At 42.8% G+C, this 233,966-nt stretch overlaps 1 protein-coding gene across 1 annotated transcript; it reads right to left on the bottom strand.

The window, feature by feature from the left end:
* Positions 1-9,393: 9,393 nt before the first annotated feature.
* Positions 9,394-161,607, bottom strand: GRIA3 (glutamate ionotropic receptor AMPA type subunit 3; the record flags this gene model as incomplete). The annotated part of the gene is made up of 16 exons (XM_084269010.1): positions 9,394-9,412; positions 10,030-10,277; positions 29,281-29,395; positions 29,957-30,204; positions 45,655-45,853; positions 53,199-53,575; positions 63,123-63,329; positions 64,501-64,608; positions 65,923-66,027; positions 69,331-69,498; positions 73,584-73,745; positions 75,470-75,523; positions 93,743-93,930; positions 127,431-127,670; positions 160,459-160,617; positions 161,517-161,607. 15 exons carry the CDS (start codon positions 161,605-161,607, stop codon positions 10,032-10,034), a joined length of 2,667 nt encoding a protein of 888 aa, XP_084125136.1. The 3' UTR covers positions 9,394-9,412; positions 10,030-10,031.
* Positions 161,608-233,966: the final 72,359 nt, after the last annotated feature.

Raw genomic sequence — 233,966 nt, 5'->3', positions numbered from 1 at the left:
AATTGATGCAAAGTAACTGAAGTTTGCAGGAGGAGATTGGTCCTTATTGAACAGGATTGCGACGTGGGGTTTACTCAAGGGGGAGTGTATCAATATCTCCATCAGATCAAACTGATGCTCAATGATTGCTCTGACATGCTTAACAGCTTTACATGGTCAATATTCTGTTCATGTGAGCTTTGAAAATCAAAGTGCACAAGGAAATAAGGGTGATGTTAAAAGCTTGCCACAGAAAAGAGGATTTCAGGGCCGTGGGGTGTGTTCAAACAGTGCTGGCTTGCTCTGCACAGTATTGCTTTGTCCCATCCTGTTCTGTGTCCAAAAATACATGCAAGGAGGCTGAGCTGCTGTAGGGCCTTTCATTTCACTGGAACAGGCTGTCCAGGGAGGGGTTGAGTCACCGACCCTGGATGTATTTGAAAGATGGGTGTATGAGGTGCTTAGGGATGTGGCTTAGTGAAGGACAGGTATGGTTGGACTCTATGATCTCAAAGGTGTTTTCCAACCTTGTAATTCTGTGATTCCTCTGCCAAGGAGCTGCAGTGACAGCGTGAGGCCCATCTGGATGTGAGGACAGACCAGGCTGAGCAGACCCTGTGGTTTGGCCCACAGTCAGGGGTTCAGTGCAGCTCCATCGGTCTTTGCAGTTTGCCTGTAATGACTGTTTTAAAATAGCAAAATGTGCTGAACTGTTAGTGCATTTGAGAGCACTGAGCCTAAGAAAACTTCATCATGAAGGACTTGTTTCAACTGGAGGTAAAACCAATGGATGGCTCACAAAGTAGGTGAGAAACAGAGGGGGAAATACAAAGACCTTTTGAATAATTGAAATACAACATTTCTTTTTCTCCTAGAATTTTGTTTCTCTCTTTAAAAAACACTTAATGTGCCATGGCCTGAAGCTCTGAGCCTGGGTGTTGTCAGAGGTGACGGGGGTCTGAGCTGTGGCCGTGCCCCAGCACATGTGGCTGTTGACGCTAACGGAGGTGACGGGGCTGCAAGGAGACGGAGCATGTGCCTGCTGAATATCACTGCCCTGTGAGGAGGGGTAACCTGATGAGTTTTTCATTGCAGAAGACAATCGTGGCATACAGGTACTGTCCACAAAGAAAATTCATTTGTTTTATTCCCAGGAGTGTTTAGAAATAGATTTAACATTAGCAGAAGCTGACTATGATTAAAAAACCGACCCTGTTTGTCACAGGTATCAGTCCTATTAAAAGCAGAGGCTTCCTTTTGAATATTGGGGGGGGGTTGGCTTGGTTTGGTTTGGGTTTTTTTTAAATATAATCCAGAGAAAAGTTGAGCATCCCTGGTGTGCTGTGAAGGTCGGGGTGTGTCTTCAGTAGTCTGGGGCATGGGAGAGAGGGGTGTCCTCGTGATGGCTGCATTTGTACTGAGTATAGGGAAATCGCAGTGCTCATAGCCACAATCAGTGAAAGTCTTCTGATTGGCTTTGCCCTTATTAATTAGAGGATAGTTCTGAATGCACCAGAGACTACAAACCCTTGTCCTGCAGCACAAGAGCGACGCAGACAAATGGGGAATGGAATTGGGTGAGAAAGTTACCGAGCTAATGAGAGGTGAGGAAGAATTGCTAAAAAGGAGAGTAACCCAGCTAAATACTCAGGCGCTTTTAATTAGCTCATTAGGGCAGTCTAAAATGAAATACTTCCATCAAAGTCACCCTAGTCCTTGGGATTTACTGGAGTGTGAAGGAGATGGCCTCTGGGGAGCTGCCAGGGCACTGGGCTTGCACGGGGATGGGGTGATAAGAAAAGAAGTCACCCAGGGCTCTGAATGCAGCATGACTGCCAGTGACCCGGGGGCTCCCTCAGCCTGGACACTTAAAGGTGAGGAGAAACATTCAGCTTTGAGGAACCACATACCTGCCCTGGCTGGCGGCTCTGTCCCTGGCTCTGTCCCTGGCTGGTGATGCCCACTGATGGGCAGAGGCAGCGTGGTGCTTGCACAGCCCTGCACACAGCACTGGCACAGGCAGAGGGGTTCTGGGGGTGCTGGTGCTGCACCTGTCGCTGGCGTGGCAGGTGCAGAGATGTGCTCGTGGTGCCCTGCTGCAGTCACAAGGACATTAGGGAACTCTGAATGTGTGTGCTGTAGCTGGGAGGACTTGGGTGTTGGCTGAGGTGTTGTCATTGCCCAGGGACCACAGGAGCAGCCTCTTGCCCCGTCCCTGCCTCACAGAAGGTTTCCTCCCCCAAGAAAGCTTGCCAAAAGAAAGCTGGTCCCCCTTCTCTGTGTGGGGGCTGCAGGCATTCAGCCACGTGTGTGGAAACATCTGAGAGGGTTTAGGGGTGTTTGATGTTGGGGCTTTATTTAGAATACAGCTCGTGGCTAAGGGGGGGACGTGGGTACAGGGGGATGTGGAGACCAGGAGTGGAAATCAGGAGTTGTCAAGTCCCAGAGGGCTGGGGGAAAGCAGGGCAAGGAGGGGCCTTTGCTCCCAGAGCTGGCCAGGGCCAGCAGCTCTGAGCAGCACCCCCATGTTCATCGACTCCATTGCCTGAATTGGAGAGGACTGGGGGGGAGAAGAGACAGGGCTGGGTGGGATGGTGGGGCACAGAGAACTTGCTGTGGTCTAGGCCCACAGTCCTGGGCAAAACCTGTGCAAAGGACCTGTTAACTAAGCCCTGTTTCTGGTGTGGCCCATCTGAAGTGATATTGTAATCGCTCTGTGTGAGCTGCAGCATCTGTGAGAGGTCACAGCTTCAGCTATTTGGTAATAAGCTGGTTTCCCTGAATATGGCAGGCTTCCCTTGTTTAAAGGGCAGGGGAATATTAAATAAATACCATTTATATTTATTTGCCTCAGATCAAGCTTTGGCTCTTACATTAATTTTGTAGGTTTTTTTGGTAATTAGCCTGCTCAGCCCATATTCGGAATTCAAATCCAATATTTGTTGAAAAGCTTCAAACGATATTAAAATCTGTTCCCTGAGCACACAGCAAACACCTCTCCCTCCCAGAAAATGCCACTGAGAGCTGGCAGGGCAGCACGGGGAGGGGACGGGACGGGGCGGGGGTGGGATGGGGGAAGAGTTGATGAACTGGAGATGGGCAAAACCGGGATGCTGTGGAGCTGGAAGGATGGGACTGGCTGGGACCCGCTTCTTTTGCTGTGGGGTGCTGTGAGCCTCGGGGCTCTTCCAGCGGGGTACATATGCTGAGTGAGGCTGAGGGGGCACCCGGATGGCAGCCGGCGGGGGGCCGGGTTAGGCTGGGTGCACCCCACCGAAGGGATGCTGGAGGGAAGCAGCGCTCCCCCCACCCCGGCCCATGGCCGGCCGCTGCATGTCAGTGTTGCTCCGAACAACGGCAGCGAGCAGAGGAGCACGTCCTGCAGCAAAGCCTCTGAGCTTCGAAGGGGATTTTCTGGCGCCTGGAAGCAGACAGGCTCCGTGCAAACCCATCAGCACCACGGTCTCGCTGCTAAACGCAAACTGGCTGCTGGGCTCCTGCACCGGGACATGGGCACGGCTGGAGCGGGTCGGTCCCAGACCCCCCCCCCTGCACATCGTGCCCCTTCCCTTGCAGTCTGCTGTGCCCTGCGCTGTCTCTGCGGCAGGGACCAGACCCCCGTGACCCCCCCTTCCCCCCTTCACCCTGCCAAGACTTGAGGCCTTCACCCAATCCCCGCTGTGCAGCAGCTGCTCCGGGGCTGGGGCACAGGCTCTCCCCCACAGGCTGCAGCTCTGCATTGCTACTCCTTTAATCAATAGTTCTGGTGTTATAACATATATTTCCCTCCTCATTACTGCGTATCAAGCATCTGCCATGTGCTCATTAATTGGTCAATTACTTTATTTATATGCTGAATGTTACTGAAAGCACCAGTCATTACCAGCATCACTGCAGTGGTTTGCGTTGTGTGATTTGTCCTATAGGCTCTGTGTGGCTCACCTCCCCCTTGCCATCAAGCCTGGGGTGCTTGCAAGGGCCCTGTTAATGCTCAGCCCCATGCCCTGGGGTACTGTGCAGATCCCCACTCTTAGGGGGCAGCTCGGGAACAACCTGCCATGTCTCCCTTGGCTTGGACTTTGTTGCTGCTGCCTCCAGCTCCTCACTGCTCCTTTTGCACCGCCTAAAACTAGAGTAAAGCAGGAAAGACCTGAAACTGGAACCAAATGGGTGATGGGAGACTCCTCTGTTACTGTCTGCTGGGGCAGGCCAGGTGCTCAGCCTGGTATGGATCCTCAATGGCTGCTACACACCAGCCTTGAGGTGCCCGTTCTGCCTGCCCGCTTCCAGGTGTCAACAGCCTCTTCACCAGCTGGAAAGGATGCACTACTGGAAAGCCTCTGGCTGCTCTTCCTCAGCTCTACTCTCCCTCACCACGTGCTTCAGCACCTCTCACCTTCCCTGCTCCTCCTGCTCTTCTGGTTCCAAGTTGCTGCAGAGTGAGAGCTTGTCCTCCTGCCTGTCTGTAAGATGTCCTGTCATCCCCCCAATGCCATAGCCATCATAAATAATTCAGGCTAACACTTTAATGCTCAAAACCACAATAAATAAATACTTGGGCTGTGCATGAAGGTTTTGTTATCCTGCCCTTCACATCAGTCCGTGGAGGCACTGCCCAGCACATCAGTGTCTCAGTGCCATGCCATCTAGCAAATCCTGGGATGCTTGTGCTTCCAGCATGCTCTACCAGCTACACGAGGCAGCAGGCAGGAGTGGAAAGCCAGCAGTTTCCACTGGGAAGGGGCAGAGGCTTTGCTGTTACTGTCTGCAAGGTGTGTATGGCTGGTCCTTTGCTGGGACCTCACTGGCTGCTGCTGCGCTGCCTGGCTGGTCCTCACCTTCAGGGTGCTGCTGCCACAGCCCGTGCTCAGGGACGTGGGAAGTGTTTCTGCTGTGGCAGTGCTGCTGTCGCGTTACAAACCCATCTTGGTAGTTGGGACTGACAAGAAAACCCAAGCACAGAGCCAGAGCAGGGCTGGGGTGTTGGGAGGTGGAGGATTTAAGCCAGACCTGCCTCCCCACAGGGCACCATGGGAAGGGGGGGAAAGTCCTATGGGGGGGTGCAGGGCCTCCTGAGCTGGGAGATGCAGCAGCAGCTGCCCTGATTCCATCACTATCAGCCCGTAAGGCCAGCACAGGCCTTTTGTGCAGCCCCCATGCCGCAGGGGCAGTGAGTGCAGCCCAGCAGCGTGCCAGGGCACGGGCACCACCACCCTGTGGGCACTGTCCTGCTGTATTATGATCTGAGTTAGTATTACCTCAAAAATTATTGTATCTGTGAAAAATATTATCTCTGTACTTAAATCCTTTAGTTTAAATGAAGAGAGCTACCACTATCCAGAGCTTGTTTATGTATTGCTGCCTGCAAAGTCAAGTCAATTTTCCAGCCTGAGATGGTAAAAGCAGCAAAGACATTTTGTAATTTAATTTTAATAACCATGACTTATTGTTATTTGAACAACCATAAATAATAATATGTTTTTTAAAAAAGTTACATTGCACAAATCTGTGGCAGGAAAACTCTATCAGAATAATACAGCAGGGTTGTCTTGCAGCTTACTGGGTTTTGTGTTGTTGTCAGATGTACTCTTTGCAGTGAGCAGGACCTGCTTTGGGGCTTGGATGTTTAGGTTTTAACTTGAACACTGTTGAGATCCTTTTGCACTCACTCATGGCTCAGGAAACTGGATGAATCATTCTGAATTATTTCTTATATTATTCCCCTTGGGAAGTCTGGAGGCAAAGTCCCTTCGGGGCATGTTGGAGCACTGCCTGGCAGGGCTGCCGCACTCATGCTGCAGCATCCATCACCATGTCCAAGTTTGGCCCAAGGCACCATCCCTGACGCCCAGGAGGCATGGCAGGACCCACTCCTGCACCTCATCCTCTGGGCCATGGCCCCACGTGGGGCTGGGCCAGTCCCCTTCCAACCAACCAGGCTGTCCCAGCTCTGCTGATTCACAGAATCGTAGGGGTTGGAAGGACCCCTGTCTGTGCAATATGAGCTGGGGAGCTGCCTTGGCTGGGGGGTGGACCCAATGATCTCTCAAGGTCCCTTCCAACCCCTGTGATCCTTCACTGTTGCATTTTTCCTCTTTCAGATGATCTTTGCACCCCCAGCCACCCGACGGGTGTCTTGCGCGGCTGCAGCACAGACTCCAGCGGGTGCTGGGTGGTCACTGGGGACCGTCACCCATGGTAGCCCCTGGAAGAAGCCCAGTGGCAGCTGGGTTGTGATGTGGATCACAGGCTAGTTGGGCCAGGGTACACTGGGGGAGGACGATTCCCCCCTGAGGTGTGACCTGGGTGCACGTGGGCTGTTTAATGCTGGGATCACAGCTGGTGCTTTGTGGTGAGTTGGGAAATCCAAACTGTGGATGAGTTTAACTCAGTAAATCAGGGTTGGGGTTAGCTGCACTGCTGGGTGAAGCAGGTTGGGATTTTTAAAAGCCATGCTGAAAATGCAGAAGCTGTGGGAAGAATACATCTGTGCAGTGAACACCTGAGGAATTTTTACTCATGCTGCTGCCTGCTCCACCAGGCTGCATCGCCCACCCTGGCCACAGCCTTGGCAGCTCTCCCAACCCAGATCCCTGTGAGCATCCCATGTAGAAAGAAGCAGGCTTGCCCAGCCTAGGGACAGCAGTAGGACTCACTCCCCCCCCTCCATGAAAAGATCAGCTGGCTCTTTTTTCTTTACAGTTTTATTTACAAAATGTATTAAAACTCTTTGTACAACACCTCATTAAAATGAGGCTCAGTAATTGATGCCCACACATGCAGTTTATGCTTTTACAGCCATTAGTTTGCTTGGCAATTTTTCTGCTCACTGAAGTGCAGTTTCAACGACCAAAAATAGGAACTTAAATTACAAGGAAAATAAAAAAAAAAAAGGAGAGTTAAAAAAAAACAACAAACCAAGAAAAAGAAAAAGGAAAGAACCCCCAAAGCCCCAAAGCAAAACAAATGAAAAAACCTGTACTGAAACAAATCATCGTGAGACTACTGCCAAACTTCCGACAGCTTGAAGTTGGTAGCTGGAATTGGTAAGCACTCAACACGTTTTGTTTTAGCTTTACATGCAAGTTTAAAAAATATTGAACCATTTACCAAACTCCCTTCACCGGTGTGAAGCCTCCACTCTTAAAAATTGATTTGATAAACATACATCTTTTATACAGCTTTTAAGAAAAATGTCTGTTTTAAATACAACTCATAACTGCACAGCTTTAGCTCGCCCTTGCTGGGGACATGAAAAAAAACAAAAGAGAAAATAATCACAGTTTCATGAAAAGAAAATGAAAACAAACCAACAGATTTTTTTTTTTGTCAATATCTTGTTAAAAACTTGAACAATAAATTATTCTCCTATGAGCTTTTAAAATTATTTTATATTACATTTTGTTGGAAATACTTAATTTTAACAAGACTTTCCCCGTATAATCATTGACTTTTTTTGTTTGTTTTTTTTTTTTTTCCTCTTTAAATCCTATTAAAAGTTCAAATCTATCATCAGCAAACTAAACGCCTAAGGGTCAGACTGGTTTAATGAGCTTCTTCCTCATTGTATGTTACTGATGAAATAAAACTCTATAGTAAACTACAGAAAATACATATTGTCGATTAGAGGTAATTAGTATGCAGATATTCCATTGAACATTTCCCATGTGATTGACAATATGTTTAAAGGTTTGTTGTATTTTTTTTTGTCTTTTCCTTTATTTTTTTTGCCTTTTTCTTTTTTTTCTTTTTTTTTTTTTTTCCTTTTTCTTTTTTTTTGCCTTGAGGATGAAGTTAAGTAGTTTGCAGGCAGAGGTTCAAGGCTGAAACGCTGCTGCTGTCTAAGACGTTGGATGTGAGTAATAGTGAGCCCCGACCTGTAGCAGTGTCGGCCGGAGCGTGGCGTCCTCGTTACAGAGAGGACAAGGACAGGAGCATCCTCTCACCGGTAGCCATGAAACAAGAGTTGGCAGGAGCTGATATAATATAACAGTACTAGCAGGAGTCGTGTTAGAGATCGCTTAATATTACTCTGGAACTGCAGCTCTAATTCTGAGTTACTATCCTCTGTCCTTACCTCTGTTTTAAAATGACCGTTAGGGAGAAGCGTTAGCTGAGCGCAGCGCCACTGGTGACAGCGCTGGGGCGAAGCCGAAGCAGGCCTGGGAAACACTACCCTGCGCTTCTCTTGCTTCATTGCTTGATATTAAACAGTGAATTAAAATGCAAATGCACAGCAAGAAAAGAGATATATGGGCTGAACCTAAACAGCAAGTAGCTTTTCTTTTTTCTTTCTTCTTTTTGTCTCTAAAAGCCACCCAGTGTCGGTTTAATAAAGCACCTGGAGGTATGCCTGACGGTAGGAACAGAAACAACAGAAAAGGAATACTGTATTTTTTGCCCACATTTTAGCTACCTTGTCAATAAATTAATTTACTGATCTGGAAGCAAGACATGCAGTTCCACAACTCACTCTCTTTTGGATTTACAGATTCACAGTCATTGACTTTAACTGGGTTTAGCGCACAGATTCTGTTCCACCTCTTACCGCGTTACAGACCTGCTCAAATCAGCTGGAGAGTTGAACGTGGCTCAGAAAGAAAAACACATAAACCACACCACTGGTAAGTAAATACTGAAACATCTTGACATCAGCTCATACAAGCAGTGACAGGCCAGTCCGTGTTCGCACGCAGCAGATTTCTGAGGCTTTGTGTCAGGAGGAGTTTCATAATTTGATACGATTGGGGTGGCTGATGAAACTGGCTGCGGTTTGCTTTCAGGACACAAGTTCATTTACTGTGCAGTGGTATCAAAGAATGGCTTTTGTTGCACTGATTTTTTTTTTACAAGATTTTTTTTCACATACTAGTATCTTGTTACCAGTCCTTTCCTTTTTTTCTTTTCTTCTCTTTTCCTTTTACTTTTCTCTTTTTTTTCCTTTTCTCTTTTCTTTCCTTTTCTCTTTCTTTTCTTTTTCTCTTTTCCCTTTTTTCTTTTCTTTCTTTTCCTTTTTCTTCTTTTCCTTTTTCTTTTCTTTTTTCTTTTTTTCCTTTTTTCTTTGCTTTTCTCTTCTCCTTTTTCTTTGCATTTTTATTTTTCTTTTTTATTTTTTCCTCTTCTTCTCCCTTCCTCTTTTCCCCTTTATTTCTTTTCTTTCATTTCCCCCCTTTCTTCTTTTTTAATTTTTTCTTCTTTCAAGCAAAGCAAGAATATTTCGGTGATGGTTTGCATTGTTGTGAGTCTCAGAGTCTTCCATAAGGCACTGAAGGAAAAAAATATCAGTTTTTCCTATTAAAAGTACATTGCACCATCATCAATGTGTGTCATGCCTGACACCTCGGAGAGAGTACGACTGGCTCAGGTGGTCCGAATCTGTGAAGTAGCCACATTCTTTCCTGCTTCTCCTCTTGCGTGCTGTCAGGGTGAGGATCTATAATAAAACCAGAAAGATTTCATCACTGCCCGGCAGCGAGGGGCAGGGAGGCTCAGCCTGGGGAGAGGCAGAGTCTGTGGGTGATGGGCTCACCGGGCTTTTCCACGGCTGCTTTTCAGCATTTCAACTCTTACTTTTCACACTTTAGAAATTGTGATTTCTAGTGCAGACTTGTTTTTTTTTTCTCTATTGTAGATTTTTTTTTGAGGCTTCCTAAAAGCACTTACCTGACCTGAATATAGCTTACAGACAGAAAGGGGAAGAGGTCGCTAGCAAGAGAGATGCAAATGCTGATTACAGTAATTTTTAAAGCAATTAACGAAACACTTCTGGATGTACTGAGCAAGCACAATGCTGGAGAGAGGAGTTACTCACTTCAGCATGAAGCCAGCTACCACGGTTTGTAACTTAGGATGGTGCCCAGCTCACTTCTGCTCAGGGAAGAAATTTAAATCACTTATACTCCGAGAGAGATTTCAAAAGCTCTTTTGCAGCAATGCACTGATGCACACACCAAAATACCACCACACACAGCTCAAAATAAACCCCAAACACCCAACAAACCAGAAAGAAGGAAGCCCCAGAGGGCTCTGGCTCCCGGCCCGCAGCCGTACCCCTAGATTTTCACACTTTCTGTGCCGTACACGTTGTAGCCTTCTCTGTACGTAGCGTAATTCTGGGTGTTGGTGGCAGGAGCAGGTTTGAAGTTCTGCGTGTTCTTGGTGAGTTTCATTCGCTTGGACTCAGCCCGAGACTTGTAGCAGAACTCGATCAGAGCCACCATCATGGCCAGCCCGAGGCCTCCGACAAGGATATAGAAAACCCCAGCCACATTGCTCAGGCTCAGCGCGCTCGTCTTGTCCTAAGAGAAACGAGCCACGCCGTTAGTTCTGCTGCGCGCAGCGGACGGACAGAAAGACAAACAGGCTACTTTGCACTTAGTCCTAGCTGGAATAACTACACTCATGGTGCTTAGTGTCCCACTGATGGATCGATGCTGACCTCCCCCCGTCCCTGGCAGCCTGGGGCTGTGCAGCAGTGACTGCTCCAGCTCCCACCCTTTGGTGGGCAAAACCCTGGCTGACTCCAAGGTGAAGAGACTTTACTTTTTTTGGCTGCTGAGTTCCCCAGGCACTTGGTGTCCCAGAGCATCTCTGGTGGCAAAGGCACCTTGGGAAAGCCCTGGCAGGGGGAGCAACGGCTGTGTAAAACAGCAGGTTTTACAGAAGGTCACTATAAATCTAGAAAAATAAAAAAACCCAAACCATTACACACCTGGTTCTGGTGAATGCCAATGAAAGTGCTGAGATGCTACTAAGCTCATCTGCAGTTAGGAAAAAAACCCACTGCCACCCTAGGAAGATGGTGGTCAGTTACTTTAAGGTCAAGCAGCAGAGCTCTGGACTAAACTAGCATCTTTGGTGACTGAGGGGAGTGATTTCTGAGTAAAACCAGTCATTGCAACACAAAAAAACCCCACTAGCCAGGGTTTACCTGCCTTCAGTACATGTCAGCTGGGGGAAAGGGCTTGCAATTTCGAAATTCTGCCATGGGAGCAAAGAGAGCTGCAACCCTTTTGCTGTTGTACAGGGCAGGTGGCTGCATGCAGGGCCTGATGCTGGCAGGCACGGCCCCAGGTGGGCTGCCATGGCATGGCACACCAGCCCCCCAGTGCCCCCGCACCCTGCGGCAAGGGGCTGTGCAGGGGGGGAGACACCGGCTGATGGAGCCGGGTTCACGAGTACCTCCCGGATCGTCCAAGTTGTGTATGGTCAGAATAAAACACCATCTACCTTCTCAGTGTGTGTTTCACAAGCAGTCTGGGTAAGATGCAGTTGTAGTAAACAGCCTGCCATTTAAACTGAAGATACTATTCATTTACTCCTCTTCTCAGTTACATTTTCCCTCTGCAGCTTCTGTGCCGTCAGATGTCCCGTGATCCTAAATTTATCTACCACAGCAGCTAGAGCCCTGTGCCTTAAGTGACTCCCAGTCCAGCCAAAACCAGTGACTTTCCATTATCGGCATCAATGGAACTTGAAATGCCCCTCTGACACTGAGAGGGCACCTCCAAATGACAGTTTTCTATTTGAATTATTATAGAGAGCACTTCCAAAGGCACCAGGGTAGCTAGGTGCTCAACTGCAACTGGTTTCAGCTGCAGATAGATTTCTCCTCCTCTCAGTGCATTTGCAAATGTCTTTTACACCAAGCAGCCTGGCACCTTTGCAGTGTTTTCCTCCCACATCTCTCTATAAGCATTTAAAAAAAAAAAAATCCTCTGTTTTTTATTTTAACTGAATGGTTTAACTAAGTATTTCCTGCCAGTTAAGTGTGCAGCTACCAGGTGGATCCCCTGTCACCACAGGGTGGACACCTCTACCAGGGTCTACAGTGGTCCTGCATGAGGAGCTGCTGTTGGCTGGCTGGCCCTGCAGCATGGCTGGTGTGGGACAGGGCAGTACAGCAGCAAAAGGGTTCAAAGCAGAAGTATAGACAAATATATAGTATTTATGTAATAAGTTCCCAATAGTATTTCCAGATTATTATTATTTTTTTAATCAAATGAATTTCAAACTGAATTGAGAAGTAGGGCAGGAAAGGCATTTTTCCCTTATCACCTGATAAGGGCTGCCCTGCAATCATCCACCCTTAGCAAGTGTGTGACTGTCTCCCAAACTGACATGTAAAGAATCAGTCACAATTTTGAAACAAAAGTGTGCTTTTTTCAATAAAACTCAAAACAGGGAAAGATGCTGGCCTGAGTAATACACATCAGCTGTGTTGAAACTTGCACAATGAAATGAAGACACCAACGTGGGAGGCTTTGGGGGCTTCTCTTCCCATGTTTTTTTTTTTTCTAGCAAAATGCTCAAACAGTAAAGCATACTTACAACTACAGCCTGTTACTGCATAAGAGAAAAAACGCTGTCAAGTTCAGAGACTTAATTATTGTTTTCTATTCTTTTCTTTCAACCTTCAAAATGTAAATATCAACTTTTGAAAGTCATTCTTTGTATAAACAAACAGTGGGTCAAAATGTGATTGCTAATCAGTACAAAAAGACCTTCAGCGACTGACCTTACTTCCGGAGTCCTTGGCTCCACATTCACCCTTATCGTACCACCATTTGTTTTTCAGCTTGTCTAAGATGCCTTGTTCACTGAGTTTCAATACTGCAAGGTTTACAGGAGTTCTTCACGTGGGAAATAACATAAATAACATTATATTATGTTATTTTATGTTATTCAATCTTTAAACTACTTTAAAACTATACAAAGCGATAAAGCAGGGTTCCTGGCCACAAAGTATTTACACTGCAGGCAACTGGATCATCCCCTTAAGTTAACGCTAGAGCAACGCTACATTACCAGGTCCTGCCCATATCGCTTTGAGTAATCGGCACTCACTGTTAAATGAAGGCAGCAGAAACAAAGCAAGTCCAATTCCCCAGTTGGTGAGACCCCAGGCATTTGCAGTAGCTTTGTGGACTACGGTGGGTTTGGTCTCGCAGGACCCCTGGTATTGCACTAACAGGCAGCAAGTCCCACCAACCGGCAACCGCGGCCTCTCGCGGGCAAACAGCACCTGTGGCTCCTCCAGGCCCCCTGCTCACGGTGGGGGGGAAACGTGAACAACCTCAGGGGGTGGCATGGAGGGAGTTTTTGCCCACCACGGCAGCTGGTCCTGGGCTAGAGGTGGTTTCTCTGCTTGCCCTGGAGCTGCACCAGACCATAAGCACACGCAGAGCTTTATGAAACAATGAGTGAACAGACGATGCCAGCTCCAAGTGCCCAGGGTGGGAAATGCTGGCAGGATGAAGGGTGCTGTGGACTGTGGTGCTAAGAGCCTGCAACCTGAGCTCATCCGTCCCTTCCCTGGGGAAAAGAGGCACCTGAGGAGCCTTCTGTTGGGTTTTGGCATTTCCATTTCCTCCTCGAGTGATGTCCTGGGGTTCATTCTCTTTCCATGAGACAGGCACTCTGCATTAGGGACATCTTCAGTCCCTGCTCCTGCCTGAACCGCTTTGATCCCTGCACTGCAGCCCATAGGCAGGAAAGGGATGGCTCCTCCATCCTTACCCTCAGTGATACTGTGCCACTTTATGTGGGGGCACCACCAGGCAGATGAATGCACAGCTGCCCTGCAGCATTCCCCACACCGGCCACCAGCAGAGAGGGAGACACAGCAGCTCAGCTCAGCCAGCCTCACTTCTTGCTCCTGCGGCTCCCTGCTTCCCTCCCTCTCCTACCCAAAGCACATGAAGAGACTCAGGACCAGCACAACCTAGACTAAGCACCTCAGTCACAAGCATGGCATCATTGCGGGAGATGCCCACAGGCTGGGAGGGCTCACAGCCCTGCCGCACCTGGGGGAGGTAGGCACTGGAAGCAGCGGCTGGTGAAGACAAGCCCCATTCCCGCATCTCCCGAGAAGCTGCATCTGAAATGGCTGTGAGAGACCTGCTGGCCCCTTGGAGGTGCTCAGTGCCTTTCGTGAGGAGCAAAGGTCTCAGTGCCACGCTGGAGGGCAGCCATGGAGCAGGACACAGGCAGCTTATGGGCGCCTGTGAGGGGAACAGGCATGTTCAAGAGCTCCCGAGCTGAATGCCCCACGGGCTGCACCAACAAGACCCAGCATGGTGTCACCAAGCCCACAGGGCAGGAATAAGCAGGGAAAAGTCACAGAGGTGGGGAGAAGTGCTGGTGCGTGGTCCCAGCGGCAGCGATGCCGGCACTGCCTGCACCGACAGCTTCCCAGCTGGCCAGCCAGAGGCAGCACCACTCCTCCTGGTCTGCACCGGCTCGGTTTGACACCAGCCAAGATTTTATTTTTGTAAACCGGCTATTTTTAAGCAGCAGCTGTAATCTAATTAAGTATCAATCAGGGAAGGCTGTACACACTCAGCCGGGCGCAGCCGCACGAGACGGGCCGCGTTTCCCGGCTGGACTCTGTCAGCCGCCACAGAGCCCCTGCACCAGGAGCTGGCAGCACTGTGAAAAGCCAGCTGTAGTGCAGCTACACTCGCATCCATCCATAGGCAGGGCTGCAAAACATCATCGGCACCGAAACACGCACCACAGACACCGCAAACACCTCACGGGTTTATCCCATGGGGACTGGCCAGATCCTGGCCAAGCCACAACCATGGACCCTGCCAGGCTGCTGTGACAAGAGCCCCGGTGACACCCAGGCAGACACACTACAAGAAGCCACACACGACTGCAATACCAGCCTGTGGAAGCAGAGTGCCTTCACCTAGGCATTACAAGCCCCAGCAGAAAGAGCGGTGTGGATTATTGCTCAGGGAACAGCGCTCTCATTTCAAATTTCATTTAAAAACTATCCAATTTGGAGAGATTTTTATGCAATACATCTCTCTGCTTCGAAAAGCATTGTGCAGCTGAGAATACACAAACAATAGGGAGAAGGTTATAAACACCTTTTCTCCTCTCCGCATATTTTATTGTGCAAATTTCCCCCTCCCCCCAGTCCTATTCCAAACACTATTTTTAATTTGCATGCCTTTATAAAACCCATATGGAGTACAGAGAATTTGCATAACATCCAATACATTATAGATTAGCTTTCGCAACATTATACAGTATTGGGAAATGAGGAGGCTTAACATGCTAATTAGGGTGCTTTATTTTTTTTAAAGCCAGGGTTGCAGTTAATTGTGCACACACAACTGCCAGGAAAAAGAGGGAAAAGTAGTAAACTAAAATTATCTTAACTAAACAGATGGGAATTTGCCTAAACTAGGGCTTTCACTATAGTTTGTCACAGCCCCATTTGTCAGGTGAGGTGCTGCAGCGCCTCAGCCCAGGTAGGAAAATGGCTATTTGTTCTGTCCATCTGTCCTGGCATGAGGAACAGAGCTGGATGGACAGACTGAAGAGCTGCCACATGCTTCAGGCCCATTGACCCTTTGCTGGTGGAGCCATCACCGTGCCGGGGTGGTCCTGTGCTGGGGGGCTGTGAGCCACCCTGCCTGCGGTGGCTGGCAGAAGACAGGCAGCTCCTGTAAGGAGGGACTGGGGGGAAGGTCTGACATGAAGCATTAGCTAGTGTGTGTCCATAGCTCGGCCTGTCACCCCCACATGCTGGGGATCTGGGGGTTTGCCTCAGTGAGCTCCCTTGGCTGCACTGTTTGCTGGCCAGGATGCTGGGATGAGCAGTGCATCCCTAGCGAAGCAGCCCTCTCAGCGTGCTAGGACCAGCACCAACCTGTGCTTCACAGATGGAACACAAATCACAGCTTGTTCGATCAAAGTGCTAAGGAACAGTTTCATCTGCTTCCAAGAAATGAATCCCAAGACCTCTTAATGTGTGCACTTCTCCCCCATGTAGCAGGATTTGAGGACCTGATGGTGGGAGACACCTCTGCAGCCCCTGGTCTGGCGCTTCACCTGTGAGGATGCAATGTGAGCTGGTGTGGGATGAACCCCTCAGGCCCAAATTCCCAAGTAAATCTATTGAAAAGTGAGCCTGGCTGCTGGCACCTTTTCTAGTTGTTCATCTCTGAGTAGCTGCCTGGCCTTTTCCAATGTAATGGTCAGAGCCAGGCATGGCTTTGGCTGGGATCCAGGTGGAGGTGCAGCAGGGCATGTCTGCATCACGGTACAATTCTCACTGTGTGCTCAGCAGGGCATGTTGAACATGGACCCTTCATATGGCACCTCAGCTTGGCACAGCCCATCCTGAAAAGGGCCCTCAGGCAGCACCAGCACCTTTCCCACACCCACAGCTCAAGGCTGCCCAGCTGCCAAGTGCTTTGCTTGCTGTCGCAGGGGGAAGCGCAGGGCTCTGCTGCTGGCTGTGGGCTTTTCATAGCTCACCCTGCCTCTGTTTGCCTAAGAGGGGATTTTTTTCCAATCGCTTAGAGGCAGAGGACTGGAGACACTCAACGCCTTGCCCCTGTCCCACGGGCAGGCTGAGTCCCAGCTGCCAGGCACACTGCCCCAAAAACGGTTCAGAGCATCATTTCCTGAGTTTCTGGTGTTCTCTCTCAAAAGACTTCCAGTTCCTCATGTTTTCCTGGGATAATTTTGTGCTTTCCAGCTGCTATTTTAATTAGGCTGCTGCTGTTGGCTGTACAGGATATCCTATGAGGTCCTCGGCCCTTTCCCGGGTGGCTTCAGCTGTTTTTCCTCTGCCTTTAATTTATGACGGGATTCTTTTTCATCTCCCCCGTGTGGTTTCCAGCCCAGCTCTCTAGTAGTTTCGTTGCTTTTATCAAAGTAAAATGTTCAGAGGTTTGAGAGCTTGTGCTCTCTTGTTGTGCTCTGTATGCCCAAGAAAACAAGCTGAGCCAATTAGGATCGGGATGTCAGGGTTTCGGATGTCAGAAGATGCTGTTCTTCGGCAGAGACTAGCAGTGTTTTTCTTCCTCAACAGAATGGAAGGATTTCTTATTTGCTTGCTTGTGATTTTCATCCCATTGTATTAGGTTTGGCTGATCCAGGCTAAACCACATGAGGTTGGATGTGTCAGGCAGCTGTAGCAAACCCTGCCATGTCTCTTTCTGCTTACACCTACAGACGGCAGGAAGACTCAAATCTAGAGAATCACACGATCATAGACTGGTTTGGGTTGGAAGGGACCTCAAAGCTCATCTAGTTCCACCCCCCTGCCATGAGAAGGGACACCCCCCACTAGCCCAGGGTGCCCAAAGTCCCATCCAGCCTGGCCTTGAACCCTGCCAGGGATCCAGGGGCAGCCACAGCTTCTCTGGGCAGCCTGTGCCAGGGCCTCACAACCCTCACAGGGAAGGATTTCTTCCTCGTATCTAATCTAAATCTCCCCTCCTTCAGCTTAAGGCCATTTCCCCCTTATGCTGTCACTCTCTGCCCTTGTAACCAGCCCCTATCCAGGTTTCCTGTAGCCTCTTTAGGTTCTGCAACGCTGCTGGAAGGTCTCCCTGGAGCCTTCTCTTTTCCAGGCTGAACAAGCCAAACTCTCTCAGCCTGTCTTCATAGCAGAGGCTTCAGACCTCTGAGCATCTTCATGGCCATCTCTGGACCCACTTCAACAGGTCCATATGCTTCTTACATTGGGGGCCCAGATCTGGATGCAGCACTGCAGGTGGGGTCTCATCAGAGAAGTGCAGAGGGGCAACATTACTTTCCCCTCTTCTCCCTCTTCAGCCATCAGCTACTGCTAGAAAATGAGTGGTACTTGTCTTTCTCCAAGGGGCACCATTTCAAAGGGAACCACCCCTTTGGCCCTGGGGGGTCTCCTCTTTGTTGCATTTCAGCTCCTCTTGGCTTGGGATACCAACCCCAAAAGTCCCACTGCCTCCTTTGGTGCTGGTGGCCCCAGGTGACAGGACCATGCTGATGGAATGAACTGATTCTTGAAGAACAATGTGCACTCGCTCATTAAAATCTCACCCCTGAACCAGGTCCCCAAGGCTTCGAGTTTGGTTTAAAAATCTGGGCCACCTCTCCCTCCAAACTCAGGAATTGCTACAGTCCTCCTTTGTCCTGAAGGTGATCTTGCATAAAACAAAGCAGCCCTTCCAGACCGAGTGTGCTTCCCACACTGACGCCTGAGATCATCCCTCAGAAGAAGGAGCTGCTATATGCTCTTTGTAGGGCATCTATTACGCCTCTATTTCATTTCTATTTCCCATCCACACCATTAATATGGAAAAGAGGGAACATGATGACGCAGATCCCATCTGCTCTCTTTCTGACTTCTCCTCAAGACACCCTCATCCTGTCTGAGGGGCTTCTTGCCCTGCCTGCTCTCATGACAGCACCAGTTTCAGGTTAATTGTGGTACTTTTTATCTCCATTGAAAAACTGGTAGCGTTATGACATTCCTCTCTGGCCAGAACAGGCTTGAAATAAAAGAAAAGTAAATTAATCATCAAGGACATATAGTTCTTCATCAGTCCCATGTGTGAGAAGGTGACTTCTGCCCCTCTCAAATTATAAGTCCTGTTTTCTAATTTAACACCTCTTTAGGTTTATTTTCCTGATTTCACCTGCACCTATTTAAAGAAAAGAACCTGGAAGCAGATGTGTTCATCTAGTGCAATCACTCTAGCTACTGTCAGCTTAAGAGACCCAGCAGGCTGAAGTCCCATGTACAACAAAAACAACAGCTGGCCAGCTTGCTCTTCTGGTGATCTGACTCCAGTTACCAGCCACTGAGTTTACATGCTGGTTCTGCCAACAGGACCCTTCCCTGGACCAACCTGAATTGCACAGAGGAGCCTGAGCAGCTTCATGGAGAAGTGCAGTTAAGTTATGAAAAGAACACCCAGATCTCGCCAGGAAAGGGCCGTTTTCAAGGGATGAGTGATGGGCTGTACCTATGCCAGTGGCTCTGTAGCCAGTGTTTGGTTTGGTCCACAGAAGTTGCACCAGATGATACGGAGAGGAGCTGGTGACCACTACAGCTGAACTTCAGGGGCAAAGTCACTTGGGGACTCAAAAAATCTCACCCAATAATCCACAGACTTTTGTTGGCTGTGTGCAACCAGCATTTGAGTGGCATAAAGTCTCAGCAACACCGTAGTTATGTTTATTACTTGCAATCAATAAAGATTTAAGTGGTGATTGGAACAGCTTTGGATAATTCACATCCCATTCTATGCTCTAATGGATGTAATATAAATGTTATACCCAAAAATGATCATTGCCAAGGAGAGCAAATGAACGTGGCAGACAGCACACTGTTCCCTCAAACCAGACAAACCATTGCTCAGAAGTCATTTAAAAGTTTTAGATGCAAGAGGGAACTGCAAAGGTGCAACAAGTCACGTCTCTCTGGAGCACTAATTAAAGGATTTTGGATGGAGTGGGCAGCACATGGGTTGCACTGAGCCTCCCAGGCGATGGGGTTTCCTGAGGGCTGCCCTGGCACATTTTGCCACCTGGATTTTACAGGGTATAAACTGCAGGTGTTCCTCCAACCACCATCAGCCATTGTTTGATGTTCTGTAGAGAATCTGGTGTACAGCATGGCATTTTCTCAGCACTGTTGCTTGCAGCATTTGGAGAGTTCAAATGTAGCTTTTTTTGTGTGTGTGTGTGGAGTAGAGGGTGAAGAAACCACCCATATGCCTGAAGGAAGACCAAAATAGCATCAGCAATGACAGCTCCTCTCTGCTCTTGAGAACATCCCACTTTCTCCACTCGTGCCTGGGCTGAGGGTCAGGATGGCAGGGAGTAAGCTGCAGAAGAGCTGTTCAGCACATCAGCTGGGAGAGGGATGCCTGGCTGGCTCCGAGGGGGATCCCAGACACTGGGCAGGAGTTCCAACCACCACAGCTTCACCACTCTCATGAGCAGTCCCCATGCAGGAGGGTTCACTGGCTTCTGCAGTGCCACACAGGCAGGCACCAGGAAGGGATGTGTGCCATCTCACTCAGGGACAGAGAGTTCGCTCAGGGATGAAGCTAAGGAATTTAAGGCAACCAGGATCTTCCTCCAAAGGCAGATGGATGCTGGCTCCAAACATCTGTAAACATGGCCAAGAGGAGCCCCGTCCATCGCACACAGGTCTGCCCAGGATGCCAGAAGCAGGAGTTCCCAATGTGCTTAATACTGCATCTCCACGCTGTGACATCCTGTGTGGTCACTAACATGCTTCTTTTCATCATTTTTTTCCCATCAGTAAAACATCAGATGCCAAATAACTCTGGCTGGAGAAGCGCTGAGGCAACGTGGGCACACATCACCAGGGCTGCAGTACTTGCAGCAGGGCTGTTTGTCTCCTGGCGTCCCCTGGCGCTGGGCACGTATCGCGGTGCCAGAAGCATTCCTGGGCTCCGGCTCTGTCACACCACAGGGGCGCAGAACAGCTGTAAATCTGGCCTAACCTCTGGCCAGGCCAAGATTAGTGCTGATTTGTGGCATCAGAGCAACAAAAAGCCAGCAGAGGTTTCTGGCCAATCTGGCCCTCTGATGACGGCAAGATGGATGCAGCACAACGTCCTCCCTCGAGTCAGCCCTGCCAAGTGCAGTCAGACCAAGAGCTCCATTGCCACAAAGGCTCTTCACCCTGGGGTCCACATCCCAGGGGTGTGGATGAGGCGAAAGTCCGTGGTGGTACCAGGGCTTGGTTAGTACATTATAAACTGGGTTTTGACTTGTTTTATTTTTATTCCCTGTTATTTTTACCTAATCCCTTTAATTTGGGAACCTGACATATTTAGAGCACTCTCACTTCTGCAGCAGGAGTTTTTCTCCTTTTTTCTCTTGCTGGCTATGACCGAAGCTGTCCTTGGTGCCTGGAACATCCGTGGGTTTGCTGACGTCAGCACAACCCAACCAGCCATGCTGTAACCTCAAAGAGTTTAGACATCACATGCCTGGACTTCTAAAATCCGCCCTACAGTGTCAGAGGAAAGGCAACCGGCCCAAGATGCAAAGAAACAAGCGTGTTCTTAACTCCAAATGTTTCCTACAATCTTCCAGGGAGATTCTTCTGAAAACCCTGAACTAAGGGCTCCTCTTGGGCTCGCTGGCACATCTCATCTCCACTAACTGCAGGGGCAGCTGAGTGTGAACCTCGTTGCAGATGGGTGCAATGCATCACCTTTACCAGGCTCTGAGGGGTGAACAGCTGAAAGGGACAGGGGGTACGACCCCGAACGACGACACTGTTGCTTTGCCCGGGCACTTCAGTCCTGTGCACGCAGCTCCTCGAAGCCACACATCCTGGAGCCAGCCCATGTGGGCTCACAGCAGCACAGGGCACTGAGAAATGCAGAAATCAAGCCTGGGCACTCTGCTTCATTTGACAGGATACCATACAAATCTCACTAACAACCATCTCGGTATCATTAAAATATAAAGATAGAAACAATCCAGGAAGAGATACCAAATCCAGCATTATTCTCTAGAGGGCATTGCTCGAGGTTAAAGACCCATCTAAATCAAATAAGGCACTTTATTCCCCCAAGCTCTATAAATCCCAGCCTGATCTGTAACTACAGAATGGACTTTTTGTCAGATCTTGTTACTGAAATAACTCCTGACTAGATACAAAACCTGCGGGTGAATGAATTGTCCAAGCGCTCTGTGCTTCCTGAGATCAGATCTATCTGCCTGTCATAATTTACCAGTTTAGCAATGTCTCTGTGCTACAACTTCCTGCTTTGCTTTGAGTCCACACTGGAGGGCTGGGGAAGATTTCGGATGGAAATGAGCTCAACCCACTACGTTTGTTTCAAGTCCAGAGTTACCTGTCACCTCAAGCAGGAGTGAACAGAGCCCTGAAAATACAGGCATAAAACCATAAGGTCACTCACTATTCCTGTTTGCTACCTTCTGCCTCTAGAAGTGACCTTCTGTGTCTCATACCAAACATTCAATACGCAGAGGAAAAGCACCAGGCACTCCTTCTTTAAGGAATGAACACTTGGTTGATCTTCGCTACCGTTTCGGACCTGCATCATCTTTTCCCTGCCCTGTGTTACCAGCTGTTGTACATCTACAAGATTAAACATCTGTGGGATTGAAATGTTTTGTGGGTGGGCAGAGGAAAGGATAAAAGTGAAAGCCATCGAGTTTGAAAAGACAAAGAGCTTTCAAAATTAGAAGATTAAAACTTGCCGCCTCAAGCCCCATATATCCATCCCCCAGCCACCTAAGCAATAAGCTGCATGTTGATGGCTGGGGTAGTACTCAGAGACAAGGGGCACAGCAATAAATCCCCTGGCAGAAGGACAATGTTTTACCTCAACAGCAGAGCCAGAAGCTGTTCCCACCACTCAAAGTCCTGAGGCCCTGGGTCCCGGTGAGCAGCGTCCCAGGAATGCAGCCCCCCCGGCTGCCAGCACTGGCCGTGGGCTGGACCAGACCCTCCTTCAGTGGGGTCACTGCTTTTCACTTCTTTTGTGCCTTTTGGGTACTGAATGGCATCACACGATGACAGAAATCCAATCTATGAAACAGCTCACCAGGTAATTCTTAAAATGTTTATGCTGTGATACTGCAAGCAACTGTGGGAGGTGGCAAGGGGCTGTGAGGATTGCTTCTCTTCAGAAGGGACCAGTGACCCCTGCACAGGCACACGGGCTCACAGTCCTCCTCTGGTGCCAAACGCCTGCAAACCAGAGGCTCTGCAAGGTGCTGAGCACAGGTTTTGCAACAGCCATCTGACTGCCAGGCAGATGAACTACTGGGATGGGGTTCTTAGTCACTGCTGAGTGTTTAGTAGCTGCAGCAGTTCTCCATAACAGAACTTTGTTGCAGTCATCGTTCCTGTGTTTTCCCAGCAGCAGTGCTCTTTTGGGCAGCTCAAGGCTTCTTGCCTGTTTTTTAGAGCAACCGCTGTGTCCTTGGGGAATCTCAGGGTTTTCCCCTTGCAGTGCCTAGGTAGCATTTTAAATTCGTGTGTTCTAAGTGATGCTGTATTTGCTGTCAAGGGACAGGATATGCAGACACACGATGCCACTGTAACACACACACACACCTGGATACACCTGCACGGAGCCAGAATGTTCACCCCTCCCTCAGGGTTCAAGGACAGGTTGGATGGGGCTTTGGGCACCCTGGGATAGTGGAGGATGTCCCTGCCCGTGGGGGATGTACCTGCCCATGGCAGGGGGTGGGATTCAATGGGCTTTGAGGTCCCTTCCAACCCAAACCAGCCTGTGAGATACCAGCTGAGACGGCAAGTTCCTCCACTCTGTGATGTCGAGAGTTTGCAGCCTGTGTTTGGCACCAGCAACTGTCTCTAGCAAAGTGTATTTATATGTTTCATAAGTGTAGCTCAAACAAATTAAACTCTGTACTAACAGGATCATAATTTAATAGAGGTGCCAAGTGCTAATGCAATAACACATGCCTATTGGATTAGGCAATGCAAGGCGTAACAAGCCATTGCAGTTCATTTACAGCAGTGCCCGCGAAGTGAGACACAGGTGTGGCGAGGGGGTGGGAGGAAGAGCTACCTGAACACAGAGGCAGGAGAAGGGAGGGAAGACACTCAAACCTACAGCATCTGAAACGGCAACTCTGTCACTGCCCAGATCCTTTCTAACCTGGATGGGTATGAGCAAGAGACTCAACTTACCTTGCGTGCGGGCTATCCCCTCACCTTCTCTTTCTCTTGCCTCTAGACACATTCTTTTTTCCCCCTGTCTTCTACGATTTATTTTCCTCTTGGGATGGCTTCTTGTGCGACTCCTGCTCTCAGGCTCCTCAGCAGGCTGCAGGTAGGTGCTGCTTAGTCCCAAGGCTACGTAAGACATTGAAAGAACAGCTACGTCGCTTGTACAAAGCTAGAGATGTCCAACCCACGATTACAGTGCCGGCAAGCGCAGAGCAATCCACCAGAGCAGTGCAAGTGCCTGTGTCCACGGGAGCTCAATGCTGAAACATCAGAATTACTTTGAGGAGGAAGAAGAAGAAAGGCATTTACTTTTCCCTTTGTATGTTAAATAACAGCAATCACCATCAAAGAGGAAACAGCCAAGCCCAGACCCCCAGGGAGATGTGCAAAGGAAAGCCTCTGCTCCTGCTCCTCACTTCCAGCTGATGGTTGTCCCTTTTCCTTTTCCAGTCCCAAGGTGCTCTGCCTTGGCTATTCCCATACGGATGCTTACAGTGCAGGCTAAATGGTGCATGGAATCAACTTAGGGACACTAACTGTTAAGTACCACAGGTATTATCAGAAGGAGAGCATGAGTCTTTCTCTAAGATGTCCTGCGGCCACAAAGGCAGGATGTAGTGTCACTGCACGATGGCCGGCTCTGCCATGGGTAACACTGCATGAGCATCTTTCCTTGCACGCTCAGGTCCCGCTTAGTCAAGTGGCCACGATGGCAAAGGTGACAGAGGCAAAAAACCAAAACAGTTCCCAATTCTTAGACGCCAGCCCTGACTCCACCTGCTCCTTCCCAGCCTGGGCAACCTGCTCATCCCAAATTGTCGTTCTGCATTTCTTAGGGAAATACCCCCAAACGGTCTGCACAAGAACACAGATTTTTCTGCAAGCCAGAGTAGGTTCTCTGCCCCTCCTGGCAATGCTCTGAGTGAGATGCTCTGATGAACTCTGTGAGCATTAAGACTCCATTACTGATACAAAATATACACGGTAATTTTTCCTAATTTTCTATAAAGTAATAGCTGTCAATTAAACAAACATTCTAGTGTCTTCCTTTAGAAGTATTATTTTGCTTTGTCACTAATTTGCACAATGCAATGAGTTGATATTACCTTCCTAGCTCTGAGCATGAATTAGCTCTGTGCTACTACCACTGGCTCTGATCAGCCGTTTTATCTTTTTCCAGCTCATAACCCAGGCCTATGGAATGGGTGGCAAGTAAATTCATGCTGATGAACATAATTCCAAACAAATTGCTCAAATAAATTGTGCTGCATCTTTTTAAGATAGCCATTTCCCCAAATTTTCTCTTCAAAGCAAAACACGTTTGGCTCTTCAGATGTCAGGTATTGTCTACAACAATGCAGAACAGATCTCCTCCAAAAATATGCCACTTAAAAAAAATAATGTTGCAAGTGAGAATGGCTGTGCTGAAAATGTATCGCAGCAAAACACCACAGAGAAACGGGGGAACAAATCCCATCTGCTGATGGCCACACTCACAGCTCAGAAGGGCTTGGGAACACGATGCTGTATGTAGCATGGGTCTGAGGGCAGAACTCAACTAGCACGCTGGAAAAGTGATCCTACGATTAAAAAGAAACAACTGCAAAGTGAAGTAGTATTACACTGCATGTCATTTCACAGATGTACTCCAAAAGAGATATCAGCCTAAAAAGGAATTATATTAAAGAAATTAAGTCAAGTAATTAGCAAGGAATCTTGGCATGTTGGTGAGATGCTGCATTCAACAGCCTCCTTCTGTGTTGGTTGTCATTAAATGTTACCGTGAAGGCATAAGAAAACAAGAAATGTATCAACAGCAGAACTATAGGAATTTATCTCAGCAGAAAATTGTTCCTATGCAACTGAATAATTAGTTTCGCTTAAGTCACTCAGCCTGCTACCACTGTCTGCATCCCCTTTTGTCTCTTTCTTGTTAAATTCCTATTCAGCCATCACTCAGCTCTGAGATGATAGGATTGTGTAATAAACAAAATAATTAGTTTCCAAACTCATAATACACTGTAACATATTTCCTGGAATATGGCTTTTTGCAACTGCTATTTTGCATTCTCTCACGAAGGAGAATGCAGCTCATATGTGTAAGAGGATTTGAAGACTCTGTGGTTCTGCCATGAATCCAAGGGCTGAAGCTAAACTCGCGCCCATTTAGGAGAGCTAAGTGAGCAAATTTTGATGCATGTCCCAGAACGTCTGCACCAGCCAAGTCACCTCACACAGACTGTTGCACAGCACAGGCAAATTATGCATGTATGTGGCACGTTTCCCCTTCAGACTTCTTAAATAAGGACCACTATCGAAACAGGGTATCACCCTTCACCAGGGCAGAACTGGCAGCCAAGGTACTGCCGGGCAGACTGGCACCCGCTGCTCCACGCCAGCGCTGCATATACTGGTAGCACTGAAAATGAGACATACATCAGCTGAGGCCATGAAACAATCTCAATAAAACAGCACTGTCTCTTTAGGCTTAAATTACAAGCGTATCCCAGGAGCACAGGATGTTCACAGGACTAAACTGAGAGTTGGTGTAGCCAATCAGATTGAAAAACTTGCAGAAAGTCGGTTGAATACCTTTGCTTTTCCCCCACTGTCAAGACTCAAAATCCTTGTGGAATTTGAAGTCACTGTTTCATTTCCCAAAGGCGATGAAGATACAATAACAAAAGGTGAACTCACAACTTGGAATCATTCATCTCCAAGCACAGGTGAACCGCATGCTAAACCGCAGGGAGGATGAGCACAGGAGGGCACTTTCTGAGTCACCGGGTCCAGTGTGGTACAACAATGGGCGCTGGCACAAGCAAACAGGCTGCGTACTTACCTCTGGCTTTCAGCACAAGCTAGAGTATCAGGCTGCACAGAGGAATTCAGCTTAAGAAACCGGCACCGTCAGTCCGCAACCCCGCACAGCTACACGCGGCTCACTGGAGTAGGCAGGAAGCGGCTGATTACAGACTCGGGGCAGCGGTTTCCCAAGCCTGGGTCTCTACTGGGGAAACTGAGAGGTGATCTGTCAGCTTATCCGGTAGAGAGAGCTGCACCGAGTGAGTAATGGTCCCCGTGCCGCCCTGCGACATGGGGTGCAAGGTCTGAGTCTCCACCTGAGGCACCTTCACCACCCCATCCTGATTCCCCCCAGATACAACCTTCTTGAAGGGAAAAGGGAAAAAAAAACAGAACAGCTTTGAAGCGACTCCTATGAAATACTCAACAAATCACAGAATCATAGATGTTCATATAAATAGTTAACTGGAGAGATGGGATGGGATGAGATGGTGGGGGCAGCTCCAGCTTCTGGTGGGAGGAAGGAGAGGAGGAGAGAGGCCAGTAAGACTTTCAGGGACATAGTGACTGGAAGGCAGCACCCCGAGAAGGCAGCGGGGCTAGGGCACAGCCTGAACCTGGTGTTAGGGGCCAAGGATGGGGGTGTGCACTGCTGGGATGGCATCTGCCCATCTGCCGCAGCATGGTGGCATGACAGGCTGCAGCGCTCAGTGCCTACAAAGCACTACCTCAGAAGAAAGAGTACTTCGGAGCAAAGCCCTCTGATTTACAACTTGCCTAGGAACAAAAAGAAACCCCTTCCCTGCTTAGTCTTCTGCAGGAGGTCTTCTCTGACCCACCTCTCCTCCCTGTCGACTTCAGCCGGCTGAGCCGTGCCCCCAAGAGCTGATGTCAGTAGTTAAAACAAACAAATAATCCTTCACCATCCTGTTAAGACAAACTGCAGCAAGAGAGTGCTTTGTGATTTACGGATTAGAACAGCAAAGCACACGTCATCTCCTTGGTCCCGTTCCCTCATCACTGACACCTGCCCGTGGTATGTCAGCCCCCGTGACCCCACTCCCTTAACAGTCACTGACCAGTGCCAAGGGCTTGCTAACAGGGTCCCTCGTTGTGAAAGGTCTCTCAGCACAAACAAGAACAGAAGGATGGTCCTGCCATAATTAGGGCCATTTAAAACGTCCTTTTCAGTTTCCTTAGGGCCGTAAGCATTAGCGGGCTGGGCTTAATTCAATGAACTCGAAGCAACGAAGTTCATAGAAGCTGTTTTGTACAATGAGTTTTCTTTCATCGAGGCAGCGTTAGACAACGTGGGGCTGGATCCCAGGAGAATATTAAACATTTAATACACTGGCAAGTGTAACGTTATAGTAATGTAGCAGCAGAGCTAAAAAGCATAAAAAGCTCATGCCTGTCTGCAGGCTGCTGCGGGGCAGTGTGGGCATCCAGCTATCCAGCAAACCTGTGTCTGAGCGTGTTTCCATCCTTTACAACTACACAGCAGCTTTTCCTAATGCCAGAGACAAGGAGCTGAGCCATCTCCTACGTAGCTAGTTAAAGCAACCCTTATTAACAGAACGCAGCAGTAATTTGCAGTAATTGTCCGAAACTGCAGTTTACTGAAAATACTGTAGTTATTGATTTTGGGCCAAAGCTGGAGCATTTTTATAAGAGAGATTAGGAGCTACAGTTCCCTAAGGAACTGGTTTTACTAGCTGGAGGAGAATGTCACTCTGAAAATTAATCCCAGTACTTTTCAGCATAATAGTAATGCATTTTAAATTAATATTCTTGGTAACTCCTGTACCTAAGGTAACCAGTAGCACCCAGGCTTCTCCAGCTAATGACTGCAGAAACCACCAGTTTTACAGGGTGAGGGGGTGACAGGAAAGCACACTAGTTAACTTTTGGTGCACATTAAAGCGCCTTTGTGAGTCTTGCTACCGTACAGACTGCCAAGAAGTCTGGGGGAAGCCTCAGCTCAGCAGAAGACAGTGACAGCTTGTCACTGCTGTCACCAGAGCTAGGGTTTGAATCCACATCTGTACCAAAAAGCACAGCAAGCAGGGATCGGTGCCCCTGCACAGGCCTCTGCAAGAGCCTGGTCAGTGTCCTACAGAAGGACACCGACATTGGCCTATGCCAGACAAAACTACCAAAACCTCTTTCCTTGAGATTCATTTCCAGTTTAGTGTATCAATACACCTCCCTGCCACACATCTCATTTCAGCTTTGCCTACTGCAAGCTCTAGCTCCTTAAATGCTGCTGTTACTGCTATTGTTTTACCATTAGTGGATAACTACCATCTGTGCATAGCATTGCATCTCTCCTATGATTGTCACTCTCATCTCTTGATCCCACGCTTCATGAGATGAGCAACCACCCTATCCTCTCCCCTGAGCTACAGATGCACCTAAGCAGCTGGTCTCTGTAGACCAGGCTTCCTCCCAGGGGCTCTGGTGGCACCAGTGCAGGCCAGAAAAGCCAGTCCTGGTTTGTATTCCTTACAAACGAGGAAAGAAGAGAGCTCTCTTGCCTCCACCGATTCTGGCAAAAATAGCCTCTGAAACCCCACATCTAAGAACTGTGAAACCATCACAGCTAAACCATGGAGAAGGACTGAGGCCTTGTCCTTGGTGGCCAGATGTGATCACCAGTTTCTTGGACACTTAGGAGTCCTGATTTGCTCCGTGCAGATCCCACCAATGCTGGACTTTCTATCTGTTAGTTAAATAAGGTTTCCAAGCTTGACCAAGCCTTTTGACAATATTTGAAGACTGTTTCTTTGAACGAGCTACTGGACAAGCAAATGGCTTATGTTTTTTTTTTCCCACCACAATTATTCAAATGGTTTCAATCTGTGTTGGGTTTTTGGGGTGGTTTTTCTTTTTGGTTTTTGCTTTTTCCTTGAGAAGTGAAATAACAGCCTTGCCGATTACTCTTTGCTAAGGTACCCGATTGTGGTGACATTGAGGCTGACCTTGGAGTCACCTCCCCCGCTGCCGCACTCTCCTTTGTCGTACCACCATTTGTTTTTCAATTTGTCCAAGAGGCCTTGCTCATTCAGTTTTAATACTGCCAGGTTAACAGCATTTCTTGAAACGATAAAACATAACTTGTAAGAAAAAAATGCACAACTGCTTAGGAAATCGTAACGTATAAAAAAAGGAGCACAAGAGGACAAATTGGCTAAAATTTCACAGAACGTGGAGCTATCAAAATGTCTGTACAGCAAATACAGGGTTAAATATTGTAAGGTGGCATGGAGGATAACATTTGCTCAAAACTGAAGTGTGCGGGATGGGGAAATCGTCTTTGAGAAAAAAGGTAACAAGAACACCACATCATGCAGTTAACATTCGTCACATATGGCAGGTTAACTCGGCTTTTACCATTTAAATTGAAAAAGCCATTGAACTGTAAAATTAAAACAGCAACAAACAATCAGAAAGGACAACACAAAGAGAACACTAAAAAAATGGATGCATTAAATAAACGAAACCATAATTTACCGTCTTATTTAACTCCATGGAATATTGAAGATTTTAAACTTTAAAGTTACCTCAAAATCCACAAGAAAGAAAATGACAACACAATAACATCAGGGTAGGTGGAATACTATAACAACATGGATATTGTTATATTATTCCACCCACCTTAATGCTGAGCCTTTGGGGGTTGCTACACCATAGCCCTTGGAATCCAGGTTGCCGCCAACTTTCATGGTGTCGCAGGGCTTGCGCTGCTCGATGTACTCGTTCATCGTCGACTCCAGCAGGAAGGCAAACTTGCCCTTCGACTTCCGCACCCTCGCCACCCCGTCTGCTGTCGTCTTGGTGAACACTGAGGGCTCGGCCGACTTCATGTACGACCACATTTTCTCGTAGACGGCTATTTTCGACCTCTGGGAGAGACAAAAAAAAGAGGGAAATGAAGAACCATGTTGGCAAAGGCCACGAGATGGAGCTTCTTGGGCTTAGTCTGCTCAGAGGTGTAATTATCATAGAGTCATAGAATCATAGATTGGCATGGGTTGGAAGGGGCCCCAAGGATCATAGAGCTCCAACCCCCCTGTAACTGATTAAGGCTAACAAATAAAAAAAGTCAGGTAACTCGGAGAGAGATACAATGCCCCCTGAGCAATGGCCAGGCAACATAATGGTTGGGGAGGGGGAAACACATCTCAGACATTTATTCTACTAATTGCCGTGTAATTGGCAGCCTGGCAGTCAGAATGAGGAACAGCATGTGCCCGTCCCAACGCCTCAGCTCCTGCTCTACTGTGGGTTTATCAGCCTGCATGCTGCTCTGCTGCTGAACCAGAGGGAGGATGGTGAGTCCTAGCTCATCCATCACGGCCAACAGATGCAGAAGCAGCCTCTCTTCTTCGCACAAACCCTCAGCATTGGTTTCTCTGCTAACTTGCAGCTCTCACAGCTGTGAAACACTGACATTTGCTTATTCCAAGTTCCCAGCAAGGCAGGAGTCTGCTTTTCATGGTGACGATGGCAGGTCAGCTCTAGCGGCTTCTAATAGCGATGCTCGTATCAGGGATATAAATAGTAATTACAAAATCCTTTATGAATCAGAAGTCAAGATTTCAAAATCCAGTTTCGCATCTTCCTAAGAGCCGGCACACACAGACATCAGCAGTCCTGAAAGAACTGCTGGACAGCTGCCTATGTGCCACGCACACAAGTTATTTCCTCCCGCTCTTCTTGTTTTGAGACTGAGCCAACCCTAACAGCCTCTAGCTCAGCATACAGGTTTTGTAAACCTGGAAATGTTGTGAAATGTGTTACTTCCCCTTCTCCCTCTTCCCCACCGGTAACATTTAAACCATCCTCAGAGCTTAAAGCCACCTCCAGACTCTTAAGCATTCGTATCCAGGACTACAGGTTAAACTTTCCTGCTTGGTCGGTAGAAGGCAGTAATGCCAACTGTATTTGAAGCCTAGAAATCCAAAGGATTTATGTAAGGCTTTTGGTCCAAGCTGTGGGTATTTCGAATTTATGCCTCCTACTCCTTGCCAGTTTCCTGTCCACAGCTTTCCTTGCAGAACGGGAATCAGGCAGTAGCTGAATCTAGTTCAGATTTAACAAACTTTGTGGCAGAAGAATGTTAATGTCCATCAGCTTGATGATCGAGACATGTTTCCTCCTCACTCCGGACAATTTAATGTGTTTTGAATAATGTAATGCTTAACAACCAGCCTCAAGCATTTCACCAGGAATGAGCCCTGCCTCCACCATTCCTCAGATTAACGTGCTCAGCTCGTGTTGCTGTGACTGATGGGGAGCAGCACAGGAGGGTGGGGGGAGGGCAAGATCTTATTTTAATTATCCTTCCTGATGAGCTGAAAAACAACTGAAAATGCAAACCAATTAAAATCAGCCTGATCGACAATAGGAAATCAGAGAGACAACAATACAGAGCAGCTTCATTAGGAGCTGGCTGAGTGGTGGGTGAGAAAAACAAGCAAGAGGGATTTCAACTGAGAGGATTTCTTGGCTGAAGATGGGCTGTAAGGCTTTGTAGCCCAGTGTCAGGAGTGAAGAAGTGATGGGAAGAAGGAGGACACAAGTGGGGCCTGAACTGGTCCTCATATAGGTAGAAGGAGGAATCGGGGACTTGCCTGGCTTCGCCCTGCAACAGCAAACAGGGATGAACCCAAAGATGAGGACAGCGGCTTTCCACCATGAGGGAAGCACAGGAGCCTGGCCTGATGGCTGGGTTTGGAGAGGGAATCTGCAAGCCCCCCCAGAGAGGTGGGTCCTGCTCAAGGACAGATGTCCCACCGTGCTCCTGGTCAGGCAACCATGGAAGCAGGTCCCACACCCAGAAGTGCCCACTCCCAGCACACCGACCTGAGTCTCCCGCTTCTCCAACAACTCCCTTGACACACACGGGCACATTCACACCTCCCTCCCTGCCGGGAGCTGCAGAGGGCACAGCTCCGCTCCCAGGCACCTGCCCCAGGGGCCCTGGGGCACCGGGGAGGTGACAGCCATCACTGGCCTTGGGGCTGCAGGCAGCAGAGCTGGCAGCATGGGCAGAGCATGCCACCACCCAAGCACTGCGTGGGGCTGACCTGCCTGCTCTGCTCTGCTCTTCTGTGCAGCTCCCTCACGCAGGAAGGTCACAGCAACAGCCCGTCTGGCCAATAGAGACCGCATGAGCTACGGCAATTCTGGTGTGTCCTAGTTTCAAGGTGTGCACCCCTACAACCTTCACCTGCTTCTAACATACACAACACAAATGCACCTGCCCGTTTACATTTGCAAATGGGCATCTAAGGGACAAAGGGAAGGTAAAAATACAGCTTTGCTCTTTCTGCCTCTCCGCAAGGCAGCTTTTGCTTGTTCTCCTCTGCAGAGTCTGCCCTCAATTACACAGGCAAACCAGCACTTCTTTTCATCTTCTAACCCACACCAGAGTATCTGTCTTTAATAAGTTCTTTCGTACTCCTTCCAGCTGGCCCGACTACCTAAAAGCAATTGCCAATACATCTGTGCATTGTTAATAATAACAGTTATCTGATGAGTGCCAACAGCACGCTCAGGGCTGCCAACGGGTCCACGTTCCCTGCTCCAAGGGCAATGGGTGAATATCATCATTCATGCTTCAATAAAAACAAATTCAACAATTCAAAACTGGGCCTCTTTTGTAACAAATAACCCAAGCTTTATAGTTTGCTCCCTTCATGAAACGATTTTGGATGACATGGTTAATAAAAATCAGTACGTTTCTCTATGATCACTGTCCACCTCTTCTTCTGCCAAGTGGGATTTTCATAATATCTTATTAACATATTGCCTAGATGGCTATAGCAGCCTGATCTAGTAGATCAAAACACAACCTGGATATGAACACAGCAGGTATCGACTGCATTGGGCATGTGTCGGTTTTGGAGCAGCCAGAGTCTGGCTGGGGAGTCTGGGTGAGGACCCATGGATCTCCTGGCAGTGGGGACCAGGGAGGTGATGGGCATCCTGCTCGGTTAGCATTGGTCTTTGCAGCCATTCCCCTAAATTCACAGTGAGGACAAAATGATGATTTATGATGAGGTGTCTTAGAGCAACAGACAGTGCCAACAGAAGAGCTGTGAAAACTGCAAACCCTTTCAGAAGTGCTCAAGGGTGCTTCCTGCCCCAGGGGCCGTATCTCATACCTACTCCATGAGATGAAATAACCAGTTGGCTAAAGCTGGTCAAAGACACGATGAGATGAAATGAAAATCAATATCTTAGGCCTGTCAGTCTCACCTCCAGCAAGATCACGAAGCAGATCCTCCAGAAAACTCTGATCAGGCAAATGGAAAGTAAGGAGGTGATGGGTGACAGCCAACATGGCTTCAGTAAGGGCACACTGTGCCTGACAAATCTGGTGGCCTTCTACAACCAGTTTACAGCACTGACGGCTAAAGGAAGAGTGACAAACTTCATCTACCCAGACTTGTGCAAAGTATCTGACACTGTCTCAGACGACATCCTTGTCTCTAAATCGGAGAGAAATGGACTTGACACATGGACCACTTGGTGGATTCAAAGAGCTGCCATCAACGGCTCAGTGTCCAAATTGGGACCAGTTCCTCAGGGGGTAGTATTAGGACCAGTGTCATTTAACATATTTCTCAGCAAAACGGACAGTGGGATAGACCCGCAACCTCAGCAAGTCTGCTGATGACACCAAGCTGATGTGGCCGACACACTGGAGGGAAGGGATTCCATCCAGAGGGACCCTGAGAGGCTTGGAAGACGTGGCAGTGTGAACTACAGGAAGTCAAACAAGGCCAAGGGCAAGGCCCTGCATGTGGGTCAGTGCAATCCCAAGCACAGCTACAGGCTGGGCAGAGAATGGACCAAGAGCAGCCCTGAGGAGAAGGGCAGTCTATGATTTCATGACTCTCAGAAAATATTTTCCTTTTTCCAGTTTTCCAATTGCCCAGAAAAATGCCCAGAAGACTGTAAAAGACTTTGAGAAAGGGAAAATTTATTTCCCTTCTAACTATAATGCCGCCAACCCTGTTCTGGAAGAACATTTTCACCCATCTGTCCCCCTCTGCCGACGTTCACGCCACCCCTCCCAGCCCCCGCCGGCGACTGCGTGCCTCCCCAGGAGTCTGACACCTGCGAGAGGGGCCAGACGGCAGGAGCAACCATAGAGAAAGGATTTACACTCCAAAATAAGGTAAGATCTGACAGATAGGCGCTGCTGCTTGAGTTCAGCGCCAGTAAAACATTTTCCTTCTCATTAAAGTGTTACTTTTAAAGAGATATTTAGAAAAAAAAACTTAAAAGCAAAGATTTAAACCAATTCAAAGCCCATAACTGCAGTAACTCCCTGTGCTCTACAACTCCTATTTCAGTTCTTTGATACTGCTCTCAAGAAGTCCGTCACACACATTTTCTCAGGATTTCAAGGGGATATTATTATCATTTTTTTCTTAAAAGCAACATTTTCAGTGTTTCATCTAGGCCTTGGGACACATTAAAGCGTCTTTTCATTATCGCAGCCTGACTGTAGATATAAATAGAGCTGCCCTTTGATTTGTCAATAGTTCTGGGGTTTTTTTTCTTCATTCGGAGATGTTAATGCAGCAATATGAGCCACACACACCTCAGCACAAGGGTGCCAGCAGCTGCCCTCCTCGTCAGCAGAACCATCAACTCTCATGACGAGGACTCACTTCATTTCGCCCCTTATTAACCCGCACCCAAATATACGTTGCTTCTGGGAAGCACTGGGTTCAGTTTAAAAGAAGGTGCCAAAATTAAATCAGTCCACAATTTTAACACTGTCTTTCACTCTGGCTCTTGTAGTTTTGATGTGGGGTTGATTCCAGTACTGACATGAGAACTCGAACGGACCCACAGTGTGCCGCAGCGTCACAAAGTGATCTGGATGGCGCCGGGCGCGCGCTGCAGGAAGGAGGCAGGTTTAACTCTCAACCACCCTTACTTCTTCAATCCATTCAACAACAAAATCCCAGCACCTGCAAACCGAGCAGGATGAGAAGCCTTGGTTTCACTCCCGCACGGCCCAAACCGCCTAGAGATACACTGCAGAACCCAGCACATCTCGGACAGTTCCCCGACGCTGGTTAAATTTAGCTCTCCCATCTCTTTGTGACTGAAGCCTTCCCCCATTGACCGAATTACCTTTCCCCCTCTGCAGACATCCGTCTCACACTTCTGCTAAAAGTGACACCGCGTCACCTCCTCCACTGCCGAGTAGCGGTGAAGCGATGAGAGAGAAAAGAAACAGCACTTATAGCTGGAGTGTGTTGCAGGGATGCCCTTTGCCTGTTTTAGAATGCTCTGCCCTTTCTACCACCTTCTCCACAACCTGCAGATCTTCTTCAAAATGCTGCCTCCTGCACCCCCTTGGGATGTTTCATTAAAATGACCAAAATGGGCCTTTGTTTCTTACAACAGGCACCAGGAAGTTATTTCCTAGCAGTCAAGTTCAAAATGTTCTTTTATAGGTAATTATTGTCAATCATACAGTCATGAGCCAAATTCACCCAAATCAATTTTACTTTTTGAATTAGTTTACATATTCCCCCTTTTCCACTCTGTATGATTAGAGCATTAGATTATACTGATGTTAACTTTTCTTTACCTCTGTCTTCAGAACTAAGTGAGCGATTTATCAAGCTTAAAAAATAAAAAAAAAGAGGAGAGAAAGATAATAGCTCCCCCATGAATCCACGAGCTGGGCTATAAGAACAAACAGAGAGTCTTTCATTCTGGGCACCATCAGTGTAAAAAACAGCATGGTCATACTGGAGAGGAAGAAGAGCCAGAGGAAGGCAGCTACAGCTGGGTTCAGCCTACGCAACCTTCAAAAAACATTGGAGGAAAGGGAGGTGAGACAGAAATGCGAAGTGGACAGGGCACCCTGACCATGGCATGACACAAAGATAGGCAGCAACATTGCTGAAGCACCTAAAGCAGCATCGTCAACACGCTCCTCTGCTACACCAGCCCTGTGCCCACTTTATAGCTCTTTAACAAGGGAAATTTATAGCCCTCAGGCAGACAGATGTTGCTGATACAAAACACAAAGGTCTGTACTAAAACCAGTGCAGGTATTTAATCTGAATAATACATGCTGCCTTTATCTAGATGCACGCCTCACCGATACGAACTTGGGTAGTTAAGTGTGAACCTCAGCTTCATTATCATCACTCATTACTTTTCTTCCACGTGTGCAATTAGCTCTTCTACAGTAGCTAATGAATTCAGCAGCTTATGAACCATTACAAAGCAAGTTACTAAGCAGGAGTGAAAAAATGCCAGAGGACTGTCTCAGTGCCACTGCTGCTGTGGGGCTTGGGGACCACTTCCAGAGCTGGCAGCTGTAGGCAGTCGCTTTCTTGGACTTTCTGCATGGCAAACTGCAGCAGAGTGGCTACTGCTGCCTTGGTCCTTTGGATAAGGGCTTGATTTGATTCCCTTCTACTCCCTGCAAGCCTGAGATCTACTCATCCCTGACTCAGGGGAGGACCAAGGGACCCAGCCCAATGCCAGCTCTGGAGCACATGGAGGCTGGCCTCCTATTTCCTACATGGAAAACAGGAACATGATAAATATTATTAGTTAAGTCCCTCTGCCTGGGATTCCCAAGCTCTTTATCGAGAAGGAAGAAATAGGTCTTGCAAAGGCCAGAGGGCACCATTAGTCCCCTTTCCATGTGCAGACATGCAAGCAGAGATGCCATTTACTGAAGGTCATAGGGCAAAGTCTAATAGATCAATGTCACAGCTTTTAGCCACATATAACTTGTGATGCCAGCAGTTCACTTACCTACATGGACAGCAAAATCAATCCCATCATTACACGAACCTCTTGTTTTTATTACATTCTCAGCAGAAGAAAGTAGGTCAGATGCCACAAGCACGTACGGGGCATTTCTCTTTTAGCAAGGCCAAGCCTCAGATCTACCAAACTCTGACCATGGTTTATGCATTTGTGGGATGACAGTGATAAGTGAGGTTCAAGCATGCGTATGTAAACTAGTCTGCATCTTTGTAGGAACACACAGATCCCTGATAATGTGAAAGAAAGGGTGAACTGGTGAATAAATAACATTTCACAGTCAAATCTGTGATGGGAGACACTGTCATGTCGGTTTGTCGCTCAGGTTAATGATGTTCTAACTTCTGCTTTAGAAATGGCATTTTCCTTTCCCAACTCGATGCCCAGAGAGCCAAAGGATCAGGCCCACAAACCCCACTTTCCTCTAGTATCCCCCAAGCCAAGACTCAGACAATCCCTGCACAAGGCCTGTGCAGACAGTGACTGTCTTTCAGAGACACTGACAGTGTCTGTGCCCCAACCAGAGCAGGGACAGGAATTTGGCATGAGCTAGTGGCTGGCAGCACTGCACAACAGGAAAGCAGCCTGCAGATCCTCCTCCAGGCTTTAGGAATGCTGGAGGTTTCCCACACCTGACGTACATAGTGGCCTGCTCACAAAAGAAATTCTCTTATAAAAATTGTGCTTTAAGAGGTTTCCTGTGGATCCCGATCGTTTTGAACACACAAGCAGCGGCTGCAGGCAGGTAACGTGCTGTGGCTGCCTTCACAGGCTGGTTTTTGGAGCGAGCTCTGCCACACCAAGCAAAGACTCAAGCAAAGAGTCACCCTGGCTGGAACTAGACGTCGCTGCCATGTCAGTAACAGTCTGAGTAACAGAATGTAAATCAAGATTTTAAGAGGTCCTTTCCTGGCACAGCGCTGAACCTCAGACAACGCCTACATTCATCTCCTCACTCCGCCGCCGCCATCCACTCCTCCCCGCTGCAGCGCTGATGGGGAAATTAAAATGGAAGTCTTTACCCAGGGGCGAGGTGCCTGTAAATCCTCTGGTGATTCACAGCCAGAGCCAGCGCTCGGCCAGGGCTCACCCTGAGGAAGTGCACTGCGAGGCCCTGCCAGGAGACGATGGGCTGGGTGGCACCGCTGGGATCACTACGGCTGTGCTCCCCAAGCGTGTCTGTCTGACTGTCTGTCTGTCCAGGGAGCAGGAAGCAGCACACACCCGAGCCAGACAGAGAGGGGGCTTACGTCAGCGTTCAGCCTAAGGGGCATCTTTCCATATTTAAGGGAGTAGCCTTGCCTGGACAACTGAGCAGCACACCAGCCCTGCTCTGGATTTGGCCCGTAATAATTTAACAGAGAGCGGCGTTTCCAGCACACGATCTGAACGCTGTCAGGTCTAATGAGTTTTCAGCTCCAGACAGAACCGGCCACTATACAGGCAGTGATGGAGAAATCCCAGCAGACTGCAAGGGAGATGCTTCATATCCACATCATTAGGGTTTCTAAACCTTCACGTATTTTCTAATTACGCAAAAGTAACAGTAGCAGTGCTGTGGGTAATTTATCAGCACCCATGTATTTTAAATGAATCCCTAACAAGCATGTATTAATGTGACACAGCAGCATTACATAAAGCAGTAGAGACTTAAAAAACCAGAGTCCGGGCTGTCTTGAGCAATGTCATTATCATTATCATAGAGCTGCTCTCCAAAAAGTAGAGCATTCAAACAGTGAGTGATTTTTCCCCGAGGCACGCTCTGCTTGCCTCTGTGGTGCAGACACAGTTATGGTGTTAACCCACTGCTTGCTGCTGTGCTGGCTTCACCGTGGGCTGCCCTGTGAGCACTGCCTGACCCAAGGAAAGCGGGCAGCTCTGTAGCATGTCTGGCAGCCCTGTTCCTACACAGATCGACTCCTGAGCAGCGCTGGGACAGGTGAGCCGGAAAGCCTAAACCACAAACACATGTCGAGCCGAGTGATAGACAAATGCCATCTGGTATTGAAGATAAAGGAGAGGATTATTCAAATGTTTAAGTTTTGACTGAAAGCTTCATTGAATCCTGCCTCGTCTGCTGAAATTAGTACAACGGTTCAGCAACCTTAACCCCAGCCCCATCCAAATGTGTCCTTCCCAAGGATTGGATGATGGATGAGCTGTTAATTTTAGTTCCCGTAAGGATACATTTTCTTCGCCAATCTATAGGCTTAAAGACATTAGATCACTTCATGGGAAACCATTTCTTTGGTAATTATGTCACATCTGATTACCTTCTGTCTTTAAAACCGCCCGATAGCCACGTGGCAGAAAGGAGGCTCAACAGATCACGAGCTGACCATCCCCCAGGCACGCGGTGGGGAGGCAGTAGTCTCTCTGCACACATACGTTCACCTTTTAGTATCTGTGCACACCCCCTCCCCACACCAAAACCAGGAAGGGGGCGAGGATACATAGGTGAGCAAGTTTTTCACACTTTCTGTGTTGAAAAAGTTAAAACCACTGTAATTTTTCTGACTAATCGCTACCACATTGTCTACGAAAGATCTACAGAGCTCGTATTCGAAGCTATCACTTTTCTGTGATGTTCTGTTCTTTGAAGTCCACAAATACAATCACACCTCAGTATTTTTGTCAGGCATTTTTTTATGATGACTCTCTTATTTTGCTCAATGACAAGAACACAGAAAATTTAAACTTCTAATCAGAGCTTTATCCAACGGCAAAAGCAAAGCATTTGTCTGAATGCTGCATTAGAAACAAGCCCTTCATCTTCACTAGCAAAATAAATTCTGAAATTAAAAATCAAAGAGTTTAACTACAGATGAAACCCTTAGTGCTGCATGCACAGAGTTCATCATGGTGTTTTTAATAGGCTCTAATGACAATCTCAATAGCGTTTGATTGTGCAGAATGTATAAAAATCACACAGCAGATACTGGTTCATAATTCAGGGCTTTTCCTTACCTAAGCCTCTTGCTTGTAGAATTGATTTCCCTTACCTCTTGTCTTCACACAACGTTATCATCAGAGAAACCCAACAAGCTCCTTATCTTATGACTGGGTGCAATATGCCAGTGCTTCAGAGCACATTAGGGTTGTTATTTCTCCCTCTCCCTAATGGGTCTGGGATGATGCTGTGCTCCTGCCTGGCTGCCTGCCCACGGGACCAGCCCCATCTGCCACAGCCTGCCCTGACCCAGGGCCCCGGGAGGGACCTAAGAGAGAGACCTCTCCACATCCAGCGACTGGTTTTTCAGATAAATGTGTATATTCTGCCTTGGTGCAGAAAATAAACTGGCTGCTGGGGTTTTCTTTCTATTTTTTTTTTAAACAAATCATTTTCTGTATCAGCTTTAGTTTTACCAGCTAAGCAAGTTGCACTTGAAGTTTTTTTTCCAAAAACATCTCACCAACCCCCTTACCAAACTTACATGCTTTTTCTGGTATATTTTCCATGTCAAAGCACCTTTCCCCAGCATGAGCAACCACAGCCACAGACAGAAACGCAAAGCCTCTGGCTGTGGCATCTTGTGCATTTCTATCTGCTCTTGCTGAACTATTCAGACTTGATGAAACCAAGAACAGAGGAAAAGGAGGAACATCTTAGGCTTCATCCTTAAAATGACTTCCTTTGTCCTAAAAAGTGTACGTTTATATCGTATGTTAAGTATATATCAAGTCCAGAAAGGCCTCACATCTGAGCCTGTTTTGGAAAGACTGACTTTTAAAGAAAACTGCTGAAGTGGCATCTCAAGTCCTCCTCACAAATCATTCATTAAGAAGAAAACACTACCAAAGTGCCTGGGCAGGCTATCCAAATGCAAGAAGTGGAGCCTTCACACAGGAGGCACCAGGAGGCAAGCGCCGAATCGCCAGTGTCCTCCAGTCAACCATCGCTCCCACGTGTCCTGAGGTAAGGGAGATTTTAGCCCTAGCTGTGGATTTCATACCGTGTTGCAAAAAATTCCTAAAAATACTATCTGTGGTATCTAAGCAGTGCTTGAAGGCTGACAGCCTGTCTGCCTTCTCCAGGCACCGACCCTGAAGTCTTTCTCAACAGCCGAAGCAAAGTCAGCGTCAAACTCTCTATTCAGTACTCATGGACATCAATGCCAAGTAGGAGAAACAACTCTTAGGAGCAAGAACCGTCATGTCCAAAGGATCTTTGAGCTTCCTACTGAAACACCAAACAGGTCTGGCCATTTCCAGGAGAAAAAAATGAGGAACGAGTTTCAGAACGAGTTTCAGAGCAATAAGTCATTTCATCTGAGGCACAGGGCAGCCGTTGGACAGCAGAGTTGTTTTGTCAGGGACATCCTTGAAACCACTGTTGAGAAAACTACAAAGCTCAGCAGTAGAGTATCAGTCCTTTTGGACCTCCTTTTTCCTTCATTAACAGTGATTGACTACATTGGTAATGATATGATATGAGTTGCCTTCAATTTTCCACAAAAGGGAGAAGGATCTTTAGCAAGATCTTACCAAAGGCTTCCTGCCTCAGTATTTCAATCCATAAAGTCTTGTCACATCAGATCAATGTTGAGGACACCTTCTGAAACTTCAGAGTTTCAGTGAGCTGCACTAGCTGTGCTCCTCAATGACCTAACACAAATGTTACGAGTTATTTTACAGAAGCTTCTTAGCAGAGATATCTGCTATCCATTAAAAGAAACCACGATAAATTCAAGACAAATTTATATTTCTAAATGTCTAGAAACATATTCTGTTTCTACTGAAGTTTTAATACAACCAAGTTTACATAAGAGTTACTAATTGGTTGTAAAGGTCATGCCTTTTCAATAGACACACATTGGAGGTGTGAATCCTATCAGGCTGTGGGATTATACTTGGGCTCAGTGCTGAATCGGGATTAAACAGTGTTATATTGATTTGATGAGCTGCACAGATATGCTGAAGGTTTAATTCAATGTATTAGAAGATGTTAATTCTAAAAGACACACCCTTCAAAGCAGTAGCTCAGCGATTTGAAATTCACTTCTAGTAGAGGCCTTTCTGAGTTTTGAAGAGAGAGAGAGGGGTATTTCGGAGTCCTTATTCCGAAACAGGATGTTAATCAATATCTAAGGAGAGGTTCTTTCTTTTCCTTTCCAATATCAACGAATGCCCTTTGAAAGCCAAGAGAGAACTGATGAGATCTATCGATTGCCATTTAAATGCTTTGTAAGCTAATTAGTGCAAAATGTAAAATGTTTCTGAGCAGAAACAAGCAACAACCGTGCAATACAGGAAGGTTTATTTGCTTCTTCGACATACTGGAGGCGACAAATGCCCTGACACAGAGTCACCAGCAAGTGGGGAGCGTGGATAGTGCCTGCTGTGAAAGTGTGAGATGAAATGATCTCTTGCTGTAACTGAGAGAGCCAGGTCATGCCGACAGCACGCATCCCGTGCACCTGAAACGGCAGCGGTGTATCTCGCTTTAATCTGCATAGCTGGGATGGTGCCTATCGGGGACACACTGCGATGTGTAGGGAAACAGGCAGCGCTATAAAATAGGTCACTAGCTGGAGTGGGCCCAGGTCTGAAGTGGCTGAAAGTCATTACCATCTGTTCCTCTGAAACGAGGTGCTGGTACCGATCCAGTGCCCAGCAGATAGGTATCACTGTAAAAGAAACCTTCAGGAGTGAGTCTAGATGGAAGTGGGGTAGGCAGAAAGCAGCCAGGAAGGCTCTCCAGGAGCATCTTCTGGCACATGCAGACAAGATGGTGGGTATCTGATGCCTATCTATGGCTGGTCCATGAATGGCCTATTAGGGGGCAATTTTTCCTTGCGTTATCAGTCTGGCACCTTCCACTGGCCAACAGCAGCCACTGAGGTCAATGTTCAGACTAACATAATTGTTTGAGAAACATTTTAGCTTTACAGCTCTAGTAAGAGATATACCCCAGATAGGTTTCTCTATGGGACCACGGAGACACTCTTGTCTTGTGCCTCCTGTGCAAAGCCATGGCCCAGCTACAAAGCCAAGTTACTGTTCTCGGTGCATCTACCCATGGTCTGACCTCTTGCTCACAGTCAGGTACCTTCTGCCATCTCCTGGGAAGAGTTAGTTCCCTCTGACACACCACTGACATAATGTGTGTACACACACACGGGCAGTCAGCTAAGTGAGGGTCGCACTGCCCTCCTCATTCAGTCAACCCTTCTCTTAGGTGTTTCCTTTCTCACTGGATGATTATCCTGACCTGCTCAGCCAACTGTTGCTTGAACTGGTTACACACTGTTGGTGAACAGGTGGAGGAGGACATTGCCCACACAGTGGGAACAAACATCATGCCACACTCAGAAGAACTCATGGCTTTTTATGACTCAGAGCCCTGTCACTCCCACTGATGCTCTAGTGGTAGTAAGGAAAGAGCTGATGGAGAGAAGTGTCCTGAACCACAGAGCCGGCACAGTCTGTGCAGCAGGTGCTCAGAAACCAAGTGTCCTCCAAGAGTTATTTCAAGTTTCAGCCTTCTTATTAAGTAGATAATAAAGACTGTACAACAAGGTATTTACGTGAACATATGCATTTAATCTAAGGCAAAGCTTCTGCCTTCTCAAATCAACTGAAGACTCCAATTACAACACTTTCACGGCTGCATCACTCTACTCAAATTAATTACTCTGCAAAAGTTAATGCAACCGAAATGATGTTGTGTGCCTTGAGAATGCTGAGGAGAGAGAAGCACCACTTAGGGCCCATTCTCCTTCCCACTTGTCCCATCTAGATCAGCCAGAGCAGGCAATACATCCCGCTCCACCCCTCCCAGGGCTCTGCTCCCCTCCTTCCCCACCAGACTCCTCTCCTGCCCGATGGAGCTGCCAGCTCCTGACAGATCATCCTCATTTACAGCCCTGCTTTCTCCAGCACAGGAGAGAGTCACAGCTCCTCTGGAGCTATTAACAGCAACAAAGAATTCATACATTTACCAGGCTTTGTATCCTTTCACATGCAACACTCATTCCTTTGATCTCCATGCAAGAAGGGATTTCCTTGTTATGTCAAACTATTAAGGAAATGAAGAAACAGCCCCATACAATCGCTCTTTCTGTATTAACGATAACAAGATGCTCAAAAGAAGATTTTCTCCCCCTAAGAACAGTATAGTGACTGTAAACTGCACTGATATTTCTAATCAAGTTGTGCTCCCTCTTCTGACAGGTCCACTCAACTCATTTTTGCTGTGCAGATAATACTGCCTCAGGCTGATAATTAAATGGAATACAAATTTTTACATGCTCACATCACCCTTACAAGGTCAGTGTTTATCTTACAGGATTTAAATACAAACAGAAGCTGTTGGATCGTACCAGCCACCACAGTTAATTAAGAACTACTGAGCATCTATTTTTATATAAATCCATTACACATGAGGCAGTGCACAAAAGCTCCATAAAGTACCTTTGCCTTCGCTTCCCGCTTTACATCAGATTTATACATACATGTATGTGGCCCTGTATTGAAATTTTAAGCAAATTCAAGGAGCAGCAGTATTTATTCAAGGAACCCTCAGTATTTAATCAGCCTACAGCAGCAAGGGGTTTTTTACCTCCCTCATCCCTGCCGCTCGCTCCTGGCCAGCACGCGTGACAGGCAACAATTAGTCCTGCAGCACTGACCACTTTTCTATACAAAATCTGTTGGTTTGAATGGCATCTGATTGGCGCCGCTGAGAGAGAACCAAGAGCTCCCTGAAAGGGCTGAGCACTTCTGCTCGCCCTTGGAAAGGCCAGAAATAAGAGCTTTTCAGGTCCCAACGTATTTAGATACATAGAAGTGGGCTGAGGCAGGATTTTCAGTTTTAATGACCCCAACCAAACTCTCTGTGGTTCAGCCTGTGGCTTGCCAAGCAGAGAAAGAAAGAATAATCTTAAATATGAGTGTGTACACCCCCCTTCTCCCCCCCGCCCCCCAAATATTGCAAACCCAGCATTTCCCTGCTGAACATCAACGCACTGGTGTTCTGGGGTACGGAACTTTCACCCCCTGGCTGCTTGCTGCAGCCACCACAGCCAGACGCTGGCGAATGATGAAGACACAGCACTAAAAATTGCAGCAATCACAGCACCATATAGAAACAAATGGCAACACATGCCTCCCATCCCCCTTCTCAGTCTGGCAAGTGAACGCCGATGTCGGATGGCATTAACTGCTGCCAGCTGGGCAAATAGAGCAAGTAGGTCAAGAGCATCACTCCTCCAAGAGTTTTCTTTGCTAAATATTGTGCTAACGACTGCGTTATTGCTCACCAGACCGAGGCTCTGAAGCTGGTGTTAAAAAACCCTCTCTGAGATAGCAGAGGTCAGGTTTTCCATCTTGAGGTATTTCAGGTTGAGCAAAACCACCCATTTTTGATAAAATGTCTTTTGATATTAAAATCTGCACTCAGGCCTGTCCTGATTGCAGAAAGCAACTTTCCCCAGAACAGCTATGACAGTTGGGTAAAAACAAAGGACTGAAAGCCGTATATTAGGCACTTACAGTTTCAAAAAGCTCTAATGGAAATTTAACAGACTTACTCTAAAGAATTCTTTGGTGGAGCCTGAATCCAAAGTGCCATAGGCTATTTCGGTTTGTTTAGCCAGGTCCTCTGCGCTCTCTATGGGAGAAACCATCCTTTCCACCGTAAGGAAGGCAGCAAGATTAGCAGTGTAGGAAGAGATAATGATGAGAGTGAAGAACCACCAGACTCCTCCGACAATTCGCCCTGAGAGAGATCTATGGAAAAACACACATCATCAAATTGCTTTGAAGACATTCCTTGATTTTTTTGTTGTTGTTACTCATTGACAAGAAATTGACATGCACAACCCTTTGGTCCAGATCCTCCGGGTATGTGTGAACAGGAGGACTGACTGTAAGTCAGCTCACAGCCTTCCTCAGGCGAGCAAACTCAGTGTGCACCTGGTCTTGCCTAGTTCAACTCTCCAGTCTTTCAGTGAAAACAAGGGTGGTCAATTAAGAAATAATTCACCTGAGCCAACCCTGCTGGAGGCCGGGAAAGGAACAAGCTCTCCTGACTTCCACAGAGCCTTTGCTGGAGAAGTCTTTTGCTGGAAGACTTTTGTCATCTCTGCTTGCCCAGTCTTTCCCTGGGGCAGGATCTGCCTACTACAGTCTCTCAGTATCATGTCTCTTTGGGGGCTGCACAGCTTGAGGGATGTGAAGTCCCTTCCAGTGCATCAACTCTCAAAACCATCAGATGAAGTAAACTGCAAGATGGAATCAGAGCAAACGTGCAAAGGAACAAACCAAAAATGACCCAGTGCCCTTGTCTCATTGCAGACCAACAGGAAGGATGGGCTGAATCTGTGGTTGGAAGCAAGGAGAGGGGCTGGTTTGTTTTATGCTTCACGTTAATTAAAATCTGCATGTTGTACTGTCCTAACTGATGTGTACTCCTGCCTTACAACCACCAGACTGACACAGAAAGCAGCAGAAAAAAATACTGTGTTCTGGTTTTGCTGTGCCTTTTGTTTTTGAAAAGGACAGCATATGGATGAAAAATCTATTGTTTGTAAACATCTAATTACAGAGTGCCTGGTGGTCAGGAGGCCCCATCCTGTCAGTAAGAGCTCTTGATGCTTTAAAGCATCTGAACACCAGGCTTGAAATATCTGTTTGGGGCTGGAGGGTGCCGGTGCCACGCTCAGCTGGGTGGGGGGTTTCACTGCCATGTGCAGTGCTGCTTCACACGCATGTTGGCCAGGAACCATTTCAGGAGCTGAGACAAAGGTCTTTCCCCTTAAATCTACTGATACCAGTGGAAGAAGAATCAATCCCAGACACATTAAACACATGGAACCCAGGTGCTGTAGTCCTCAGTTTGTGTTAGGGGAAGAAACAGAAAGCAAGAAAACTCTTACCTGTTTTATTTGTTTCCTTCAAGCCCCTCAGTGCCATCCCCAGACAGTGGGTACAAGTTGTCCTACCAACAGATGGAGACAGGAAAAAAGCAAAAGTCTCGTGATGTGCCCCCACCCTCCTAGACTGGGGTGTTAGCTGGTAATCTGCCTAGTCTTGGCCAGAGCCTGAGACTGCCTGAGCCATTAAAAAAATCCCATTAAATTATTATGGAAAAAAAGAGAGGAAAAAAAAAAATAATCCCATCCAACATAAAGAACACACCAAAGAAAAAAATCACTGATGCAATAAAACCAAAGAGCAATCTGGAACTGGTGAGGGGACTGCAGAGAAACAAAGGGAGAGGTGAAGCACTGCTATTCTCCACTTTCCCCTGCCCAAGAAACTGAAGCAGCAGCTCCCACCGAGAGGGCAGCTGCAGACTGGTTTCTGTGGATTACAGCAGGCATCACCTGCCAGCACCGTCAGCGCTGCTGCATCGAGTCTGTACCAATGTGCAAGGTGGTTCTGGTGGTTACAAAGCCCAGAGAAGCTTGAGGAGCGAAGCATCACCTCTTTGTCCATCAGGAAGTGATGACCCCTGAGGTGTGAACTCAGAGACACGTGCCTGTTGCTCTGGGCTGCGTGCGCTCCTGCACGGCAGCACACATCCGCGCCCATGAGCAGCCAGCAGAGGCGGCTGCCCTGCCCTTCTGGAGGGCTTTCCAAGAGGATAAATGGCTCCTGTTTCAGCCTGGGCTGTGATGCAGCTGTGCTCACTAGCAGAAGGCCACTGAGTAGCTGCAAAGGCAAGATGTAGAAATACAAATCCTGAGTAATGTTGGAAGTCACAGGATCTCTCCACCTCAACTCTACATTCCTTGTAGGTATCAAGTAAGCATCTGGGGATTTTACAGATAGCTAAAGTCCTTTCTGGCCAGCTCCCTTACCAGTGATGGTCTTGCTTTAGTACTCTGTAAAACTTGATACCCTACACACCAAATCAGCCTCTTATGTGGGCTGACGTAATTTTAGCCACCTACAAAGCAGTGCCTGTGGAACTTGTCACATTATGGCTCCCTTTGGAGCCAGCAGAGAAAAAGAGAGGAGACAGACACCCTCAGAAAGAAATTTATCTCCTTTCCTGAAGTGTGGGCAAAGTCTGAAGGCACCATCTGCCTCATGACTTTGGAGGAAACAGAGATACCTAACTAAAGCACAGCCGATCATTTTTGTATGGTTATGTCAGGTGAATTCATCTCCCTTTTATTCAGTCCTTGACAGCATACTTTGCATCTTCAGAGACCTCGTGTTGAACATCCACTTGCATGCAGCAGGACTAGCTTTATCCAAGGTTTCCAGGCTCCTGTGGCCCTCTTGCTTTTCAGGAGGTCTTGAAAAAGGAAGATGAAGAAATGACTTGCTAGGGCATTTAGATAAATTCTAAAGAACTACTGGGAAGAAACCAGTATGTGTTCTTTTTCCCTACAGCTTCCCATGGGAAATGTCTTCATTGCACTGGTAACTGCCCTTCCATCAGCACGACAGATGGGTTGCTGGGATGGAAATGTTCAGAAGATGAGCGTTTTCCAAGCCAGTGACACCTCAAGCTGATGCTGCTGTAACAATAAAAGGTCTGTGTTGAGCTGCATACTCATACAGCATCCTGCACACAGAGAAGGGCAAAGGTACCTTGCCCCAGAGATCTCGTAACCTGCATGAACCAAATCAGACAGGTATGGGACAAAAAAATGGAGAGCAGCTGAGAGGCCAGGGAAGGTGGGCACAGCTGGACCCCTTCACAGAGAAGGGACTTTCCCGGGCATCCTAAAAGCAATTGCTCAATGAGGACCAGAGCTGTTCTTGGAAGAGCTGGTCCCTCAAAAGAAAACTGGATGTCAGTACAGAGTTGTTTCCCCCAGAGTCCTGCAATGGGCATAAAAGGGAAGATTAAAGTGCTGCTACCGCAGAGCAACCTGGCCTGGCAGCTCTAACCAGTGGTAGCACAGGATGGGCAAAAGAGAAACAAAACAAACCACAAATTTGACACTGAAGGAAAGACAGACAGAGGAAGTTGAAGAACAAGAACATGGATGTGGCCTGGCAGCCTCCTTGTCCAAAGGACCCCAGTTCCCCCCAGTCCATCTGCTGATACAAAGACTCCTTATACCCACTGCAGGGGCTGGTGTAGAGGTGTGTGGGAAAAAAAGGGTTAGTACATGAACACTAGGCTGGTAGTAAGAGAACACTTATATGGTTCGTACTGGGAACCACAGAAATGTTTGTCCATCACTCAGATAATTATTATAGAAAAATCAATCACAGCTTTTAATACCAGCACCACTTTTTCTGATGAAGACGTACCTGTCCAAGTGTGCAGAGTTGCAATTTAAAAACACACAACTAATGCTTTATCCCGACATGTCATTTTCCAAATTACCTCAATAAACAGGCATTTTGCACGTTATTTTAAAGCAAATTGTGGTGTTAACAAATGAGCAGGGTAACAAAGACCTGGAATAACAGAATTATAACTCAAGTAACAAAACAAGAGCAGACGGTGTTTTCAAAAGCAAGTAAACAGGAAGAGTGCATACCTTGAGAGGAAATTTAAAAGGAAGCATGGAGTCAAATGAAAGTAAATTAGTAACAAGAGAAAGAAACAAACAAATATTCAAATTCACATTCAGTTTCCAGGACAGTAATACACTTACACAAACCCTCATTTATGTATCAAAATAGCTTGAATTTTGTTTCTACTCATGGCCTTAAAACACCTACGGTCTCCTACAGTACAGAGGAATAGGAAGCTTCTAGCACTACTCCATTTTTACTTGGGCTCTTCCTGATTGATACAAGATGGCCATTATATCCACCAAGAACCCTGAACAGCTTTGGTGCAAACTCTCCTTGTCTAGAACCCTTCGTATCTGAGCACTGGTTACCTGGAACCCCCTAAGCCACAAGCTCAGGCCCTTGCTCATGCGCCCGGCCAGCCCTCTACCTCCTCATGCAGCCAGTCGGCCCTGGCTTCAGCTCCTGGGACAGAACACAATAAATAACAGCATCTAAAGCACTGACTTGAGATGCTTCTATCATAGGAACTGGCAGTGGGAGTTTCAAAAATACCTAAACTACCCAGCTCTCATCGCTGCTTTGAAAGTCCCACAAAGTCATTCCCATGGCCTTTAATAGGAGTCTCTTGAGTCTTCTGCTGCGAAAATAGGGATCTAGAAATACACTCTCTTAAATGACCAACCTCCTGAGATCATTTTTAATAAACCCCCATCTTTTCCCATCAGCAATTAATTAATCTATCCTCTTTGTTCCACATGAATAAAGAGCAGAATGAAAATACACGCTCTCATACAGATTTCGGATACTTTCGCTCAGAACTGTTACAAATTTGACTGTGTTTCCTCCCGATTCCATTTGCTGTACACATCTGACATTAAAGCAAGTTTAATAATCTACTTTTGATCCATCAAAAGTGAATTTTCAATGCTTTATCTCACTACACAGAAAACACAGCAGCCTTTGATAGCAGAACAAAACTGCTGGAGCAAACGTGGATTCCATCAAGGGATGCACTAACCCCCATCCTTTGGCTGCTATCTGATTCTGTTTAGACGACTCCTATTAAATACAGAGAGGAGAGTATAGGGATATATCCTCTGGAATATCCACACAGCATACTCACCGAGGATAGATCTAACTAGTCATTAGATGTCACAGCTGTTCCACACAAAGGCAGCTGAAAGAGCCTTTATCAGCAAGTACAAAAGTGATCTCTCCAGACTGCTTGTCGGCATCTCTCTACAAGTGCTGTACGCTCTCATATAAGAAATTTATTCAGACAAAACTCACAATGGAAGAATGAAGCCCCTTTTAATGGCAATAAAATAATATGAAACATTTATATAGTCAATGTACTGTGAATGGCGTAACCTTACAGAGATACGGATTAAGAATGGAATACTTGGGAACAGTCCTTTCTACGGAAAAGAAATTTGACATTTGATCAACTTAAATCAACAGACTGGTCAAAGAAACAGTGCTCCTGGAATTTAAACCAAGGTATTAAATGTCTTTTTTGTTTTTCTTTTTTTTTTTCTTCCTCCCAGTAATAATGCATGTAACTGCTTGGAATCTGGTATCATGAAAGGTAACTGGACAATGTCTTCAAACGAGGGCCACATATTAATAATGAGCTAACAGCTGCTGATGGATAGATAAAATAAATAGGCCTACTGCTGTCTCTTTTCTGAGTGGAGGCATTTCCAAAGCACTTATCACAGTAGCATTGTAAAAAAAAAAAATGTTCCACTCATTATATAAGGTAAATGGCTGTGTGTGTCACAGTGTCACATGAGAGCTTAACGAAAATCCTATGCACGTCTATTTAACTGTCAATAAACAGACCTAGCGGAAACAGTGCAATGCCTGCAGCTTTCCATGTGATGTCCCAGTGCTTATTTCCCGGTCCTTTATATTGGGCACACACATGGTCAACAGCAATTTAAACGTTATCGCTACTCAGCACCTCTAACAGCAAGCAGAGAGGCAAAGTTTCAACACAGAATTTAGGCAGAAAGCAGAGACAGGGTGTATGAACAGGAGGAGAAGCTGACAGCTCTCACCACGCAGCCAGGCAGCACCCCCCAGCACTGGGAACTGCGCAGGGTGACGCACGGTCGTACGCAGGCAAAAACCCCGCGCGGGTTTTACGCAGGCTACGTGCGCATCTGACGATCCGTGTGAAATCTAATTGCTGCTTTTAGGACTTTTAAAACAGACGCGTGACTTGCACCAAACACTAAGAGGCATAACGGCAGTGCCTCTGGAAGGCCTGGATTTCACTGCAGTCGTTAGGAGAGTTAAATGTGCAATGACTGTGAGCTTTAAGGATGGTTATTGCACAGTAACTTGTAAAATCGTGATTCCTCCCATGAAATTTCATAGACATTTTAATACCTGCTTCAGTGAGGCTACTCTAGATCCCTACCACTGTATGAACCAGGAAAACCTGGTAACTTTTCAACGACTCAGGTATTGAAAAAGGTAGACAAATAGGGACATTGGTAAGGCGTATTCCAAATATAAGTGCTTAGTCAGAAAAGATCTGTCTCTCTTCATTAAATAGCAGCCTTGCTAAAGGAAAAAACTTCAACCTGTTTGTACTAAGCAGGTATTTCTAACAATTAAAATAGCTGTAAACTGGTTCTTAAAATATTGTCATATAAAATAGGACTAGTCCTAAGAAACTAGATAATTTTACTGCTCATCACAGACACATCACCAAAATAGTTTAGCAGTGTAAACATAGAAACATTATATATATTATTGAAAAAACCACTTGTGGTCTGCATTGTTCAGCTAGAGAGAACTTCACTATCCTCTGGTGGCTTTCAAGGCGCTTCTTTCAAAAAAAGAAGTATCATTCTACAATAGCCAATACCAGCGCTCTCTGTTAAACTGGAACTACTAATATCAAGTATATTTTCCTAGAGCCTTATTCAGAAAGACTGTCTGCATGAAAAAGAAAAAGCTTTATGGGAACAGGCGATGCTTATTAAACCGTATCGACTGTGAACACAGGGAGGCCAGGTCAGGCTGGACTGAGGTGACAAGACAGGTACGGGGCAGTATGCAGTAACTGTTAGAGGAGCACGTACAGAGACCTGAACATACGGGAGACAGCGGCAAGCAAGTTAGTCATAGATGAAAGGATGGCTTGAGAACACAACTAGTGAAATTAGACACACAAAAAAAAGGCAGGAAGACTAGCAGGGGCCATGAGGGGAGCAGAGGTGTTTTAAAGTGCTGTTGCATGTGATTTTGAAAAGAAACAGTTCTTATTTTGCAAAACAGAATGTATTATATGCAACAAGGAGATGACCGTAAAATGAGATATGCAGCAAAAACACGGTAGCCCTCCAAGCATTGCTGAAAACTGAAAACCCTATGCATTTTACAGCCTCAACATGGTGTATATAAGTCTGGCAGAAATGCATAAACGACATTATGAGGCAATGCCACTCACTCTGGAGGTGAATGCTAGCAAGCATGGCGGCCTGATGAGGATGCTTAGCATTGAATGGAATGTCAAAATAAAAAGAAATTGGAATTAAAAAGAAATTTGAAAAGTAACATATATGCACCATGGCATCAGAAAATGACCATAAAATGCAAAAAGGTGATGGAGTGATATGGAACAAACCTTGGAGAAATATCGCATCCTTGCTGCATAAAGGCACCCAGGGAAAACCAAAGGCTGTTAAATATTCCAAATTCATTTGGAGGGTCAGGAGGATTCTGAGGGTCACGTGGCTCTTCATTGCTGTCTTCCAAGTGCCATTCGTAAGGGCTGAATCTGCTGACTAGGAAAAGAACTACGCTGACGCCAATGTAAGCAAAGACTATACACATCCAAATTTCATAAGCCAAAGGATCCAGGAAAGAGAACACGCCCGGTTTAGATTTCTGAGGCTTCTTGATCATGATGGAGATGCCCAGGCTCATAAAAGGTTTGGAAAAGTCTATGACTTCTTCTCGCACCAGAGTTATGGTGAGGGGGGCAACAGCTATATCTGCTCTCTGAAAAGGGAAAACAAACCCAAGTTAGTTACAACACAGTTGCAACACGATCATAATCTAGTCTCAGGCTAATGAATCAGATGATAAATTACAAGAGGGAGTGTGAAACATTTTCTTTCAACCTATTTTGCAGTCACTGTTGTTAAGAACTACATGATACCAATAGAAAATTATTAACAGGAGCAATTACAATCAAATCTGTGCAAGGGCCTCATGACAGAGGCGAGTATGTACCACCATGTATTTATGTTTCTATTAAGTTAAAGTGGATGAATAAACACTATGCAAACTGGATAGTAAGATGGCAACTGAAATGATGTCATTTTGCTAGTAATGGTCTGTATCCAGCTAGCTGTCTTGAAGACTTTGGGCAAATTGTTTCTTATATTCTAATTTTCCCCTCAACACATTCTTGTCTTACTGATTAGTCCAGTATCTTTAAAAGGAACATAAGAGAAGACATAGGTCCCTGAAGTTCAGTTACTTTTGGGTACTACCACTTGTCTACCCCTTTGAAACCCCACTTCAATAAGGGATGGAAGATGCTATATAGCAGTGCAGTGACAGGAACCAGAGAGCCCACCCTTTCTGTGGTCACTGAAGAAGGATGATACAGTTTTGTGAGACCCTGAGAAGTAAATAGCCTGGGTTATCTGAGAAGAATGCAAAGTATTATTTTTCAGTATAATATATGCCACCCTACTCCACAGAACTACAGATCTATAACATGCTTTGGGGCCATGTCATCTGGAAGCACAATTTCATCTAATTGCATCCATCACTCCCCAGCATGTTGGTATACCCTGAACCAACACCCTTCCCTTCAATCCATACATCTTTGATGGATTGTGAAGTGGGAAAAAAAAAAGTTACCCAATTAAAAATAACGTTCCAGCATAGGTTTTCTACATATTTAATTGCATTTCTATGCCAGAAAGATTCATGTCATGCTGTTTAGATAACCTAACCTAGATAATTCAGTGAAGCATTTGCAATGGAGGGGACTAGAATGTTAAAAAAAAAAAGCCCCTTTCATTTAAAAATGATGATCACAATCTCCATACCTACATCCACTTTTTTGTAATCTGTTCTAAACACTGCAACAAGCCATGTTATTGACACTTCTCAAGATGGCCTTTCACTGGTAATTAAGAATCTCAGAAAGAAAAAAAAAAATTAGGGCAAAGTTAACTTACCAGTACCTAACCCACTGTGCACCTTTTAAATCAAATTTATTTCCCACTAGTAAGTATGTATCTCTGTCTGGTGGAAAAGCAAAACCTGATTAAGTAGAAGCCTAAATAAAAGTTACTAAGAAATGTGAATAAGAATTGATTGAAACTTGTGCCATAAAATAACAGAGTATGTCTTTATGTTAACCTGACTTTCATTAATATCTAATTTATTCCTCCTCTTAGATAGCTGGTTTGGGTCTGGGGTTTTTTGAAGTTCAGTAAGCAGAAATAGCTTCTCACAGGGCTACTCTTGGTATCAGACACTCTGTACCAGCTGGTCCCTCAGTGGCACTGTGCTGCCGTGTCCGAGGAGGCAGCTTCTTGCTGTTTTAAGACTTGGGGGAGGGAGGACTGGCCCTCTATGTCCCTCCCCACAGCAAGTCTCCCCCTGAAGTACCCATCTGCACAGGCAACCTCTAGATTTGCTCCAGCCACTCAGTAGCTGTTTGTACCGGGATGGCAACGACAAAGTACGTGTACATGTTCACTGCTTGGAATAATCTACTGGAGGACAAAACCCGCCCCTTATTTGTGGTCACTTACTGCAAAAATCTAGTCATGCGTGGCTTGAGTATAAAACCTTTAGGTGCCAACTGCCTTTGCATGCCTGGGTGTTCATTGGCTTTGCAGATGAACATGCACATCACCTAAGTGAGGGACTTGGGGGACATGGGAAGAGTGTGCCAAAGGGACCTGCTCATGCTGGAACTTGTTCACTGATGAACTCCCCCAAACACATATTGTCTGGTAGCTGCTGCTTATTGAATACTGTTAAATATTAGATGACTGTAGTTAGTTAAGTATGAGATGCACACAGAGTATTGGGTTTAAATGAAGCCAGAGTCCACGGCTGGCTGGAAGATTAAAGCACTTTGACCAAGGCTACTGTACTTCGTGTTGAACCAATGATGTACTTACAAATTAATCCTTATTAGACTGAGCCTAATGGATCAGGACCCCTGCAGAGACTCAGCAATGTTTCCACGTGAAGCGAAGCTTAGGTGGGAGCCAGCTGCCTTACTGCCTGGCACTTGTTTCTGCACATGGACAGCCAGCCTTGGAACAGCTCATCGTGGTAGGAAAAGGCTGGTTCAGCTATAAGAGCATTTAGTTTCTGTAGCATTTTCCTGGACTTGGAGAAATTTAATTCTCCCAAAGTAATATTTTAATTGCCAAAGTAGACACGGTGGAGCTCTTCCTAAGTGCTGATACAGCGGGCAATAAAGTCTGTATCTCCTTCACGAGCAGCTGAGTTCATGCAGGATGTTCCTGTGGGGTCTTTGGGGGGATGAAGCTGATGCTGTGCTAAAGCACAGACAAATCAAGTTTCTAAAGGCCTGATTGTTACCATGTCCTCAATCACACCATACAGTGCTAAGTCCTTCCTAAATGATCTAAAATTGCGTTTCCATATTACAAGGGATACAGATATTATTTTTTGGATACTTTTTCTGCCTTCCTGCTTCCCTACCATTGTTGACAAGCAATCAATATATTTGGAACACCAACAACCAACCTCATGCCTTAAATGACCGTGGCAGTGATTGTTTTCTGCAGAAGGAACAAGTATGGGTTCAGGCACAGGGTCTGAGGAAACCATCGACAACCAGGGCACTGAGAGGGACTGACTACAATCCAACACATGAGCCTGGTTCCCTACCACTTCCCTGAGTATTAGTTGCACTGGGGAGGTTAAAAAACAGACTGCTCTTCGCTTATTTATTTAGAGCATTTGAAATGGAGAGCTTATGGAGAGCTCTGAGCACCCTAAAGGATCACTGATAATTGCAGCACAGTTGTGAATTTCCCTCCTTGTTATGGCTGCAGATAAGCAGAACCCGTAAAAATTGAGCTCGATTAGAAAGAACGCAAGCACAACCACAACCATGCCCTTCCCTCTGCAGAACTGGAGGGGGGCTTAAGAACCTCAACAACTAAGCTTTGCTAATCACTCATGACTAATGGCGTTTCAAACATCATCTTCACTGCATTTGAGCCGGGCAAGAAATGTCATGGATTCCTCTGAGGCTTGTTCTGTCTTTGCCTACTCGTGTGGGAGGGACGGATTTAGCGAGGACATGCAGCACAGCGGCGCTACCCACTCTGTTCAAAGCTGACCCCAGGGGCTGCAAACCTCAAGACTCTTAAGGGAAGAAAAAAATAGCAAACGGAAATATCCTTCTACATGGAGAAAGAAAAGCGATAAGATGTTCCACCTCTGTAATCCAAAAGGAGGGATTGAATTCTTCTGCTTACAGACCTGAAGATGAGTCTTCCTAACTTCAAAGCTATGCACTGCAGACAGTGAGAGATACCAGCTCTGCTCCTGCCTCTACGTGCTTCTGGTCAGTCGTGCTTGCAGAACTGAGCAATTGCTTTGCTAGTGAGTTGCTTTTCAAGAAGTGGGCTTGGGCTACAGTGACTTGGCAAGCCCTTCGTGTGATGGGACGCCAGCCAGCACTCAGACTACGTGGAGACCGAAGCAGAGGGACATTGCCTGACCTCCACTGGGAGCCAAACCTTCAGACACCCCAGAAGAGCTGAATGCAGGTTCACAGCAGCATTAGAAAGGACTGCACTGGAATACTGAGTCCAAGTACATTTTTGGACTTCATGTGCAGTCTGAGGTTTCCAGGTATCAGAAAAGGGCATCAGACAGAGCAACACATCATCTGTGGTACCTGCTGGTAAAAACTACCCCGTAAAGAGAGTCCATTACACTGCAGGGTGTGTTGAGAGGCCATGTCACAGGGTAATGTGTTTTTAACACAGTAACTCACACTTATTTAAAAACAACAGCTGATACCCCACTAGCAACATGCTGCATGGAAGTCTTAATGTGTATTAGCGGAGCCGTGAAAAAGGTATTAAGGTGTTAAAACTGCAGTTGCCCTTGTCTGCCTTAGTTTGTCAATGTTAAGCCCACACATGCTTTCAGTGGATGCCTGCTATTCCTTGTGAGACACTACTCCTGTATGCAGATGGAGAAATTAAGGGTACATCTGCTTAAACCACAACAGAGCTGCCTCCTCTGTCCATGCTTGGGCACAGGTCAGCCCAAGTCTGGGACCATGTCAGCGTGACTCTGCTGGGGCTGCCATCTGGCCTCCCTGTGCGGCACGGTGGCACGACGGCTCCGTGGCTGCCTGGGCAGGGGCTTCATGTCCGTCCCCGTGTGTATAGGATGAGGGTGTGTCTGAGCTGCAGGGCAGCAGCATCGCATGCCACTGGCATCACACGGCAATGGCATCGCATGGCAGCAGTATCACATGGCTGCCCTTGGCCACCCGGACCTGGGCTTCTCTCCTGTAGGAGCCAGGGGTGAGGGGCGAAGGGTGAGCTTCTCCTGCCCACAGCACAGGCTCTGCCACAGACTAAGAGCACAAGGGACATTTTGAGGAGAATTAGGAATCGAATTAGTCTCCCTCTCTGCTATGATTCAAAGGCTGTATATGCCATCTGCAGTCTTTCTGCTGCTGGTGGGAGAGCCAGAGAGGCGAGCGCCGTGCGAGGCTGGTTAGCCTGTTAAAGGCAGGGAGATGTGTAGGTGGTCCTGCTCTGACAGACTGCGGAGGCTGCCTGCGTTTGGGGGACCGGCTGTCCTTTACATCCCTGCTTCCTTCCTCTGCGCTGCTTTACATACTGAACGGTTTTTATACAGATCTTTTTTAACCTGAGGAGAGTTTTAAAGGCCGTAAGGTCTGGGTGCTCTTTCCACTCCCAAAGCATTTGTAGTTACAATTAAGATCTGTGTTCAACCTCCTGTCAATTAGCCTCAGTGATGTGAAAAGCATCACGCCCAGGGAGAGAAGGCTTTCCCTGGCTGAACAGTGAAGGAAGAACAGCAGCCTGCTTTGAAAAGAAGAAATAAAAGCCTACAAAGAGAAAAGACGACTGTCTAGTGCTCAGCAGCGGGGTGTGCACGGTGGGAGGTGTTGCTGCTCATCAGCCTGAGCAGAGGGCACGTCCTCAGCGGGTGGATCACTGGAGGACAGCATTTGTCTTGCTGGTTTGCTTTCCTGGTTAGATTTAAATAGTGAATCAATCTGCCAGTCCAAGAGCGATTTATCCACTTCCTTCTTCTAAAATGTCCAGGAAAAAAGCTTTACCTATTTGCTATTTTTGTTCTGTCAACAGTTTCCACTATGTTTTAGAAATTTGTCTTAGTTTAAAAAAATAACAGTGGCTGAACTGGTAGGTGTTTTTCTGGTAGGAAGTCTTATTTTGACACCTCCAGAGTCAAAGAGCAAACCCGAGGTTTTTCTTTAACCTGAATGGATGAAAAATCAAATAACATTTGACAGAATAGTGACTATTATTAATTACTATTACTATTATTATCAACACCACCACCATTTAAAAATTGCTAACAAACCAGAAGGTGCTGTTAGCTCCTCTCTAACGCAATTTCTGGGTTCTCCTGTCTGAAGCAATAGAGTTTGGGAAGGTCTGCTCAGACACTGGCACTACACTGCGGGAGAGCAGCCCCTTCTTTTAGCCAGGCTCACTTCTACAGCTGCAGGGAAACACCCAGGAGGGCCAACTGAGATGGTCCTTGACCTCAGGGGACCCTACAGCACAGCAGAATTTTACCCCTCCAACCAGACCTGATGGTAAGAGGGGAGGGACCATTTCTAATGGGCAGTGTTTCACTGCGCCTGTCCCCAGGTGACATGTAACTCTGGTGCCTGCCAATGTAGAACTCAAGCTACCCTTACCCCGGAGCTGGGGCTGTGCCAGCCAGGCTCAGGACCCACAGCCAGGCTCAGGACCTGCAGCACTGTGACACAGCACCCCTGTTGCTCTCGGGAGAGCTCGGTGCACACGGAGCCCCCTCCCATCCCTCGCCACTCTGAGCCCCTCGACACAGTGCTCTGGAGGCTGCAAGGATGCAGCTGCACTTGCTCTCCTGACTACACTGCATCCCACAGGAGGCAAGAGGGGCAGTAACAACAAACTGGCACAAAATAAACATTAATTACAGCTAAGTAGGGTTGTGGCATGACAATGAGACACCATTCACTTCCTCCAACGACCCCACAGGCGATTTCAGAAGTGTGGTATGCACGGGGCTACGCAAAAACGCAGCATTCAAAAACCCTGGTAGGACTTCCCAGCAGTGTCAGGTGTGGGAGCAGCCTGTTGGGTCAGGAGTGTGCTGTATCTGACAAATGGCTAGTCAGTGTTTATCACTTGAGAGAAATGCAGTCTAAAAGCCTGCATTTCCTGCCACAGCTCAGTTCAGCTGCTGGATAACTGGTACCAAAACCAATCAGGCCCCTTTTATCCCCCGTGCCTCTCTTCCACACATGCTAATAAAGGCATTTAAAATCTAATCTCCCTCTTGTCTTCCCAAAATGGAATCCAGAGGAGCCAAATATGACAGTCATTTTGCAGACAAGGCTCACAGGGGCATTAGGGGTAACGTACAGTTTTAGTTCCCTAATAGAGTTTTAAGCCCCCGAGAGATAAAGGAAAGTCAGCACGTAAATGAGGCGCTTGCTCCAAATAATTAGCACTTTTAGAGCACTTTTCATCTTCAAAGGGCTTTGTGTGCATCCTTGTGAGTCTGATACATGGCCCCTTCTAAACAGATGGAGAAAGAGGCCAAGGGTATTTCACGGTGTTTGCAAACAGGGCTGGGAAAGGGTCTGGAGGGCTGCTGAGGTTTATGCTCTGAGTTCAGGGGCTGTTTTCCCTGCTTACAGAAAGCCAGGTGGATTTCTGTGCCGCTTGCCAGCTCAGAAGTTCAGCTCGGCAGGACGGGGAGCTGGCTCAGCAGCGCTGGGCTGTAGGCATTAACCTGGGTCTACAGTCAAACCTCACGGGACGCATCTGACCTTTGAATAATTGAGCACTGCAGTGAGGAGGCTTCAGTAACTGAGCTCACAGCGTGAGAAGAGGAGCTGTTGGGGTCAGGGAGGGAAACATTCCTCAATTTTTCATTAGTGAGAAAACACAGATGAAAACTGTGCTTCGGAATACAAAGGAACAGAGCTTTTTGCAGGGGAAAATGACAATGGTGGGATGGGTTTGGGGTTGTTTTAAGGTATGGTCTGTGGTGCCTGCCTGTGAGGCTGGATTTGGTGGTGTGGGAAGGTGATGAGTATGGTTGGGTCAAGGGGAAGCAGCAAGGGCTCAGTCGATGCTAAGGCAGCAGAGATCTCCCAGGGCTCAGCTCATCCCAGGGGGTTGTGGGAAAGGCAGCTGCAGCCAACCTGTTCATCAGAATCACAGAACGGTTTGGGTTGGAAGGGAGCTTTACAGGTCACCTAGTCCCACCCCCTGCAATGATCAGGGACATCTTCAACTAGACCAGTTACTCAGAGCTCTGTCCAACCTGATCTTGATTGTTTCCAAGAATGGGACATCTACCACCTCTCCTGGCAACCTGTGCCAGTGTATCACCATCCCAACAGGGAATGATTTCTTCCTAATACCTTACCTAAATGTCCCCTCCTTCAGCTTAAGGCCATCACCCCTTGTCCTGTCACCCCCAGCCCTGTAACCAGTCCCTCTACAGCTTTCCTGGAGCCCCTTTAGGAACTGGAAGACTGCTGTAAGGTCTCCCTGGAGCTTTCTCCAGGCTGAACACCCCAACCCTCTCAGCCCTTCCTCACAGGAGAGGTGCTCCAGCCCTCTGACCACTTGCGGCTCCTATCCAGGTGGATCTTGCATTGTACAGCAGCTGCTAAAGTTTCTTGGCTCAGGTCCCAAAGGCAGTGGCCTTTATCACACCTTTCCTCTTCTGGTTCAAATGGTTCCCCGTGCCCTGAGTGTTAGCAGTAATTTCAGGTTCTCTTTTGTCATGCCTTTTGCATATGGCATGATGATTTTTTTAAATGAATAAACGGTTTCATCGCTTGTCACTTGCAAATATATCAAAAGGACCCAATTACAGCTAATACTCTTGGTATTTCTTGAACCACACACAGTGAAACTGAGGGTTTAGGTTTCCACTGCAATGTAATTATACTTGGAACTATGCTAAACCTTTGCTTCAGAGGTTCTCAATGTACTCAAGAGAGGTTAACACCAGTTTCCCAAATCATGTAACTGAGGAGTTCACAAGACCTGTAAAATGTCAAACCTCAATGCAACAGGGAAGTGAAGATACAACCCAGGGGTCCAGACCCCTGTTTACTTTCTCTGATCAGTAGATTTGCTTCCCCTTAATACAACACTACAAAGACATTGCTGCTTATATAAAATGTTTTGAAGACAAATAGGCTACCAAGTATGTAACAAGGCGTCAGGACTGACTGCCCCAGAATAAGGAAACTTTTGCAGATCTAGCAATTACTTTAAAAAGACTGATTCATTTGAAAAGAATCATCCCACCCAACACTCTGCAAGGATGATGATATGTTATCCCTAAAAAATTCTGAGGTGACTTTTAAAAATCACACTCAGCCATGGAACAAAAGGAGGCAATGGAAATATTCGCTTCTGCTCAGATATTTTTAATAAAGGAAAGCTTGTTAAAAATAAACTGTAAAGAAGATTTGGGCGGAATCACAAATCATCTCATTAGCATTTGGGGAAAAAAAAAAGCAAAGATGAAATATCAGCTTGTAAAGTCTTTTCTGCAAAGCCAATTTTACCCCCTTCCATCTGGTTTATCTGTATTCCAAAATTTTCATTTTCAAAGAAGTTTCTAAAATGGCAATTCCGGATTGGTTTTGTTCTTACTAAACAAAGCAACCTACATCCAATATAGAAACAGAAAACAGGAATGCAAAGAATTAGGCTTTTGTGTGTGTCTGTGTCTGACAGTCCATTTTGAAAGCCAAACCCAGGGTTTAAAGAGAAAAAAGATGCAGGTGATTCCACACCTGCATTGCTTCTTACCCAGCAAAGCAAGCATGGGGCTGAGTCTTTAGTCTCACATCAGTGGATGTGAGTGGATCACATTAGTGATCCAACAAAAGCCAGCATCACAGGATCAGACCTTTAACAGGAGGGGCATCCTACCAGCACTTACAACACTGATAGGGAAAAAGGAGATGTGGCAAATGCAAAAGCAGCACGTGAAGGGCAAACTGGAAATTCTGCTGTAGACAAGAATTTGCAATTTCCCCAATGCCATTTCTTAACAATTTGTAGCCTCTGATTTGGAGAACAGCAGTAAAAATGTGAGACTCTTCCTGCAATGAAAGGGTTAGAAAAGTAGACTATAAAATGTCACTACAAAGAAATATCTAGAAATTTAAAGGTGGTATTCAAACAGGCGATCTTTATTTTGCAGTTTATTAACTTTCAGCATAACTTTTTTATAAAGAACATTAAAATGAAGGTTAAGAGAAACTTACCCCATAGACCAGTTCACCCACCATGCCATTCCATATCTTAGTCTCAGGGTCCCTAGCTCCATATTTCCCATCTCCAACAATTGACAGTTTGTATTTTATTCCAACATGTTTTGCTATTTCAGAAGCTAAGTCTACACAATATCCTTCATATCTCTCATTCCCTTCTAGTTGTTCATGGTTTTTCTTATACATTACATATGGTGATTCCTTTGAAACAAAAGTAAAGATCAAAAGTCTATGAATGTAAAACACAGCTTTAAAACATACAAAATGAGAGCTGTTACTATCCTTTAAATTACTGGCAAGTATTTACAATATTTCCTGCTTTGGTACAGAAAGACAGACTTTTGCAGTTCAAAAAGCCTTGGCTGATCCTACAGCCACACACACTATAGATTTTATTCCTAGTACGGACCGAGTGAAGACAATGAGACTATTCCACTTTTAACAAAGTCACACTTTTTTTTTTTTTTTTTCAAGATTAGGCCTGATTAGACAGTCAAATAGTATCACTGTAGCAGTAATTCAGGTTTTGGTGTTTGAAGAATTGACATATCCAACACCTGTACCATCAAAATAATTTCCTATGGTCCCAGTGGCCCAGAACGGGGCTCTGATGGAGGTATTTTCAAAGCAGCCTAAGGGAAGCTAGGCTAAAATCCTCAGCAGCAGTTTTTGTCAGTAAATTCCCTTAGCCTTCTTGGAAAATTCTAGCTGAAATGCTGATTATATCTCACTAAATCCATAGGAGTATATAATACAATGCTTCAGGAAATAGCATAAAATTGGCTCATGCTTAGTAGAATTGTAACAGGCACAAGATTCACAAACAATACTGTACAGAGCACATCTGCCAGAGGCAGTGGGACTGACACATTATGAGACACAGGAAGAGCTTTACTCCTTTGGAATTGCACGGGTATAGGTCGCTTTTCACCCAGTGCTAGAGCAGTTCCAGTTCTCTACAGGCTTCATTGTGTCACCCTTACTCAGTCCTCAGGGGTTGAATTTACAGGAGCTGCACCTGAGTGGGGGGGGTGCAAGATTTGACCCTACAGTAGGAAGGCCAGATCCTGCAGTCATTTACATACATGCACAATAACTTCACTTAAGTCAGGCATCTGATTGAGTCCAAGTGTCTGAGAAGCAGCAAAATGCAACACTGAGCTCAGCGAGCTCCTCCTGTCAGTAAACTTAGTGCCACACATGGAAGTCTGTAGGGTCAAGCCCTCAGCATATCTCTGGAAGACACTGAGCTTTTCAGTCACTTGAAGTCACAGAGCATTCAACATCTGCCTCCCTGCAAGGCATCTAGCACGCCTCAGGAGCCACGCGTCTTGTTCACTAAACACAAACACACTAAGAACACAAAACTTACCAAGATAGTAGTGACTACTATAGTTCTGTTCTCCACGGATGAAGTGTCATTAGAGGGCAGCTGATCTAATGCTGGCACAAATCTTTCATATTCGTTCCAATAACCAGCCTATAAAAATGGAGATTGTTACCTCATTGCATAAGTTTACCAGGATTCTGGTGCATCAAAGTGTAACAGGAACTGTCAAAAAAACAGGGGGTTTGTAACACTTATTCATGCAACATTTTTTGCCACGAAAGGACTACATTAGCTGCAAGTTAATTTCCTTAAAGAAACAATGTTCTCAAGCCTGCCAGCAAACACACAGAATAGGGATTTTCTCTTGGGTGTGGGTTAAGTTCTCCCTGTCTGAATTCATGGTGCCGGTGGAATAAATTCTCTTGTATATGAATTTACTACAGACAAAAAAAAAAACTGCCCAGCACTCTCAGCATAATTCCTTGATCCTGCAGATTTAATCCACACTCCACTGCAGCTCGGACAGGGAAGGCAGTCCCTGCAGACCTGCCTGCACAGCCTTAGAGTAGATGCCCAGACATCGTTAGCGATGCAGGCACAGCAGCGTTCCCTTCAGCAGGGGATACACAACCCTCCGTGAGCACGAGGTGACTATTTGCCAGCTGGCTTGTGCTGACCTTCATGCTGCTGTGGCCACACTGCTATGCTGTAACACGAGTTTTTGTATTTCTTCACAATACAGAAGTAACACTTCTGTCTGGTCTGTAAACCAAGCTGCATGGCTGGGCCATGTCTAGAGGTATTTTGTTATCAAATACGTGCAGAAGAAGCTTAAGGAGTCTCACTGGTGACTAAGCAGGTTAGGAACCAATCACCAGGTGAAATCAGAGGGATCTATGAGTTGTGGCCACACAGAGTCTTCTCTTGATACTCCTGAGACCCCATCTACCTAATTATTTTTTAAAATCTGCCCTACATTTCTTTTATAACAGGGACCTAGGAAACTATCCCACTTAGGATCTATACTTTAATTTAGGAGACAAGAATGGATAGTAACAAAATAAAACTTATTTTCTGTTAATTTCAGGTTTTAAACTATACTATAGCTCTGAGGGCTTTTACAGAGAAGAAGGAAAAGGTGGAGAAGAATTCAGGAGACATGGCTGAGCACAGGACCAGGACACCAGGCATTATGCTTGGCAGTAGAAAATCTCTGCAATTGTTTTAAGGGAAAAAGTGGGGTCTGAAGTTGACATGGAAACCAATGAAGATATTAAGCAGGCCGTGTGGCTTGGTCCAGGAACAGAACAGAGCAAGGCTCCCAGGACAGGGAAAACAGCAAGATGGTGGGGTTTCCTCAGGGGCTCGTTATTACAGCCCCTATGTGGTATTTTTGAGTTTCATTAGTTTGCGGGAATAAACATTTGTGAAGCTGTAAAATGGGGATGTGTATCTTCAACTCACCTTCCGTGACCCAGAGGCTTTCATTTCATATACATCAATTGTGTAATTTGTTCTCCGCCCATAGGTGTCGAACTGGATGTTCCCTGTCATTCCCTGAACTTGCACCTTAAGGGAATAAAGAGAAAAAACATTTTAATAAAAGATTCACTTTATTTTTCCCTCTGTTACATTTTGCAGGAGCCCAATAGCTCTCACAATTTTTGTCTGAGAGACTTGTAGCACTTTTGACACAGCCAGTTACATTCTTCAGAAGGAAAAACAATCCCAACCCTCTCCATTTCAGCTGTACATATTGTTTGTTAGTACTCAACTGGTGATTCACTGCCACAGAGTGAGCTGCATTTAAGTGTCAGTGCAATCAGCCCTGCACGTATGTTCAGTGTAAGAAAGGCTGCTTCTGCCATGCTTAGTCAGGCTGGGCTCATTGATACAGCATGGAGCATCAGCGAGGCACAGTGCCATTATACCCCTCACAAGATGGTACAGAGTGAGCTGTGATACAGACCAGAATCCCACATCATTGCTCATTCTGGGAAGTGTTTTATTTTAAGATCAGTCCCACTGTAGGAGAAAGGAATGAATGCCTTCTCTGAATGAGCACAGACAATTGTTTCTACTGCTTATGGAGTTTTGGTCTCAATGTGGATGGATGGGTGTATAGACAGTAAGTCATTATCATTACCTACTCACATGAGTCATCTTAGGGGGAAGTATAAAGTATCTTGCTTCAAAGAAAGAAATCTTATTTCCCTGTATGAAAGGGTGAGATATTTCCATTTATCACTTATCAACACTGACAAGCTGTCATCTCAGGCAACATCAGGGGTAACAGTATGAAACTTCAGCTGGGGTAAATTAGCTTTAGTATTTAGGCAAATGCTGTAGAAGTTACAGGAACAAGGCTGGAAGACGAGTCAAAGATGAACTGTTCAGGGTTGGTGGCTGATCTGCTATTTATGGTTTAAAGACGGTGAAACTCGCTCCGTGGACAAGGCTACATAAAAAGGCAAAACTCCTTGGACCCCAAATTATCCAATGAGCCAAATTCAGACTGGCATATAAGTAGGGTGATTTTTTTTTATCAGTAATTGGATCTGAACCTTTCCTAAAATAGTTTATATCACTTCAAGGGTCGGGAAGAACACAAAGTTATTCCTGTCTCCAGAAAGCTAGAGAGGTAAACGGGACTTTGAAAGCCAAATTTGCCCCCAAGAGGTCTTATCAACTGTGGACTGAGCAAATGCATTCGTAGGGTAGTTGACATATAACTTGCAGCCAGATAGGAGTTGCTGCCCCTGCTTTTGGCACTTGCTGGAAGCTGTCTGGCTACCTTAGCACAGCAGTGACTGTACGTCTCAGCAGAGCTTGTTAGGCTGGCTTCACCCTGATGTGCACTGAGACAGGAGCATCGGGCACTTGACACCTTTTGACTTCAAATTTAATTTGTTTCTATCTTTGGTGGGAAAACTCAGCACTTTTCAAAATCTGGCTGCACCCAGGCAGGAAGACTCACCAGGACTCAGAGCACTTCTGGTAGCAGCATGCAGAGGCAATCACAAATGGAGTGACTATTTATAATTGCCCAGATGGGTTCAGGTAAACTGTCTGCCACTGATCTGATGTCTTAGAATCAGCTTTATAAATACACACATGCAGAGTTTTCAAGGCTTTAGGAAAACAGACTCAGGTCATGCCTATTTCCCTTTGACTGTAGTGTGGCATTGAACCTTCTGCTCGCACAGGGTGTTTTCAAGGATGTCCTGCAAAAAATATTCTTAGCTGAGTTGTTGCTCCAGAGTGGAGAGAAACTTGTTAAATCAAATTTCTTCTCCTTAAGCAATGATTCAAGATCATTGTCTGAACAAAGGGAGAGAGTGTGATGGACAGGATGAGGTCTGGAAGGCAGTGTGGGATGATCTTGGGTAGCACTCAGTGGAGGTGTATATAAACCCCACTTACATGACTTTCAATAGCTAAAACAATACAAGGCAGCCAGCTGAAAGTCAGATTTCTGCATTTTTCACCAATCACGAGTTTGGCTTTGTGTATCTTATGAATTATCTTTTAAAATACATTATACCAAATACATATATACCATAGCAGTGATGGTTTCCCCTGTTGACATGAATACCTTGTATTGCATTCGGAGGCAGCTTTTGTTTTACTTCTACTTAAGTGCAAAAGGACAGCACAAATTCTTTAACTATCATGAAGGCTGAATTTATTTAACTTTTCTTTGAAATTGTGTAATGCTACATCAGTGAACATGCAATTAGGTTATTTTTTTAGGAAGGGATATAATAAGCATAAGAAAAGCTCTAGCAATGTGAGACCAAAATATCTCTTGCCCTCTTAAGAGTGATAGAATCTGATTCTAACATTCTACAAGTCATTATAGCCTTCTGAAAGAATACTTCCAACTTGGTGATTGAGAAAAAGCACTAATTAAGGTGTGTATGTGAGGACTGACCTAGGATTTGGTTATACGTAACATGGGCTTAATTCTGATTACAGTTTTATGACTGCATTAATAGAATTGAGTCTAAAGGTTTGTTTTAGAGTTGAGCCAGATGAAAACCAGACCATATTCTTATCTATTTTATGTGATAGTCAGTTTTCCCCATTGTCACCTGCTTTAACACACAGCAGTCTAAAAAAGGGTTAAAAATCACCAAAATTAGACCTAAGTGAGGTAGGATCACAGGCAGTAACTATTGATAGGGATAAAAAACCAGGCCATGCAGAAGGTAATCAAGGTGAGTGCAAAGTTATGCTAGGAATCAGACTGGTTTGAGGCTGAACTGTGTCAAGGTTCAGTCTGGTGCTGAAATCCAGCACTATTGCTACAACTGGTAGATTTTTTTCCCCTGCTTCAAACCAACCTGAGTTGACTTTTTACTGTCAAATTATGAAAACTGCATACAAGTGCTTAAGTTCATAAATATTTGTATCCCTCCAAGATTTACAACACACATGCTGAGGACCCAGTCTCATTTTCAGTCAGTTTTGCAGCCTCAGCCTGACCTTAGAACCCCCCGAAACACGCCTGTTTGCACAATGGCTCATGCTCACTGTGACAGGAAGCTTCAGTGTTATGGGAGAGACAGACTGTAGATGCTCTGCTGTAGGCAGTCAGGCAGCTGCTGTACCAGTGTCAGGGAGATGCGACTTTGGCCAAAGTTTTGACAGCTAATTTGCTATGCCTTGCCCTCTACTGAATATATTTTAACCATCCTTTGGAGTTTGTCATTAGTCTTTAATTTAATTTTTTTTTTTTCCTGAGGAGCTGCAGCTGTTTGTGTGGATACAGAAACCCTGTGTACATGGATTAAGACACAAGTTTGGTCCCAGCAGAATCGCTGCTGGTGTGGAATAAATACATTCAGTAGCTGGTATGTTTGCCCTTACCATTTTGAGTGCTCTTTCTATATCGATTCCTTGGCTCCATGGTACTGCAGGGTTAGCCAGGCAGTCTCCAGCACTACCTCTCCTGGAGACATCCACACGCTGTCTTCGGAGGTAACGGAAAGCCTCTGCTATGACTAGGACTGCATCATGGGTCAGTGCAGATGTATACTAGAATTAATGAAAGGAAAATACGGTGACAAGGTGAAGTCTCAGAATTGCCCCTGGTTTACCAGGTCTAGTCCTTCTCTTTGTTAAATTACTCTTAGAAGAATCATGCTTGCAATCCCTTTCGCTTGCTCTCTGTCTTGACAGAGGTGCTTTATCTAATTTAACAATTCCATCTATTTCAATTAACACATTTAAAATATTTTCATGTTGTAGAGCACATAGCAGCAAAGTAATAAAACCAGTTTATAGTTGCATAAAGTCTAAATTTAATTGGAAGCTTGCTGATCTAAATGAGGTCACTACAAAAGTCTGCACTTCCATGCTGGCCCATACTGCTGCCAACAGCAAGGAAGAGCTCATATTTGTTTTTTGCCTGGAGTATTCTTTTTCTTTTCAACAAGATTGCCAAGACAGTTTTGAACTGAAGTTAACATAAATCATTTCTGTTTGGACCACAATCTTGATGAGGTAGCATCTGCAGCAAGGAATAGATCAGATTACTTTTCTTAGAAGACATCTATACAAGCAAGTAATCACAAAATATGCTTAAGGCATTACATCTCCTTGGTAATTCCCCATCTGCCTTCTCTTACTCCACGGTAAATCTGAGGAGGGTGGTAAGCTTTTTGTAGCAGCAACTCTTCAACAAAACCCCCAGACTCTGTAACTACTTGTTCCTGTTGTTGTCAACTTCATCCATGGAATGTGCCTGGTGTCACCTCCATGATATAAATTTAGTACCACCTATGAAATGTCACAGAGGTGGTTTTTTCACATTTTTTTCCACATTTATGCATTTGTCTAAAACTTCTTCCCTCCTAGAGCAGCCTAGGCTTAGCATTTGACATTGATAGTTTCACCAGCATTACAGCACACCTATAATTTAAGGATCTGTGTATAGGAGAACATTTCAACATGTACATACCGTGAGAAATTGAGTATGCTCAGTGTTTAAGACCAGATTACAAACCCCTCATAACTGACCCTTCGAATTCCTACAGTGTTTGTAAGAGAATGAAGGGAAGAAGGCAAGGGGTGTCTGCACGTACTGGTGTGCCTGCCCTTCTTCTGGCTCCCTGTGTGATGCTGCAGAGCTCTGGCTCCTGATGGACCTTATGCTGCAGTTCGTGCCAGAAGACATGCTGCCCCTGAGTGACTGAGAAAGGTGGGAATGCAAGTTTCAACTGCATGTTCAGCTGTCCCCTTTGTGGACAAGACTTACTGAATTGAGAAGTAATGAACTCGATCCTGTAGGGCAGGATAGCGCAAGCGGTGGTCTGTGTCTCTTAGCAATGAGTACTGCCTTACTGCAAGCTCTTCACTTGGACAGAAAGCCTTGGGAAATCTGCACAGAACACGGTGTGTCTGCATGTGCACATCAGAATGTAAGAGTGCAAAGGTAGGTTTCTGAATGTCATTCTTACTGAGTTTTAAATGACATCGGTTTATAAACTCTTAGTGGAGGCTTGGGGGTGGTTCGTGCTCTGACTGTATTCAGGTAAAGGTGTTGTTTTGATCTTCCCCACCTTTGCCTCTCCCTGTGATGCTTTGCAATAATCACCTTCTTCTCTTTTAGTACGTTAAGAAAGGTTATACATCACATTCCACACAACAATATGGAACCAGATAGTAATTTTAAGGTATTTGTTCTTAAATTAAAAAGATATTGTAATAGCTGTCCAATCTAGCACTACATAAAACTTACACGCTGATAATTTTTTCAGTAGACTGCATCAATTGTCAGTAACCTTAATGCAGTCCCTTCCAAGTCATGCCAAGAGAGCTATCTAATTTTCTACTTTATTTGAATTCTACTTATAAATGCATGAGCATGCAAAGAGAAAAAAAGGGAGAGAGAAGGGAAAGGCTGATAAAATACAGAATAAATTAAACATCAGGGCTTTAATCTCTAGGCAATTTTATTTCCTAATCAAAAATATTGTACATCAATTTTTAAGTATGCTTTTTGTCTGATTGACAAATACTGTGCACATTTCTATAATGAGCGGTACATTTGTGGAAAGGTAATGTAATCTTTGTGTTTGTATCATATACTCATGGTTCTTTTTTAAGGATGGAGAATAATTTTTCCCTCAAGGTAAATTGCTTTCAAGTGGAATAAAATCTTCCCAGGTTAACTTCATATATTTCAGAGCTTTTAAGATTAGTATGATACTTATCTTCGCTTCTGCATGCGTACGAGGAAGCTTTAGAGAGCAGGCCCAGGTCCTAATCAACAGGGAACAATACGTTAATCCGAGTTTTGTGGACCTCTGTTTGCCTTTCTCTGCTTCCTCAGAAATGCCAGCAAGGCTCTGGGATGGCATGGGGTTAAGATAATTTTCCTTCCCCACAGAAAGAACTTGATTCCAGGGATGAAAGTTATGCCTCCGAATGGCATTGGCCTTCCAGCAGCAGAATGTTCTGACTGTAGTCCAACACAGAGCTAATGCCTACCCTGGTATCCCCCCATGCACTGGGCTGGACTGGATCCTTCCTTCCTAGAGAGTATTTTATGATTCCCTAAATTTTGTCTTACTAATATCAAGTCATTACTCCAATTTATCAGAGTAACTTTGAATTCCAAAGCTGTTCATTGATTTGCACATGTCTCGCCCAAATCAGGCAGGAAAGGTGTGAATCGTCTCATCATGGCTGTGGTTCTTCAACAGTTTGGCTTCCCTGAGACAGTCATTATATATGATGAGGAGGACTGAACTCCTGGAAGTGATAGAATTTAAGGTCCTCTCATCCACCATCAGTGCCACTTTTTATTCACCTATGCATATTGATGAAAAAGAACAGGTCCCACCAAAAGAGGAAGAGGAAGAAGGAATGCAATAGGAACATTAATAATATGTCCTGTGTCCAGTTTGGCCCCCTCACTACAACAAGGATGCTGAGATGCTGGAACGTGTCCAGAGAAGGGCAACAAAGCTGGTGAAGGGTTTGGAGTAGCTGAGGGAACTAGGGCTTTTTAGTGTTAAGAAAAGGAGGCTGAGGGGAGACCTTATCGCTCTCTATAACTACCAGCATAGAGGGTGTAGACAGGTGGGGGTCGGTCTCTTCTCACAGGTAACAAGTGACAGGAGGAGAGGAAATGGTTTCAAATTGCACAAGGAGAGATGTAGGTTAGGTATCAGGAAGAATTTCTTTACTGAAAGGGTAGTGAAGTATTGGAACAGGCTGCCCAGGGAAGTGGTGGAGTCATCATCCCTGGAGGTATTTAAAAGGCGCGTAGATATTGTGCATGGGGACATGGTCTGGAGGTGGACTAGGCAGGGTTAGGTTGTGGCTAGACTCTGTGATCTTAAAGGTCTCTTCCAACCTAAGTGATTCTATGCAGTGGTCCAAGAAGATTTTATGACTTCCATCACTGGACAGGGTATCCTTGATGCACTCCTTGGCTGGACAGTGAGTAGCATCCTCCTCTACTATAGAGATGCTGAGGCAGAAAAAAATCTGGGGGAGATATTAAGAGGTTGCAGGTCTCCTAATCACAATACACATTAGCTCACCCAACCTATGACAGTCTTGGTGAACCTGGGATTTTCATTCCAAAAAATCTGCAAATTTTATTGGTTGCAGATGTAATATCCTGACTTTTAAGTAAAGGACAGTGGGGCAAAATACAGGGTTAGATTATGAGGGGAACTGACAGCAGCGACGAGAAGGTGGCAGTGGCTCCTCAGTGATCTAGAGCTACTTTATTTTGCACACAAAATTCTCTATTAGTGTTAAAACGTTCCAGTAACCCAGTTTGCATCTAAAATCCAGCCTATGTAGCCCCCACACCCACCCCAAGACTAACTCAAGAAGTTCAAGTTAAAAGTTTTTATATCCACTGCACAATGACAGACTTTGCAAGACCAAGCCTTTGCCTTTGAGGAACTGCTCCATGGAGGGGACTTGTGGCCAGCTAACAGCCTCTGTCTCTTTCTCTCTTCTGGAAGGGCAGTGAAGGTTGCAACATAGTCTAATCAGACCTGTACCATACACATGCACACACCCAGGGTTAAAAAACCCCAAGTAATTACTAAAAGCATTTCATATAGTCTCCATCATTGTCAGGGTAAAAGAAATACCTTCAACGGTGAGTTTTTGGCTTCAGGGAATTCCCTTTCATCGAGTCTCACCCAGCGCTGTAGAAACTGTTGAACCATTGGGTTTTCATTGTTAACAATCTGGAATCCAGTAATATTGGCACCTCCATGCATCACTCTCTCCAGAACAATGTCTGTGAAACCCTGTGAGGACACATGTAGAAAAGAAGAATCATTGCCATGCAGAGTCCCTTTCCTTTGGCTCAGCTTTACCTGACATAAGTGCAGCACAAAAGAAAATGATCAATTTCCCTCTTGTTAGTTGAAAATATTCTACCAAGGAGTCAATCCCTACTGGGACTGCGAGTGAGAAGTGTGTCTTCTTTCCAGACCTGTGCGACAGAAAACTGCCCTGCTGTGTTGGGGCAATGTGGTACGTAATAGTCACTGGTCAGAATGAAAACAGTGGGGAAGCCTGAGGTACTGTATTCTCTTTCCTCCTCATCATGGTGAAAACTGGTCAAAGACCTTGCTCCCATTTGCACAGCAAAGTGCACACGAATGTGCAGCGCTGGGAGGAGAAAACCCCTGAACACTCATCTTGTTCTGTGGGGTTTGCAAAGCACACACCCCCTTGCCAGGCAGCTCTACTTAACATTTCACTTGCAAACAGAACGGTAAGATTCCCTCCCACTCGGTTGTTATTTGTACCTGAGCCAGTAAATTGGTGTCTCTTTGATTACTATGACTTGATTGCAGTCATGTTTACCTGAATGTCAATGGTTACACATGCTAAAAGGTAATGCAGACTGAGAACCCCAGTATTTCCATGCACACGCTAATCACTGAGATCATGACTGGTTCTTACAACACAAGACAACACATCATGAAGTCATGCAATGCTTATACTAAATAAAGGTATTTTAAAATTCATCTTTTCTGCTTTAATCACACCAAAACATCAATACAATCTTCTACTGCATGGGATTGCTAACTTTAAAGTGTGAGTTTCAGAAAAGACATTTTTCCACTGACAGGAGACACAGAACCCAAAACCCAGTCTTGCTGCAGGATCAATGACATAGAGAATCATAGGATCTCAGACTAGTTTGGGCTGAAAGGGACCTCAAAGATCACCTGGTTCCCTCCACACCCCCCACTAGTCCAGGGTGCCCAAAGCCCCATCCAACCTGGCCTTGAACACTGCCAGGGATCCAGGGGCAGCCACAGCTTCTCTGGGCACCCTGTGCCAGGGCCTCACCACCCTCACAGGGAAAGATTTCTTCCTGGTATCTAATCTGAATCTTCTCTCCTTCATCTTAAACATTTTCATATAACACTTCTCCTAAGGAACTCTGGCAGATGGTGTTTCAAAGGCATCATAAACATCCCTGAACACCAATTCTAGAATCCCGAAGAAGCTCTGCTACATATAATAATGTACTGTCTTCTGGTAGGTGAACACACAGGCAGCATCCTGCACTCCGAAATACAAAAGAACAGCTAAACAGCTGCTTACTTGATGGAATTGTTCTAATTTGCAGCTTTATTCCACTTATTTTATACACAAATATGCTATAATTATTTTTCCTAGAGTGCTTAAATTTCAAATATTTTACATAGAAGATTACGGTTATCGAGTGCCTTATTTATGAGGCTACAAATTAGTGGAAAACATATAATTAAATTATTATTTTAAAATTAGCAGAGGATACAAGCTTTTTAGACAAAACACGTAGAGAAATTTAGACAAAATTTGAGTGCAAATGACTACGACATATCAGTTCTATTATTTGCTGGATTAATTTCTCAAAATCCAAGACCTCGTGCATGCATTTCCTCTTTTGCTGATTAAAGTCAACACAACCTGGATAGAGTGAATTACCCTCTAAAATTTAGCTACACTTGTAAGGAAGAAAAGTTCTTACCAGGTTAGCTAACATGTAGTGATAGCCTCTAGAATGTTTGCCAAGGATTACAACCTGTGAGAAGAAAAAAATAACATATTACTCAGTTGTAAGAGGATGAGGCTCAACTGGTGAAAGACAGCCAGAAAACGAATGTTTTGGTATCCCCTATGGCCAATCCATAGGCAGCACAAATATTACAGACCTCTGATTTTACAGACACGATGCAGTCCCTTGTGTTTTTAAAGCAGAGAACAAAGACTAACTCACAAGCTGAGAAGGCTCAGTTTGCAGAGATGACCTTACCTTGGAAACTCACCCTTGTGATCACAGTGCCTCCCCTGCTGACCTGGGAGGGGGAGATGCCACCCAGCCACCCACTGCCTTTATTAATCCGTATCTGCACGGCTGGGCTCAGTAGGCTCCAGGTCACACAAGGCGTTTCCTGCCATTAGAACTCTGGCCAAGCCTGGTCATATGTGAATGCTTAAAGTCCTGAAGTTATGAGCAGTGACCTTCATTGCCTTTTGACAGCTTTTAAAAGGCCTGGAAACTGGTCGCCTCCAGCACATCTAAATGGACACATCTGACCTTACATGTTTAGCTGAAATTCATACTAAATGTGATGTAGCACATTCCACTAAACCCACATTTCCTGCCCTCCCTGACCCTACTTGGGCATCTCTCTGTACAAATGGAGTCATTAAATCGAATCGCTAAAAGACAAAAAGCAGCAGGAAGAACTGAGCTGTTGGATTCTGTCAGGGTAACAGAGGAGACAGCCCTGAATTCCCCCGAATCCTGCCAGCCTGTGTGCTCATCACCACTCCAGTAATACTGTACTTTTGCAGAAAGGAGGAAACAAATACAGTTCTCACATCTATGCAGCTGGCTGTGGGCTCACTAGCAATAGCCCTCGTGCAAGATTATGCCAGTGCATTTAGCACTATTCTCCTGCCTTCAGATTATCATCTCAGGGACGTCCATGCAGCCCTGCAGACAGCAGCAGGAACAGTGTCCATCAGGGAGAATTTGGCTAGTAATTGTGGTGACTACATACATGTCAGGGCAGAATCAAACCTACTCAGACTTGCTGGGTGACACCAATAAAAGTTAAAAATAGCAAACAAAATGCTGGTGATAAACCACAGGTGTATCACTGACTATACCCTATGAGCAAATCAAGTGAACAGATGATGCTCTTTGATGGAGAATCACCTGAAAATCTATACATACCCCACTGATCTACTCCTCCATGGTCACAGATAAAGGCTCTGAATGCCATACTCTAAAAGACATCTCTTCAACATGACCACTTACGTCTTTGCTAAAAACAGATGACATTTGAGTCATTGACTTTAGATATACTGCTGAGCCTGTTAAAGTTCTTGATTAAATTATTAAGTTCCCAATTGCCTCTTTGGGTTGTCTTGTCCTTAATAGATGCCATTTCTTTTAAATTCACATTTAATTCTGTAGGAATTTGCATACTTCCAGCAGTCTGAAAATAAATCGCTGTTCAGGTCCTCTTGAGAACTGTATGTACACTCCGTTGGTAGAAAGCATCTGCTTTCCTACGCTCCCATTTGTTTCCTATGGAAATGTGCAGGCTGCCTTTAGATACTCTGGTGTGCATACTGAATTCTCTGCATGTTTTAATTTCACCTTAAAAGCAGCGATTTGCTTTTAAAAGGATGGAGACAAAGAACTTCATTAACAACAACAATACTGTTATTTTAACCTTAATAACAAATAAGAAAGCTTTTACATTTCCATCCAGAAATGTGTTTATTTAAGAGAAAAATACCACAGCAGATGAAGTCAGAGGCTGTAAGAAAAAGATACATGGAGCTGCTACAGACATCAGGAGCAATGCTGCAAATAGGAAATGTAGGACTCATTAGCATAGATCAGACTCAACTTCATCTCACCTGTTGTCACATCTCCAAAATGACCAGAAGTAATTCTTTTTAGTCCCTTAGAGAGGCCCAGCATACTACAGTCAAGCTTTAATTCATAAAGAATCTTTCAGAAGTGGCTTGCCAGTATTTCTGCTCACACAATCAGCCCTGCTAGTTCATCATTATTTAACTGGATCTTAACAACGCTTTTAAAATTCACTACACATGTCCTATACCTTAACAAGCAGAACTCTCCTCCTCCCTCGCTTTCCACCCTCTACCAACTGTCTTGAAGGGAGCTGCTGGATTAGTGAGCCCAACAGAAACAATCACAGACATCAGTGTTACTTCTAGGGGAGCGAAGGGATGGATAAAGCTTTTTTATGAAGAAGGAAAACAGAAGCATAACAAATAAATCTTATCAACTGGTTATATACTGTGAAGCTTATATAGAAAGTGGGATATTGAACAGTGGTAGTGAATAGAAAGCCAGGATTACAGGACAAGGATTTCACAGAGCTACATGTCTTTGCTAAATTTCACTTCCAAGACTTAATATTGCTTTCACCTTGACTGCAAGAAAAGCTTGTAAGATTTTATACTGAACAAAGGAGGAGGGAGAAAAATGGATGGAAACTACCATGAATAATTCAGACTTCTGACCTCACATGATTCTTGCCTTGTAGATAAAAAGATCATAATGTCAGGTTTGATATAGAATCAAATAAAGTTTGTATTTTCATTAACTCTTCAGATATTTCCAATAAATGAAGAGAAAATCTAGAGAGAACATAATTAAAATGTATCTCTTTCTAAAATAAAAGTAAAATCCACCAGCCAGCACCAGCCTTACTGGAAGTACAGACCGATACGCCAGAAATAGGTCAGCATTGCCAGCTTTAGTTTTTCATTTGCCTGGTGAAGTTATTATTTGAATGAAAGCATAAAGGCAACTTGGTTTCCACTGCACCAGTCATTGTGATAATAAATAGGCAACTACAATTTTTTATCTTAGCTTTTACATTTTTCCCACAATTTTTTGAAGACAGCACTGTAGAGATTAACTGGCTCATATTAAATTGGTACAGAGCATCACCCTATTTCTACAGCAATAATGATGATTCTCTTATGATGTAGTTCAAGGGCTACACAACACCTAAGAGGAAGGAGAACCGAGAGGAAGAAAAATAACTTTAACACTAACCTGACAATTACTCTGTTAGCTTTTGACTTATTCCCTACTCAAATTACAACCACAGCTAGTTCCTGGTCTAGAACATGGATCTGGGCTTTTTTTGGCCACAAAAATTAAATATTAGGGTTAAGGTGAAAGGAACATTACAAGGAAACCAGTGACCTCTTAGATGAAAGTCAAAGCACAGAAGCCATTTTAAACAGTAATCATGGAGACAGATCGAGGGGTTTTTTGGGAGTTACCTCTCTAAGGACTTGACAAAGAAGTAGAATGGTAAGAACAGAGTGTGCAGATGAACAGCAGTAACAGACCAGAGGCAAGGAAGGAATGGGTTAGCAAAACACAAGACTGTGGACTCAAAAGAAAACAAGTGATGGAAGCAAAGTGCAAGCTTGGTAGGTGGGACTGAGCAGTCAGATTTTGTCTTTTAAAAACATTAAAGGTTTGTCTCTGATGTGTAGAAGGGAAAGAGATAATTTTCCTTTTCTGGATGGAGAAAATCACAGAGTAGGTGAGGTTGTCAGGGGCCTCCAGAGATTGTCCATTCCAGCCACCTAGCTCAGAGCAGGGGCAGCAAGAGGAGGCTGCTCAGGACCATGCCCAGGCAAGTTTTGACTATTCCCAAAGACAGAGATTCCACAAGCTCTCTGGGAAGGTTGCTTCACTGTCTGACAACTCTCACAGTAAAAATGATTTTTCCTTCTGTTTAAAGAGAATTTCCTACATTTCAGTTTGTGCCTTTGCCTCTCGTCACTGAGCGCTGCTGAGACTCCCGAGACTCACTGAGGAGAGTCTGGCTCCACCTTCTTCATTCCTTCCCATCAGATATCTGTAGATGTTACTAGTTTTCCCCCCATGAGCGTTCTCCTTTCCAGGCTACACAACTGAAGTTCTCTCAGCCTTCCCTTGCATGTCAGATCCCCCATTACCTTTATCCTTATAGGGATCCTTCACTGGACTTGCCCCAGGCTGTGCACGTCCTTTGAGCCCAGAACTGTACACAGCACTTCAGGTGCAGCCTCACCAGTGCTGAGGAGAGGGGAAGGATCACCTCTATTGACCTGCTCACCATGATAATAATCCTATGCAGCCTAAGATGCTGTTGGCCACCTTTGCTGTGAGACTGCAGTGCTGGCTTGTACTCGTCTGCCAGGACCCCGAGATCCTTCTCTGCAGAACTGCTTTCCAGCCAGGAAGCCCCTCCCAGTCTGTACTGGTGCAGGGAGTTATTCTTCCCCAGGTGCAGGGCTCTGCACTTCCCTTTGATGGACTTCATGAGGTTCCTCTTGGTCCACTCCACCACCCTGACAAAGTATTGCAGCAGAACCACCTGGGGTATCAAACACTCCTAATTTGGTATCATCTGCAAACTTGCTGAGCGTGCACTCCATCCCTTAACCTTCACATCATTAATAGAGAGGTTGAATGGTATTAGCCCCAGTACTCCAAATAGTAACTAGCCTCCAGCTGGCCTTTGTGTTGCTGATCACAACTCTCTTAAGCCCAGCAGTTCAGTCACTTTTAAATCCACCTGAGTACCTCTGTGGGCTCTGATTTAAAGAGTCACTGAAAAATACAACCTAAGAGGATAAGCTAGAGAAGTAGCTGTCACAATACTGGCAGCAATGAAAAGTACTGTGTCCAATTAATAACTGTTTGAAGCACACCTTCCCTTCATTTGAATCCATAGTCATCTAGTCAGTTTAGTCTGTTTAAACAAAATTATTTACAAATTAAAATGGAAAGAAAAAAATTAAATCATAAACGTACAGACTACCTCACCTATAGCTCAAAACCCTGATATTTTATATAGATTTTTAGATCTTTCCATAACATAAAATACTGATGCTGACAGGCAGTATTGCCACAAAGAAGGTTTAAAGATTTTTACTGTGCTTTTCATACCTGACAAGTGGCAGAAATATGCCACTTAAATGGAATGACAGGCAGAGATCTGACCTGCTGTAATGCGTCTTGCCATTTCGACCATATCTGGGAACAATGAGGCAGTTTAACTCTAGAACTCTTCTTCCCTAGGTTTTAAAAAGACAGCAAGAAAAAAGAGATTTCCCATAAGCTCAGAGTGAAAAAGGATTTTGTTGTCTTTGTTGAGGTTATTCCTGCATTAATTTGGGTTCCACTTCTGCAAAAAGCCCACTTTTAACTTCAAACATTTCTACAGATTTTTAAGTATACACCTAAGTTTCTGAGCTCAGACAGGAGAGCTTAGCTACTTCCAGTTAAGCAGTAAGGGACCTTTAAACCTTGCTACAGAAATACAATTATGACACCTTTGCCCTCAAAGCAGCGTGTAAATGCCAGGAGCGATGGCAGGATTCTTCCCTTTCAGCAGCCAAGAAGGAAAACAGATAAATGGACTCAGGTCTAAAAAAAATTTCAGCAGCATCATCAGGATCAGCTATCAGTGTTGATTGCACTTTGTGGGAACAGCAGGGGTATCAAGCACAGCAGCAACTGTCTGGCAAGCCTAAATTGTTGTGGAGCACACTGTCTTCTCCCCTGGGTAACAGGTCAGGTGTTTTCTAGTTTCTATCCCTGCTGATAGCGTTTCTGTCCTGAGGATGGAGGTACTTACAGTTTATCTCCAATCTGAGCAGCTCCTGCCTGATACTGGATTGAATGATTGAAAAGTTGTGCCCTGTGACACAGCACCCTATTGGACCAGTGGCACTGGTTAATTTGGTCTTCAGGACCCACTTAAGAAAGGAGAGGAACAGAGCATCAGAGTGACAATCCAATTAGTTCAGCAAAAGCTGAAGTCAAGGGCCAAAAAGTTCTGTCAGTATGTTAGCAAGGATGCTTAGCTTATCTTGAGTGGCATCTGCAATGTACTGCATCTCAGCTCTCTTCCTACCACTCAAGAAAAGGAGACAGTGAAGAAGCCCTTCAGCTGGAAAACAGTCCTTCCTCCTTTTCTGCATGGGGGAGCTGGTCACGGGGCCTGCAGCCAGTGCACTGTGGTCCTCAGGGGTCAGTGCACTGCTAACAGCAGCGTGCTCACCTTCTACAGCAGCACCACGGGAGCAAAGGTGTGACAGCATCTGACAGACGTACGTAATCATTCCTCGCTATGTTTGCTTTGCACAGGTCACCCCTTGTCATGTAAATTTTCCGGATAGGAGAAGGATAAATAGGAGGAAAACAGAAAATAAAAGCTCTCCTGAAATGTGACCAGGATTCTCCTCATCTGACCAGATGACACAGTAAAAATAAGATCCCTTGTAACCCCAGTAGATCCATCGTGCTGTCAGTCTGCAGTGCCCGCTTCCCTCTTCTCCAATTTACACACATGCTGCTGCAGAAAGAGCAAGTGCCTTCTGAGGATTATAAACACCAGGCAAGACTCTATCTTCCCTCAATAAATTTATAAAAAAATAGCTTTTCTGATATCATGATTTTGTCTATTTCTACCACACCCCCACCACCATATGAGGCTCTGAAGGAGCTATTCCTTGGAAATAAAGCCATTCCCACATTCGGTGGAAGTGGCTTTCCTCATACGAAGGGTCAACACCTTACAATTGTTTTTTGTAGTGCAAACCCAGGGAAGGCAATTTATTTCTTCACTTAGTATTAATGGGATGGGAATCTAGCCACCAGGGATTGTGGTGCTGTAAAATATGCAGTAAACAATGACTTCATTTATATGAAGAACGAGTACTATATTAAATTTGAGTTAAATATTAAATGAAGAATGTATTAAATATTAAGATGAAGATTCCACACACATATTATTTGTTGCAGATAAAAATAACTGCACGTATAGTTGAGATTAATTCATCCACCATTTGAGAGGCTCCATGGCCTCTCAGGAACGTCACAAACAGTCCCAACTGCTGGATTTTGTAATTCTGTGCAGCATACAGACCTAAGAACTTTATTTCCACACAACTGCCACCTTATACAACCATTGAGTGGCTAGACCTTATAAACAAAATCCTACTTTCCTCTATAGCACGTTATCAAGATCATTTGCTTGGACATATAAAACATTCTTCAGAGAGCTCTGGGCTCTTCCCCATTGTCTATTTACCTCATGGGAGATAATCTCTGTGAGAACACGAACCTCCTAGAAGAAGGGGATAAAACATGGTGCAAGCAGGGATCAGAGATGCCCCTGAAGCATTTTATTAAAGATTTTCCCTCTCTGGCCTCCTTCTTGTCCTGTTCTCTCCCTCACCTCTCTCCTTGACGACAGTCACATTAAGAGTGAAACTTTATTTTTAGACCATCTCAAGATGGTTGATGGGAGCGCATGTTACTCCTTGGAGAGTAATTAAACGCAACATCTGAAAGCTGTATTGTACTTCATTCTCCCTCCAGATGGCTAAACTTTCTTCTCCCATAACTAATCTGACATTTGGTGATGGAAGATTGCGTAGTGGAACATGCATTTAATTTGTGCATAAAAGGTTACATTAGAAATGACTTAGGAAAAGAATTACAAACCACAACATCAGTTCTGAGGGCACGATACTTTCTCCTAATTTCTTTCACTGTGATGACAAAGTTTTTGGTCAATTTTCTGAAACAATTTTCTTAAATTCACTTTCCTTAGCATGACTTAGCAATATTGTCAGATTAGCTAATTGGTTGGCACACTCATTGTTAAAGGACATAATCTACTGCAAAACATCAGACTTTGGAGGACTTCAAGACGAAGAGTTTTATGGTCCCTCGTCACAATCACAATTATTTACTTTTAAGCTGAATAAAATTAATTAAATAAACTTAACTTTATAGCAAAATCTCATATTTGTTTAGACAGATGAGAACAGTGTTATATCTCTCAGGACTGCATCTCTTTTCACAAGTCATGTCCTTCAATACAAAGACCTTCACGTCAAAACCAATCAAGACTTAAGCTACCCTTCAGCACTTGAAGCTATTTCACTAAAACCAAGATCAGATATGGGGGGTTGTTACAATCGTAACAGAAATGATTTGTAGCATATGGAATGGATACTCAAAATTGCCAAGATATTCTGAAAAGATGGTACTTGCTCCCAGAGCTTCCTCCAAGAGATATGTAGTAGAACTTATTAATTAGTGAATTCTTTAGCTTCTTGAATGAGATTAATCAAAGAAAAATCCTGTTGTGTTCTGGAGGAATTTTTTGCTGTTGTATTTATGGGAAGTAAACGACTTAAATATTTGTTACTCTGTCACAGTGATTTCTGCAAATAGGCCATTTTAGGAAGGAGATCATATTTTAACTGTCTATGCAGTTCTAGCATATTCTTTGAGAAATATCCACTCTTGAAAAATATTCATAATGGAATGATTTTACATCCAAGACAATTTCACAGAGGTTTCAGGACTTTCTCAAGCCTCTGTGAAATTTTAAGTTCAAAACTTAACTGAAATTTGACATAGGGGCTTCAGAAGTCACAAAAAACCAAAATACAAATGTGTACAGGAAATTTCAAAGTACAATAAGCCTTCTGTGCTGTCAGAATTCCTCATTGTTTTGATCTTCTAGATCTTCTGGTTCAGAGTTCTGTCTTTCCCCTCTTTGTGGGCTATAACCCTTCTCAGGTTAGACACCACCAGATCAACAACTGTTACATCATGGAATTTGGGTTATGTTCTCTCATCTGACACAAATCTATGACATGATGGTCAAAAATTCCTTAGGTCTGAAGCTTTTTGATGCACTGTCATCATCAAAGCTTGAATAACTTTTTGGAAGACAATTGATTTGGTAGCGTATTTGGGACTCAGTAACTTCTGTTTCTCTACATGGATCTTCCAAAGAGTCCAACGAAAACAAAATTCATATTAGCTGACCAAGAGAAAGATCCTGGCTATATTCTGTCCTCCTACTGTTTCTGATATATTCTGAAATACTACTCTATCTTGCATCTCCCCCTGCCAAAGGACCACTCTCATTCATCAGTCAAGACGCCGTGGAAATACATCTTCTGCTGTTTAAGACTCAGTTCATTATCCCTGAGAAGAGACATGAGGTTTTGCCAACCTGAGAACGAATAAGTACTGCTGATTTCTCTTCTCTGATACTCTAGAGAACCCAAGAGAACAGGAATTTATGTTCACTGCTCAGATGGGTAAGCTTCTCTGTAGCCATCACATGCTTTTCACTGACACAGCCACCTTTTGAAAAGACACCAGTATCCCTTAGTCAATTCTTCTTACCTCAGAAATGTTTAACAAACGAGTGTACATGGCTGTACTACTAGAGTTGATTTCCCAAGCAACATCCATGGTTGAATTTCCTTCAATATAAAATGCAACCAGCTCCTATCCCATCTAACATGGTTCCACCACAGTAACATCCTCATTCCCAACTTCACATCTGTTACCTTTACTTATGCCAGCTCCTTACTTCTTGGCAGTTGTTGATGCTCTTACTGTAGGCCTAGACAGGTATATCAAAATCAGCATGATCAAAACTGACCTCCAGGCAACTGTCCTGCACTGTGTCACAGCACCTAAAGTCATTTTCACAAAGGCAATTAATACTAGTAAGCTTGCATTTATTCTTACTTGTCCAGACCTGCAGTAATCACAAATGCTTCAGCACTGTCATGCACTTTGAAGGTATCTCCACATCATTAACCAGCGTGTCTTGTGATCTTTGCATCGGGTGACACAGGACACTGTATCTACCTCTGCTTTTATTGGTTTTCAATACTGTGAAACCATATGTTTAATGTTCTTAAAAGTAAGTTTCTTGCAGTCACAGATAACCAAAGCTCATTTCTTCTTCTTGGATTCTATTGGGAAAATGAAACTCTTTCAGTCTTAGCAGTTCCAATATAAAAGGATGTATATCCTTTGCAGGAAGAGAGGAAGAAATGAGGTAAACTGAGGCACATAGTTTACCTTTTAAAAATATATAAATTGCCCATTTTCTCCACACCTCCCATCAACATGTCAGAGTAAAATCCCACTATTAGTCCCTGGAATTGAACAAGAGTCCTTGGAAACAGAATTCTGCTTATATAAACCATTACTGCATGTCAGGATCATTTCAAACTATTATTTGGATATAACCCAGAAGTGTCGCAGTAATTCAGTCCCAAAGCTCACATGAGACCTTTTTTTTGGAAGGGGTTTTGTACTGCAGAGCACTGCCTTCAAGCAGACTGAAAAATACTGAATGGTAGCCATTCTTTTTTTTTTTCCCCTTTTGAGTGTTTCTTTTCCTTTTTAAATGCCCTATGAAATTAAGAAAACAACCTCCTCTAGGAAAAACAAGGTTACTTTTTCTTACACTTTTTGTTATAAACGTAATTTTACTGTGCCCAGAACTGCATTCAACTTGCTCTTTTCAGTGCTTTGAAGGAGTCTGAAAGGTTTATTCTGCTTCACTATAAACAGCACTATGCAATATTTCCTATATAGCTTGGTGCATGAGCCATGAACCAAAAGAGATTATGAAGAGTTAATTTAGTTTTACTAGACTTAGTCTATACAGCAGGGGAGGTCGTTTTACTCATATGAGGTAATAAAGTTAAAGCACTATTTCTCCTCTCTGATTCTTTACATGCATTCTCCCAGGCCGTCAGACCTACACATGCATGCCCATGGTGTGACACAAATTCAGTTTGGTAACATGGACTTTTTCAAAGCCTGGGAACACTGACTTCCTCTAAAATTGTTATGCTCTATCCCATCTTATTGCTTGAATACTGCAGGGTGAGTTTGTATTTGAGGTTTAGTTGATGACTTCTAGGGCCTAATGCTTTATAAATTCAGCCCAGGCTACCCCTGGTAGTTTTAACCTGCTCCACAGAGGCCAGGGGAATCACACTGGTGTGAAGGTGGGGTAAGTGACAGGAATTGTGTATGGCTGTATAACCACAAGCACCAGGATAGTATTTTGCCATATTCTGGCCAGATCCAAACCCATCTGTAGCCCAGAGCAAATGCACCATAGCTCTGGATCACACTTAGGGCCCTGCCCCTGCATGGTTTTAGCTATCAGGTGTGAGTGTCTTATTTATTGCACCGGCAGCACTTGAGCTATAAAAGCCAGTGGTCAGTCCCCTCTCTGAAAATCCTGCTATTTCCACTCCAGTGTAATAATCCTCTACGAAACGCACTTGGGAACATCGTGGTGCATGGGGGCCCTGAAAAGCACCCGTGGGTCTCTACCTCCCCCAGACACATGATTCACATCGCACCAAAGCCACTAATCCTTGCTTAGTCAGCTGTGAAAAAGAGACAGACGCTCTTATGCAGCTTTTCTTTCACCAAGTAAGGACTTCTTCCCTGGTAAGTGAACTTATGAGACACCAGAACGATCACGCTGTCTCTGGTGATGTACAACGCCTGTTTGCACAGTGGTATTGTGCTATTACTATTCATTTTGATAGTGTGTTTCCTTCCTCTCCCTGCAGTTGGTTCATCTGAATTGTTGCCAAGATGGTTGCCTTGGAAACTAATTAAGGAAAGCCTTTGGTTAGAAGCAGAGTTTCAAGCATTAAACTATTTGAGAGACAGATGCAGAAATTAAGGTAATGTCTGCAAAGATGAAAGGGTTTATCTTTTATATGGAGAAGAAAGAACCACATTAAATGCTAGGACTGTAACAAAGCAACTTCTATACAACAGTGATTTTTAAAACCTGGAAGAGACGCCTGAGTGAGGGATTTAAAAATCAGTCAAGGGCTTAGAAGAGGTAAAAAAGAAAGAGCTATTAGGGATGGGGAGATGGACAAATAGAGTGGGACAAAACTCAGGAGATCACACACTGAGCAAATTATAGCCAGCTCTCCCTTTCCCTCAAATACAGACTTCTTGTGCGTGTTGGTTTTCAAAGACACTGGTACAGCTAATGAAAGACCAAATCCTCTCCCTACAGTCCAGGTACGGCATGAGAGGCATCAGTGTGTACATCTGCTTCCAAAGTACATCAGCTGCAGGAGTGAGAGGCTAGCTCAAACAGCCCTCAGGCTCTACTCTTCTGAGACTGTCAACAAGGGTAACAACTAGTGCCAGCTGCAGAAGCAGCTCATACAATGTGGACACAGGCTAAGTAATGAGTGTGACCCTCCGAGGGCTTTCTAAGGGGACACACACGCACACATATGAATTCTGCGTGCTGAAGAGCTGCAAAGAAAGGGGAACTATGCGGCAAATTGGGCTTTTACAGCTACCTATTAACTGAAGCTCAAAGCAAATACAATCTATATGAGCACGATGGTATCAATTTAAATACTATCTCCAGGATATTGTTCAGGATAATGGTTGATTCTATACTTGCAGCAGGGTTACTGAGAAAAGATTTTGGTTCTCAGTATGTTTAGTGGCAATGCAGAGGTTGCCATATAACATCCTGCAAGTGCATGAAAGCATACTACAGCTGTCGTGGTAAAAATATGCAAAAATATCACAAGCATGTGTGTGCACTGGTGTGTGCATTTAAGAATTCTCATAAAACATAAAATGAGGAATTGCTACTACCACAGAAACCCAGAAACTCTAATGGTGGCTTCAGGTTCACGTGCCTCTGGCATAAGGAACCTGAGTTGTTTGGCAGCAGTCTTCTCCGTAGAGCAGCTTGCACATTTATGGTGAGGTATTTTGTATTAATTATTACTGACCAGATACATTTAAAACTGTGCCTTAGTGTCTTCTGAACACTTCTAAGCCTTGTGTGCTGTTTCATCAGCCATTCCGCAGGATGACTAATACCCTGTTAAATTCCTGTCACTTGGAACCTGCCTTGCTTTATGCAGTCTGGATGACGCCTTTGGAGAGACATCACTATTTACAAGCTAGAAACGCTCTCCTCAGGTATGTGTGAGATGTGTGGCATGTGGGGCAGATTAACCTGAGATGTGACTTCTCTCCACTTCAGCATCTCCAGCCTGTGATTAGTTTTACAGCTGACAGGCACAGGCCCTCTAAGGCAGATACCGCCATCGCTTTTGACATATGCCTGTTTTTCACTTACCCTCCTTCCACTGGGTATGGTCCTGAGGGTGACTGACCTAAGTAATTCTCCTTTCCTCCCCACATGCCCATACAGACCTGCGAGCTGCTGAAACTCTCTGGATGCGAAGGGAAAGAAGCGACCTTTCTTTCTGCTTTAGATCCTGGTTTCAACAATACTCACGGGCACCTGAAGAAGAAGTGTCCTGAATTTTAAGTATCTAGTTCACTGGAAACGTAAAAATGAACTGTACTAGTTTCTGAGTGATGTTACACAACACTGTAGGTATCAGATACTCTTCAGCAGAAGCTGAAGCTACCCATAGCTCTCTGTTCCTCCTTCAAGCATCCCACTGTGTTTATAGGCAGTTGTTATATTTTAATTGCTACAGAGAACACAGGCAAACCCACACCAGACGGCTTCTATTGTAACACATAAACCAGGAGGCTTACATGAAAGTGGTGTTGATTTTTCCCGTGCCTTTTTCCTTATTACTGTTGGTTTAAATGCCTTCTGGTCAACAGAACACGGCAGGTTTGTGTTTCTTCTTATGACACCCCAAATGTGAAAGCTGTTGTGCAGCGAGCACACTGCTCTGAGATCTGAACAGCTCTGCAGAGGGATGCAGCTGAGGCTGTACTGAAAACCTGCGGACCACCTTCCCAATCTCCAAGTTTCAGACTCAAAGATCAAGTCACTGTCAGTGCTTACACTGGACAGAGTTCAGTCAATCAGATTACCCTTCTTAATCCTACGGACGCTTTATTTCAAGTCTTCTTTGACACTCTGACTGCCACTGTAAAATTTTGGGGACTGTATTCTCTACTGTAATATTGCTTCTGCTCTGTGAGATGCCTCCACTCACCGCAGAAATTGCCTTGGAGCCTAACCTTTACGACTATGTTTGGAGATAGTGTCCTTTTGATAAAAGCATGCAGTCTCTGGAATAAACAGGTCTTTTGTGAAGTTTCACCATTTTGATCCTGAATGGAATTTCTTCCTCCTTATTTTCCCTCAGGAGATTTTCTTCTAAATGGACATAAAGCCACTCTAGTCTGAAATACAGCTTGTTATCCTGGGAATAAGAAAAACATATTTCTTAACTCAAAAACGTGTGTCTCAATACATGGTTGAACAGGCTAAAGCTTCGTTCTCAGCAGAAAAACGTTCTTCTGTTTATGAGACCAAATTTTATATCTATCTGTGAAGTCATTCCGGAATATTTTCGTATCAGGGGACAAGAAGTGTGGGGAGCTTATGAATTTTGCATGACATAAGTGTTGCTGTCGGTATACTTGAGAGGCCACCAGATTAAATTGGATATAGCTTTGTTGCACAAGGAGGGATATGGATCCACATGCTCAATGGTTAAAGAACTATAGGGCAAGTGAACAAACAGATGGTACCATTAATCTCTCTGCTTCCCCTTACTCTGCAGCTGAAGACAGGGCCAGAGGTGATTTGGGCAGGGTACTGGCACCCACCTCTAGGACACAATATGGGGCCCATCACAAGATTATCTAGAAGGGGACTAAAACCAGATGCGCTGCAGAGCGAAACCTGGCACAAAGCATGTTACCTAGGCAGAGCAGGAGCTGAGGTGCCCTCTTTCCCACAGTTCACATTTACATACCAGGTGGAGACAGCTGGGAGGGAACCTTTCCTGGGTACCAGTCAGCTCTGAGAAGAGAAATACTTCATATGACAGGCTTCAGATCTTGGAAACATAGGGACATACACATGTGCCAGATGCTAAAGGCATATGGATTACTCAAGGTCACTAACTCGCATGCCTGCGTGTCGCTGGAAGAAGGTACAGAATATTCCAGCAGGACCTGGAATCTCTGAAGAAAACCCTCAGAAACATAACTGTCTTTAGACATGCCGACACTTTTGGAAGAGAAGTATACCCTGGTTTGAACCAGCTGCAAAAAGCATTGAAGGAAGAGACCTGCATACACTGACCAGCCCTACACAGGAGAAGAGGTCACTCTTATTTAATTCAGGCACTAACACAAAGCCGTGATGTGTGGTTTCTGGAGCAGAGAAGTGACAAGCTTGCTGAATGGCCTGGCTGTGAGCCCAAAAGTCTGATAGCAATCTCAGCACGTGTGTAGACTGTTTAGTGTTTCACAGTCTGTTTATTTCTGCTATGCCTTTTGCTCTTGAATAGGTTTTATTTAAGCTTCCAAAATTCAGGGTCACTGGCAAATGCTCCTGTTGTCCCTGAGAAAATGAAATGGCAGTTGCTGCACATCCCTGCAGTAAGCCCCCTCTCTGGAGAGAGGCATCACTCCCAGAAGGTGATGGGAGAGCTGACCTCTGAAGATATGCCCTTGCAGGAGCCAGAAAGGGAGAGGGATGGAAAAGCCACTGGGCTGGGGCAGCTTAAACCAACCCGCTGTGGGACAGTTTGTCCATCAGCACTCTGCCCTAAGAGGTAGTCTTGGCTTCCCTTTGCTCTCACAGAGAAACTGCTCTTCAAAGCCCCCTGCAGCTGTGCAGTCAGCATGCTGTTAACGTGCTCAGATGTTTCTGCCTCTCAGCTGAACAGACTTTCTAGACTCCACACAAAACACTGATTTGACTTTCTAAACTGTAATAAAACGTCAGGTTTGAAATATGCAAATCCAGAGTTATCTTTCCCCTCAATGGTATGCTATCAGCACACACAGTTGGCTATAAAGAAGACAACTCACCACTCCCTTAAGCAAACTGGCTGGGTGAATTTAAGCACCACACGTATTTTTTAAAGTACTTTAACAAGGTAAGCAGAGGAGACCGAAGGAAAAGCCTAAAATCAGTAATTGTTCAGCTATCAATCTGGGGTTCACCATTACTGACTTTCCCTGCAGAACTTTCAGTCACTGCTATTGTGTATCAAATAAAATAATTCTGGAAATTGTTGTCAGAAAATATTTTTAGCATCAGAGGCACCAGCCTGGGATCTGCTTAGGCAATTCTTTGCCAAGTGAATGGTCCCTGTAAAACGAATGGGACAATACTCATAAGAAACTGCTGCATAAGCAAACTCCTCTTGTTAGACTGCTAAGATGATGTCATTTGTGTGAGTATTTATCTCAGAAGGTATGAGTAGTTTGCTTGATTCACTAAACAAAAAGTTCTAAGTCCATTTTTGATACAAATTCAAACAATTTTGCTCACGAGCATCTTAAATCAAGTAGAAATAGTCATGTTACATCAATGGGGTGACATATGACACTGTATTTATGTCTGAAAATATCTGTAGGCTTTGGTTGCAAAAAATGGACTGATAGTGTTCAACACATTGGCTAAAACTGGTGGATACCATCCTAAAATCCAACTGCAAAAACTTTTTAAGGTATTTTAGGAATATTTGAGATAGTTCAGGATGAAGTTTTCATGAAAATGTCACAATTTTGTGTAAATAAAGCTCAAAAGATGGACAATGGGCATAATCAAGTGGAAGCCATTTAACAGTACAGAGATGGGCTATACACAATACAATAATGACAACAGAAAGGCTCTAATTATGCAAAAGTGTAAGTACTGTAGAGTGCACTGTAGGGTCTGGGGGTACCCAGAGGCCCCAGTACGAGATCTGCAGTTACACTGATGCTAACCACATCGACAGACAGCTGGGTCAGACATCTAAGAAAATTACAACTTCACTAGGCTTGAGTTTAGAATGCTTACAGAAGAAAAGAGTTCACCATTTTTTTTGCTGTATGGTTGGCCTAGTATATAGCTTTCATTTTAGATACTGTAAAGGTTTGAGAATTTTTTCTCCTCTTACTTGCACAATGTGGGAAAAAGAGAGAACAAAATGTAAATGGAGTTATGAAGATCAAACAAAAGGCCTGTTCCCCAGCTGAGAGTGAGCCCAAAGGGTTATTTAAGCTTGACTCAGGAGTGCTCTCCTGCATCATATTCCAAAGAGTGGGCTGTGGGTAGGGTGTTCTGCATCTTTTGCAAGACCATGAAGAAATGAAAGGGAAAAAGCAAAAAGGAAAAAAGAAGTTTCTTACGCTTTGCTCTGTGAATTTCCCTGCAGACAGCACTCACCATGCTGACTAAAAATACGGTGTAAAATGCAGTGCTGTGCATTAGTACCACAACCGTACTACAGCTGTCAGTTATGGATCAGCACTGGCTTCTGAGCACCTCATTCCCTCCTGTGCTCTCTGTAGCCAGCAGCTATGGGATCTGGCCGTGGCTGCAGCGATTCAGTCCCCACAGGCTGGTCCTCAGTGATTGCACCCCAATGCCCGACAGGAACCGAGTGTTTTGAGGAAGAACTCAGTGAATACAGCTTTTGCATCTCCTAAGGTTTATGGCAGTGAGGTCACTTTGCTACTCGTTTACAATATAACATTTCTAAGAGATATGCTAATGCTTCATGAAGTTTAAATGTCGCTTTTGATCTATTCCATACTATAAACCCACAGTTAAATTTATGAAGTGGCAATAATCCGAGGGGGGGTGTCAGTCTTAATGTATGTGAATTCCCATATGCCTTTGAATATTCAAACAAGTAGCATGGATTTGGTTCCAGTGAGCCCAGGCAGCAGGGATCTGTCCTGCTTCTGGTCCCTGTGATGTGTATCTGTTATTACACCTCTTTAACCACGCTGCACAGTACAGCCAGCGGCACAAGCGATTTGGGTGGCCCAAGGGTGCTGATGGCTCTGAGACAAAGCAAACACTTGGAAAGCAATAGCAAAACAGTCACCCAAAAATGCATCTTCCCCAGGAAAAGCGTTTACACTGTCACCCACAATTTAAGCCTGTCAACAGCACTGGCTGTGCAGTGGGAAGGGTTTTACATCCCAAAAAGTGCTAATGAGCCATTTGGACTACCAGCAGAATTCTTCATTAGCAATATTTCTATTTGGGAATTCTGTAATATGACTCAAAACTACCTCACTGGCTTTTTATTTCTTGTTGCATGTTCCACTTAACAAACCGCACCCGTCTTGCAATCCCTACAAGTAGTCTTGGTGCCAGTAATGTTAATCTGGCAGCTGAGGTTTGAGGTTCTTAACCTACTTAAAAATAATTCATTATTAACATTTGGGAAAAAAAATCACAGAGGTATTTCCTGGTAGGTTACATGTAAGTGCTGCCACCAACGATGAGCATCACGGAGGCATTTCAATTTTAGTAGGTAACCAGCTAGTGATTGGGACTCATATCTCAATGGATATTTAATTAATTTCTAGAAACAGACCGTCCTGGAAGCATTAACGATGCCTGTCACAGAGAGACCACAATTTCTCAAAAGCATATACCTGTTCCAAAATGGTGTTGATTCTGTCTACTTCACAGTCAATTAAGTATCTTTTTTCTTGCCGCCTGTCCATCTCCTCTATAATTCTTCTGAACTCTTGAACATCCTTTATGCTTCCTACAGATCTGGCTGTCACTTGCCAGTTGTTCTGTACTGCGGCTTCCATAATTGCCTGAAGAATGGAAAATCCTGTAGGGAGAAGAGACAATGCAACCAGTTAAAACCAGAACAGCCAACAAAAACTATTCTGAGTGTTTGACAAAAGGTTCACAAAAAAATCTGCATCACCTGAAGGGACACAGACCAGTTAACAGCCTGCAAGAGCTGCACTTCTTGAGAACGCAACGGTGTCGGGACCAGTCTCTCCTGCCAGCTAAGCCACTGCCAAAGTCACTGACTTCAGCAGAACTGCTCAGTGGTGTTTTACTGTGAGGCGTATCAGAATCTGTCCAATATATCATATTATGATCCTCTCAGGGATGTTTATGGTCGTGCTGGGGTCCGTGCCAGCTGAGAAGAAGCTGCAGCCATTACTTGGGCAGAAGTCCATCAGCTTGAAGAGCCAGACAGAAGGGGTAATTTGCCTGTGCAGACTGCAGCAATGGGTCATTAACTGGCAAAGATCCAAGCACTGCACAAGAATGCCAACTAAGTCATTGTACTGGCTACTGGAGCCACGAACCACAGGAGAATATTTTACTGATATTCACTTTGATTTCAAAAAATGTTTTTAAATATGGAGTCTAGCAGCATTAACCACACTTTCAACGCTTTCATTAAGGTAATGCCAACTCATTTAGCCGCCTCAACAGAGGAGAGAAGCAGCACAGAATGACCAAAGACTGCTCAGTAGGAAATGATACAACCAAAGAGCATTTAATTTCTTGTGAACAGCCGTGTCTGAGCCGCAGACACTACTCAAGTTCCCAAGCAAAAGGTGGTGGAACTGGCAACAGAAATCTCCTCCATGCCATCCTATGCAGGAGTCCTCAGAAATTGATTTGTATCCCTTTATTATAGTACGTAGCTGGGGATTTGGTGAACTCGCTATTTTGATTCAGGAAATTAAAAATTTTGCATAGTTCTAATTGTTTCAAATCTGGGCAGAGGCCACTCAAGGAGAGAGCTCATCTACTTCAAGCACACACAGTGATTTCCAGTGGAGTTTCTTTGTACAGAAGCATCCATGTGAGCTGTGTTTCTGTCCAGATAATTTATTGGCAAAACTTTCAGTCCAATCATTTTCTTATCCACTGATGGACTTCAGAAGCTCAGAATGTCATCACAACCATAAACATATAGGATCAACAATTAATTAATTATGCTGTGTGATAACCAGTCCCTTCACTCCTGAAACTAAAAGGACTCTGAGCTACAGAGGAACAACATGTTCCCTAAGTCCAATTATACAGGGCTAGACTGGTAACAAAGAACTTGTGCTGCAGTCTGATCTTTGGTTGCCTGCTGTAAATCTGTAGTGGCTGTCTGAAGGCAGAGGAGCTGCATCATCACCTCATTACAGACACAAACAAGGAAAGAGTGCGATTTTCTAGATTGCAGTTAGATTATTACCTTCACCATGTGACTTCCCTACGTCTCACTCAAATGCCCTGACTTTCCCAGCGCAGCCTCCTCAATTCTTAATGCTTTTCTCTGTACGAATGCACCTCACTATCCCATGAAAGGTGGTGACAATTAATATGAACACTGGTGGGGAATTCTTTCCGGCATCTTCTCTCCCCTGAGACTACTGAAAGGGAGGCCTTTACATATGTATAGCACAATGAACTCAGTCTTCCTTAACATTGTGTTTTAAAAAACGCCTGTGATGCCTGTGACAGCATTGTGATTCCATTACATGTAGGAGGAAGATCTAAGCCTAAGATATTTGGCTGGCTGCAAACAAGGAATTTTGATGTGGGAACATAAATACCACTAATGGGATTTACAAATGCTTTGTGTACAAAGATGTGCTTTTAAAAAAAATATGATTCCACTATGCAATGAATATTTACAACTTTGTTTCATCATTCATGTGTAAGTATGAACCTTGAGCTTGCTGTAAACAACAGAAAACAGTCCATAAGTCTGTTTTTCACACCAAATCAAACAAAATGGTTCACAACACTAAAAAAGTCACTAAAAAAACTATTGCTCTATTTATTGCTAATAGCATATACAAAACTAATGAATTGTCTCAGAGATCTTTGAGAAGGGACATGCTGGAGAGCAGATGCCACTGGTTGACTGCCACTGGTTGACTGCACCTGGTTTCAGCTAACACTGAGTCAGAGCTTGCTTTGTCAAACCTTGAATATCTCAGGCAATTTTCCTGATTTTGTGCAACTGATGTTTGTGTGGGTGGTTTTGCATGCATATTAGTCAGTGGTTACCATTTCAAGAAAGAGAAGAACAAGGTTACTCAGCAGCCTTTCCTCTATGCATGAAAATACAATTACAGCAATCTTAGCATGAACATGTTCCAGAGCTTCATCATTTCTGTCTTCTCTACCCACTGCCTCTCTTTGTCACACCAAGTCTTTACAGTCACCATCCCCTGTACCCTTCCCAGTTCCTGGGAGATCCTCCCCATGGGCCCGCCTGTGCCGTGCCAGCTAATCACTCTGGGGCCCTGTCCCTCTCCTGTCCTTGCTTGCAGACTTACCCTCTGGTTTGCCCTTCCTGCGAAGGCTCCTTAGGCCAGTCCTCCAAGGCTCTTTACAAAACCCATTCCCCTTGCTTTACAAAAGGGTGGTTCAAGCCTCCTGCCTTCAGGAAGGCAGCACTATCACATCTTTGCAAACACCCGGTCACTGCTCCCAGCCTCCAGCCTCTCTCTGCCTGCTGCCTTCAGTGCCATTACTACATCCTGCACTGCTCCCCATTCCGTGGTTTGTCTGTAAACAACAACATGTTCCAGGCTCCAGCTGTACGTTACCATTAGGAGAGCTGTTACATAAGCAGTGTGATTGTTTAACTAAAAGGACCATTTTATCTTCCAATGTGAACTTTCCTTTCTCCTCAGCACAGCCATGGGAGCAGCAGCAGTTCTGGGCACAGCCTGGGGAATGCCTGGGGAAATCATGGTACCTATTCTGTGCGTGGCAGTGACCAACCTGCACACGGAGCTCCTCCACTCCCCACCCTACAGTACACAAACCATGCGAATGCTTCACAAGAGATGCTCATCCCTGAGCACCACGGAGGTGCTGAACTCTCATCGATGCATCTCATCTCACTCACCCCAATGAAAATGAGCCAGACACAGCAACTATCTCTGTTTTTGTACTTTTCCTAGTCTGCACTGGGTCCATCCTGAAAGACCAGAGGATTGATAACTTACCACAAGCCTGAAGAAGCCATGCCAAGAGGCTTTCATTAATACTGTTGCTGGTTTATACTACTTCATTTGGGTGCTGGGTTGACCCTGGCTGGAGGCTGCTCTGTCACTGTGCTCCTCAGCTGGGCAGGGAAGAGATGTAAAGGAAGGACAGGGAGATCACCCAGCAATTACTGTCAAGGGCAACACAGGCTCAACTTGGGGAAAATTAATTTATTACCAACCAAATCAGAGTCTGGGGGCTATGGTCAGTTCATCACACCTTGTCTCTGACAATCCTTCCTCCTCATACTCTTCCCCTGCTCCAGCGTGGGGTCCCTCACATGGCAGACAGTCCTCCACAAAATTCTCCAACATGAGTCCTTCCCATGGGCTTCAGTTCTTCATGAACTGCTCCAGCATGGGTCCCCCATGGGGTCAGAATTTCCCCCCAGCAAACCTGCTCCAGCCTGGGCTCCTCTGTGCACAGGCTGCAAGTCCTGCCAGGAGCTCCTCCAGCATAGGTTTCCCATGGGGTCACAGCCTCCTGTGGGCACCCACCTGCTCCAGTGTGGGGTCCTCCATGGGCTGCAGAGAAATCTCTGCTCCATCATCAACCTCCACAGGCTGCAAGGGCACAGCCTGTCTCACTGTGGTCTTCTCCATGGGTTGTAGGGGAATCTCTGCTCCAGTGCCTGGAGCACCTCTGGCCCACCTTCCACACTGACCTTGGTGTCTGCAGTTTCTCACATCTTCTCACTCCTTTCTTTGGCTGCAAAAGCTGATCCCCATTTGTTTGGTTGTTTTTGTTTTGGCTTCCCCCTGCCAACCCCTGCTTCTTAAGTACATTATCCCAGAGGCACCATCGCTGATGGGCTCGGCCTGCAGTGGGTTCATCTTGGAGCCACCTGGCATTGGTTCTATTGGACATGGTGAAAACTTCTGGCACCTTCTCATAGGAGCCACCCCTGTAAGACCCCTGCTACCAAAACCTTGTCAGACAACCCCCCAAAAAATTGATAAAGCCATAAAATATTACAAGAAGAGTCAACATCCTCCTAGATGATTACAGCAATGAGACCATCTCAAAACAGGTTCATAATACCATCACTGAAATTTAGTATCATTAATACAAATACTGACAACACGAAAAATTCATGCAGACCCCAATCTGATCTTTCAAGCTCTCTTTTCCTGGTCACACCTTGGATGCACCAGGGCAACAGGCACATGTATTCTTCTGTAAGTTCTGCTTCTCAGGCTAGTTTGTCTGTTGGTGCCACATCCCTTCTCTACACCACATTACTAACATGTTGGCACTACTGACTTACAAATAGTCTGGTTGCACAATGGTGATCCCTGCACAGACCTGTATTACATTTTAGTCCCGTTTTGCCATGTACCAAGGATGGGTCATTTCTGTGATCCTCAAATGGAACTCAATCTGATCTGCACCTTTGAAAAGCTTAGACAACTCCGGCCTTAATATTCGAATGTGTCTGACTTACTCTTAAAATATTGATGATTTAGAAGAGCTGAACCTCATCTAAACACTCTGTAAAATGATCAGGCTGGAAGCAACTATAGTAATAAAACAAAAACTAAACAAGTGCCCAGCTTACTAGGCAGCATATCTTGAGTTTTGCTGACTGAAGGTTGCAAAAAGGCAAAATACTCAATATAGAGTTCCCTCAAAGCAGGGAAAATACTGTTGGTTGCAATGCTATCTCTGTACTTTAAACAACCAGGCAGAAATACATTCTAGGCAGTCCTCCCTGCAGCCAGACTAAGACACAAGTTCACCCAGTATCTTCACACTTCTGCCAGGGAAGCAAAGCCTGCATCTCAGTCTTTGGGATCATCCCTTTGATACAAGCATCTCTCAACTGACCCTACTAACATAGGTGGAGAGGACACTACACTCTTACATCTATAAATCTTATGAAACTTCTCCCACATCTATGCAAACAAAATTTGACTGATTAGTTTGCTCAGCCAGATAAAATTCTACATCCTAAATAACAGAACTTACTTGCTTAAATGACAGCAGTCATTGATGTGTCATGAGCAAATGACCATAGTGGAACATCTGTAGCCTCACCTGAGCCCTTGCCATTGGCAACAAAGTACTCACTGGAAAAAAAAATTACCTACTTATTTAAATCACTCTTTTCCTGAATGTTCCTGGTAAGATCTTGGACCTCAGCATCCTGTTAGGAATGAAAGAGCATTTCCTCACAGTCCCTCTTTCTTTTGCCTTGCTGAATGCCGAAGATCTTTGAGGGGTGTATTTTCCTGGCACGCAGCATGCTGAATGATCAGCTCGGATCTGAATACTTGTGTTTTGAACTATGTATCTGGGTCATGATACAAAGAACTAAATTTCTGGCCTGTGAGTGAACTTCAGGGATTTAAGTGTGGAGTTGTGCTTGACAAGGGCACGACGAACTCACCAGAAATGAGGCCATCAAGGCAAGTGCTTCCCCAAGACAAATACAAACGCTATGACGCCAGCTTACATTTCAAGCGTACCAGAGGTCTGTAAGTTGAGATATACTTAGATATTCTGTGTGTTTGGCACTGAGCCCAGCAGCAATTTAAAAGTAAACAGCCCAACATGTTAGGTGTGAGTAAAAAAACAACTAGCCAAGCCAATCCAAACATGTCAGTTAAGTACACTTTGCATAACCTATGTCTGCTTAACAATTTCATAGTAGGGCAGGAGTGAGGAACAAGCTACTAAATTAGTCACCAGTAAGAGATGCAGCAAATGACAGTGCCCTAGATTGCACTTCCAGTCTAACACATCCAAGTTCAAATTATTAAGTAAAAGTAGAATAACTGCATTCCATCTGTTCGTGACCTGATCACTTCTATCTGGTAACCAGCACGGAAAGTGTTACACTCTGCTATTCTGGTAGCGAACAACCTTCTAGACCAAGTAGCAAACACACTCTGCTATTTTTTTCCTTCTGCTTTTTCTACTCAGCAAACCTCTCCTTTCCCCAGTACATATATTACATTACTGCAGCCTCTCCTCCACAAACAGAGAAATCTACACAAATAGATATGTCAGCTTGGTTGTGTGAATGTGAACTTGCCTGGATCTAAAGGAGAATTTACAGGAACCATCTGGTCCGCATTTGCTTGGGATGGGATAGAGCTAAACTTGCAGGAATTCAGATCTGCTGAATGCAAGTAAAAGACACCTTTTTTTTTTTCCTTTTTTAAAAAATGTCTCTTTCTGAATGCATTTCACCTTGTTCTATTCTTTGGTGACACTCACCCTTCCTTTTACTCAAGTTTTAGGTCAGTGCAATTCCAGTGTTTTTGAATGAAGCTGTGCCAGTGTAAAATGAGAGCTGTGTAGTAAGGGACCAGAGAGTACAACAACCAAGGGCAGACATAAGATGCCGTAAGCAATGCTGTCACCTCCGAAAGGGGACTTTTACATATGACTTTCACAATGATGTGGGCAAGTCTCATGGTATAGGAGAGACAGATATACCTCAAGACAACAGGATCCAAAGTGTATCAAGAGACTTGTGTTCTAGTTTTAGCTTTGCTATGCAAATGTCTATTTAAATATTTCCAAAGGAATAATAATTGAGTGGTTATAGTTTTTGGATGTAGATGGGTAAAAGAAAACAGATTGAGACAGGAACACTTTAAAATCAGAGGATGTTCTGCCCAGGGACACTATAATAGGTAAATGACTGTGCAGAGAAGGCAGAAGAATTAGCACAGAAAATCAGAGACAGGAATAATGCATTTTAAGAAGTGACAGAAGGTGAAGAGCATTGTGTTGTCCAGTGGGCATGGGATGTAGTACATCCGCTGTGTACTTATTACCAAGAGGTCTCGATATTGATGCTATCAGAAAGCTGACAGAGGTAGCAGGGAGGGCATTCTGTTGCCCGAGGATGCTGAGATCTGGGTGACGTGGGTCTAGGAGTAGTAGAGAGACCTCCAAACAGAAAACTTTTTAGTATACAAAATACATTAGCATTAAAAATAATTAACTTCCAAGCTTCAGGTCTGAATAAAAAATTGAACTGTTTAAGTATAGAGAGATTTCATAGACCAAGCTCTACCCTGAGTCCTAAACCTATGTAGTAACACAGTACTGTGACACATACAGCAGGATACCAATCTCAGGAGTTCCACTCCAATTATGTTCCTGCCCAACACCACTTTCCCTGAACACCCTGAATCCTCCTGCAAGGACACGCTCCAAGCGGCGTTAGCAAATTCAAACCAAATCATTACCTGAGTACAGTCCTGCACCCTACAGATATGAGGAATCTAAGCCTATAACCTTAGCACAACATAGCCTTGTCTAGATGAATCCTTCTGCAGTGGCTTCTTTCCCTTCTGTCCACCTTTGAGCGCTCCTATCCCACCACCACATCATGTGCAGCCTCACTCTTGTATGGCATAAGCTACCATGAGTCCTCACCAGGCCCTTCTGCTTGCAACACACCAGCCTTCAGCTGAAAAGCCTTTGATAGAATCAGAATAAAACAGAAGAAACCAAGATACACATGAATACACCAACCACTTCTTTCAGACCATCAAAGTTTGTTGGGTTTTTTTTTCATTACTCCTGTGCATAGGTTACTAAGGAAACCAGATCTAGCCACCATGGACAAAAAATTTCCCAGCCATAATCCTCTTGATGTCAGATGCCATCAAGTTGACCATAGCAAGGCCTAAGTAAGGTGCTTTGGCCTTAGCTTGTCCTTAACTTCAGACTCGTTTGGATGACAGTCTATTAGGTTCCCTTTATAGTTGGGACAGAGAGAGATGTCATGTGAGTTTTTGGACATCAATGTAAGAAAACAGAGACATGAAGCTGTGTAAGGGATGGATCATCATGTAGGTATTACAACTTTTACCTGCAATTGAGAAACCAAAAGAGAACAAAAATCCTGATCTGTTGACTAGCATTCAACTGATGAATCTAATTACTGCACGTTAAAAATACATATCTAATTGTGTTTACGTATTTATCTCAGCAAAAAGAGTCTAATTAGGAATCACAGAGTTAGCAATTACAAGGCTGAAAAAGAAAACCTAACTTGTCTGCACAACAACTGTCACACATCCCATGTCAAGCCAGTTCTCAAAGGCAAGGATTGCAAAAACCAAAGTCAGAGCTTGTGCAGATGTTGCGAGATGTGGTGAATTCAACTCATCTTCAGTTGACAATACTGACTTTGAGGAAATGTATTTGGCCTATCGTATGACTTGGAGAAAAATAGAAAATGAAAAGCCACCTGATCAATAATGCAACAGCGTGCTGGTGCTCGGTGATGAGCCAAGCTGCTCCAGTACCTTTCACCAGGCTTTGCTGTGGCTGGTCTGAGCGAGGTGGTGCCACGAATGCCGCCTTCATTTCAGAAACAAAGGTCTGCTCCTGTATCTAACACCAACACTGGCCTTCCTCCTGGCATCGATCTCCCGTATGGATTTCCTTCCTTTCTTCAATGAGCCTGCACTACTCCTGATGCTTCTCTGCCTTACTGACACATTTTAGCCTGGCTTCACTGTCTCAGAAGGACATCCCACCTGGGCTTGTATCTCCCACAGGGGGGTCTGCACTTAACACAAAGCAGAGCATTTCCCATGAGTTGTTTTTGTGTCATCCAGTTTTCAGAAAACTTCTATCACAAACCAAACTTTATGTAACTAAAGTACAAACCCACTAACAGTGTTAACAACAACGCTAAATAATGTTCAAAGCACTGCAAATTGACAGATTTATTAACAACATCCCATATGAAATAATAAATCTGACATAGAATAAAAATTATTTGGCCTGTCCCATACAGAGAATTAGTAACAGAGCAAATCTTCCAATTCAAGTTCTCCTGATTCATATCTAGATTTATTTTTATTTCAAGCTGTAACAAAGTTGAAGATATACTTTTAATGATTCCTATACTGCCTACAAACACACTAGCCAGTGAAATCATATAGTACAAACATCAGTATGGTATCTCAGAATACATTTTCCACTTATCTTATGTGAATAGCTACCTAGCCTCCAGTGAACTGGGATACTGATGGAAAGCGTTATTTATTATTTCAGGTAAAGTTGCACAGTTGTGATAAAATTACAAATAAGAGTTAAAAAAGAAAGTATTGTGTGAAATTATCACCTAAGAAATAAAACCAAATTCTTTTCTAAGCTTAAATCACTTTTTCAGCCATTAGTGCATCTATGCTGTTATAGGCAATAAATTTCTGGAAAAAGGAAACTCATCTACTTCTCAACAGCAAAGGATTTTTCAAATAGTTAAAACTTGGCCCCACATATCACTGCATTCATCTAAGGAGGTAAAGATGTAATTTCAATGTATGCTGCAAACAAAATTATTGATAACACAAGTTAATTCTTGTGTACCATGGCACATGTGGGGTTTTCAGCATGAGCATGAGAGAGTATTGCTGACTACCTTCCCTTAAAAACATGTCTGGAACTGATGAGTCTAAAAAATGATAAATATTACTCCTTTGAAGAAACAATCACAGGAGATTATGGTAATCAGAATATGAATTGAAATACATATTCATTGCAAAAAAAACCCCACCTGGATTCACCTCAGATAAATGTCTTGGAAAAAATTATGCTAGTTGAATTGTCCTCAAACATAGTAAAATGATTCTTTCTATCTGACCTTCAGTCAATCATGTTAGAAAAATATTTATTCCTCTCCCTAACCTTTATCTACACTTGCTGTTTCTCAAACTACCTGAGCAAACAAATCTTTTGCCTCTGAGAATTTTCATTAACAGATGTTATCAGCCTTTCAAAGTCTCTCTTCATCAACATCTCACCCTTTGGTATCCAGCATTTTAATTGCCCTTGCAGCTGGAATATGTCTGATGTTTCAACCCATAAGTTAATTTCCTTTTATTTATTCTGAACACTGAAAAAAAAAAAAAGCAATCAAAGGGTGAGGACTGATTTAAAAAATATTCTGAAATTTAAATGAGTTTGATGATAATATAAATGATAATTTATGGATCCGTACTCACAGTCTGCATGTGTGCTTTTCAGCCACTTGGTTGTTTCTGCAAATGGCTAGCAACAAGCAGCCTTGGTGTAGTTCTATAACTTACAGTTCTTCAGTGCAAGCATGTCTCTTCATAACAATGATGTATTCATTAATTACAGGGACTCACATTAATTCAAACCAGGCCTGTATACTTCCTAGACCACTTGCAAAGCAGATTTGGTCTCAGTCGGGCTCAAACATACAACTGTGATTCTACCACACTGATCAGACCACAGAATTCACCATCTACCAGCTTTATACCCTTTCTTCCTGTAGTGAGGCCACAGGATGACAATTTACAAAGTTAGCAGAGAATTAGCATGACACCAAGAGACAACACCTGACCCAGCATAAAGCCTGGGAGTAACGAGCTACCTTTCAGTACCTTTCACACACGTGAGGGGGCAGAATGAGGGTGCAGAAGTTCAGTGCCCTGTATCACTGACCCAAAACCATTACTTCTCACACCATGATGTTGTGTGTATCAAGACAACCTGCTTTTTTCTGGAGGGTGGTGACACACAGCAGGCTCATATAACCTACAGAGAGGAGATAGACTCACTGTCATTGACGAGATTCCTGGGTCTTTACCTGCTATTGAAGAAAGAGGCTAAAGGGGAAGGAATGCCTTGCTTTTATCACTCAACCCATTTGAGTATTGGAAGTCTCTTTCACTGTATCAAAAATCACAGAGAATTTTACTATTAGCTGTCCCTTCTCTGCTAACACACAGAATATTTTTTGGCTGCTGCTTTGTATTTTGCACCTTCCAAATACAGGGGTTGTAGCCAGATGAGCTTATGTGAGCAGAAAAAATGCCCAGATTTAAGCATCTGTGGTCAGTTACTGAATATGCTATTCCTGATTTAGCTCAGGAAGGCAGCTCAGATAAAATATTAGGCTGGACTATACAGAACTGTGCAAGCATTTCAGCATAAATATGTTCCAAATAGAGATAGACATGAGATTCAGACGTTTAGGTCTGGCTCCATTTCTCCAAGTGTCAATGTACTGAGGTGGGGAAGGAAGGAGAGGGACAGCCTGCTTGGAGTTGGCACCACACAACAGCAAGGGTTGGGCTTCAGATCCAAATTTTTCTATGTCATCCAAGATAGTCTGTGACTACAGCACTCTCCATTCCTGGACATTTTTTGGAAGGATTGGGTTATTTCCTCACCCTGCTATGGTGTCACCCCATTCATTTTTACAGTCCACAAATGGAATTCTCACAGAAAAACAATACACACAACACAATTTTGATCTGTAAATACATAAGGTCACATTACCTAAGCATAGGCATAGTAGATCTAATTTACTGCTCTTATAATTAATTGTTGAGAAATACCAGTATGATGGACTTCACAAAGAAAGTGGACTCAGGAAATAACCTACATGACTTGAAAGGCAATTTCAGCAGAGGCTCTACCTTACCATACTTGATCACCTCAGACAGAACTGGTCCTGCATATTAATGACCTGCTGATAGAAAGGCATACACCCTAAAAATATATCCCAAAATTAGTACAATGGGAGTGTACACTGCTGGATCACCATGAACATGGAATGGTATCAATAAAAGGCTACGCATCCTTCAAGTACTAATGACCATTAGATCTTGGTTAAATGCTGCTGGACTATACACCAATATATATCCATGACGATTACAGCAAAATCACTGAACATGTAAACTATGTGTCTTAGTTTTGTATTACCATTAAACACTAAAAAATGATCTTGCTGGTAAAGATTCTGTTAAATGACCTAGAAATGGTAAGAACCAGAGTATTTGAAACAACTATGATCCCCAGAAAAGGGGTTACTTCACAGAGCAGAACAGGTAAGATTTTCAGAGATACAAGTCTTTCATTTTCAAAAGTGACTTGGGTAGGATGTTAGGAGGAAGTTTTCAGAGGCAATGAAGATGCAGATGCTGAAGAATCTCAGGAGGTGGGGTACCTGCGCTCCACTGACTTAAGTGGCAGCCAGGCATATATCTCATTGAGGTGCTGTTAACAATGTGACTGTGCATGTTAAAACCCTACTTCTCCAAGACTTGTCCTGTGCGCCTTTGGAAATCACTTACGAAATAGGGTATCTGCTTCTCAGAATACATGCTTTGTGGCCTGCTTAAAAAGTGGCACAGAATTCTCTACAGAATACAGTGTTAATTAGTTATTTCATTGTAACATGATCAACAAGTGCACAGATAAGGACTGCCTGCCTAAATGGGATGTACACATATCTAAGACAGACTATCAATTATTAGCTTGAAGAAGAACAGAGTTAGAAATTTCCCATCCAAGTGGTTTATTCCAAAAGGAAGGGGTTGCATGGAATCTGAAAACTCCCTGTTTTCACAGTTTTAAACTAAATTGGATCTTAATGTTTTATGAGTGGATTTGTAAAATTAGGAAGCTGTAACAAACCCATCCTTGGGAACAGCCAGTACTCCAATGATGATGGGCTTTGGACCCAATTACACTGCCAAGAGTTTAGTATTAATTAAAATGTTTATATGCTATCTGAATATTCTATCCAATATCCAGTGAAACAAAAGAACTCTCTATTCCATTTGTTTTGATATTATACTGATGCATGATTGCTCTTCCATGACTCCAAAGACTCACACATCTGACCGCACGGCTAGCAAACTACAACGATAAAATATGCAAAAAAAGGTGTAGTATTATCTAATCTGAAGGAGAAAATACACAGTGACTGGTACACAAAACTACAAGCACAAGCACTGATAGATCTGATCACTTAGTTTACCATTACAGTAGTGTTTCAGGCACAGAAAGATTTCACAGAGAGGCCCCGATACGTACAGTGGACAGGTTGAAGTGTTCTGTGCAGACCCATACTTAAAACCAGAAAGCTTTAAGGAAAATTCCCCCCAAGTAAATTAAACAAGAATTCTTTATTTTAACGCTTTCTGCCACTGTAATTGTCTCTGTGCGGGTAAGAAAAGCGAGAGAAAACCGGGTCAGTCACACCTGTGAGCAAATGGAGTTGACTTCAATAAAATTTTCCATCTAACCTTGCTAATTATTAATGTACAGATGTTCTAGGCTCAAAATATAATGCCTGTGCTTACTCCTGGGAGCTGGTCCCCTCTGATTGTACTCAATACTTACTAACCCTCCCAACCCTGTGCCCCTGCAGTGAAATATCAAATTGACATCTTTCTTTAAAAAAAAAGTTCTATTATTGTTATTTATGGAAAAAATACTTTTAAAGAGCATGTTCTTTGAACACTGGATTATTATGACCATGCTATATAGCAGAGTGTATCCAGAAAGTCAACAATCACATTCTAACTGTACTGCTACACTCAAGAACTCTCACTGAGGTCTCAGCTCTCAATGCCAGATTTTCTTGCTGACTGTTTGAAGCACGTCCCATCACTTCACTGATTCATTTTCTTTTTATGCAGCAAAAGTTTTGTCCCTGTTTTAAAAGGTCTACACAGCGCATCTCTGTCTTAGTTCTTTGGATAGCCTACTTGCTCTGCCTGCAATGAAAGTCTTGGTGTCCTCAGTCCTGTCTCTCAGATTCTATCACTTTGGATGACGTGAAACTGAAGGAAGATTAAAAATCAAAGCTGAAAGACATACAGCTGAGACCATGGTCCTGCCCCCACACAGTTGAGCATATGGCTGATCCACTGATTACACGTTGCACTTGTGGTTCATGTGCTCAACGATAAGCCACTGCAGACCTTCAGCCTAGTTTAAACCCATTCCCAAACATCCGCTGTACTCAGGAAGCTGAAGCGGAGTGGATTTATGCCATTACCCATCCACATAGAGCAATATTTTATTCTCCCTCTTTCATCCTGGAACTGTAACACCTTGGGAGTGAAGCTGGAAAAGAGCTAAATTAACCGCGTATGTTCCAGATCCCATGCAGAGAATTTAAAACCCTTGTAAGTCAACATGAGCCCAAATGGGCTTCAGCTAAAGCCATGGGGAATTTTTCTGGGAATGCTGAGATCCCTTGTGACTATTCCAGTCATATTCCTGAAGAGATTGTGATGTGTTATTCCCAACAGACCTCACAGAAAGATTAAGTTTAGACCTAAGCACATAAACCTGAATGATAGAAAGGACCCCACACCATTCAGAAATTAAAAGCCAGGAATTTGAAAAATTTTTCATATAACTCTGTCTCAGACATCAGGCCACAGCCACAGAACCTGACAACAGCTTTAAGAATTCTTATTTACAGACTAGACTTCTAAATACGTCTTTTGAAGCAAAGTAATCACAAAGCAATTCACCTAATCCAAATCACTGAATGCTGCTCCAACACCAGTTCCAGGGAGTTTTGCCATTCGCCATGGAGGGCAGAGCAGCAGGTGCTCTATCAAACCAGTTACGTGTGTAAGTGCACATCAGCGAGGGGATTCTCTGATTGTGCACTGCATGCACCATGCTTTTTCTACTGTGCTGCTGGCCTGTTATTTCTGGTTGAACACAATAATTCGCTTTGTCTCTTGAAGTTAAAAATTAACTTGTTACTGGCCAACTGCAGTAAACCACTAAAGAAAAAGCAAAACAATATTTTGGGTTTTTTATACATTAAAAAAATGGAAACCATGTCTCTTTAGCTCTATTTGTCAGCTCTACATACTTCAATTTACCTTTCTTAGCTTCCTTCTGATGGATGTCTTTAACCACGAGGACTCTAATTCTTATCAGTTCCACTTACCAAAACAGAAACTCACATCTGTTGACAAGTATGTAGCTCTCAGAGTATGTCAGGAGTAACTTAGATTTTTCAAAAGTTTATTTTATAACAAAGAAGAGATAAAAGGTCAATTTGAATCCGAATTATTCTTTTAGGAAGTCACAAGGACCAATTCACGTCCACTAGATGTGAGATTCAAGCAGCATGGAAAAGTCTAATGCACCAGACACACCTCTCATTGACTTCCCTAGGAAGTCTGCATAGAGCTGAACATCTGGTGTGGCACAGGAAAGGTCTTCCTTGCTATCAGGCATTCATCTTTTCTTGCTTGATTTTTCTCTTAAACAAACATTCATTATTGACAATGTGAGAAAGGTTTCACTCTCTACTGAAGCTTCAGTTCCTGTACCCTTCAGATTATTTCTTCAGAGCAACAGTGCTGAGCACTATGTTCAAACACACACTGGATTCACCTTTAACACTCTGGTGCCATGGGATTGCCTTGCAGTACTCAGTGATCTTCTCTACCAGCAGTTCCCTTTCAAAGAATGACTTAAATTTTCTTCTTGGCATCTGAAGACCAGAATTATGGCTTCTCTCCCAAGCATTCCAGAATACCATCACTAGCACAAGGGAAGATGGGATGTGGGAGCACTCGGACTGTTTTAAAGCCATTCCACAGTTGGGTGGAAAGTGGTGGAAGGCAGCTTTTCCTCATTTTGCTGGATATACAGACTGCATCTCTCTACACTGCACAGTGACTAAAGCTGCATCACCTGTATCTGACACAGACGTACTGACCTCAGTGCTATAGTCCCAAAAGACTATCTCTCCCAAAAGTCACATGGATAATACCCTTAATTTCTTTGGAAAGAATCCAAAGAAAAAGAGGGAGAGCTCTTGAAAGACAAAGTATTACTATGGTGCCCTTACTTTTTTTTTTTTTTTTGGCCAGAAGCTGTGTAATTCTTTTCTGGCTGACTTGTCCTGTCACAAACACAGCGACCTTTATTGAACAGTCAGCAAATAGGATGGTTTTAACAGAGCTACCACCGCAGTGAAACTGATGCACCATGATTGTACCCTTGCCCACAGAAGGTAGAGGCTCCACTGGGTATTGTCAAAGCAACTCAGAGCTGCTGTGTGCAGCAATCCAATTAGTGAAACAAGCCCAGTTCATGCATAAAGTCACTTCCAGGCACTGTTAGAAAAAAAAAGACCCCACTGTATAAAAACCTGTCTTTTAAACTGCACGTTTCTATTCACTGCAGAAGAGAAGTTGGCCCTACCTTGCAATCTGATTTCATCTAAGAAGACCAGAGGTCTGGAAGTGGCCACTTCTCCTGAAAACACTGTGGCCAAGCTAGGTGTCTGATAGGATGCAGTGGTCCTTTACGATCGGGGACACAGCTGATAGAAGCGACAGCAGCTTCTTTGTCCTCCTCAAGAGTATAAAAATGCTTGCTTTCCTGGCAGGGTTTGTAACTTAGTTTAGTGGATTTTGGAGCCTTCATCCTGATAGGATTTTTGCTTTGAAAACCAAATAGGACAAAGGAAAAGCTCTCATTGGCTTTGATGGGATTTTATTAACACTTTTTTTTTTTTAAAGATTAGTATGAGAATGAAGTATATATGCCACTGGGACTGAGAGAGAAGACAGTCTCAACATCAGGTTTTTTCTAGGTTCACCTATTCCACCCATGAAAATACTCTCACCACCAGAAGATACAACTACATACCACAGCTTCACTTGCCTCCTGTGATGCCACAGCAATATATGTCTTCTGTATGAGATGGGACAAAACAGACATTAGGCTGACTGTTGGGACAGTACCACGCAAGAAGCATGTCAGCAAGCAAAACTGACTGCTTCTTGTCTGATGGTTCCTGTGCTTGCACAGAACCTACTCTCAACAGCCCCCCATAGCTCCTTATGGCAGTTCAGACATCTGTTCCTGATGATCTTTCCTGATGTACATACAAACTAATGCCTGGGGCAAACAGAAAGCATCTCTCATTGATGTCAATAAAATAATGTGTTATTTGCTTTGCTTACTTGTTGCTTAAGTGAACAATGTTTAAGAAGTCTTCAGAGATAATGGCTGATCTACGCTACACAACAGTATGCAAAAGTCACAGGGATGAGACTACAATAAGCAGAAAAGAAAAAAAACATGAAAAACTTTGCTCTGCACCTGAACAATTCTAATCAAAACCTGCTGTATTTGTCTTGGCAAACTCTGTGAATTCATCCTATTTACATAGGACACGTTTATAAATATAAACGATCAATGAATGCCAAATAATTTTATAAAAAGCAGAAGGACAATAATTCTGTCATTTAATGATTTAAAAAACATCACTAAATATGTTTTGGTTTCGATCAAATTTAACACAGGAATATATTTATAACATGTTTACAGTGCCTTAACTTTCATTTATTATTTTTAATAGTTATCAATTAAAAAAATATCTGAATGATAACTATTGAAGGGAGGTATGCAAATAATTCTAGTTTCAGTAAAACAGCTGAGATGTGGAGCTGGTTAAAATAATGTCCTGATACATTTCTTTTTGGCAAAAAGCAGCATGTTTATTATCAGCTGGTTTTCTTCTGCAACATGTGGTCTCTGGCCACCCTCAAACAAATTGAAAATGTTTTTTGATGTCCTGCATGTGTCACATATGGGCACATAACTTAACTTCCCATTTAGCAAAGTGTCCTGTTAGCAATTGCCGCTCCATTAAGTCAGTAATCGAGCCAGTGAGCTTTTTTTCAATTAACCTTACATTTACTAGAAGAATAGAGGTTTAGGAGAGGAGGGAACCACAGCTACAAGTTAATTTAGGCCAGGCTCAATCTGTTACTCTGGTTAAAAAAAAAAAAAATCAAAATGAAAGTTCAAGACTTTTACTTTCAAAATCTGAACAATGATCAAATTAAAAGTTAGTCTTGAAGTAACATCAACTGGACTTTTTGCAGTTAAACTAACGTATTTTATCTTGGTCCAAAACAAATGTGGTAATTTCTGTTTCACTCAACATTTCCCACTCCTCCTCAGGTTCCATTTACCTTAAACAAAATTTTCTCTCTAAGCTTTAATTCTGTCAAAAAGGAAAATACACATTTCTTACTTATGCTGAAGAATATGTGTGCTATATTACCACAGAATACAGTAGAAAGCCCTAGAAGGAAATGAGAAAAGTCTAACTCGAGAAGGTGGCACCACACCAAGGAATATTCTGTTATGGACAGTCATTCTAAAAGACTAAACCCAGGGAAATAGAACAGCTTTCCACTTTTCTTTAACAAATATGTCCCTAAAAATCCTTGAAGGATCACGCAGAAATCATTAGAACATCATTTTTATTAGTTTACAGAAAACTAGTTTCCCTTGTGACAGTGATTTCAGTTTTTATTGCTTCTAGACTCCAGTGTCTGTGTGACAATTGAGGCTGCTATTCTTCATACTGTAACTCATATAAATATACCTCCAGTAATAAAACTGAAGCTAGTTCTCAATTTTCTAGCAAAATGTCCTCTGAAGCTTCTCAATTTCTCTTCATTTTAGTGCAATACTCAGCAACTATTTGTTTAAAGCACTTCTCAAGAACCCACACTGTGGTAGAAGCAGAAAGCAAAAATGTATTTATTCCCTCCCCACCTTCAGTAATGACTGCAGGTTAAATACAACAATTAGGTGGATTTCCATCAACTGACTTCAAGAGGTATAAAACATGACAATCAAATATATTACAAAGTGGCCCACAATAAAACTTCTCATTATTGATACAGCTAACTCATTGTTCTTAAGCAAACATCTCAAATAGCATCCATTATTCATGGGAAGTCCTAAAAACTACCTATCTGCGATTTGGAAAAAAAGAATGCATTTGAATATCAAAATAGAGTGAATTTTTTCATCTTTTATAATAATGATTTTGTACAAGTTTATTACTGTGATACAATTTTGTTGTTTCATTTGAAACCTGTCAAGAAATTATTTTTAAACACATAAGGTCAAATCTTCACCTGTGCAAATCTGCCCTGCTTCACTTCAAAGGAACGCAATGAATGGCCTTTGCTTTGCTTTGCAGCGTATTCTGATTCCTACTCAACTGAGCTGACTTGCTTACATTCAGCAGCAGTCTGAAATCCCTGCAGTAAAAGTTTTAGTGTTAAAAACATTTTGACAAAATCCAGCTTTACCATCAGAGGGAGGTCACTGAAGTCACAAAACCACTATTGGCAAAAAAATGCAAATGAGCAACCCATAAAGCAAGAGTGTATCGATATAAAATGAATCGCACTTAAAACTTAACAACAAATAACATCATTGCTCCCATTATCTTTTTATCCTTAATTTTCATAGCAGACCCAATAAAGTGTTACGAGGATGCAGCTGGCATCTAAAATTCACTATATGACAGACGATGATGTGTTTATGGTGCCTACTGTGGCCAGTTTCTGAAGAAGGTCAATTCAGAGATTACTTAAATTAGATCTAAATTGTAATGGCCTGCAGCTGCTTGCACTTAATATGTTTGGCTTCATATATATTATTAATGAAAACTCAGTGTAATTCTATACACTTCAAACTTTTGAAGCCACTGTTCTTATTTACGCTTCCAGATGTGTCGTTTCACAATAACTGTTAAACTAATGGAAATTACTGCTATATAAATGGGAATTCGTAATCAAACAGCCAAGCTAAATACTTCCCTTTAAGGAAATGATGGTTTAATGCATAAATATTATTATATGGCTCATTCCAAAAGGGAAGCATTGTCTGGCCTTGCACGCTATGGATGCTGCGTGCAGCTTGACTTTTCTCTGATTTGTAGCGTAAGGAAAACATGCAAAGCAAAAGGGTCATTATTCAAATGTATGCCATTCACATCCATTTTGTTGCTTAGGGAAGTATAGCAAAATGGTTCCAGAGAGGACAACTACAATAATAACTGCATTAATACAATAAACATGCATCACCTAATGCCACATTCATCAACATATCTACAACCAGATAAATAAGCGATGAAACAACCCTGAAAATTCCTCCAGGGCACCCAAATTAATGTTAATAGGTGGGAAATAAAAATCCTTTTTATATTACTAGGTTTTTTTCCCTACTACAGCAGGACAATGGCCACACTGTGATGAGTGCATTTCAAATGTTCGTGTTCCAACTGTCTCCATCATGCAGACTACCTCTAAGACCAACATATACTCTAATGTAACGGAGGCAGTTACTTTGTAAGGCTTTTTTTAAAATAGCATAGCATGAAACTCAAACTGTCAGTGCATAAATTACTGCTGCCTTGAGGCTGCAATAACTTATGCATCCTTGTATTCACCCCCTCATGTACCTCTCCTTCCAGAGAGAAGCTCGGCTCTCCCCTCCCGCCCCCACCTCTTTCTGGTGGCTGTTCCAATGTCATTAAAAACACCTAGGCTTGCCCATCACCCATGTAGGTGTGGGAGGCAGAGAACTGCACAGCAAAGGGCAGAAAAAAAACAAAACAGGAGGGGTTTGGGCTTTTATTGTCAAGAAATCTCTGCAAAAATGTTACTGCAATAATTATGTGTTCATGTAACTCATTATTATTTGTCTACAGCCAGGCATAATTTGATTTTACTTCTTTAATAACAAGTTGATCTAATTTGAGGTTATCATTGCCAGTTCATGGACAAAACCAACTGATCGATAATGCTAGTACTACTAAGCAGTAGGCAGCTCTATCCACAGAGCAATTACTGACATCGGTGTAGTCAGCTGAAAGGTTTGATCTTGCTGAGCCAAACAATGTCAGAAGACTGGCTTCTTTATTTTTCATTTCCCAGGTTTTTTGCCCTTTCTTCTTTTTCCTCCTTAAAGAATAAAAAGCTTATCATCTTGTTAATAAAAGATGTGCTAAACTAAATAAACTGAAGACTAATATTTGTTCCTAAATTAATAAATTTTCCTTTCTTAAGCAAGGGAAAAAAAACCCAGTAAGAAATAAGATTGCAGCAAACAGCACTCCCTGATCTAGAAACACATTTACAGTATCTTCAGTCTTAGGAGCACATCATGACACAATCCAGTCTAGACTACGATGGTGTTATGTGTATATAATGCTGGCAAAATAATTAAACTGCACTGAAAGGATTTTATACTGCAGTTCTGACTTAAACTCATCAAATTAAATTCTTCATGAATTAATGCACATAGATTAAGGTCAATGTAGTATATGACTTTGACATTTCATGAAGATGAATGAGAATTATGGATTCTTTCATATATTTTAGATGGCTCAGCAGGACATAATTGCAACTGAAAATTATGTCCAATAGAGGAAAATATATTGTTTATATCATAACTTTATCCAACGTTTTAGGTTATTTGATGTACTCACCCATTAGAACCACCCATACTTTGGTATTACCTACACCATTCATACTGAACTGAAAGCACCCAAGAGTTTTAATAAATGCTTTCCCATGTTAATTCTGAAACTACATCATTATTTTTATATCACCAAGGGGATCACAGTATAAATTTAGGCGGCCATACATAGACCTTGCTACAAAAATGACAGTATTATGCCCTTAGAGAGATCAGCATGAATACCTTGCTAAAAAAAGTCACCTGAAAGCACAGATGCTATCTGCCTTATTTACTTGATGGCTTCAGAGTGTATAAAATATTCTGAAGGATCCTGTGAAAATCTTTAATGACCACTGTCATACATCATCTTCTCTGGAAAGGTCGTCTTAACTAGGACTCTGAGATCTAGGCAGCTTAAGAACAGCAGAGAGCTGCTGCTTTTGAGCCTGCTTTGTACACCATGCCACAAGGAGAACAGGAAAGGAGCAAAAAAGGGCTCTTCAGTCATCAGCTGCCATTTCATTAGGCTAAACTAGAATAGCCAGAAGAGGCTTTTACTTTGCAAAGGGGATGGGAGCCTCAGTTAAATGCTCACAACACTTAAGTGCTGATTAAAAAATGGCCCCAACTGAAGAAGGCAATTTGGCTGTGTCTTTGGCCTTGGGCAGTATGGTTCACTGCAGCGCATGGAGTGGCTGCGCTCCTCCACAAACCCATTCTCAAGTACAGTTGGGCAGATTATCAAAATCTGAGTTACCAAAAATGAATTATTGCTCTCTTGAACAATAATAGAGTAGAGAAATAACTCAAAACTTCATAAGCAGTAGAAAAAACACTATAAAAATATTAGCACTTTATGCAAATGACAGCACTCCTTTTCTATTTGGTACATGCACAGTCTGGGCAATTCACTGTGTATTCTCAGCAGCAGCGTTGACAAAAATATCCCCAAGCAAATGCCACCTCAGGAGCTCCTAAGAAATTTTAACAACCACTCAACCACTGCCTGGTATCTGCTAACCTTTCCAGACCACGGCTGTTTTATCGCGCCGCATGGAATCGCAAAGTTCAGAGCTTACCAAGCTGGGGCAGAGATCACGGCGCTGGGGCAGGGAACAGAAATGGAGTTGTGTTTCCTACAGTCACAGTTATGGCTTATGGAATTCTTCAGTTTCAGTATGATGCATTAGCCCACACTGCTTGCTAAACTACTACTGCCTTTGTGAAGCCCCTCCCCTTACTCAGGCTCCATCCCATTGACCTGGAGGGAGCACAGATGTACAAATCCAGACTCTGTGGTGCACCTCCTCTGCAGAGTAGTGCCTGAGAAAACCAGCCCTAAAAACTGAAGGAAAACTACTTCAGCAATAAAGGGGGTATTTTGCTGTTGCAAGAGATGACAGCTCTGTGCTTAATCACTTTAACAAACTGGAGAGGGGCCCTGACTAAATGCTGCTACGCTGTGCAAATCACTGACTGGTGATTTGTTTCTTTGGGCTGTTGACAACCAAGGTAAGTCAGAAGTACTTCTTAGTGCAAAGCAACAAGCTGTGAACACGATGAGCTCAGGATTAGGAGGAATAAAACCTTAGGTCACCTTTCTCTCCCAATGATTCTTTGTATCATGAATCAAAGCCAAAAGCGGTGCCCAGAAAAAGCTACGCATCCAGAGCTGAAGAAACGAGTAATTACTTGTTGCCAACTATAAAATTCATGTCAGGAACTTTTAGCTTTTCTTCCCTTTAGAGATTAATACTTAATCACTTTATGGAGGTATTTTTCATTCCACTGTACTACAGTAGAACGCTGTCTTACACAGCTTCTGAAATGCATGCTCACAGTGCTGTCTTACTGTGAATTGCAAGAAGGAGAGTTTAAAAAAAAAAGGAGAAAGAAAAAGGTGTGATTTTAAATGTCTCATGAGAAACCAGAGAAAAATCTATCTCTGTAAGAGAAAAATCCTTTAAAAACTCCTTAACCTAAATACAATATGAGGTCATTTTACCTGCCAGCTGAGTGCATTTGTCATAAATGCATTCACATTTATTTTTCTTCTACAAAGCTTTCAAGTCATCTTTATGCTTACTGAGACTACCAATATTTTCTGGGGAGAAAAAGGCATGCAGTCAAACCAGTTTGGTAAATTCTCTGAAGCTTGAAAGAAGAAACTGCATCTAACAGAGCCAAGTGTCATAGATGAAGGATGGTACTGAAGCTATAACCAACCGATTCCTACATATAAACTCCATGGCAAACACCATTTAATTAATTACCTTAATGCAAAGCTTCTTAGCAATCCATTATGAGTTTCTTCAAAGGCTCAAGTTTTTTTTTCTAGGTGAGAAGGGATATTCATGGTAAAATTTAAGGAGAATTCTTGTGTAGAAATATGAAAAACTGCTTTTCATTAGTAACCATGGCCTTTGGCTTCCAGTATGACATTCTGCAACTCTTAAGTCAAAGGTCACTATGCTTTCAGCACAACAAAGGTATTTCTCTAATGTGTAAGTAGAAGATCACGTTGTTAACCTGCTGATCAGTACATTAAATCTTCCATCTGAAAAACAGGGCTGAAAACCCTTGCATGCCCCATACAGATACCGTTGATCTTCATTCAGTGTTTGAAACTATCAAATGAAAATCACTTCAAAATCACAAAGCCTTTAAAAGCTAAATTCCTACACACCATTCACTCAGCATGCTACACAGTCCTGCATGAAAAGGAAGTCAAACCATGTATGAAGCCTCTCCTCTGGTAGTACAAAAAGAACATGCCATTGCTTAGCTGAGAATCTGCTTTGGAATACCCAAGGCCACTCCATGAAAGAGGCGGCTTTGCTTTACTGACTTGTTAAGATAATCCATTTTACTTGTGTATTTCTCAAGCATTGGAGAAATCTCCTTTGTGTTTGGTGCTTTTTGCCACCTGCAACTATTACAGGCATTCCATGAAGCCCCACCACCATGTGCTCATCTCACACAAGTTCTTCACCTGGTCAACAGCTGCCTGGACTGAAGATACACTTCTCACTAGCATATCGTGCTCACAGAAGTGTGAGGTCTCTTGTAGCATGGGTAGGAAATCTGTTTCCTCATTGTGAAAAGGAAGCAGCCATTGTTCCACAGAATACCATGGGCCATAGTAATAATGTCACTCAGGTGAAGAAAGATTCACAGGAAGGGCAAACACACAGTCAAGATCCAGTGAAGGGTGACAAAACCTGCAAACTGGTAAGAGTACTAACATGCTAAACACAGCCCTCTTATCTGCATGAAGGCCACCACAACTGCATGATGTCAACACATTCAAGCCAGAACTCACCACTGCACTGAAATACTAATGCAATGTTACACACCCCTCTCTTTGATACACACCTGAAACTGCTTCATCTTGATTCCATTACTAAATAGTTCTGCTGTCTTCTGTCCCACTCAAAGTACCAAACCCCTTATGCAGACTTGAAGTCAGCAGGACACAGTGCACTTCCATGAACAGTGTCAGAACAGCTTCCCAGGTCAAGCTAGCCTGTCTGGCTCTGAGCATCTGGATGCCTAAGATACCAAAGGTTTCCACTCTTTAAAGCTACACTGCAATAATAAACTCAAAGTAACTTCAAGTAAATTCCTCATTCTGTTGAGTGGGATGGATTAAATAAATAGGTTAGATAAAAATTTACCTGCAGTCCTTTTCATATAGGTATTATTTTTACAGCTTTCCTTTCTAGTCCAAAAATTCCCATCTCCTCCCAGAGATCAACAAATTCTACCTTGTCTCCTCTGGATCCTAGCAAAGCCTTTCCATTGCCTCTAAGGCTTGGCTTTGTGTCAAGTCCTACACTTGCCACATAGCAAAAAGGCCAACAACCCCTCTTGCACCTTTTCAGCCTTCTTCCACCCACCCACCTGCACATGAACCTACACTGTCCTGAACTTCAGCTTTGTTTCAAGAGATCTGGAAATGTGAGATTCTGACCATTTAAGCCTTGCTAAAGCACACATCAAATCAACTGTGAACAAAAGCTTCTGCTACTTAAAATTACTTGTGCATACAATAAAAAAATAAATATTATGGCTATACCAAAAGTTGATAGAACATGCATATTTATGAAAGCTAAATATTTAAATGCATGCATTTACACAAGTCAGTTTATAAATACCATCGTTGGCAGACTTCATCTCTACAGCATGGGTGAGTGGCAATGATGCTAGTTCTTACTAAATTATCACAGCATCACAGACTGGTTTGGGGGTTTCCAAACACCTCCTGCCATGATCAGGGACAACCCCAGGTTGCCCAAAGCCCCATTCCACCTGGCCTTGAACTCTAATCCCCTGGCAAAGGATCCACAGGCAGCCACGACTTCTCTGGGCACCCTGTGCCAGGGCCTCACCACCCTCACAGGGAAGGATTTCTTCCTGGTATCTAATTCAAATCTCTCCTCCTTCAGCTGAAGGCCATTTCCCCCTTGTACTGTCACTCTCTGCCCTTGTAACCAGTCCCTCTCCAGCTTACCTGTAGCCCCTTTAGATACTGTAAGGCTGCTGTAAGGTCTCCCTGGAGCCTTCTCCAGGCTGAAGGAGCCCAACTCTCTCATCCTGTCTTCATAGCAGAGGCATTCCAGACCTCTGAGCATCTTCATGCACCTGCTCCAATAGGTCCATGTCCTTCTTATTTTGGGGTGCCAGATCTGAACACAGTATTCCAGGTGCAGTCTCACAAGAGCAGGCTAGAGGAGAATCCCCTCCCTTAACCTGCTGGACACGCTTCTTGTGATGTCTTGTTGAACTTCATGATGTTTGCATGGACCCACTTCTCAAGCATTTCAAGGTCCCTCTGAAAAGCATCCCTTCCCTCCAGCATGCTGACCACATCACACAGCTTGGTGTCATTAGCATACTTCCTAAGGGTGCACTCAATCTCACTGTCCACATCTCCAACAAAGACATTAAACAACAACAGTCATAATACTGACCCCTGAGGAACTCCACTCATTGCTGGTCTCCACTTGGACACTGAGCTGTTTCCCGCAACTCTTGGAGTGACCATCTAACCAATTCCTTATCTACTGAGTAGGTGATCCATCAAGTCCATGTCTCCCCAATTTAGAGACACTGGTGTCATGCAGGACAGTGACAAAGGCTTTATAGGCTGTAACCCAGTTGTAGAAGGCCACCAAGTTTTTCAGGCACAATTTACCCTTACTGCATCCCTCCTGGGTGTCACCAGTCACCTCCTTGCCTGAGCAGAGTTTCCAGGAGGATCTCCTCCATTATCCTGCAGGGAACAGAGGTCAGATAGACAGGCCTATAGTTCCCTGGGTCATCCTTTTATCTGTTCTTGAAAATTTGGGTTATGTTTCCACTTTTCAAGTCAGAGAGAACTTTACCAGAGTTCCCCAATTTCTCAATTATGATGGCTAGTTGCTTTCTAACTTTATCCACCACTTCTCTCAGGACCCACAGATGCATGTCATCAGGTCCCACAGACTTGTGCCCCTTCAGATTCCTTAGATAGTCTGGAGTCTGATCTTCTCCTACAATAGGTGAGTTCTTAATTTTTCCAGTTCCTACCTTTGCCTTGTGAGTCTTGGGTGGTGTGGCTAGAATACAGTGAAGACTGAGGAAAAAAAGTGGAGTGCCTCAGCCTTCTCTGTATCCCAAACAACCTGATCTTTTGTTTCCCTCTAGCAAGGGCCTGCATTTTCCCTACTTCTTCCAGTTAATACTCTGCATCCCTAAAGATCCTGACTCATTTGTACAAGTTGATTTCCCACAAAGCGAGGTCAGATTCTGATGTGCTCTCAGCCACAACTGCATTCAGATACACTGAACTGAACCCATTGTGCATACACACAACTTGTAAAAGAGGCACAAAGCTGCAGTACAGAACATGGCCATGAACTCTACGCTGTTGGTCTTCAGCTGCATCTTAGTCTTGCCAGTATGATACATCTCATGCTGGATGACTTTCAAAGTGGATTCGCTCCTCTTGTTCATGAGCTAGAAAAACGGTTTAAGTGATTACCAGGGGTTAGCTAAACAAATAGCAGCTAATGGGAAAGATCAGGAGAAAAATGCTTAAGGCTCTCAGTCCACCCCAAAACCAGCCAACATCCATTCTCCCACACAGGGTCTCAATGCTTATTTCAGGAAGGATCAGTAAAAGGGCTTTCTTCTGTATCTGTGTACCACAGAGCCCAAGATAAAAGGAGTCTGTATGAGACTCCAGAGGTTTCAGAGGAAATAAATAGAGGGTGATTATCAAAAGCTAGATTTAGCTGTTCAGGCTCAGATTATTCCCAAACACTTTCAGGCAGTAAAGTCAAACAGTAAAGCAATCCTGGAATATTTCAGTGAAGGTTCTGGCGTGTTTCCTGAATGGTTCCTACTTTATACTGCTGAAAGCAATGAAGCAACGTGCCCTAAATAAGAATGTCAAAATTTGCCTCTTTGTCAAGGTAAATTACTTATATTTCATACAAACATTGCTAAGCAGTATCCATGATTTTCCATTCTATAGAAATACTAGGCATTAGAAGATGCTAAAATCACTCATTACCGAAAGGCTGATAGTGAAACAAAGAGATCTTTTCCTTATTGCACATTAAGTATATGGAGTATGATTGTTCTTTAAATCTAAATAATGCATTTTCTACCATAGAGGATTTACACTCTGTGTGTTCTCTGTTGTACCAGGGCTCAAAAACACGAACCCACATCACATCCTTTCAAGCAAAACTACACCAAAGATGGAAGATTTGGTGGCCATGCTGCAAGTTGCCTTTTGCCAAGTTCATGACTTTGAAGAAAATTTCTGGCTGGCAGTGCTGGGGCACATGTTCTTGAAACGTACAGACCTGTGATATGGAGGCTGAGCCTCAACTCAGCAGGTCTTGCCAAGATTTTATGTGCACTTCCTAGTATATAAAGAAGTGGGAAAGAAGAATGAGACAGCTCATCTACATAGCTACCTAAATGCTAGAAATTGATGTTGTCTACATGTCACCCCCATGATCCTGGGCTGCAGTCCAAAACACTCCAGAGTTTTTTTGGCTCTTTCACAGACAAATCAAGGTTTGGAGTAACTCTTCCCGTTTTGTCACCCCTGGTGTTTTATAGCTTCCAAACATGCTTTGTGCCTTCCATTAGTCCTCACCACAGACTGGTATTTACAGAAGATAACGTTAAGGTTTTAAATCCTTTCATGCTTTTGAATGTGTAAGCAAAATACATCGCATCAACCTTACAGGTGCAACTGAGAGGAATTAAACAGGTCTAAACATACTCACGAACAGGAAGGATAATTTTAAGATGGAAGAAGCCCATATTAAATCCTGAAAAAACTGTGAGACAGCCAGAAATCCTTTTTCCTGCACGCAATGGATTCAGAGCAGTTCTTTAGCTAGTGGAATAAACATGTTGATGAACAGCTCAGCTATTGATTCTTTTGACATTTGACTGTTCAGCAGGTGCTGAATTCAGGGTTTACTAATACTGGTGTAGCTGCTACCATCAGTTTCATATTTCCCCTTTACTGAAGAATGATGTTTATAAATGAAGATAAAAGCTCCTGACATGCAGAAAGACAACACAGAGATTAACAAATGAGCTGTGTGGAAGGAGGAGTTCTTCTGCACCTGTCTGCAAGGTGCTTATAAATAAGGAATCAGTCATTCTGTACTGGATTACATTTTCCACTGCTGTTTTCAGCAGCATCCACCATTCCAAATCCCTAGGAACCCACCAGTTAGTAAAGCAGTCTTTTTTAGATTCCACAAAAAGTTAATCTTCCCCCAGATGTTTGGCAAAAAAAAATGTTGTTCTACATATCAGGAATTTTCAGTGCAACTCTTATTTCATAAAAAAAATAAATCCATCAATTTAATTCTGTGGAAGATATAATGACCCTGCTTCTACATACCACTGCTTTTATCAGTTCCAATCTCTCATTCTCTAGGGAAAGCAGTACAGAAGTGTCTTGTCCTTTGATAGCAATAGATAACTAACCTCATTTTGTAAAAGCAGAACTAAACAGAAGAGTTATTCTTTGTCTTCAGCAGAAGCAGTGAATCAGACCTCATTGCCTTGTACTGAACCCAATTTAAGGCAATTTGATGCCTTACACATAACTAAGAAGCTTACAGTTTTACTTTTTTTTTGGAGGAGGAGGTTGTATATTTAAGAGGAATAGGACAGGTCATATTTTCTGAAGCTCTATTTTCAGGCTTTCTGCATCCTTACCCATCTGTTATGTTCATGTCAAATTTTTGTCTTTCTGTAGCAGCAAGGATTAAAGATGTAATTGCTTTTAAAGCAGGTATTTTCAACTCTTCTTAGCCACACAACCTGGGGCTTTGGACAAACACTTCTGTGCCTCAGCCTTCATCTAGACAGTGTTAACCAATTAAAAAAAATAGCCAATAAAAACTCTATTTACAAAAGCTTTTTTTTTTTTTTCTTTTCATGATTTTATGTATCACTAGATACCTACTTACAGGCTAAATCAAAACCAAATGACTGAAAAATTTCAGATTTGCAGAGATATTTGGTTACAAAACTGATCTCTCTGTACCTCTGGCTAGCCTGAGCTCCCACCGTGTAGGCAGGAATTACACAAAACAGCCACTTTCCTGTCCTGTGATGACTCCTATGATCTGAAGAAAAAGGAAGAAGACTTAATGCACATCACAGAAATCACTTGGTGTGATTTTGTTTAAATGATCTGTGTGACAGAAATCAATGCCTTTGTGCACAGTAGGTATGACAAATCAAAGTAACTTAGGACAAGATGCCTGTGTTGTACTGACAGATGGAAAGTGAACAAGTCTGTACAAAACTGTATTTCTCTAGGCAAAAATAAACTGAAACATTACTTAAAAACATTATGGAAATTTAAATAAACAAAAGCTTCAGTATTACAATCTACCATGCAATTTTTATAATTAAATGAGAAGTGCTTCACACTTTCACACAACACTAGGATGACTACGAAAACCACAGGCTTACCTCTCCACACATTCATCCTAGTGTTACTCTGGTCCACTGACTTCAGTGGAATAAGATCTGATTTACAATAAAGCAAAACAAGAGGAGAGACAGACCTGAAGACTGGAAATAAAGCTGGGGGTTTCGATGAAACATAATCCTCAGCATGAGCTGCAAAAGGTGACTTTCGAGACAAGTGCTACCCAAATTCTTAACAGGTTTCTGTATGTAACCCCATCTCATTTCATCCTGACATAATCTTAATTAGTCTTAGTTCTACTGCAGAGAAGCCTACTGAGCCAGTTAGCACCATATAATTAATCAGGTATTTTGCACACATCACAGCAACCAACAGTGTCAACTTACTGATGTGAGTTAATACAAATAGCAAACAACCCTGCCTTTCCCTTTCACATGAACTGAAAGCATGTGGCATGGGATGAACATGTAACTTTCTTCTATGAACTGCTCAATGTCCTTTCTTCCCTGAGCAGCCATTTCCTAATGCATCATTAGTCTCTGCAAAGTACAATTTATTTTTTCTGCTGGTACTAGGAAAAGAACATGCAATTTGATATTTCTCTTAAATTTCCATTTCTTCACAGAAGAATATGTCCAGCAAATGACATAAGCAATGATAAGACATAATTCTTGCTACTGGTAATCCTAAATCTCACATTTTATTTTTCTTTCTGTGTGCTTTAGCAGTTTTTAAGAAACTGAATTTTGCACCTGTACACAAACATATATTTGATAGCACAATCTGCAACATTCAGTCATCTCATAGCAACAGAAAAAACGTACTTACAAATATAAGCATACACAACACACACACACAAACTCACTGGATTAAAAGCTTCACCACCTATCTACATAATTGCAGATCTCAACTTTATTCTATTTTTTGACATTTCTCTTTTGTCTTCGTTGCAGGAGCCAAACATCACAGTATTTTGACTAATGTCACCAAGTGGGAAACCATATGATTATATGATTTGAAGGCAAAGAGAAAAGCCAGTGCTTAAAGAAAACAATTTTGTAAAGCTAATTCTCCATTCTCCTAAGTTTAAACTCACATAGTTCAATAAACAGCATAAAACCACAAGAAGGTTTATTCAGTTTTGTATGGCACCTGTTATATGCTGTGGATTTATTAACAGTAAATGCAATGACAGTGCTTTGCTTCAGCAGGACACTGTAAAGCTGCTTGCAAGAACACTCAGTCTCTAACATTCAACAGAAGAAATATTAGTCCAGTGTTCTGTGATTTCTCAGATTCTCAGGAAAAACCAGTGAGGTGATAATCTTCACAGAAAGGCAGCATTTAAATGATAGTTTATTTTAGGAACTGGCAGTATACTGCCTAACACCTTCTCTCCACAGGTTTTGTGCCCCAAAGCAGTGCCCAAGATAGGAATTATTAAAAACTGTGTGGTGGGTTGGAGGCCAGGTACCCACCAAAGCTGATCTACCATTCCCCACCTCAGCTGGGTTGGGGGGAGGAAATAGGATGGAAAAAACCCCCAAACCCACGGGTCAAGATAAAGGCACTTTAATAAAGCAGAAGGCCCCACACAGAAGCAAAGGAAAACAATATTTATTCGCTGTTTCCCATCAGCAGGTGATGTCTGGCCACTTCATGGGAAGCAGGGCATCAATACACACAGCAGGTCTGTCACCAGAAATTACGCAGCCTACTGGCACTGCCAAATGTTTCAGGAGCTCTTATCCATGACTACTGCTCAGCAACTGAAGTAATCTAATATGCACTGCTCAATACCTAACTGACCTGCCTCTCCCTCCTCATCTTACTTTAGTTCAATTCTGGAAGAATTCAGCAATTGCAACTCTGGTAAGACTGCCACCAAGTCTGGCAAAATTCAGCAAATTTGGCAAAATCTATTAGCCTTAATCATGGTAACTTTCATCAGTCCTGGAACATATGACGTCCTAATTTACCACATGCAGGAAGCTTATCACATTTGGTCACATCAAACCTTCCTTACTCCGACAAATGGCATATTCACGGCACCTTTGAAAGTGAACTAAACCAGAAACGTGGATGTTTGGGTAGTGGTTTTAAGAGATTTACAAACTAATGGCATTCTTAACTTCTCCATACACTCCTCCTTGATCTCTTAGCTAGCGTTTTTCAATGCTTGAAAAATGTAACACCTCAAAATCACTCAGAAAATCCTGTATTGTTGGCATTCACCTAAAATCAGACTAAAAATTACTTTATTTCAACATACGTTGGGTGATACTATTAATCTCCAGTGTGAAAAGCACAGCCAAGACTTGATCTTTACTAGTATGCATTAGCCAAGGGTATCAGAACTTTGTCATGGCAGCTGGGAATGGAATCTAAGCTTCTTTAGCTTTAATCCAGACCCCTTTGAACTGAAGAACATCTTGGAGCTGTTAATCATAAAGCTGGTGAGGAGGGCAGTGGTATATCCATCTGATGCAAAAAATTAAGTGAAATTCGTTTCTGTACACTCAGAGCAGGTGGCAACAGTTGCTCCACAGAAACGTGCACGATTCCTCACAGAAAATGTTTTTCTGATGCTCGGATCTCTTTTTGATGGGATTTGCCACCTCTGGTGCTTCTTAGTAGTTAACAATTGTCTTAAGCATGGAAACATGGGTTTTAATGTGTTTTCATTTAGTAAAACATCTCTCTGGTCATTCTTGTCATGTATCTAAATTCATCTCTGGATATCCAAGTGACATATCTAGAGCATCTTTTCTCTGGCAGAGCCCTAAAGCACCTTATGCATTATATTTAGACCATTATTGATGCCTAGACATCTCCCAGAGTGTATCTGAGCACGGACTGTCTTTGTCCAGTGAGAGGAGGACCACATATTTATGTAAAGTGGTGTGGGATTTGCAATGTCATGCACAGTGGAAGGTCTTGCTTAACAGCTTACTTCATAGTGCTGACTTTATTTGTTTTGCAAGGACTCAAAACCCCTGGCAAATGTTGAATCTGCGGTTCCATGGAAACCAGGTATTTCGACTTGTATGCTTACACCACTAACACTATCCCCCAGACAATCTCTTTACAAATGATCAGTAATATGAAGATGCCTTCTTTTCATTTACCCATTCATTTTAGGTTCTGAAAATTAAACTTGCTTTCCATCACTGTGTGCATCCAGAAGAAAACTGGGGTGGGCTGCACATCCTCATTCTGGTAATAGTAAGTTATGAAATTAAAATAAAAATGTAAAAGTCACTTAAAATGCTGGTGCTTACCCCGTTCTGTGTCGTAAAGGTACACAAACTTCTCCCACTTGTAATGGGTCAAGAGACTCAAGATGGCTCCTTTTAATGCTGGCCGCATCTGGATGACAAACTGCACATCTGCATCTGTTGGGAAACTGGGTGTGACGAAGGACGTGTGAAGGGCTCCACAAAATGACGTCAGTGTGTTCATTGACATCTGATCATAGAATCCAAAGATGGCATAAACTCCTCTGGAAAACTGTGAACAGACTAACAAAGACAGACAGGGCTGTTAGAATCCGGTAGGCAAGCAAACGTTCAAAACAAATTTGAAGTAAGCCTCCTAAGCAGTCCTGAAATGATTCTGTAAGATGCAGCAGATGGAGAGAATTCATGACATAATATGTACTAGTTTCAGTGTAGCTGTGAGTTGTACCAACTTTGTCACAATTAAACTGGCTTGAAGACACTTTTGATTGCAATCTGCCCTGCTATATTGTTATTAATCCAGTAATCTCTCCATATTCTTTAAAAAAAAAAACCCCATGGTATTACATGGCGTGTTGGCAAAATACCTTCCTTTCTGTGAGTAACACCTTGAGATCTCTGTTAGCAGCTAGAGAACAGAAGTCAGGTTTGCCTAAAGTCAAAACGCTAAGATGTAACTTTCCCTGGTATCCCCACCTTGATCCAGATTTGATTCAAAGAAATTTGGATGGTTCACTCCTTTTCAGTCCACAACTCTGAAATGTTTGTATCAAACCCCGGTGTGGTCTTTTCAGTGAGAAATTATGGTGGTTTCTTACCTGTGTGTTAAAGTCTCTCAGAAGCAATTTGGGAAGTGTATGTCTCACTGATGACAACATGAATGAAGAAACATGGATTGTGGTATCATGGGACAAAAAATGATATCCCTACACCTGGAGGCTTTTATTCAATAGCCATTCTGTGCCCAAGAAACTCATCTAGTACCAAAAAATAATCAAAATGCAGTCACAGGTGTTTTGTTCACATGTACTTATCTGGGGAAAGAGTTAATTTCCCATACAGTATACAGATTGAACAACGACCATTTTGGACAAAAATGAAATTTATAAACATGGCTAACTTAATACAAGTTACAGGGAAAAGAGTTTATGTTGTTCAACTCTGTAGGAACAGAGCAAACATCTTGTGACCCTGAGTTCTTACCACAGAGGGAGTCTGCATCAAAGATAGAGAGTGAGCCTGATAATGCAACATGCTGGGGCTCTGGTTCATAATAAATACCGTGCCACTGAGATGCACTACAGCATAGCAGCACTCCTAAATCAAAACATTTCTGGACTGAGATGAGCAAGTCCCATTTGTAATGAAAAGAAGCTTCCCAGAAAAATGTTCATTCGACATTAACGATTTCACTTGTCAAGAACTGGATTTAACAACAAATTTTCAACTAGCTCCATTAACCACTTTTGCCAAAATGCTGCATATTTAACTCTGCAGAAAGCAAAGGGAAGTAATTACCAGTAAAGACATGAATTCTGCACAGAAATATACAGCATCGTTACTTCTGAAAGTACCATCGTGAAACGTTTCCCACCATAAACGCACCATTCAGAACCTCTACAGCCTGTTAAAGTCATTTAAAGAAAGGATTCTCCACAATATCAGCTCATCAACACAGCGTCCCGGGTAACACCTCAAACAGGTAGTCAGGTGTGAAAATATGATTTTCTTCCTGGAGATCCAGATGCAAAAATAGAAATGCTATTAAGGAATCTCTTTAAGTGTTTAAGTCCCTGTAACATGACATGACTAGTTGTGGATACCAGCAGCAAATAACGAGTGGTGTAGACAGGAAAGAGAAGCACATGAGGCACAGAGAGGGAATAAGTAGTGATTTCTCGAAGAAAAGTTTGCAGAAGTTCTCAAGCACAGTAAAGAAAAGATATAAAAAGTTATAATACATCAAGAATTTATTCCCAGAGGCATGACTGAGGAATTAAATACACTGTTTCAAAAGGCATTTTGTTAAACTATATACCAGCAGGATATAAAGTAGAAAAGCTACCATAAAAATTATCTGCTGAAGTAACAAATAAAAGGCACTAACTTACAGGTGAAAAAAAGGGGAAAATAAAGACTGCATTAGGAAGTCTGGCGGTCTCCAAATCATTTCAATGGCATTTAAGACCTCTGATTCCATTGGAGTAATCACTGAAGTGGGGCTAGTGGAGCTGGGTGTCCTCACACACAGAGTCAGCACCTCGCAGATCGGGCTACTATTACATATTTATTAATGGCCTAGTTTGCTAGGGTTTTATGTAGATTCTCTACTGCAGAGAAAGCAAAGAGCAAGTGTTCCAGGAAACATCCCTTCTTGCAATACAAAGAAAACACGTTCTCAAATATCTCCTGACCCTAAAAGCCCAGAGTATTTCAAACGATTAGGGGTTCACTTGTTTTTTCTTACCAGGTGTAAGACTCAGGGATACTTTTGAACTGTGAACTCCACTGAAATCTCAGATTTACAGGGACATGGTGCCTGAAAGAGTCACAGCAAACATACCATGCTATCTACGTGTGGGACCATAATGAAGAATACAGATTAGCTCTCCTTCTAACTGCTAGTTCCTACATCCCAGAGAGTCAGTGGAATGAACAGATGCAGTGCTAAAGGTAACTGATGGTGGCTGACTCCATCATGAACCAGTCCCTCTGCACTGTGCTGGGAGTGCTGGGAACCAGAACTGCTCCTGTTTGTGCTCTTCAAGAATTATTAGAGATGGGGCACCTAGGCATTGTGGAAAACAGTCTGAAAGTAATTCAAGGTCTTTGCCCTTTGGACTAAAGTCTGTTTTGTGTGGCTATTTTACATCACTGAATTAAGTTGTATCTCTTTGCATAGCAGAACGTGCTCATTTCTGTAAAGAGCCCATTCTCAATTTGTGAGTAACAGGAGAAAAGAAAAATGAGAGGCTGTGAACACCCTGATGCAGGGCCTTCACCAAACAGCCCCTAATAGCCATCATGGAGCATCCCACCACAGGTGCTGCTGATTTGGCCTTTCAGACATTTTCAACCTTTTTTTCCTAAGAACTCTCAAGGATATCTAGCAATTGCATTCCTCACTGCAGAGCCTTGTTTTCATTGCAGATCTTTAAGATTCAATGCTTTTACAGACTGTCTTCTATTAGTTTTGAAAAATCTTAATCTCCAAAGTTCCTCTGCTTATTTCTTACAGCTTATTCTTTTTGACTATCTATTCTGCATGCACAGTAGGGTGCCAATTCAATTTCACTGGTCCATTTAAAAGGCAAACAAACCTTTGTTTTTATAAGGAGAAGCTAAAAGGCCAATTATCTTAGTCCAAAATGTTCATTTGCATTTTCAAACTCACAATTTTGTTACAATTTTGTAGCATTAGGTCTTTTGTTTAGTTTGTGATCTAATCTCCTACATGACCAGATGAACCTACTGAACATCCACGATCCCACAGCCCCATATTGTTACTCATTTTCCAAAACTGTAATTTCATTTATCTTAATTACATTATTATTTTAACATCACTGAGCCACAAGCAAAATTTTTCAAAGGCCAACTAACCCTTAGCTTTAAGCTCTTTCTACAAACTACTTTCTATTGACAAGCAGAACAATCCTCATGTTTGAATAAGAATTTTGGTATTTTTCCTAAATTAATCACAGTTGATTTATGTTTGTTTTGCCCTATTTGAAAAATGCAGATGGTCAAACACATACTTTGGCTGTTAAAGAAGCAATTTGGACAAATCCTGATGCAAACTCATTCCTCAAAAAAACTAAAAAGCCAATCAACACCTCCTTCCCCCCTCCAAAAAACCCACAACATTCTGAGGGTTTTTTGCTGAGCTATGCCTTTATGAAGCTGCTCTTAATTATATTTATTAATACTGTGGATGTATGTATGTTTCCAAGGATGGCACATAACAAAGGCAATTTACAACCTGACCAGAAAAAGTTGCAACCTCCATAAACAAGGGTGAGAGGTCCTGAGCAGCATCATGAGCCGTTATTTTGGCCACAAGTTTATTAATTTAGAGACTCCACTGTGGGCTTGTTCTCAGAGTAAGTCACCTGACACATGCCAGCACTTTCAGGCGAGGGGGGGATGGCAGGAGAGAAGCCTGTGAATTCTGAAGCACGGTTAGAGAAGAAACTTTCAGGTCACAAGAGTCTGAAGTGTTTCCTGCCCAGGAAACCAGAGTGATCACAGGGGTAAACAGAATTTGCTTTAAAAAACTAATTTAGAAACCCATACTATGTTTCTGTACTGAACAGCAGCTGAGCTATCCTAATGGCAGTGGTGTAACTCAATGAACCCAGCCTTCTGTTTTACAAGCAGTTCCATCCTCCCTGCAGTCAAATCAGCCCCACCAGAAACTTGCTAAGATTAACCAGACGTGATTTTCTTTTTTTCCACTCAGACCCCAGGAAGGCTCCAGGCCAGAATCTCAAAAGATGCCCCATTTCGCACAAGTTATGAGATGTTTTGTGTCTTTTTAAGATTTATGTTTTGCTTTCTAATGGTGTTAAGTTCTTCTACCTTTTAGTGACCGTGAGTATTCCTGACACAGCAAGGTTGTACAGGCTCTGACATTTCCACTGTCTATTGCCTGGAAGCTAAAGCCAAAACTTCTCTGACACCTTTTTTTTTTAACTTCCAGTTCTTACTATAAACAACTGAAGCATTACTAGGAACACTTACAAATAGGTTTGGATTTTGCTCGTTTAAAGAAATGATGTATAAAGTCAACAAAAGAAAGATGCTAATGGATGGATCTTAATCCACAATTTCCATTAGATGATTAGATGATACCATTAATGACTGACTTGTCCCAGTTGGGGCAGGATCCTCCCAAGCATGGCACAGGATGCACTTCTGCCCAGGGGTGTAACAGCCTGGTAGTTTTGGAGTCAGGGGTTGGAAGTTACAATACCTCAGACGCTATTCCTTCTTCATTACTGTTTGTATGGGCAAATAATTTCCCCTTTGTTCATAGCAATTTCTTATAAAATAGGTCTGACAAAATTAACCGATGTCAAAGGAGCACCATCAGGCCTGCTTTATTGATAATTATACAGCTCTTTGCGATGAAAGGCGCTGTAGGAGCACAATCACAACCGGCATTATTGCGCGTTGCTCATACCAGTTCCCTGGTTTTGTGTTCTGTGTTTCCCTCAGCTGTGAAATAATTTTATTCCCTCCACTTTCCTCTGCCAGTTGTCTTGGATTCCAGACAATTCTCACTGCCAGCCTCTGCCAACAGACTAATGGGACTACTTTATAATGGAATAATTTGCAGCATCTCTCAGAGCAGTTGGCTATTTTCTATCTAAGGCTCCATCCCATGACTTCCTTGCTGCAACAACACAAGGGTTATCATTAACGTCACTTCATACAGTAAGCACACAGGCTCTCAGAGAGACTGACAATGCTTCTACTGCGTTCTTTCCCTTCTGATTTATGATGCTGAATGAAAGCCACGCACTCTACCTTGAGCCCTGAGGAGTTCAGCACAGCTGTGTCCCCAAATGTAGAATGAGCGACTTTCGGGGGGCTCCAGGCAACAAGACTTGAGAGCTCCCTTTAAAGACACACTCATGATATTAAAAATTAAAAATTAAGTGAACTGCATTTACCTACAGCCAATAAAACTAGCTTTTACACTGCAATTGTTAATATACTGAATTCTGTCAAGAAGAAAATATTCCACGGAGCTGTTTAAAATTCAGCTGAGAAAAGAAGCATTTATTATTACTTAGTTAATAGTGGGTAGGAATGAACCTAGGAAGTTTTAACTTAGAATCAAATACCATAAAGTCACTTTTCAGCCTATCTCATAAAGGATGTGCCCTTAGAAGCATTAAAAAACCCCCTCCAAAACAGAAAAACTCACAATCCAAAACCGCACAGCAGAGCACAGGCCAAAATTACTATTTACTCTCGTTACTTCATTTATGGCAACAGTTTTCTCAGTGCTACAACTACAGTGTGTTTTATCTAATTCTTTTTACAAAGAGCTGCTCAGCTTGCCTCATTCTATCCAGTGCCTTCTTCAAACATACACACTTTCTTCAGTTTGCCTTTCCTTTCAGAAAAGCCAATACCACAAACCCACTACGTTCCAGGTACTGGGAGTGGGGTATTATTAAATTGTAAATGAAAGGCATAAGGGTTAATCCATTCATATTTTACAGACCACTTATTGGAAAGCAATGAAAAACAAATGTCCAGATCCAAGCATCCCCAAACACTCTCAGATCAAGATCCCATTCAAGGTGAGTTTTGTCACCCTATCACAACTCCGTTATGCATTATTACATGGGCCTTTCTTTCTTACCCACTTTACCAAATGCCTTTAGAACCCCAATGACAATTACAGCTGCTGGGTGCCGGGTGCTGCACAAACCCATCGCCACAACCTTGGTCTCCTGCAGTACACCCAATTATTTATGGCATACATGACTTGACTCATTAAACTTTACACATTTTGGCCTTTATAAATACTACTAGAGTCAAATAAAACCCTAACAATGTACATGAATTTGCTGTATGCTGGGCCTTCATTTCACACTGAAACATTTGTGGGGATTTTATGAGCGTATGAAAGATGCCAGCTTGCAACAATAAAAATAGGCCACTTAGGCTGTAGCAGTGCTAGCAGGAACACAGCAGCACAAAGCCTCGTGCACACAGTGATGCCAAGAGGTGCCTGTCGAGACCTGCAAGGACTGCTCACGAGAAAGCAGCTCGTATCTGAAGTCAGATCCTTTTAGACAGGCTGACAAAAGGCACAGTTGCCCATCTCAAGGAAAAACACTGGCCCCTTATCAGTAGGGCCAAATTATAAAAAGATAGATTTTTTTAAAAATCACTGTTACATGCTAATTTTTTAATATACCATGGATTTGGAGTTCTAGGAGAATATTCCTTCTGAGGGGCTATGAATCAGATTATCATGGCTCAATTTGAAGTATAATCTACTGGAGTTAGAGGAAAGTAGAATAGGGGTTTAAAGCTTAAAATGGATTAAAGGTGAGAGGAGATACATATGTGCCATACAAACCAACTGGGGTTTTTTTGAGGATGATTGAAAAAGTATGTTAGCTATTGAGAACTTAAGTATGTGCTGATCAGAATACTATATTATCTTGCTTGTATCTTTACAAGCCTGAGTTCAAGCTGTCAGATCAGACACCACAAATTAAAGCCAAGTTTTCTATCTTAAAACCATCCTTGCAATCCACAATTTTCTACTGTTAACAGACCACCTTCCATCCTGATCCCACCACCCCCACAAGCTGCTCACCAGGGAAAATTCCTTTTGATTTTAAAGGGAAGACCTCAAATACATACCATGCAGTTTAAAACAAAAGGCTCTTAGAATGTTTTGTAACACTCTTTCAGAGCTCAGATTTAAATGCTGTGGATTTGTGTTATTTGTGAGCTCTTCTGCTTACTGCCTGTGCTGGTCCTGACACCAAAAAGGAGACTCATAGGAGAAGCAGCAAGAGGCTTCTCTTTGTAGCCAGTAAAACTCACTGCTGGAGAGAAAAGGAACGGCATCGATATCTGCCTCTCATGCTTTGATGAAGAGATGTTTCTGCTCAGGTTCTCCAGGATAAGCAATGCCCTGCCAACCACAGCAGCATGTGCAATGCCAACACTTTGCTCCTGATGGGCAGCTCCCCGATCCTGGATGCCTAAGAGCTCATGCCCCATGGTCAGGGAGCATTAGACACTTCACACGTGGAAGTAAAGCAGTTCATTGAGCTTTTGTCCTTTGAGAAAAGACTTAGTCTATCCTATACACATAACCACACACACCTTTTTCCCTGAAGCGTGGAAAATGAGCTAATACCTGTGTGAGGGAGTCAGAGGACTTGGCAAAGTCTTCCCCAAGAGAGTCTAAATATATTCACAGCAAACAATGATCATTTCTGTTCTTCACATCCAAGGCTCCAACTCCCATTTCATGACTAATCTCTGCAGAAACATGGACCGTGGGCATGCAGCACAAATATGTTACACGCACTTGAGTTAAATAACTTGCTTCCATCTGTTGCACCATTTGAAATGCTTTTCATTTTAACCTAGAATGTTATGCCAGCTTGCTGTGATCACTTTTGATTGTTAATTATCTTTCTTACCTTCCAAAGAAATTTTTTCTGAAAATGTACATCAGAGGAAAAATATGAAAAACCCCAATTCTTTCAGGTTATTCAGTTATAAAACACAAGGAAATTTAGCAGCCAATATACTCTACTAATATGCATATTCTAATAAAACCATAGTATTAGTTAATAGTTCCACATAAAATCATGAATTTTCTATAATTATATTCAAAGTAATAAGAGTTCCACAAGACATTAAGCACTCGGCCTTGGAACAAAAGGACATACTCAAGAAAGTGTTTTTAATGTGAATTTGACAAGATGTAGTAGACTGGGGAGTATCCAAGCAGCAGCTATCGTTATCATCTTCACAGAGGACCTCATCTATTTCGTCTGTAAAGAACAGGCTAATAGAATAGCAAATCTTTTGTGGTATGAAGGAGAAAAATGTCACACCCATCAGAGTATGGCAGCATTTCACAGTTCAGGATGTTAGGCGGAGTGCAGGGCTGAATCAAAGCGCAGCAGTTAAAGGCAATGCTGCGCCTCAGAGCTGTGAAGCAGCAGCAGCTATCTCCAGCACTCCCATGCTCTGAAGGGATTTCTTCTTTCAGTGGAACATCCCAGCATGGAGGAAGTAAAAAGGTGGAGGCATATTATTAAATGTATGCTTGTTCAGCAGATCCTTCCCTAAGTGATTTCAGAAGTTGACTTCATTCTGGGCCACCGTGGTGAAAGGCAATAAATCAAAACAAGGCTCTGGCAGTGTGATGAAAGATGAGCCGAGTCTGCTGAGGTGGTGCCATTTATAGGCCTGTGGGGATGTATTACAGAGGATGTGACAGAAGAGGCAAAACAGCAAACACACCTGGAATCACTGAACTGGGTAAAATTCACCACGAGGTAAAGGCCAGGATTAAGGTTGTCCAAGGAAAACGGGGATGCGATCGCCAAACAGCAGCTGAGCAAGCAGCCCCCAGCTCCAGAGGGTTTCCAGTTGGCTCTATGCATGCAGAGCATGGTGCTGGCTGACAGACAGCCAAGTTTACTGAAAGCAACAGTCCCTCACACTTTCCTGGAGGCTCTGCAACAGTATTCCAGCAAGCACTGTCACTCTGGGTCCATCTCAGAGCAGTGGACTGGATTTCACATTTCCATGTCTCCTCTCCTGTTTGCACAAGGTTCATGGGGCTATGCAATTCTCACCCACTCCTCGTGTCCCACTGCTCAGTTTATCAGTCTGAGAGACTTCAGATCATTTAATGCAGAAGAGGAAACAGAATGGCTGTGAAAACCAGGCTCCAGGGAAGGGAAATCATTTAAAGATTCTCTTCAGGGGTCCAATCAAGCACTCAATGTTACTGGAGAAGTTCCCATGGACTTTGGTGAGAGCTGGATTAGAGCAGAGGTCTATTCAGTGCACTGAAAGAGCAAGCTACAGAACTGCAAAACCAAAATCCTACCTTCCCTTACAAAAGCAAAATCACCCACACACCCCATTTTATTCTTGGTATCATTTCTGTCACACAGTCCAAAGAGTCCTTCTTGCTACCAGCCTCCTGGACCTTCCCAATCACATCTGAGAGCAATTCATAGAGCAGTACCCTCAGCTAAGCCAGCGCCTTATTTACAGGGAGCAACAAGAATATTATTCCGTATAAATTATGCATAATCACTATTTATCAAGCTGGGTTAATTGGCATATAACAAAAGAGTTGTCTGGTGCACAGCTGAATAATGTGGAAGCCAAAATTCATGGAAATGGTAAAGCAAAAGCCTGATTGTGAAAGGAAAGTCACATTGCTACATTCTTAACTGACTGCTGCCCTTTCAGAGGAGGGGGCAGCCAAGCAAGACAGGCCTAGTTTGAAATTACTTGTTAATCTCAAAGTGTTTGGGCAGATTGTTGTACCTTTAAATATTGGTTCAAAGTCTGCTTTCAATCAGCTGTATACTGAAATGCTAACCAGGTGCAACTCCATTGCCCTTCTGTGCTTCATGAGACACCCACTGCATTAAGAAATGGGAAATAAACCCATTCATCATCAGCAACAGCATGACTGTGGCCTGGAGGGATAGGTGTGATGATGGGAAAAAGTGGGACTTTTCCCACATCTTCTCTTGACAGAGGAGAGCTAAATGCCTCATACCAAAGCCAGGCTAGCAGCACTTTGGTTCTATTCAAGAGGTCCAGGAAGTCCTCATCAGAAACCTAGTGTGTCATGAGACAGTGGCAGTGTAGGGCAGCACTTGAATTTCTCTAGAACTGCAGACACCTGAAGAACCACACCTTGGTCAACCTTCAACATCCAGAGAATCGCTTCATTGACACCAGCAAGGTTTTACTCAATGTCCTAGATCCCAAAGCTGTATGCAAACTTCAAGCTTAAACAGGCTTAAGTGTTTTGATGAACAGACACAAACTGAAGTATGTGCACAAGACCCTGAATCAGAGCTGAGGGTCAAGTTACCAAGAGGCTCACCCTGGGAGGAGACCCCCTGCAACGATACATTACTATCTAGCTGTACCAGGGGTATTCAGAGAATCACAGAACGTCCCAAATTGGATGGGACCCATAAGGATCACTAAGTCCAACCCCTGGCTACACACAAGGCCAGTCAAGTCAGAGCATGGGACTGAGTGCATCATCCAGACATTTCTTGAACTCAGCCATGCTCGGTGCTGTGCCCACTTTCCTGGGGAGCCTGTTCCAGCGTCCGACCACCCTCTCAGTAAAAAGCCTCTAATATCCAACCCAAACCTCCCCTGTCCCAACTTGAAGCCTTTCCCTCAGGTTGTATGACTGGTCACTAAAGAGAGGAGACTGGCATCTGCCCCTTCGCTTCCCCTTGTCAGGAAGCCACAGACCGCGATGAATCTCCTCTCAGCCTCCTCTTCTCTATGCTGAACAAACCAAGGGACTTCAGCCTCTCCTTGTATCAGCTCCCCTCCAGACCATTCACCATCCTGATTGCCCTCCTCTGCACACTCTACAATATTTTTGTGTCCCTCTTGTACTGTGGCACCCCAAACTGCAGGCACTTCCACATTTCCCTAGTCTCTTCTCTATTAGCACCTAGTAACCTCTCTCCTAGCAGAAACACACCTCCAAATCCATGACTTCAAAGAACAGCCTTTTCCCCCATCTCTCACACTTGCTAGCTGTAACTTCCAGTGTTATGAATTAAAACTTATTCACAACCACCATCCAGGCCAGAGAATGCTGCTGTGATCTCACCATTTATGTGGTCTCACCAGCATGGATACAAATGAAAGCAGACCCATACATTCTTTTAAAAAGTTCTGAATGATGTTATCTCTATTATAGCTCTTCCCTACTGGAAACATGGTTAACAAGTAGTAGCTTTCCTCTGAAAATACTCCAATGTTTGCCAAAGTTACCAAGCTACACACACTGTTCTCACCATGACTTACCATGGAATCACAGAATTGTTTTGGTCAGAAGTGACCTTTTCACATCAAGTCCAACGTTAGCCCAGCTCTGCCAAGTCCACCCACTAAACCATGTCCCTACACAGCACATTTTCCTGTATTTTAAATAATAATCAATGGGTATCACATCTGCATGTGATATACAAGAGGCTCATAAGCCTGAAATCTTGATGCCTTTGAAAAGTTTAAAGCGACTCAAGGAGGGGTTGTATGTGGAAAAGCATCTGCATTGTCTGGTTTGTTTGACAATGATGTTTTTTGGGGTGGAGAGTGTTTTGGTAGGGGAAGGGTGTTTGGTTTTCATTGCAAACAACATCTGAAGTCCTGGACAGTTCTTTTGCTTGAAAAATTGGAATTTGATAGATGAGACTGTGCATGCTGCATGTCAAATACTCACAAAGGTTAATATCAGTGATGTAATGGATCTCTGTTGTTTTGTATGTCCAGGTGAGCAGCCTGTTCACTGCAACCTTCTCAGTATTACACATTACCAGTTTGTGGCACACAACTGGATTTAGTAACTCGTACTGTACTTCAGACATGGTCCTGATTTTATGTGGTATTTCTTTGCATGCAAATAAAACACGTATTTAAGCAACTTTGTTGATATTAAAATAAATATTTTTTTAAACCTACTCTTTAATCATCTGTATCAGGGCTACTTTCCAACTCATTCCTTAGCCTCTTGGTTCACAGACATGCTCCACCCTCAGAGATGCATTAGCATCCTTAATCCACATTTCTCTGTAATAGGAGTGTGTATTAGAAGCTGCTTTTCACAAGAATCACCAAATCTGCTAACACCTTGTTTGTGTACATCAAGCAATTCCAAGCATCCTCCAAAACACTGTGTAAACTCAGGAGGGAGAAGAAAAATGATGCAGGGGGAAGTCTGAAACAAGGCCTGGACACAAACCTGTGCAACATGCTCTGGGCAACTGCTTTATCAGGGGGCTGGAGTAGCTGATGGCCAGTGGTCCCTTCCAACCCCTGTCGTTCTGTGAGTCTTTGAATCTGTAAAGAAACTGCAATGCTATCGCAAGACTTTCCTGGTCTTGGGAATAAAAAACTCTAATCTTTAGTGCAGAGAGAAAACAATTTCTGAAGAGCAATGAACTCTGGATCCCTCCCTCAGTAAGACACTTCAGTGAACCTTCAGCAGCTCTCAATCAGTCCTTGTCATACTGTAAGGAATTAGGCCATTTAGGAGGCATTGTTCAGCCAAGGAACAAGATGCGTCTCACCAGTGCCTCAAACACAGCTAGCAACAGCCAGATCAGTACACAGTCGGGGGAAACAGCCTTCAAATGGCAGTGTGCATCTCTGACAGTAGCCCCTACAGCCAATCTACCAGCACCAAACAGCATAACTGTAGCGTTTGGATGAGAGGTGGCAATAAATTCCTGTCTTAAGGAGAGTTCTCACTCGGCGGTACTGTTACTCTAGGTCTGTGTAGGGTGCAGGATGGGCCCTTCCCAGAAGCCCACTGTCACCCTGAAGGCCTGGCCCCCTTGCTGGGTACCCCTTGTTTGCTGCACCTTTTCCAGGAGGTCACCCCTGAACAAAACTGTGCCAGGGACAGGACAGACCTTACTGAGAGATGACAAACTGGAGGGCAACACGGCCACTTCTGGATGACATGACTAGGCCTTGTGGGGAGGGAAGCCCTTATTCACAGGAGGCACAGGCAACGCCACTGGAGGAACTGTTTCATGAACTCAATGAACTCAATTAATTTTTCATCTACCTTTCAAATAACCTTAAAAAAAAAATCAGCTTGCTATGCACAACAGAATGGAAACTGAGATGTGACTCCATTTAGAGACTGTAAATAATGCCTTACTTTCAAGCAAATGTACCCACGTCCTACCAAATATAAATGCATTCAATTTCTGCTTTACTAAGTTCTCCAAAATTAATTCACATTATCTTCCAGGTTTTATAGATTAACGACTCTGAGTTTTAACTTACAAATGTCACTGCCAATTTCAGTTTTAATTTAAAATAAATATTTTTTTTTTGTTAAAACCAGGGCAATAGTTATCAAGAGAAGCATTCACATCATTCAGGAAAGAAGCAGCTCATCACAAACTTAGTTTCCAAACCAGGAAATCTCTCTCTGTCTCTCCACTTAGACACACACACACATACATATATATATTTCATAATGCTATATTCCCTATCAAAATAGCAGTCAACAGAAAGGACTATGATAATGTGTCTTTGTATTTGTTTAAACTAATACACCTTATGGAGCTAATGCTGGGCTATTGTTATGGAATTTTCTCTGTCTGATTTTCAGACAGATTCCCTGACAGAGTCAAACTTTTCAAAGCAGTCCATCAAGATTATTTTTGGACTTGAAAATTTTGTAGGCCTTGGAATAGATTTATTTGGTGAACTCACGTAGTAAAGCTTTTCAGATAGATTAATGGACTAAGTGAAGTGTCTCTCCAGACTATAATAGAAGGCATAAGAGACCTCATTTTCCAAGAAATGTCAGTTATAGGCACAGAAGACTTCTTTGTACTGATTTTCTCTGTGTATTTTCCATTTACATGAGCCAGTCCAAGCCCTCCTTCCCACTGGCAATGTTATCAGTGAGACAATACCTTTCTGTAACAAAAATAGGATAGAAACTTGCTTAAGAAAAATGAATTTGATAACAATAAAATGACTTTCTCATAATAATTTAATAAATTGAAGACATGAAGATTTAAATCCTCCAGTACAGCTGCATATAAAGGACTGATGAATTCATCAGCTCTTCCAAGCTTCCCAAAGAAGCCCAGGCAGTATTTCTTACTGCCTGTTCTACAGAGATCACCTATAAAAGAAAAACAGACATTCAGGTCCCTCTATTATGCTGTTCTTTGCCTCTGGGGCTAAACTCACTGTTGAAGCTGCAGTAAGGAAATGTGAAACATGTGAAATTAGTCCGATTTGTTTCTAATCTCCCTCATGACCGTAATATATGTGTAACACCCTTCCTGGTTAGAAGCACAGTTGTGACCCCTGAAGTGACTATATGGACATATTGCAAACTACCAACATTTCTTGGTTTCATGGAAAAGTATAAAAGCCTGCTAAACCATGCCAGAAATGCAAATGCATTTAGGCAGTCGTTAGCTTTAGTTAAGCACCATCAGTCCAATCTTTCAAGAATTCTGGAGATCTACAGAAACCTATCTCAAACAAGCCAAGTGACAAACTCCATGAACAGAAAATTCCCAGATTATTTTGTAACCACCACAATAATTTTGAAATAAACAAGAGCACCCCTTCCTGGCTATCCATTTTTCCACAGCTTAGTGCAACCAATCCTATTTAATTCCTATTGAAGCCATCTTATTAAGGAAAGTGATGAAGATTTGGGTTACTGTATTGGAACTTAGTTTTTTTCTCTAAGTAGTAAACTTGCATTATCCCTACTTCTTTTTTCTCATCTTCTTCAATGTATTTCTTCCATGCTCAGCTGGATACAAAGTCAGTTTCTAAAGATCATTTTCAAGGCACTTTTGGGCCCCACACACAGCCCAGCTCTCTCAAAAATGTTTATGGACTTAACAGCATACTTTTATCAACAGCTCTTCCTCTCTCTTGTTCCTGCATTAAAAACAATGAAGACAGTGATGGGACTAACACAGGGCTGTGATACTGCAACAAGTCAGAAATTGCTGCTACTTGCAAAAAGAGGTGAGAAGAAAAGAAGAAATGTTTCTCCCAATGAGAGTCATGTTGGTTTTATGAGTAAGGACAGCAGGAAAGACCATTTTCCACAGAGTATATGTAATCTGTACATTCCCACTGCCTCCTTAAGCATGGAACCTTTAGGATTTTATTCTGTTTTAATCAATGTTTGATAAAAATCAGAGAATCACAAGGTTGGAAAAGACCTTTGAGATTGAGTCCAACCATAAAATCTTTCATCTCATCCAAATTCTCAGGTTTTACATGGATTCAGATGGTGACGAGCTGATAAGAGCCTCCTCTTTATTATGGAGGAAGCAAAACACTCTGAATCTGGCCTCTTATTTTGTTAAGGGATGATGGAAACAGAAAGAGAGATTGACACAAGCATGATAATTCAGTAGGATACACACTACACATTAGTTCCAAAAGAAGCAAGTATGATTTAATTTCTGTTCTTCAGAAAGAAATCTTCCCTTCCATAAAATCTACCTGTGATACGGTAATTGAAAATCTTTCAGAACAGCACCAGCAAACACACCGAGGTTGTGCCCTAGAAAGAAGTACTGTCAAGCAATTTCACATATTCCAAAGAAGAGCAATTTAACTCTCTTGGCTCTGGATCCTTTTCTAAGCTGTGGCTTCCCTTCACTTACTTGGTCCTCTCCTTCCTCCTTCCCAGCCTCCAAACCTCACTGCATACAAAAAATATCCTGTTATCACACAACTAACTTTGAATAAAAACATACCATGGAGTTTATTATACCAGGGAATAAAGAGAACCCAAACTGCCATGATAAAAATGTTTTCTTTTACCAAAAGGGCTGTTCAAACACAGTTCACCAAGCACAGTATCAAGCATTTTCATGACTTCAGCGAAGCAGAATGAATGTGTTGGGTCAAGCCAGTAAGTGACACTAACCACACTGTACAGAGCTGTAGTCTTCTGACAAGCCACATTTCTGAAGTCTCTTTCTAAAACTGCTCTACCTGCTGAGTCCATTCAAACTTCCCAAACGAAGAAGAGAATCCAAAGCATTAGAGTAAATTAGAGCAAACAATGTGGGCAATGCAAGATACTTAAATTATTCTCTGAAAAGATTTATTTCTGAAAATCAGTTTCAATCAAGTATCAATCAAGACTTTTTAAGAATAGGGAAAGTCAATGACATGAGGAAATGTGATTTAGAAGGTAAGGGTTCTTCCTCTAAAACTCCATGATCAGGATTTCTGTGTTTAGAAAGTTAAACTGTTGCATAAGATTAGAAAAAGCTGCTTGAATGGGTGGACCCTGGACTGTTCAGGTGAAGAACTCAGGCTTGTGATTACCTGGATCTGAAAAATAACCAGTTATTTAAGTTAAACAAATCCACATGTTCTCACTCTCCTGAAAGACAAAAAACCCAAACCATCCAGAAGCAGGGATTTGATCAACATCTAATGGAAGACCACAGTGGAGACCACACATCAACACATTTGCTCTTGCAATGGATATTGCTGCTACTGAAGAACAAAGTAGGGGCCTGAATTAGAATATCCACCCAGCATTATATACAGCTGAGCAGACAGTATCAGAGTGTTGAATTTCAACATCTGAGTTCTCCAACAAGCTGTTAATGTCTTTATGGAGAAATACACATAAAATGGAAGAATGTCATACATACTTTTAGCCACAAGCCACATATAAGCATCCTCTCAAATGAAACTTGCCCTTCTCTATTTCCTCTTCTCTCATTGTTTTCTTAAGAATCCAGATAAACATCACATGCAATCCTTACTGTCATAATTGACCTCGTATCTTTAAAAGACAAACAGGACAGAATCAGTCATACTGCAGCCCCACAGAAAAATGAGAAAATACCGCTCAGGGAAGACCACCTTTCCCTGGGGTTTCCAGGAAATTTTCCTCTCTACACTGAAGTGAACAGTAGAAAATATCAGTTTTCCATAACTAAAAACAAACACAAGGGGAAAAAAAAGAAAAAGAAAAAAGAAAGAGATTCACCCTTATACATTTTTGCACCCTCAAGCTGTCCTTTCTGCTGAGGAAGACAGAAAAGCAAGGTACTGAGGATATGTCTCAAGCAAAAAATACCTGCTTTTCAACTCCCAAGTTAGCTTTCTGAGTAACGTGATACTGCAGCTGAATAGCCCAAAACTTGCATCCGTGCTTTAATTAGAGGTAAGGGGAGCACCTACCGCTTGCATTTACAGTATATCCGCTTCACGAGCAGCGGGAGCAAGTTCAGGCACACAACTGTTCCGCCTGTGCTGCTCTGATGCATCATTTCAGCAGGGGAGGCTTCGCTAACAATTAAGCGGAGCCATACCAGCTGAAGAGACCCCTAAATTTTGCCAAGTGCTGTAGCTAGTGTTTTACCCTCACTGCTGTATCCTGTCAGCCAGCACACTGCACAAGCTATCAACAGAATCAACAGCATGGGGAGAAGGGGGGGGTGGTCTATTCACCCACAGAAGTGTCGGATGCTTATTCCACTAACTCATCCACTTTTACGGAGGATGAGCACGTAAATATCCTGCTTTGTAACAGGAGATTAGGTTTTCAGTGCTAGAATTTAAAAATAAAACACTACCAATTAATGTGGTTGTATTGCAGAGTTTCATTGCAGAGACTGATGTGAGGAGAAGCAAGCAAGAAGTGTTGAGCAGAAAGATAAAAAGTGGCTGGCTAGGACCTGAAAAACCAGTGACAAGAGATGCTCAAATGACCCTTCTTCAGGGTTACAAAAGTATTACTTATTGGTACAGAAAAAATCTCAGAACAAGACAAAAAAATTATTTTCATATTTCAGGGAATAGACAGTTTATGCTGCAGAAAATTGAAATTATGATTAGAAGAATTCCACTTGAAAGCTACCATAGGTAATGCAAACTGAAGAATAAAATCCTTTAGCAACTTAACAACATGCGAATTTGCAAAGATTTCTATCCACTATACTCCCAAAAAGAATTGTTAAACACCATTTTAAAAACCATGGTGATATACATAAGGTTCCATCCACTTACAGCCTAAGTCAAACCACAGCAGTGCTTTGGACTTAGACACTTTAGGAGACCTTAAATGCAGTTATTTAAGAACCCTGCTACAGTTGCAAGCCAACATTACAAACACACCCCAGCACTCTGCAGTTACACTTGGCACCACCACTTGCTGTTCCAGGTATGTTCCATGTACCAGTGAGTTCAGGTAAAGATGGGGAAAGTCTGCTCCCAGGGCAACTACTGAAGATGATGGTGTGCCCACAGGTACTATGAAGCAAGCATTAGTAAAACCTGAGGAGGAGGAAGCTCTGAGCAATTTATTTTTTGATCACTGATGACTACAGAGCAAGACAATGGAAATTCTCAAGCACAGTACTCTAAAAGCTATCTAATCTTTCTTCACCATCACAGCTTTTCAAAATGTAAAGCCTTCAAACATACAGCAATGCATCAATGAAAGATCACATCCCCTGGAACACGAGATGGGGTTTTATTTCAACAGCCTGTTCCAGCAAAGGGACAGAAGCTGCAGCCAAAGGGCCATGTGGAGAGCATCCCTCCAGCGAATCCCACAGCAAAAGGCGATGTGAAGGAGCAACCCAGGCAACTGGGACACACACCCTTAAGTAAGCGACAGAATGAAGGACAGAAAACTTTTGAGGGTAAGTGTAGACCAACATGACCACTGCATGAATGTATTTTTTAAATTAAAAGAAACCCCCAAACCTGAAAGATGAAAGATTTACTATGAAGCCAGGAAACTACTACTGTATCTACTGCAAACTAGGATTGCCTCAAGGTTTTCTTTGATTTTCAACCAAAACTGTGGTAATGAGTAGATTTAAACCATCTCTTTTCTATCTGCATTTTTTAAAAAAATCCTTTACTCATAATAAAATAAAATTTCCTCCACTTCCACAGCAGAACATTGTTTAGATTAGTTTGCACCCATTGAGGTTTCATCATGTCAGCTCATTTCAAAATAAGTTTGTTAACTGGTTGTTTCTAAGGAAGGTATTACAATGCTCCTCAGAGTCTGTATTCCTTCAAGTAACTTTTAATAGCTTACGATTAAGAAAAGCCTATGTATACACTGCCTATAAGGATATACAATTCAGTGTATCATTTCATAACCCAGCTGTCAACAGAGACAACATTTTTATAATACATGTATTGTGTGTGTGCCAGTATGAGATGAATAGTCCTGTAACTATAATCAATACCGTTCATTCAAACAACTGGCAGCAGCATTTTAGGCAACTGGCAATTTCATCAGTTTCACTGGGCTGCCCAAAAATAAACAGCTTGAGAGGAATAAATGATCTCTGTGGTTATCTATAAATAATACTAATCTCAGTCATTTGTTTTAGGGTGTTCGTCACTGGGAGCTGCAGAAGTCTCGTATCAGTGCAAAAGTATTATAAGCTTCAAGAAACGAAAAAGAAACGTTGAAGAATTATACTGTTGGTTTTTCATTCACCCAGTTACTATATTTACATACAGGCTCCACTGAAAGCACCAGGATCCCTTCCGTTCCAGCAGCTCCAGCTCTGCAGGAGAGTTACAGCATCACAAGGATTTAAAACCATCTCAAAAGTTAAACTGGATTCAGGGAATGCTCCAGTGAGCTGTGTAAACCTACCCTGGGAATAACGAAAGGCACTTCTGAGGAAATGCAACCAAGTTTGGGATTTATAACTACTTGAGTGTGAAACTTGCCCACTCTCAAAAGTTTCTGAGAGCAAAACAAGCCCAACAGCTCCACGTGAATGAGACTAACGCCGAGGCTGATGGGTGTGAGGTGAACCCAGGCAGACGGGGAACAGAAGGCGCCATTCACAGGCCTGTTCGCTGTCTCTGGGAACTGAAATAGCTCTTTTTTTAAATTATGGTCTATCTGCTCCTATCTATCAAAGCACAGCACAAACAGAGGAAAAGGAATAAAGGCAGCTGACTAAAGGGGAAAACCCCACATCTCTGCAGAGTACAGATCCCTAAGAAAACTTCCAAAGCTCTTAAGTGAAAAAAGATCCAATTGCTGTGGTTGAAGCGACTGTGTCTCCCTGGCAGCCTTGCTGGGCTGTAGCACCACCTCTGCTGTCCAGCCTGCAAGCCTGCAGACCAGCCCCAAGGCTCTGAACACATCCGCTCCTGCAGGAAAATCTCCTAACCACTGGGAATTGTTATGAGGTTTTCTACTCTATTTCACCGGTTAGGAACCACAAGGTGTCTGGTGTGTGCTCTAGGGAAAAGAGGAATGGTAAGTTTTCCCAAGGACCTAGGGGTTGGCACTGCTTCCAGGCAGGATTTGTGCTGCCATGAGACATCACTGCAGGGAGCTCAATACACCAGCGGACTGCAGCAATTTCTTTCTTGCAGATTCTGTGAAAGAGAGCCAAATCCATCACCTCAGTTCCTTCACACAGAGCACCGTGCTCCAAAGAAACTCCATCAGACGAGCTCTGCAGAAATGCCCAAGTCCTCTGAGTAGAGCACAAGTTTATACATCCACGTAACCAGACCACTGCTGGACCAATTTTAACAAGTCACGTTTTTTCTGTCTTAAAGCCTGTTGCTCAGAAAATTTATATCTTGGCAATTAAAATAATTTTCAAGTTGTAACATTATCCAATTTATAAGCTTATTGCTAGTATAATATGAAGGACAACCGGCATACCCAGCTGCACCAACAAAGCATTTCAGTGGTATGTTTCTAACATAACGGATGACAGCGGAAGGATGAATGGCACCAGCTTCTCTGAGAGAGAACCCTCACTTTGCCAAATACAAACAGGAGCTCACAACCCAGTTGGTGCCTCTACAGCTCTGAGGAACGAGACAGGCTGGACTCTGGAGGCTGCCTTTGCAAACATACAGTGAGTGGCTGTTTTAACATGAAAGCCTTGATTAGATTGGTGAAGTAAAATTGTCTGCAGGACATTCAGAGAGGAAAGCCAGCTTTGAAGAATGGGTAAATTTACCAGGCTGCAGATCTTTATTGCTTTCATCGTCAATATTTTAAAGTTACTACATTTTACTCAATATTGGCAATAAATCTCTACACACATGAACTGTAATCACCACAGCCCAACATGACACCCTTCTCTGAGATTTCAAGTCGGACTATGTCACCCCAAACAAACCGGGTAGGAGGATGGCTAAACTGGTAAAAGAAAGCCTCTTGAGTACAGGTAAAAGATTAGGTAGCAGTCTATACTGCTATTAACCTAAAGTCCATAATGAAAGCTTAAATGAACAGCTCGAAGCGGACGCAGGCTTTGTAACGGAGCCGCACTCCTGCAGTTGGCACTAATTGACCCTTTTGCTGGCAGGCTCAGCGGAGGAAGGCAGGCAGCAGCGCCTGAACTGCAGGCCCTTCTCCGTCATGCAGAACAAAGTCACAGTCCTGATTATCCAGGAGGTTTGATCTTAATGCTTTACACTTCTGTAGCATCTTTCATCCAGGAAAGAGGCAGGCAGGATAGCAGGGGAGAATCTTAAACTGATACTGCCCTTCCACACCCATTTTGCAGAAGGAGGTCTTCTGTCTTTGGAGCTTTCCGGTACTTTTGGCAAGTGCACTTCACATGCATTGAATTACACAGCTGACTTTCTGAGAAACTGAAATGGTAGATTGATATTTCACACACAGCTTCACCCGGGCTTCTTGAAAACACAATTAATAATCGATTCTGATTAAGTTATTTTCAAGAAGATTTTAATCCCCTTACAGAGGATGTTGCAATAGACTGAATTCAACCCAGCATACACAAGAAACATGCAGGGCTGAAATAATCATTTTGAGAGACCATGTAATAGAAAGGACATCTCCTATCAATCCTGTTGCAGTTTTGGCCAGAAAGATGCCATTTTTAAATTCATGATCCTGATTAAGGCAGACTATTCCAGAGCAGTAGATTCTGGAATCAATTAACAAAACAATTCCTATTAACACGGGGAATCTCCAGACATTACCAAGGAAGTACAAAACCTTTTCAGAAAAGCCCACAAGGAAAATATACTTTAATATCAGATCGTATCCTCCAGCGCATGCAGAGATTGCCTCAACTCAAATCTCAAACGCATCTTATGTGAAACAGGGGCTAGCACTGCAGAACAACACAATAAGAATTTAAGACAGGAAGTGCAGATAATTTATCTGAATAAAGCTTCCAGGAGAATAACTGATTTATGTTGATAATGATCCAAGCTGGAACCTGACCAGGATGCAGGAGCTAGCAGCATCGCTGCCCACAATAGGTTCCCTATTCATGAAAAATACCAGGGTGTTTTTACAGCTGGAAATAGGTTAAAATGTTAGCTTTATGCTTCAGCCAAAAGATGCTGTTTTGCCAGAGATCTGTTCTTGAATTACCTTTAGAGAGTCTCAGAAAAAGGTGCCATGTTTTTAATCAGAACTATAACTATTCATGTGAGCACGTAAGAGACGCAATGAGTTAAATTTCACAGAAGACTCTGTGGTTTTTAATGTCACACAGTCTCTGCTGAGAGAAGAATTGCAAAATCCATAAACTGATGCAGAGAGAGGAAAAAAAAAGTAGTGAAAGGTTCACAGCTACAAGAATGCATATACAGGGAAAGGGAAAAAAAATGAAAATCTGAAAGTAGAGATGGCATAAGTGACTCCTGCTAAAAGCAAGGTCAGCACTTGCCACTGGAGACCATTTGATTTACGCTATTTTGTTTCAATTGAAAAACAAAATCTTTCCTTGGCAGATTCAGCTCTACACAGTCTATTACACATACTTCTGAGATACCCAGCATCATTTATAAAGGGACACTTACTACAGCTGAACGTGAACATTTTGTTAAATTTCCCAAAGTTCCAAGAGGAAATATGTGCAAAGCTACACAAGGGAGTATTCAGTTAGTTGTTGAAGTCAAGAGCCTGGACAACCTGGGTAGTCCAGGAGGAGAGTTGCGCTACTGATTAAGATGCTCTGAGCCTCTCCTGAAGAATCCACCGGCTGCCCTGGACCCACATCCCACACTTATCCTGAGGCTTAAAGCCAGGAATACCCCATGAGGGACCACTCTGTTTTTACCCTTTACTGGCTTTGCTCCTTCAGAGTCCCGCAGAGCTACTCCAAATTTACCCTGGCGTAAACCACATCAGAGGAAGACTCCAGGAAGTACCCTGACTGCCTGTATTTATCTAATGGGATACAAAGCAGCTTTTTTCCCTTCTTTTTGTTAGGGTAGAGCAATGAAGCACTAGGGATGTTTAGGTCCCAGTGGTCATTGCAGATATGCAAAACTACCTATCACTGCTTGCAATTTCTTTGTGTTATGTAGCAAAAAAACCCCTGGCAGTAAAGCACATCTAATGCACGTGAAGGCTCACCTCTGAAACAGGAAATTGTGGTCGTAAAAACCATCACTACATTCACAACACTCTGCATGTAGTAAAGCTATACCGAGTCATGGCTTAAACAGAGCAACGTCTGCACCCAGAGCACCAAACTGGAGTAGTGAAAAACTTCTGGAAGGTGAACTGGTCTCACTTCGATCAATTTGGGGCTGATCTCACTGGCTCTCCAGGTAATTAAGCAAGTTGCCTGTAGATGGTGTGGAAAGACACGCTATAAATACTGTAACTGACAAAAACTGTCTACCCATAAAATCCATCACAAGCAGCTTGAACTATATACCTAAAAAATGTAGACAGCTACTTCCAAAACACAATTTTTTTTTGCATCCATCATCTCTATGTCATCATAAAAATTGGACAGAACAGGTGGTTTTACACTGAAAAAGCAGATCCCTGCCTGCAGAAACATCTTGCTAACTCAGACAGGCTTCACCAAATTGTTTCCGTCAAGAAAAAACAAAAAGTCCAAACCCCAGAAACAGCCATTTCCAAAACACTTGTCTTCAACTGAAACCAAGTCAATTAATTTTAATTCTCTAATTTTCTGATTGATCCCAATCTAACCTTCAAAAATTTTTGAAACTACGCCTGAAATGAAAGATTAGCAAGACACACAGCTCCCATCGTTTCCAATCACACGTGGTTTTGAAGTCATGCCACCTGATGTTCTGGGACATACAATCCATTTCTGGGATGCACAGAGCAGCAGTGAGATAATGGTTCTGCGGAGGAACTCAGTCTGAGCTGGCCAAGACATTCAATGTAAATATACAAACTACCATTAGTCATGAGAATCACTCTTGCTGACATGGCCGAAATAGGAAAGAAGCAAGATTAGCTGGCATAGGATGACCACGTTCTTTTTTTTTTTTCCTCATTAGTAATCTTTTATATTCATCAAGAAATCATAAGCAAATAGGCACAAAAAGCAATGTTTTAAAAAGGAAATTGAAAGTAGGACAACAGCAGGTATTATGGTGACTGCTTGCTCAGTCTGCATTTCCTTAGGTCCGGGTCCTTTTGAGATACTCCAGAACAGCAAGGAAGCCGCTCTGGAGATGCCACCTGACCACTGCACAAACACATTGGAGAAAGATGGCTGAGTACATTAAAAGTGCTAGACAATTTAGAATCCCCCTAACAGTTTCATTCAATGCAGGGTTAGACCCTGGGTCAGTCCTTTGCAAATCAATGGACACTAATTAGCTTTCATCTAACTGCTGGGAAAAAAAGAATGCGGTGAACTTGAGTTTTCTGACCATCAGACTTCATTAGAATCCAAACTTGGTGACACAAGTGGTAAAGCCTAAGAAGATAACCCCTCTGTAAACCAGTAAAAATCAATGTCTTGTCATGTCCTGCTGTAGAGAGGTGATGGAAAGCACATCACATGAAAAAACTTATAATTATCATTCCTCCCCAAGCCACCTCTTCCCCTTCACCTCCTCAGAAAACCCCAAACAACTACAACCACCAAAAAAAGGTTGTAAGGAATTTAGCATCCACCACAGGGAACAAAGACCAAACAAGACATGTGCCATGACGCAGAAACCCTATGATTCGCAGGACCTGACCCATGTTCACTAAGTAGGTTGGAGTGCCCATCTCAGACAAAGATCCCTGAAATGGAAATCAGACCAAGAAGTCACAGAAGGCACCAGTCCCTGAAACACACTGCCACACAGCTCTTGGAAAGGCTGGCAGCTCTGACAGACTGACTGCAGCACATTTCATAGACCTCACTGGGAGAGATCACCAGGCAGCACCACCTCCAGTGAAGACAGTTCCTTCTCTCACTGCTCAAGTAAGCGGTCTGAGTGTACATCTGGTAGGCAAGAACTGGGCACATGCCATGCTGTAGAAGTGTGGAGCATATTTATAATAAAGATCCAAGGTGTGTAGGAGACAAAGAACTCGCTGATACTAAACTTGCTTTCTTTCCAATGGTTTTGCTTATTTCGGGTAGAGAGCTGAAAACTCCTTTGTCAAGTGCCAGGTCAACTTGCTGTAGAGCTGTGACACACAGTCATGGAACATACACTGTCCTCTGATAATGGTAACAAATTAGTCAGTGCTAATACCAGTTTATTTTTCAGACGCATGAAGAGTAGGCTGGGTTTTGGTGGGGTTTGGGGTTTGTTATTTTTTCTTTCTGATTTTGTGGGTTTTTTATGAAAGGAAGCAGAAGTGATCAATAAAATTAAAAAGGCACTCAATCAAAGCTCTCCAAGCTTTTCACTGCAAACAGCCTTGCAGTATCTGTCTAAGGGATGGCAAAACTGTGCTACCAAAAGTACAGACGGACTTACTCCAAATGATGCCAAGAGCCATCAGAAGATGCCACCATGTCCTAGGTTTAATCTCTTTACCACATGGGCTGGGCCCAATTGCTTGATGTTTACAAAGGACAAAACTACTGATGGTGCAATCAGCAAGCACCGTTACACACATCAGTCCAGGAGAAAGATATGTGAAAACAATGACGTATCTTCCCCAGGTACCTGCATATCATTGTAAAGACAGCTCTTGCATGAAAAAGGACTCGAGAAAGTGAAGTCACCATGCAGCCCTGCTTTTTTTCTTATTTTAAATTCTTGATCTGAATTTCAAGCATCACATTTTAATAAACTCCAACAAATACAAGCCCGAGTGCAGCACCAAGCATCCAAATGCAGTCACAGAACTTAAATGTGGTCTGAAAGCGAGCACCCTGTACATCACGTTCCAAAAACCAAAGAACTTTCAGTGTATCTGAAGCATCCAAATAGTATGGCAAAATAATTACATACAAAGTGACCAGATAGGTCACTCCATTCCAGCAGAAGAGTGCTCACCTGGGCTATTATCCAATTCTCAGAGAGCAATTCACCCTCTTTACAAGCACCAGGGCAGCAAGTTATCTGCAGCGCAGTGTCCCTGCAGCTTGATCCTCACACATAAGGGCTTCTGTGCCCCGCGCAGTCTATGTGTGAGGGCTGCAGGCTGCCACTAGCTATTCTAGAAGCAGTTAAGATCATAAAACCGACCCAGTGCCTCAGATACCACAAGGAAGATCTGCAGGAATGACTGCTAGGTGGATTCATTGACATAACTCCTTCCCACATCAACTCTTCCTCTTTACACAGAAACCGTATCACCCGCTCCTCTCTTGCTCTGCGTGTGTGTGTATGTATATACACCTATATATGTGGCAGCTTTACCCCTAAAGATCTTTCACATATAGCTACGTGCTGATAAATGAACTCTCTATTTCTGGTGCTACAGAAACATCTCCAAACTCCCCGACACAGTCGGGCCAGCAGAACATACCATGGGGCTCTGTGATAGTTATTCGGGTCTGCACTGCAGTGGCTACAAACAGCTGAACATGAGTGTCAACTTTAGGGTCCTCATCAGGTGACTGCACATGAAAAACGCCCTAGATGACTTCAAGTTTGAGGTTTCTAGGCCATCTGATATTTTGAAGATCAACAATAATATAAAGCAGGTGATATCCTGGAGGGAAGCACGCCTCTGCCTCTGATGGGAAACTAACACACACATTCAGAAGAAAAAGAATCCCCATGGATGAAATTTGGAAATTGCTTCACTGCAGCGATCATCACAGAGTTTCACAGAAATTGTTTTGATCTAGATCAATAATTTTTATATTTCTATTTTTAGATGGCCACATTGTTCCAGTGGAGGTATCTGGCATAGCAAACCTTGCGACCATGGGTATAGTCTTATATAGTCTTATTGTGAAAGGGCATCACGGCCTTCCAGGGATCGACACTTTACAGCAGCACAGAAAGTACTGATCTCAGGCTCTAACTTATATGCCAAACACAAACTCAACTTAAACAGCTTTCTCACAATAAATGAACACCAGTTACATAGTTTGGGTTGGTTTGAAACTGAGCTATGAAACCAAACTGTTGCTGTTTTAAAAATAACATGTTCTAAAACATGTTAAGGATGCCGAGCTACATCAAAATTAGCATTCCAAAATGGGTAATGGCAAAATAAGGACTTTAAATGGAAAAATGTCAAATTGCTGGATTGTGACAATAAAGAATCATTAAAGATACACCAGCTCCCTCATTTCACACCTTCTTGCATAACAGTCCTACACTTGCAGTAGGACGGCCTCCCACCTCCCAGACACTGAACACAGCGAACCCAGAGCAAAGTAACCCACTGTTTTCTGTGGCTCTTGGACAAGCTCTTCAGTCAGCCTTCAACAAAACTGCAGGGTTTTATTGTTAAAAGCTACTTGTTAGATGCTGGTTTTTCCATCATGGCATCTCCATTTCCTCCTGAACTACATCCGTTACACATTTTATTGGGATGTCTAGTTAACCAGTAGCTCTCCAATCCATGCCAACAGTCTCATGGGTGCTCTGGCCCAGTGCCATGTGGGAAAAGTGAACAATTTCATCTCTGCATCTGCACAAAATCCTTCCGAAACTGAACAAGTGAATGGTGCTATTTGCTGTGCTTTAGTCTTCATTTATTTGGTGAATTCAGAATTTCTCAAACAAAATGTCCACTCATATTTTTCCATCTCTGCAGTGAGAGTTAAATGGAACCCTAACACCTGAACAGTATGGAAACACTATGTATGCAGCAGAGGAAGAGAGAAAAGAGTCAATTTTCTTGAAAATGTATTTAAGAAATAATAAAACATACTTGAAAGCAGTATGGTTCCTTCTGCTAACATGGAGATCTCATTCAGCTCAATGAAAAATCATCTGCTCTGCCATCAAGTAGAAACAAACTTTAGTTTGGAATACACCCTGCACCTTGCAACATAGGCCAATATTGCAAAAACTTTGGCTCCTGAACTACAGCCACTAACTGCCACACAACAGTAACATGCAACACTCAAGTCCATTCTGCAACATAAAAGACATTTTCAGGGATCTGGGAGTCAAGGCAGGTAGAAAGCACATTTCCAGGTGTTTTATCACAGAATGCTGGGAGAAACCACAGTGTGTTCCTTGTTGGGAGAGTGAGGCATCTGCCCTGTGGTCTCTACTCACCCAAAACCACCAGTGCACGGCCCAAACTTGGCAAGACATTCAGCGAGACATGCTCATGCTTTTGGCAGAAGGGACCTGACCACTTTCAGCATCGGTGTCCTTTGCCAGCTGGCCAAAGAGTACACAGATGCAAGGGAAGCAAATTATCTGCCCACTGGCAAAAAGAAATGCTGAGCAGCACCTAAGGAAAAAGTGTGTGTGTGCACAGGCGCCCGTGGGTATGCATGTGAGCATATATATATATATCTATCTCCATGCACCTGGGCTTGGAGTAAAGTTGGGAAAATTGTCTGTTACTGGCCCTGTGGTATCATTTTTCTGCAATGTTCTCCCAACAGCAAACAGGCACTCTTCCCACTAAAAACGACCAAGTGGAATTAAAGATTAAACACAAGGACTTCAAGGATGCTAAAAAAAAAGTATTTTCTAACAAAGTCTGAAATCAGACCCTAGAAGGAAGTGTCCATACAATCATTTAAAGGATTTTAGCAACTTAAGGTAAGCATGGCATCGTATCCTCACTCTTTTTTTTTGGTCTCTTAAAGAACAAGTGCCTGTAGAAAAAAAAACCCAACCACTACACATCAACATTTGGTAAAACATAAAAAGCCTTCTGGGTTCAGAAGATACATGAGAAATGACTCAGAAAAATTAAATGGACAAGAACCTGCAGCTGATCAGTTAGGTTTAGCCGAGAGAGGGAATCTGCCTGTAGATTAATTAGATTCTGCAATCACAGCCCCTTTTCACCCATACGCATCCCACCACTATCATTACATGATCAACAGATTTTAATGAAAACTAATGCTTTCTTTTGAGAAATTCCATGGGGGCTACATGTAAGAGAGAGTTTACTTTTCTAAATATTTCTTGCAAATTGTGCGTAAGGCAAGTGCACATTTGTTGGCTGTAAAGGTGTACAACAGCAATTTTTTGCAATGACAGTGCAGAGAGGGAATATGAGATCTGTGTGCTAATGAGCTGACACTGCAGAGGCTAGAGCAGTGTTAGTATAGTGCACTACAAGTGCAGAGCAGAAAGACATACGCGGGTTATTTCTAGGGAATATGATCTACAGAACTGTACGCATAATTCAACATTAATACTAACATTCCTCATCAGAGGTTATAAGAAAAGCATGAAAGACACTTCAGTGATGAATTAACATGTTTGAGCTGCTCTACTCACATCATTCTGAAAAAGGCAGCTCACTCCCTACATGAACATTTTTGAAGAAAATAGAATATCCATGTTTTATTTGATTTTATTCAGTCACAGGTCAAGATAACTTTCTTCCTTTTTGTTTGGGGGATTTTTTTTTTAAATGGCAAAAAGGTGCCTATTTAAGAGATGCAATAAATCCCACCCCCCTACTCCCATTCCCCAGCTGATTCACTTCAGTGCACCTTTAAAAACACTGGAATTTTCATCTGTGCTTGCATTTACAGTCTGTTAAGGCATCACACAGCTAAATAAATATGGGGGCAAATAAATACAGAGTGGACAAATACTGACCTGCATGCAAGTCAAGTATAGAGAGAGGGGCTCAGTGCTAGCAGGGAATACATGTACATGAATCAGACTATGCATCATTTAACTGAAAAAGGAATGAGAGGGAGGGGCTTAGGGCAGGAATATTTTTTGCTTCTGAATAAGTTTGTTCCCATGTTAGGATATTGACAAATCAGTCCTACCAAAGGCAGGGTTTTTATCTCTGGCTCATGAGGATACTTCAGAGGAGATTTTTTTTCCTCCTGCCTCTGGAATGCACCAGATTGCACCAAGCAGGATGTGCAGCTGTACAGTAAGAACATAAGTCTTTCCTGAGCAGAGTCCCCCTCAATTCCCACACACACACAACACCTTATTTTATAAATCAAAGCAAAGGAGATATGGATACTGGCTAGTATAAAGCAACTATGCTCAAGCTATGCATGCCACTTTCTCCAATTTCCCTTCAGTTCCTTCATGTCTCCCACCACAAAGTCAGCCACAGCCTCCCTCTCCAGTGAAGGCAGTCAGAGTCACTGCAGGTTTCTCTCCTATGGATCCCTGCCAATTGCAAATATTGATCAAACGGCTGTGTGACAGCACTGGAGACAATTTATGCTTCTCTCCAAGAGAAGTAAAAATGTTGTGGAACGAATTCCTTCATGGATATGGCCGCACCCTGAAATTACCCGCCACTCCAGTGGGAAGTGAGGATGTGATCAAGAGTACTTAGGCCAGAGTGTTACACCTTACCCAGGTAGTGAGGAGCTATTATTTCATCCTAATGCATAGATAATGTACAAGCATTCTAACAATTCCTTCCAGATCCAAAAAAGAGCAACTACTCTTCTTTATTTTCTTTATTTTGAGCTACTGAGGCCTATACGACTAGTCACTTGGACTCATCACATCCTTTTCCTATCAACAACATTATCAGATTGTTGACACAGCTATGGACAAGGTCACCTTTTTATCTTCCTCTGTTTCTTTTTTCACATCATCTATTTTTAAATAGGTTACTGTAAGGTTGGTATTCTCTGGTCTATAGTTTCTCCAGAGGTTTAAGTCTTCCCAGCTTTACTACACTGGTAATATGTGTGTTGGAACATGCAGCCCTACACTACAGAAAACCATCTCATGTTTCTAAAATTGCCACAGCTTTCACTAAGCAATGACAAAAATCGTTAGATGTCAGAAGACAAGAAGCATGCTGACTAAATAATAGATTGACTGCCTCTGTGGTTCACTTGTCTTGCTGGGATCGGTTCAGAAGTGCGGGTAGAACTTTTAAGAAACAACTAATAATTAATCATCCAAGCAGTTTAATGTATTTACTTTAAATCCATATAATTGATATTTAGGCAACTATGTTTGAGATACAGCCTCTTGAAGGGATTACACTGATTAAGGATTAATAGTCTGATGTTTGTTGTAAGAGCTGTTGAGGCTGGATAGGATTAGTAAAATAAGATACAAAGTACAGACATGCTTTTATTTACCATTTCTTTCCCACGTTGCCAGATATTTTTATTGGGTATTACATAATTAACCCCCCCGTAAAAGTTTTTAAAGTCCTAAATCAAAGCCCTTTAAAAAAAAAAAGTGTAATGCTGCACTAGCAAGAAGCAGTCACATGGGGGATATGTTGGAATATCAATCCAAAATTTGTCCAAATATTTCCTCCTTACATGTTTTCTAACCATCAACTTCCTCAGAAAATACCCAAAATCTTAGAAGAACAACATATCTACTTGTCCAGCCTTCCAATTCTACAGTGTGGGACAGGACTGTAGGAACTATCCTATCTGCAACAAACAAAAAATTAAAGAAATAAGATAATTCAAAACATGAAATCATTCTAAATCAAGAGATAGTAGTTTTCTGTACTCCAACACTTCATTATCTTTGCACAGGGCTTCCCTTTTGTTCATTTCATATCGTGAGTACATGAACAGGATTCCTGTTCCTAACACAAAGTTAGTGCATTGCATTCAAAGCTCCTTTAGATCATGTAGACGTATTTCTCTACGCTGCAAAGTGCATGCAACTACCTCACAAGAAGACTCCAATCATTTCCAATGGTTTGCAATAAAAACTATATGACTGAATTTGGACACATCAGTAAAACAAATATTCAGGAGCTACTATGGGTAAAGGAATGCTTTTTCAAATGCAGAACACGCACCAGTCTTTCAGAAAGAGATTTCGCATTTTAACACCACATTAACACTACTCAAAGTTCTACTTTGCTTCTTCTGTTAATAAAGGCTCAAATTATAGGCATGCACTGCTTGTGTGGAGCTATTTCTCATAAGGCTAAGCATTCTGATTCCATTTTCTCTCCCCTCAGCTCTAACGGTATTTGTCAGCTTACAGTCTCCTCAGCTTTTAACAGGACTCCCACTGTAAGAAAACAACCCGCTATTTCAGGGCAGAGGAGGCAAGTAAGCCCCTCTAGCCTTGTCCCCTCAAGGTCACTTGTAAACAGCTGTTTCTGTCTTATTCCTACACGGTATTATTTGCAAATCACGCTGTTTCACACAGCTAGGTTGTAGCCTCAACAGAAAAGGGATGTTACTTCAGCGGCAATTCACTGATCACAGCAACACAGCGCTGCTATATAAATAACATGGTTGTTTTTCTGGAGAAAAACAAACCTAAAGGGGTGAAAAGAAGTCATAAGAAAACTTTTCCTAAAGTATTATTTAGCCATATAAAGCTGAAAAACCTACAAAATCTCATGTCAGGACACACATTTGTTGCACTATATTATATGAACAAGAACTCAAGGCTATCAGGGAGAAACTGAAGGTATGGGTAAGTAACACACAAATATTTTGTTTAAAAAAAGCATATGTTTACTTACAAGCATTTGTCACTGAAAAACTGTTGGAAGAGTCCAAGTGATCTACATGATAGTTCAAATGGAAAGGTTTTTCTGTGGTATTTTGGTTTGTGTTGTATAACTGCACAGCAAACCGAAATGCACTGTGCTCCTGAACAGTGTTCCTCATGAAAAGTCCACCTAGGATAGGGGAAAAGAAAAAGGGATGGGGGGAAAGGAAAAGGTATTTCAGAACGGATTTTGAGGAGAAACAGTGGCAGTAAGTTACATTTGCATACTGCACATCTCAGGAAAGAAGGAAGAGGAGCAGGCTGAGCCTGGGCACATCACTCTGACAGGAGGATGTATTTCATGTATGTGCTAAGTCCAAAGTTCGGGTTTTAAAGCCACACATCACATCCAGGTGCTCCCTGAGCTACCGGGAGTCACTGTCAGCTGCAGGTTGCGCCTTGAAAACCAGGCCACTTACACACGGGTGCCCACACACGGGTTTAAAAGTCTAACTCGGGCAGCGGTGGCTCCTCAGTTGTCTCCCCGCTCCCCACATCACGCCTCTGTAGAGGTATGTGCTACGGGCGCGGTGGCGTGCGGCGTGGCAAACGTGCGGTTTCCAGCGGTCTGGCGGAGCACCCGCTCAGCTGAGCGCTGCTCCCGGGGAAAAGCCCAAGTTCCACTCGCACGCCCTCAGCCTTACGGCTCGTTCGGCCCCGGGCTGAGGGCACGTCGTTCCAGATTCACGCTGTTACTCTATCACGCTATTTGCTACGCGGGATGCGCCGCTTCGGGGCACGATTCCGCAGGAGCGCGGACCAGATCCTCCCGCCGTTCCCGAGGCGCACGGCCAGCGCAGCAGCCCGGCGCCGCTCGCAGCCGCCGGCCAGCGCATCCCGGGCACCGTTCCTGCCTCTCTCGCTCGCAACAGCGGGCAGGAGCCGGAGCGGGGTTGGCCCCGAAAGCTGCCGGGGCCGCCCGTGCCCCTACCCGGCGGCGCCCGAGCTCGCCCCGCGCTCCCCCTTCACACAACTTCCCCTCGGCTGGCGGGGGAAGGAGCGTGTCGCGGTGCCGCGGCGGGCGCTTACCTATACTGATGGTGTTGGGGAACCCTGCCAGAGCCTCTCCCAGCAGCCCGGCCAGCAGCAGCAGGACGGTCCGGGGCGCGCTCTGCCCCATTTTCTTCGGCCCCTGCGGTTCAGCCCCTAAAACGAAACTGGCGGCACAGGCATGGGCGCAACTGGAGACTCGGAGTAGTGTCAGATGGTGGTGGCGATGCTGGCGGAGGTAGTGGGGTGGACCGTCCCCCTCCTTTCTTCCCTTCTTTTTTTTTTTTCTTCCCCAAATCCCTCTCCTCTTGTCTTCACCCCAGCCTGGGAGGGCTCATTGGCTGCGAGGTTGCCTTTCTCCCCTGGTCTCCAGCAGCCCCCCCCCAGCGCAGGGACTTCCCCCAAAGATGGTGGGTAGCGGAGCCGGCGAGGCTGCTCCGCCCGGGCCGGGAGGGGGTTATCGATCAAACTTGTCGTGAGGCGGGCTGGCAGCCGCTCGGCCCGCTCGCCCAGCCCCGGCGCTGGCGTCTCCCGGCCGCGGCAGCAGCGCTCGGGGCTGCGGTCGGAGGGAGCTGAGCGGCCTCACGTGGGCCGGCCCCCGGGCTGCAGCTGGCCCCTTTAAAGCTGCATCGCCTCGGTGTGTGTGTGAGTGCGGGTGTGAGCGCCGTGCGCCCGCCTGTCTGCGGGCGGGGGAAGGGCGGGGAGCCGGGATGGAGAGAAGGCGGGAGGGGGGCGTGAGGGGGATGCGGCCGGGGTACTGCCCGCGCCCGGCGGCGGGGAAGGCGGGCGGGGAAGGCGTCTCGGGGCCGGGGGTCGAAAGGCGGCAGGGGCGCCTCAGTGCCGGCGGCGAGAGGCCCCGTGAGAGCTGGGGCAGCCGCGTGCCGCCGGGCCTGCCCCTCGGCGGGCGGAGGATGGCGCCCGAGGGGTGGGGGCGGCTGGGGGCGAGGGCCCGCGCGGCGCCCGCGGCCCCGCCTGAGGGGAGAGGGCTGGCAGGGAGGCGGGAGCGCGGGGGCTGCCGGAGGGAGGGCCGGGAAGGGCCACAGAGCAGCCGGCGAGCACCGCCGAGGCGCGATGCACACTTTGCCGGGGGCTGCCTGCCCTGCACCCGAGTTTTGCTCATCCCTCCTCCAGTGCCAACGCCTGAGGGGGGGAGGCTCCCGCATTCATCCGCCCACAGTGCCGTGGGGTGAAGAAAGACAAGGACGACTTTATCCCACACGAGGGAATATTAGGTCCTTCCCAACCTCCTCTAAGGGAAGGAAATCCAACAAAGTCTCCCTGTTTCATCCTTTATGCTGGATAAAGACAGTGAGCATCTCTGTCAGGTGCAGCATTGCCCCAGCACAGAGCACAAAGCCTGGCCTACCTGATGGCAGCAGGGGAGCAGGCAGGTGGGTGCTGGACGTCCTGTATGCCTCTGCCACCCACCTCTGGGCTGAGCACGCCTTGATCTCAACATCCACAGGGAGCTGTTGTGCTGCTGCCTAAAGCTTTGCTCTCTGAGGGGTTGATCTTGCACCTGTCCCCTTGACACCTGGTTACATAGATCCTGCAGCTCCTTTCTCTTTTTGCTTCTTCCAGTCTCACAAAACTGTACAAAATGGAGACAGAAAACAGATATTAGGTCACCTAGCGTGTCTCATATGCCCCTGGAAGACTGTTCTTCACTTTATGTTTCCTCTTACTCTGATTTTAACAGGTCACTTTCCCTTGGTCCTCCTCTGCTTTTGCCTTTTCTCTCAGACTCTGGTTGTGTTTGGGTCTGTGTCCAGTTGAGTTACATATCAAAAGCAGTTACCTTTCCATTTACAAAGTAATCAAGCAGTGTCACTGGCTGTAGCTTTATCTAAGCATTCAAGATGTAAGACAGTGACAGATTACTGCACATATGCTAATGAACAACATCAGAGATTCAAAGCTCTACTCTTGAAGAAAACCAAAGGCACAGTTGAAGAACATGTTCATGATGCAGGAACATCACATACGCCTTTAGCAGCATATATGTGACCCCTACTCACCCCTAGGTGTGTGCAGTGGTTGCTGCATGTTATATATTCTTTTATGAGAATCGTGCCCAGAAGATGGAGTTTATTCCAGTTCAGGCAGGGCAGGGATCAGGCTGTGGGGTGGTTGTTCCCTTCTCAGATTGAGATGGAAGTTGTAATTTTATCTCTCAATTTAAAGAAATGTTTATCTGTAGTGATAGGTGGAGTGTAATGTCCATCTCTATAGCATTCTAGGCTTAGAGCACTCTACAAATATTACCTCTGAATTCCCATAACATGCCCATGAGGCATGATTTTCTTCTCGTACAGATGTAAAACTTAAAAATCAAGGAAAGCAACAGGCCCAACTCGCCTAGGCAGGAAGTTTCAGACCCAGAATTAAGATCATGAGCAACAGCCCAGCTTCACTGTAGAGCACTCTCATCCCAAATGTCCTTTGGTAAGCCTAGCAGAACCAAAACCTACAGGTACGTGAAGTTTAGACATTCAAGATAGTTGTGGAAAGCATCTTCCTATAGGCAAAGAATTTCTGGTTGTGAACTACTTACCTTTCTCCATTCTACCTACCTCCTGCACATTTCTAACACATTCTCCACAAAGTCCTGCTGTCCTCTTTCCTAGTGGCCCTACTTTCTTCTTGTTCACTTGCTCTCCCAAAGTTCTTCTCTCCAACCCTGCAGCTGCGTGTTCCAGGCTGACTGCCACCTGCTATGCTGACAGCTGATCATGGCCTGAAAAAATAATGAAAAGAGTTAGGACAAGAGAAGAGCTAAAATAGCCATTAATGAAGGTGGCCTGTGTCAGAATCTCCTTTTCCTACACAGCCAGTAGGATGGGTACCTCAGCTCAAATAAAAAGGTGTTTGTCAGCCTCATCTCAAAATGGAGAGTCTTGCTATAATCCAAAATAAATTTGTGCTGAGACAAATAAATTTTCATTATCAACCACATTTTTCCTCCTGAATCTCCTAATATACATATTGTTGTTACTACTATTAGCATTTTCAACACACACTTTGCTTTTTGCTTAGGCAAATAATCTTAGGTACTGTTTGCAGATACGAATGGTGTAGCAGTTGTCCCATGCAGATTTTGAAGACACTCAAAAAGACCCCATGCCAGTTTTTCTTAGAGCAAACCCAGTGTGTCCCAGGAGAAAATGGTAGGAGACTAGGTGGCTTTATGTGGAAATTAATGCCATGCAAATAGTTTATATACTTTGCTAGGGATGCTCAGTGACTCATGTTAATGAGTTCCATGGTAACCGAGGTCATACCAGTTGCTTGCCCAAACCTTCTCTAACTAAACGGAACCAAGATTTTGCAGGATAATCAGAGCTTCATGTTTAGATGATTTATGGTGTTATGGGACACTAGGGGATTCTGAGTATTATCTACCTGAGCAGGAGGAGGTAATGATTTATAATTAGCTAATGTGTTCTCATTGTAATGTCTAATAGTGGATCAGAAAAATGCTATGGAATTTGGGACACCGCGTTCTCACCAAGCTTTCTGGTGTTACTAGGCTAAACCCACAGCGGTAGCATAAAGTCATGGCAAGATCTACACCAGGATTCTGTGGCTCGAGCTTCCCCCTAACTGCACTACACTGACTTTATCATTTTTGTCACTCCTATTTCTAATGGCAAGAGAGAAGCTCAAGTAGCGGGTTGCTAGAAATTGCTGTGCTTGCTCCCAATACCAATATATACCAAACTATACCAACCAAATCATGTAACTGCCAATAAACGTGTCACCAGTTGTGTCTTAGAGCCTTCTTTTTGGCTGTTTTAAAGTGGTTATTTCTTCATAAAACCAAAGGAAACACAATTAACGGAACTTTATGTTAATGTCAGCATTTTGATTAGCTAAACTGATTAAATCTCCAATAGACAGTTAACCGATAGAGGGATAGTGGGGAGAGACAGAAGCAAAGATGAAAAGGGATTCAGAGAGAAGATGAAACTACAGATAGAAGGAGTCATGGGGAAAGTACAGTGTCAACAGAGGGAAAATGAATACAGACATTACAGCTTCATGCATTTTGGGAAACAGGTCAAAAGGACATCTAGTTAAGATTTGATTATATTATGAGTGGGCAAAGAACAAACTATTGAAGCTCTCCTGTTTACCTTTCATTACCATGCTATAACAGAGACATAAAATGAAATTAAAAGGCAGTAGACAAGAGACAGTTTAACAGAAATATTCTGCTATGCAGTTTACAGCTAATCTATAAAGCTGTCTTCCACACAGTATTCTTGGCAAAAATAATTGTTTTTAAAAGTTTCAAATTTTATGTGAATTAGCAGAGTAAATGCATTAGACTAGCTAGTAAAAAGCTGTTTGAATTAATATTCAGAATTCATGCCAAAAAGTAGCTCCTGGATGCCTCAAGAAAGACCTACTCTTATGTGTGGTGAGAGTTTAGAGCATAGGTAACATTCTCTGAAATATTTTGTAGTGGTCAGCATTAGAGACAGGATAGGATACTACCTGAATTACTGATTTGTTGTTAAGTCATGTTTTTTTTCTACAACAACTAACAGGTGAAATCCTGGAACTACAGAAACGTATGGTGGATTTATTACCCCTATCATCAGAGCTAGGATTTTACCCAGTACATCCTGGCAGAATAAAATGGTCTGGCACATCGGAATACGTTCTAGTAGGTGGAAGGATGATCAAGATTTGTGTTGGAACAGGGTCAAAGAGGAAACTTGTTGATAAATAAATGTCATTACTCCATTACTGTAGTCTAATTCAACTTTAGGTAGCAGAATCAAATTCATACAGCAGCTTTTATCAGAACTGAACATGGACTGTTACGGTAATAACCTATATCTGTTACAACTGCACAACCAAGACACAAATGTGGAACCAGTCAGCATGTACAAATGTCTTCATTTTTCTTGGGTTTGTGGTATCTTCAGGATACATACTTCTAATTCTTCTAATGGCTACGGGGCTGGTGGAAATGTAGTGTTATTATAGTCCCATAATGTCAGAAACAATTTATATTACCTTCTGCTTTCTGATTAACTGTACACTAGGCACTGCTGGCATAACACAGCCATGCAATTCTTATTTAAACCTGTACTTTCACTGTACTCATCTATATTTATTACTTAAGGAAACAGTAAATCAAATAAGAAAGTAATGGTATCCCCTGTACACTGTTAATAAAGTGAATCCTCTGTCTTCTTTTGTTTTATACCTAGGAACAGTTTTCAAGCAATCTTGGGAGTTTTACCCAGTTCCTATCCACTTCAACTGTGCAAGATCTGACCACTGCCTATTTAATTTCTGTATATAATTACTGAAATACATTCTCCTTAAAGACAATCTCTTTTAGCTCTAAGTAGTAAATAATCACTTCAGGTGATTGGTTTGCCAATCAAAAGTCCATTTTCCTTCCAGTGTGTGTTTATTACAACTCACCTCATCTCAGTTCAAATCTGCAGTAGTGTCTTTTAATGGAAAAGTCTTTGGAAAACAGCCCATAGATTCTTTGTAATGGATGTTTAGACAAAAAAAAAAAAAAAAAAAAAGAACTAACATTTTTCACTGAAGTTTTAAGGATTTCAAATTTGTTCTGTTCCACTTGATCAAAAAGGAATTCCTACCCTCCCCTAAGCCAGCAGCAGTCCGGTAGTTATAAAGTTTTAAGAGTTGCACAGAAAACTGACATTCAGCTCTCTGATGATTTCAAAGAACGTGTGTTACTTCTGGACTGAGTCTTTGCAGCACTAGGGTAGGGAATCAACTCTTTTTTAATGTACATTCAATTCATATAAATAAGGTATCAGTTAATATGGGAAGGAAATTAGAAAAGGAGCTTTAAGCTGTGTCTCCCTTAGCTTTGGGAAATATATTCTCTGTGGAGTGTTGGTCTCTCCCTTGCTTCGTCACTACCCAAGAAATGTCACCTTGAATGTGAAAAAAATTACCCTGTGCAACTGCTATGAAAAGAAAACATTTCCCTAGAAGAAAGAAGTACATATAGAATAGGTGGTAAGAATGAGCAGCTCTTGTAACTCTTTAAGAGTTTTGTTTCTCTCTCACTTAGAGACCTACCTAACCTACCATCCAATTCCAACAGCATCTCAAGGTGTAACAAGACAATAAATGGAAAAAACCCTCCAAGGATGCTAGCAAACTGTCAATATAGGGAATGCACAGAGCAGAATCTAAGACAGCAATAGAGAAAAATCATATATATAGAGAGAGATATCCTATTGCAACATCGCTGTCTAAACCACAGGCTGGAGATTTTCATCCCTGTATACTATAAGATCTCATACACAATCTTTAAATCATGTTTTGTTGTGTGTGAAAGACTTGCATTGTCCATCTGCACAGAGATGAATTTCACCTAAAATGATTTGTTTTATTGATTTCAGTGGGATTAACTGAGAGTACAAAGATGACAGCAGTTGTACTCTTACATTGATGTGAGTAACACAACGTGGTTCTAATAATCTGCAGTGTTTGGGAGACAAGCAAATCCTTCAGAAACCCGGTGGCTTATTTGAAAAGATCTGATAATAACAACATAGCCAATGTTAACAGAAGTGTTCTCATGCTTTATGAAACTTCCATTCCTAATTAAAAGTTGTTTGGCTTTATAAGTCACGCCTTGTAGCGATTGTGCTGGATCTTGACAATTACAGTATAAAACTGACTGACCAATTGCTCTTTCAGCACAACAGAAGGCATAAGTAGTGAAAAAAAAAACCCCACAATTGCAGAAGGGTTTTGAAATAACAGTTCTCACCTTATATCAATTTGAAGAGTCTTTAAGCATTTTTCCAGTAGATCTGCAGTGGTCCTTATGTAGCAAATTGAAGTCGACTCACAATAGATTCAGTCTTCTTAATTACCTTACAGACTCTTCAGACATAGCCCACGAGCCCTGATTTGCAGGAAAAGAGATATTTACTTATTATCACCTGTTAAATGTTGTTTTAGTATCAGCTTATCTTGAAACTGCTCTTGAATGTGTGAACTGCTAGAATCCCGTTTGTAGTTCTGTTGTGTCCTCATCAGCACTCAATTAATAACTAAGTACCCAAGCACTAACGTGAAGCAGTGATCACTGCTACCACTGAACATCTGTTTTTGTCTAAGCCATGATGTTGCTAGAGCATCCTACTTTTGATGATGCAGCTCCGTGTTGTATACACAACCGTTACTTTCAGTTTGAAAGCAGACTCCACAGAGCAATGGACTCAGACAAAGTCGAGGAAGAGGTGCCCATCTATCTGGTGTCCATGGTCCCACAGTTCTCAGCGTTGCTTTTCAAAATACACTGGACCGAATCCTCATCCAATGTAAAACACCTTAGAACAATGAAGGTAATTCTACTGTGGAGCAGTACAAATAGACTCTGTTGAGTTTTCTGTTAACCATCTTCTGCCTGGCACAAAGATTCTGATCAAGGCCTGCACACCACTGAATGAACTCACTCTCTTCACCCTTCCATGTTGATTGTTTAGGAACTAAGTGGCAGACTTCACAATCCTTCTGGCATCCCTTAAGACTAAAATTTAGGCAGAAATTTCCTTTAATTTAAAAATTATTATACAAGCTGGAATTTAAAATCTGTTTTAACTGTTTAACTTAGCTCTCCCCCTGAAGAATCGTGTGTCAAGAGAGCAAAATTAACTGAAAAAAGCAGCACTGTGCTTTTTCTTCCTTCAAATTATGTAAAGAAATCTTGAAATAATTTTTTTTACTCTTAAATTATTATTTTATCTTTTATATTTCTCTCTAAATATAAGGGATATCAAATGTGATTGTTCTTTCCACCAGAGTTCCCACTAGTAGTACAGAGAACTGTTTAAAATATCAAACCATAGCTGGACACTCAATCTCAGCTAATAATTTGTGTATCTTAACAATTGCAAAACCATAAACGTAAATCAAGTCAAACCCTATCTTTCTATGAGTCAGATGCTATTTCCTTGGTACTCATGATGCGGTAGCCTAGAGTTTAATCTAAAAACCATTGCATTAATTTAGCATCTTTCTATTGACTTCAGTGGTCTTTCAATAAAGCTAATAGCCTATTTTGTTCCTACATATGTGTGGTGCAAGTGAGACTCGGGAACAATGGGAAAGGCAGAACTAGAATTCTTTTATTTAAAATTTCTTATAAGCTATTTGTTCTCATACATCAGAAAGTATAAATAAGAGAACATGGATTTTTTTTTTTTTTTTTTTTTTTTTTGAAGAAGGTGTTAACAAAGAGGTCACCCTATAGTTCTACCTTGAGACCTGTTTACATAAAAATCACTTTTTCGGAATCAGTAGCTTTGCCTCTTGTACCTAGGTTATGACACTGACTCTGAGCAGCATCTGACTTCACAATTACTTTCACAGTGATTAACCAGTTAATTAAATCACTAAAAGCGAGGCAATTCAGAATTATCCTTAACACCACCTTGATCAGCTGTACACAGGTAAGAGAAGGGTTAGCTAAGAACTGGTCAGTCTTACACAAGGTTTCTTCAGGGCTGGAATATTTCAGGTGTGATGTAGTGAGTTAAAGAGGAAGTGCAAACACGTAATTTTAGACTTAACTCCGAAATTTCTTGCTTTTGTGTTGCCAGGCAGACCTTACACATTACTTTGACATACTGTTGCTATTTGCAGTGCAATCTTGTATTAGCTTCAAGGAGAAGTTTTGTAGCCGCTTTCACAAAACAGCTCACACAGTTACAGCACAGCCATATTCTACTAAAATCTAAAACAAATATATTCTTAAAATGCACAAATTAAAGTTATATTAATTGTCTCAAGCTACATCTACATCAATCTATTCAGCATTATTATGTTTCACTGAATCAGTATCATAATTAACTCCAACTGATGCACTGCAGTGCTTTAGCAAAGTATTGGGACCTATTCAATTGGACCATGAATATACAGTTGCTTTCCTTATTTCTAACATAATTATGCTGTTGAAGGGGGAAAAAAATCAGATTAATGGAAAGGCATTGCTAAATAGGGCTCCTTGGTGCTGTAAATTTCTGAAGTGCTGTTATAAAGTTTTGAAGTATTAAGTATATATGAAAAGTGACATGTTGGAAATCTCTTGGAAAGTACTTGTTTCTATTATTCTTTAGGGAAACATTCTGCTGTCAAAGGTGAAATCTGATGACAGCAGCACCAAAGGGTATGTTTTCACTGCAAGGTTATTCATAGCATACGGACCAGCCCATTCCACCCACTGTGACACAATCCCTCATGCCTAGATAGACATCAACTTTGAACCTGGCTTTGCCATTAGAGATGAATTCAACTTCTAAGTAGACCAGCACTCATAAAGTTTGAGTCCTCATAGACTCAGCGAGGAGTTTGGCTTTAAGGCACACATGAAATCATGAATTTGCTATACACATCTGATTGGATTATGGATTCAGTTTGGAGCATAAATATCTCTTTTATGGACTTACTAATGTAGTGAGAGAGTGAAAACCAAATAAAATATCTGTGGTAAGCAAGGAGAGAGGGCATTATTCTAATTATTCTAATTCTGTATGAATTGGACCATAATGACCACAGATTTTAAAAACTTGCATCTCCTGAACCCTGTAGTTTCTGAATCCTTTTTCTCCCATGTGGCTCTTCCTAGAAGCTACCTGCCAGTTTACGTACCTCTACTCAGCATCTGACCCTTTGCTCCACATACTCTGTCTCTTCGCAGAGGAATGCTGAAAGATGTCACCTCAGCAGGCTGTGTTGTAAATACAACAGCTCACTGTAAATTACAGCTTAAGGTGCTAGGAGCCCTCTCAGTTCCTGTTCAGTCAGCAGTCAGATGCAAATCTGTGTATACCAGCCCGGTGATGTTGGTCTAACAGGTCAGATCACATGATTTTTAGGGAGAGGACCCTGCCTGACTAGGAAAAAGAGGCTTGGGGATGATACTGTAATTCAGAGGATGCAATGAATTCAGAAAAGGGAGAAATTATGAGTCAATATATAAAGAAATTCAAGTCAGGGACAATTAGCAGCCTGAGAAATACCCCTGCAGACCTACTGTCAAACCTGAGTAAAATGTCAGGCTGTGATGGACACATCTCCATGTAGGCACAGAAGTGTGTGAGCATGGTCATGTACTCCAGATCCATTCTACTGCTTTAGCTCAGGCCGTAGCCTCCTCCACTGCAGTATGACATTTGCTGAAGCTAAACCAGCTGTTTCACATTGGAGATGACATTGGGAACTTTGTAAGTGCTGAGATTTGTATTTAAAACAGGACCAGAATCCAGCTGTTTTCCTTGTTCTCAGTGAATGCATTTTCCATACTTCGCACAATAATGAACCGAAAGTCAACTATTTCTGCTTATTTTCAGTATGCAATATATGTGCCAGCTTTTTCATAAGAGATTATTCCTGTAGTTCTCATATTTAAAGAGTTATTTGCGCAAATAGCAGAGTCCCCATAACTTTACACTCACATACGCCTTGATTATGGTACATTTCAAATAAGCTGATAGTGATCGTCTAAAATAGACACATGAAAATAATTTTCTCAGAACTCTAGCTGTAAGCTAAAAACACAAAGATCAGCTGACAGCACTTCTCACATCCGTCAGCAACGTTCATTTTTGATGACAAAACATAACTAAAATTTCCAAAATTGGTTCATCAGGGAAGATCTACTCTCTCGATTTAGTTGGTGTTCATCAAAAGGCTTTTGCTGAATTGGTGAGGTTTTGGAACATACAAGACTACTTAGGCTACTGAAGCCAAAGGGAAACCGAATGGCAGCTCTTAGTAGCAACAGCATTTTTCAGAGTTCATGGTCTGCCTCAAGGTCATTAAACCTACAAATATAAAGACATAACCTTGAGACAAAGTTCTGGTGCCCATGCACCGTGAGTAGGAAACCCTCACTGGCATCAGCGAATGTCAGACTGGACTCCAAGTCACTAGATCACAAATGCAAAAAGGAGAAGGAAATACTATTCCAATTAGGCCATGGCCATCATATCTTCAAAACATGCAGTATGGATACATATACATTCCCCACAACATGAAATATATTTCTGATTCAGAAGGCTGAATGCTTCCAACTGACCCAGAAATTAAGAACATTGCATCAGCTTGTAAAACCAGCATTGTGGAGACCCGGCATCTCTTGAGTACTTGTAACAAGCATAGTCCTTTTAAGATTAAAAATGCACTTTAAAGCTCTCAGTTCTGCAAACTCATTTGAGGCCCAGACAGTAAAGTCATACTCTCTCCCTTCCCAATCTCACAACCAAGTAAAGTCATTAAAGGCCAAACAAGACCTTGAGGAGTCTCTGTGTGGTACCACTGTCTTCTACTTCCACCACCCCCAGTCATGCCCTTGCAGCCTGAACCTGCCAGTGGGGTTTATCAAATGTAACACACTGAAACATCTGAAACTTTTAATCTGCAGGTAAGAACCCAGCTGCCAGTAAGAATCCAGCTTGTATGTACAAGCTGTGTTGGTTCTTTCTGAAAAACCGAAGCAAGAGAGCAGTGAAAGCCTATTTTTGGCATGAAAGGCAGCATAACTGATTCTTAAAGATGTGAGCAGGACTGCCAAGTGAAAACCTGAAATAAGCAGATTCTCCACGTTGGTCAAAACGGCTCAGGTAGGGGTTAGCATGTATTTCAGCTCTGTGGCTCTTCCTTCTGTTCAGTAGTGTACATGATTTGTACTCTAGCCCAAAAATATGATTTGAGATGAAAGGTAGTTTGATCACAAAAGCAGCTCTGTTGTTTTGGGAGCAGCACGGACACGAAAGCTGTTTCACACAAACATAATAATGTTCCCTACCTCTGGATTCAGATTATTAGAAAACTCTCTGTGCTCTCCCCAACCCTCACCTCCCCTTGCCTAATGTTTTGCGCTGTTTCAAAGACATGGGTATTCTCTAAACAGGCTGTTTTCTTAAAAAAAAAATTAAGGCAAACAACCTTGCAAATTTTAGAAGTGTAATTCTATCTTCAATAGATCTTTCTGCTGAAGAAAGGATAACAGACCTCAGGATCTGGCCAGACAGCTGGTGTGCAGGGTACCAAAACCATACCATAACAATTTAGGAAGCCAAAAAGAGTATAGACACAGGCACAGGTTAGTCAATATTTAAATATTTTGGTGGTTCAGCTATAAATTCAGACACTAAGCACAGATTAACTGGATTTGGAGCTATAGAAATGACTGTAGCACAGCAAGGTCAGGGCGGAATGAAATGACCAGAAATCGATCAAATGCGTGAAGTACTATGGGGGAACAGGGCAGTTAATCATCCCAAAACTTTACTCTGTAAAACGTACTGTACATGATCGATGACAGAGGAGATAATAAAACAAGCAGACTATACCTCTTTCATACGTAATTATGCCGGAATTGTGTTTGGTCTGATTAATTCAGCAAAATTTGGGTTGCTAATTAATGATGCTTTAATCAGAAGGCAGAAAAAGTTAGCTCTGGGAGCCTATGGAGGGACTGCACGTCATTTAGACTTCTGTAAGCCTACATGAAGTGCATATGCTTTGGCTGCAAGGAATGCTAACTGCTTGGCATCCATGTATTGGCAGTAGGATATGCATTTACAAGCCCCCTTTGCCTGCTAGCACCAAGGGATTAACAATGCACCAATTCTTTGAGCCGCAGGGCCTGATTCTGTATCTCTGAAGTCAATAGAAGCTTTGTCACTGACCTCAATGGGCACAGGCTCAAACCCTCAAAGAACACATTATGTGATACACATTTTTTATAAAAAAGGCTTAGGAGTTTTGTGTTTGCAGAACCAGGGATGACTGGTATAAAGAAAGTGAAACAGAGGGGTGAGAAACAAACTGATTCCCCAGCTAGGCAACTGCTTACATCTGAACACAGTTTAAAAGCAGACAGAATCACTGCGCTGAGTAGCTGCATTTCGCATTACATCTAAACTGTGAATAATACCTCCTGAAATCAAGTCTCTAATTTAGGCACCTGGAAACAGTGTAAATCAGTGAAAGCAGAAGCAGCTCTGTAACTCTGAGAAGCCTGGTTACTTCATGGTGAAATATAGATGCGGGAGCCTAACCATAAGCAGATCTAGATTTGACTACTGTAAGCTCAGAGTAGCTCTTCTCGTTTCTCTGACGTTCCCTCATCTGCCTCCAGGAGCCCACCTCTTAAATGATGTGATCACATAAACACGAGAAACTTCTCTGACAATAACTGTTTACCAGTATATTCAGAGATGTAAGCAATGTTAATGACTGCATATAGTAAAATACATACTTTGTAACCACACTCAATGGCTGTGCTTTCCCCTTCTAGCTTCAACATCAATAAGAAATTCTTTCAGTTTTCCAAAACTTAATCTATAAACGGAACAGCAGGGCCTGCATATACATATTCATGTGAAAAACCCTCCAGAGGAATTAAAAGCAACAGCACTATTCATCTTGTTACATATTGAATGAATGAAGTATCGGCTCTCCAGGTTTTGTAAGTGTTACTGGTCACCTCAGTCACATACCATTGTTTCTGATCCATATCTGGATGATTTGCAAACACATCAGCTCTTTTGAAACAGCTTTGTGAATGCTTACACCCAGTGAGAATGCTTATTTGCTCACATCCTTCTGAAACCTTACTTACCAAAAACAGGCTTGGGGGAAAGAAAATTTATTCTGTCACCGGCATGTGTGAAAGGGGAAAGAAAGAGCTCGCTAGGACTTCCAGACAAAAGCCAAGCACATCAGCAAGTACACTGTTTAGAGAGGGGGGAAATGCTACAGAAGTCTCCACATACTAGTAGGGGTTAGAGCATCAACTCCCAGACACAAAGACCTTTTGTCATACCAAACCCCAAAACATTTTCTCAAAAGTCAGAACGATTATCGCATCCTAGTGGTGCAGAATTTTTAATGCTGAGCAGCTAGTACATTTTATGAATTCATCACTTTGCTGTTGAACACTGGCATGCACTGATAGCTAGGCACAAAAAGCTCCAGCGCTGTACAGAAGTGGCATTCAGCCTTTGACAAGCGAGGAGCTACTTTGTCATCAAACAGAGGCTCACAAAACCATGAAAGAATGAACCGCATTTAAAATAGAGAAATGTGCACAGGCGGTTTATGCGAGAGTTAATACACTGCTCCAAACAAGGCAGCAAAAGCTACAGGCAGAACAGTGTTTTTCAGAGCGTAGCCGAAGACCTAGACTCATTGGCTATCTGTCACCAGTCTCAGAAGACCGGTTCTGTATAAGTCAATACAGTCCATATGTGTGTGGGCGCACTCACACCTCTATTTTTTGTTTCAAATTGCCTGGGGGCAGCTGCCATATCACCTTCAAGGCACCATGTGATGTCTTAATCAAATGTTAGAAAGGAGCTTTGAAGCAGCTTAGAAGCCACAAATGGGATACAAACACGGGGGCACTGAAAAACGGCATCGCCAAGATAGCAATGATTAGCTTCATTTTTTTCTTGCCCTTTGCATGCTTCTCTTAGGCAGGATGCTCTCTTTATTGCTTGTTTCTTCTGAAACTGATGTGAAAAAAAGAACAAATACCTGTTAAGGAGTATCAGGGTTTTAATGGGAAACTTCTGGTCCATTTTACATGTTTTTATTCTGTCCAGCTGCCTGGATGAGAATGGCAACTGAAGAGAAACATGGGACTGCTGCATTCTAGGCATCTCTAAAGCTTAGAAGTGTAAGCTTTTGCCATTTTGCAAGTCGGGATTTTGGTTACAGCCCAACCTCATCATCCTTTCATATGCAAACTTCCCACTGTGATCAGTGGGACTTCTGAAGGAATGCAGGGGAACTTGTTATTTTTTTGCTTCAGTTTCTAAACCGCTAGTGGAGAATTGTGTCAACCAGGGAGGAAGAGAGGGAAGGAGGAGAGTATGAGGGAGTGTGAACAGAGCTAGATGATGCTGCGCGCCAAACGCTTCCCAATCAGCCCCTTGGCACGCTGCTGGAACGCTGGAACTGTGGCCAGGAGCGTTACATTTGCAAGTGCAATATCTGCAGTCCCTTATGAGTAAGTTTTCAAAGACAAATCCCATTCACAAATACCATTACAAATGCCAAATTCTGTTACAATATTTGAACACATTCACACAAACACACAGAATTTTTCTTACTCTTCTTTCAAACAACAGAACCAAGTGTGTTCAGAGCTCTCTTCACTGAAATATTTATGCCCAGTCTGAAGGGGTGAAGGGCACATTTTCAGTACCCGCGGTCTCTATAAGATAAGCGTGAAACTAGCACAGCTGGTGCTTGACAGTGGATGTATTTGTCTCTTGGAATTTTGTGTTGATTCCTTCATTAGTAAAAGGACCTTTTTAGTATTCACTCTCAGATTGCTTTTACTACTTGGTTCAAGACAGTGCTTATTACTAAATATGTTATCTTAACATAGTAAGTTCCACCAAATCTGAATGGTTAGCAGGGAAAGCTATAAATATTTGTCTTCAGAGTTAAAGTTGGAAAGTAGCAATGGTACTGGTAATGCTGCTTTTAGACAACTGAATGTATTGACTTAATATTTACTTTCTTTTAACCCACATTCACACATTTTTTTTCTATTTCCCTCCGCTGTTTAAACTACACCTTCATCTCCAAAGCAATGAGGCTTTAAACGTCATGAGTTCACCTTTTGAGCCTGGGAGAGAATTTGCTCTGGAAATGGAAAAGAATATACTATGGGACTTCTAGAACTTGACAGGAACAGACCAATTTGTCTGGCTTATCATTAAAGTTTCCACTAAATAAGACATTTTTCCTAGCTAAAAATGCTTGGGTTTATTCTGTAACAAAGCTGTGCCTGTTGCCTGATCCAGTACATACAGACTGATCCTTCTAGCTTCATGCCAACCCTTGCCATTTTATTATTGTCCAAATGACACACGACAAGACAGAAGTGTCACTTAAAATACATCACAGAGTTTCTCTAGCTAGCTTTGAGATTTATTACTGTGTTGAGTGAGATTGCATTTTTAGTGACAACACTGCAAAGGAGACAAAAATTTGAAAGAATGCAGTCAGTTTATGGGGGTGAAGCATGTGTTATTGTTAGTGTGGGAAAGAATAACTGAACTTGATTCATCAACCCATATTTTTAGAACCATTTCACAATGAGACAGAATTCAGGCTCTTTTGGTATTGAGATAAATAATTCATATAGCCAGAATGTTACTGGTCTACTACAGGGAAGATTCTGTCAAGTACTTCAACTAGTCCTTTTCATTATTGCAGCCATCAATTCATTCAATTCATACAGAATCAAACACCTTTCACAGCTTAAGTGATGACAGTTCTTAATAGTACTGAGAGAAAAATTGGTACTCTCTTAGTATATTAAGAGTTGCAAAATTTGAATTCAAACCAAGCCTTCAAAATCCTCCATGTGCAAAATTACACAGAGTTAGGAGTGGATAATATGCAGTGAATGCTCCTTTTTTGTCCATAGCTTTTGTCAACACTGTGAGAGGGTTTTGTCTGGAAACTTTAAGTAAATAAAGCAGGTATAGAACAGCTGAAGAAAAGGGCCTTTGGTCATTCAGTGATTAACACTTAGCTTTACATTGTGCCTTCTTTCCATTTCTCATAGCCTGTCCCTTTTTCCTTAGCCCAAACAAACAACACCTTATAACCTGTCTGGTTCTGCATTGACAAGACTTTGTGTTTTGTGCTTTGACTTTTTTCCAATTTGCCTTGTCCACTCACATATCTATCTGTGTTTTCAAGAGGCTAGTGAAAGAAGACATTGTTTCTACTCTTTCCTGGAGGTCCCACCATAGCTGACACAAGCAATAGCATTCTGGCGAGACCGTCTTCTGTAGTTGGTGAAGGAGCCAATTAAATCTTACTGATGGGACCTCAAATAAGAACATAAAATATATGACACAAAAAGCATGTGATAGATCCTTCACTCTGTTGCAACACCACCGACAAGCTGCTGTTACTCTTCAGGAGCAAAGGGCAACATGAGCATGTTTTCCTTCCTCTTTCAGTTAGATACACTACCATGCACCAGGAGTTGTTCTTTTTCATCTGCACTGGGTCTGGATTGTCCACCTGCTCTGACAGTATGTCTGCAAGATCTGAGCAGCTGTCTGACAGCTTGGTGAAGGTGCTTCTGCTCTGTAACAAAGAGGAATTGTTCTCTCTGTGAAAAGCTGCTACAGCCCCCCTCCCCAAGTCCAGTCGAGATGTGCTTCATTTTATGGTGTCAGGACATAATGAAATTTTTGCTTATGTCAATTTTAGCTGCTTTATTTGCTGAGCCCTTTGAAGTGGGTTTTCTTTCTGCTTTTCTGAGCAAGCTCGTGTGGTTCACTCATGAGGGTTGCTTGGTGCAATGAGGTGAAGAGTTTTTCTCAATTATCATTTACACAAGGTAATGCACCGCACTTGCATGGTTGAGACTGGTCTTAACTGAGATGTTTCATGAGATTCAAGCACATAGAAGCTTAGGTCAGATGCTGATGTCAAGGTTGAAAGACTGTGATGATAGTCCTGAAAGATACCCGCTGAAAGCTGGTTCACCTTCAGTCAAACATTTTACAGGCAAGAAGCTTTTTGAACCTGCCTGCTACTGAACCCACGAGGAACTTCAGCAGTCCAGAACAGTTTCTGCATCTAGCAAGATATTTATGACTTTCCCTTGTTATAGGTTGTGCACTGAGTTTGTTTTAGAGGATTTTTTTATGTTGCTTCTGCAAAACAATTTCTTGCTCCAGCAGCTCCCAAACTTAAATTTTAGCCTACAGCACTCAGTCCACAATGCACAGGACTAGCACACAACTCGGGGGGGAGATCAAAGAAACAGTAACCTGGGCTCTTAAAGGAATGCGACTTAATATTGGCTAAAAACTGTAGAAAAGGGCACTTGGGAGGACAATTCTAATACATACAATATAGGCATACAACACAGGTATAATAGCATTGAAGTCAACAGTTAGCAACATTTTTTAACAGACTCCAGTATGTTTATTCTGTAGAGAAAGTTTCCTCACGCTGTAATCATTGTAAGATTAGTATTAATCTGACTGAAATGTCCTGAGCCATCCGATTCTCTGGTTAATTCTATTAGGCAGAATTTTCCACATGCTAGTTTGAAATGTTATCGTATGATGACAAATGTAAGCTTTTTTATTGGATTTATGTAAATCCTTTCCTCGCTGAAGCTGTTGGAAGGGTTCTGGAGTTGCTTATAGGATCCACACACTGAAAACCAACACAAATACCTTGTAAGAGACTGGCTTTTCTTCAGAAAGTCCAAGCTTAAGAACAACAGTTTAGATCCACTGCAGACATCCAACCTTTTTCCTTGTACAGCACCACATAAGATGGCAGAAAGCTTTCTAACTCAGCACCATCTTTAGCACTGTCTGCTCTTAGAATGCACTTTCAGAGAGAAACCAGGAGTGAAAGGAACACATTTAAATCCCTGCTTGCCTTTGCTCTCTCATTTGTTAATTTCCTCTTTAGACTGTACAAACTTCAAGGAGTTCTCATCCAAACAGCTTTCATTTGTTTAGTTTCTGTTTGAGAATTGGCAGATTAAAAACCTCACTCCTTCCAGCTTCACAGGTAAGCTTGAGAATCAGAAGGAGCAAGGAAATTCTGTCTGGATGCCACTTTCCATACCTGGAGATCAGAAAAATCGGTGGTTGGTGGTTTGGGGTTTTTTCCAGTTCATTACACCTTAGGGCTGTGCTTGACACCCCAGGGTTCAACTACAATACACACAATAAATAACTAGTGCTGCCTGCTTTCAAGCACAGGAGTAGACCCATTGCCTGCAGTGGGGCTACTCACACAAAGTCAATCATATACTAAAGTGCTTTGCTGGATTGGGGCCTCCATATCTCAGATGAATAAGCTTTTCTTGAATGAATTTGCCAAGTCTCCTTCCTAAAGGTCAAAGAAAAAACCTCTTCTATTTCCTGCTGAACTTGGTGGACCTTTTAAAACACGTTATAGTCATTCTTAGTATATGCACTATAGATATTGAACATTAGTTGACCTTAGTCACAGGGAACTCAGAAATAAATAGTCCTAGAGAAGTATAAAAGTTAAGAGCTAATTACAACACCTTAGATCTGGACAATTTTCTAAAATTTCTTTGTTCTTGTTTATTCAGTTGTTTTTAATTCAAACACTCTGTTCTATTTGGATGCGGGGATTCAAGTAACACTTTCCAAAATATGAAAGGCTAAATGCCACATTTACAATTGTTTCTGAAAAGGGTTGACCTTTGTTAAAGTTACTGAGTAAATATAATTCTGAAGGTTTTGTTTCCCTTGTAAATTAAATGGTGTGTTTGTAGATGGAAAGGTCAATTTTCAGTAAAGCTGAGCTTCAGAAAACATCACCTTTCTCAGCTAAATCAAAGAAGTTAATTAGTTTTACAGATGGAATACATAATACATAATTCTCTTATCTTTACTTGAAAATCAATTGTTTATGGCATAAAGAGGATACACTTGTCATCATTAGGTGTAAATGTGTGCTGCAGCAGCAAGTACAGACTACCACACACAGATTCCTAAATGTGAGACACTGAGGTCCTCTAACAACCTGTGTATCCAAAATCCTTCCCAATATCACATTTCATGTATTAAGTACGTTCATTTCATCTTACATCAGTTCCTATGAACAAAAATCCACTAGGTAAATATTACAAGGCATTGACGCTGCATTGAGAACTCAGCAGCCTAATCCCTTTCCTCCTACACTGTCCTTAATTCAGATTGGGTTTTTTTCTATTTATTAATTTTTACAATTTCAACATGTGACCACAAGTGGGCATTAACAAACTGAACCAGTTGAGCACCCAGGTGTATTAACCAGAGGGAGGCTGGAAGGCCTGGATTTTCCTGCCTGGGGTTGTGATAGGTCTCAGCAGCATCTGGAGCCTCGTGGGAAGTGCTGAGCACCATGCTGCTGTCTTAGTGTTCATCCCAGAGAACATTGTCTGCTGCTTTGGACCGAAAGTTGTTGGATGAAGAGGCAGCACCTCCTGACTCTGTAACAGCTGTTAGCCTCCTCCTTTGTATGGTTTCCCCAAATCAAGGGAGAGAAGGGAACAAGGCTTTTGCTCTCTCCAGTGTCTGTTTAAACCAGCATGTGAGACAAAGCTATTTTTCCAGCAGGTTCCATGGGTGTCTCTGGAAGGGAGACCTTTGAAATCAGATGCATAGAAGATGCTGGAAGAATTCAAGTCTTTGTTGAGATGTACCACCACAGCAGAGAGACTGCAAGTTGGGTTTATTCTCCCTCACCTACTGGGGATGTCCAGAGATTTCTTACAGACCTAAGTCTCCTTGATTTGGCCTGATCTTCCAATTTCTTCATATACCGCTCTAAGTTTAGTGCTATTTAGGAGCTGTTGTTATTTACAACTAGGTATTACTTACAGCCTGTTTATACAAACCCTGTCTGATAAAATTCTCCCTAGAATAGATTCTTTAGGACAAATTCCACACAACCTTGCCTCATTTGAAGCAGTAGCACTAGCTTTATTTAAAAGTCATTTAGAGTACCATTGTACCTCTCTTCTCCATACAAGCAGAACATATCTAATGTCGATATTTGTTCTCACAGAAGGGTGCCATATGGGAAAAAAAGAGAAGAGAGACTATGATGAAATTGTCTGAAGAGACAAGTGAAAATAAAACAGCTTATGTCAAGCACTGAGGTTTGTAATAAGTGATGTGCCGACAACAGACACCTTCACTAAGGGAAAGGGAAACCTAAAAGATAAACATCAAAAAATTACAGAGAGATTTTCCAAGCGGCTTCACTTTGCGTTTAATGGAAGCTAGGTGACCCAATCCCTCACAGTGCTTTTGCCACACTTAAACCTTGCAGCTGTTACAGATAATCTAACCTTTAATTTTGTACTGAACAATACCCAACTAAACAGTCTTCTTGCTCTAGCAGAGAGACAGGTCAAAGCGGTTCCACTGCTAAGTGTAGACTAGGTAATTTGTGCTTTGGCACAGAGGTTCAATTGAGGCTTCTACAGCAACAGCAAAAGCACATTACTATCCTGCAGCAGTTCCAGTACTACCAGAGGAACCAAAATGGGGGTTTGGAACAGCCAGATGATTTATTAACCTGTTCCTTTTGATTCGCTGGTGTGGTGCATTCTCCATATCCAAGCAATTTTGAGGCAAATAGTCAAAACTAATTATTGAGTTAATCTAGGATGAAAGCGAAATGGCACATTACATACTTGCAATAGATTCCTCCTTTTAAAAACATCTTCAGCCAGAATATATCCAGAAGCTACATGAACAGTATGGTACAAGGGCTCAGATATTACACGTGGATTTTAGAGACAACTTTATAGAAGAAATACAGAGATGTTGTATGGAAGCTATAGGTACAGAAGGCATCAGATCATAATTTTTCTGACATTTTCAGTACTGCTGTTCCCAATCTGCTCTTGCCATGCACGGGTAGCCTGCTGACTCTGGAGTCACAGTGAGATTAACCAGACTGTGCTCTACTTTTGTGCCTCTCTTTACCTAACTACAGACCAGCTCTATAGCAAACCTGTGCCCTCCAGCTTATTAAATCACTCATTTAAAAAGTACAGCCCCTCGGGTGATATTACAGATGTTGAAACAGATATAAGGGTTGTAAAGGATAGTAGAATTTGGGGATGGCTGTGAGCACTCAAGCGAAGCAAATAATCAGTGGGCTCAAGTAACTACACTCTGCCAGTGCAGCCAATACATCACAGCAAAACACTGAGCTGTATGAATGCTGGGATCTTCAATCAGATATTGCTCATTTAAAAATGGAGCTGTGCAACAGTGGCCCTATCTCTTGTACTCATTTTTCTTGGAGCAGCAGTCTGACATTTCAAAAGATGAGAAGCACCTTTCAGCTTGAATAAACTCAGAAATCTATCTGTAAACACATTTGGCCTCATCTTGAGAAATGTCAGATTTCTGGAATGAACAGCATGGGTACAATATTTGTGTCAGTATTTAGACAGCCACATGTGAGAGAGCAGGCACGGTTGCAACATTTCATGCTACACTTTTTTGCAAGTACAATAGCTATAGGAAGAAGTGCACGTTACACCCCACATCTTTGTTTTGCTGTACCAATAAAATAGTTGCAAAAATAAGTAAATGACTGAATCAGTAACGGGAGGGAAAACTTCTTTCACCCCCTTCTCTGTCTCATTGTAATCAGGTCTCTGGCTTCCTGGGGGTCCATGGAGGAATTGTGCCTGACACTAGATGACAACCACGGTGTTGACTCATTGTTTCTCATTGTTGGGGTTCTGGTATTGTCACCTCAAATCAAGTCCTTGCTGTGTTCAGCATTACACACAGAAAACGGCAGTTCCTGCCCTCAAAAGCCTGCAGTCCAGAGAGACAAAACAAATGTGAAGTGAACAACAGCCTACGAAGAACATTAGTGCCACTGCTTGATTTGTGGGTGTGTTTACAGCAGTGGTTTCCAGCCTGCGGTTTGTGAGCCCCAGAGAGTAGTGGTCTATAAGGGATCCAAGAAAGGTAACTGAGGGGGGAAAAAAAGGCTTAACTTCACCTCACACAAATCTGTGCTTCCTCTGGGAAGTGTTTAGGGTTTCTCAACTGAAAAAGCCTGAAAACCATTGATTATGGGTTGCTGCAGTCTAGCCAGTAATTTAGAACACCCCGAGACACATCAGCTGACGTACCTGGCAGCTGCTTCCTAGGCTCACACAACAGTCTTGCCCCAGCCTGTCTCCTCTCCAAGTAGCGTAGCACGGAGTAGAGAAGACCCAGCACCAGCAGGCTTGGCACACCCTGATATCCCATCCTCAGAGGAGCCTTGCAGAGTTGTCTGAGCAGCACACTCACACCACAGCCCCTCAATCTGCCATTAACACCCTTATCTCCCTTCTTCCTTGTTACATAGATTTTACATCTAGAAATAAAACCCTCCACATCTCAAGTCTTCAAATGGGAAGGACTTAAGCTCTCTCTAGTCCTTGCTTTTCTTCTTCCTGCCATGGAGGAACGACACAGGGAAATACCTGCCAGTTTACCTAGAAGCAACTACCAAGTTAACCTGATGAAAGAGCCTTGACTGCAGAAGAACCTATCCATCTTAAGACTGCCAGACACCATGAACTTCGGCAACAGGTCTGGCAGTGTTGCCAGAGGTGGCATTCCCTGGCCACAGAGTACAAGAGACCCACTCACACGCAGAGGAGAAAGGCTTGGCTTCTGAGCTCAGGTGGTTTATTAAAGCAGGGAGTCTCACTGGTTGTGGATTAGCCCTTCAAATCGCATGTGGCCCTATGCTGTATTTTTCATAAAGTAATTAATTCTCTTACAATCTTTCAGAGAATAAAATTTTCACTGACCCAATAAAACCTGCTAAAATTGCTTATAATGGCACTGCTTAGGATTAGGCAGGAAGCCGTTATATCATAGTTTACAGAGCTAATGGCCAGTATTGAGGGTGCATATTGTAAACTGTAATGAAATGCGAAAAAATTACTTTCAGATGTATTTTCACTCTGTATTTTGTAATAACAACAATACATCAACCTTTCTAATATTCTTTTCTCATGATTGAGTGGACCTATTTGGTTTGTTAATGTACACAGGTAAATCTTACAGTATCATTTGGCAACTGTTACATTCAAGCTGGAATGCTCTTATTTCTGGTCTCTCTGCTTCCTCCTTAAAATACCACCTTGTGCTAATGCTGAGGAGCAATAAGGATGACACACAAGAAATCCGCATCCACTCTGAGAATATGAGAATGTGAGAACATTCCTACTTCCTCAAAACATCTGTTTTGCCTTATGGCCAGAGTTGCCAGGTTATTTATTCTGCAACTATATTCTGGTATGGGATGTAATTTTGATTAATTTCCATTTCTCTTTCTGAAATTTCTGATCATCCCCAGAATTCCACAAGTAATTTTTGTCAATGCTTCTGTCTCCCTCTATTCTTCGTTGATTCAGTTTCTGAATATATATATATATATACACACACACACACACACACACATTCATACATCATTTTTCCTGCAGAGCAGATAGGAGTGGAGAGCCAGGAAGGTCTTTGTTGTCAGTACAAATTAAAACTTGGCCTTGCTCAAACCTATTCAGCTCTAAGGAAGATCAGACACTAAAATGAAGAGCATAACCCATCTGTATCAGTATAATATCAGATCAAAGCCGTGTGTATGTGCATCTATAAACCAACGATAACTCACAGATAAACCACATCCAACTTTTTTCACTGGGTACTATTTGTTCTGGAAATGCAACCTGAAGTCTTGATCAAATCTTTCTCGTATTTATGCTCCCATCTCACTTAAATGGAATTACTCCAACGAGAAAGGCAAACAATGTGCAGGATTACAGGATTTGTTAAGGAAGGACTCAAAATACACCCTCTAGTATCAAGTAAGACAGCAAAACCTCACACAATATGCTTAAAAAGCAGAAACATTCAGAAAACATTATCAAATGAAACAACTAAAGATGTGAAACCACATCTGTTAAATCTTCAAAACAGAAATGTTTTCAGACCAACATACACAGATAGCTCCACCCCAGGAGTCTTGAAGTGAATGAAACAGTGACAAGGATAGGAAGCAATTCCAGCCTGTAGGCCATATACCAGGGCAAATTTTAAAGACAGAACTTTTCTTACCTAGGGTTAAACATCTAAAGATTGTAATTAGTCAAAGCTAAATGATTTGATGCTCTGCACTATGCATTGCCAGATAGGTACCACCAGAACACACTCTATACTGGCCTAAATTAAGAGTCTTAGAAGGATGAAGTGGATTACTTGGTGATACCTCTTGGCCATATGGAAGCCAGACAGAGTTTAGAATGGACACCTAGTTTCTGGATGGATAAAGTCAAATGATACGAACCCCATGCTAAATATCTCCCCTGAAGCACAGAATTAGTGCCATTTCTGAATGAAATGGCCAGAAACATTATCAAACTAATTCATTTTCCTCTTAACACTTCTCTGAGGCACATTCATAACATTGTAGTGCAAAGGTCCCAGAGCCCCATCAGACTCGAGCAGACATTCTCTACAATTTGGTTTTGGTTGGGGATTTCAATTCTTTTTTTTTTAGACTCACTAATTTAAATTTACCAAGTCAAAGAACAGGAAAAGTCCCAGGCAGAAAGCGACGTCTCTAATGCCATCCATCCCGTACACCTGCTCGGGGAGCGGGTCGGATTGAGCACCGCAGACTCTGCTGCGGCCTGGCCTGCAGTAAAGCACTGCTGGGGGCTGCTGTGCCTCCCACGTTCAGTGCAGCTTCACCAACACCAGTCATGACACTTCTCAAAACATCCCATCACATTCATCTTGGCTTGGAACTCAAGAGGCCTTTTGTACATGCGCCCTGGAAAATAAACTCTGTAGGCCGTAGAGGTGGAGTGTGGATTTCATTGCAGCAAGGTGGATGCATTTGTGCAGTCTTTACCTACCTCTAACATAAAACCTTTTTTCTTTTTTTTTTTTTTAGCCTTTAGATACACTTCATTTTGAACCTGAGATTTCAGTCTCCCAGCTTTATTTGGCTTACTGGGTAATGGAAATTCTTTGATCCTTTAAACCAAAATAAAATGGAAGACAGACTTGGAAAATGCTGCCCCAGATGAGATTTGGCAAGGAATCAATATTTTACAGTTTAAATATGTATTAATCCATGGCAGAACTAAACCACTTTAACTTTTTATACAGACAGTATTTTACCCTTGTGAAAGTGCATAAAAAGTGTATGAAAAGTGAGCATTATGGAGTTATTTTGCTGAATGTTATTTATGATACACTTATCTCATCGGGGAAAAGCAAGAGCTAGTGATATCTGCCCAGGGAAAAATTATTGGGTGGTAGTTTCAAAGGAGCTTGAAAGATTTAGACAGTCAATTCCCTGTGAATTGGGAGTTATGACAGGAGTTATGGCTCTAAATCATATAAGCAGTTTTGAAAATCCAGCTCCTCCTTCCCCCTTTATCTTTAATTGAGTTCATTTGTCTTTCATTTGTTTATTGTGACATTCTCGGGCCATTTGAAGCGGCTTGGGAAATGACAGGCAGGATGGGCAGGTACAGACCTCTGCTGCTGGAGGCCCTGCACTGCTCACTGGGGCTGGGCTGATGGCTGCCATCAACCTTGCGGGTTGAACCCGCAAAGGAAGCAGCGGATACAACAGAGAATGTCACCCCCAGAAGCCGGAGTGCGAGGCCGCACCACTGTCAGCTGAGCAAGCAGAGCCCTGGGCTCTCAGCCCAACTGCTTGGCCTTGGTCTGTGCCTTGCACCCACTGAGGCTGCGGGTCCGCCCGAGCGCTCCTCTCCAGAGACCACCACCAGGGCTTGGGTCTCTCCCAGCTTTAGAGCAAACCAGATCCTTCCTAAGCTGGGCTCCAAGCACTTGCCTGATAAAGAGGAAAAGTACTCTCAGTCTCTGAAGGGCTTTTGTAGATCACACACACACATACACACACCCCACCCCATCCCAACCAGAAATGCTCTTAGTACCTGGAAAGGCTTTTGTAAAAAAGCTGATTAAATAGTAATGAAAACCATTCCAGTGGTACATTCTGTGGTACCTCTTACTTTAACAATGCTTACAGTATTGAGAATATGATAAATGATGCGATTATATTTCTAGGATAACTGAAAACAAACACAGATCTTTTCATTTAACCATTCTGCTTTGAACCAGCCATTTCAAATCCAATTTTCTTGTAGTAAAGAGCTCTAAAATAACAAGTATACAAATAATTGCAACATATCCTTTTCTTTACTTCTTTTGGACAATCCAGAGCAACCATCCATAATGTACTCCTAACACAGTAGAAAAAAATGAGAATTTTTTAATGAGAAAACCCAAGACAATAGAAGCGTGGCACAAAGAAACATCTAACTTCAAATTAAGTCCTAGATCAAATTAGGACCTAACAAGACACAAAATAACTAGAAGAAGTTTTCAGGGCCAGGTGATAAACGTGGAAACCAGACACTAGAGAAATGCATAACTTCCAGACATACTAAGTTTATTTTAGCCACCGATTTTTCTGCATTGCTGAAACATAAACCTGGCTTCTTCTATTTGTTTAATCTTCAACTTTCCCCCAGTAAAAAACTTTTCTTTCTTGGACATCCTCATTGAAGACTCATTTCCATGCTGACTCTACACTTACCAACACCATTATTTAACATTTATATAATAGCAGCATGGTCATATAAGATCAAGGCAAGTGGATCTACAGCACATCCAGAAAGAAAACAGAGAAGATCCCCAGGGTACCAAGGCTCATATTTACTGTTTATAGTATATAGCAGTTTTAAAAAAAATACCAGAAGGCTGTGTATATGAGGGAGATAGGAATAGCTGAGACAAGCGAAAGTATGATCACTGCTGTTCCTTTTCAATGGGTAAAAAGCTGAGCCTGAAAAATAGAGTTGCCCAAAGTCATGGAGAAAGTAGGTGACAGGGCAGAGCTGATAGCTCACTTACATCAATCTTAATCCAAGACATTAGCCCCAAAATTAGAGTGAAACATTTCTGTAATAGATTATAACATTAATGAACGCATGTCTGAGAAGATTTAAAGTTCAAAAAACCACACACTTGTTACTAAATATTGACTAATATACGACTTTTCCCAATGAAAACATCCCTTTCTCTCTCTGTTACCCTAAATTACAATTTGTGGTTACAAAAAAATTAAAACAATTACGCCTTCCAGTTATTGTGCACCATAAACAACTACTTGACTTAGCATCAGCCTTTACTGTTGAGAAAAAAAGCTCCCATCTCCTCCATGACCTGACGTGGGCTGTCTTCCCACTAAATCCTCTCCCACCCCTGCTTGCTCGCTGGGGCGGTTCTTCCGAGCAGGGTACACTCTTGTCTGTGGGCATTCCACAGCGCGCACACAACCTGCTCTGTTTCCTCAGGAGGGAGCTGGGTAATACACTATGTACAAATGCTGTATAATATGCAAGCTCGTCAAGCCTTCTGCCGAGGGGAGTATGTCTGCATCAAATTATGAAGTCTGCTTTGTGGCTGGGCTAAAATATCAATACTGTGGCTTCATTAGTTCTTACTTGCCCCAGGGTGGCCTGCTATACTATTATATTCTCTGATAAGCCTTATTAGATCTCTTGTTCTGAAATCTTAGGATTTAAACTAGATTTGGTAATATATCTAGAAGCAGCTACTCTCAGCTGGGTATCATCGATACACATAACTCCACTGAAATTACATGACTTCAGGAAAATAAGTCATGTAGAAACGATCTTAACATCGTTCTACAGAATACCTGCCAAAGGTGTGGCAGACCCCGGGGTTCTGTATTGGTCATGTGTGGCTCTATTTTAGGTTTTAAGATACAGTGGGTGAAACCTTGATCATGGTGACTGGCAAAGCTCCTACCCATTTTAATGAGGTTAGGATTTCAGCCCGTATGTGCAGCAGCATGTAAAGATAGCAATCACAGAATCACAAGGTTGGAAGAGACCCTTGAAGATCATCAAGTCCAACCATTCCCATCCTATGCTAAACCATATCCCTAAGTACCTCATCTACCCTTTTTTTGAACACATCCAGGGAAGGTGACTCAGCCCCCTCCCTGGGCAGCCTGTTCCAGGCCCTGACAACTCTTTCAGTAAAAATTTTTTTTCTAATATCCAATCTAACCCTGCCCTGGCACAGCTTCATGCCATTTCCCCTTGTTCTATCTTCTGTCACCTGGCTGAAGATACCATCGCCCACCCCTCCACAACCTCCCTTCAGGTAGTTGTAGGTGATGATAAGGTCTCCCCTCAGCCTCCTCTTCTCCAGGCTGAACATCCCCAGCTCCCTCAGCCATTCCTCATATGATTTGCCCTCCAGCCCCTTCCCCAGCCTGGTTGCCCTTCTCTGCACTTGCTCAAGGACCTCAATGTCCTTTTTATGGTGAGGAGCCCAGAACTGCACACAGCACTCAAGGTGTGGCCTCACCAATGCCGAGTACAGGGGCACAATTACCTCCCTAGACCTACTGGCCACACTGGTTTTGACACAAGCCAAGATGCCATTGGCCTTCTTGGCTGCCTGGGCACACTGCTGGCTCATATTCAGCCTGCAGTCAGCCAACACCCCCAGGTCCTTCTTTTCCTGACAGCTCTCCAGCCAACCTCCCCCAAGTCTGTAGTGTTGCATGGGGTTGTTATGTCCCATGTGCAGCACTCTACACTTGGCCATGTTAAACTTATATTTATAACAACTTATATTTATAACAACCATAGTAAACTATACTAGCTGAATGTTCAGCCTGGAATATGCTGCTCTGAAGCTTCTTGGGACTGACCGTTGCTGCAGAAAGGGGAAGGTGGCAGGAATCACTCTCTGAGTGAGATGGGAAAAACCCCTTCCATGACGTGGTTCCTCATGTGAAAGCATTAGAACCCACATGCAATTCCCTAAGTGTGCCAAGAGGAAACTAAGAGCCCCCCTCTAACTTCTGCAGGTGCTGTCTGGGTCAGCTTTATCCACTCCTGAGACAGACAAATGTACACAGATGGAGCTGATGACCCCTCTACTCTCAGGGAAGGGACCCCTGGCTGAGTGCAGAACAGCTTTTAGGGCTGCAGTAATGTGAGATCAGTCACCAACGGACCAAAATATTAGTGGGGCAGGGCTGCACCTCTGCCTTGGCACATGGTGCCCTCAGGGGTGCCCCTACAGAGCAGCTTCGGGCTGGGGCAGTCCAGTTCCATCCTAACAGTGCAGTATGAGAGCACTGGCCATAGGCAAGGGAGTGAGTCCACACAGCTGCTTCTGTGCAAGCTGGAGCTGAAGGACCACCAGGCAGCCATGAACTGAGATGCCTTTGCTCACATGGAATAGAATACATTTTGTCATGTCTTATTTGTGTGGTAGGCTATATGTATTTACTGTGTTTTGGCATATTTATATAAGTGGCATCTATGTACTTTTAGTTTATTTATATATTTAAATATATTTCAGAAAGATATAGATATTTGTATAAATATGAAACCATATATTGTTAGTAATTTATAATTTACCTATATTTCTTATTTACTTATTATTCTGCTTCTAGATTGCAAAGCACCCTACCAGCCAGAAATACCAGAGCATCCTGTTCCTTGCCCAGAACAGCCTCCTTACTGCCTGTACCTGTGGCTGAAGACTCCAGGTCTTCCTGGACAAACACTTTACGCGTTTCTCTCCCTAGGAAATGTTTTTTTTTTCACTTGGAAGCATACTGAAAGCAGCCAAGTGCAACAATAACTGTGTTGAAAATTACGATTTTAGCATAGTCCTATTTTCTTATCAGACATTGTGGCGATCTCTAAATGCTACATATAAACGATCCCCACCTAAGACCACTTGCAGACCAGTGTAGAACTATAATACCTTAGAAGTTAATTGTTTCTTAATACTTCAATGTTCTGTAACAGGAAAATGGCAGCTGACATTTCCTAGTGTTTAATGATAAGGCTTCTCCCCTACCCCATACAATACGTATTTAAGCAGGGATGACTGACAGGGAGGACATTCCCAGCAGTTAATTACCAAATAACCTAAGTCTTGGCACACTTAGATGAAAAGAAACACCCTCCCCATCAGTCATTATTGATTAAATATAGCCAAGATTGGTGCATTTTCAATTCTTGGGTAACACCTGCAGGCAATATTCCTATAAAATGTGCACATAATAGGTTTATATATAGAATAGCAGGCATATTTATGTGACTACTATCCCTCGGTGAAATCAGTTGAAGGGTCCTGTGTGTATTGCCAATATAGGGAGGTAGAGCAGTGAAAAGAAAACCCACATGCTGATCCATCAAGGAGTTTTCCCAGAAGCCTTTTTCTTTGATGGAGTTGGGAAGATTACTGCGTGCTACAGACTGAGACGCTAATGTGATAATCAGACGTTGAGGGTTAGGCAACCCTGGGATAAATATTAAGTACTTCAAACCAGGCAATGACATGACTGTTGGATGTTTTTTTGAATCAGTTTGAGGAAGTATTTTTCCCAGCAGGCAGTGGTATTTTGCTGACAGACAATACCCTCAAAAAGCAGTCAGCAGACAACAGACATGTTTCCATGGCTCCAGCTCAGGTCTGACCAACTCAATTCATATTCATTTCTGTTAAGGTTTATCTACGACCCTTTGTTAGGCACCGGCCAGGCCAAGGTGTGCTCTGTATTTCTGTAAGGAAGTGGTAACTTGTAGCAATGGCACATAAAAAAACAACAGTGATTTTAACTGCTACAGCAATGTGTGTCAGAGTTCTCTCATTATCCAGAGTGCACTTGAGTTTAGAAGACTTCAAAGTCAAGATCCTTGCTATGAGAAAGGAAGTTAGTTAAATAACTCGCTATGAATCTTGGCCAGCCAGGAGCTTCAGCAGATACTATCTGATACACTCATATCTAATACACTCACATCTAATACACTCACATCTGTCTCATGTTCAATACTGAAAGTGGAGGCACTAATTTGAACACCTTCCTCACCTTATATTAACTACAGGATCCAGCCCACATGACTCACTGTCAGTTTTTACTAAGATCTTTGTTCTCAATACTCTTGTTGTTCTACTGCCTAGCGTTAATGGGGTGGGAATGAAAGGCTTCCATCAGAACTAGGTCAAGGAAAAATCTTACATTTTTCTTAGCCATTTGCCAAGACCCAGAAGTTATTAAACTTCCATTTTTTTAAACAGTTTTTCTAGGTGTTAATTCTCCATAAACTCAGATTTAAACAGCATTATTAAAGGTACTTTAGGCTTCTTACAGTACTTTAAAATATTTTATGTGGCTTCAGCAGTAAACCTAGCCAGAATCCGCTAAACTTCACGGCTTCCCCTTAAATTTTCAAGTCACTCTTGTCCTTGGTATGCCTTTTTTTTAAGAATGAAAATGACAGTATCTTCAAAAGTGTTGAAATCTACTGCTCTCTTTGCCCTGTTGCCTCCAGTTTCTCTTACTTTAACAGGGAAATATCTGGCAAATGTGACTGTCAGGACCCTTCTGCAGACAAAGGGCAGAGCCAGAGCCATCTGTAGCACACAGTGCAGCCCAGATGTGTGTTTGGATGGTAATACCCATGACATTAGGGATTCTATGACTGGCTACCTGTTTTAGGCAAATTGTACCATTGGAACATCTCAAGAAACTAAAGTAAAGTGGAACAAAAATTCAACAATGATGGGTGGCCTCTGTTAATCCACTGGCATGAGTATGTACAGGCAATTTCTAGCAGTTTTATAACATTGTTTGCTTTCAAAAACAACCAGTCAAAGTTAATGAAGAACACTCTCCTTTGCTTGTAACAAGAAAAAAGCACAAGATTGAATCAAGCTGCCTTATTGCCCAGAGAGATTTGTCTGTCTGGGATAACACACGCACATTGCCTTTGCTTCTACCAGAGCTGACAAACCAAGCCAGCACTGCCTGCCCTTAGATCTTCAGCTGACCCAGACTCACAGTCATCACCCACAGGAATGGTGCTGAAGGCTCGGTAGCTGTCCCTCCCCCTCCGAGATACTCCTGTTCTGACATCCCAGGACTGCACTGAGCAGATTAGCGATGCAAAAACCGTTTCAACACGCTTGCAAAGCTGGCGTTGTTACTCACTAGAGCAGCGTACACTCACACTCTGGAGAATAATTAGATCGATTCAAGGAAATTGGCTAAAATTCTCCTACATATTTGCTGTTTAATCTCTAGACCAGCAAAATTAAGGCACTTCAACTTTCCCTCTCTAATGTATAGGCTGAATAATTTTCCTACAGCAACCCCCCTCCCCCCTTACTGTTGCAGAACAACCTCAAGCTGCTAAGAAAAGGACTAATACTCTATTCTTTTTATTGCTAAAAGCCTTTAGGATGCTAACAGTAACTTGGGTTAACAGAGAGCTTTTGTAGGCCATTTGATGCAAGATACCCTTGTCGTAGTTTCTTAACATTTATATACTATCTCTGCTTTACAAGTTTGTACTTTTGAAGGGATCATCTTGAAGGAGTCAAAGATTTTTGAAGGACTATCTCACTATGTTGTGGCAGCCCACCTCGATATTAATCACACCTCAGTTGTTTCTTGGGATCAATCTCACGAGGAAAACTCAGTTGAATCACTTATTTAAAATATAGAGGTTATAATTCCCAATATATAGCATTGACAGCTACTTCCAAACTGGCTAATGGATGAGGGAGAAGGACTACATAAATGATGATTTGCACTGAAAATACGTTCTCTAGGCTCTTGAAGAGGATGCACAAGGGACATCTGGCTAGCCACTGGTGCAGGGTGCCTGACATGGGAAGTATTCAGTATATAATAGCCCATTTTCACTTGCATTTTCTTTTTCTATTAGAAAATACAAATTCCAGCTTGTACTACAGAACAAAGAAAGCACCAGAGCTATTCTTAAAAGCTGGCTGTCAACGGGCTTTTGATGCAAATGAATACATATAGTTTATCTCTTCTTATCTCACAAGAATTATTGAAGCAGATTTCAACTCTGTAAATGAAATTGGCATATTTGCATATCCTTTTGCTTTATTATTAAAAGGCTGCACAAAAAAATATGCATATTACCAGTGTCTGAAGATTTAAAGTCCTTACTGGCTTAACTCACTGTAAAGAAAAAAAAAAAAAAGCTTGATGTCAGCAAGCCTTCTGGCTAATGGCTTTTAAATCAATAACAAAGGAACCTACAAGTAAAACCAGCTAATAAACACTACAAATTTTATGGGTGTACCCTGCAGTATGTGAGCGTTGGGTTAAAATTTACAATGATTTTACTTTGTAGTATGCGTGAGTATTGAAATTTTCATTTAAAACAATGGATTTCATAACAAGCAAGTACAGAGCTTAATACTGGTATTTATTTATTGCATTGATTTTCAGAGCTCCCTTTAAAGTGAAGTGATCAGTTAAATTCAAGCATAAAATGAACGAACAAGCTGAAGCAGGTACCACTGAATTGCTCTTCATTCCTGAACCGCGGCTGATCAAAGTTCACAAATTTAATTTGCATGCAACAAATGGCCTTCAGTTGGAAGAAGATGGAAATGGTCAATTTACAACTAGACAGTAGTCAGCCAATGGTGCAGTGGTTAGCACAAGGCTCTGGGGATGTGGCAGGGCATTGCTAACAGGCCGCTGTCCTGATCTGTCCTAAACCGTCCAATGTTTGCAGGGCCTGAGCAGCATCCTCGGCCTCCTGGCTGGAGGAAGAACTCTGTCCTGTTCATTGACCTGGAATTGTTCAACAAGAGAGACCTCAGAGCTGGGAGATCAGGATATTCATCCAGTCTGTGGGGGCAATCCCCCTATGAGGCATTTGAATCTGGTCTTCTGCATTCAGCTGGAAGGCAGGAACTGGTGAATTACCAGGAATGAGAAACAAGAGTGATTGGTAATTCCCACAATGTCTCCTTTCCTTTCCTTTCCTTGCCCCCTAATGGCTTGATAAGAATTTTAACTTTTTTAGGGCAAACTTTGGCAGAGCTTGTTGTGGCAAGTACAATTTAAATTCAGTTCTGATCTAAGAAATGTCCCCATGTCTTCTCAGATGTTTTGGTGCAACAGCCCTACAGCCTATTTAATTCATTCACTGGCAGTTGAGATAAATGAACAAACCTATTCCATTTCACATATTTTGACCTCTGGAGGACCGTGCAGCAAGAGGAAGAGCAGCCCCAACCCTGGTCATGTCTCGAGAGGGATTGATAGCGTTACTATCTCAGTTCCATGGGCACAGAATCTGATGCTCCTCTGTTCTTGGCCTTCCCCACTCATCTTTGTTGTCCCTAGGAGAAGTGCTTCCCTTCCTTAAAGGGACCTTGGTAAGGAGATCATCAGAATTCTTTAGAAACCTGAAGGTTCAAGGCTTTTAGCTTACTGAGTATACCTGGGATGTTATGATCAGCATGTTCACATCTTTTGAGATGGGGCCTTTGGGTACAAATAGTTCTCTACGCTTTTAAATCACTTTGTAGAAATTTCTCATTACATATGGAGTAATACATCTTCCCAAGATGTATGCATCTGCAAATGAAAGAGGAAGCTTTTGCAATTGGACACCCTGATTTATAAAATTGACATGGCTTGTTAAAATATTTAAATTAAAAAAAAATGCCTTTCCATTAAAACAGAACCAAGTCAATTTACTTACATTTTGAGGGGTCAGATTTCCACAGAAATTAATTGTGCTTAGGCTCAGTTAGGTTTTCATTAGTAATCACTTAATTGATATTCATTGCTCATTACAGTTAAGCAATTTCAGGCTAACTGTGCAAATACTGAATTTAGTGAGCTCTTGTAAAGGCCAAATTGATCACAAATATTTAAGGTCTTTCCAACAACATGGGAGATATTTGCTCTGCCATAGTTCATACTTGGAAAGACTACTTGTAAAACCTGACCTTCTTCGGGGCAATTTTGCCAGCTTAGGCATTGAAAGGGCTGTGCTGTATGAGGTGAGGCAGAACACAGAAATCGTGGTAGCAACGGAACTAATCCTGATTAATACAGATTTTATCTAGGATAGCAGTACTTCTGGAGATATCCAGGAAAACAGTTGGAGCTAAACCATGACTGCAACTATAGGACTTGAACGGAGAAATGACTGTAACTCGGTTTATTTCACTGCATATTGTTTTCTGTAAAGATCTACCACCCACTGCTGTCTTTCACATTGGGTCAGAGATAAAGCTGAATTGGCCCCTTGTTAGTCCATCTTCTTCTGGCGTTACATATGCCATCAACAGTTCTTTCCCAGATTCTCTGGTCACTTTCTATAAAAACGAGTTAAAGGAGCTTCCCAAATCTCCAGCTCTGGTTAGCTACAGCTGCACTGAATCATTTAGCAAATAATATTTTGTATTTCCACCTTCATGATCCTAGCAAATCAAAATGTTCATTGATAATATATATCATTCAATACTGGGATTATTATTGCACCCACTGTGATGTGGTATAGAGAGTTCAGTGTCCCAGCAATAGTCTGGTATACAGTGAGAAGGAAATCAGCAATTCTGGGTCCTGGATTCTTGGCAATAGCTTCCCTGAGACCTCAGCCAGTTCTCTCAGAGAAGAGGTGCTAAACCAAGCCTGGGAAACACAGCCTGTGAGCGACGAGAAAAAATCCAGAGGAGTGGAAAGGAGATGTGAAACCAAGTCCAGAAACATGGGAGGGAATTGAAAGGAGGGAATAACCTCTTCAGCAGAGAGATTGGCATGAAAAAACACTGTTCATATAACAGGATTCATAGGTAGTATTTTGCATCAACATTAGGTGGGCTGAGTGGATACTGGGCCTCAGAGCAACAGGAAAGCTTGAGTCTGACAGAGACATGTATTTTCTGGACCAAACCTCAAGCAAGCAGAACTGTGCCTGACTCTCCAAAACGTCCGCCTGAAGGATAAATGAGCACATCTATTCTGGTCAGCAGAACTCATTGAATATTTATATGCAAGTTTTCATTTAAGTGAAACTTAGATGGAACTAGAACTGAAGAATATGGACCTTTGAAAATAAAAGCCAATAATTTACATATTCTGTGGCTAAGAAAAGCTTGTTTAAAAACTATAAATAGACATAAACCCAATAACAATCACACATTTTTGAAAGAGGATAGATTGCAGCAGTGTTGGGTAACTGGTATCTTCTCTTCCAGTTGTCTCTGATATATTGTATAGCACTGGCTATCTCTATTTCCCTCCCAGCTACGAGCTTGTGAAGCTTTCAGAACATTTAGCCTGAAATTCTCAGTCCCTGTGTAGTGCAGAGAGATCTGCACACCCGGGAGATGAATACCAGGAGGAAGGATGGGCTCATGATTACTGTTATCACAGGAGACATGGATTTTTTTCTGTGTAACCTCAGAGAAATCACATTCAGCGTGCCTATCTCTGGTGGTGCCGTGCCCTGCAGTAATCCTAGGGTTTCTGGGGAACCAGCTGGCTCCAAAACATGCAGGAATTTGGTCCTTCCCCTTGCACCTGAGTTGTGGTGCTGCACTGTACCATGCAGAAGCAGCAGTATCCTTGGAGCTAGCTCAGTATCTCTGCATTGGTCTGCAGCTTAAAGTTGTCTTTTTTCTTCTCAAAGTCAAAGAAGTTGGGAGCGGCAGAACTTCAAAGGGCTCTGCTGTGGATGTGTGCGCGCACGGTCAGAGGCAGAACAACACTGTGGCATGTAGACCCCTCAGAGACAAGATGCTCTGCTAAAACCAACCAACCAACCACAGTAACAGGGAGCAGCAGCCTCTTTGCTTAATTTGTTTAACATCTCAGAAACAGAGGTTGGGGAAGGGACAACCAGACATGTAATTCTTCTCCTGTACTGGTAAAAAACATAACATTTGCTAGGCAAATATTTCATCTGTAGACTATTTAATTAAAAACTCGTATAGTAGTTCCACCAAATGTCCTAGTAAGCACATGTTTTTGTTAAAATATTGGTACCAAATGTCTGCTGGAATTCTGAATAATTAAGAAATATCACAAGGCAGGCAAGGAAAGAAACTACTGGAAACTTTAATTGCAGCAACATAATAAATAAATGAATTCTACAGGAAAACAAAACCCTGAAACTGAATTCTGAACTAGCAATCTGGATAGAAATATGAAATAGCTCCTCTTACAAACAGTTCCTGCTTTGCCAGAGCAAATGAGAACAGTGGTTGGTTTCATCTAGGTTTTCAGCTAGTTAGAGTTAATTTTCACAAGGAGCTGGGAGGGGACACAGCCAGGACAGGACCCAAACTAGACAAAGGAATATTCCATACCATATTATGTCATGCTTAGTACGTAATGGGGGCCAGCCAGGGAGAAGGGGTCACTGCTTGGGGATGGGCTGGGCACTGGTCAGGTGAGCAAACTGCATTGTGTATCACCCACTTGGCATATTCCAAGTACTGTTGCTGTTATCTTACATGACAGGTTTTCATTTGAGCTGGAGAAGTCTCTAAGATTGATGTTTATGAAGTTTAATATGCAAAATTTATGAAGTCTGGCTTCTAGTTTGAGTTCTTCTCAAAATGACGAGGATAAAGTGAGCCTTGAAAGGAGCCACAGGGATGTGCCAAAACCAGGCAGAAGACAAGGTTCAAATCTGGTTTGGTACAGACTTTGTTGACTGCAGTTAGGATTTGGCCTGGGGCAGAACGCCTAAAACCTGACCAGAAAGTGCTAGGAACCTACTCATATAGATTTTATTTTGTGGATAATCAGTGATACTAGGGCAACAGATCAGCCACCCCCCTAAAACAGACAGAGAAGACACGTGATATTGGCCTTCAGGGGTCGAGCTAAACGCCTCCCTGGGACATCATAGCTTTATGGGTATTTAGTGGGCCAGGCAGCTGCAAGGAGGATGCAAGGTTTCTTATTTATGAGCAGCAGCAAGATCTACACCCATACATCACCACACGAGACACGTAACTCTAGAGTACATTGTAACAGGCACAATTAAGAAAAACTACCCAGAAGCCCTGAACTCAGCGCCACGTAATTTAACACAAAGCTCTGCTATGATTTAAGAGTCTCTGCCACTGTTGCCTTAATAATCCCTAAATCACATGCTGCCATACAAAGGCATGCTCCCACCCCCCAATATATAGATCTCTTGAACGCAAAGGTTATTTAACTGTTCTGTGCTGAATGGGGCTTGTAGAGCCAACCAAGCAGCAGCAGAGATTTTGGAGGACTCTGAAGGAACAGTGCCATGGGGAAACCTAATCTTCTACATCCAACTTTGTATCAGTGTTTCCTCACCATATTCTTGTCCCAGTTGACCTTCTATTACAGCAACTGACCTCACAAAATGTTCACAGACAAGAACATTTATGGTCAGCAAACATTCAAAACAGATAAATATATCAGAAAAGTTTTATTTCTCAACTTTTTGTCCTATAGCAAATGAGATTCTTATCAGATTATCCAGAATAGAGGTGTGACATTTGCATACTTCTAATGAAAAATTAGCAAAGATCTGAATCCTTGAAATCAGCTGTTTGCATAGGAATGACTCAGCCACAAGTTTAAAATCTACATGAAATAGAGTAGCCAGCACCCAAGCTTTCCAGGAGACTAGCTTGAAAGCAATTTAACATTAAAGGGAAGAACAGGTGATGTGTCAAGAAAGAGGTTATGGAATACAGTCAAAGTACTAAACTCTACTAAAATATAGACAAATCTTTTCTTCAGCCTTTGTTAGAGTGGACCAATGAGGTGCACACTGATAGGGGTGGTCACTACACATCATGACTTGTTTCTGGAAATGAAAAAAACTACCAAACACATCAAAAACCTTAAATCACTTAATAGTATACACCGAAAAGTGGTATAGTTGATCATTTACTGATTTCAGAGTTTGGCAAGTAGAGGTGCTGTAGGACTTTTCTATAGAGCACAGATGGTTTGAGGTTCTTCCTGGAACAGGAGAACCAGCTGAGAGATGCTAGAGCAGAGACAAACTGACACTGCTCGCTTTTCAAGATAGATGTAAGATGATATATTTAATACACTAATGAAACTTTCTGTGAATATCAAGGCTCTTCCCCCTTCCTGTGATAGCTAATCAAGAGTGACAGTAACAGAACAAGTAGTGAGATTATTTAACCCAAACATTGGAGATCCGCAATTGAGTAGGCACTAATGACCAGTGATGAACAAATAGGCCATCCTCTATTTTCTTACAATTTTCCACTGGCAGAAAGCAAGTAATTGTAATCAGAAACTTCCACCCTGCCCCCTCTCCACCCCCCCACCCCCACCCCCCCCCCACCCCCGCTGGAACTATTGGTGAGAGAAGGTGCAGCACAGAACACACACTTAACACTCATCCTATGCTGGTTTTGGAAAACAAGAAACTTGTGAGTAACTGAGCAGAAAGACCATGCTTTGGGTCAAATGTCTCAACAATACATACAATCCTGCTTCTTGATTAAGAAAATATTGATTAGATGTTGCACACTTTATATCAATGATAAGGCTTGTTCCTTAATTGTTAACTGAAAACTGTGCTTCCTTAGCAAGTGTCTTCAGCGAGTATCTTCAGGGACAAGGGCCACACTTTTGGCAGGGGGTTGCAACTAAATGATCTTTGAGGTCCCTTCCAACCCAAACCAGTCTGTGATTCTGTGATTTAGACAGTTAAGAACATACTGCAATGAGTAAAAGTGAAGTGGAAATAAATTCCTGATACATAGTGGAAATAAATTAGTTATCTGAATGTGCTGGGTCACATCCTAGGGTGTCCAAAGACACAGAAAAATATAATACAGAGTCCTACACACAGAGTCAAGCAATATTTACAAGGTAAGAGACCAACGTGGAAGCACTAGCTGTAAAAAAGCTGGCTGATCCAGGTAGATAATCACCTGTGTGATGTTGAGGCCAAATGGATCAATGAGATCTTTGAATATATAAATAGGGAAGTACTGATTATGAGGAAATGTTATTTCTCTATTTGATACTGGTGAGACCTGTACTGGAAAATTACAATTCAAAAAGCTTTTGCTAAATGGTACGGAGAGACACAGGAATGCTTAGAAGACTGGAAAATGAATAGGCACCAGGGACTTAGTCTGTTTAGTTTAGCAGCGAGAAGGGGAAAGAGGACAACTGTATATAAGGACCAACTGGAGAACGTAACTGCTAATAGTGTCTTTAGTCTGCAAACTAAGCTTTAACAAAGGCTCAGCGGTCAGATAGGGATGTCAGGTATATTCAGGCTAAAAATAGAATTCCCGGTTTTAACAGGAGGAGTTATTAGATCTTGCAACAGTTTAATCCAGGTTGTGAAGAATTTTATCAATGGTAATTTGAAAATCAAAAGTAGATGTTTTTCTTAGAACTCCAGTTCAAAGAAGTGTAAGTTCACTGATGTTTAACACAGCTAGATAGTAACAGCACAGAGATTTCTCTTGGCCTTGTAGTCTATGACCTTATTAAGGAGATGGCACATTAGCACTCAGGGGTCTCTGGGGAGGGGTGCAGTTTACTTTTGATTTGGGGGCAGCACTTGCATCTCTTTTGTGCACTTGTACAAACAGAGGGATTATCTTCTATTTACCACCCAAAGAAGCAAGTGCTGCTGCATCAGGGTCAGAGCGCTCTTCGCCTTCCTATCCTCGTATTGCTTCTGAATTTCCAAGCACTGAAATGAGGTGAAGGTGGGAGACACCTTCCACCAGCCATGACATTCGTGAAGCGTTGATCAGTCTGGCTGCAGTCCCTGCAGAAAGTGCCCTTCAGTGTATTAACAACACCACTGATGGACGCAACAGCTTTGCTGTCTCAGGCTGGGCTTTGGGCTGTTCAGCTGAGCAGATTAATTCCCAGGTTCTGTTTGACTAACCTACAGACTCTTTTCAGTTAATTTTCATCTTTCACTGACTGTGTTTGGCTTCATTTGCACGTACAGAGTTGGTGCATGAAATAGCAGTACCACAGCAAGACGCTTATTTTTCAGACTCCTGCACCTAGCCCAGAACAGATAAATCCCAATGAATTTTCTGTTACAAAGCAGGCTCTTAAATCAAAATGAATAGTTTCAAATAAAAAGCTTAACAAAAGCTCCCGCCAGCCCTGGCTCCCACATAATGAACAGGGGTCATCCTAAAGAAAAGGACAGAAATCCAGGGGCTAACAGATCAAAGCGTGAAGTGTTTTGAATATCATGGCAGACGTAATTATTGTGTGCTTCTTTTTATTATTATTATTATTTTATTATTATGATTAAACACTGAGGCAACTAGGAGGGGAAATCAGTACAATGACCATCTTCAAAGCAGCTTGTATCTGCACCTCTAATTAAGGATTTGCAGCCCTGGAATTATTGTGCTGGACATGTGTGAATGGGAGGATAAAGATCTGGTGAATGTATCTTACTGAAAGTGCTCTGCTGCTTTATGCCTCACACTGGTGAAATGACTGGCATTAGCATTAAAATAGGTGTGTTTTGCATTCGAGTTTGTTTACTGGGGGGCCCAGCACACAATTCCGGGTCTAACACATCCCTTCATTTCTTTGCTTCCTCTGCTAAATAGTAGTTTGATTGCAACAGGAGAACTAGTATGGGTAATAATACCCTTAGACTAATAAGGGTAGTAATGCACTCACAAGACTGTTTTCTTCAGTGACACTACTGAACATTGCCTGTTTGGCACAGCTGTGATTTGTTTTGTTTCATTACTAACCTGTTTGGAAGTATACCAAAACAAGTAGGTCTCCTCTCTAATAGCAAATTAAATCTCTCTGTTATGATGCTGGAAGTTCAGTGATTGTGTTACCCCAACTCTTTACATATCACCAGGTACTTCGATGCTTCTCGTTTAGCAGTGCAGCTGCTCGTTTCCCAGCCTTTGATCTTTCTTATTCCTTCCTGTGTTTCAGAGGAGCATTATAAGCTTATTTAGGCTAACGAGGAGATCACATGCCTAGTAAATGTGCTCAGCAAATAAAAATAAATACAACTCAATAATACAGACATATTTCGAACATCACTGCAGTTCCACAGTGAAGAATATTGCAGTCAAAGGAGGGGCTGCTATTGATCTCATTGATTTTGAGTCCTGGCTTCTCCTGAAATCAGCAAACTGAGTAAAAACCGTGTCCCAGTTCATCACCAGGTTCTCCTCACTGCCTGCACTTCAGGCAAATTCTGTAATTCAGCAAAACTGTCTTTTTTAAAGAGAATTGAGTTACCAATTGACAATTACTATGTATCCTACACCAGTAATGGTCGTATTTAATGCTTTGTTTACAACAGGAAAAAAGCATCTTTAAAAGCATCAATTAATGTGGGATACCCAGAGTCATGTAAAACCTTATGTCTGGGATGTAGGTGCTTTAATATCAGCTCAGCTGCCCAAGATGAAAGGTTGCTGATACTCTCTTGCTCTAATGCTAGCGTGCTCAGAGGCTTCCCTGCTGTTGGTATTCCTGATGATGTTTATCAGGGAAAAACTGCCAATAGATCCTCCTGCGAGATTTAGGCAAATTCCTTATGGAGTAAACAGAGACCATCATTGCGTTAGGAACCATGTAACATGGTATTGGGATCAGCAGTTAGGCAACAAATTAATATACAGTAGGTAAATCAATACCTGATCTTAAAAACAATGGCAATGAGACCCCTCTCTGAGTGAAACAGATCTTCTCTACGTGGAAAACACATTTTTTACCTCACACAAACATAAAATGTTTGCATAGCCAGCAACAGGGTAACACATCCTCCTGTTTTCATTGCAAAAAAGAGAGCAACTAGGTGTTACTGTCAAATTTTCCTCGGTGCAGCTACAGTGCTCTGGCCCAGCAGTGTGTGCAGAGGTGTGGAAAGCAGGAACTACACGCATCAGTGCACCCCTTGCCATATTAATAACAGAGAGATGCATGCCCAGCCGTGTCAGCTCCCCGTGGGGCCTTGGGCCAGAGGAGCTGTGCTGCTGCATCCAGCCCCAAAGCCCTGCACCTGCATCGCGGGCGCCTGGGATGATGAGCAAACCCATCTGCTTGCTCTGTGTTAGCTGGGGAAGAGGCACCTGAGCAGAAGCAATGGCAGTTCATCATCAGGCAGGTAACCACTTCTGCATTTGTAGGCAACCAAAGTGCATCTTGATCATCTCTGTTCTTGGCTGGTCAAATCTGCTGGCCCTTTGGGCAGATGTTATTTGGTCTCCACCCATGCCAGTCAGGCGGGGCTGTTCCCGTTTCTGTTAACTGGTAGCATGGAAATGATTTCCCTGCTGCACCAGCAGTTACACATACGACTCATACACAGGGAAAGACAGCGCTAGCTGTGCTACAGTGAAAGCTGAAAATTCTTTCTTCCTTCAGGCTGTTTCTCCAGGTGTTTGAAAATCTGCATGCCAAGAGAGTTTGCCCTCAAATCTGATGAATTCTCTGGGCAAAGGGAGGTGTTTGTGCTCTGCACTGGACTGCCGTTGAGCAAGGGAGGAGGAAAACTGTCCCCCAGGCTCCTTCCATGTCACGGGTTTCCTTAGGCTGATAGTGACTGACCTTCCCCCTTCATCCTCATGTCAGGGATGTGGGGATCAAACCAGAGCCCTGATCACATCCCAGATGGTCTCAGCATACACACCAGCTGATGCCTGGCACCCTCTCTCCTCTTGAGGAAAAGACATCTGTGATCCTTCTCACAAGCCCTGTTCGCTGCTCCCTACTCCAGGCTCTGCAGAGAGCCACCCTACCCCCCGCTCAACGTGCACAGGAAAAAGGGAGGAAAAGTCAGAGATCACACAGACTTTCACTTTGTCACATCCATGCTTGCTCTCTCTTAAAAATCTTTCAAAAGTACCTTTTTGTAGAAGCTCTGCATTTTTACTACAACAATGACTGTTAAACTATTTAAAACACCCAGCACCTGCAGCATTTCCAAGTGTCAACTGATCACCAGCTAATGCAGTCTCGGAAGACTAAGGCTCGATACAGACGTGAGAGTTTTATATTTGAGAAAAAACTCATTTGGAAGCTTGTATTCAAATGCCTCCTTTTTTTAAAAAAAAAAAAAAGATTCTTTTGCTTTAATGCTAAATTTACTTAGATTATTTTTTATTTGTATGCATGAGATCAACTATAATGGAATAGCATTGCTATTGTAATTACGGTGGCCCGTCTCCAAAGGAGAGATAATATGCAACATACTCTCTGCTCTGTATATTCTGAGCACAGGTACAAAAACCCAAATGAGCAAAATTATTATTTCACCTGATGGGAGTTTTGACAGATTTATTCCTACTCTAAATTCCTTCCAGCAGAACAGAAAGGCAGAGAGGTCTTCCAATTATCCCTGAGAGTAGTTAGACTTGGAAAAGAGGAAGGGAATCCAGGACAGAGGAGAGGTTTCTCAATTGATGGCTTGGTATAAAGGAACTTTTAAAACTAGAAATAAGGTGACTCCACAGATATGTTAAGCATGTAATCATACTTATACTGCAATAATGAAAGAATTAAACTCCATGGATCTGGGAATCTGTCCTCTAATTGAAGCAAAAAAAGAGCAGAAATTTCCATTGTCCTGAAGCTGATCTAGGTGCAGCTGTTGACCTCTTTTCATTCTCTTCTTGTTAGACTACTAAATACCAGGAAGTTATAACTGTACTAAAATGAAGTATTGGATCAAAAACCATTTTTCAAAAGCACTTTTTCAAAAGTACTTTTTATGGTTGAGGAGGATATTTGATCATTTTGCGGAAATGTTCTATTTCCTCAGGTATTCAGCTTTTAAGAAAGGCCAGCAGAAACGCACAGAGGTTATGCAATGTTACAATGCTGGTGCTCATTCACAGTAATTGGAGATTTCTGAAAAGGAGAGATAATTTTTCTAAACCTCCAGACTCAGTAATATGCCTGAAATTTCAGCTAAGACTTGAGAGGATCTTAAGAGGACTAACTAGTGTGCACATGAATTCATGCCCAAGTGATTTCCAATAATTTTTTTATGTCCTCTTTAAATTCTATCCCAAGAATCCAAAAGGAAATTTTAGGTGTAAATTTTTTTAATTTACAAAGTAGGTACAGAGAAATAGGAAACTGAAACAACTTTAAAAAGTAAACAAGCATTTCTGGCTGCGATAGCAAGAGCATACATTTCAAAAATGAATCAAGGGAAATTAGATAGCCCAACTGGGTAGACAGGAATTTTAGAAGTCTAGTTGTATGTAATCAGGCTAGAACATTACTGTGCATCTGCTAAGTGACAGAAGCAAGTTTGAGCTGTAAGTCACAGGCATATATACCCATTTCATCTATATTCTAACACCTCATGCACCCCAGATTGCCGTATTTCATAACGATAAGCTGGTATTTGTTCTAGAGGTTTTACTATAAGACAATAAATAAAAGAACAAAGAGAACCATGTGTTACTCAGCTTATCAGAGATGAGCCCTGAGTGACTACTTTTCATTTCACAGCCAATAGGGTTGGTTTAAAGTTTCATCAAAGTAACACTTTCTTCAAGGTGCGTTGGCAAAGTATAATTACAGAGCCCATACGCTGCTCTGCCAAACACCCTTGTAACATTCATCTAGATTACAGCAGTGATCTCAAGTGAGATTCTAATAGCATTGAAATGAAAAGGGGAAGCCCATAAATCACTCAATCTGTACTTTCAAATTATCTATCTCCTTGCTAATTTCAAGGTGACAGTTACTGTCTGGTGTAGAAGTACAAAGGTTGGACAGTTAACACTAGCAGGTTTTTTCAGGGGTCTTAACATTAAAAATATGATTTCAACTAAAATTGAGATTTAGGGTTATTCAGCACCATCATTTTTAAGATACTTTTCCTTTACTCCCGTGCTTCAAATGTCAATCCAAGTAACACATGAAATGCTTATGAAAAAGACTGAAAAACTTTGGGGGCTTTGGGAACATGAGTCTTTGGCCCCCAAAGAACAGAGACCTAATCTCCTAAAATGATAGAGAGGTGGTCACCATCCACCTGCTTTTCCAGGAAGAGACTGAAATGCAAGAAGACAGAATCATGCTGGAATTGTGAAAAAGACTCTAATGAAGCAGAATTTGTGGGTTGACTAGAAAATTGAAGAAGCAGAGAAGATGTTTGGTACTAAATGCATTAAAGTTCGAAGAATCCTCCAGGGAACATGGTTTTAAGAACCAATGCACTGCATCCTAATTAACTCCTAACTGATCTTTCTGGTTGTTTGGTGCCCAGAATTAAACACAGTATTACATTTCATCTTGCTCTGTCACATGGTATCTTTCCATATCCTGCCTCAAATTGCATTTGTCTTTCATGCTGCCATATCAATTACAAACGCAAATCTAATTTACTGTTTGCCTTCTCCAGCAGGTCTCTTCCAGCACTAGTACCTTCCAGTTCCTCACTGCTAATCTTTTTATTGCAGGTAATTTTCCCTCTGCGATTTTTAGGCTGATGATTCACAAACACCGTTCAGAAGACAAAACGAATACAGAGATTCAAATCCAGAAAAGTTAAAAATTAAAACAGACATATCCCAAACATCCTCATATCCCAAAGAATTTCAGAATAACTGTCCTGAACACAGTCATTCTTCAGAGCAACTGTGGTTTCTTTTTAAAGGGAAAAGCACCTAAGAATAACTGTGCATAGAGCAGAAAACTTGAGGTTCTGCTTTCCTCTGTGGGACTACACCCACACTGGCTTTATCAGGACACTCGTTCCTGTACATCCACTCTGCTTGTGTTGACCTGAAGTGAGCTCTGGTGCTCTGGCAGTTGGCAAGCCTTGGGCTGGATCAGGACTCTGCTGCATGTAGGTGCAGGACTCATGTGGAGTTTCCCTGTCAAGGGACCTACCTGGTTCATGCCAAAGCGCAGGCAGAGCATGAGCCACTGCCAACCAAGTGCGGTATAAGCAGGTCCTCTGCTGTGCTGGGCCCTGCGAGTAACATACTCTGAATTTATGTTCCACCACTGTTTGCAGCCTTGATCTCCCTCATAGACCTTGTCTCCTTCACTTTACATCTCCAGGAATTTTCTATGATACGATAAGGGCTTTGGATCAGAGGAAAGGTCATTATTGATCTCACTTACTTTGATCGGTTTAGTGAAGGGAGACACTGACTCTACATAAATATTTAATGGTACTGAGGAATAGCCAAAAAACCCTTTGCAAATGTTTTATGGTCTATCAGAAGATTCTGAGCCCACTCTGTTGCCTTTGCTACCACACATAAATGCAGTGCTGCAGCCTCTACGCTCCTGTATTAGTAAGTTTAATTTTGTACTCCCTGGTTAATTGGATATAGCCAATGCTTGCTCCCCGGGTTTTCTTATAACATCAAATATTGAAAATATGTATGTTCACAAAGAAAAGAGGCTCATTTCATAGCTAAATAAGGAAAACTGAGGTTTACAAAAGCACATACATGGCTGAGCTGATTTAAAGTTTCCTGTCTGCGCATTTCCATGACAATGAGGCTACATAAATACATTCCAAACTGAATGCGAAGATAAAAGTGGGCAAAATATCAATACCATCTGCTTTCTCCTAATGCTCAGAGTGAAAACCTAAAATTAACCAGAGAAAATAAGCTTCTAAATAACTTCTCTCCCCCTCCCAAACCTTAGAGGCCTGTACCTACCAGCAAAGAATTTGACCTTGAGTTCTTTTTCATTGTTTCATATTGTAAAATTTATACCTCAAATGTTTCCTTAACTTTAATTGAAACTATTGTGCCAGCATGTTAAAAGGACTGTAACTTAATAAAACCACAGTAAAATTCTGCTGCTATTACTAGTCTCCAGTACTGAGACTTCTGTAACTGCAGAGAATAAACCACCTCGCTTTCAACAATTCTCAAGATTTTTAGCTCGAATCTTGCATGTCCACTTAGATTTGTTCTTGTCCAAAATTAGATAGTCTATTCCAATGAATTTTCAATTACTTGTTTGTATTTTGAATGATGGGTACTGATTCCTTGTGTTCAGTCACCAAAAAGAAAAAAAAACCCACCAACCAAAGAAACCCCAAGACTTTAAGCTTTGTCCTACAAGGAGATCTGTGTGGATCTCAGCGCGGTTGGGTTTCCTTGTGTATATTATATATTTTATGCTGTCTGAAATCCTCCCACAAAGAGCCAGTTGGCACAAACAGATAATGCACTGAGGCTACTTGTATTGAGAAAGGAACCTATTACAGAGCTTTGGTTGGATTTCACATGGAAAATCCTCATAGCAATAAGTCAATAAGCTTCTGCCACCAGTTCCTCTGATGCTGGTGCACCTATAAACTATGGATATGGTTTGGATTTTAATATCCCACCAAAAGCAGCTCACAACACTGAAGGAAAAGTTAAAAAACCCCAACTTATTAGAAATACCTCAGTTCCTGGTATTTCTTTTGGATGCTGGCAGGGAGTATTCTGTCTTTCTCTATACCCAGAACGAAAAGCCATCCCTAATTCTGAAACAGCTCTCCGTGACCACATCCACTCTCAGCAAGGTTGCTGACAAATAACACTCTATGCTCACCAAGATTCTCGGTACATGAGAAGGGATTTTTTTTTCTGGGAAAGGCAGGTCAGGAGAGTCCAGGCAGCTTTTTTGTCTTTTCACAGCATGAAAACCCAAGATGTCAAAGAGAGAAAGTCCAGTTTGCTGCTAATTCAGCTCAGAGGACAGAGAAGGGCAAGGCTGAGCCTCAGAAATTAAAGACATAGGGAAATGGATGTACATCTTGGATCAGAGGTCAAACCAACCAAAAGAAAAAGGTAAATGTGGAACCAGAGAGTTTGGAAAAAGTGACACAGTCAATCTATGACCAGAGCTTAGCATCTCCTCTCCTTCTTGCAGGCACGCTTACGTGATTTCACACAGTAAGAGCCTGAAGCCATACAGCTATGTGTGAATTTTATTTATATAAATTATCTCACTGATGGCAATGGAATTATTCATAGAAGGAATATATGCTTAGTTCTAGAGCCTGAGCCAGCAGAGAGTGAGTAATTTCCAGTTCCTGGCTGAGGTAAGTGCTACAGCCCTCACTGTTCAGTAGGATCCTGGTGAAGATACTTGTTACCAGAGCTGTATCCCCTTCTGCTTCAGTATGCCAATCTAGTGACAGTGATGCTGACAGTAATCAAGTAGTATTCCTCTTGCTGCTACATTTACAAAGTAAAAAACCCCAGATAATTATACATAAAAAATACTTTTATTTGAGAATTGTTAATAAATTTAACATGGAGGGAGATTTTGAAGCCTCAGTGAAAATGAAAAGCTAATACCATTAAGTGGCTGTGGGTGATTATTTTTGCAAAGAATGTGGATTATGCTGGTTCTCAGTATAAAAAGAAAGAGAATAAAGCCATGGTTATAATTTCATCTTGGCAATATAAATAGGATAGACAGATGCTTGATATTCCACAGTAATTAGAGATGGCTGAACTGAGAATAAACCTTTTTTGTAGATAATGGCTTCTGATTTTGAAGGCCATTTTTAAATCTATGGTCAGGGTTCTGTCTCCCTGCCAAGGACATGAGTTAAATATTTAGTATGAAGTATAGTGGTGGTTTCTAAGCTTAACTATTAATTATAATATGCAAGCAGGCTGATATGTCATGGGTCAAACAACATGACATTCACCAAATTGAAAGAGATAGGGGGGTGTGTGTGTAATGAGATTATAAATTTATCTGGTAATCAGAATCGTGTAATGTAACCAAAAGGAAAAACAAACACAGCACCTTTGTGTGCATTCTGTGCTGTGAAAGGATGAGAATGAAGGAAAAGACCCTTGACACGTTCCTGAAACTCAAAGCTGTCTAGCATGGCATCTTTGTGAAGCTGGAGGCTCTGCAATTGATATGTCATAGCTCTCAACAGATGCAAGAAAAAGGAAAAATAGTACCATGGAGAAGTGAGAGTAAGAGACAGAGTGGCACTGATGTGATCGGCTTTAAGGGATTTCACCTCAAAGAACACCTGAGGCAACAGAGGCAGAAGGGGCAGTAAATAATTCAGCAGGAAAATGATATTTTAACACAATGAGGTTGTCTTCCCCCTTCCTCTCTCAATGAAAATGACTTTTCACAGAACTTTCTGCTGAATAGATGCAGAAGCTTCTGCTGAGGAACACATTCATTCCCTTCTATTTGGTGAAACAACGCAATCCCCCTCATGTAGAAAGCTGCCCACTAAAAGGAGGTTAGTCTAGAACAAATTCATGAGGAATTCAGGTGTCAGATGCAAGCCAGTGTTCTCAGGCCAGGCCTCAGCTGGTAGAAAGTGTCATAAGTTGTCTGACTTCATTGGAGCTCTGCGGAGTTACACTGGGGAGTGGTTGTCCCTGGAGGACCGAGAAAAGTTTTGTTCAAGTCAAGTTAATGAAAATGTAAGTTGAGCACGCTGCAAACTGACATGCAGGAGAGGGGGAAGCATGTTTATCAGCTTGACTTGGCTGTGCTGGGAGTGAAAAGCACAGCACTTTCAATCACTGGAGAATGTCTGTAGCAGATAAGTCTGTGCTATACGGAGAGCTGGCGTGCGGAGGGTTTTAAATAGGACATGGAAAAACTTAATTTAAAAGACAAAAATAATTTAAGTTATAAAAGAAATGGCTGGGTCATTATCAGGCTTTACACTGATTTAAATAGAACTTGGGATAAGGCAGCTGAACAGGACAGCGTAAGTTCTGATTTGGGGCATGCCAGTTACCCCACGGGAAGTGCACCTGCCCTCAACTAGTGCTGGGTACTATGGGCTTCAGGTGACATCCCACTAGTCAGTACTGTGCCATGGGACATCCCTTTCCATGGGTCTTGTGAGACAGCTTGCAGACTGCAAGGTCACACCTAACTTAGCTGTTAATCGTCTTTAGACCCATGCAACCACCACCTTAATTGTGGTGTCCCAACACCGGGTTCTTGCTGGTAGCAAAGGCCAGCACTGGAAGTGTTTGGCTTCTCTTGGCTGCTGATAGTCACCACTGCCCTGCACTGCTCTGCTTTGCTGGGCCAATACAACTATCAGTGGGGTTAAGCTCCGAGCAGGACTATTTTATCTGTCAGGGAACAACATATATACTAGATCCTTGACCCATACTCTGAAAAAACTTCCAAAATCCTGCAATATTTTCTTCTTAATCCTGATTTTTAAGTCCAACAGGCAAGGCCCTACATAGAGATGAATCATCACACCTGATGGGACAGTAGCCTGGAGCAGGTAGAAGAGCAAAAAGCAGGGCAGACTGGTGGTCAGGGCCAGATAAGAGTTATTTAATGTGGCTTTGTTGCCAGAGAGAGCACAGCAAAGACTGCCACTGAAGCTTTGGTGCTCAGCCTACATGTTTTTGTATCAAGTGTGAATTTACCAGGCTGTGGAAGGCAAAGATCTCGGGGGGGCTGCAGATGGCTACAGAGAAAAGTAAAAGAAGAGAATAAGGAGATAATCAGAGAAATGCACCAGATTCCTGTTTCTACACTTAAGACATGTTGAAGGTTTTCTACTTTTGCTATGTACAGTCTGCTAGGAAAGAGGCAGCTCTTATCTATTGGAAAATGTCTTAAAACTGAACTATGCTTTCAAGTGAATATGATATATATTTTCAGGGGCGCATTCCAGCTCATACCTAGCATGATGCTTTCTTGTATCTCATGTGAACAGAGATCCCAAAGATCCTTCAAGTATTTCCCTGTGTAATTTTAAAGAAAGCATAAAGGGGGACGAGAGGGGGGTGGGGTGAGAGGGAAGGGGGATAAATTACCCAGTAAAATTTTCAAGAAACAAATAACCTGTTCCTGATAAAGTCCCCAAAAGATTCAATGATGGGGAGGTTTCCTAATGTTTCTCATGTCTGTAAGGAATACATTATTCTAGGTTGAATTGGAAGAAAATCTCCTTGCAAAATCTCCATTCTGGGGAGTACCTACTGATTGTTATGCCACCATAATCCTATGAAACTATTATGGGCTTCTGTCATCAACTACTTTCTATCCATTAACAGATTCTTCTCACCCTTGTTTGGGGATTCATTATCATTATCATGTATGAGGCGAACTGTATTTGATAGAGGAGATTACAGATAACAGTACAAGGAAAAAGGGAGTAAAAGAGGATGAAACATTTAAACCCTTGTGGAACTCCTGCTGATGTCAATAGGAGTCTTTCCACAGGTTTACTGGAGTGTGAGCTATGCCCTTATTTATCTGACATTTTCTCTGAGCTGCAAAAATGCCTGTAGTTACAGATACTCACTAAAAGTCGGCCTCCTAAGAACAAAGACTGAAAGAAGGATTATATAGTTGTATTTCCAAAAGTAGATAATTATTCTTTTATGCATACTAGGGGAGTGGGAAATAAAATTAATTATTGATACTCAAAGAGGTTTGAACACAACTATTTGCTGTTGAGGATAGGTACACATGCAGTTGCTAGAACAACAGAGCTCTCCTACACCAAGTACTCTGAGCTCCTAAAAATAAATTCCAGCTCATTACAATTAATAGCTGAGATTTCACTTCATTCCATTTAGTGGAATCAAGTCAATAATGTTCACGAGGTGAACAGAAGTTACACGTGAGATGCAGTTGAACACTGAAATCTGTTGAAGTGTGTCTTTGAATATGACACAGGATGGTTGGATGACTAAAGGCAAACTCACACAGCGATGAAGCCTGGGGGGTGAGTTGCCCTGTTAGATCATAGCAGCACAAACTGGTTTGGGTTGGAGAGGACCGTAAAAATCATCTAGTTCCACACACACCCGCCCACCTTGCACGTGCAAGCAACCTGCTGTCCTCACACACATCACTCAATCCTTCTCCAGGCAGCAGGGCTGTGTTTAGACCCCATGGCAGGGTCACTTCATGGTGCACCCAGCTGCCAGCGCTCTCTGACTGCCCAGAATCCCAAGTCCCCTGCATGAGTAAGGCGATAGAGAATGTGACCAGCCAAAATGTCACAGCAGTACATTCACTCACGCCCAGCCAATGAGCTGCTTACAGCTCTTGGAAATTCTGTTTGTGGCTGGGAGGAGGATGCAAATTCCAGAGCATCCTTTGAGTAGGTTCTGCCATTCCTGTGACAACTGTGCTACGCAATGCCAGGTGGTATTCACCTCCCACCCCATCTCCCGGTTCTGCCCACCACAGAAACAAAAACACTTGCATGGCACAGACTCCCTACGTGCAAACCAATGCTGTATGAAGCAGCTAAGTTAGCTCTAGGCTAGTTCCAACTCCAGTGAGTCCCTGTAGGATATTGCAAAACAAGTAAGCAATTAAATATTAATATTCTTCACATATCAGCAAGGCTATTCTTTGTAAGCTGATCCCCACGTTTGCTCCCACTCTCATCGCAGTATACCTCAACCAGCATTTCTTGTTTCCAAGTTAAGCATCTTTCTACAAGGAAGAAGGAACAGACTCTCCAGACGGCAATCCCTTCCTCCCCTAGATAGCTAACTGGGAGTGTTAGACAAACATCTCCCACAGAGACCTTTCTCCATACATTTGAAAATCACTTGAATACAGAGAGAGGTAAGCAGGAGAGCTGAGGCATTAAGATTTTTTATATAGATGCTTCTGAGAGTTTAATGGATTTTTATTATTGTTTAAGGTTTGTTCTTTCATCATGTTTACAAACCACAAGGAAGGCACTGCCCTCTTGGCAAGGTATTGTACAAACACCTAATAAATTAACCTCCTTAAAGCTCTCCTTGTCTGAAAATCTACATGGCCTAGAAAGCCAGAGCATGAATGCCTGATAAAACAAATGCAGGAGCCATAAGGCTGGGTTAGAGTCGGGGTAAATGATAGGAAGTGAACAAAGCTTTGCTGGTCTGGAGCAGCAATTAACATAGTCACTCGTTAAAAGGCAGTATGCTCTGGTATGAATCATGGAAATGGAGGTAGGCTCCTTTAGGAAGTAGAAACAAGACACAAAGTTTGCACCAGTTAGAAAAAATAAAATCTGTAACAACTGAAGGATATTTTTGTTTCACAGGTGAAGTGTTTTCCCATACCCTTCTCCAACAACATGCGAGAATCAGACATACCTGCAGCTTGCTTTGCCTAAATGAGTATATTCCTTGAATGTCTCGTTAAAGGAAAAAGGGAGGGAGGGAGGGAAGAGAAGGGAAGGGAAAGCCTTAATACCATATTGTATATATCACCATCCTCAAGATTTCCCAAACTTGAATAGGCAAAGCCCTAAGTAACCTGACCTAACTTTGAAATTAACCCTTACTTGAATAGGAGGTGGGAATAAACCACCTCCAGAGGTCCCTTCCAGCTTTATTTTTATGTTTTCTACAGTATATGAAGACATTTTACAAACAACTATATAATTTTTCAAAATAAGTGCCTTAATATCAGATATCAACACAACCCCTTCCAAAACCAAGCTCCCTTGCATTAGGAAAATAAACAAACAGAACCACGGAAGCTACAGTTCAAGATGGGGATTGAAACCTATTGCCAAGATGAGAAAAGAAACCTTATACTATCACTTTCTAAGTGGCATATGTCACCAAAACAACAAAGTTTGGATATAAGCCTAAAACAGTGGAAACCCCCAAAATTTAGTCAGAACTGGGCAAATCACTGCTACTGCAGAAAGTCATGCAGAATCATGAAAAGGAGTTCTTGGCATTCATGGCTGTTGGCAGCCTCATGCCACAATCACCAACCTGCTTGACACATCTACTCTGAAAAGCTGACGAGATTTGCAGCTGTAGCAATGACAGAGTAGTTGCTTCTTGAGCCTTACCCAAGCACTGCACTGAGCACAGGGTGCTCACAGCTTTCAGTGCAGCTCAGGGTTAGTGCAGCTAGAGCTTAACACAGTGGCGGGTCAGTCTGACGCCTGAGGTGGTTTCTGGTGGGATACTGCAAAACACCTTCCAGATACGGTTTTAAAAGGTTAAACAGCTTCACTTCTGCAAAGTTTCTATCAGGTGTCTTAATGCAGCCCACTGAATCACCGTAGTGCATACGCAGTGTGTATTATTGATTTACACTGGCACCATCTCAGCCAGACGTCTTGCAGACTGCCAAGTGAATTGCCCACTGGCTCCATGCTAGGAAGATGAAGAGATGAGGGCTATGGAAAAGTTACTGTTAAATGTGGTTTAAACAATTTCATTCCATTCTAAATGTCAGCCTGAAATTTTCCGGAGTTTTAATCTGCCAGCCGTATGCAGGCTGGTGATTGCAGCAGAACCATTCCCAAGCTTTATTGTCCCAATCTTATTTTAAAGCGTGCACCTTGTTGGAACAGACCAAGAACACCCACATGGATAAGGTGGGCTGGTGCTTCTCTTTTTCTAGCTAAAAAACTGACAAACAGGTTTTATTTCCTTTGATGCTCTACTTGTGTTATTGTGAATCCCACTCAGCTTTGGAAAAGAAAAAAAAAAAAAGAGAAAAAGAAGAGCCATAACACAATTATACCTACTTCTAAAAGAATAGGGGGTTTGCTAGGGAATTTTGTACAACTGTGGGAGGCCACATGCATCAAAATATTCTCTACAAGGCTGATAGATTGCTGTACTGAAAAGGTAATGCCTGGATGAATGTATCTGCAGGTAGCCATAAAAATGCTGCGAAGACAAGGGGAGGAAATTAAAGGAGCTGAAATGTCACCTGGCAAACCAGAAGGGATTCTGGAAACAAATGCTGACAGTTGGGAGCACAGATCCTTTCAGAGAGAGACTCTAAGCTCTGTGGTGGCGTTTTGCAGGAGGCCGTGGAAGTCAGCACGAGTGCCCCAAATCTGGGGTGCGAGCGATAGGCCCCCTCACGTCCTCCACACAGTGAGAAAAGTGATGATTTTATATATGGCATTCTTGGCCAGCTCAGGAAGGCAGGAATCCCAACACAGCTGGAAAGGGGCAGCTCCCGTTAGATCTCTCTCCTTCTAGGTGGGCATACCTTTGTTTGGCAGAGTAATGTTAAATAGAAGCTCTGGAGTACCCAGTGGGGTGGGGGGTGTGTTTGAGCCTTTTAGGAGACCTGTAAATCTATGTGGTGACATCCTGGGACTATGTTCCTTTCTCAGCATCGCTTCCTACCATTCAAGATTCCCTTGGAGGCCTCTTTGCTGGCTGGAAGGTACAGATACTTTAGGCAAGAACAGTTCCCCCTCTGAACTTTACTGTACATCTGAAAACGTACATCGGGCTCGAAGCCGATGGGTTTTTTTTCCAGACTCCACTGCAGAGACTTTCCAGAATCAAAGCACAAGGTCTTGAAAATAAAACAACAAAAAAAAGGGCCAACAGCGCTGTGTGAGTCAGAGAACTGGCAGCACGAAGCGAGGCTGTTCAGTTCCAGCCCACAGGGACAAACCAAATTCAGAGTACCTGAAGGTCACCTCTATCTGCTGGCTCTCAGCTGACCTATGTGAATTGAATCTTTGGTCTCAGTCCCTGGCTGAAGTGAAGAGAGAGCTATCCAGAAACAAGTCACAGCTCTTGAACCTAGCAGTGTCCTGCTGGAGGTATCTTTTCTCTGCACATTTTTATACAGGCTCAGCTTCCCGGCAGCATTTGTCCATCACCTCCTCATCCAACAGCAATCTTTAGGAAGGATTTCTGAGGCTGGATCCAGCCCTGCTGGCACCAGGGTGTGCAAAACACTTAAACAATTTGTAAATTACTATGTCCAAGTTGTTCAGTTACTCTTTCTTCATGACTTCCCCTTCCACCTCCTCAATTTATGCTCGCTACTGCTACTCCTAGTAGCAGGACGTATGACAACCTGGCACACAGCTGCTGTCTCTCTTAGCTGGAAAAGCATCCACTGCTTCTCCCAGTACCCTGAATGTTTTTATAGACTGTCCCAGCCTTTGATGGACTACAGCAGGCTCCCCTTGCTGCTGCAGACACATGCTGTTGATAAGCTGTGCCAGCACTGAATAAAACATCTTCTCATTCCCTTATAAACTCTACAGTAGCTGTTAGCAATGGCCTTAAATTCATGTTAATATGGGTAGTAAATTTTGCATTATATTTTTTATGAGACTGGATTTCTTTCTATCATCAAGGAAATTAAATAAAGGTATCCATTAACACTTAAGCTAACAATGTGAAAGCTGCAGTTCTCACTACCCTGAAATAATCAGCCCCGATAGTATGATACAGTATCACTTGGGGTGTCCTTTCCCAAAATATTAAAGGACAGAAGAGAAGATCCTCTTATGGTTTCATTTGGGCCATGAAATACTCTCCTCTGCAGGTAATTTCCTGATTTTTCAGTATGAAGAACAGTTGCAAAATCTGTGTGATGAAGTAAGGTGTGTGTCTTCTGCGTGTCTGCATTAAGCCTGGCTACATCAGGCTCCAATCTTCAGCTGAATCTTTGGGCACTACTAGAAAATGATGGCACACCTTATTAGCAGTGATGGAATGGGGATTTTTGCCTTTAATTTAGGCTGCAGTACCTCTCAGGGAAATGTGGAAGTGTTTGTGTGATGTAACTGCTGAGCAGGGTAAATGCAATACTGAAAAATTCCTGTGGATTCCTGCTCTGCAATTCCTAAAATGCTTCTACCTTCTAAACATGGGGATAAAAAATATTTGACAGATAGTGGTTAATATCTATAACAGAAAGGACTTTAATAAAGCAGTACAGAATGATGGATGCTACACTGCTTCCTAAGCCAACTTCCACACTGTTTCTCTTATTTCTGTGGCTTGCAGAAGCCACCCAAAAGCGATTTTTCATGATGCCCAAATTCAGAGAGAGAGAGATTCTCAAATGATAATGACTAGGCCTCTTCCAGGGCACATTTAAAAGAAAGTTAACACCTCTAAGAATCTGTTGTCCTTTTAAACTAAGGATTAAAATTAAGGACAAAATTAGTTACAGAACTGAAACATTTGCATGACCATTTAAACTTACTAGTGTGTTCTTATGGTTTATGAATTTAAATAACTGATTCCGTGCTATACAAAATATCAAACAACAGAAGCAGCTAAGATGCACATCCCCAAGAGCACACTGATACTAAGGTGCATTGCTGTGCACCTTGAGGTACCACCTAAGCCTGTGGAAAATGAGTTCACAAGCTGCTCTGAGCGGGCATCATTTTACGCTTCCTTTGCAAAGTTGACAGTCACCTCATCATCTGACAATGGCAAATTGGACTGAACGTATTTATCACAGGAATGTTTTCCATTAGCCCATCCTCCAAGAGACAAATACAATTACACATATGGAACGTCACCACTTTGAGGTCAATGCAATTTAGCAAGAGCAAAAATAAATCATTGTTGCTCTGGTAGGGAAATGGACACCTTGTCTTGCCAACTGCATGACTGTACGAGTAGTGAGCAGATGTGATTTGTCCTGTTGGGGCCAACTTTATCTCTTGTGTAACCACACATACTTCAGTCAAACCAGATCAGGAGCACAATTTGCCTAGCTTTTCCAATGGGCAGTTTGATGCCTCCAGGATGGTTGACCTGGGATGTATATAGACTTTTCCACATGTCACCAGGTCCTCTGTGCCCAATAGAAAACTCTACTGTTGCTTGTTTGTATAATTTTGCCCTTTACAGGACAGAAACAGAACTGGTATTATTATTTAAGCTGTATATGTGATTTCCTTTTCCATGAATAAGGTGGTAATTTATCCATCATGATACTTTAACAAGCATACATTTAATGGATGATATGAGTTATTATACACATTATAAACTCTTAATGATATTTCACACATCTTCTGTCTGGAATTCTGGGACAAGCTACTTTATAGCTACGATTAGAAAATACTGCATCAGAAATAGCCCAGGAAACACAATTTAGCATAAGCAGATTATTTATTCTCTTCAAATTTTCACAAATATGGACTCAGTTTGCACAGTTTCTCGTTTTGTTATGCGTTTTGAGGTGATCAAACTGGCAATATACTAAAGCCTAAAATTCTGTGATGACTCATAAATGCTACAAAGATTAAGAGAGAGCAGAAAATAGAATAATTCCTGTAACATTCTCGTAGCAAGTTTTTACCTGTGAAACTAACAGAATGTGAACAAAATTCTCATGATACAAATTCTATTGAACACCTGTAGCTTTTATAAAATTCACTGATTTCCACACCTCCAAGTGGTTTCACTGTTTTCTCTCAACAGGCAGTGACAAACTAACTTTCCAAAACTGTTTTCATTTTGAATTCCCTGCATTCTCTCTCAGCTAACCTGATAAATCAGCAACCGTAGATGACTCGCTGACTGTATCATTAACATTTTAGTATAATAATTGGCATGGTGATTGAGAAAGCAGAACTGTGTGGTGTGAAACTCTACGCATATCAATCACAAGTGGCAATCCCAGCTTTCTCAATGCTGTAAAAATCCCCCTCATTAGTGTCAGTTTCCTTATTTTTATCCCATTTAAATCATTTTATTATAAGCCAGTGAAAACTGCTTTGTACTTGGCAAACAGCAGACAGCACAGGAGATCACTAAAGGTTTGGGGATACTATGAAATCACAGAGCTGTGTCTGTGCCAGCGAAAGCTGCATCGGGTGATCCTAAAAAGGTAAAAATTGTTGGAGAATGAATGAAGCTGCTCAGAAGGTGTGTCGAAAAGTAACCATGTGGGATATGCATGGACAATTCCTAGAATCATCTGTATGGAATAAAATTCTGCCATACACAACATTTTCCCCAAACTGGTTGGAGCATGTCTTCGACAAACTGGGAAGTCAGAGCAATACGGGCTTGGATTACTTGGGAACCAGGGAGAAGTGGTGTCAAAACCTGAATGTGAGAGCAGGGAAATAATAAGTGAAGGTTAACTTGTCTGAGCAGATGATCTTTTTTCATGCTCTCTGCTTCAGTGGGTTTTGTTTTTCCCTGCAACAAGTAGTTGAAGTTCAAGGGAACCACTACCATCTTCTCCATTTCGACTTGTTTATATATTATACTCCTTTCCCTGCTTGTTTGCAGCCAGTGGATAGTAGCTTGCACTAACTCAAATCACCCCATAAAGTCATTTTTATTATTAGTTGCTGCTTGCTGAAGGAGTTCATCATCAATCAGCTTCTTTGACTACAGGCCAGCTTAAGTCTGTTCACTGATGCATGTTATAGCTAGGAGATGGGGAACTGGTACCATGGATGGAGTAGCTCAGGAGGTAAAACTAAAATAAATTAAAAAGTATACAAAGGGAAGTAGCATTGTTGTTACATCTATTAAAAGAGTTGCTTAACCAAAGCCATGTTTGGAGTCAGACAAAAGACAGTCCAAAGATATCCCCAGAATAATTCTGTTGTCTAGGAGAGGAAACAGTTCAGAAAAAAACAAACAAGCAACAAACAACAAACAACTGAAGTCTACCACAGGCAACTGAAAGTATCTCTGTAGGGGTTATGCATGGAAATAAAGGTTAGAACGGGGAGATTGCTGAAAATGCTACTCTCAGCTGTGGATGGGAGACTTACCAATCAAAACAGAGAATGGTTTCACAAGAGCTTTCACCTCTGTAGGTAACCATAAAGTTGTAATTTGGAAACAAGTAAAAAATTCTTTGTAGATTTAGTGGTTATAGGCAAGAAAAAAGTCTGAAGAAAACCAGTATTTCACTATACAACCGCATCACTTAAAAGGTTGATTTCCTACCACAACTTACACTTTCTTTCTGTGCCTCAGCACATATGCTATGTTAAAAGACTCAAGTTTTCACCCGTAGTTTGTCCACTAAGTGGACAAATCAGTGAGTCCTAGGGAACTTAACAGAATTCACATTACTACAATTTACTCTAAATTTAGTTCCAAACTTAAAAACCCCCATGTTCTATGTGCTATGCTTAGGAGCCATGTGCAAGATAATGTGTGTCTTGAATCACAAACTTAATGAAAGAACCATTTGTTTTTTCTGAATTGTACATGAGTGGGTAATTATCTCCAGCAAGCAATTTTTGTCTGCTTGTATACAGAACAATACTGCAACACTACAATACTTCTCCATCTCCAGTATCCATTTATGTACATAATAAGAAGCAGCAAAACAGTCATCGTGACTGGTGTCTTTTACAACAACAATCGGCTCATTAAGCGTAAGTAGATCTTTCTGACCTCAGCATGAATGAAAAGAGAGGCAAACAACCAGAGCGACAAGGGACACATAGATCTCGCCTGTGCCGGGAAACACATGGGACTTGACTACCATCTCACCACACCTCACGTGTCCTGGAACAAGACTGAACAGCAAAACAGTTTAGCTGACACCAACTGGGTGGAAACAGGACTCTGCCCATGACAGTCACGTGCCAAGCACAACAGCAGACAGGCAGAAGCAAAGGGGTTTTTTCTGATAAACTCACTACTGCAAAGTTCCTTCAGATTCACAGCTATAACTGGGAATAAGCTGCTCACAGCCATGCTGTTAAGTACAGGTTTGGTACCAGCCTCAAACAGTTTGCATTAGTCAGTTACTGGAGACACTCCGTGGTGCTGTTGCTGGCTATCTGAATGGCAATGGGGAGGAGAGATCAGTGGCGCTTAGGGCTGTCGCAGGAAGACAACACTACAGTAGTGCAATAAAAGCCCTTGTTTGTAGAAAAATATCATAGCAAGTAGCTCTGAGAAACGAGGATGGGATGAAACTCTCAAACCTCCTGCAAGTGAAGGAAAAACCATTCTGCAATCTCTGCCTTTGTGGTTCTGGTTTGAGCACCTTTCCTGAAAACACAAATATTTGCGAAAAACTCCACAGCCAAACACCAAGAACATAAGAAGACCTGCATTTTCTCCAAAAGGGTTGTAAAGCAGATGCTTAAAATCAAAACAGCAAGAAAATGCAACAGGACACAGAAAATTCCTCAGAAATACTGTTATATCGACTGGAAACGCGAACGGTGGAAAATCCTCCCGAGATACACACATTAGGGAAACGCTTAACAGAGCCCAGAGTTAATAAGAAGGAGCTGTGGTGAGCTAATGCATAAATGGAAATAATGTGCAAGATGATCATTTTCACAGATAAGATTTTTCCTATGCTATTTTTGGATGAATTGGTAAATTGCTTTTCACTATGAGTAATAACTGCTCATGCCATATCATATCACAGATTAATTGTAGTGCAGCTTGATTAGTATTTTTTTTCCTCTTTACTAACCAAGCAGTAACTAAAGCTGATGAAACTGAAATAATGACCTGCCTGGAACCTGTCCTCAAGTATGAAATGAACTGCCCTCCATACTACCATTGTTTCATGTAGGATGTGTAACTTTTGGCAATATGCATCTACCTCATTACATTTTTTTAAATGTCTTTTCTCCCGGTTGAGGAATTGCTCATTCAACCAAACCAGTGAGCTGCTACACCTGACTGGCATGCACAAACACATCGCTCTTCCAGCATCAAGGATTCCTTGCCCAGTCTCCACCTTACGCCTCTGACTCCAATTATATTAGCATCCAGCCTCAAGGTTATTTGGTGGATGCATTAACTGGCAATTAGACAATAAGAAACAGGTTCTACCTAATTCTATGGAAACGAGCTGCTGGCTAGGCTAGGGGGAACCGTGGAAGAAAGCAACATTTGAGACAAAACCTTCATGGTTACTGAGAATTTTGTCACCAACTTTCATATTTTGCTTATTATATTAGACAGTGTAGGGTTCAGGCTTTGATTTGGGCAATATTTGTATGTACAGCTAAAACTCACAGATCTTTATATAACCCTCATGTATCTCTGAGGAGGAGTAATTGGACGCATTGTTCATAGCATTAACACCAGCAATGCAGTATGTACACACACACCCATCTGTGACAATACTCAGCGCATTCCCCAGTTACCAGAAGCATTTCAGAACACAAGAAAAGTGCTATCAGTGGGTTAAATTTTCACTAGTTTGGTTGTACGAGCCTGTGCATCTCCAGCCTGAATATTTACATGCTGACGCACGGGGCACTAAGAATCATCTACTGCAAAAGTGAAGATAAATGGCATCTTTGTGACTGAATCTTAATTCATTCTGTGATTCAAAGTCATGAGCAAAATTATGCTTGCAATTCATTAATTTGAAGACTGGCAAGTATTATTAAGCAGAAATTTGCATACAAAAGGTACTGCTTTTTAAATACTTATGACAGAAAAAATAATGAGTATACAAATAACAAATCTTGCATGAATATGTATACGGCTTAATGGAACCAGTACTTCATCTTTTCCCCAAATTTATCTAAGCCAAGGAGGCTTACAGGTGGCTCTCAGTAGGATGTGGCATCACCTAAATCAGCAGTCTTAAATCTTGTCTTACAAACTTCCACGTGTCTGGCAGTCTACACTGAATTACCTGTTAACCATTTATTCTAAGAGATAAGCACTGTAAAGCCTGACTATATCTGGTCTGTTGGAGAAGCACCAGGATTCTCTGGAACCCTGGAGATGACACTGCTGAAAGAAGACCTGGAGGGTATGATCAGAGGTGCTCTAGGGTACCTCCAACCAGTGTACGGATACACCCACCCCCAGGCAGCCAAACCCAGGCATGCACCTCCCATGCAGTCGCAGGATACATGCCACCTGCACTGACAAATTATCCTCTTCAGGCAACAGGTTGGTGCGTTTCCAGAAAAGCTGCACACCTGCAGAGGAGGAGTATGGGCTACAGCAGTAAGACAGAGGGTAACCTGGTGTGGTGTTTCATCATCTGTGGCAATAAAACCGAGTACCAAAGTGAAATGGAAACAGAAATATTCTCCAAGACAACGTGACCATATGTTTCCTTTTAGGATTATTCTGCTTATTTCCAGGATTTCTTCAGTAACTACCTATAAAAATAGACTAGATCCTACATGTGCATGACATATCTGGGTTGCACAACACTGAAAGCCAATGCATACCTGACTGGTCTATGTCCACTCTGCTGCACTACATGTGCATGGAGAACATGCTAGTTTTAGGATTTCCTATAATGCAGTTTATGTAATATAGCTGTTTAAGGTTTGGCTTGGAGGGCCTGTCAGCCTTTTTTAAAGGGCAAATCCCCCAACATCAGTAAATAAATAGAACATCATCGTCATGAGATAGTAGGAAAATTCCAGGAGATTCTTCTAAAAGTAAGAGAACCATCTGGAGGTGTTCCCATTTAGCATTCAATGCTCCCACAGTCTCTCCAAACCCAAATGGAAAAATGCAGTGTCTGGCCCAAACTGTTTAGAAGACAAAGTTGTACTTAATAGAGCTAAAGAGAGGCTCAGTAGGTGGGTTGTCCCTGGCTGGAGGCCAGGTGCCTACCAAAGCAAACCTGCTCTGACCCAGGGACCTCTCTCCACGGGTTGCAGGTCCTGCCAGGAGTCTGCTCCAGCATGGGCTTCCCACAGGGTACAGCCTCTTGTGGGCATCTACCTTCTCCAATGTGGGGTCTTCCACAGGCTGCAGGTGGAATCTCTGCTCCATCATCACCCTCCATGGGCTGCAGGGGCACAGCCTGTCTCACTGTGGTCTTCTCCATGGGCTGCAGGCAAATTTCTGCTCTGGGGCCTGCAGCACCTCCTGCCCCTCCTTCTGCACTGACCTTGGTGTCCTCTGTTTGTAATCACTCCTGGTGTTGCACACTTTTTTCCCCCTTTCCTAAATAGATTATCCCAGAGGCATTGCCGTTGTTGCCAATCGGCTCAGCCGTGGCCAGTGGTGGCTCCGTCTTGGAGCCGTCTGGCATTGGCTCTGTCTGACCTGAGGGAAGCTTCTAGCAGCTTCTCTCAGAAGCCACAACGACAGCCCCCCCTACCCAAACCTTGCCACACAAACTCACTCCACTCAGTGAGGACATTTTAATCCTGACCTGGTACAGACATACTCCCGCACATCCTTAGGGATGACTGTATTTTGATGGCCTAGAAAGCTTACATAACTATCATTTATTGTTACTGCAAAAGCTGTATCTGGAAGACAGGTTCCAAGCTTGATCTCTTTACATTTGTACATTAATTAAAAAAACTACGTTTATTATGGCTTCCTTTTTGTCAGGCCAGGATTAGAGCAACAAAGCATCCAGGACATATATTATGTTACTGTGTTAACAGGATTTACATGTGATTATGAGGCACTAATTAAGTGTTGGCCTATGTTGTTAAACAAAATTGCATGCCAGAGGTATTGATTCATAAATTACTGGGATGGAAAAAGTATTTAAAAGCATATAAACAAACGTGTTAATTTAATCAGGTACAGCTGATGGAAAAAGTATTTTCATCTAAGCCCTTACATGATTTACAAGGCTGTAACAGGCCATTTTAAAAAGCATGGATAACTGTGAATGCAGAAATCATGGATACAGGCAGAATCCATCCTGTGCAAGATGCCAACGGGTCAGCTCAGCTTTCAGTGCAACTTGACAGTGTTGGACACTGTCAAGAGAAGAGCTAGGACTGGCAGATGGGTGGGGATGAAGGTAAATCTATTTTCACTAATTTACCAGAATCCAGGGCTGAATCACAGCGTGGGGGGTGCCAAGACTATCTGGCATTAGACTAGTTAATATAAGCAAACCTTGCAAGGAATATAAAAATCTCATGCTTTAGGGATTAAACTGATATGCAAATAGCAGAGACCGAGACGAGATCTTCACATAATATTATTCCACAAAACAATAAAGGTTTTAATACAGTTCTGACTGAAGCTGTCCTAATTTCATCACCAGGCTACAAACCCGCGTGGTACCTTCACCCAAACCTCAGACATCTTAAATGTCCTCCTTTCTGTGGTGCTTGGGCTGTACAAAGAATCCCAGTAACTCCTGTTTGCTGTGCAATAGAGGAGGACAGAGGAACTGAGACAGTGGGAGGCAGAGAGTTTCTTCTTGTGCTCCCGGAGATGACTCGCAGCTCAGCACGGCGTTACCTGCCAGGCTGGCTTGGCCCACAGCCAGCCTGCTGCTTCTCACATCCCCTGAATTCAGTGAAAAGAAGCCTTTTTTTTTTTTAATCCAAGGTCCCTGATTATTCCTTTCTTCCTTGTGGCTACCAGGAATTGGTAGCGTTGTACATTGGGCTGCAGTGCTGAAGCCAGGAGAGAGACAGGTAAAAATCAGATCTTTCTACTGATCTGGTTTTGCTCCTTTATGCTTTTTCAACTCTATCATGAAGAATCTTTTGTTTCACCATTAATATTTCAACAACATTTAAAGTATTCCAGCCAGGAACAAAATGAGCTCTACAGGCACTGGTGGAGTAATGAAAAGAGCACCCACAAGTCATGTAGGCTGTGGGGGAATCTCAGATGAAAGGGTGAGAACAGAAGACAAATCTCTCTGAGTAGAGGCTTAATCTGTGAAACCGCAGGCGTTGGTGCTGCCTGTACTGGCTGCAAAGCCTCTGAGCCTTTGGGAGGAGGAGGGAAGCAATCACAAGGTTTCTGAACTCTTTACAAACCAAGGCTAACAGTAGCTGTCCTAAATACACCCTGAACGCGCAACAAACAGGTCCGGCACTTGTGCTCTAGGGCCGCGGGTGCTCTGCGGGCCGTGGTCTGTGTGCATCAGCAAGGGTTATGTCAAGTTACACCATATGAGAGCGTTCTACTCGTCATTCAGCTGGGGATGCCACAACATAAAGAGGCTGAGTGCTTTAATCAAAGTAAACCAGCATGCTCAGGCAGCCACAAAGTCATGCAAACATGATCTTGATTCTGCAAACAGAGCTATTTGCTCCCCAATCCCATGTTATCATCTGTCTGTCATTCACCTCTCTCATTTTTGTTTTGTTAATGTCTTATAACACTACTTTTCAAGGAAAAATAACTATTCATAGGTATTATCAGCAGCAGGTGCGTTAAATTTCTGAACAAACTGCACAAAATCTTCAGAATACATAAATCCACAATTAAAACAGATACATATTGATACAACTTGTCAGCTTTGAATAGGGATTTTAGCCTGCACTCTATCTGCAGACTGCTTCATCACCAAACTGGGAAAGCCCTGGTTACTTCTATATGATGTTGACTTGGGAGCATCTGACAAAATATTTATCACATTCTGAAGAATATTAGACTCCCCCCATGAGATGAAAGTCGGACTTTGGATAGTTAAGTGAAAATGATGGTAAAACCTTAACTGGGGGGTCTCATTCAGTGCTCTTCGCCTTCCCTGGGCAGCACAGGGAATTTCATAGGGGTTTGCTGGTGCTTTATTGATGTAGGTAAGCACAATTTAATGGGAGTAAGGGTTGTGAGTCAGACCATAAAACAGTACAGAAAACATTTTGTCTTTCAGTTTGATATCGCTGAGAGTTGACCACATTAGGAAAGAATACTTCCTAACTATATAGTTTCTTTTCTAACTATATAGTTTCTGGCAGCTCCACCTCCAAATCCAAACATAAACCAAGGTTTTTTGGTTGGTTCATTTTCTCTTCAGGTTTTTTTTTTCCTCCCTAGAAAAATAGAAGAAGATACATACAAGGAAATCTTTATAGCTGTGTGGGACTTCTCAGCAAGTTTCAAAGGAATCACCCTGTTTTCTCTCACGGTCTCTCTCTTTTTTTTTCCTCTTTCCTCCCAGAATATATTCCTGTTGGTATCACAGTTTTATTCAGTTCTAGTTAAAGTACTATACTTTACACCATTTAGTAGTCTTTAGCCAAATCAATGTGACTAAAAACAAAGTCATCATCTTTCTCTACAGAGTTGCAGGTTTGGGTATATTTTGGTGTTGTCAGAAAATTTGAGGGAAGATTTTAGGTCTTAATAGGAACTGATTGATTCTGATGATGGTGGTTGTAGTAAGTACGACCTTCCTATCAGTACCACAATAACCTTTGTGTGCTTTTGAGTTTTGCTTGGTTACAGAAATATATTCTTAAAAATTGTAAGTCCCCTAAGCCCTGGTCAGCTCTACATGTAGATATATTGTGTTGGTGGAAATTAAACCCAGCAAATGATCTCTGTAGATTTTTTTAATAACTGGACCAACATTCTTGGCAACGCGGGTGATACAGAAAGACTAGGTATAGTGAGGTTCAAGCACTTGAAATATGTGGCCATTAACACATGGCTTTTACCTAATAATTGAAACAGTTCTGAGGTAAGTGTTGCTAGCATCAGGAACTCATCAAAAAGAGGGAATTATTAAAAAATAACGTCCTTTTGGTATGACAGTCGTGATCTAGATACATGAAGTAAATCAATATAAAAATATACATTATGTTTGTTATATACCACTAAATGGAGAAACATCTCCATTTGTATCTTTATATAGAAAACCTGCTCTTCAGAATCACTGATACCAAGATTAAAAGCCTGTCCAGGTAACACTCTGGTCAACCTTGTGTTTAGAGGAAGAGTGCATGCTGTTAGGAACATGAGATGACTATCTTGTGTATGTCTAGGTTCATTCATGAGTGCAATGGCAGAGAGCAAAAAGTCATAGCATATTATTATTTTTTAATGACACACATTTGATTCACTATGATTTTCCACTAAGGGAGAAAAGACATGAGAAAAAGCAAAGTGTTGACTCTGGGACATATGTTGCCCTTAGTATTTGCACATAGCTTTCATTGACGTCAGTGGGAAGTCTGTAAAAACTAAAGGCAGAACGTGCCCCAAAGAGGAAATTAGAGAGACAGTTATTTTGAGATGCCTGAAACGCTCAGATGTGGGAATAGTGGTATGAGATAGTATGCGTGCTCGCAAGGAAAGAGGAATCAGAGTTAAAGAGTAAACTCTATACTCCTTGGGGATCATTTATGGTCTCTAAAGAGGTTAATGTGTGTCCCGCAATCTGTTCTCGTATGTAAGTTACTTTAGTCATGCTGAGAAGTAAAAAAGAGTAGAGCAGATGGCCATGACAGATGAAGACAGCAGCCAACACTTCTCTTCAGGCAGAAGGACCATTTAAACCTAAATGAACTAGTCACTTGAGTGATGTAGAGTGCTATCAGGTAGAAGATCTGGCCTCATTAGAAAGGGAAAACTACACAGCAGGCTGTCCTTGGCATAGAGGACTCGGGTGCTGCTGTGCACAACTTCCCTGCGCAGTGCACTGTGGCCAGAGAGCCCAGACCTCAGTTTAGGGAGCACACAGTCTGCAAGAGTCACCTAATGTAGATGAATGGGGAATCCAGCCTGAGCTGAGGTCAAGCCATGTGTCTCAAACCTGTATAGCCTGCTCCTCACAGCAGCTTTAGTACTTCAGTTTCAGCAAGGTCCCCATCCTATGTCCATCCTTGAAGACAGGCAGGTAAGACCTTTTAAAAACTGGGCAGGATTAAGAGTTGCTGACTGTTGTTTGCCATTGCACCTGGCTCTCCAGAATTACTCTGCTGCTGGGCAGCTCATTTCTCTTTGCCTTGTTTCCTAGCAGGAGTGGGCTGTGGACAACTTGTTTTTTTCCTTGCCCTGACATTCTATATTTATTTACTTATTTATTTTTATCTCAGCTACTCTGATAACAAGTAAGAAGACTTGTTTCAGTTAAGTGTGAAAGAGCTGAGACTCCCATATTTAACTCTCTTGTTTGGTTATGTGCTTTCAATCCTACACATTTGAGTTTGAAAGAAAAACCCCACTCTTGCCAGGTTATAGATTATTCCAGGTGAGGGACTTTTTTTGTTTTAATTGAAAAGACCATGAACTTGAAGATTATCACAGAACACACTTTGATCTTTTGGGAGTGTATTGATTTATATCACAAGATACTCCCCATTCAGACCTCAGCTATTATCCAGGTAGTATTGAACACTTGCATTATTTCATATTTAGTGACATCATCTGCTGTGCATCAAAGCCTGGTACCTAGAATTTGTTGTCTTTGCTGCTTGGCCAGATGTAAACAAGATTGATTCACACACAAGGAAGGGCAAAGCATCTTCTATAATGCTGTAATCCCTTGCTAACAATCATTTGGCGAGGACAGAGAATTTTGCATTTAAAAGTAGTTGAGATTTGCTTTTCTGAATAATTACTGTGATTGCCTGAGGCTCCTTTGTTAAAATATCAGAGAGAGGATGGTTTCAGCAGCTTGATGATAAACTGGACAACTTCTGGCATTTTAATTCCATTCCCAATCAATACTGACAAAGACCGACCTTGTGCAGAACTTATAAGTACACATTTGTGATGGAATCACTTCACACATTCATTAAGATCTTATGAACATTATATGTGAATCTCTCAAACCTATTTTTACCATTCTGGGATAAAATTACATGAGCTGAATACAAATAGGAGGAAAGATGAGTTTTCTTTGTTGATGTGACTCCGTGATTTTTATTACAGAAAACATTTGCGTTCCCAGAAAACGCACACGGTTATTCCACCACACAAAATCAAATTTGAAAAAGCACGATGAGAAATAAATACACATATAATAAAATGCAAAAGGAATACGTGTTTCATTTCAAAGCTCAGAGTAGCTGAAGCTACTTTGCTGTAACTGACACAGCTTTTCAGAATGCCAAAACTTTCGAGCTCTGTGTTTTAAAGGGTGTACACAGCCTGACATACAAAATCAACCAAGCTCGTAGCTCCTCTTGTTGCCTGGCTCGAAGGGAAGTTTGGCTATTGATATATTACCACCCCACCCTGGTAATATATTGGTGGTGTCATGATACATTAAGAAGTGCATAAACTCTGCTTCTAGTAACCACCGTGTGCCATTGCCATCTAAATAGAGCTGTAATTTAACACTGGTTGGGGCTTCCTAGAAATAGCAAGGTATTGCTTGGAGGGTATTCCTGAGTGAAAAGACACAGCATCACAAATAAGTACACAGCCCCAATCTCATGCTTACCCACCACGTGGTGCCCAACACCATGCCCTATTCACATGGGAGCTCAGTGCCTGTTCAGAGGTGGTAATACCCAGACTGGAGGACTCCAGTGAATACTGCAAAGAAAACTGACTGTGATATATCAACTTATCACACCATGCAATAGGGAAGTCAGAAGGAATAGGACGTGCCTGAAGTCTACAGACCATTAAAATCCTGCCTGTCTGGGCTGGCTTCAGCCTTTCTTATCCATCAGGAGAAACATGCAAACACTCAGTTGTGAGCAAGAGAGCAGCAACTGGACAGACTGGGAGGGCAGCAGAGCTTTTAGTAACCACTGAAATGTCAGGGAGAAGGGCTTGAGTTTCTCACCAACAAAACTAGATGGATGTTGCTGAGCAAAGATCAGAAAGAACTGGAGCCAGGCATAACTCACTGATCAATCATTCCTGAGCATTAACAACATACTCTTTAATTATTAGGAAAGAAGAAATTCCCTGGATTCTCACACATTACACACAGGCTCAACATTCCCTGGCATGGGAATGTTCTTTAGTCATTACCAATCTAGACTTTGCTGCCTGGAAAACATGCTGCCCATCATGGCCTTTGTGCAGGTCTTTTTCCTCTCAGACTCTCAGCTTCACTGTCAATGCACATGGGAACCAGGGAGCTTTCACACACAGTGGGTCTGAGAGGGCCAGGTCCAGATGAAGCAGAGGTTTCAAGTGCTGTTATTTGGGCAGGGAGACATAAGCCTGCTGAAGGCCAGACATTGCCTTCTCAGACCGCCTCTGCCCAGATCAGGGCAGCTCTAACCAACACTATGCTGGGGGGACATGGGATGCCCCAGCTCACCAGCTTATCTGAGATTTTTTAGACTCTTGAAAGAACTGAAAATGTTTTTCCTCAACCCACCATCTCTGCAACTCTGTTGGGTTCTGTGCCCAGCGTGTACTCAAGAGGAGACAGTGTTCATATGCTTTTAGCCTCTAGCACAAGGGGACTGAACCTTTATATGCCCTCAGGAGCATCACAATGACATACACAGAACTTACAAAACTGACAACTTAAAAAATAAGCGAAGAAAAAGACTACAAAAGATCAGGGAAGTGCAACAGTTGTGTAAAACAGCTGCTATTATTTTTGTGCAGTTCACTGACTATATGCACCTTTCTGTCTGCTGAATTTTTTTAACTAATGCAAGGGCCCATTGAAGAGCTGAGCAGCTCTCCCAGACCTCTT

The sequence above is a fragment of the Gallinula chloropus genome (assembly GCF_964237585.1).
Source record: "Gallinula chloropus genome assembly, chromosome: 11".
NCBI lineage: Eukaryota > Metazoa > Chordata > Aves > Gruiformes > Rallidae > Gallinula > Gallinula chloropus.
The sequence above is the reverse complement of the archived record's forward strand: the minus strand, read 5'-3'. Positions and strand labels throughout refer to the sequence as shown.